The following is a 215,822-nucleotide window of genomic DNA, read 5'->3' as shown; positions in this document are numbered from 1 at the left end:
TCTTGAGTTCGTAATCACACTGTACCATCTAGTTTTTACAGAGGACCTTCTTTAGTACCTTTTTTTGCTAACTGAAAGAACTCCCTGAAGAGGATTTGGCTTTTACGAGACGTAAAAATTGTGTTCCCCTTCCTTTTGCTGCAACTGATCTAGAAGCAGAACCCATACAACCTTAACAGCAAGAGCTACATCACCGCTTCCTTCCATGGGAACTACTTTATACTGGCTGTGTATGTACCTTACCATTCCTGCTGTTACTATGTATTAATGTGATTTCAGGCTTTCTGTGTTATTTGGTATATTATTTTGGGGTTTTGGGGCTACTAAAAATATTTCCACATAAATTAATTCTTTTAAAACTTTTTTTTATAGGTTTTTTTTTTATAGAGGCATGTTTTATTTATTTGTTTGTTTGTTTTGTTTATACAAGCACTGGGTACAGTCAGAAGCGCGGGAGGGTGAGAGAATTCACCAGAGCCAGAGCGGGGAGCAGAGCAGGCAGAAGGACCGAAGTACACTGCTGAGGGGAGCAGCGGGCGGCAGGAGAGGTCTGCGCGCCAGGTGGGACCATCCTTCGGTGGCCGGGGAGCAGCTGGGGATCGAACCGGCACCACAGAGGCTGCGGGCAGCTTCGCAACCCAGCGCTCAACCGCTGCGCCACCGGGGAGGCCCAATTCTTATTGCTTCTTTGCTTTACACTATTTTGGCTTACTAAAAATATCATAGAAACACTGCTTTCAGGCAAACCTGTAGATGAATTTACCTTCTTATAATTGATTTGCTGTACAAATAAGAATGTCTAGTGCTTAATATTTGCCAAACAGTCCTCTAACTGCTTTACTCATATCCATTTAATTCTCATAATTAGCCTATAAAGTAGATGCTATTATTATCATGTCTTTACAAATGAGGAAACTGAGGCAGAAGGAGCATAGCTAATTTGCCCAAGTCACACACTTAGTAAATGGTAAGGCTGGCTCCTAAGCCTGTGCTGTGTACCTCCTTTTCATACTAGGACCACACTACATACATAATTTGGTAATTGAATTTGTTTATTTGTTTTTACTACACCATATGACTTGAAGTCCATTTATGTAAAGGTCTCTCCCCATTTATCATACTGCTGCACAGCATCCAAAATTCAACATATGGATGTACTTATTTTTATTTGTCTCCTGTGACTTCACATGTAGGCTACTAAATAACATTCTTAGGTGACAAGTATATGGGGCTTCATTATATTATACTATTTACTTTGCATGTTTGAAATTTCCCATGATAAAAGTTGTCTAAAACAAATATTAGGGTAAGAAATCATTATACCTGCATGTAATGATTTGGTGATCTTGTGTAAGAATTACTCTAAGTGAAAGTTGAGAAATGGAAATGCTGGGTGCAAAAGTGTGTGATTCTTCAATGTAAGAGATAATACCGGATTGCAATGTCCAAAATGAACCCTAGTGATTTACATACCCACTAGCAGTATAGAAAGGTATCCATTCCCCCCCATTTTTAATAATATCAGTCTTTTAAATTTTTGCCAGTATGCTGAACAAAAAATTGTTTGATTTGCATTACCCAGATCCCTGGTCCATTGTAAGATTAGATAATTTTATATGTGTTTGTTAGTCTTTCAAAGGAAGTCCTTTCCTTTAAAGAGTCATTTCAAGCCTTGCACTTGTTTTTCTTTGGGATTGCAAGATGTGTTTCTCTAAAATCTCTCCAGATGAAGCTGACCTTCAATTATATTTGGTTGCCAAGGCTTTAAAAGATGTCATTTTTGGCTCCATTTCACAAAGTTGGCAACATTCCTGCTCATATTCTTCTTGTAAATTGCAAGACTCTTTAGTTAATGCAACCAGTCAACTCACTCCTTCCATTCAGAGTCATGGAAAATCCTGGTCTCTTTCAGAGTTCTTTAAGCCACTATATCTCTTGACCCTCATTGATGTCCTTTTTCTTTTTTTCTCTTCTCATTTCACTGCGGGCCAATTTGTCTTCCTTTCCTCTATCTTCCCTTCCTCTATCTTCCCTCTCCCGCTACTGCCTTCTAAATGAACAAGAAGAGATTCTGAACAGAGTGCTCCTAGGAAGATTGTATTCCTTAAAATCAACAGGCCTCTTTGTGATCTTTCTAAAAACACTTCCATCTTTTTCCATAACTACAGCAAGGGACAAAAAGGCCATGCTTAATATGCGGGAGATGTAGCTCTCTGCTGCTTCAGCAAAAAAAAAAACCCTCTTTTTAGAACTTTAAAATCCTTTGATCTTTACCTACTCCATATATTGGATTGTCTAGGCATTCTGAAATCATTCAGTGTTCGCTTACAGCTAATATTGGATTTAAAGTTTTCGCTGTTATTCTTTATGTGCCCCTCCTGTCAGCTTCTCATTTGCTGCTATTGTTTCCTGAAATTATTTTTCTTTTCTCTATCTCAACAGTATGTGAGAAACAAACAAACAACAACAACAACAAAAAAAAAAAACCCACAAACATAGCTCTACAGAGAACTCAGACTTTTCCTATAGTGAGAAAAATGCCAGTGCATGAAATTCTCTTGTTTTTGAGCTATCTTGGGCATGTATTCAATTCCAGAATTCCAGAAACTCACTGAGAACCTTCTATGTGTAAATCCACATGAACACAACAAGGGAAACAAAGATAAGGGAAAACACATCTTTGTCTTACAAAAACTTGAATCTGATGGAGGGATAAATAATTCTAAAACAAGTCTGACTGCTAAGTGTCATAACAAAGAAATGAAATGACATGGAACTGAAGTAGATTGAATCAGAGAGGCTGGTGAAATTTGTGAGGTATTGAAGTTCTTGTATTGAATGAGGGCAAGCACATTGTGACCACCAGAGACAATATTGTGACCACCAGAGAGAGGACTTAGTTTTCCTTCTGTAAAGAAATTGTTTTTTGACTTACTATTTAGGAATTCCAGGATTTAAGAACCAGAGGCAGATTTCTAAATTCATGTTACTCGGCCCTTTCACTATATAAATGGCAAAACCAAGCCCAGGTCATATAGCTAAATGACATTGAGGATGAGAGCTCAGTAATCCTAACTGCTACTCTTGGGCTCTTCGCTCCAAAAATCAATGTCTTCATTTATTGTTTTAACGTCTCTACTCCTGAAATATTAGTGTCACCTATAGGAGGGGACTCAAAAGCATGTTTAAAATATAACTGCATTCTGTAGGTTGGGGTGTGTTTGTAACAAAATGGATCATATTGTCAAATTAGACTCACAAATCTGAGACCTTATCCAGTGTCAAGCTTTACAAATAATTTCAGGAATATAATCAATCAACAGGAGCAATCAAGGAGAGGTCTGAGACACTGAGGGAGTCTCCCAAGTCCTTCCTTCTTAATTTAGCTATATGTTCTCTGTATGGAACATTCCCATTCTATATTATAGAGCTGAATATGTGATTTTTTAAATGTAATTTTTTTTAAGATTATTTATACAAGAACTGGGGTATAGGCCAGATGTGCGGGAGGGTGAGAGGATTCACCAGAGACAGAGCGGGGAACAGAACAGGCAGACTGACTGAAATACACTGCTGAGGGGAGCAGCAGGCGAGACAGGAGATATCTGCTGTGCCATGTGGGTATCTCGCAGGCCAGCGGGGATCGAACCCACACTGCAGAGGCTTCGGACAGCTTCACAGTGCAACACTCAACTGCCTACACCACCAGGGAGGCCCTCATGTGATATTTTTAAGGGGTCATGCTCTTTAAACCCTCAGATCACCAGAAGCTATCATAAAGTGGAGATATCCTGCAAAGAGCATTTCATAAAGAAAAACTCTTGCAAAGTATATTTTCCTGGAGGTCCAGTTAGCGACACGTTTACAATACAGAATCACCTACCTGCTTTCTGTGTCTATGCGCATTTCGATCTCCCCAAACCCAGTAATAGAGAAATAGATCATAGACCAATTTCTTTTTACCCAAAATATGTTTAGTCAGTAAAATTTAAATATGAATACATTTTCCATAACACTACCAAGTACTCTATAATGGGAAAGAAAAAATAAAAAAACAAGCTTGTGGTTTTCCTATTAAACTACAATCAAAGTTAGGAGGAGACAGAAGTGTTTGAATTTTGGTTCTAGAGCTCCTTTTATCATAACATATAAAAATGCTATTCCAAATCAGTTTCTTTGGGCCAACACATAATAGAGACTCTCGATCTGGCAGTCATCTCCCATGTTTTGTGTTGTTTTTAACTTTATCTTGGTTTCCACAAAAATGGGCTCTTAAGAACGTTCTTTAACAAAGAGCATACTTACTGTCTTTTGTTTTTTGCCTTGAAATCTTCATTGGTAGGTACTTTTGGCAAACTAAAATTGCTTTTGCACTCACCTCTGACTTCTACAGCCTTTTCACTATAGAAGTACTGACTGATAGGATCTTTTATTTATCATTTATTTATTTATTTATTTATTTATTTATTTATTTATTTATTTATTTATTTTTAAAGATTTATTCATGTATACAAGAACTGGGGTACAGGCCAGAGGTGTGGGAGGTGAGAGGATTCACCAGAGACAGAGTGATGAACAGAACAGGTGGATTGAATGAAATACACTGCTGAGGGAAGCATCAGGCCAGACAGGAGAGGTCTGTTGCACCACATGGGTCACCTCCCTGCCCGGGGGTTGAACTCATGTTGCAGTGGCTGCTGATAGCTTCATAGTGCTGTGCCTTAACCTTGCACCACCAGGGAGGCCCAAGATAGGATCTTTTAAAATACAATCAGACCCTGTTACTCCCTTCAGTAAAATGCTCTGATGGAATAAAAACAAATTCTATGCCTTTAGGTTCCTTTAGGATCTGTCCCTTGCATGACTCTTCCACTCAATTCTAACACTTTTCCCATCCTCCTTCTTTCTGTAGTCTGAACATGTTGTCTTAGGACCTTTGCACCAGCTGTTCCCATTGCCTAGACTTCTCTGCCCCAAACTCTTCAAAGTGCTTGCTGCTTCTTTTCATGTAAGTAACAAATCAAAAGTCACCTGCAGGGCCTCCCTGTTGGCACAGGTGGTTGAGCGCAGCGATGTGAAGCTGTCGGAAGCCTCTGCAGCGTGGGTTCAATCCCGGCCGGCCGGCAAGATACCCACATGGCACGGCAGACCTCTCCTGTCTCGCCCACCGCTCCCCTCAGCAGTGTATTTCAGTCAATCTGCCTGTTTTGTTCCTCACTCTGTCTCTGGTGAATCCTCTCACCCCCTGCACCTCTGGCCTATACCCTGGTTCTTGTATAAATAAATAAATCTTTAAAAAAAAAAAGTCACCTGCAAGGGAGAGCTACCATGCACATGCAATCTGATAAAGTCCCCCTTGTGTCGTAACTGTCAGTCGCTATCACGTTAATTTTCTTCATAATTTTTATAACCAGTTAATATTATCTTGGTCATTTGTTTACCTTATCTAACTTGTTTATCTGATACTTCTCCAGTGCTTAGAATAATGCCCAGAAAGTACACTCAGGATACGGTGTTGAACGAATGCATGAATGGGCTCCCTTCTTTCATTCAGGTACACCTTCAGATAATTCTGTTTCCAAATACATTTCAAATTGTCCACTTTAGAACTGAAACAGAAACTGCCACTTAGAAAGCAAATTGTCCCTGACTCACAAAACAGAAATTGTACCAAATCATCATGAACAAAACAAATTGTCTAAGCTTAATTCAGAGTCCTATGTTCCAAAACAGATGTAGCAACTTTACTCAGATTTATTCATATGTTCTAAAGATAAGGCCACTGACTGTTCTAGTAAACCACCTGGTTTACAGATTCCTTGCCCACACCGCACTATGACTAACTCCAGCACCCAAAAGTAAATATCCTTTCCAATAAGTCTAGTTGGTTTTTTGTTGTTGTTGTTTTATAATCAGTAGTTTTAGCTGGTGGTCTTTATATGGGGACATCAACAATTTTTTTCTCTCTGTTCATTGCTATCACCCTATTTGACCTCCAGTTTTTATAATCTGGGCTACCACCAGAGCCTTCCAGACACTCTCCCAGCTTCTCCTAGTGCCTTCTCCAATTCATTCCCATACTTGTTTATCTTGGTAAAGTTGGAATTTGGGGGGGGATTTTTTTGCTTTGCTTTCATTGGTTTATGTTCTTACTATATTATTAGTCCCTTGCCTCTACCTAATTGTTTTTACTTCATTCTTATTTTTATAGGTTCTTAGAACCTTTGAAAGTCAATGGTTTTAACCTTTTGTTCTTTTCTAATATAAATATTAAGGCTATAATTTCCCTTGAGGCATTGCTTTTATGGTATCCAACAAACTTTGATATGTTGTGCTTTTATTGTCATTCCCTGAAAATATTTGTTATTTCTCTGATGATTTTTTCCTTTGATCCCCATGTTTCTGATATTTTATCAGAATATCCAAATATCAATAGTTGGAAGTAAATTTCAAATATTGAAGATTTTACTAAATATCTTACTTTTACACATTAATTATTGTTATCTAAATTACATTGTAAAATTTCAATATTTTGAAATTTATTGAAACATGCTATGTATGCATGTATTTGGGTCTAGAATTTTATCCATGTCAATTAGGCTAAAGTGATTGATAGTGTTTGGATCTTCTGTATTGTTTCATTATATGTTTTTTGTTTATTTGTTTTATTGATTCCTGGGAGAGGTGTTAAAATCTGCTACTATGATTGGAGACTTTTGCTTTTGTTTCTTTATCTTGGTCATTTTTTGCTTCACATTTATAATTATTATGACTCCTTAATAAATTGACTCCTTTATCATCATGAAATGTTTCTCTTTACTCTGGTAATATTCTTTGTCTTGAAGTTTATTTTATGTCATATTAATATAGCCACTCCAATCTTTTCTTTTATTGGTTTCCTTCTTGCATACCTTTTTGTCATGTGTTAACTTTCAACTTCTCTCTGTCTTTTTATTTAAAAAATGTTTCAAATACAGCATATAGTTTAGTTTTTCCTCTTTTTATTCCCGAATAATACTTCGTTGTCTGTGGAAACCACAGTTTATCCATTCACCTATTGAAGGACATTTTGGTTGTTCCAACTATTGACAACTATGAATAAAACTGCTTTAAATACATGAATTTTCAGCTATTTTGGGTAAATACCAAGGCACTCAATTGCGGAATCTTACTTTAAGAGGATGGTTAGTTTTATAAGAAACTGTCAAATTGTCTCCAAAGTAGCTGTACAATTTTGCATTTCTATCAACAATAAATGAAGGTTTCTGTTGTTTCACATCCTTGTCAGCATTTACGTTGTCTGTGTTTTAGATTTTAGCAACTTTAATTGGTATGTATAGTGTTATCTCATTGTTGGTTTAATTTGCAATTTCCTAACGACATGTGATGTAGATATCTTTTTTTTTAAACAGTTGTCTTTATTTATTTTTTAATAGAGGCATGTTTTATTTATTTATTTGTTTGTTTGTTTGTTTTGTTTATACATGCACTGGGTACAGTCAGAAGCGCGGGAGGGTGAGAGAATTCACAAGAGCCAGAGCAGGGAGCAGAACAGGCAGAAGGACCGAAGTACACTGCTGAGGGGAGCAGCGGGCGGCAGGAGAGGTCTGCGCACCATGTGGGACCCTCCTCCTGTGGCCGGGGAGCAGCCGGGGATTGAACCGGCGGTTTAGAGGCCACAGGCAGCTTCGCAACCCAGCGCTCAACTGCTGCGCCACCGGGGAGGCCCTCTTGTTAACGTTGATGAGATATATGTTGAGTGCTTTTACCCACTTTTAAATTGTGCTTTTCATCTCCCATGTTGGGGTTTAGGTAGTGCTTTTTATGTTTTGGATGCCAGTCCTTTCATTAGATAGGATTTTTTGCAATAATTTTCTCCCAATCTGTGACTTATTATTATTATTATACTGGATCAAGAAGATGTGGTACATCAGAAACACCAATTCCAAAGAGCACCTGCACCCCTATGTTTATAGCAGCACTATTTACAATAGCTAAGCTTTGGAAACAACCCAAATGCCCAAAAATAGATGACTGGATCAAGAAGATGTGGTACATATACACCATGGAATATTACCCAGCATTCAAAAAAGATAAACACATGCAATTTGCAGCAACACGGATGGCACTGGAAGGGATCATGCTCAGCGAAATAAGCCAGAAAGAAAAAGAAAAACACCGGATGGTCTCACTCATAGCAGGAATCTAGAAAACTTAAATAAGGGATCAGGAAAATGAGTAACTATAAGAAAGTAAAAATCAAAATCAACAAACAACTATGAACCAGAGACACTCTATGGGTGGTGGGGGCGGGGAGGGGAGGGATTGGGGTCAAAATAAAGGGATTGCAATTGTATGGGGAATATAAAAATAAAATTTATTAAAAAAAAAAAGAAGATGTGGTACATACACAGCATGGAATATTACTCAACATTCAAAAAAGATAAACACATGCAACTTGCAGCAACATGGATGGCGCTGGAAGGGATCATGCTCAGCGAAATAAGCCAGAAAGAAAAAGAAAAATACCAGATGGTCTCACTCATAGCAGGAATCTGGAAAACTTAAAAAAGGGACCAGGAAAAAGAATAGCTATAAGAAAGAAAATATCAAAATCAACAAACAACTATGAACCAGAGACACTCTATGGCGGGTGGGGGGCGGGGAAAGGAGGGACTGGGGTCGAAATAAGGGGGTTGTAATTGTATGGGGAATATAAAAATAAAATTTAAATTAAAAAAAAGTATCTTTTGCAGAACAGAAATTTTTATTTTATTTTATTTTAAAGATTTATTCACTCATGCATATAAGAGCTGGGTACAGGCCAGAGATATGTGGGGTGGGGGGAAGGTGGGGAGAGAAGAGGGGGAGGGTGAGAGGATTCACCAGAGACAGAGTGGGGAGCAGAACAGGCAGACTGACTGAAATACACTGCTGAGGGGAGCAGCGGACGAATCAGGAGAGGTCTGCTGCACCATGTGGGCCATTCCTTGGCGGGCCGGGGATCGAACTCTTGCTGCAGAGGCTGCGGAATGCTTCACAGTGTGGTGCTTAACCCCTTGTGCCACCAAGGAGGCCCCAGAAATTTTTATTTTAAAGAAGTCCAACTTGGGCCTCCCCGGTGGCGCAGCAGTTGAGTGCTGGGCTGTGAAGCTGCCCGCAGCCTCTGCAGGGCTGGTTCTATCCCCAGCCACCAACGAGGGTCCCACATTGCACACAGACCTCTCCTGCCATGCCCACTGCTCTCCTCAGCAGTGTATTTCATCAGTCTGCCTGTTCTGTTCCCTGCTCTGGCTCTGGTGAATTCTCTCACCCTCCCGCACTTCTGACTGTACCCAGTGCTTGTATAAATAAATAAATAAATAAATCTTTAAAAAATAAATAAATAAAATAAAGAAGTCCAACTTAACATTTTTTTCCTTCATGGTTGTGTTTTGGTGGTGTATCTAAAAAGTGAATGCTGAACCTAAGATTTTCTCCTATATTATCTTCTAGGATTTTTATAGTTTTGTGTTTTATATTTATATCTATATTATACATTAGGCCTAAATCACTTTGAATTAGTTTGTAAAGGATGCAAAGTTTATATCTAAATTCCTTTTTTAAAAACATGAATATCTAGTGGTTCCAGCACCATTTATTGATATTGAATCCATTAACAATTGAATTGCCTTTCAGCTTTGTCAAAAATCAGTTAGCTATATTTTGTAAATCTTTTCCTGAGCTCTCTATTTTGTTCCATTAACCTAGTTGTATATTCTTTCACCATACTACACTGTCTTGATTACTCTAACCTAATAGTAAGTCTGGAAGTTCAAAATTTACAGAATCCTCTGACTTTATTTTTAAATAAAATAAATATTATTTATTAAATAAAATAATATTGTATTAACTTTTCTGGGTCTTATGTCTCTCAGTGAAAACTTTAGAATCAGATCTGTTTGTCAGCATCCACAGATTAACTAGCCGGAATTTTGATCAGAGTACAGTGAATCCGTATGTCAAGTTGGGAAAAAAATGACTTCTTAATGCTATCGATTTTTTTATCCTATCAATATTTCCTGATATTTACCTGGAATATCTCTGCATTTATTTAAATATTCTTTGTTGTTTTTTTAATCAGAGTTTCGTAGTTTTCCTCAGATAAATCTTGAATGCATTTTGTAAGGCTTATTCCTAAGTATATTACTTTTTTGGTGCTCACAATGCAAATGGCATTGTGTTTTAGTTGCAAATTCCTGTTGTCCATTGCTGACAAAACTTAAAGTTCTTCCTCTTCCCCCACCTTTGTTTTGGGGACAGTCTTTCTGTGGAATGTCTTCCCCAGATGCTTGAATGTCCTGCCCCTTCTTAACTTCTTACCATTCTCACCAGACCTCAGCTTCTGTACGTCTTCTATTTTAGTAAGAAAACTAATGAAAGGGTGGAGTTTTGTTTTGTTATTTCATAAATCAAATACAAACCAGAAATAGAACATTGCCAGCATTCATGAGCTTCCTATCAATCATTGTCCCTCCTCATCATAGAGTGTAATACTATTTTGACTTTTGTGATTTTTTTCCTTGCTAATCTTGATAGTTTTAAAACCTATAATAAAATTCCATCCAGAGCCTCCCTGATGGTACAAGCAGTTAAGACACAGCCACTGCAGCACAGGTTCCATCCCTGGCCGGCCAGGGAGCAACCCACATGGAGCAGCAGACCTCTCCTGACTTCCCCGCTGCTCCCCTCAGCAGTGTATTTCAGTCAGGCCACCTGTTCCATTCCCCACTCTGTCTCTGGTGAATCCTCTCACCCCCCCACACACACACCTTTGGCCTATACCCCAGTTCTTGTATGCATAAGTAAATAAGTCTTTAAAAAAAAATTCCATCCATAAACTAGATAGTGCAATGTTGCTTGCATTAAAAAATATTGTATTTTTTGCCTATATCTTCTTTTAGTCAACATTTTGCTTGTAAAATTTATCTTTCCTACTATGTACAGTTGTACTTCATTTATTTTGTCTTAAAGTGTTTTACTTTTATCTTGCATATTTAGGTCTTAAAGTCATGGAATTAATTTCTGCTTATAGTGTAAGGAGTAAATCATTTTTCCTCCATATGGATACTCCATTGGCCTCACACTATTAAGAAGGCCATCTTTTCTCACTGATTTGCAATGCTATCCCTGTTACATGCCAAGTGCCCATGTAATGTTTGGGTATGTTTATGGGCTCTCTCTGCTTTTGCTTTCTAATGGTAGGAGAAGACAACTCATTGTGTTCTTCATCAATTGTTTCTTCATTATTTTCATATAAATACTAAAATCATCTTGTTAATCCCCCCCAAGCATTTCAATGATTTTGATTGTGACAGTTTCGAAGAATTTACATTTTTATAATATTAAGCCTTCTAACTCATTAATAGGGCATATGTCTTCCTCAAGTATGAATAAGATTTTTAATTTTGCACATAAAAGACATATTTAGACATATTTCATTAGATTTATTCCCATATATTTTATGTTTATGGACAATTTTGTAATAGATACCTGTTCAGACATCTTATTTTTTAACTTTTTTGGCTTCTATTTCACAATAAATAGATATATAGTTTATCTCGATCTATTGATTTGGTATCCAATTACATCACTAAATTATTTCATTACTAATTAAAATTTATCTTAATAAATTTTATTTTTTTTGTGTGTTTCCATATACACATTCATGTCAACCATCTATAATGACAATTTTGGTTTTGCTTCTTTTTTTTTCCCCCTAATGTGATGACTAAAATTCCCAGTGCAAAAATAGGGGAGAGGGGGCCAGAGCAACATGGCGGCGAGGAAACGCTGCGAGTAAGATCTCCCATTAAAAAAAGTTAATAGGGAGGAAAAGCGGCAGGTACCAGTGAGAACTGGGACACGGAAGATAAACGGGTGACTCCAGCAAACTACCCGAAGAAGAAAGTGGCCATAAAAGAGGACTAGAAGGGAGGAAAGCGCAGAACCCTGCTCCCCTCCCCCGCCCACAGCGTCGGCACTCTCCGACCAGCAGAGAGGAGGAAAAAAAAAAAACAAACTAAAAGGACCAACAAGAACAAACTATGCATCAAGCCGGACTGTGAGTGGAAAGGAACTATTTCAGCCACCACACCCCGTGAACGGGAGCTGTGGAGAACCCTGCAGGATTCGCCGCGGAGGTGAGCTCCAGGCGCCATTAAAGAGAGCCCCCCCCCCCCCCAGGAGGAGACCAGCACCAGCACACAGCCCCGGGCCGCCCGGTAAGCTTGCTCGGAAAAGCAGCTGCCTGGAAAAGCAAACGCGGATCGGGATCGGGATTGCGCTGAAAAGCAGCGCACTGGAAAAGCAAATGCGGATCGGAATCGGGATCACGCGGAACAGCAGTGCTGTTGAAAAGCAAACGCGGATCCGAATCGCAGCTGCCCAGGTCCCCGCGCCTGCGACCTAGGCTTGCGGGGAGACGCACGGAGGCCCTCACGGAGTGAGCAGGAACCAGGCGCCCAGGCACAGGAGCAGGATTCAAAAGGCGCCATTCCCGCGCCACTGAACTGGGCTGCAGCCCGCGTTCTGGAACTGAGGGCTTTGGAACTGAGACCCGGGGCACGAAATTAGGGGCGTGGGTTCCCCACGACGGTGGGACACAAGGCAGACACAGCACCCCAAAGCCGTTGAGGTGTACCCTACCATTCCCGCTCTGTTCCCTGTCCCACAGGGTGGAAAATCAGCTCCCCAAGGGCTCTAGGAGAGATCTCTGGCGCCACCTAGCCACTTGAAACCAGCAGAGGCTCCTGGAGGAGCCAGTGGCCAGCTGGGGAGTTAGCCCACGCTGGGCCCCTTCCAACCAGTAGTCTGAGCCCACAGGGGGAGCGAGCACCCACAGCCGGGCAGACCAGGTGCGCAGAAGAGTGTGCCTGAGACCGGACGTGCAGGGAGTGTGTCCCACATCACCATTTTAGAACAGGGACATTTCTTCAGTAAAGACTACCTGTAGAAGGCTTCCTCAGGAGCCAGAGGTGAGCGGGAGAAGTTCGCCCACGCCAGACCCCTCTGGCCTGCAGTCCAAGCCCAGAGGGGGAGCAGGAACCCACCGCCGGGGCAGACCAGGCGCACAGGGGAGTGTGTCCCCACATCGGCATTTTAGAACAGGGACCTTTCTCCAGTAAAGACTGCTTGAAACTGACAGATGGCTCCTGGAGGAACCAGAGGGGAGCAGAGAAGCTCACCCAAGATGCCGGCCAGTCCCAACAACACAGTGTCCCAACGCATACGGCAAATTAGAAAACAGACAGTAGGGAGTAGAAGAACCACACGCAACCTAGCAACTCCACAGGGAAAAAGCACACCACAAAAAGCAAACCAGCCCCCAGATTGCAACGACAATAACTTGGAAGAATTTCTGAGCCTTCCAGAAAGAGAATTTAAAATTGCCGTGATTAAAAAACTGACAGAAGTCATAAAGGAAAACAATGATAAGGGAAAAATAATCAATGATCAGAAGAATGCAATTGAGTCCCTAGAGAGGGAAAACAATGGTCAGAAAAATGAAATTGAGTCCCTAAAGAGGGAAGTAAAAGAAATGCAGGAGATCAAAGAATTAATGGAAGAACTAAAGAATTCTGGGAAAAGTAATGAAAGCAGCATAGATGAAATGAAAGAACGAATAAGTTCTCTTGAAGACACAGAAATAAAAAGAACCAAAACAGAAAAGGAAAGAGAAGTACGAAGGAAAAAGAAGGAAAGGAAATATAAGAGTTATAGGAATACCAGAAGGAGAGGAGAGAGATGTAGGAACAGAGAAAATATTCAAAGAGATAATTGAAGAGAACTTCCCAAATGTGAAGAAGGAGCTGAAAATTGATATACAAGAAGCAAGAACACCAAACTTCCACGACGAAAGGAAAAATACAGCAAGACACATAATAGTAAAGCTCCCAAGAATCCAGGACAAGGAAAAAATAATGAAGCTGGCAAGAGGGAAGAAACAGATAACATTCAAAGGAAAGCCAATCAGGCTGACATCAGACTTCTCCGAAGAACACTACGGGCAAGGAGAGAGTGGAGGGACAGAGTCAACAGACTCAAAGAAAACAGATGCCAACCAAGAATACTCTATCCCGCAAAGCTCTCCTTCCTCTTTGAAGAAAGAATATGGACCTTCCCAGACAAACAGAAACTCCGGAATTTCATTACAACTAAACCCCCACTCCAAAAAATACTACAAGGAGTCCTAAAGCCAGAACCTCAGAGGGATGAAAAACAATGAAAGAAGGCCAAAAAAAAAAAGTTATTAAAAGAATAAATAAATAAAATCAAAGGAAAGACAAACACAATGGCAAATACAGATGCTAACATATCAATATTAACTCTAAATGTAAATGGACTAAACTCTTCAATAAAAAGACACAGAGTTGCAGCCTGGATTAAGAAACAAAACCCAACCTTTTGCTGTCTCCAGGAAACACATTTAGCTACAAAAGATAAAAATAGGCTCAAAGTTAAAGGATGGAAAACAATCCTACCAGCAAATGGACCAAAAAAGAAAGCAGGAACAGCTATACTTATATCAGATAAAACAGATTTCAAACTCAAAAAGATAAAAAGAGACCCCAATGGTCACTACATTATGATCAAGGGGACAATACTTCAAGAAGAAATAACACTCATTAACATATACTCACCAAACGAAGGAGCACCAAAATATATTAGACAACTGTTGTCCTCTCTGAAAACAGACATCAGAGAAAACACATACGTAGTGGGAGACTTCAACACACCACTATCAACAATGGATAGATCAACAAGACAAAAAATAAGTAAAGAAACCAAAGCTCTAAATAAGGACCTAGAACAATTGGGCTTAACAGACATCTATAGAACACTAAACCCCAAAAATACGGAGTACACATTTTTCTCAAGCGCACACGGATCATTCTCCAGGATCGATCACATACTGGGGCACAAGACAAACATCAACAGATACACCAAGATTGAAATCATATCAACCATCTTTTCTGACCATGAAGGCATCAAACTAGAAATAAACCATAAAAAGAAGGCAAGGAACTTTCCTACCTCATGGAGACTAAAAACCACACTACTGGAAGACCACTAGACTAATGAGGAGATCAAAGAAGAAATTAAAAAATTCTTTGAATTGAACGACAAGGAGGACACCAATATCCTAAATGTATGCTATGCAGCAAAAGCAGTAATAAGAGGAAAATATATAGCAATAGAAGCTCACATCAAGAAACATGAAAGAACGCAAAGAAACAACCTAATCTCGAAGCTCAAAGATCTAGAAATGAACAACACAAAAACCCCAAAACCAGTAGAAGAAAAGAAATAATAAAAACCAAAGCAGAAATAAATGAAATTGAAACTAAAAAAACAATCCAAATGATCAATGAAACCAAGAGCTGGTTCTTTGAAAAAATCAATAAAATAGACAAACCCCTAGCCAGGCTCACAAAGGAAAAAAGGGAGAAAGCACAAATAAACAAGATCATCAATGAAAGAGGAGAAATCACAACGGACACAGCAGAAATCAAAAGAATAATCAGTAACTACTATGAACAGTTATATGGAAACAAGTTTAACAATCTAGAGGAGATGGACAAATTCCTACAACTCTACAATCACCCAAAGCTAGATAAAGAAGAAATAGAACACCTAAACAGACCAATTACAAGCAGCGAAATTGAAATGGTAATCAAAAACCTCCCCAAAAACAAAAGCCCAGGACCTGATGGATTTACAAATGAATTCTACCAAACCTTCAGAGACGAATTAGTGCCTATCCTTCACAAACACTTCCAAAAAATTGAGAAGGGAGGGACAATACCAAACACGTTTTATGAAGCCAACATTACACTAATACCAAAACCGAACAAGGACAACACAAAAAAGGAAAACCACAGGCCAATCTCTCTAATGAACACTGATGCAAAAATCCTCAATAAAATTTTAGCTATCAGAATCCAACAATGTATCCATATCCAACAATGTATCCATAAGATAATTACCACGACCAAGTAGGATTCATTCCAGGGACACAAGGATGGTTTAACATCCGAAAATCAATCAACGTTATCCAACACATCAAAAAAAAGAAATATAAAAAGCATATGATAATATCAATAGATGCTGAGAAAGCTTTCGACAAAGTACAAAATTCATTCATGATAAAAGCCCTTGAAATTCTTGGGATACAAGGAACATACCTCAACATCATAAAGGCCATCTGTGACAAGCCAACAGCCAGTATCATTCTCAATGGTGAAAAGCTGAAAGCAATTCCATTAAGATCTGGAACAAGACAAGGATGCCCACTCTCACCACTGCTTTTCAATATAATACTGGAAGTCCTAGCCAGAGCAATAAGACAAGAGAAAGACATCCAAGGAATCCAAATAGGAAAAGAAGAAGTCAAACTATCACTATTTGCAGATGATATGATAATATACATAGAGAACCCCAAAAACTCCACAGAAAAACTAATTCAACTCATCAATCAGTTCAGTAAAGTGGCAGGATACAAAATCAACATGCAAAAGTCAGTAGCCTTCCTATACACAAACAATAAATCTGAAGAAGAAGAAATCAAAAAAACCATCCCTTTTTTTATTGAAACAAAAAAAATCAAATATTTGGGAATAAATCTAACAAAAGAGGTAAAGGACCTATACAAAGAAAACTATAAAACACTGTTAAAATAAATAGAAGAAGACACAAAGAAATGGAAAGACATCCCCTGCTCATGGATTGGAAGAATTAAACATTATTAAAATGGCCATCCTACCAAAAGCAATATACAGATTCAATGCTATTCCAATCAAAATTTCAATGTAATTCTTCAAAGAAATAGAACAATTGTATGAAATTCATATGGAATCACAAAAACCCCGAATAGCCAAAGCTCTCCTGAAAAAAAAAGAAGGGAATGGAGGCATCACCCTCCCAGACTTCAAACTATACTACAAAGCCATAATCATCAAAACTGCATGGTATTGGAACAAGAACAGACATACAGACCAATGGAATCGAATAGAAAATCCAGAAATAAACCCACAGATTTATGGTCAACTAATCTTTGACAAAGGAGGAAAGACTATGCATTGGAGCAAAGAAAGTTTGTTCAATAAATGGTGCTGGGAAAACTGGGTCGCTACATGCAAAAGAATGAAGCTTGACCACTACCTCACACCATACACAAAAATCAACTCAAAATGGATAAAAGAACTAGACATAAGACCTGAAACCATAAAATATATAGAAGGAAATATAGGCGAAACACTACGTGATTTGCACATCAAAGACATCTTTACAGACACATCACCCAAAGCAGTGATAGTGAAGGCAAAGATCAACAGCTGGGACTACATCAAATTAAAGAGCTTCTGCACAGCAAAAGAGACAATAACAAAAACAAAGAGAAACCCCACCAACTGGGAGAACATTTTTGCACCCAACACTAATGATAAAGGACTGATCACAAAAATCTGCAAAGAGCTGATGAGACTCAACAACAACAAAGAAAATAATCCAGTCAAAAAATGGGCAGAAGAGCTAAAAAGAAACTTCTCTGAAGAGGAAATGCAAATGGCCAACAGGCATATGAAAAAATGTTCAACATCACTTGTCATCAGGGAAAATGCAAATCAAAACTACCGTGAGATACCATCTCACACCAGTGAGAATGGCACATATTAAAAAAACTAGCAACAACAAATGTTGGCGAGGGTGTGGAGAAAAAGGAACTCTTCTGCACTGTTGGTGGGAGTGCAAACTCGTCCAACCACTGTGGAAAGCTGTGTGGAGATTTCTGGACCTATTAAACATAGAGCTTCCATATGATCCAGCAATTTCACTCCTAGGTATTTACCCAAAGGACACAGAAACATCAGTTCCAAAGAGCACCTGCACCCCTATGTTTATAGCTGCACTATTTGCAATAGCTAAGCTTTGGAAACAACCCAAATGCCCAAAAATAGATGACTGGATCAAGAAGATGTGGTACATATATACCATGGAATATTACTCAGCATTCAAAAAAGATAAACACATGCAATTTGCAGCAACATGGATGGCGCTGGAAGGGATCATGCTCAGCGAAATAAGCCAAAAAGAAAAAGAAAAATACCGGATGGTCTCACTCATAGCAGGAATCTAGAAAACTTAAATAAGGGACAAGGAAAATGAATAACTATAAGAAAGTGAAAATCAAAATCAACAAAAAACTATGAACCAGAGACACTTTTAGGGGGGCGGGGGCAGGAGGGGAGGGATTGGGGTCAGAATGGGGGGCTGCAATTGTATGGGGAATATAAAAATAAAATTTATTATTTAAAAAAATAAATAAATAAAATTCCCAGTGCAATGTTGAAAAAAGTAATGATAACCATCATCCTTAGACTCTCTGGGCCTTATTTTTCACATATATACTTATACTTTTGCTGATTAATTTTTACTGTTTTGTTACTTTTTTTGCTTTTAAGAAATTTTTAAAATACTTTATCCAGGAATTTTACTTGCTGCCCATAGAAAGATTGGTCTAAAGAGCATAGCCTGCCACATTTCTGGAGAACCTAAAAATATGTTTTGTTTTGCTTAAATCTCTAGATTCAGCTCCTCCTGTTTATCTTTGGAGACATTGATTTAGGTCAGGTCGCCATTATATTTTCACCACCCCATTATAATAATCTTCTTATAGTTCTACGTGCACCTTTCTTTGAAGTAATCTTTAATCCTGCTGTCAAGAGGATCCTTTTAAAATATAGGTTTGATCAGGTCTCTTCCTGAATAAAATCATTTAATGTCTCTCTTAATTCACTTAAAAATAGCCTTCCTTTGCCTTCCTTCTCCATGTAGTCTGTGTTTCAGCTTACCATATGCACATTCCAAACACATTATTTTCAACACTTCATATTTCTCTCTTTCCTTTGGACATGCTGCTGCTCCATCTACCTGCCCTTCTGTCTATAATTTACCTGGTAAACTGCCCTTAAAGTTTCAGCTTAGATATTACCTCTTCTCTGAGTATTCTGTATGTCATTTTTGCTGTGGGGTGAATTATGTTCCCCATAAATTAATATGTTGAAGCCCAATTCCCAATATCTTAAAATATGACTGTGGAGATAAGGCCGTCAAAAGGAGATTAAGTTAAAATGAGATCATCAGGAGTGCATAGCAGCTATCTGCAGGCCACGGAGAGAGACCTCTGGAGAAACCTAATCTGCCAACACCTTGATCTTGGATTTCTAGCCTTTTGAACTGTGACAAAATTAATTTTTGTTGTTGAAGCCACCCAGTCTGTGGTAAACTAATATACTCCACCCCTTCTGAGCCATGAAATTAGGCATTTCCCTTTCACACATCCTTTACCCAGCTCCACGGTGGCCTTATTACCAAGTATTATCCTTTGATGCATGCCTCTCTCACCAATGTTTATGAAAAACTGAATTTCTTTGGAAAAAGAAAAACATAATTTGAATGACTTTTTCAAAATGAGACATAGGAAAAGAATTACCCTTTGAAAGTCAATGAAAGATTCATGGAGTGCAGACTAATCTGAACACAAGGATAATCCTGCAGAAATCCTAAGTCAAAAACTGCAGTAGTTATTTCCTCTTGACATAAAAGCTAAGAGAGAGTTCCATTCCTGTTGGGGGTAACAACAAGGCACTGCACAGGAAGTAAATCAGAGTAACAGCTTGTATGTACTTAGATTGGTATCAAGCAGCTTCAGGCTGAATTGGGTGATAAGAGTATACACAACCCCAGCAATTTTTGAGTGGTTTTCACCTTGATTTGTTTATGTGAGTATGTGAGTCAGTGTGTTTGTATGTATGTGTGTAAATGTGTATGTGTGTGCATGCATGTATGTGTGTGCATGTGTGTATGTGTGCTGTGTTGTGTTAATACAGTATTAATAAAAGTGAATATTTCAACATTGTGGTCAGGCTGCTGAGGGTCAGTCTACCAATTACTAGCTTAAAGTTTCTAAACCTCACTCTCCTCATCTATAATGTAGGTATAATGGTGATTATAATATCTACTCTGTAGTTGTTCTGAGGGTTAAATGGCACTCATGTAAATGACTAACCTGGCAAGCACTTAGTAAATGTTACCTGTCATGAGAAAATATGGGTACCCTAGTTAGTCAAGTATATGTAATGCTCAGTACTTCTTTAGAAGAGATATTTTACAAGGCCCTGCATCTGCTTCCTTATGATTATGTTTTTGTAGTCCACTATATAAAGTCTCCTTCAGCTGGGTTTATTACTATTTATGACTCAGACAAAAATGAAGCCCATTTACTGAAGCTTTGCTTTAGAACTTCACAAGTCTGGACAAGAAATGTGTTCTAATGTAAGAATTTCCATTCACTGGTACTTTATCAAAAATAACTCTAAGAATACAACCTGTTTGGGGGTAAATCTATTGGATTCTCAGTCTGTAACCTATATTCTGATTTAGAAAGAGACCCTTCTGCCACATTATAGTGATTATAAAATTATGAGTTTCCTGAAGAAAATCTCAGTGGGTCAGGTGATAATGACATTGTGCCAACCATGAAAGTGCACAGGGGTCCAACTCTTTCAAGCACTTAAACAACAACTTTGAAGAATGTGCACTTGTTTTCCTTCCTGGGTAAGATTGTCCTTTTAATTCTCCAAGCTAAATGCACAGTGCATGGTTACCTGGGTGACAGCCAGTAAACGAAGCAGTCTCTTTGCAACTAACTGAAGAGTTGTGCACGCAGATTCGGCTTTAATTTTTTTTTTAAAGTACTTTAAGCTGAACAATATTGGAAAATAATCAAAGACAATGATCTATGCTGCTTTTAAGGGGATCTTTTATTGATGTGTGGGTTGACAGCTATCCTAGAAATGAGTGCCACAGTGAATTAGGATAATGTTGACTGCTGTTTGGCTTGGTGTTTCTTCAACTGTGTACCAACTCCCTCGGCAAAATACACTATAGGTAAGCCAAATCTCCACTTTTCATCATGTTTTATATAATACCATCTGTTGCAAACTTTTTTCTCCCCAAAGGATATCCCAGAGGAAGACTATCAGGTAATAACTAATAAACTCTGTCCAAATCGCCAATAATTATATTCTCAGAGCTGTTGTAAATAAACTCTTTTCAACTTTTCAAATATTGTGGCAAACCCTTTCAATACTTTATACAAATGGACTATAACACTACAAGCTAAACTGGTAATGATAAGGAAAGTATATAAAAATACTTGCTTCCACTGAATTATACCCAGGGACAATATTTTAATTTAGTTTAATCACTAAATATGTTTTAATTTTATATGGTATCAGCCTTATAACTCCTCAGTATTACACACATTATTCTTGGCTATATTTATCAACATGAAAGGGGATTCCTGTTGCTTTAAATCTTAATTACATAACATTTCAAATCTAGTGTACAGTATAATTAAAAGATTTTGTTTCACAAGTAGATAAACCATGCATGCAACTAAAAATAAAGGAGAGTGGGCTGCAGTAGGTGCTTAACCTGAAATCCCTGTGCAATGAAACACTGTTGTTTAAAAAACATTGATCAAAACAGTTCTAAAGAGAAAATTGAGAAAAATTTTCTAATGAAGAAACTGAAAATGAAATGTGCAGATTGACTAACAGATGAGGAAATTGAGCTCACTCAGAAAAGCGTTGTGGATCTGTGCATGTTCATTGAAAGAGCCACCTGTGTATGGGGATGCTGCAGTGTGTTCAGTCTTTGTTGGTTTCCTCCAGTCACTATTGAGAATGTAAGACAATGGATGACCAAATAGTGACCACATCTCCTAATGCTGTAGTGATTTGGCTCAATAAGTTTCAGATTGCAGTTAGGTTTAAGTTTAAATTTTAATTTTTTATTTAATTTAATTTTATTTAATTTTTAATTTTTTATTTATTTAGCTTCCATTAAGGAATTAAACCACAACTGCATAAAATACACAGGTCACTTTGTTGCTAGGAGAAGTAACATTGGAAAAATATTTTGGAGGTTTTATTTCCACGTTATGAATAAGCTGGTGACATATTTCTTGACCAGCTGTCATTTTAAATATCTTTCAGCTTATTGAAGGACAACTTTAACTGGCTTTTGTATCTGAAAGTGTTTCTTTTAGCTGAAATAATACTGCCAGTACTCTTTCAGTTTTCAAAAATAAGTATATCAATTCAAGCTGCAAAGCAGTTTGCTGGGGCAGATATGTCTACTGGTTTTAATTTTTTCTGTGACCTGATTTCAAGTAGATATATCATTTGCTCTTTAATTCCTTGGGCACTTTCCTACTGCACTTCTTATTCAATGCTAGTGATTAGGATAATGATGATTAAGTAACAGCAGTCAACCAAATGTCCACTTCTCTTAGAAGAGCTTAAGGACAGTGGGGCGCTACTGAGGGAATATAAATTGGTACAGCCATTTTGAAAAACAATCTGGCAGTATTTAGTGAAATTAAATATCCTGGACTCATTCACCACAGAAACTCTTGCATGACCCATAACAAGGCCTGTACAAGAATGCTTATCATGGTGGTGTTTGTGGAGTGTGAAGTTGCAGGCAATTTAGATGTGCATCACCAAGGGAAGGGATAATGAAATTTGGTGGATGTATACTTTGCCACCATCAGAAGCAAATAGCCAAAGGTTCACGTACATAAGGCTAATGCTAAAAAAAAAAAAAAAAAAAAAAAAAAATTAAATGAAAAATATTTACAAGCGCTGCGGGACAATATCATTTGGGTATAGTGAAAACATACATATATTTAACAGCACTGTGTGCCCTATAAAAATATACATGTATCTCTGGGTATTTCTCAGACATATTAGACTGGGGTGTTTTTGTTTGTTTGGTTGTTTTTTTTTAGACTGGGTTTTTATGAGGCAGAGAGGAGTGGGAGAGGGTATCAAAACTGAAAAATAAAAATAAAATGAGGAAACCTGTACAAGGCCCCATTCTACTACTGAGGAGTATGATTAAACCAACAAATTAGAAAATGAAATAGGCCCATTTTAAAATTTTTCCTTTACTTTTTTTTTTAAAGTGTTTCACTCCTGAAACAATTTTTTTTTTTTTTTTAAGATTTATTTATTTATTTATACAAGCACTGGGTACAGTCAGAAGTGCGGGAGGGTGAGAGAATTCACCAGAGCCAGAGCGGGGAGCAGAGCAGGCAGAAGGACCGAAGTACACTGCCGAGGGGAGCAGCGGGGGGCAGGAGAGGCCTGCGCGCCATGCGGGACCCTCCTCTGGTGGCCGGGGAGCAGCCGGGGATCGAACTGGCGCGGCAGAGGCTGCGGGCAGCTTCGCAACCCAGCGCTCAACCGCTGCACCACCAGGGAGGCCCTCTCCTTTACTTTTTGTATAAAGTATTTTTGGACATTAGCACCTACATCTTTTACCATGTGAGATACCATTTTGCCAATCTCTGTCTCTTGTTTTCCTTATCTGTAAAACTGGATTAACAGTACGCTGGTTCTGGTCAGGGTGTTTAGCTATTGGTATAAAATAGATAATATATATGTACTTCACTTACAATATTGTGTGCTATATAGAAATCATTTAATAAATGTTGGATATTATTGCTGTCATTGTTTTTATATTATTGTTACTATTATGTAACATCGCTTTGAGCAAAGACAGGGAAAGAGTTGAGGAATTCATCCCCTATTTCAATCTATTTTATATTAGAAATTTTGGGGGGGACTAATTTAAATTTATAGGAATGATAAGCAGTAATGATAAAAATTTTAATGCATATACTATTATTATTATTATTGCATAGAAGAACTGGGATGTAGGACAGAGGTGTGGGGGGGGGGTGGTGAGAAGACTTGCCAGAGACAGTGTGGGGGGTGAACAGGCAGACTGACTGAAATTCACTGCTGAGGAGAGCAGCAGGCGAGAAAGGAGAGATCTGCTGCGCCCTATCTGGGTTAGCTCCCTGGCTGGGCATCAAACTTAGGCTGTAGCGGTGATAGCACTGAGAGTTAACCCTTAGGCCACCAGGGAGGCCCACAGCAGTAAAGATAAATGTCAGTTAGAAAATAAAGTGGATTGTATTTGTGCACTGGATTCTAATCATTACGTCAATTTTTCCAGAAGTTGTCTATATAGGAATCACCTGAATGCTAGAGCATAAAAAAGATGTAAGCTGGAGTCAGTCAAAAGGTCAGTGGTGGCCAGGGTTTGGTGAAGAGGGTGAATTGAATAGAGTAATCATAGAGGATTTTCAGGGCAATGAAACTACTCTGTAGGATACTATAATGGTGCATACATGCACTATACGTTTGTCTGAAACCTTAGGATGTGCAACACCAAGAATGAACCTTAATGTACATTCTGGACTTTGTGTGATCCTTATGTGTCAATGTAGGTTCATCAGTTGTAACAAATGTACCATTCTGATGCTGCATCTTGATAGTGGAGGGGCCTATGTTGGTGGGAGGTGGGGGAACAAGGAATATATAGGAACTCTGTACTTTCTGCTCAGTTTTGTTGTATACTGAAGACGACTCTGACCGAAGACGACTCTGAAAAATAATGTCTTTAAAAAAAAAAAAGACTATTTGAACAACAAAAAAGGATGGAGGTTGTCTAGCTTTATTTGAGTTCTACTAAGTCAAAAGGAACCTGGGAATCAAATAACAAGGGACAGCATAATCCTTATGCTCAGTTTAGGAAATTACACTAAACTAAGGCCATAGGGACAACATGCACTGCTCACATGCACATGCTGGCTGTGTGGTTGACCTCATCTGTTATTCTGTGAAAGCACCTGCCCATTTCTTTCAGCACCAGATCTTCCTCAGTTTTGCAGAGCTGTCATCTTGGACAGATCTTTCATTTTCTATGGGCAAACTAGTACCAAATCCTGTTAAGCTTTACTTTCATTTTTTTTTTTGTTTCTGCTTTTCTATTCTTGAATATAATAATCTTCCTAAAGTATGTATGTTCCTACAAGGCACTACTCAAATTTCTCTGAGATATTTAAGATTTATTATCTGTTGTTTGCTTTGACATTTTCTCCTTGTATTTCATCTCAACTATTTTGTATTATGTTCTATTGTGACAAGTCAATGAAAGCTCCTAAAGGACTTACTCTATACTCTTGAGGGGATGAATTTCTTAAATGATACTATTTCTGGGGTATAGTATATGTTCTCTTTGAGAAAGAAGGCTCTCTGTCATCTGACCCATTCTGAAAGCATTTGTTTGTTTGCTTAGAGAATTGATGATCAATTGTAGACTTTTTCTTGTTTATTTTTCTTTGCTTTTCACCACAAAGTTGTGCTATGAAGTGCACCTTTTGTTCTTTTGCTTTCAAGCAAATGCTTCACTGCAGGTAAACTGCCTATTATATAAAATATCAAGTGCTTACATATAGCTACCATGGTGTCAGATGCAGAAGTTGGAATAGAGTCTGACAAAGGGTTTTGTGCAGTTTCCAACAGCATGAGTCTCCATGGGGAAGGTGGTACGATGATTCCAAAACTGTAATTTAAGAGGTATTTCAGTGATCTGGAAAGCTGAGATGGGATATACAATTTAGGACTTTTTGGAAAATCTAGGATGGTGGCTACCATGCTCTTCAGTGGAGGATATAAAAATATAAGGCATGGATTGTCCCTGCTATTGAGAGTTTGCAGAACTATCAGTTAAAAATTTTTTTCCATTAAGAAAATAATTATAGGAGTTTTTATTAAACAACACTAAACAAAATAAAATCCCACCAGAATTTTTACCAGTAAAATATGGTAATACTCAGATCCTCACCAACTTTTGAAGAGCGGATTAGCTTTTCCATTTTAGAAATGAGGAATGAAGCTCAGACATTGAGTCATATGCCCAAGGGCACACAGTTGATAATTTGTGTTGGAGAGATTTGAACACAGGTTCTGTCAGGTCCCATAGCCTGGGTTCTCTGCATGGGAAGCTGATCCATCCTTTCTTTTCCTGTACTACAGCAGAGCTTACAAAGCAGCAAGAACATTATTGTTATTCCAAATTTAGAACGTGTGTAAAGAATCAAGGCTGGTGGGATTGTCGAGTTCTTCTCTTTCTCAAAATTGTCTTTAAAAATGTAACAATATATATTTTTTAATATAGAAGAAGGAAATAGATGATGGTAAAACCAGCATAGGTTATATTTGAACTGACCATTGCTTTTCGTTTAATAAAATTTTTTCTTTTCTCTTGAAGGCAGTTATATGGAACTATCAAGATGAATAAAAATAAACTGATTCATGAATTCCTGGAAATTGTTTCAAGAGGTGATGTGGAACTGATCTGTGATCAAATTACCAAAGTCCACTCCATCCTCGGAAACCTTGATTTTCAACACCCAAAGACTGGAAATACACCCCTCATTACTGCAGCAGAAGGAAACCTAACAGAGGTAATATATGGTGTCTTGGGTCACATGGATGGCCTTCAAGATTAGGATCCCAAAATGAGATGTTTGGGAATAACGTAATCACCCATCTTCATGAAAGAATGTCTGAAGGCACAAAGTGTGTGTGTGTGTGTGTGTGTGTGTGTGTGTGTGTGTGAAGGCTAGAGAGAGAACTGAGAGACCCTAAATAATCTTGATGGGCACCATCTTTATTCTTCACCTGAGTAGATATTCCTGCCATACCCAAGCAATATACTAGACTTCAAGGTGATTACAAAGGTAAGTCAAATACATGCCTCCTATATTTATCTACTCTCACTCTCCACCTCTAGCCCCATCAGTACCTGGAAATTTATTCCCTGATTTAATAAATACACATAATCCTGAAAGTAGGAAATTAGCAGTAAATAAATAATAAGACCTAGAAGGGCAGGAGATTGTCCTTTTTGTTCTAGTTATATATCCAACTACAAGAAGAGAGCCTGACAAAACTAGATTCCTAAATAATACATTGTTTACTCTTTCATATTTTTAAGGCTTTTCTTTAAGGCTTTTAAGACAAATTGCAAAATGCATCACATATGCTAAAAAAGAGACGTGTATGTATACATAGATACATATACATACATATCTGTAGATATACATACACAGGTATACACACACACACACATATATACACACATACACACAACATAAAGAAAAGTAGAGAAATGAGGACTCATATATTCACCATCCAACCCAAAAATTAGAGTGTTTCCATGCCTCAAAAGCCTTTTCTTTATTCCTTCTGAATTGTGTCCCTACCTTGCATAAACATTGTCTTGAATTTGAGCTTAATAATTTCCTTAGTTTTTCATCTATGCATATTCCTAAATAATACATTGCTTACTCTTTCATGTTTTTAAGCTTTATTAAAATAACTCATACAGCACGTGTTCCTCTGTAAATTACTTCTTTTACTCATTATTATGGTTTTGAGATTCGTCAATTTTGAGACATCTAGCAATAGTTTCTCATTTTTACTGCCATTTAGTTAGTATTCCGTTTATTCCACAACTTTTCTGTCCTACCTTGATAGACATCTGTGTGTTGCATATTTTTTGTTTATTTTATTTATTTATTTATTTATTTATTTATTTATTTATTTATGTATTTATTTATTTATGTATTTATGTATTTATGTATTTATACAAGCACTGGGTACAGTCAGAAGCGCGGGAGGGTGAGAGAATCCACCAGAGCCAGAGCAGGGAGCAGAGCAGGCAGAAGGACGAAGTACACTGCTGAGGAGAGCAGCGGGCGGCAGGAGAGGTCTGCGCGCCATGCGGGACCCTCCTCCAGTGGCCGGGGAGCAGCCGGGGATCGAACCGGCGCTGCAGAGGCTGCGGGCAGCTTTGCAACCCAGCGCTCAACCGCTGCGCCACCGGGGAGGCCCTGTGTGTTGCATATTTTTGATACTACAAGCAATGAAGCTACTTTCCAACAGCATTTAATTATACTCATATATTCCTTCTATTGTCACACAAATTAAAACTTACACTGTTCAAACTAAATTGTGAATCCTAAAGTCTACCAGCCACATGAAGTTCTGTCAATCTCTGCCCCACACTGTTGTAGATTTGACTTGATGGCTATAGGAATGAGGTGGGGAGAAATTATAGGTGTTGGCAAGTGTTTTTCATGGAAGGTGCAAGGCCTGGGCCTGTTGCCTCTTCTTTGAAATAGATTTCTTGATTAGGCTAAGGGACTAGGGAATCAAATCATGATTAGGGCTTACTGGCAGAGCAAGGCAGACACAGCAGTCCGTTCAATTTAGGTGCTTGTAGGGTTTGAGAGAGTCACACCAGGATAATTTCCTGCATGAAGAAAACTTCCAGGATGGTTCTAAAAGTCTAAGGCTATTAATGTCCCTCTCACCCCTGAATTCATGGTTGTGAGAGGTTCTCTACCTAGTATATCAGGTTTGTTGCTCTCACCCCACCACCACAAAAATCTGTGTTCCATTTCAGTAGCTGCAACTTCACTCCTGTATCAAAAACAGAGTCCCCTACTTTGTGCCCAGTTTCTATTGGTGGTTGTGTTTACATGTCTGATACAATAATGGATGCAAGCAGTAGTGGTTGCAATCTGGGTTGTACAGGATCAATCAACAATTTCATGCCTATCAATCTCATCAGAGAATGGACCCTTACCATAAGCTTCTATATGAGTTGACCCAGAGAATTTGTTTCTATATATTATGGCTGTAAAGAGGAGTTTTTAATCTGCTGGTCTATAATTTTCAATCAAAGTGACTGAAAGTAACCCAAGAAAATCAGTAAAGATATGCAAAGTTCATATAAAGATATGCAAAGTTCAATAAAGATATGTAAAGTTCTAGTACTGGCTAGAGCTATGGGACAGTCTTGAGTCTATCCACTGAATGGAACAACAGTGTCCACTGAGGGCTACCAACTGCAATAGCCCAGTGTACAACATCAGGTTTCAACTTGACTGAACCATCAGTGACCCAGCTCCAGGTAGCCTGAGAATTGCCTATGAAATGAAGTCCCCCTAGCCAATAAATTTGCTTCACATGGTGGAATGGAGGTTAAAATTTCCCACTTTTTAAATGTAAAGTGAAGATGCCAAAGGGGCCAAGCCTACTGCAGTCTTAAATATACCATTCCCATTTGACAGGCAAGGCATGTTGAGCCTTTCCCAACTTATTAGTGCTTGAATCCTTATTGGCTCACCCCAAAATGGAAATATTGGGCCTGAGGGTTAAGAGACCTCCCTGAATCAGGTGTTTAGTTTTGACAGGAACTCACTTGCAAGCTAATATTCACTTTTCAAAAGGGATATACTTAGTATATTTGCAGAGAGGCAAAGTCCAAATCCCCAAGAGATGCCTTTGGATAGAATCTGCCGCCCTTTGTCAGAGGATCCCTGTTGGCAAAATTATCTGTGGTGAAGACTGAAAAGGGTGAGGGACCCAAATACTAATGCTTCTCTATTTACTGACCCATGATCAGAAGAATCCTCCCTGACACTTCATAGGATTGGAAAATACATGCTTACAATACATTCTTTCCTATTATGCAATCAGATGTAGAAGCCGTTGAATTGAATGACCCAATTCATTGAAATGACTTACAGGGTCTCACTCACCAGATCATATTAGTTCTCTTTTCTCACTTTAAACTTTCCTAAGCATCCTTAGCTTGGGACTGGGTAGGAATGTGACCTGGGAATCTGAATACAAGAAACCCATAAAAATTTGTGTATCTCCCCTCCTCAAAGTCCACCTGCATACTTACATTGGTGGCTGTGAGCTCCAACCCACTCTGAAATCAGTGTTCCTTGGCAACTCTTCTAATGATCATTTTCCTTGAAACAGTGGAGGTTGAAGTACAAGGGGAGGGTGGACTAGGAACATGGGGAAAACTAGGAATGTGAAGTCTTTTGGTTACTCAACCAAATGAATTTCCAGTCCTTGCAAAGCTCTATATCAGGTTAGAAGGTCATTATTACTGGCACCATCTATTTTCATTTCAAGGACCACTTCACTCAATGACCAGAGCCACGTTGCTTTTGGAGCTGTGACATTTTCCCTTACTTGAAATTTAACAAGTTACCTACCACAGTTTGAGAGTCTAGCAGACCCTTGAGTCAGAGACAAATGACATGATATTCACAAAAGTGATAGCCAGAGCATGAGCATTTGCTTGAGTTCCCTGAGTCCTAACTTCTACAGGAAAATATGAAGAGAACCTGGTGATACCCTCACATTACATTATAAGAGAGGAACCTTGAGCTTATGAGCTCGAGTCTTTTGTAATGAATAGTAAACATATCTTCCTGTCACTCCAGAGGGAGACACTATATTCCAGAGGTGTTCACTAAATAAATATCTTGAAAACAGTTTAGAATGAAGTATGTGTTGAGTACGTCTTCTCCTAAGAGTAACAGAAAAATAAGTTTGTGGAGTTGCTAGCAGTTCTTTCAGTAGTTTTTCTAAAGAATGTCCTACTGGTCAATTCTCAATGTTTTCACTTCCTTACCTCATCAAATTGCAGTCTGACATCTTTCTCTAACGTTTCACTGAAATTGCTTTTACCACCATCACCTACAATGCTCTTGTCTCTTTCAATTCTTAACACTATTGGCCTCATTCTGTCCCTTCTTCTCCCCACTGATGGCAACATCTCCCTCTCTCATTTATAGATTCTTTTCATACGGTAGGTGTTGGTGTTTTTCAGTAATGTGTGGATGACTCTTAATTCAAGCATACATTTTTCACATGAGGCTTCCAACTGTTGAAATTCCAGCTGTTTATCTCCACTTAAATATCAAAGAATTTCAAACACGGCATGTCCAAATTGTTATCATATGCCCACAAACCCAATCCTCCTGAGAGTTTCTTATTTCAATAAATAGCATCATCATATATTTATCTTAAATCATTTATTCACCCACTCAACCACTCATTCATAAAGTATTTATCATATAAGACCTTTTACCCATGTGGGTTTACATTATTTCGAAGATGACACACAACAAAAAAGAAAAAAAAGGCACTTAAATAAATTATGAATTGTTATTGATGCTTTGAAGTAACAAATAGAGTGAATCCTCTAATGATAAGGTGGCCAGAAAGTTCTCACTGATGTGGTCACATTTATGCCAAGATTAAAATAATAACAAAGACATTTGAAAAGTAGTTGGGGGCCTCCCCGGTGGCACAGCGGTTGAACGCTGGGTTGCGAAGCTGCCCGCAGCCTCTGCAGCACCGGTTCGATCCCCAGCTGCTCCCCGGCCACTGGAGGAGGGTCCCACATGGCGTGCAGATCTCTCCTGCCGCCCGCTGCTCCCCTCAGCAGTGTACTTTGGTCCTTCTGCCTGCTCTGCTCCCCGCTCTGGCTCTGGTGAATTCTCTCACCCTCCCGCGCTTCTGACTGTACCCAGTGCATGCATAAAACAAACAAACAAACAAACAAATAAATAAATAAACATGCCTCAAAAAAAAAAAAGAAAGAAAGAAAAGTAGTTGGGACAAAGGTAAAATCAAAGATTCTTGGTTAGGAAAAAAAAAGCTTGCATGTATGAGGCATTCAGTTTTATTGAAATTTAATTCACATACCATAAAATTCACTCATTTGAAATATACAATTCAATAGATTTTAGTATATTCCCAAAGATGTGCAATCATGATCACAGTCAATTTATTTATTTATTTATTTATTTATTTATTTATTTATTTATTTATTTATTTATTTATTTATACAAGCACTGGGTACAGTCAGAAGCGCGGGAGGGTGAGAGAATTCACCAGAGCCAGAGCAGGGAGCAGAGCAGGCAGAAGGACCAAAGTACACTGCTGAGGGGAGCAGCGGGCGGCAGGAGAGGTCTGCGCGCCATGTGGGACCCTCCTCTGGTGGCCAGGGAGCAGCCGGGGATCGAACCAGCGCTGCAGAGGCTGCGGGCAGCTTCACAACCCAGTGCTCAACCGCTGCGCCACTGGGGAGGCCCCACAGGCAATTTTAAAACATTTTATCACCTCAAAAAGAACTCCCCAACCCCTCAAAAAAAAAAAAGACAGAAAAATGGAAACCCTATTGCCTTTAGCTATCACTCCCTGTCCTCTTCCCCACCCCAATCTTAAGCAACCACTAATGTAATTTCTATGTCTATCAATTTTCTTTTTTAGCTATTTTCTTACATCATTGTAGTCCCCATAGTTCTCCCACCACCACAGCACCCATGAACCATCACCACATTCTCTTGTGTTCATCCTGCCCCTGTTTTGGCCCTCCTCTCTTCCCTGACCTGACTGTGTGCCTCAGATCTATGGTCAGCTTGCTAGTTTTGTCTTTTCCTTGACCTTTTTTAAAAAATTTTTATTTATTTATTTATGCATATAAGAACTGGGGTACAGGCCAGAGGTGTGGGGCGTGAGAGGATTCACCAGAGACAGAGTGGGGAACAGAACAGGCAGATTGACTGAAATACACTGCTAAGGGGAGCAGTGGGCAAGACAAGAGAGGTCTGGCACGCCATGTGGGCCAGCAGCCTGGCTGGGGATTGAACTCCTGTTGTGGTGGCTGAGGATAGCTTCATAGTGCTGCAACTTAACCCCTTGCGCCACCTGGGAGGCCCCTTTTTCTTGACCTTTTGTTTTGTGTCTGTGTATTCCACATACAAGTGAGATCATCTGATAGGATATTTATCTTTTTCCTTCTGTATGGCTATCACATTTTCCTATTCTAGGCTTTCCTATGAATGGATTTATATAGTATGTAATTTTTTGTAATTGACTTCTTTCACTTAGCTGTTTTCACAGTTTATCCATGTCATTGGATGTAGCAGTACTTATTCCTCTTTATAGCAGAATAATATCCCATTATAAGACTACATCACATTGTATTTATCCATTTATTCATTTATGGAAATTTGTGTTGTTTTTAATCATTTAACTACAATGAATGTTGTATTTATGTATACATTCTGTTACGGTCATATATTTTCCTTTATTTTTCATTTGGCCTCCTAATATTCCTAGGAGTGGAATTGCTGAGTCATATAACACTGTGTTTAAACACTTAAGGTGCCAAACAAATTTTTCAAAGGATCTATATCATATACATTTCACCAACAGTCTATTATGTTTCTGATTTCTCCACATCCTTGCCAACACTAGCTGTTGTTATCTGACTTTTTAATTTTAGTCAATATAATGGGTTTCCTGTAAAAGCATTTGGAAATAAAAAGACCTGTTAGCAGGCTGTTGCATTGGTTCAGGCAAGAGATCATGGTAGCCTGGACTGCAGTTGCAGTAGGGAAAATGGACAAAAGTCACCTGAAATCTAGGCATTATCTTTGATTTCTGGCTTAATATCAGCTCTCACAATTAATCATTTCTACCTCCTAAGTGTTTCTGGTCTTGCCCTCAAACACTTCATTTCCACTGCCACTTCCTTTATTCAATCACCAATATCTCTCTATGAAGCTACTACAGTAATCTCCTCATAAATCTCCCTTCCATTTTCCCCACATCAATCTATTTAAGCAGTTAGAATGATTTTTTAAAACTATTTTATTCAACATGAAATTTCCCTGCTTAAAATCTTAAAATCCTTACTGATTCTTCATTGCCATAAGAACACAACCCTAAGTTGGTAAGACCTTTCAGTATTTAGCTACTGATGATTTCTCTATCATATTTCTTTCTCCCCTTCTGAATTTAATCCATGCTTAACTTTATCCACCTCTCTAATATTAGTTGTCCTCTGTCCACTGAATTGATCATCTTAGGCTTTCATAACAAATATGCCATAAGCTGGGTGGTTTAACCTATAGAATTTTATTTTCTCATCATTTTAGAGACTGGGCCATGCAAGATCCAGGTTCTGGCTGGTTTGGTTTCTGGTGAAAGCTCTCTTCCTGACTTAAAGATGGCTTGCCTTTTCTTTGTGTCTTCATTTGACAAAAAAGAACACAAAAACTCTGATGTCTTCTTATAAGGACTAATCCTGTCAGATTGGGTGGGGGTCCCATCCTTATGACCTTACTTAACCTCATATCCTTTGAGATCCTCTCTCCAAATACAGTCACATTGGAGATTTGGGCTTCAAAGTATGAATTTTGAGGGGACATAGTTCAGATCATGGCATCCATGGCACTTTCCTTGAAATGATCTTTTTCCCAATCTTTGCCTGGTTATGTGAATCTGATCCTTTAGTTCTCTATTGAAAAATCACTTTCTTCCAAGTGCCCCTTCAGTCTTCCGTATTTATTTCATAATTACATTTATCTCACTGTGTGGAAATTGCCTTTTTATCTATCTCTGTTCCTCACTAAACTATAAATTCCTTAAAAGATTGTCACATCTTGTCCATTTGGAGTCTCAGCACCAAGGATAGTTCTTTATACACATTAGTCAGTCAGTCCATATTTGTTGAATCAATTATGCCTCACCATTTTGAATAGAGTGTATTGTTCTCCCTAGAAATACTTGTGTAAATACTGGCAACATTCAAGAATCTATAAGCCTGAATTGGGGGGGAGGGTTACATTCAAAATTGTAGGTGATGCTAATAGAACTTCAATGGATTTAACATGAAATACTCACAGATCTCTGGTTCTTAAAAAAATAGCATTCCCATAATGCTAAATGAAATAAGTCAGAAGGAAAAAGATAATATCGAATGGTTTCACTTGTATGTGGAACTATATAGAGAACAATCAAAGGGTCAGGAAAAAGACAAAACCTGCAAGGTGAGCATACATATGAGGTAAACAGCAGAAGGGAGAGAGGTCAAAACAGGGGAGGAAGGAGCACATGGATGCTATGGTGGTGGGAGAACTGTGGGGACTACACCTGATGGGAGGAATCAAATACTGTACAAACATGAACAACAATGTAAGAAAATAAATTTAATATGATACAAAAAATAACATCCCCAAACCATCCATATCTTGGAAATTTTTTTAAAGATTTATTTATTTATACAAGCACTGGGTACAGTCAGAAGCACGGGAGGGTGAGAGAATTCGCCAGAGCCAGAGCAGGGAGCAGAACAGACAGACTGACGAAACACACTGCTGAGGGGAGCAGCGGGCGGCAGGAGAGGTCTGTGTGCCATGTGGGACCCTCACCCGGTGGCTGGGGATCGAACCGGCGTTGCAGAGGCTGCAGGCAGCTTTGCAACCCAGCACTCAACCGCTGCGCCACCGGGGGAGGCCCCATATCTTGGAAATTTTTATTTTGCAAAATTGTGGGAAAAGGTAGTAACCTACATCAAAATCAACCATTCATTTTTATTCCCCTCTGATTCTCCTTTCCTATATTATAGACCAGAACTACATCTATCTAAGTTTTCTGTCCAGCCCTGAAGACACTGTTGATACTAAAAAATACTAAATATGAATGTTGTGGTCTTGCAGGTTGTTGAATTTCTTCTGGAAAAGGGAGCAGATATTACCCTTTGCAATTACAGCAATCAAACTGCAGTCCATGTCGCTAATTGTGATGTGCAAAGACAACTCTTGTCGATCAATGGAATCCACGCTCCCCAAAGGCAGCTTCTACAAAGTTCATGGCAAGGTGATCTTGAACAACTTCAACACTTGCTGGTTAGTTACACTGATGTTTGCTTCTGCCTTTGGGTGGGTAAGTGGGAGGTAAGAAGGGTTCAAACTACAAATGACTCCTATTAAAGAAAATAAGTTCTTTTCAAATATAGTCTCAGAGAGTTTCAGGCAGGAAATGTGAGAAAGAAATAGGATCAAACAGGACACTGGGGTGGAAAACAAGATAATAAAAGAACACAGCAGCAGCCTATTTCTACCTTCCTCTAGCTGGATGCTAGAAGAAGTCATGCAAGCACCCCAGGGAAATGATATGCACCTCGAATTCTCTGGAGAGCTACTGTCATCTTGCTCAGAAGAGTTCCCTTGACATCATTGCCATTTGTACAATTGCTGTTTAGATCCCTTTAGACCAGTTATCTTTATCTTGAAAATGGAATCAGAAAGCCTATGCTTTGCATTAGTTGTGATTAAAGAAATGAAAAGGATACATTTTTTTAAAAGCTGTCTTCTTGGGTATTGATCTACTTGTTTACATTTTTCTACCCTAGGTACTCTGTCCTAAAATAATGTGCAAAACCATATGCATAACCAAGGACATTAATTATGTGTGACTGGCAACTGCCTACTCTTGGCATTTACTTTCAGAGATACTGTCAGATCACATGACCTTACAACTGAGAGAAAATCAATTGCTGCTAGGAAACAGTTTCTTCCATTCCCTTATAGTAGAGACACAAACAGATAAAGAAAAAGGGAAAGATAATCTGGTTACCTAGGGTTCAAGGAGATATACAACAAAATCTAAATCCTTTCATTGTATTAAAGAACAATCTAAAATTTTCATGTCATAAACTAGAGCTTAGAAATCTTAATAAATACAGTGTTTCATTTGCATCAATTATTGTCATCCTATGTATTTTTCATAACCACATATTTTAGCCTTAAAAATTAGCAGTTGAGTTTAAAAAATGGATGCTGAATTAATGTGCTATTGCAGGACTATTCTCAGCTCAAAGTTTTGATCTTGGTTCTAATAACTAATAATAAACATTGGTGTAAAAGATGGTTTCTTTTCAGAGCCTGAAAAAAATATTAACTAATTAATTCCCACAACACCCCTCTGAGGTAATATCATTATCTCTAGTGTGTCTCTAGAGAAACTGAGGTGGAGACACTGACTATATTGACATGGCATAAAGTGAAAGAGAGATGGAGATTAATGAGTTACTTTGATGTATAAAATTAACAATTTGTGTAACTGGCCTTCCAGTAACTTTCTAGCTCTGAATTATCCAAATTAAATTTAATTTTCATTAAACAACAAATAAGTCTATATAGCCACCTCCATTGGTCTCTATAGTTAAATGAGTTGCCTTATTATTGTAAATCATTCATTCATTCCACAGTTGCTTTTTTGAGCATGTGTCAAATAATCTGCTTGGTGTATTTCATATTCTATCTCTAATCATCAAAACAATACTGCAAATATTATTCCTACTTTACTGCCGAGGACTCTGAAGGTCAGTAAAGAGGGTTGCAAATAGAAATACAGGACATTCAGTTAAATTTGCATTTCAGATAAATGACAAATAATTTTTCAGTACAATTACGTCTTATGTTAAAATTGTTCATTGTTTAACTGTTGCCCCCCCCCTTTTTTTTATCAGAGTGATTTCATCACCTTTAACAAAGTGTCGTTGGGGCCCTTCCCCCCCCCCCCTCCCCGCCGCGCGCAGCAGTTGAGCACTGGTCTGCCTGTTCTGCTCTCTGCTCTGTTTTTTTTTTTTGTTTTTTTTTTTCTCATTGATAGTATTTTATTTATTGAATTTGGAAATACTAGAGAAATTGATTAATTCTTTAGGTTTAAAAAATGTTCATTCCTTTCCTAAAACTATGTTCATTAGGTGTTTCTAGAATGCTTTGTGTGGCTGAGTGTTGCTTTTTCTCAAAGCTTTTTTTTTTTTTTTTATAAATTTTATTGTTATATTCCCCATACAATTGCAGCCCCCCATTCTGACCCCAATCCCTCCCCTCCCGCCCCCGCCCCCCTAAAAGTGTCTCTGGTTCATAGTTTTTTGTTGATTTTGATTTTCACTTTCTTATAGTTATTCATTTTCCTGGTCCCTTATTTAAGTTTTCTAGATTCCTGCTATGAGTGAGACCATCCGGTATTTTTCTTTTTCTTTTTGGCTTATTTCGCTGAGCATGATCCCTTCCAGCGCCATCCATGTTGCAGCAAATTGCATGTGTTTATCTTTTTTGAATGCTGAGTAATATTCCATGGTATATATGTACCACATCTTCTTGATCCAGTCATCTATTTTTGGGCATTTGGGTTGTTTCCAAAGCTTAGCTGACGATGCTCTGGCTCTAATGAATTCTCTCACCCTCCCCCGCTTCTGGCTATACCCCAGGGCTTGTATAAATAAATAAAATAAAATCTCTAAAAAAAAAAAAGCAAAAAAACCCATAATCTTAAAAAGAAAAAGTGTCCTTGATAAAACCTTATCAGAGATTTATAAAAACATATTAAGGAGCTAAAATTCAAACCCAGATTTGTCTGTCTCTCAGCCATGTGTTTTCACCTCATCATCTTTCTCCTAGATTAAATAAATATTGAGAAAGAATATATTAAAGTTAAAATGAGAGTTTGGCCAAGCAATGAAAATGAAAATATCAGTATAAATAGCCTTGTAGTAAAAACATAACAAAAATAAATCTTCATGTTTTTAAAGGCATCTGAAGAGTTCCTGGATATAAATTTCCCAAACCAACATGGCTTAACCCCTCTGATGCTGGCTGTGAGGGATGTGGACCTCTTTGAGCATATTGATATGTTAACAGTTTACAGACCAGTGGAAGTTCTGTCTGAGCTCCTCAGGCATCATGCGTGAGTATGAGTCATCAGCTAGCACCAGTGGAAGGGCATCTAAACTATTATTATTTACAGAAGGCATTTGTAATATATGTGTTAAATGTGTATATATATTATATTTTATATAGTTTACATATTTTATATATTTATTGTATTTATATATTTTAATTTGTATATACATGTTTTAAAGTTCTTTAAGTTATGTATTAAATTTATATGCATATTTGTAAAAGGGACTTCAAGAAGTGATTTACATCATAAAGTGAGTACAGATGCCAGATATAGCTATCTATTATTTTTATTCTATTGGCCCTTTGTTTTATTTTTCTTAAATACTCGTTTTGATAGTTACTGTGAATGTCAAATAATTCTCAAGTATGCAACTCCCTATACCCAAGATGTGACTAATTATCTCAAAAAGCATTCTCAGTCTTTCAAAAGCAACTTATAAAAGTGATTACCAGTTATTTTAAAATTACTGTATGCCAACATTTTTTTAATAAGGGGGAAATAAATAATAAAAAATCTCTTAGAATTAATAAGCAATCTCCCATGTTAGAATTATTGTTTTCTAAAAAAAAAATTGTTGTTTTCTAATGCTGTTTGTCACTTAGATAACTTGTCATCAGATCAGAGCAAATAGCCCAAGCTCTTGCTCAGTATTTCTTAATATATGTATGAACTTTGTTTTAGAAAAGAAAAAAGGAAGAGTGAGATTTAAGAACAAAAGAATAGTCAGGAACATGAGTTATTATAAAAGAATCAGTTTGTGAAATAGGATGAAATTGGAAGTTTGAAGTTACCTAAGACTTCATTATTAAGAAAAGATGAGAAGATTGTTAGAAATGTAAATAGATTACCGGACACCACCACAGAGATGGTATTCAATGAGCCTGGAGTAGAGTCCGAAATGTAAGAGATAAAAGGATTCTATGTGGAGAAACACAAATTAAGGCAGATGAGCAAACTGAGGTACCAGTGAGTAAGTGACTTTCTGAAAGTTACATATGAAGGTATAATCAGTCCCCCAATTCTTGTTTCTGTGCTGTTTCTCTTGAATCATGACCTTTGATAAAGAAAAGTTCATATGAGAATATTGTTATGTATCATAAGACATTACCCTGTTCTTTTACAATAAAGAGAATCAAATTCAAAGGATTTAGGTTGGAGGTCAAGACTAACTTGCTCATTGTTCCAGAATGTGTTTAATAAAACAAGTTTAATCATTTTTTCCCTCTCACCTAATCTTCAATAATGTTCTCATCATTTAGCCTCTGGATCTCTCTTAGCTGATGCCTAATCCTAGGATTTAGTAGAGCAGAAAGAGGATAGGAAGATATTTGCGTTGCTACAAAGAACCTTAAGGTCAACATTTGGATTTAGTAAACCCAGTGCCAGACAAAGAGACCTGAAAAGATCACACAGAGGGAATTTTATGTCATGGTGATCCCACTTCACCTAGAACCTATGAAAGAAACATGTCAGCTTAATTTTAAAAAGAGAGTTCATACCATTCTACCACTGTGGATGATAAAAGAACCAGTTATTATCATTAGAAAAAAGAAATAGTGGGGCCTCCCTGGTGGCGCAGAGGTTAAAGACACAGTGCTATCAAGCTATCACCAGCCACTGAAGCACAAGTTCGATACTCCCTGTACCCTACTGGCCAGGGAGTAACCCACATGGCACAGCAGACCTCTCCAATCCCTCCTGATGCTCCCCTCAGCAGTGTATTTTAGTAGATCTACCTGTTCTGTTCTCCACTCTGTCTCTGGTGAATCCCCTCACCACCCGCACCTCTGGTCTACCCCCAATTCTTGTATGCATAAATAAATAAATATTTAAAAAAAGAAAAAAGAAATTGCAAGAAAGTAAGTAGTTAGGAAAATCATTGGGAGAAAAAAAACAATCAAGACAGCTATTTTGAGACTATACACAGTTATCAACATGTTTTTATTTTTACTTGATTTATGCATCCTTCAAGTACTATATAAAACTTTTATTTAAAGTTGGAAAGTTTCTGCAAATATTGAAATGGGAATGAGATACATTGATTTTTTTAAAATTTTTATTTATTTATTTATTTGTTTGTTTATTTATTTATTTATTAACGATTTATTTATACAAGCACTGGGTACAGTCAGAAGTGCGGGAGGGTGAGAGAATTCACCAGAGCTAGAGCGGAGAGTAGAACAGGCAGAGTGACGAAGTACACTAATGAGGGGAGCAGCGGGCGGCAGGAGAGGTCTGTGTGCCCTGTGGGACCCTCCGCCTATCTAACCGGTGCTGCAGAGGCTGCGGGCAGCTTCACAACCCAGCGCTCAACCTCTGTGCTACCGGGGAGGCCCGATTTTTTTTTTTTATTTTAAAGTCTTGAGAAATTGTCACTTTGTATCTCATACATTTCAAATTCGCTATTGTCATCCTGCAACTACAGAAATTTATTTATTTATTTTATATCAGTGTTTCCTCTATTGGTTTCCTCATTTAACAGATTCAACTATTATTTAGTCTCTAATGTTGATTTTGTTCTTCCTAGAGACCCTAAACTTTGTGATTTTAGTGGAAAATCAGCAATACATTATGTGTCACAAATAGAGAGTTTTAAGAAACAGGAGTTATTGGACATTCTAATGAATTCTATGCCAAAACCAGGTAAATATTTCTATACCTTTGCAACATTCCCCAAATATAAAAACCTTATTAGAAATCTTATTTTTTTCTACATGTATGTGATAGGCCCATTTAAAGAAATCAAACCACCAACTAGATACTCTCGGGGATAGTCCAAACTTTTGAAAGTGTTCATTATGATCAGGGACAAATCACTTAAGTGAGAAGAGAAAGCACTTGTTTTGAATTTGAAAAAGGAATAGGAACTTTGGTGGTTCTTTAAGTCTGGGTAAGATATGGATAGGAAAAAAAAAAAAAACACTCAGGTTTGACATAGGTGGGGAGGAAAAGACTGAGAAAAGATATAAAAATGTCCAGAGAAAAGTATAATGAAAAAGTAACACTGAGCAACATTTAGCTTTGTGAAATTTGCTTGACTTGATTAATTGGTGTTTTGTGTGAAGCTTCTGGACAAGAAGTAAGGATATACCTAAAAAGGTTTCATGGAGGAGGTAAGACTCAATATGGTCATTGAAAAGGGTGAGATTCGATTTTGTAGAGCAGAGGTACCATGGTATAAATGAGAATGGCTTATCCCTGGGACAATGCGGAGACAGAAACTGAAAGTTCATGTCAGGGAAAAGAAATGCATATAACTAGATATATGACTAACCATCTATTGAGGGTGAGCCTTAATTGTCAGGCGGAAAGACATTTTTTTTTATTATTAAAATAGAGTCTTTAAGGAATTTTCAGCCAGAAAATGGATGAAAGTCATGCTTTATAAAAATTAATCTGTTCTCATTGTACAAATGAATTCAAGGGGAAAAACTCATGATAGAGAACTTTATGAAGAAACCACAGAAGTGTCTATTTGTGTGATGGTAGGAACTAGCAAGAGTCTTTGGACATGGTATATTGGTGGGAGTGAGAGGACCTGGGTTTGGTGAATCTAAGAGATAGTATGAAAGATATCACAGAACTTAGTAATGTAAGATAAATAGAGCATATGAAGACAAAGGTGAAGAGAGCTGAATCAAAGGTGATTCCAAAATTTCAACCCCACAAAGAGAGGAGCTGGAGATATAGCCAACCAGAGTACAAGACACTCTGGTGAGGATATTGATTCCATTCCATTCAATTTAGTGGAACCTTAGAACTTTCATTTTTTTTTTAATAATAAATTTTATTGTTATATTCCCCATACAATTGCAGCCCCCCATTCTGACCCCAATCCCTCCCCTCCCGCCCCCGCCCCCCTAAAAGTGTCTCTGGTTCATAGTGTTTTGTTGATTTTGATTTTCACTTTCTTATAGTTATTCATTTTCCTGGTCCCTTATTTAAGTTTTCTAGATTCCTGCTATGAGTGAGACCATCCGGTATTTTTCTTTTTCTTTTTGGCTTATTTCGCTGAGCATGATCCCTTCCAGCGCCATCCATGTTGCTGCAAATTGCATGTGTTTCTCTTTTTTGAATGCTGAGTAATATTCCATGGTATATATGGACCACATCTTCTTGATCCAGTCATCTATTTTTGGGCATTTGGGTTGTTTCCAAAGCTTAGCTATTGTAAACAGTGCTGCTATAAACATAGGGGTGCAGGTGTTCTTTGGAATTGATGTTTCTGTGTCCTTTGGGTAAATACCTAGGAGTGGAATTGCTGGATCATATGGAAGCTCTATGTTTAGTAGGTCCAGAAATCTCCACACAGCTTTCCACAGTGGTTGGACCAGTTTGCACTCCCACCAACAGTGTAGAAGAGTTCCTTTTTCTCCACACCCTCGCCAGCATTTGTTGTTGCTAGTTTTTTTAATATGTGCCATTCTCACTGGTGTAAGATGGTATCTCATGGTAGTTTTGATTTGCATTTCCCTGATGGCAAGTGATGTTGAACATTTTTTCATATGCCTGTTGGCCATTTGCATTTCCTCTTCAGAGAAGTTTCTTTTTAGCTCTTCTGCCCATTTTTTGACTGGATTATTTTCTTTGTTGTTGTTGAGTCTCATCAGCTCTTTGCAGATTTTTGTGATCAGTCCTTTATCATTAGTGTTGGGTGCAAAAATGTTCTCCCAGTTGGTGGGGTTTCTCTTTGTTTTTGTTATTGTCTCTTTTGCTGTGCAGAAGCTCTTTAATTTGATGTAGTCCCAGCTGTTTATCTTTGCCTTCACTATCACTGCTTTGGGTGATGTGTCTGTAAAGATGTCTTTGATGTGCAAATCACGTAGTGTTTCGCCTATATTTCCTTCTATATATTTTATGGTTTCAGGTCTTATGTCTAGTTCTTTAATCCATTTTGAGTTGATTTTTGTGTATGGTGTGAGGTAGTGGTCAAGCTTCATTCTTTTGCATGTAGCGACCCAGTTTTCCCAGCACCATTTATTGAACAAACTTTCTTTGCTCCAATGCATAGTCTTTGCTCCTTTGTCAAAGATTAGTTGACCATAAATCTGTGGGTTTATTTCTGGATTTTCTATTTGATTCCATTGGTCTGTATGTCTGTTCTTGTTCCAATACCATGCAGTTTTGATGATTATGGCTTTGTAGTATAGTTTGAAGTCTGGGAGTGTAATGCCTCCATTCCCTTCTTTTTTTTTCAGGAGAGCTTTGGCTATTCGGGGTTTTTTGTGATTCCATATGAATTTCATCAATAATTGTTCTATTTCTTTGAAGAACTTTCAAGTAGCAATTTTTTATAGCACAGTGCTTGTGAGAAAGAATGGGTTGATATGTTAGTTTGGGAATTCTCTCTAAAAAGTGATTGTCAGGACGTGAGAGTGGTTAAAATCATTGAAAGATAATGATGGTGAGAAAATTTCAGGGGGCAGAACTGAGGAGGTGCACCTACAGTTAGATAGGGGTATGCCAGCCCTGGAGAGTGAGAGAGAGGAAGAGAATCTGAAGGGGGTTGTGAGAAGGAAGGAGTGAAAACAATGCCAGATTGGAAAAGGGACACAGAATAGATGTGGTAAGGAAGTTTCAGTGGTTAAACTGAAGGTTAAAGAGAGAAGATAAATTACCAAGACTCAAGAAGAAAAATGTGGAGAAGAAATGGAGGGTTTGAGTATGGACCACTTACTCATTTTTGTTTCAGTTACAAGATATATGGAAGAACCACAGGAAGAGGAAGAAATTATTATGGAAGAGCCCATGCTTGTTTGAAGATGTCAGGATAGTGAGAGAATGCATATAAGAGCAATCTCCTTCAAGAACTAGCTGAAGTTTCACTATTTGGTGTTCAGAACTTTGTCAGTTTAATGTGGCTTCAAGTGCTAGACAGGAAGTATTCCCAGAGCAACTAAATGCTTTTGTCTTTGGCAACTATAGAGCAAGTGTCATGTCCAGCCTTACTAGGGGTTTCGCTTAGCAATGTAGCCTAACTTTTTTTCTTTAAAACTGACAAATAAAAGCCTATCCACTCTATGAACTCTTGTCCTCCCATCTCTTCCTGTGGAAGGTATTACCTAACACTTCATCAGATCTCAGAGCACTATTTCAGGAAAATCTTTGACAAAATGGAGTCAATTTTAGAACCTAGAGCTACATCTTCCTTTGAAATTGCTGGAGAGGAGTCTTATTAAAATACATTATTATGTTTCTTTTTGCAGAAAGACATGCTGAATCATTGCTTGACATTTGTCATGATACAAATTCTTCTTCTACTGATATGATGATAGTTACTAAAAACCAAAATATAATCTTGCAAAGCATCAGCAGCAGTGAGGTAAGATGCTCTCTTTAAAGTGAGAAACTAACAACAAAATGGATAACCTACTCCATCTGCTACTTCATTTGTGCTGATTAAATCTCTTATAATAATCATATATTAGAATTATATTTTAAAATGTAATCTTAAAGAATTTTAAAGCACAAATAATGAGACAATGTGCTGAGTTTTATCCCAGAGTAATAATTAGCTCATCAACTCTCAATCTCATGCAGTACATGTGTGTATTGAATAGCAAAGAATATCATTGCAGTTGAATCCATACTAAATAATAAAATGTAGCTTGTCTTTATGTATGTTAATATGGAAAAGGAAATCATTAATCTGATCATGTCAAATCCATTACAGGGTACCACAAAGGAGGTGCCACCTCTTGACCCTGTCCATCACACCCTGCCCATGAAGATGACACTACAAAAAGTTCCTCATAGTATAATAACAATTCTAGTAGCAAACACTCTGCTCCATAGAAAACTGTGGAATGATACCCAAGACTTTAAACAAGCTGTTAGCAGTGGTTGACTGCAGTGACAGAATTAGAGAGGAACTTTGCACTCTATACTCATTTGCACCTTTTGAATTTTTATAAAACACAACAGTTGATATGTAGTTGAAAATAGCTGCATCTTAGATACTTTATATATTTATATGTTTTATATACTTTATTTATATTTCTTAGTATTCTATGGTATGAATGTCCCACAGTTTATTTAGCCATTTATCTGTTGGAGGATATTTGTTTTTTTTCCAGTTTGGAGCTATTACAAAGAAAGCTACCATGAACATTCATGTATGGATTTTTTTGTGAATGTATGTTTTCATTTTTCTAGGGTGCATGCCCAAGAGTTCAGTTGCTGGATCATATGGTAAATGTATTTTTAACCTTTTTCAAGTTGCCACACAGTTTTCTAAAGTGGAGTTACCATTTTAGATTCCCACCAACAAAGAATGAGAGGTCTTTTTTAAAGATTTATTTTATTTATGTATGTATAAAAGAACTGGGGTATAGACCAGAGGTTCAGGGGGGATGGGTGAAAGGATTCACCAGAGACAGAGTGGGGAGAAGAACAGGTGGATTGACTGAAATACAATGCTGAGGGGAGTAGGGGGCGAGACAGGAGAGGTCTGCTGCACCATGTGGGTGAGCTTCCTGGCCAGGGATTGAACCACTGCTGCAGATAGCTTGATAGTGCTAGACTTAGCCCTTGCACCACTAGGGAGACCCCAGTATTTTTTATTTTAACTATTTAAATAGGTGTATGGTGGCATCTCGTTGTGGTTTTAATTTGCATTTCCCTATTGACAGATGTTAAACATTTTTCATGTGTTTATTCTTCATCAGCATAAATTTTATGTTCAGATCTTTCATCCATTTTCTAATTCAACCATTTGTTTCCTTACTATTAGGTTTAGAGAATTCTACATATATTCTGGATATGTGATTTATAAATATTCCTACTAGTCAATGTGAATAACTTGGCTTGTTTTTTAGCCTTTTTAATGTGGATGAAAACCACTCAATTCATTTTTTCTTTTATAGATCTCGATTTGTATGTTATGTCTCAGAATTCTTTTATTTGATCTGGATCCTGGTTACTTGAGTGTGTTCAGTTTATGAAAGTTCATGAATCTATACACTTACATGCATTTTTCTTTTTTTTTTAAATGATATGTGCATTTTTCTGAATGGATGCTACATTTAGATTAAAAGTAATAGAATAGGGCCTCCCTTGTGGCGCAAAGGGTTGAGCACAGTACTATGAAGCTATCCATAGCCTCTGCAGCATGAGTTCAATCCCTGACCAGCCAGGGAGCTACCCACATGGTGCAGCAGACATCTCCTGTCTCGCCCACTGCTCCCCTCAGCAGTGTATTTCAGTCAGTCTGCCTGTTCTGTTCCCCACTCTGTCTCTGGTAAATCCTCTTACCCGCTGCCCCCTGCATCTCTGGCCTGTACCCCAGCTCTTGTATGCATAAATAAATAAATCTTTAAAAAAATAAAGAAATAGAAAACAAGTAAAACAAACACATAAAAAGGGTTTGTGGTTTTATGCAGGAAAAAAAAGTTATACAAGGAAAAAATATATTACACACTATTGTACTACTATCTACCCATGTACTCATAACTTGAACTTTGATCATTGATATAAGAAAAAAGAGGGTGAATTTATTGGGAAGATGGGGTGAGTTATAAGAATATTGCCCGCTTTTTATTGCAGTAAAAAGCTAATTGGGCCTCCCTGGGGTGCAAGGGGTTAAGACACAGCACTGTGAAGCTATCTGCAGCCACTGCAGCGCGAGTTGGATCCCTCACACTGCTGCTCCTCCCTCAGCAGTGTATTTCATTCAATCTGCCTGTTCTGTTCCCCACTCTGTCTCTGGGGAATCCTCTCACCCCCCCCCCCACATCTCTGGCTTCTAGAACCCAGTTCTTGCATGCATAAATAAATAAATCTTTAAAAAAAGAAGCTAATAGATAATATCTTATGTTGATGACCCAAGGGCCAGCAGGATAAATATATTATATAGATTTGTGGAAGGAAATACCAAAAGAAATAGTTAGAAGGTTAAAAGTTGTTGCCTCTGAGGCATAGTGGAGAGGGAAACTGAAAACCATTTTACTGTGTATTTTACTATTCCTGGATTTTTTTTAAATGTATTAGTTCGATTAAAAAGTAAAATTAAAAATTAAAATACAAAGATAATTCACCACGACCAAGTAGGATTCATTCCAGGGACACAAGGATGGTTCAACATCTGAAAATCAATAAACATTATCCAACACATCAACAAAAAGAAATATAAAAACCACATGATATTATCAATAGATGCCGAGAAAGCTTTCAACAAAGTGCAACACCCATTCATGATAAAAGCCCTTGAAATTCTTGGGATACAAGGAACATACCTCAACATCATAAAGGCCATCTATGACAAGCCAACAGCCAGTATCATTCTCAATGGTGAAAAGCTGAAAGCAATTCCATTAAGATCTGGAACAAGACAAGGATGTCCACTCTCACCACTGCTTTTCAATATAATACTGGAAGTCCTAGCCAGAGCAATAAGACAAGAGAAAGACATCCAAGGAATCCAAATAGGAAAAGAAGAAGTCAAACTATCACTATTTGCAGATGATATGATAATATACATAGAGAACCCCAAAAACTCCACAGAAAAACTAATTCAACTCATCAATCAGTTCAGTAAAGTAGCAGGATACAAAATCAACACGCAAAAGTCAGTAGCCTTCCTATACACAAACAATAAATCTGAAGAAGAAGAAATAAAAAAAAATCCCTTTTATTATCGAAACAAAAAAAATCAAATATTTGGGAATAAATCTAACAAAAGAGGTAAAGGACCTATACAAAGAAAACTATAAAACACTGTTAAAAGAAATAGAAGAAGACACAAAGAAATGGAAAGACATCCCCTGCTCATGGATTGGAAGAATAAACATTATTAAAATGGCCATCCTACCAAGAGCAATATACAGATTCAATGCTATTCCAATCAAAATTTCAATGTCATTCTTCAAAGAAATAGAACAATTATTGATGAAATTCATATGGAATCACCAAAAACCCCAAATAGCTAAAGCTCTCCTGAAAAAAAAAGAAGGGAATGGAGGCATCACACTCCCAGACTTCAAACTATACTACAAAGCCATAATCATCAAAACTGCATGGTATTGGAGCAAGAACAGACATACAGACCAATGGAATCAAATAGAAAATCCAGAAATAAACCCACAGATTTATGGTCAACTAATCTTTGACAAAGGAGCAAAGACTATGCATTGGAGCAAAGAAAGTTTGTTCAATAAATGGTGCTGGGAAAACTGGGTCGCTACATGCAAAAGAATGAAGCTTGACCACTACCTCACACCATACACAAAAATCAATTCAAAATGGATTAAAGAACTAGACATAAGACCTGAAACCATAAAATACATAGAAGGAAATATAGGCGAAACACTACGTGATATTCACATCAAAGACATCTTTACAGACACATCACCCAAAGCAGTGATAGTGAAGGCAAAGATAAACAGCTGGGACTACATCAAATTAAAGAGCTTCTGCACAGCAAAAGAGACAATAACAAAAACAAAGAGAAACCCCACCAACTGGGAGAACATTTTTGCACCCAACACTAATGATAAAGGACTGATCACAAAAATCTGCAAAGAGCTGATGAGACTCAACAACAACAAAGAAAATAATCCAGTCAAAAAAAATGGGCAGAAGAGCTAAAAAGAAACTTCTCTGAAGAGGAAATGCAAATGACCAACAGGCATATGAAAAAATGTTCAACATCACTTGTAATCAGGGAAATGCAAATCAAAACTACCATGAGATACCATCTCACACCAGTGAGAATGACACATATTAAAAAAACTAGCAACAACAAATGTTGGCAAGGGTGTGGAGAAAAAGGACTCTTCAGCACTGTTGGGGGGAGTGCAAACTGGTCCAACCACTATGGAGAGCTGTGTGGAGATTTCTGGACCTACTAAACATAGAGCTTCCATATGATCCAGCAATTCCACTCCTAGGTATTTACCCAAAGGACACAGAAACATCAATTCCAAAGAGCACCTGCACCCCTATGTTTATAGCAGCACTATTTGCAATAGCTAAGCTTTGGAAACAACCCAAATGCCCAAAAATAGATGACTGGATCAAGAAGATGTGGTACATATATACCATGGAATATTACTCAGCATTCAAAAAAGGTAAACACATGCAATTTGCAGCAACATGGATGGCGCTGGAAGGGATCATGCTCAGCGAAATAAGCCAGAAAGAAAAAGAAAAATACCGATGGTCTCACTCATAGCAGGAATCTAGAAAACTTAAATAAGGGACCAGGAAAACGAATAACTATAAGAAAGTGAAAATCAAAATCAACAAAAAACTATGAACCAGAGACACTCTATGGGGGTTAGGGGGCGGGAGGGGAGGGATTGGGGTCAGAATGGGGGGGTTGCAATTGTATGGGGAATATAAAAATAAAATTTATTATTAAAAAAATTAAAATACAGAAATGGTTAAATCATTTCTGGGGCATGGGATGGGATGATGTACAATGGTAACTATTGTATAAATACATTTTTCTAAATATAGATGTATTTTCTAAATACATTTGAGTATTTTACTTTTGTGCATTATAATATTTCTAAACAGTCAGCTTACCAACGTTGCTGTAGCAAAGTGTTTCTCAACAGGGGATGATTTTGTCCCTCAGGGGCATTTGCAATGTTTGGAAACATGTTTGATGTCACAACTGGGCAAAGATGTTACTGCATCTAGTGAGCTGAGGCCAGGGGTGCCGCTCCACTTCATACAATGTGCAGGACAGCCCCAAACACCCCCAGTTTGGGGAATTGTCTTGTCCCAGATGTCAGTAGTGTTGAGAGTGAGAAACCCTGCTATGTAGTAGCTTTTGTCACCACATGAAAGGTTGTATTGTTTGGGGTTACTAATATTACATAAATACCTAGAGACCAATGTTTAAAATGAGTGTCATATATTAAAAATGGATAAATAGGAGGGAGGGGAAGGAAGGGTCCAAGGAGCTATGGTGATGGATCATGAGGGTGATGGTGTTGGGAGAACTATTATAGGGTCTACACCTGAGGGGAGGGAGATATCAAATATTGAACAGAAATGAAGAATGATGTAAGAAAAAAATAATAAAAATCTATAAATAAAAATGTTTAATTTTTAAGGTATACTTAAACAATTTTCTTTTTTAAAAGCACTAAAAATTCCTTCATATTAATGCATTTCTTTCACGCAACTTGAAAACTTTTTTTTTAGCCTTTACCCTATTTTTTAATATTATGATTGAAATAACCTTGAACTTATTTCTGAGGAAGAAATGGGCTTTTTTCACTCCTGAACTTGCCTTTTCTTCTCTGATGTTTTCTCTAAGGCTTAAATTGCAAAACTCAAGGTCTTCCTTCACTTTTATTCTTTAAATGAAAGCTCGTTTTCTTTTTGGTTGTCTGAACAGGTTTTTATGGTTTACAAATATAAGCAGCTGCCTTGCTTGTGAGATTGCTCCTGAGAGTCTCTTTATAGAACCTCCCCATCTAAGGAGGTTACTTACGATTTCTATGCCTGTTTTCTCTTCTGTATGTTTGGCATCCTGTGGTCTGCAGATGAGAAAGCGGTGTTATATGTCTAATCTATTGTTATCTAGTGTTACCTCTGGCGCTATTGTCAGGTTTATGAAATCCATCTATGTTTGGGATATGCTGTTCTAATATTTTCCTCCTGTACTCGCAACTGAGTGTCTTTATTTCTCTTCTCCTTGTGCCACCCAGGTACATCTTAGTCTTTCATTTTAACATTCTAAAATAAATTTAAAAATCCTGTGTTGTTTCTTTTTTTTTTTTTTTTTATAAATTTTATTGTTATATTCCCCATACAATTGCAGCCCCCCATTCTGACCCCAATCCCTCCCCTCCCGCCCCCGCCCCCCTAAAAGTGTCTCTGGTTCATAGTTTTTTGTTGATTTTGATTTTCACTTTCTTATAGTTATTCATTTTCCTGGTCCCTTATTTAAGTTTTCTAGATTCCTGCTATGAGTGAGACCATCCGGTATTTTTCTTTTTCTTTTTGGCTTATTTCGCTGAGCATGATCCCTTCCAGCGCCATCCATGTTGCAGCAAATTGCATGTGTTTATCTTTTTTGAATGCTGAGTAATATTCCATGGTATATATGTACCACATCTTCTTGATCCAGTCATCTATTTTGGGGCATTTGGGTTGTTTCCAAAGCTTAGCTATTGTAAACAGTGCTGCTATAAACATAGGGGTGCAGGTGCTCTTTGGAATTGATGTTTCTGTGTCCTTTGGGTAAATACCTAGGAGTGGAATTGCTGGGTCATATGGAAGCTCTATGTTTAGTAGGTCCAGAAATCTCCACACAGCTTTCCACAGTGGTTGGACCAGTTTGCACTCCCACCAACAGTGCAGAAGAGTTCCTTTTTCTCCACACCCTCGCCAACATTTGTTATTGCTAGTTTTTTTAATATGTGCCATTCTCACTGGTGTAAGATGGTATCTCATGGTAGTTTTGATTTGCATTTCCCTGATGGCAAGTGATGTTGAACATTTTTTCATATGCCTGTTGGCCATTTGCATTTCCTCTTCAGAGAAGTTTCTTTTAAGCTCTTCTGCCCATTTTTTGACTGGATTATTTTCTTTGTTGTTGTTGAGACTCATCAGCTCTTTGCAGATTTTTGTGATCAGTCCTTTATCATTAGTGTTGGGTGCAAAAATGTTCTCCCAGTTGGTGGGGTTTCTCTTTGTTTTTGTTATTGTCTCTTTTGCTGTGCAAAAGCTCTTTAATTTGATATAGTCCCAGCTGTTTATCTTTGCCTTCACTATCACTGCTTTGGGTGATGTGTCTGTAAAGATGTCTTTGATGTGCAAATCACGTAGTGTTTCGCCTATATTTCCTTCTATATATTTTATGGTTTCAGGTCTTATGTCTAGTTCTTTAATCCATTTTGAGTTGATTTTTGTGTATGGTGTGAGGTGGTGGTCAAGCTTCATTCTTTTGCATGTAGCGACCCAGTTTTCCCAGCACCATTTATTGAACAAACTTTCTTTGCTCCAATGCATAGTCTTTGCTCCTTTGTCAAAGATTAGTTGACCATAAACCTGTGGGTTTATTTCTGGATTTTCTATTCGATTCCATTGGTCTGTATGTCTGTTCTTGTTCCAATACCATGCGGTTTTGATGATTATGGCTTTGTAGTATAGTTTGAAGACTGGGAGTCTGATGCCTCCATTCCCTTCTTTTTTTTTCAGGAGAGCTTTGGCTATTCGGGGTTTTTTGTGATTCCATATGAATTTCATCAATAATTGTTCTATTTCTTTGAAGAATGACATTGAAATTTTGATTGGAATAGCATTGAATCTGTATATTGCTTTTGGAAGGATGGCCATTTTAATAATGTTTATTCTTCCAATCCATGAGCAGGGGATGTCTCTCCATTTCTTTGTGTCTTCTTCTATTTCTTTTAACAGTGTTTTATAGTTTTCTTTGTATAGGTCCTTTACCTCTTTTGTTAGATTTATTCCCAAATATTTGATTTTTTTTGTTTCAATAACAAAAGGGATGGTCTTTTTGATTTCTTCTTCTTCAGATTTATTGTTTGTGTATAGGAAGGCTACTGACTTTTGCGTGTTGATTTTGTATCCTGCCACTTTACTGAACTGATTGATGAGTTGAATTAGCTTTTCTGTGGAGTTTTTGGGGTTCTCTATGTATAATATCATATCGTCTGCAAATAGTGATAGTTTGACTTCTTCTTTTCCTATTTGGATTCCTTGGATGTCTTTCTCTTGTCTTATTGCCCTGGCTAGGACTTCCAGTATTATATTGAAAAGCAATGGTGAGAGTGGACATCCTTGTCTTGTTCCAGATCTTAATGGAATTGCTTTCAGCTTTTCACCATTGAGAATGATACTGGCTGTTGGCTTGTCATAGATGGCCTTTATGATGTTGAGGTATGTTCCTTGTATCCCAAGAATTTCAAGGGCTTTTATCATGAATGGGTGTTGCACTTTGTCGAAAGCTTTCTCAGCATCTATTGATATTATCATATGGTTTTTATATTTCTTTTTGTTGATGTGTTGGATAACGTTGATTGATTTTCGGATGTTAAACCATCCTTGTGCCCCTGGAATGAATCCAACTTGGTCGTGGTGAATTATCTTATGGATACATTGTTGGATTCTGATAGCTAAAATTTTATTGAGGATTTTTGCATCAGTGTTCATTAGGGAGATTGGCCTGTAGTTTTCCTTTTTTGTGTTGTCCTTGTTCGGTTTTGGTATTAGTGTAATGTTGGCTTCATAGAACGTGTTTGGTATTGTCCCTTCCTTCTCAATTTTTTGGAAGAGTTTGTGAAGGATAGGCACTAATTCGTCTCTGAATGTTTGGTAGAATTCATTTGCAAATCCATCAGGTCCTGGGCTTTTGTTTTTGGGGAGGTTTTTGATTACCATTTCAATTTCGCTAATTGTAATTGGTCTGTTTAGGTGTTCTATTTCTTCTTTATCTAGCTTTGGGTGATGGTAGAGTTGTAGGAATTTGTCCATCTCCTCTAGATTGTTAAACTTGTTTCCATATAACTGTTCATAGTAGTTACTGATTATTCTTTTGATTTCTGCTGTGTCCGTTGTGATTTCTCCTCTTTCATTGATGATCCTGTTTATTTGTGCATTCTCCCTTTTTTCCTTTGTGAGCCTGGCTAGGGGTTTGTCTATTTTATTGATTTTTTCAAAGAACCAGCTCTTGGTTTCATTGATCTTTTGGATTGTTTTTTTAGTTTCAATTTCATTTATTTCTGCTTTGGTTTTTATTATTTCTTTTCTTCTACTGGTTTTGGGGTTTTTTTGTTGTTCTTTTTCTAGATCTTTGAGCTTCGAGATTAGGTTGTTTCTTTGCGTTCTTTCTTGTTTCTTGATGTGAGCTTCTATTGCTATATATTTTCCTCTTATTACTGCTTTTGCTGCATCCCATACATTTAGGATATTGGTGTCCTCCTTGTCGTTCAATTCAAAAAATTTTTTAATTTCTTCTTTGATCTCCTCATTTGTCCAATGGTCTTCCAGTAGTGTGGTTTTTAATCTCCATGAGGTAGGAAAGTTCCTTGCCTTCTTTTTATGGTTTATTTCTAGTTTGATGCCTTCATGGTCAGAAAAGATGGTTGATATGATTTCAATCTTGGTGTATCTGTTGATGTTTGTCTTGTGCCCCAGTATGTGATCGATCCTGGAGAATGATCCGTGTGCGCTTGAGAAAAATGTGTACTCCGTATTTTTGGGGTTTAGTGTTCTATAGATGTCTGTTAAGCCCAATTGCTCTAGGTCCTTATTTAGAGCTTTAGTTTCTTTACTTATTTTTTGTCTTGTTGATCTATCCATTGTTGATAGTGGTGTGTTGAAGTCTCCCACTACGTATGTGTTTTCTCTGATGTCTGTTTTCAGAGAGGACAACAGTTGTCTGATATATTTTGGTGCTCCTTCGTTTGGTGAGTATATGTTAATGAGTGTTATTTCTTCTTGAAGTATTGTCCCCTTGATCATAATGTAGTGACCATTGGGGTCTCTTTTTATCTTTTTGAGTTTGAAATCTGTTTTATCTGATATAAGTATAGCTGTTCCTGCTTTCTTTTTTGGTCCATTTGCTTGTAGGATTGTTTTCCATCCTTTAACTTTGAGCCTATTTTTATCTTTTGTAGCTAAATGTGTTTCCTGGAGACAGCAGAAGGTTGGGTTTTGTTTCTTAATCCAGGCTGCAACTCTGTGTCTTTTTATTGAAGAGTTTAAGAACCACACGCAACCTAGCAACTCTCCAGAGAAAAAGCACACCACAAAAAGAAAGCCAGCCCCCAGATTGCAACGACAATAACTTGGAAGAATTTCTGAGCCTTCCAGAAAGAGAATTTAAAATTGCCGTGATTAAAAAACTGACAGAAGTCATAAAGGAAAACAATGATAAGGGAAAAATAATCAACGATCAGAAGAATGCAATTGAGTCCCTAGAGAGGGAAAACAATGGTCAGAAGAAAGAAATTGAGTCCCTAAAGAGGGAAGTAAAAGAAATGCAGGAGATCAAAGAATTAATGGAAGAACTAAAGAATTCTGGGAAAAGCAATGAAAGCAGAATAGATGAAATGGAAGAACGAATAAGTAATCTTGAAGACACAGAAATAAAAAGAACCAAAACAGAAAAGGAAAGAGAAGTACGAAGGAAAAAGAACGAAGAAAGACTTCGGGAACTATCTGACTCCATGAGGAAAGGAAATATAAGAGTTATAGGAATACCAGAAGGAGAGGAGAGAGATGTAGGAACAGAGAAAATATTCAAAGAGATAATTGAAGAGAACTTCCCAAATGTGAAGAAGGAGCTGAAAATTGATATACAAGAAGCAAGAAGAACACCAAACTTCCACGACGAAAGGAAAAATACAGCAAGACACATAATAGTAAAGCTCCCAAGAATCCAGGACAAGGAAAAAATAATGAAGCTGGCAAGAGGGAAGAAACAGATAACATTCAAAGGAAAACCAATCAGGCTGACATCAGACTTCTCCGAAGAAACACTACGGGCAAGGAGAGAGTGGAGGGACATAGTCAACAGACTCCAAGAAAACAGATGCCAACCAAGAATACTCTATCCCGCAAAGCTCTCCTTCCTCTTTGAAGAAAGAATATGGACCTTCCCAGACAAACAGAAACTCCGGAATTTCATTGCAACTAAACCCCCACTCCAAAAAATACTACAAGGAGTCCTAAAGCCAGAACCTCAGAGGGACGAATAACAATGAAAGAAGGCCAAAAAAAAAAAAGTTATTAAAAGAATAAATAAAATCAAAGGAAAGACAAACACAATGGCAAATACAGATGCTAACATATCAATATTAACTCTAAATGTAAATGGACTAAAAATCCTGTGTTGTTTCTATCATAGCCTCTGTATTTCTTTATTTCTTCAAACTAGTTATTATTCCCCACATACCTTTTGTTTGTGATGCTGATGACTCTTCACTTTATTCTCTGGGAAAAATTTTTGTCAGGTACTTGTAGCTATCTCACATCTTTAACTTCTTCCTCTGTGGAACTCATAAATTACATTTGTGCAACCTTTCTCTTAATTTTGCTCATTGTTACTGATTCTTTTCTTTTTGGCTCTTATTGAGATTCTGTTTTGAACTTTTCATAGTAGCAAGAAAACAGTGGTTAAGAGCTTTGGAACCAGACTTCAGAGTCTGGATGTGAGTCCTTGCTCTATAACAGGCTAGTTTGTGGACTTTGTAAGTTACTTACGTGCTCTGGGCCTCATGTGTAAAAAGAAGACAGTAGTGTCTGTCTTCTTTAGAGTTTGTGTGAGGATTAAATTAGTTAATATATGTAAGGAGCATGGAACAGTGGCTGACAATATATGTGTAAATGGTTATGGATCTTATAGGTGCCTGTTCCCACACTCTGCATATTCCAATTTTTCCTAAAGGAACAACTAATAGTGAGACTGACCATAGTCCATGAACCAACATAAAATCCTGACAACCAGTTACACATTTATCCCACCCAAATGAGGACTGCTGTTTTCCAAAGTTTAACATAAACATTTCATTGAATCACTGTAATTATATGAAATGCTAGAAATATATTTTGCGGTCTCATGGAGATGAATCTGAACAAAAACTATATATGCTAAAAAGAAAAATTCACCCATCAATAAGCAACTGAAACAATCTCCAACTTTTCTACTAATTATAGTATGCACATTCAAACAACAATAAAATGACTAATGCCATATATTTTATTACTAAAAATAAAAAAGTGATGATAATTGATAAGGGAGAAGCTATAGGGAAATGCATGCACTGCTGGTGGAGTGTATTAAATATAAACTCTACTTTTAAAGCAATTTGTGTAAAAGCACTTCAAAATTTCATGCACTTTGGATCAATTCCCTATCTAAAAATCCATCCTAAAGAAATAATTGCAAAGATGTTCCCAGCAATATGTGTAATAATGAGTAATTAAAAGTGACCTAGTAAGCAATGTAGTACTTACAAGACTCGTAGGGTTTACTAAACGCCTGTGATCCTCTGATATGCATGCAGGGAAAATTTTTTTAAATTCCATTGAAATGATGTTTACTCCGTAAAATGCTATGTAATTTATACTTAAGTGAAAAAGTCAGATACAAAATTATATGATGCTTTTGTGACTTATTTTCTTACAGACCATCTATGCTTTGTTCCCCTTTACTCTTTCCCTGCCTATTTTTAGGCCAAATATTTTTTATAATTCCATTTTTTCCTCAATCTTGACTCATTAGCATATAACTATATTTTATTTTCATTTATTGATTACTTTAAGAGTGTATATATTTACCTATCACTGGCTACCATTAAGTGTGACTGTATCATTTCACATGTAACAATTTTATTATTTTTATTTTGAATAGTCAATATCTGTTAAAATTATTTGAAAATAATAAAAAATACATGATGAAATTATATTTTTAAATACTTAGGGAAAAGGCCAAGGAAATATGGCTTTTATTTTAACAGTGTTTGCTTTTTATTTGTGAAATTATACGTAATTTTTCCTCCTACTTTTTTAGAAGTCCTTTTATGTATTTGCATGCATTCTAAAAAGAATAATCCTCCCCCTTAGTAATTGGGTTGGTGCAGGGGGGCACCAAATTGGGTTTTCTGCAGGGGAGCAGAAAAGAAATTTGCCAGATAGTGGTAGAATTTTTGAAATACAGAGAAAGATAAGAGTAAAATTTCTAATAATTTGACATCAGAGTGAACCAATCCAGCTTTCCCATTTGCATTGGCAACTAGGATGGTCTGCTTCCTTTGCCAGGAAGTAGAAAATGTTTTAAAAATCATTAAGTGCTACATAAAGGTAAGGTGTGACAACTAAGTTATTATAATTGAATACCTAAAATATTTTTTGATGGCAGTATAAATGTAAAATTTTATTTTTATTATTTTCTGTGACTAATAAAAAGGGCAAAGTGTGGAGGAAAAAGATTGCCAAACTCTTTTGGGAATTAATGAATGAAATATCAGATATTTATAATAAAGATTACCCTTGTCTGACAGGCATGTGCTTTTAGGACAAAATCTTTTTATCCAGCAGTCTCCTTAAAGAGGTGGTTCACTAGATAGTAGAAGTCAGAGAACTAATTGCAACACCCAGGTTGTGGTGGGATATTTTAGTTAATATTTGCATCTCTCATTTTTTCAGAAATTAAAAAGGTCAAAATCACCAGCAACAGTTTCTAATGAATTTACCTATCAATGAAAAAAATCCTGATAAGAGAACATTTCTTCTTTAGGAAGTTAGGAGGACAAGTTAGTGGTCTTTTAGCTATGTCTTTCAGCATAATGATTGCTTTCTAGAGGGTAAAAATCAAGTTTGAGAGGGTGTGTGCTGTAATTAGATCAGAAAGCTGTCACAGTAAAAACTCTGATCAGCTTTGCTGCCTTCCTTCAGTCTAGAGTTATATCATAGATTCAACATGGGTCAGGGATTTCCACCTTCACCATTTTTAAATGATGCCCCAGTGAAACGTTATGAAAAAGATCATGTTTCTTTGGGGTTGTTCACTTGTGACTGTGGTCAAAGGATTCTTTCCAGTTATCCATCCAGACAGAAATTATAGCAGCTTAGCAGCCTGGACTTTCAAAATATTGAATTTCTATGTGTCTGTGATTTCAGCGTTGAGCTTCATTTATTATTATACAGTTAATCACATCCACATCTCCTTGAGCCTGTTGCTCCAGAGACATATTCTTTCCCATTAGTTTAGTCTTCAATACTGGATCCAACTGAAATGGAATCCACAATATAAAACTTTAGCCCAGAAAATCTAACATTCACCCTAATCACAAAGCATTATATTGAATAAGTGAATTTTTATTTTGTGATATTTCAGGATTTCGACCAAGATGATGAATATAGTCATTCCATATTGATTAGTGAAGGAGATTCAAGTGGAGATGGACAAGATTGGCCACCCAGTACAGAAGGTACTTGTCCTTGATGTATTTGCAATGATAACGTTGATTGTTTGGATTTCCCACCTAATTACAGAGGTATTTAGTGCAGAAGACACAAAAAAGCACAATGAAAAAGAAAAATTAGCCGTAATCCTCCCCTGTTATCTCATAACTGAATCAGTGAGTCTTAGCAACTTTCACTTACCAAATTAAGCATCCCTGTTCTGGCTCTTTTCTTTATTTCTCCCCACTCCAGTTCAACCAACCATTCTCTGTCCCTTTTCTTTCTGTTTGATATTCCCTCCTCCCTCCAATTCTCTTTCCTATCAGAGTCTTCCATCAGCATCAGGAATATGTTCTCTTCAGGAACCAAACATTTCTCCATCAGCTGTTACCTCAGAGTGAATCCCTTTAGGAGAAGGAGGGACCTGAACTGGCATTAAAACCCCAACTCTCAGTTTTTTATTCTGTGAGGTCATAAATCTGGAATTTTCCAGAACAACATCTATGCCAAATATGTTATCCTGTCATACTTATCAGTGCCCTTGCTTTTAACAGACTGCAAGGTATTTGCAGTTTCACTGTTTAGAAAATAGTCACCACAGCAATCACACTTGTCTATCATCCATCCTATAAACTTCTTAAATTAAATGTTTATTGAACTGCTCCAATTTCTCTCTGGCAATTTTCTGACTTCATTTCTAACACCCCAGGGAAGCTGTCCTCTTGGATGTCTTTTATTTCTCATTCCTGTGAACCATCCTGGGGTCCTTGTGGCTATGGGCTTGGCCTCTTGTGTGATGCTGCCCTCTCCTGGGGAGCTTCTTGCTTTTCCCAAACTCACTAGGAATCTCCTTGCCCTAGGCTGAGGGCGGACAAAAATTTAGGAACTTATAAAATTATTAACACTACAAATGCTGAAAGACCTAATTAAAATAAAAAAATCCTGGTCCCCATCCAAACAGTCCTTGTGGTCTGTTTGCCTTTCAAAGACTTCAAATCTGAGTTCTCAGAAGTTTGTTTCCCAGGTACCTTCCAAGAGGTTAAATAATGCATTGATTCTGCTGAATTTGGAGATGGCTTGTCACTTAACATGCTAGTAATTCCTCAAAATCAATTTGTATTATTTCAAGCTTTCATATAGGAACCACAATTATTTAGCACCTCCACTAAGCACTTGCAGCTTTAAGCTTTAATAGCTTGGGTTACAAATTTGAAAGAAACAATTACAGTTTTAAATTTTCTTCTCAGACTTTATAAAGTCTTCAGTTGAACTAGTTACTTTTTGGTCATAAAATCTGAAATAAAAATGTTTTGGGCATTATTGTGCATTATATTCATCTTAAATATTAATACATTTCTTTAAACTCCATTTATATATCATTTCTGACATACTTCAAGTATGCACTCTTTATGAACAGCTTATACATATGTGACTATTCTGTTGTGGATACGCACATTTAATTTAATACAAATTTAGTTTATATCTACTATATTATTTTATTTTTTTAAAATTTTTTTTTTTTAGATTTATTTATTTTTTAATTTATTTATACAAGCACTGGGTACAGTCAGAAGCACGGGAAGGTGAGAGAATTCACCAGAGCCAGATCAGGGAGCAGAACAGGCAGAAGGACGGAAGCACACTGCTGAGGGGAGCAGCGGGCGGCAGGAGAGGTCTGCCCGCCATGTGGGACCCTCCTCCTGTGGCCGGGGAGCAGCCAGGGATCGAACCGGTGCTGCAGAGGCTGCGGGCAGCTTCGCAACCCAGCGCTCAACCACTGCGCCACCGGGGAGGCCCTATATCTACTATATAATTTTAAATTAAAATATATTTTATTTTAAAAAGGGAGCATCACTAACTAAAAAAACAAAACATTCGAACTCCCTAATGTCTGTGTGTATTCTGGTAGTATGCCTTTGCTTAATAGTGAGCTTTTAAGGATAGCAATATGTAAAATACAATTTATGTACCCTTCCACAGTCCCAAAAACCACTCATCCTTTTTCTTAGTATAAAAATCTTCTTGTATTCTTCATTCAGCTATTTTCCCAGAACATAACAAACAGAAACCTTACAGATGTGAAATTGCGCATGTAAAATTACTCTTTTCGTGAGTGAATAAGAACCAATTTCCTGAAATTACTGCGCTTAAAATTTTTCTTTAAATACATTGTCTAGGGCCTCCCCGGTGGCGCAGCGGTTGAGCGCTGGGTTGCGAAGCTGCGCACGGCCTCTGCGGCGCCAGTTCGATCCCTGGCTGCCCCGGCCACCTGAGGAGGGTCCCACATGGCGCGCAGACCTCTCCTGCCGCCCGCTGCTCCCCTCAGCAGTGTACTTCAGTCCTTCTGCCTGCTCTGCTCCCCGCTCTGGCTCCGGTGAATTCTCTCACCCTCCCGCGCTTCTGCCTGTACCCAGTGCATGTATAAACAAAAACAAACAAAACAAAACCAGCAAAACAAATAAATAAAGCATGCCTCTATTAATAAATAAATAAATAAATAAATACATTGTCTATCCATCAGAATTCTCAGTTGCAGATAACAGAGTCTACCCTAACTGGGTTAAAAAGGAAGGACGTTTTAAAAGATATTAGAAAAGTTCATAGACCAGTGAAAAACCGTAAAACAGACTCTAGGTTGAAACATTGGGAAGAATTCTCATAGTTACACCTCAAACCTCAGCACTCCTTACCCCCAAATTATGCTGCCTCTACTACAGCTGGGGGCTGCTCTCACATCAACCTTAGAGCCTCTTTCCTCCGTTCACACTCATATCAACCAAAAGGATGCCTGCATCTTATCTTTCTTCACCTACCTGATGTGAATTCATCTCTTAAGTTAGCTTTCTGAACTTTAGCTGTAAAAGAGGCTGAAAAACATCGTTTTTAAAATTCTGTGTTGAGATTTATGATTTAGGAGTCATGAAAATGTGGAGAGGGTATCAAAATATTTTGGACCTTGATGCCCATCATTGTAAATAGAACAAACAAAAAACACAGGAAAGGAAGACTTTTCTAAAGAAAAACAGCTTTTATTCATTGAATGAATTAGTATGTTCCAATCTGAAGTTTTCATTTTAATAATTACTTTAACATTACAAATTGATGATCAGTTTTTTACTTTCCTGAATGTCATTTTCACCTCTTTTGTGAAGAATTTATGTTTCTGGTAATGTTAAATGCTGCCTTTTTGTTCCTCTCTGCTGTAACATTTTCTGGTGTGTTAGATTAGTAGTTATGCATCTTTTTGTGTGGAAAGATGTATTCAGACAGGAGTGTTTTATTTTCACATGTGAGAATGCATTATCTTTCCTGGCCCTTTGGGTAGGTCCAGTGGCACCCACAATCATTTACATTTCAAGAGACAAGACAGAGAACATTTGTATATGCCCAGCTGATTTCACAGTCAGCACATTCTACAATCTTCCTCTTCTCCACTCCAAATTAGGAACAACAATTAGGATGGGGCTACAAGCTTTTAACACTTTCTAAGAAGACAATTTCTTTTATTTGCTTTCTATATCTTTGTTCTTTGGTTTGAAAAAGATATCAACCAATTAACAGACTTTGAACATATTAAATTTGCTTGAAAATATGCTGCATTTATTAGTCTTTAGTAATTGTAAATAACAGTCTTCTTGAGAACATATTCACCCTGCGGTTTTCTAATCTCCACAGAAAGGTAGGAACTGCATCTAGCCTTTGTACGAGACCATCCTTTTCACTGACAGTTTAGTGATTAGGAGTGGATGTTGTATTTTTTTTTTTTAACTCTAACATGTCAATTGGGCTTTGCGCTGATAGTGATTACAAAAATGTTATGAGAGGCATTCGTCTTCCTTTCAAGTATGAGAGTGGCCCAGAACATGTCATGCAACCTCGTAGCTCTCATTTCTTCCTTTCCAAAATGAAGAGCTTGGATCTGATGACCTCTAAGTTCCTTCGAGATGCATAATTCCAAGACTTTAATGTTATGCTGCCTAGATAACATGGTGATAGAATCTTTGAAAAGTTAAAAAAAATTCAAGGAAACGTCAATGTAGTCCTTGCTGTCATATAACATTATAAAGAAAGCATGTTCTTAAACATGCACTCTTATTTGAAAACATCGAGAAATGAAAGTTCGATACATTTTTCTTGCTACTACAAAATATAATATTGGATGTAAAGATAGTAGATATTTATTGTTTGCCTGATTATAGACAAAACTTTTCCTTTTGGAAATACTTTACTTTTTTTTTCTTTTAATGCACTGGTCTCATAAATAACACAGACATAAAAATTGAACATTAAAAATACTTTCACCGTGGTTCCTATATATATAGTAGGCAAAATATCCTGAGTCCTTTAAAAAAAATAATAACCTACTAATCAAGAAAATGCTGATGTTGATCAGTATTAACTTTCTCAAGGTCATCCAAGGAGTGGCAGAGGAGGGATGTAGTCCCAGATCTGTCTGATTCACAACCTACCTTATCTTCTTTGCAAACTTCTTCCCTGGCATTCAGTCTGTGGAGCTGATGAAAATCACAGCTACTCCAGACTTATGCAGATTTACATGGCTCTGACAACCACATGCATAGGACTAAATATTGCACCAAGTACTGGAACTCTACTTCCTACTGGAAGTCTACTCCTCTATGTCTCTACAACACTGATTGCACACTTCTATTATATGCTTATCTCACTATACTTTTTGCTATATTATTTATTGTCTCTACTATAGTCACAGCACCTTGATTCTATCTCATCAGCACAAAGCATTGGGATGGCATATACTTAATAAAAGTGTATTTAAAGGGGAAAAAGGAATAGATGAACAAGGAAAGTACAGGCAATTTTGATGTGATTCACATTGGTTTTTTGATGTGAATTTTGATGTGTTTACAAGTTTTACTGTAAATTTGTTTAATGTTTTGTAAGCAAGCATTGATTTTATAAGTTGGAACTTTCTGTCTTAGGAATTATATTGGGAATCATTCTATGAAAGCAGATAGTAGATTACCAAAATTACAAATAAAAGCTAGTTCCCATGATGTTACATAGATTATCTCAATTTATTCTCACAAATAGTCCTGTAAAGTAGGTGTCATCACTGATATTTTACAGGAGACTTTGTTTCCTTCACCCAGGGAACAACATTGCTCACATTAAAACTTTGTTTTATATCAAGAAGGTTTTGTTATAATTTTTTGCTCTTTAAGCAAGCATTTATTTTGGACCTATCATGTGTTGGAAAGAAAGATAGAGATGGCTAAGCCTCAGTCTCTGATTAATGTCCATTCTGTAATCATTAAGAAAAGTCTATATATACCCCAAAATAAAATGCTTCTTCCTATTAACACTGGAATTCATTGCTTTTTTCTTCCTTCTACTATTGTCATGTATTTCTGTAGGTGTTGAGATTATTGTTACTTTTCCAAGAGATGTCACTGACCCCCAAGAAATGAGCCAAGAAGATTTAACGGAAAACAAGTAAGGAATAGTCTTTGAAGTGATAGATTGTAATATAGGATGACATGACACTTCTGTGGCAATCTATGTTTTTGGTAAATCAGCCCTGCTCTAAAGCAGGAGTCTAATAAATATTATTGTGGTGGGAGCAGATAAAAAATATTTTAGACTTTGTGGGCCATATGGTCTCTGCAGTTATTCAACTCTGCAATTATAGCTTGGACTACAGAAGCCGCAGACAAAATGTAAGTAATGGGTGTGCCTGTGACCAAATGAAACTACAAAAACAGCTGGTGGGCCATGGTTTGCTAACCCTGCAGCAGCACCAGTCAAAACATGGTTCTGTGTTACTGCAACTAGTCCATGATGAAGGCAGAATATAACTTGAAAATGTAAACATATAAAACATTGAATAGCAAGTTGACAAAGTAATTTTATGTTCATTGGTTTGATAGAAAATCATTATCAAATATAAATATCTTATTTTTACATTTTAAAACTTTTGTTTCATTCTTACAGTAATTTTCTTTTATTCTATTTTACAAAAGTATCAATCCACAATGGACTAGAAAATTTAAATAACTGGTGCTTCACCAAAAATACTTGGAGAAGAACTGGGTTGGTAAATGCATTTAGAGAAATAAAAGGGTACACCCTGTGTTTGCCCTTTGCTCCTCTGACTTCTCAGCTCAAGGAAATGGGACCTGGGAAAACTAAAGTGGGGAGTGTAGAAGGCAGTGAGGGGGAGAGAGAGATGGAGTGTGGAGAGGTCTTAACCTTTCAGGAATACACCCATTCCACCGAGCAGCACATCTGTCAGGCTGAACTGGGAGGTGAAGGTGCAGAAGACATGGGGAGTGAGTTTTAAATCAAAACATTTCCTTTTTTAGTCAGATAACATCAGTACATCAAGAATGGACACAAGCACATTCTGTTCCTGTTCCAAATGAAATTGAGATGGTGGACTTCAGGACAAAGGTGCTGACCACAGACCCTTTACTTCTGAAGAAAGAGGAACGATCCCGGGAACTGTGTGATATGAACTTGGGCTTTTTGCTGCCAAGACCTTGCTTAGAACCAAACATCTCCAAATCTGCTGCCAGAGAAGATGTTCCTCTTCTGAAAGGGCAGCAAAGAAAATCTGAAGGTCAGTCAAACACATATTTAAACAGATTCCTTTATTCTTTCAATCAACAAATGTTTATTTTTTGTGCCAGGTGCTAGTTAGAGAAGGGAACAAGACAAGCAATAATCCCTCTGTTGTGGAATTTACATCTCATGCTATTGAGGGCAGGGAAGGGAAAGACAATAAACTAACAAACAAGTAAAATACACAGTGCATCAGATAGTGATATATACTATGGAGAAAAATAAATGGTAAAAAATAGCAATGCAGCTGTTTAGTATTTTAAAATAGGGTTAATGACAGCAATATTGAGAAAGTAAGTTGAGACAATATCAGAAGAGGGAGTGAGCCATGTGTATATGGAGAAGAATGTTCCAGGGGACAGAAGGCAAGTGCAGTTGGAGCAAGGAAAGTTGGGGCAAAGGAGATTTAAACTGTAATGGGGGTGAGCACTGATTATATAGGGTCATGTGAGACATTGGAAAGATTGTAAGTGACATGGAGAGACTTCGGAGGGTAATCTCATATGCAAGTTTAAACATCCAAACTCATATGTATATAAGAATATGTATGTATATGTATATAGAGAAACTAAACAAAGGGTCAAACAGAGACAAACATATCAAATGTTTGTCTAAAATAAAAATCAACCATGAAAGTTGGCCAAAGATCTGAGGCAACAAGCAGGAAAAGGGGGAATAATATGTGGACTATGGTGGACAACTGTGGGTGCTTTGCTGGTTGGAGAGCTACGGTGACTACACTAGAGTAGAGAAATCCTATATTGTCAAAATAGTAACAAATATGTAAATCAATGGTATTTAATTAAATAAATAAAATAAATACTCTGGTAAGGATAAAATTGGTTAGGTTAGTATTTTGTAATAGGAACTTCATGGGTGTTCAAACCTTGTCTGAAAATGTCAATGGGGATTCCCCAGGCAAGTTCCCTTCTTTTTGTTTAAATGCAATTTAAAAAATTTAGCAATCAATATATGTTGATCAGAAACATTTAGAAAAGATACATGAACAAAATGAAAAGATAACAGATACAAACTAATTCAACATAATTTTTTTCTAGATTGCACCTCCATATTTCTAAAAGTTGATAATGGTATTACTTGACTGTTCAATTTAGTCCTTGTCTACTAACACTTTTACATTACTTTCCTCACACAGAGGCAATTCCCAACCTTCCCAATCTTTGTTTAAAAAAATGTCCAATGCTTCCATTATTGTGACTTGGTAAAATATTTACAGCTGACCCCCACAGTATGCTGTGATTACATTTCCTTTCTTTGGAGATGATGTGGTATTTGCCCTGGTGTTAATAACTGCCTCTTAATCATTTGCTTATTTTCTGTATATGTCACTAATTTATTCCCACCTTGTAAAACACACCTCAGTACAGGCAGCTGCACATTAGGTAATGCATTGGTTCATTTTTTTTTTTTAAGATTTATTTTTATTTATTTTTATTTTTTATTTATTTATACAAGCACTGGGTACAGTTAAAAGCACGGGAGGGTGAGAGAATTCAGCAGAGCCAGAGCAGGGAGCAGAGCAGGCAGAAGGACCGAAGTACACTGCTGAGGGGAGCAGCGGGTGGCAGGAGAGGTCTGCGCGCCATGTGGGACCCTCCTCCGGTGGCCGGGGAGCAGCCGGAGATCGAACCAGCGCTGCAGAGGCTGCGGGCAGCTTCGCAACCCAGCGCTCAACCGCTGCGCCACCGGGGAGGCCCTCATTTTGGTTTTTAAGAGAGTGCCCTGAAGCCTCTGGCCACCCGTTTCACTGTGTGTTGCTTGCTCTTTGGATCCACTGATCAGCCATCTTCTGGGATTCTCTCACTATCATCCAGGAAGCTCCCTTGACCCGTCTGCTGTGCTGGACCCCTGTGTACTGGATGCATTGTTTCTTCTTTCTTGGTTTGCTTATTTTAGTGGGGTGCTTTTTCCAGTAGCTTTCTGAGTGGAGTGTATTAATGGTAGGTAGTTTTTTTTTACTGTATATATTTCCTCTGAGCTCTTTCAGCTTGTTTTGGTCTCTGTATTTTCATGTTAGAGACTTTTCTCACTTATCACTTGAACATTGGTTTTCTATTTGTATTTAAGAGGGGGCACTAGGAAGTGTTGGGTGCTCCAAAGTGGTTTGTTGAACGTCAGAGACCTGGACAGTTGAGTGAGGGTGTGTGCAGTGTCAATGTGCTGAGATAGGCTTTTCTTTCAACTGGTTTTCCCTAAGGAGGGATAAGTCAAGGTTATAAGATTGAAGCTTCACATGTCAGTGTGCCAGATTTCATAATTTCCTTAGCATCTTTGTTTCAAGAGAATGAACTTCTAGTCATCCACCAGAGAATGAACTTCTAGTCATCTACCACGAAAGAAGAGTAACTCCTGATTAGTGGGCAAGGCAGGGAGTCTGGAACTACCTCCTTACACAAATTAATAAACAAACCCTAGTTTTAGCCTTGCCTGCAACCCTTCCTTCGAAGGTACCATACATCTTCAATTCCTGCTCCTTTTGGGGTTTTTTATTTCTATTCAGTTACCTCTGCTGGCATGGAGCCGAACAGAGAAAAGTGTAAACTAAGTCATTTATTATTCTTTCATAGAGTTTTAATTGTAAAATATTTTGTTAATGTTGTTTATATGTTGTGTTATCCCTTGGTTTTTTGTTCTTGTCATTGTTTTTAATTATATCTTTTAAAACATCTTTTAAATTTTAGATTTAGTGAGGTTTGTGAAGAGAGTAGGAAAAATATATACATTCAATCTTATAGGTAATTCTATACACATTTAAGAAGGCTGTCAATATATATTGCCAGATTGCCTACCAGAAAGCTCTTACCTCTGCATTTCTACCACAAATGTTTTAAGAGTGCCTTACTACAATTGGATTATTCCTTGCACACTGGAATATATCTGTTCAAACATTTCTGAGCCAGAAGTCTCCATGTTCAGACAGAATATAAATATAAACATAAACATAGACATAAATAAAAATGATTAACAATGTTGATATAGAATGATATATACAAATGTTTTATTATACAACAGAGATATATACACAAATATTACACACACACACACACAGTCACATGCTACGTAATGATGGGGATATGTTCTGAGAAACACATCATTAGGCTGTTTCCTCATTGTGCAGATTTCAGAGTGTGCTTACATAAACCTAGATGGTACACCCTCCACAAACCTGGGCTACACATAGGGACCACTGTCATGTGCGTGGTCTGTCTTTACCAGAATGTCACTATATGGCATATGACTATATATCATAGATGTATGTTAAAAACAAAATTATATGTGAAACAATCTGCCTTAATGGTAGTAGCCTAAAATTTTCTACAATCATTCCATAACCTCCTCCATGTATGTTACATTTAGAAAAACTCTTACTTTTGACAACTTTTCTTCAAACCTTAGCACCAAGATCTCTCCCTCCCCACACTCTGGCTTAAGACTCATTGTGTTCACTTTACTAGAACACTGCCTAATTATTATTATTTTTTCTTTATTATAGAGTTTTCTACCAATGATTTGAAGAATAGTAGCCGAAGAATTGAGGTAAGATTAGTTTTAGCTTTTTTAATTTGAGAATTACAACCAAAGTAATGTGTTGTTAGAGACAAACTCTATCAAAGGAGGATTCAGAATCAAAACCCTCAACAACTGGAAACAACTTACTATGGTTTATAGAATAACAATTTCTTTATGTATCTAAAAATTAGGTGATTCTTTTTGGCAGTGCTAAACAATTTTTTGACTCATCTAATTTATAAGTAAAGCATTTAGAAAGACCACTGCAAGTCTTTCAACTATAGGAATCTTCTGTATCCTATGAGTCTTTGAGAAATAACATAGGTACCACTTAGTACAGTAAAAAGGAGTTTATGGGCCTCTCTGGTGGCACAGGGGTTAAAGAGTGCTACCAAGCTATCGCCAGCCACTGCAGCACCACTTCCATCCCTGGCAGCCAGGGAGGAACCCACATGGCTTAGCAGACCTCTCCTGCCTCCCCAGCTGCTCCCTTCAGCAGTGTATTTCAGCAGATCTGTCTGTTCTGCTCCCCATTCTGTCTCTGTTGAATCCTTTCACACACACACCCCCGCCCCGCACCTCTGGCTTACACCCCAATTCTTGTATGCATAAATAAATAAATCTTTAAAAAATAATAAAAAGGAGTTTATTGGGCTCAGAAAAATAATGACTGTTACTTGGAAGATATTTATTTATTTACTTGGACGATATTTAAACACTGGAGGAATCTGTATTTACTTAAGTTGTTTTTGAGAGATGAACGAAAGTCCTCTATGCAGTAACACTGGCCCGGAGTGTACCTTTCACATGTTACTAACACTTAAGTTTTTAGTTTCAACTTCCTTTTCTTTTCCTTGCTTACACACAAGGGAAAGTATAATAAAAACTAATTCTTAATTGTAAAATATAAATATTCTGATATAATTAGATATCTAATCTGTATACTTGAGAAAAGGCTACAATGACGAGAAGCATAGTTTATAATTTAATGATAAAGCTGAATATTATGTATTGGGTTATACTGACCTCTAGAGGTTGATAATAAAAATTGGCTAAGTTCAAAAATAGTTGGAGGGCAAAGGAGAATTAAAAACCATTCAGGGTTGCTAACTTTCAAGTGTAAAGTGTTAGACTTTCATAAGTCACTCTTAACAAAATAATTCAGCAAAACAATGGAGAATAGTTGTGCTTCAGATAGGTTTAGTCTGAAACCTAATGGAGTTTGTTAAAGTAAATAGGAACAGCAATTTTAAACTTTTTAAAGTGGGAATTTGAAAGCTCTTAATCATATGTAAAGTAAAAAGAATACAGAAGAGAAATAAAATTTTAAATTGTTAATATTTATATTATAGTACCTTTATTTTAATATATATAAAATAATGAATTTTTATGTCTGTGATAATCTTGTGTTCTACTATTATTTTATATTGGTTCAAAAATAAAACACTGGGAATGAGATTTTATTTTTAGAAATTGTGATCTCCAGGATAGATTTTTACTTTAAAGGCCTTCCTAAAATAATCCTAGAATCTCTTGAGATTACTATAAACCAGTTAATATTATATGTATTTATGTTTCTGCATTCATTAGCATTTTCTGTCTTTCCTTTTAGTTTCCTCTGCCACGGTTGTCACTCTTGCCCATTAGATCTGGTCTGCTTACTATCCCTCAGAGTCACAAGGATCAAAAAGAGAGAGAAAGAACTATTCCAAGCTTCATATCCTTCATACCTAGGCTCTCAGAGCCTGTGAGTCGATCTGATGAATTCAGAACATCCAACAAGCAGCAAGAAGGCCACTTTAAGGTGTTCGTGGGTCAGACCCTCAGGTCCTCTGACAGCTTCATTTGGTCCAGAAACATGTGCTCTTTTTGGAAGGCTAACCATCACAAACAACACCTGTGCATGGAGGAGAATCAGAAATCCACAGAAACGGAAAGATATGAGAAAACTGAAATTTCTCACTTTGAAAAAGAGCAGTCTCTGGTGTCCTTTAAGAATTTTCAGGAATATGGTTTTCCTACAGACAGGGAAGTGGGTATTGACTGTCATGGTAGTGAAATGAGAATTGCAGAGGAGGACTCTCCTTATCACTCAGAGGGTTTAGCCAACAACCATGAACAAGATTCAGAAGTTTTATGTACTGTGCCAATCAAATTCCAAGAAGTTTGGCATTCAGAAGTAACTCCAAGCCAGGAGGAAGAGACTGGAAATGATAACACTGATTCAAAAGGCACTTCAGCAAATAAAGGTGAAGCAGTTGAGCCAAATCATATTTTAGAAGAACATACTGCAATTAAAAGTTTGTCCAATGTAGTCCCTGATGGTCCCATTGAAAAGCTCCCAGGAGGTCATAGTGGCATGGAGACAAACATGAAAATATCAGTAGCAGAGGCAACCAAACCAGGAAAGAATGGGGTGGTGCCTCTTACCCACATCACTTTCCCTGTGCATGGAACTCCCAAGGAACCAGCTATAGCCAAACCAAGCCTCCACAAAAGAAAGGGTGCCCTTCATAACAACAATAGCTGCAACATACTTGCATCCCAAGAAAATGATAGGCATAAGATGAAACCCCCTAGAAATAAGCTGGATTCAAAGAACAAGACCAGTAATCGGACACCTCAGAATTTCATGATTTCTACTGAAGGTCCCGTTAAGCCTACCATACATAAAACCAGCATAAAAACTCAAGTTTTTCCTGCTTTAGGACTTGTTGACACCAGGCCTCGGCAGTCACCCAAGTTTCAAAGGAGAACACCACAGATAGAAAAGAAGCAGTCAACTTACCGGGCTTTTAAACCTAAAAAGCAATCATTTCCTTGCATCTGTAAAAATCCGGGAATAAAAAAATCTTCTGTTCCTCTTTCTGTTCAACCAACGGAACCAAAACTAAATTACCGAGATCTTAAATACAGTGACATGTTCAAAGAAATTAATTCAACTGCCAATGGACCTGGAATCTATGAAATGTTTGGAACTCCTGTCTATTGTCACATGCGAGAGGCTGAACGACATGAAAACAGGTTTTACCGAGAGATATGCTCGGCTCCATCTGGCAGATGTAGCACCAATAAGTGTCGATCTTCACACAGTGAAAGGAACAGCAACAGCAGAACAAGACAATCTCAGAAAAGACCACATATTAAACCCCCAAAGACTTCCCTTGGCATTAAAAAAAAACACAAAAGTTTAATTCCTGAAGAAAAGGGTTGCAAGGCTATAGGTAGCAACCTACAAGGTATTGAAAATGGTGATGGTATATTGGAACCAGAGTGGCAGATAAAATCTTCAGGAAATGACTTTCTATCTTCCCAGGATGAAGTTCAGCCCATGAACTTGACTCAGACTCTTGAGCAGTCCATTGAACAGAAAGAATTCATTCCTGTGTCAGATTTGTCAGTTGTTGAAGAAGTCTCTATGGAAGAGTCCCTTGATGAAGGAGACATTTCTAACAATGAAATACTCACCACAAGTCTCAGAGATCTGCATGAACTTGAAGAGCTACATCACCAGACCCTGTTGGTTTTTTCTGAAAACAGCTGGGCAGTGCCCAATGAGAAGAGTTCCAATAATCATGTACTTCAAGAAAAGCAGAATATAGCATCTCTGGGTAAAATAAATGCCAATCAAATGTTAGCTAACGATCTAGAGTTTGATAGTATTTCAGATAAGTCTAAAACTCCTTTGAGTTCCTCTTTCCAAGAGAAACAAGAAAGTGCATTTTCCCAAACATATCAACACTGGGCACATTCTTGGGATCATGGTAGTTTAGCTGGTAAATCAATTACATATCAAAAGTTTGGAAAAGCTTTAAATGATACAAATCCAATTTCCCAAGAAATTCTGGATTCTGTGAAGAATGAAGAATTGACAGATGAACTGTTAGGTTGCTTAGCTGCAGAACTATTAGCTCTTGATGAGAAAGATAACAATTCTTGCCAAACAATGGCAAATGAAACAGATCCTGAAAACCTAAATCTTGTCCTCAGTAGGACAGGAAACACCAGGCAAGAAATGGATATAGAGTCAACAAATGTCAAAATACAGGTTGGTATAGTCAGTCAAAGATCATTGGGGTAGAAAGGAACTTCAGGGACAATCTAGTTCACACTCCTTATTTTCACACGAGCAATCAGAAACTCTGCACAATTCAGTAGTTCCTGCAACATCCCATCCAGATCCTCCCACTCTCAGGTTAAGATCCCTAGCCTGACACTGGAATGGAATAATTTTGGGTAAATTAAAATAACAAAAAAGTACTTATTTAAATAGATTACTATTTTACTCAGTGATGATGTTTTCAATCAACAAGTATCAGTACAGATACCTACAGCATATTTACCTTTAGGTAAAGCAGTGTTCTAGGTTATGTGTAAGATAGAAGGAAATGAGCACAGCTCCTAAATTATCTCACCATTTAGTTCCACAAAACATTTGCAGACATGAAGTGACCATTTCTCAAAGATTACCTGACTTTAGCATTTGTTCTGCGATGGTTTGGTACTTTAACACACAATTATTATTGATGGTTATTGTGTTTCTGTAAGTGGGCTAAGAACTAGAAACATGCTGTCAAGGAAGCATAAACAAAAACTCTGAAATGTTTAAATTTTTGTTTGACATGGATTGGGGATGGGAGAGAAGAATATCAACAGACAGTGGGGTGTTGTTTCAGTTCTCACTTAAGTACATGAGCCCCTCTTGAGGAATCAAATTTTAGAAGCAATAGGTTTAGCTGACATATTTTTAATTGAACACTAACTTGGGTTATCTCACATTACATCAAAATCAGGAATAATTATTTTAAGTAGTTGATCCGAAGAATACACAAGGTAAAATTTATACATAACTAGGTTTATTGAGAACTTACCATGTATGAGCTCGATGCATTATTTTGTCTCCTTTACATGATTTATAAAACTCGACGAGATAAGTAATAAAGGTAATATCAAGTCTCCACTTTGCAGATGAGGAAATGAGGTTTAGCAAGTTCCAGTGAGTGGCAGAGCCAGACGTCCTGATCCAGTCCCACACCCTTAATCACTACACAGGGGGATACTCCTTGTCTTAAAAGGCCAGTTCCATATTTATAGTGAAACTGATCTCTGCTGGAAGATGGGCAGTGATTCTGAGTAGCCTCCAGGGTGGAGTGGGAGATGGGGGGCATGTGTGTGCTTGGCTGTGAGTTGGGTCTAACACTCTGCCATTTCAAATAGAAGAAAAGCTGCAAGCTAGTAAGTATAATCAGCTTGTAACCCTACTCTGCAGTGACGTTGTAAAGAACTGACATTTTGTTTTCCTTAAATTTCAATTTTGGTAGAAACCGAACGGGATTGGGAGGAGGTATCCAAGTGACCCTTTGGAAGCATGCGTGTTCATTTGTGAGGATGGTGACCCTGTAGGATATCATCTTCTTAGTGTGCCTTCACCATACCTCTGCATGTTTGGTCCTTATTAATCAGCTAGAAAACCTAGTCTAAGTTCTACAGAGATACTTGTTTTCTGAATTCTAGGCCAGGGCCTCTCAAAGTTTACTGTGAATTCAAATCTTTTGGGGCTCACACTAAAGTGTTGACCCTGGTTCAGTATGTCTGAGACCTACTGTTCAGATTGTACATGTTTAAGAAGCTCTCAGGTGATGCTGGAGTAGCCCTTTGAATAGCAAGGGTCTAGAGGACTATGCATCTTCAACCTATTGTGACTGGTCTTCACCACCAAACTTGCCTGTTGTGTGTGTGTGTGTGTGTGTGTGTGTGTGTGTGTAAGAGAGAGAGAGAGAGAGAGAGAGAGAGAGAGAGAACTTGGTAAATGTGTATAAATGTATATATAAATGTGTTTGTGTGTACTGAAGAACTAATTGAAGAACAGAAAAAGGATCTGTATTCAGAGCTTGCTATTACAAAGGAGTCGGCTGCAATCCTTTGCATTTTGGCAGAAATTCAAAGGGAGACAGAGGAGTAGGAAACTTTTTTAGTAGAAAAAAGGAAAGGCTTTGTGTTGGTTAGAGGCTGATGCTCTGAAAAGCTATAGGTGCACTAACTTGCAGGGTAAGTCTGTGTGCTTAGTTAAGGGCACATATTTGGCTTTCTCTAGTTAGACAGAAATTAGGGAAGCTATCAGTTCTTGATCGAGTCCTGGCTGTTTGAATCCAGTTGTTAGAATGGTTATTGTTTGACTCCTAGACTGCTAGAGGTATTGGTCAGATATTTTACAAGTCTGACTTGTAGATAATGGGTTGGTTTCCTCAGCTGGTTACTGAAGATATTGGGTGGGTTTCCTGGGATGGTTGCTGCAGATTGTGAATGAAAGTTCAGTGTTTATATATGGGGTGGCCATTATCTATTTGCATTTTCAGTCTTTCAGTACATATGTGTATTGATTCATATATATGTTCATGGATTGTTTGCATATACTTTGTGTGCACATATCTTTGTGTGAATGCATATTGAATATGTGTACATGATCATATATGTCTCTGTGTGTGCTTGTTTGGCTGTGTGCACGTTTGTATTTCTAATTTTATCTTCAGGAACAAGTTTACCAGGATAGTGGGAATTATGGAGAGAAAGTTGAGGATGGGGGCGCTGAGAAGACAGCACATACTAAATACTCATTCATAATAGAGACCTTGTGTGAGGTCATTCTAAGAAGACAGTGGTTAAGAACCTGCAGGCCCATTTAGGTCCAGAGAATAACAGGCCCAAAGCCTTCTCCTATAAAATGTATAAGCCAAGATGTGACTTAGAGCTGTGTACAATTACCATGCCTGAAATACACAGCTAAGGTATAATGTCTGGTCCTTTTCTTGGAAATGTATGTATATAGAGATTAACCATGAACAATATATATGGGCATGAACAGGGGCATTTGACAGAAAGACTACATACTTTCCACTTCTTTCCTCTATCTCAATGACTCAGAATTTAATGGTCTCATTCTTCCAGAGATACAGTAATGGGTTCAGGATATATGACAAAGAAGAAAAATTTCTCAACACAAATGAAAAGAAGACATTTTCTGAAAATAGTTTAAAGTATGAAAAACCTATCATGTGGACCAAGGGTGAGATCCTTGGGAAGGGAGCCTACGGCACAGTAAGTTAAATGGGAAATACGATGAAACCAAAAGTCCCCCATTCCTTTTCTACCTCCCTTCTCTTCCCTAATCCTTCCCACCCTTTCCCTTCATAATCTTTAACTTAGAACTCTTTCCACTGAAAGTAACAGGAAACCCAACCCAAAATGACTTGAAAAAGACATGTAACTGTTACCCCTGGCCCTGCATACAATTAGTTACAGGGGTCACACAATGTTAGGATCGGTCTGGTCTTTCTGGCTCTCACTCTCAGACTCTATGTGGCAGTAAAATGGCTACAAATTGGGCCAGAAATTGCACTTCTAACCAAGTTCAGTGGAAAGAAGTCTTTTTATTCAATAGTTCAGGATATTGGACCACAAGTTGAGTGACAAAAATAAGATGTTCCTTATACTTTGTGAATTGCATGAAAGACCATCTAAAATCTTAACACTTTAGTTAGTATTATAAATTGGAAAACACTGCTCTCCATATAAGTAAGACCTGTTATAACTGTTTGGGGATGTTTCAATGAAAGGGTGGGAAACCTCCTGAAATCACTGAAATCAGATGACAGGGGGACTGCTGAAATGCCCCAAGACATGTCTCCATCTCCTTAGAGCTTTGGCACTTGAAATAGCCTTATTTCATATATTCAGAAAGGAGCTGTCTTAAACCATCATCTCATGTAGCCATCATAGATACCAGTAAGGAAAGTACTGTTATCACAGCTTTATAATGAGAAAAATTGCAGTAAAAAATGTTATACAACTTACCCCAAATTACATGGAATAGTGAAATAAGGATTTATATCAATCCAGTCCACTTAACTCTAAGTCATGATATCCATTCACCATGCTACTCATTCCCAATTTGGTACCCTTGAATCACTGAATTTGCTTAAATATTTTGCATTTAGATAGGTAGGTATGTATCAACTTAGAGAAAGATAAGTGTCTGGGAGGGAATAGGAAAGACAAGTGTCACATGAAGCATTTTGTGAACAAGTTAAATAATTCCTATTTAATAGTAAGTTGTTGGTTTGCTTTTAGGTATATTGTGGTCTTACTAGCCAAGGACAGCTAATAGCTGTAAAACAGGTAGCTTTGGATACCTCTGAAAAATTAGCCACTGAAAATGAATACCGGAAACTGCAGGAAGAAGTAGATTTGCTCAAAGCACTGAAACATGTCAACATTGTGGCCTATTTGGGGACATGCTTGGAAGAGAATATTGTAAGCATTTTCATGGAATTTGTTCCTGGTGGCTCAATCTCTAGTATTATAAACCGTTTTGGGCCATTGCCTGAGATGGTATTCTGTAAATATACAAAACAAATTCTTCAAGGTGTTGCTTATCTCCATGAGAATTGTGTGGTACATCGAGATATCAAAGGAAATAATGTCATGCTCATGCCAACTGGAATAATAAAGCTGATCGACTTTGGCTGTGCCAAGCGTTTGGCTTGGGCTGGCTTAAATGGGACCCACAGTGACATGCTTAAGTCCATGCATGGGACTCCATATTGGATGGCGCCGGAAGTCATCAATGAATCTGGTTATGGAAGGAAGTCAGACATCTGGAGCATTGGCTGCACTGTGTTTGAGATGGCCACAGGGAAGCCTCCACTGGCTTCTATGGACAGGATGGCGGCCATGTTTTATATTGGAGCACACCGAGGGCTGATGCCTCCTTTACCAGAACACTTTTCAGAAGATGCAGCAGACTTTGTGCGTGTGTGTCTAACCAGGTAAGAATCTAAAAGCTGAAGGAGAAAGAATAAATTCCTAGAGATTTTGAGCAGCTGACATTTCCCCTGAATTTATGGTCCATTAAGAGCTGTATGGTATGATTTTGTGCTGAAAGGCATTGTTATTAGCCATACTGGGTTGGATGTGTTCCTTATTGTGTCAGGGTATTGAGGTAATGCTTCAAGAAGAAAGTGCCTCAATTAAATATCTTATTGGGTCCAGACAATACTTCCCTAAGTCAATAGGTGTACAGATTTACTAAAGATCTTGTTTACTAATAGGATGTCCTTCCATAGGCCAGCCATGGTGAAACGTGTGCTTGGGTTTCCCTCTCCTAAGCTGCCTTCCTTCTTAGAGAACCAGTGTTCTCATTCCTTCTTTAAACCAGCTCTCAGGAAGGTACATGAGAAATTCATTCATATTGAGGGATTGATGACTGACAGATGTAATGCATTGGATCTCCTAGAAGTACTTGCCTATAAGGCAAGGGGAATTATTTTGAACCAAAGGAACAAATCTTATAGATACAGCATTTCAAGCATTAAGTGAGGTAGTGTTTAGGGAAGTAGAAAAGTTCTAGAAAGTTGCTTGTTTTCTCCTGTCCTGATGGCCCCTAATATCTATGACCTAAGATTTTGTGTAAAATGTTAGAACTGTAAGGGACCTTAGAAATTACCCCCCTGGGGTGGTTTTCAAACTTTTCTCAGCCAGACATTCTTACGCCTATGAAATCTTAATTCAAAGAATAAAACATGAAAGCATGGCTTCAGTTAAATTGTGTGGAGCGGGGGAGGGGAAGAGCTACAGAGTAGGATGGGGCACTGAAGCCTACCCACCTGGCCTCTAGGATTATGCAGAACAGCCTAACATCTACCCACCTAGTGAAACTCAATATTTAGTTGCATGTATAGAATGAAGACCTAGGTCTAAACACAATTTCTTGCCTTTCAAGGAAGTAGGTTTTGTTATTTCTAGATGAAATTCAAGTGCCTCAACCTTCATATAGCATATATGACAATCTCCAACTGCGATTTTGTCTTTTTTTTTTTAAAGATTTATTTATTTATACAAGAACCGGGGTACAGGCCAGATTCGCGGGTGAGAGGATTCACCAGAGACAGAGTGGGGAACAGAACAGGCAGACTGATGAAATACACTGCTGAGGGGAGCAGCAGGCATGACAGGGGAGGTGCCGCGCCATGTGGGACCCTCTCCGGCTGGTGGGGATCGAACCGGCGCTGCAGAGGCTGCAGACAGCTTCACAGCGCTGCGCTCAACCGCCTGTGCCACCAGGGGAAGGCCCCATTTTGTCTTTCTTAATGAATCTCAGAACCCACAGTTGTACCACTCTGTCAATGAATGTGTCTCCCTCTCTTAGAACATGAGTGTTAGTCCACTGGCTGAGTCCAGGGGAATCACTTAAACTAGGGCAGGAACACATGGTCCAGGAGTGTAGTCCTAGGCATCCCTAGATGAAAAGACACCAGGGATAGATGTTTCAGCATGGATTTTGTAGTCAGAACCCCAGATGCAGAGATGCCTCTGCCTGCCCCCCAAAATCTTCACAAATATAACACAAAAGTGTTAAGAATATCATATGAACCAGTACTAGTTTTGGAGATTAGTCTTAGCTCACAAAATTACTGATTGCTTTGTTCATAAACAATTAGCTATTATTGATTCACAGAAACTACTTGTTAATTCTCACTTTCAAGTTGTCACTACACACATATTTACAGAGACATTTAAAGAGAAAGGGTATAATTTTTTTAATGGTTCTCCTTTTAAACCAGTGCTTTATAAACAATACACAATTCACACCACTAAAAATGTGAAGGTTAACTGAAATAGTGTATACAAATTGCTCAGTATGAAATACTAATATGAAACTAATACTAATATGAAACACATAATTAGTGCTCCATAGTTAATAATGGTTTGGGAGAATACTGATACACCTTACCTAATTAGTGTCCTAGCCAAACTTAACCTCTTGATATGCTGTATTTAAAAGGCCCTATGTGCTCTCGAATGTTACATGAGGTGTGGATAATCAGAAAGAAAGGGATAAAGCACTCTTATTAAAGATTCAGAAGTAGAGACTATCAAGTATGGAACAGGAACAAGGACAAAATAGAAATGTATTTTGGGGAGCAGGAAGGTGGGTAGTATACTTATCAGGCAGCCTTAAATTTCCAGTAAGTCAGGCCAAGGACTTTAGCTTTGTTGCAATAGGAAGTGAAGAGGGGATTGCAACTGATTTGGGGGAGAAAATGCCATGAACAAAAAGATCTTTGGAATCTGAACGACCTTGAATGGAGGATGCTTGAGACTGGAAGGCAATGTGTGAATCCAGAGCCTGAACTCTGATGGTGGAGGAGATGTGACTGTTAAGAAGATTTCAGAGTATCTCAGAGAAAGGAGAGTCAGGATTTCCTTTATAATGGAGGATGATGGGGTTTTGTGATTTTCTCCAAATAATGGAAGAAATTACAAAATTGTGAAAGAGGAACAGGGAGGAATTTGAAGGCCTTCCTCTAAACAAACATTTGAAGGATAGTATTAGTGCTCAGAAAAGCAATTAAGACTGGAGGTACATACTTGAAAGTGATAAGGTTGCAATAGTCATGAAAATTAAAGGACTGAATAAAATGTTCTTGCAAATGCTCACTTGGGAAGATAACAGACCCATAGCTTCAAGTCTAACATATAATGAAGAAAGGAAAGGAGGGAGGACAGATGAGAGGAAGACGGTTGTCCCAAGATAGGAGATTAAATTTTAAAGATTTATTTATTTATTTATTTATTTATTTATTTATTTATTATTTATACAAGCACTGGGTACAGTCAGAAGCGCGGGAGGGTGAGAGAATTCACCAGAGCCAGAGCGGGGAGCAGAGCAGGCAGAAGGACCGAAGTACACTGCTGAGGGGAGCAGCGGGCGGCAGGAGAGGTCTGCGCGCCATGTGGGACCCTCCTCCGGTGGCCGGGGAGCAGCCGGGGATCGAACTGGCGCTGCAGAGGCTGTGGGCAGCTTCGCAACCCAGCACTCAACCGCTGCGCCACCGGGGAGGCCCAATTGTCACTTTGTTTTTAAAGTATTTTATTTCTATTTCACCTCAGTTATTCTTGGTCATTTCCAGAATTATCAAAAGATAGCCAATGTAACATAAAGAATGCTTTCAGAAAAGTCATTGCAGATAATTATCGAGCAACTGTCTCTACTTTTTGCTCACCCAACAGTTTCACTTAGATTATTTCAGTTAATTTCCAAAGCACATTTTAAAGTCTATTCCCTGGGCCTCCCCGGTGGCGCAGCGGTTGAGCGCTGGGTTGCGAAGCTGCCCTCAGCCTCTGCGGCACCGGTTTGATCCCCAGCTGCTCCTCAGCCACCAGAGGAGGGTCCCACATGGTGCACAGACCTCTCCTGCCACCCGCTGCTCCCCTCAGCAGTGTACTTCGTCGGTCTGCCTGTTCTGTTCCCTGCTCTGGCTCTGGTGAATTCTCTCACCCTCCCGCACTTCTGACTGTACCCACTGCTTGCATAAATAAATAAATGAATCTTAAAAAAAAAAAAAAGAAAAAAAATAAGTCTACTCCCTGAAGACTTCAATTTTGAATTCCAGTACCTCTAAATTTGAAAAATTTAGTAACTCAAATTGTATTTAAATGTACATCTAACAATATGAATTTTACTATATATATTATACCCCAAACTGAATAAAAGTACACTAAAAAAGTAGGGCTTGGTGTTTAATCATACTGCTACTTTTTGAATGATTACTGTGTGTCAGACACTGTTTAAAAGCTTCATCTATTTAATTTTCTCAACAAGTTAAGTAGAATTATTCCTATTTACTGAAGAGGAAAGTGTACAATTCACTCATCTAAGATCACACAGCTAAAAACTGGAGTCTAAACTAAAACCTTCTGTTTGATGGGCAGAGGTTGTACTTCCATCTTTAAAGTTGGTATTTTGAGTTGAGTAGATCTACTTGGCAGGCACATTATTAAGTGCTGCATCTAATGTGTTTTTCCCTTCTTAGAGATCAGCACGAGCGACCTTCTGCTGTTCAGCTCCTGAAACACTCCTTCTTGAAGAGAAGCCACTGAATATACATCGACTTTTCTGTCCAGTTCCATATAGATACCCTGTTATTGCTTCATTGTGGGAATGATGGTTAAGGGACCTTTATTTTCCTAGAGGAAAGTCAATCTAATCTAATTTAACCGGATCCTGCAGTGTCACTAACTGAAATTTTTAGTTATACATTAGCCTTCTCAAACTTCAGACATTTCAACTAATGTATATGAGAATAAAATTCTTAACCAAAAAAACCTATTTCAGTGTTTACAGTTTTAACTATGCAATCACTATTGCTTTATACAATATTTCATTTTTGGCCTATCCATTACGTCATTAGTCTAGAATAAATTGTAAAAACATGAAAATTGTTTTTTTCTTGCTTGGTGAGTAAAGATATTTTGCTGCAAAGGAAAATGGAGGTTAGGTAAGAAAAGTTAAAAATAGTAGAGATGCTGGACTCTAATTACATTATGTAATCTTAGCCCTACAAAATATAGGCGCATCAAGGTTAACAGAAGAGCTATGCACCTTGGCATTTATTAGAGGGTCCTGAACTGCTCCCAGAAGTCTCCATTTATAGGAACTGGGCTATTCAGGGTGATTCCATAAACCTTAGGCTGCTTGCTATGTAACCAAGATCTGAGGTCTTCACTTATTTGCAGTTAGGACATTACCACACCTAGTCCTAGATAACCTAAGCCAGCTGCTGGGATAAAACCTAGTAAGGGAAGAGTGGGTCAACTCACTCTTGATGTTGACACTTGATGTTGCTATTAACAAGCCTTCCCTTCTTCCATTGATATACAATTTTGGAATATTAAATAGAATCTTCAAAACATAAAATTTTCAGTAGGCAAGCCTCGATCTCAAGTTTTTTTTGTTGTCTTTGTCATTGTGTTTGAGACATGATTGCTTTTGGAATTATGCTCTTTCCAGACAGGTGAGGGCTGACAGGGCTAACATTCATTGAGTTCTTTATAGAAAAAAAGCACATCATTTAATTCTGACTGTTGTTTGGGTTGCTAGATAGTATTTTCATTTTATCAGTGAACAATAGGACTCAGAGCTAAGTCACCTTCTCATGTTTATCCAACTGTAGGTGGCAGTTGGGATTGCCACCAGATTTGTCTGACTTCAGAGCACTTTCCCTGCTGCTACTCATATTTGTAATTTATAATCAGTTACATCATCGTTTTACCCGAGTCAAGCAAAACCCCACTGACATGCTGATAAATTCACCAGTCCAATTGAAGATATTGATTAAAGTTGTGAAAAGTTTTTTCATTTAGAAGCAAAATTACTTCCCCCTTCATAACTCCCTTTTCTCAAGCAAAATGCTCCAAGTTTCATTCACATTCAAAAGTGCTTTGCATTAGGTACCGTATCTTCCTGTGTGCCCTGGACCCCAAGCACAAAACCAAAGGAAATTTAATGCCCCAAGTAAACTTCCAACTTCACAGCATCTCCTTGGCTTTAGCCCACCTTGGCAACTAACAGTGTAGACATTCTTCAGTGGCTGATTTGGAGATTTGTCATAGGAAGGAGTAGGCTTCAGAGTGTAGCAGTGGGAGTGAGCAATATTCCAAGCAATAGTCACTTTACTTGCTTGACCTATGCCCTCCTGCAATCCTAAGTCTTATATAATGAGTTTACTTGCTGAACTTATGAGTACTAATCTGAACTGCTATGTATTGCAGAAACATACATCAAAGGTAGCTTTCCAGATGATTCTGTCAACTTTAAAGTATCCAGGGTAGGCTGTCTGTATGTTTGTCAGTAATCAACAAAGTTAAGAAAAAAAGTCCACGTATGGTATTATAAGAAGAAATAAGAAAGTCCGGGAGACTTTGTTCTATTGCTGTTTCTCAGACTTATGAAAAATCATGGCTGAACTCAAAAACACTTGCTTCCACAGACTATGACCTAAAAGACTACAAAAAATTGATGAGATATATGCATGGACACTTCTAAGGTCTAATAAGCCTTTAAAAATGTTTACTGAGATAACACTGACTATGCTCTTAATTTTATGATATAAAGTAACTCATTGGTGAAGTCCTGCATTGCTAAAGTGGGTGCTGGGGGAAGAGGACAGGCAAGTCATATATAAGAGCTAAAAATAAAATGTACTTTCTCCCCCTCACAATAATGAAAACATTAGCGGAAGAGGGAACAACAAAATAGAATACTAATGCAATTACTAATTAGGTTTATGGTATCACTGACTTTGTTAACATTCTTTAACAAAATCATGGTTTATTATATGCTAATAAAACAAGCCCTTGCAGGTGTTGCCAACACAAGATGGAGACAATTATTTAATGAGATTTCAAAACATTTATTTTACATTTAGAATTAAAATGCATTATAGGAAGTAACTTTTCTATCCATTATTAATCATTGCAGTTGGCTTCCATTTTTTTTCAAGTGGAAGATGTAGAAAAATTAGTAGCAGGAAAGTTTAAGGGAGAACATTGTTATGGCAATTTATGATGAACTGTGTTCTCATGGATAATTCCATTACCAAATAATTGGCAAGTATTTGTGTTGGGAGGTGGGGTAGATGCAATAAGTTATACAAGAAATCTGAAAGTATAATTATAAAGGAACTTAAATTCTGGAATCAGTAAACATGCAGTTTAATACACACTCAAGTCTAAGGCACTTGAACAGGCCTTTCATCATTCTCTCCAATATCCTAAAAGTATTCCAATTAGAATCTTCTTCAATGTGATCTATTCTACTACCATTCCTAGATGACCCAAGCCTTAAACCTCACAATCCTTTGAACAGGCACTATTACCAACATTTTGTAAAGAAGAAAATTAAGGTCACACTTCTTGATGATAAACGTAATTACTCAGTCTCTTATATTAGAGACCTTATTTCCCAGGAACTGAATTTTCATATTAATAACTTAACAAGACATGCTAGAGCCTTGAATTTGTCAACAAATTTTATTAATAATTCCTTGTATAGATACTGAGCTAAAATTCAATGACTAATTGAATTCATGCCATACACATATATTTTGGCTTCAGATTTTCTATCAGGAAACAGCAAACTCAATAAATAGGTCTTGGGATTTTGAGTACATTCCAAAATGAAAGCATCATCCTTGACAATGAATGAGTACATGTAAAGATTTTCAAACCAAGTAAAACTACTTGAAAAAGTAAAGATTTTCAAACCAAGTAAAACTACTTGAAAAACAAACACACTTTAAAAATAAGAATGTACTCATTACTTAGCAATAGGCAAGTCAAATCAACCACTAAACAGGTTCCGTGAGACTTCCTCCCAAAACTTAAAAAATTCCAAATATTTGACAGCCTTCAGAATTTACTTTTGAGATGAACCACTGCAAATCAGTTAAGACACCTTTTTAAGAACAGAATTACCCCTAGCCACATAATACCCATCAGTGTATCTTGCTTATCAACTTACCTGATATGTAAGTCAGGCAAAACAGACACTGGTAAATTAGAACAGAAAAAAAGGAATTACTAAAGCAAAAGCTAGCTGTGCCCAAGTTGACACTGTGGAATGAAAAAATGAATTGATGGCATCAGATCAGACCTAAAACATTTTAAACATTCCAGATCTACTGACGACATCATCTCTATTGTGAAGATACATGTTTCAGGACAAACCTCTCTTACAAAGCAAGCAAACCTATCTGCTTACATGTCAGCTTAAAGTGATCAAATTTCAGACATTAATGTAGCTATGGACTTGAACTCTTAAATTAACACACTGGTATTCTAACTTGGCAGCCTAGGAGGACTGGGACAGAATGTGCTGCTTTTCCCATGCAAAAACATCTGCCTAATCAGCCTATTATAAATGAGCACATAAAATTAATATCATCCTTGTGTGTTCAGTTATTGCCATATTTCCCAAATGTTGTGATTTGTACCTTTATCTTGGCAGATGCAGCTAGTGAATTCTATTACCTCCCAAGAGCCTCTTGAACTAACAACTGCTGAATCAAGAAATCTTCCTAACAAGTTCTCACATTTTCTCAGATGTGACATCTTAAAAATCACAGCAATTTAAGCATGGAAGTAGGTGAGAAACAACTGTTTCTCTAAGTAAAACTTGGGGATGGTGAGGTATTTTGATAATAGAATTTTCCTCTTCTGGAGATATTACCATATTTTTAAAAAAGTCCCACTATTTTCATAGTAAATGTAAAATACTAAAAATAGCTTAATCAAGCAGGGGTACTTACAGAGTATGTAGTATTCAAGGACATATAAGCCAGTGGTTATTTCTAAGGCTGGTTAAGAAATAAAAATCAGCAATTTAATTCTTCAAATATAACCCAAAAATGGGCTTAAAATGCTTGCAAGGCATTTAGATATTTTAATATTTATTTAATAGATATTTTAAACCTGGTTTCTGTGAAGTAGATGTCAATTAGTTGTTTCTTTAAAGACAGGTCAAAACTATAGGTGCCCTACATAATTATAATCTGTTGGTACAAAGTAATGTAAGACCCCTTATGGCATTCCACATGAAATTAGTTATCATGGTAGAAATTTTCTTCAACTATGAGAATCTGCATACACAGAGGAATATCAAGATGCACTTGTATTTACTTTCTAAGATAAGCCTAGAGGTGATCAAATGACTTTCCAGTTTTTTAATACCTGCACAAGAACTGGACCTCGAGTTAAACAAGAAAAGGATTAAGAAGAAAAAAGGAACAAGAATACTTTGAAGGTCTTACCACCAGTTTTGTAAAGTAGGTTTCCAAGAATGTCTTTACGAAAAACACTCCTTTGCTTTGGTTTTGAAAGATGTCCTATTTCAAAGTAGCTAAGGCAAATATTTATGGGACACAGCTCAAGATTGGAAAGTTAGTTGAAAGAGGTAGAATTAAAGCCGTTCTTTGTAATGTGCTTCTGCATACAGGTAACAAATTTATGATCTAGGGAAAACACAACTAAAAAACAAATCACTCTTTTATAGGATGTTTAAAGATAATGCTTTTTAATATTTCAAATATTTAAAAAAATTTCATCAAAAATGTATCACCTTAACAGTACTTTGCACATGTGGAATTTCATACCTAAATTTGATACTATTTTGGTTTATTTATGGCTACTTACAAGAAGACTCAGTAATAAAGTCCATTCATTGGAGTCTTTTTCTTTGGTTGAGCCTATTGGGACCAGGCTGATGAATTAGTCAATGCAAATGAGATGGTTAAAACAAATTCATAGTTATGAATTATAAGGGTTTTTCATTTAATGGAAATGAAACTTATATGGATTTCCATATTTATTTCCATGTGTTTTTAGGAGTTTATATCCTGTTCAGAGGTTAGAGTTTGAATAGCTCACACAATCCTGTAAAAATTACAACTGGCTGCCCTTTAATAAATAAAGTCATCGTAAAGAATTACATTTACAGAGTGAAAAGTGAATACATAGCATTTCAAATTTAATTTCGGAAGTACTAATAAGTACTGACCCATAACAATATACACTAGCTACCTTTTTAACTGTCCATCATTAGCACCAATAAAGATTCAACAAAATTACCTTTATTCCCATATCTCAAAACAATTCTGCAAATTCTTAGTGAAGTTTAAGTATAGTCACAGACCTTAAATATTCACATTGTTTTCTATGTCATACTGAAAATAAATTCACTACTTTTCTGGATATTCTTTACAAAATCTTATTAAAATTCCTGGTAGTATCATCCCCAATTACACAGTAGCACAACCACCCTATGTGTTTCACATGATAGCTCCTTAGAGGTTTCACATCTAAATTACCAAGAACAAAAACCCTTCCCTCCCTCATCTTGCACTCAGCTTAATTCTATACTAGTCCTTGGATTATGTACCACTGTAAAAAGTATAACTGTATCAAAATTACCATGTTTATGGATACAATAATGTCATACAGAGTAACAAAGTTACATGTAATGACAAAGATTACTACGTTATGCAAGACAACAAATGTTAGGACATGCTAGCTAGGTGAAGTCCCTCAGATGAGGCTCCTAGTATCCTAAGTTCAAATAACATTGACAAAATAATGAACAATTATCCTAAAAAATTATAAAGTTACTGGCAAATTAGGTAATTGCTAAATAAAAGTAGAGCACGAGATTAAACTCTAATATTTACAACTGCAACAAACGAGTAAAATTACAATTGTGCACATATCAGTGGCTTTGTAACAAAAATAATTCATATACATAGAGGAAAAAGACAGTTTTCAGCTCAACAGAAGTTGAATTCAACCCATCTCAAAGATACTCAAGAACTCAAAGATTTACCACAGAATAAATTCAATATTAGCTGATAAACAAGAGCCATTATTACTGGTAACAAATTTTAGACAAGTTAAAGTCTATCGTTCAGAAGTCATGACTGTGCAAACTTGACCTCAACGTGAATATACTGAGATGTGCAAACAAATGTAAAACCTTTCCTAGCTGTCTACCTGGAGGCTGACCTTTCCCCCCGCCCTTAGAGCTTCCTGGTTAACAACCATAAGCTACAAATACAGGTACAATGCACAGTCAGCAATCTTTTTATTTATTGTTAGAATATAAAAGAACTGGGAGAGCAATAGGTTTAATTTCATTTTTATAAGGAAGACTGCATTTACCTGAAAAAGAAATGGCATCACACACAAACACACTTCAGGGGAGGCGTATGTTCAAGAATATGTTGTCAATCTGATTGCTAAAGGAAAAGCGATCCCTGCTTACTGTTAAAATATGTAGTGTTAAAGTTGTTTATTTAAGAAAAAACTTACTAATTCTTCACTATGTAAGTTTTTGTGAATTTAGTTTTCGAATCACAGTAATCTACATACCCATTATTAACAGTTCCGTGTTTATAGTACTGCAACAAGCCAACAAACATTTAAATGCACTTCACATCAAGAGTATGTAAACTTTATTTTTTCCTCTTCAAGCCTTCAGAAAATCAGGGGCTATTTCCACAGCCAGTCTGGTCAGAACCTCTGAAGGCAAAAATTCAGTGCCTCACAGTGTAAATGACCATCTGTGGCACTGCATCCCCATCTGGTAGTGAAGTGTCCCCCTTCAGTGGCTTCCAGTAAGGCCTAGAGTTTAAGGTTAACATGAAAAAGTGCCACCTTTGTTTTAGATTAGTGATGGACTCTGACGAGATAAAATAAAGTTATTCTGTATATTGTTATACTTACAAGCAGCTCCAATCCTGAGTATTTATGGTAATATCTAAACATACAAAAATGTATGTACATTTTTCTCCACTTTCTTGTAAACAGTTGTCAGTATACTGTTTTATCCCTTTGTCATTGAAACATGCAAATCATACATACAAGTATAAATACACAAAAGAAAACAATTTACACTCATTCAAAAGCCAAGCAACAACAAAATAGCTACAGTATTCAAATTATAAATAATGAATGCTTGAGGCATCTTATATTCCTAGAAGCAGCCAGCCATTCCTCCTAATGTTCTTAGCTGCAATTGTAGAAATACTGAGTTTTGCACCTTCCATGCTTTTACAGTATTTGTAACACTATCATATGTGGAGATAAAGACTTGTTTACTATAATTCTCTTCTTTTCAGAATGAAGAATAAAGCAGCACTTACAAATATTGAAGCAGTGGCAGCAATAGCAGGTGTTACCACTGCTAGATCAGAAGAAGTTTTCCATTCTAACAAATTTTTAAATAAAAAAAGTAAAGGAGAAATTGACCTAAACAAATGATTACATGTTCATTCCTTGGGCACTTAACAGCGAGTCCAGCATGTCGAATGTGTCTTTGTAGTCCATATGCTGGCTGTTTGTACTGTACTCGTGATTGACATCAGGACCGTTGGTCTCCACTGGCTTCTTGTCCAGTTTCACGAGGGTGCTGAGATGTCCGTAGCCCACCTGGTATGTGACAGGGGGAGGAGGGGGTAAGGGATGGTTAAAAACAGAGTTGTGAGAGGATATATACTGCTTAACAGAGGAGGAAGAACTAGATGAACTACCTGAACTTTTGGAACTTTTGCTCATTTTGGAGTGATGGTTGTGAGATGCATCATTGATATGCAGCTTCTTCCTTGAAGAGCTGGAACTAGAGGAAATGCCATCACTGCTCAGGCCAACAGGACTCCTCAGAACAGTGGGTGGTATTCCATCAGCACTGTGTTTACTGCCAGCACTGCTGCTGCCACTGTGTGAGTGGGAATGCTTGTGACTGCTGGGGTGATGGCGGTTTACAGGATGCTCCTTATGCTTCTCCTTATGGTCTCTGCTAATATGTGGGCTTGAATGCTTGCTCTTCCCACTGCCTTCATCAGAAGAGCTGTGTCTTTCGGAGGAAGAAACTTTTATCTTCATTTTCAGTTCTTCTTTACTGGCACTTTTATCAGTGGGTGGTATTGGAATCCGCAATTTCAGTGATCCACTCTTCTCCTTTTTATCTGCCATGTATTTGTCAGGTTTTTCAGTATTTGTGATAGGAATTTTCATTTTAATGGGAGAAGTTACAGAACTGCTGCTGGCTGCCTGTGACTGCACATGTTTGTGTTGCTGTTCTACCTGGGCAGCTATATAATGATCCCTCACATCCAAATCAAGGGTTTCTAGCTTACGTTTTTCTCTATATTTATCTAAAGACATTTTTTGAGGAATTACTCCAGAAGTAGTAGAAATTGGCCCATGGTGTTTACTGCCCCCTGTTTTATGAGTATATTCTTGCTTAATAGAAGAGTGATCAGAAATTTTGTCAGGTCTGTGATGTAATCCTGAATGCAGTGATATAGAAGGTCCCTGCTGAAAGTTGAGGTTGTACTGGCTACCAGACAAAGATGTCTCCTGTTTCTGTGAATATATCTGTTCTGTCCTTGCTGATTCTTGATGCTGAGGCCATTCTTGGTGTGATGACAAATTGTATGAGGTACTTGGCATTCCTGTTGCTAGCACTGACAAATTATCAGATGTATGGCTGTCTTGAACAGAAATATTTCCTGAATTTAGAGGTACTGGTGCAGGGAATGCTGATGTAGATGGTTTCTGAAAACTTGGGTTTGTCGGCACACCAGTAACACTATCTACTAAAATGGAATTCTGGACCAAAGATGAACCAAGAAGTGGCGTCTCTGATACTTGTCCATCTACTTTTGGTTTCTTAGCCGCCTGATTAGCCTATTTAAATAAAACACACACACAAAAGCAATGACAGCAAAGGAATTTAATACAAATTTCTTTGCTTATAAAAATTCTATATAAAATATATGGAAATAAATTCACCTAGGGTCCAAGACTTTATGATGCCAGTAAATAACTTTTATTTAGAGGCATAAGAGAGCCATAGAAAGTTGTAAGCACTGGTTTTAGAATTAGATATAGGTTAAATTGTTGCCAGCATTTGACAAAGTTAATTTAACTTGTCCAGGCTTTAACTTTCTCATTTGTAAAATGAGGAGACTATTTCCATTATAATTCTGTGAGAATTAAAGAAAATTACAAACTATTCAGCTAAGTCCATTGGACACAGTTATTGAATAAAATGAGTTTATTTAGTTTATGACACTGTAATTATTTAAGAATATTGGAGATAATATTTAATCACAAAAAATCAACTAATTTGTAATGATAAAATTACTACATAAAATGGATAAACTGATACTCTATTAAACCCTATCAATTCTCTTACCCTCCAGTTTCGAATCCTCTTCAACCTACTAGGTGTTTTCTCCAGTATTTGCAGAAACTCATGTGTTAGCTCTAAAAAAAATTTAAATTTAAAACTTAGAAGCTGCCTTTATAATTTAATTTTTTTTCAAGTGGGCAGTATTACAAAGTAACCTCAAATATTCATCTGCTTCACTGTTACCTAACTATTCAACTTTTAGCACAAACACAATTCTGAATTGGTATTCTCAAAGATGTGTCTTTTAAAAGAAAAAAAAAAAATCACATTCTTCTGTGCCCCAATTTTACATCCTTACTCAGAAATCTCTTGAAAATTTAATAGCATTGGAAAAAAAACTGCCCTCAAATAGAAAATCTCCAAGCCAAACACTATAGCAATAACTGTCGTGGTCAAGAAACATCAATACATTCTTTAATATTAGTGAACAAGGGCCTCCCCAGTGGTGCAGCGGTTGAGCACTGGGTTGCGAAGCTGCCCGTGGCCTCCGCAGCGCTGGTTCGATCCCTGGCTGCTCCCGGCCACCGGAGGAGGGTCCCACATGGCGCGCAGACCTCTCCTGCCGCCCGCTGCTCCCCTCAGCAGTGTACTTCGGTCCTTCTGCCTGCTCTGTTCCCCACTCTGGCTCTGGTGAATTCTCTCACCCTCCCACACTTTTGACTATACCCAGTGCTTGTATAAATAAATAAATAAATCTTAAAAAAAAAAAAATTAGTGAACAAAAGAAGATATTCTAAGAAAAAAGATTATCCGTATAATCCTTGCTTTTTGTAAGACTTTATCACCATGTATATAAACTACTTTTATTGTATTTATGCCTGCTTTATGTAAAAACACTAATTACAAAGAGAAAAACAGTAAACCGTGCAATGGAGAAATCAGCACTTAACCTTGTGATCAGGTTATTAACAGCATTAAGACATGATGTGCCCCTTGATAAGATACTTTTTAAAGGAGGGCACAACCCCTTTCTGTGCTCTTCAAATTGTCAAGGTCATAAAAGAAATCTGTAATATAGACTGAAAGAGATAAAGGAGCATGTCATCCAAATGGAATGCCATCTCCTGCAACACAAAAACTGAGGAAATTCAAATTTAGTCTGTAGTTTACTTAACAGAATTGTATCAATGTCATTTTCTGTTTTTGATATTCATGTATTGTTATATATATAACATTAACACCAGAGAAACTGGGTGATGGAATTCTGTACTACTTCACAATTGCTTTAGTTTTAAAATTATTTCAAAGTTAAATGAAAAAAATCCTTCCACCTACTCACTGCTTCCTAGCAACCAACACACCACTAACATATTAGTAAATAACCCTGGTCATATTTTTGCACCAGTTTTTTTCTAAATATAAGATTAAAAGATGACTCACTTTCCCAAAGTGGTCTGGTTACGATGAATCACATAGACTTATACCCCAAAATAGTGTCATTAATAAAGTTATGGGCCAGTCTCAGGAAAAATAATAAAATAGGCCAAATAAATTACAGTATCAATAAATACTAATACCAATTTAACCACAATATTGGAAGGAACCAGTGTCAGTAGAAAACTACAGTGGTTGAGTCACTAATTTCCTGTAGAAACAGCCCTCTGTAAACTATTCCAGGAAAATGCTAAGACAGGTAACAAAAATTAAGATAATGTAGAATTTGTCTCAATGCAACAAAGAACATGCAAAAACTGGGTATTACTGTACGTTCACAAGCTGTGACAACCAAGCTTTCTGATCCAGTTTGGGTGAAAAAAATCCAACACCCATATTACCACTTATTCATATTAAAAAAAGACCACATTTCTAAACAGACATTAGTAAATTTAGCAAACACATAATACTTTTGAGCAATAATTACAAGAAACTGTTTTGACTCCATTTCTTTACCAATTTGGTTGTCAAAGATTTAATGCACATGGAGGTCCAGTTTAAAAACCTGGAACATAGCAAGCAAAATGCAAGTTTTATTTTCTTAAGTATCCCATTCTATTAAATTTTATAGTAGAGGAACAAAATTATCTGTGAAATAGTCACTGTTAATGTAAATAATCAGCCACATGCACAAACATCACAGTATGATGTTTAAAACAGAGGGCTCCCTCTTCCTCAAAGCTGATATACAGAAAAAATCCAAAATACAAAAGACTAATGAGGGTTTGCTATTAATCATTAAAAAAAATCTACAAAAAAACAATAATAAATCTTATAGTTAGGTCAAGTCCAAGTCAATGCTGTTTTTGGAATAGTCATTAAATGAATTATTTCAATAAACACTGATGTCTCGGATACCATGTTAAAATTCAGATACATCTGGGGCCCTCCTGGTGGCACAAGGGATTAAGACTCAACCTATGAAGCTATCTGCAGTCACTGGCCAGCCAGGGAGCAACTCACACGGCGCAGCAGTCCTCTCCTGCCTCACCCGCTGCTCCCCTCAGCAGCCTGAGAGATGTGGGAGGGTGTCTGTCTCTGGTGACTCCTCTCACCCCCCACACCTCTGGCCTGTACCCCAGTTCTTGTATGCATTAATAAATAAATCTTTAAAAATAAATTCAGATACATCTCAATAGTTTAAATTTTGTTACTTTGTATTTTTGTGATCAAAACTGAGAAAGGGCTAACATTCACATAATATTTCACATAATAGGCTAAAATTTTTAGCGTGTTACGCTGCCAATGTTTCTACCCAATGGCTTTGCAATAATGAACTGGGACATTTTCAGAATGTAGTAGGGATATTTCGTTGATCCTCCTGTCATGTAAACAAGCAAACAAACAAACAGAAAACCATAGTAACTTTCCAATAGCTTAAGAACAGGATAAAAGACTGATTATTTGATTTTTGTAGACTTTATCACCATGTATATAAACTATTTTTATTATAATTATGCCTGCTTAATCTCCTGATAAAGATGTGGCATAGATAACCTACTTTTTAAGTTACAAAAAAAAAAAAAAAATCTCCCACACTAGTTTTTAGAAGATATTTAAATTCATAAAGATTGGGCCTACTGGGTCTTCCTGGTGGCGCAAGGGGTTAAGATGCAACCTATGAAGCTTGCCGCAGACACTGCAGCCTTGCAGCACAAGTACAATCCCCTGGCTGGCCAGGGAGCAACCCATATGGCACAGCAGACCTCTCCTATTCACCCGCTGCTCCCCTCAGCAGTGTGTTTCAGTCTGCCTGTTCTGTACCCCACTCTGTCTCTGGTGAATCCTCTGACCCTCCCGCATTTCTGGCCTATGCCCCAGAGCTCTTGTATGCATAAATAAATAAATCTAAAAAATAAACAAATCCATAAAGATTTCTTTCCCCTCTGGATATACTTTAAAAAACCTTGGCATAGCCTCCCCGGTGGCGCAGCGATTGAGCGCTAGGTTGCGAAGCTGCCCTCAGCCTCTGCAGCGCTGGTTCGATCCCCGGCTGCTCCCCGGCCACCAGAGGAGGGTCCCACAGGCGCGCAGACCTCTCCTGCCGCCTGCTGCTCCCCTCAGCAGTGTACTTCGGTCCTTCTGCCTGCTCTGCTCCCCGCTCTGGCTCTGGTGAATTCTCTCACCCTCCCGTGCTTCTGACTGTACCCAGTGCTTGCATAAATAAATAAATAAATAAATAAATAAATAAATAACAAAACAAAAAACCTTGGCATAACAGATGATTTCATTCATATGTGGAATATAAAGAACAAAGGAACAGACAAAACTTAAACCAAAACAAACCTAAAATATGACTGCAAAACTGAGGCTATCGGAGGGAGGTTCGGTGATAGGGGCCCCAAGGACTATGCTGGAGGATTATGGGTGCTTTGGTGGTAGGTGTGGTATGGTAACATACTGCATCTGAGATGTGAATCTATACCCCTAAATCATACAGTGTTATAAACCAAGGTTACCTCAATACAAAAAGATACATTTTCTTTTGCTGTTGTTGTCTGTAACCAAATTTATCCCTGAGGCCCAGGAGAGGGGATCAGGGCCCATGAGTCACAGCATTACTGTAGCAGCCTTTTGGGCCTATGTCTGCCATGGGCAGGGCAGGCACAGAATTTGACACAGCTGCACAGAAAATAAGGGGTGTGCGTGTATTTTTAAAGAAAACTTGCTCACTTTATCCAGCATCTCCTAAGACTTCAAAAAGGATTACCCCCCCATACCACCTTTGATATAAGGAAAAGAGCATAATTATATAGCTGTATATCTGATATACCAATATATAGTCTGGGAGAATTTTTTCAGGGAGGAAAAAGAAACCCAGAAAATCAAGAAATCTAACAATCTATTTTTATCAGAAGGGAGGGCAAATTGGCCAGTGGCCCAAATATGGCCTATATCCTACTGTTTAAAATTACAAGTCACCTAAGGCTTTCCAGTCACAGTGGCAGAGTTACAAAGATGCATTAAAAAGTATAGTTCACAAATTTTAAAAGTTTAAGGGTTACAGATCCTTAAAAGAAAACATCTAAGATTTTAATGGAAGATTAAAATTCCAATGCCATAAGGTTCTCTCACTTTATGTAAGATATCCTTGTAGCAACAGACGTAAATCTTGTTTTCTCATTAACTTAAATTTTATAAAGGATTGGGGAATGACCACAAAAAGAATAAGGAATAAGTTAAAAACCCAATATGTCAGCTTAGGCTATCTACTAGGAAAAATGTGTCACCTATTTCTTTTCTTAAATCTATAGCACTGGTTAAAATGTCTTAATTCCCAAGAATCTACTACCTCTGGACAGTTTCTCTATAATTTCTCAACCAGAGAAATTTCTTACTAGGAGACCTCCAAATTCCAGGCTCATAATCTATAGAATGTGGGCCCTCCAAATTTCCTTCTAAATTAGTATTTACTGATGAAAGGTCATAATGATATTTTGCCATTAGAGAAAATAACAGAGCAAATAACATTACCCTGAAAATATCTCAAACTCATTCTTTATTTTCTAAAAGTGGATGAATACCCAACAAAACCAATGAAATTAGTATACTTTAAGGTAGGTATTTTTGTACTATCGACTCACAGCAAAATAAATCATATTTCCTTGAAAATTAATGAAAAGGCTTTAGGTTGGTGTTCACTGGTGGCTAATGTATGTTCAACTTTTATTTTTCCTCTCTAGGCTAATGAATTCTTATTTTCATACTGTTATTTGATTATATACCTATACTTCTAAATTCTTTTATCAAACTGTTGAAACAGAATTATAGTCATGATTTTAAAGTCTTTATCTTCCTAAATACATATGTTAGTAAATGCAATGGTATCTGGAATTAGCAACAAAATCACCAATAGGGCAAGGCCAGGGATATGTTAATTTGACCAGAATCTGTAACTGTTTCATTGGGCAATGAGTAAATGGGAATTCACTATTTTTCAAACCTACATAGAAGTAGATAGAATTTTTCTAGCATGAAAAGAAGCACTGTTAATGTGAAAAGTTCATTTTCTCTACTTACCATCTAGTAATTCTAGAGTAACTGTAGGATCCACATATTCCCACCAATGCTTTCCATCAGTTGACACAGGAATCTCCCAATTGGACCATTTGCAAGCCAAATGAATGCACACACATGCTATCACTGTTGGTTTGTACTGAAGACAGAACGTTGTAAGATGTAGACTGTTGTGGAGCAGGTTTGAAAATGAAGAGCCATAGAAATTCAAATATGTAAAACAAAGAAAAACATTTACCAGTAAGATTAGAGCAAAACATAATTAAAGATTCTTCTTTAAGTCTAGAGTACAAAATTTATTTTGCTAAATTAAAAACTAATCTATAGAAATTTGAATATATGCTGTATAATACTATGGTATAAATAATATATGCTAAAAAGTATATAGATAATGAACATTCCCCGTACTCACTCTAGAGTATCTTATTTTATCAATACTGATATGGCAATATTTCTAAATGTAGTTTTTACAACTAAGTTAAAAGTATTTTTATTTCTTTACCATAGGAGGGGAAGATAGTATATTTCTAATAACCACTATATACACAGATAACACTTTAAATTTTGTGGCATTTTTGTTTCTTTTGTAATGTCATAGCAAAAAATAAAGAAAAAGCAGAATACTGTAAAACCGACAGTAATTTCGGCATCACATTATAATCAGGTAAGTACCTTTTTATGTGGCTCAACAAAGTGACTGGTTTGTCGGAACAGTTATGATGTATACTTTCTATGCAAAAATGCATCATGACTTTTCCAACAACCCAATAATTCTCATAAGTCAAAAAGAATTTAACACTTATCTAAGTAAACCTGTCTTTTTTTATAGCAAAGCCACAGGAAAAACTTACCTTTTGTTCAACAGCATCAATGCCCAATGTTGCTAAGTACTACTAAAACACTACCTTTCTCCTTCCACTATATGCCAAAAGTGGACATGTACGATATTACAGCTAGCCTTAGCTAACCAAAGCTTTAAAGTTTGTTTTGTTGCTTATTTGCTCAGAATTCCTAGTGATAGAGGTTAAATCCCAACAACATATACATAAGATAATACATTTGTATTCGCCAATCCAAATTTTAAAGTAAAACTTGACATGTCACAAGAGATTAAGGACCACACAAATCTGGCTTGACCCCCCTCCCCCAATGAAACATTTAAAAAACAAATTTAACAGAATCAACCGAGGACAAAATTATGTATTAGATTATGAAAGCGTTTTTAAACTCTATACTTCCAGATCAGTTTCAGAATTGAAAATGTTTACTAATCAACCAAAAGTCCATATCACTTTTTCTTAAGATAAACTGAAAAGGAAGTTTTTTTTTTAAAGTAAAAATTGTATTTACGCAATTCTAGGCAATCATAGGACTTTACTAATGGGTATTATCTGAAAATAAAACCCCAAGTTATAGAAATTTTATTTACTAAAAAAAAAAAAAAAAAAAACCAAAAAAAAAAAAAAACCTTTAGATTACTTTAAAAGACTGGATCAATGTGAAATTTAAGAAAATTGTCATTTAACTATAATTGTAAACTTGAAATAGCTTTATACTTACCAAGTTGCTCGAATTTCTACGTTAAGTTTAGCTCTTTGTAATCTTTAGCTGCTATTCAGGCTACCAATTTTAGACTTATGCACTCACATATCGAGAATATGTCATCAGAAAGCACCACTACACTTCACATTGTGCATTTAACCCCTCTGTGCCAAAAGTCCCTTGTACAATACACCGCAAAGCAGACAGGAAGGTACCACCACAGTAGATGGTCCAGTCTCCTGTTGCAACAAGGGTAAGAGACACATTGAGGGGGCCCTGCATTAAAGGAAGCTATAGTGTGCTACAACAGTGCAACAAAGAGGGTCAGGATAACAACCTGTTGGTAGCCATGAAATAGGATGTCTGTGCCAAATCCTTGCTTGCTGTAAGAAAAGAAAAAAAAACGAAGACAACACTATCAGCTTTAACATGCTACTAACAAAAAGTTCTCAACACAACAAAAACTTCAAAGATTTGTACACAAAAAGTAAATTTTACTTACTACTTACAAATATCACAAGAGCGCCATCATTTTCTATACTACTGAAAATCTTCAACAACATTCACTCAAATGTTTCTTGCTATCCCCCAAAGATCTGAGAAACAAGCCGATTTGCTTTTAGCTAGCCAGTTACAAGGGCTAAACTTGTTACTAAGTTAAGCATCTAGTCAGCTAAAAGTTGCAATAAAGCATTCTCCTGGATTTAAAAAAAAAAAAAGAAGAAGAAGAAGAAGAAAAGATTTTTGAAGTCTAATACAAAATACAGAGTTGCCTGCCAGACTTAATCCTCAATCATCATATTTAAGTTGCCTTAAGTATGTCATCAAAACAAAACAAACCACCCCCCAAACTCAGCACAAACTGCTCAGCTTTTCATCATGTTACTAAGCATCAAAAGAGAATAAACAACTTAGAGACATAGGATACATGAAACTCCACTTTATTTGTCTTTTTAATTATATAATCCAATTAAAGACAACTTTAGAAGAAATGCAGGTATTCTAGGGGGCATCGAGATGCTTCCACACTAGTTCCCAATAAAAAAGCAATTTTTACTATCTTAAGACATTAAAAACAGCCCCCTAATTCCCTTCTGCTTCTTATTCTTCCCAACAAGAATACCTGTGCTATAGTTTCCCTTTTTTGCAATAACATTAATAATCACTGATATATCTTCCCTCAGCTCAACAAGGATCAGCTCACCTCAACTCCACCCCTCTCTAATAGGCATTGATCAAGTTCCTTGCCCACTCCTATTTTTATTCATGGCACCTGTGATCCCTGCTGCCCCGTGTGGATCATCAACTTAAGATTTATAAAAAGGATTTGGGTTTAGCAGAGTTGTGCTAAGGAAGTGTGTCAAAGCATCGGATGTCTTGGAGGCAGAGTGACTTAAATATGGCATTTCTTTCCTGGTGGGGAGGGAAGGAGAAATCATAGAAGTGAAAGGTCCCTGTAAAATCATATTAGCCAATTCTGTAGCAAAACAGCATCATACCAACTTTCTCATCTCCAGTGTTTGTGTGTATGTGGGGGGACTTCACAGAATCAAATTTATTTATCCTCCCCACAAAAGAATCAAAATATATACAGAAGTAAAAATTTAAATTACCATAGCAAAATGTATCTAAATTCAATAACCTATTAACAGTCATTGTGCAATAAAGGAAGAATGTAGGGAGTGTTCTTTTGTTAGCTGAAAATTGTATTAGAGCAAAGAAAGACATGAAATGTGAAAAAACATTTTTTAAATGGAGTGAGAGGTAAGCTATAGTTACCTGAAATGTTAGTAAGACAAGATCAAGTGAAACATAAATAAGATTTGCATTAAAATTTCTTTGAATGATAGATCAAATTTGTAGTTTCTGTAGATGTTTTAAAATTTATTCAACTTTGCAAAAGAATGTGTTGACTTGATGTCTTTAGAGTCTTTAAAGAGAACATGTACAAAAATATAAAATTTTGATAAAGGATTTAAAAGAAACTTTTAAATTTTTTAGAAGAAATTTTAAAATACTAAGCCTGAAAATTGGTTTCAACTCCTACTAAGAAGTATGTTTATATATATATTAACCTTCAATATCCTTCATCAGGTTCAATTTTAAAGCAAATTATATATGGCTATGCATTATTCAAACCATACAGCTTACCCTTTCAAGAAAGCAAAATTATACTAAAGTTCTTCTCCCCCTTAGCTCAACATTTATAGAATATATCATTAATACTATACTATACTGTAATAGCAGGGGGTGAGAATGTCCTATAAAATATAATTACATTACCATGAAGAACAGGAACCATAATTAAATGTTCTAGTTTACACAAGATAACATGTTATTTTAGGATCAAAAAAATTAAATGGAATTTTAGAGGTCCAATTCTGAATGTTGATACTGTAGTATGAGACAACAGGTTTTTTTTTTTTTTTAATGTAGCTGTTAAGATAATAAAATCCTACCTAGGAAAAAAATAAATTCAATTTAGAATGAATAAAATGTGAGAATATTTAAACACACATACACACACACAAAAAAAAACCCCAAAGCCTTCAAAAATGTTATCCATTTTGTTTATAATTAACCTACAGAATTCTGGTAGTAAAAGAATGAAACCATAAAATTTCCTTTTCAAAAAGGAAGTTAAAAGAAAAAGATACACTACAATTCTAAGTGGTTGCCATTAGTACATAACACTCCAAATGGGAAACAGGAAAAGTAGAATTATGCAGTAGTATAACATGCAATTGTGTAAAAAACATTTCCAGGGATACAAGAAAAGATACACAGGTTCATTAACAGGAGTAGAAAAATCTGTACCACATGCTTTATAAGCAGTAAAAAGCAAGTAATACAAAATTTACTACTCCTGCGTATAAAAGGTTTAACAGGAACATCACATATATACATCACGTGATAGTTATTTCCCACTATAAAATGGAAACCATTTTTTGTAATGCTAAATGTACACAGGCAAAGTATTTTCCAAAAAGACAAATCTGCGGAAAAAGGTAAGTTTCATCTGAAAGATTTAAAGTTGGTGTCCAAATTCTTAAACTGTAATCACTTTTCAAGAAGTTAATGAATGTCTGACATAAACCAGAAATTACTATTTTCTGTATATATGTGTTAATGGCCCACATTTTAAACATTAAATGAAACAGGACCGGCATAGTCTAATAGGAAAGAGGAGAGTCCTAATATCTAGAAGCCCTCCAATTTTTTAGAGAAATGAGATGCTCACCTAAGTTGACAGGAAGCTAATTCACCAGGTAGAACCACAAACAAAAGTAGGTAAATAGAGAGATACTAAAAAACAATAAAAATAACATTTCCCCCATTTTAATAGAACGCAAATAAAGAACTGAAGAACAAAATAGCATTCAAATGAATTATAGACACTAAAAAACCTTAATACTTAATTTATCAAGTTTCAAAGACCACTTACCTCTTACTAACTGGGTACATTTCACCACATCTGTGTGTGGGTGTTCAATGGTGATCTCAAAACCTGAAATGAAAAGCACTTTTTTTCCCCAATCACTTACCACTATAATACTTGACTGTAAAATGCCCTTTACCATACAACTGTAAATGTCTAATTTATTTTTTATTATTAAAATATTTCTAAGAACAAAGCTAAAACATCTCATCACTGATATGTTCACTATACTTCCAATGATGTGAAATATTTTCTTCTCAAAAACAATGTTCTAATTATGAAAACAGTTATTTACAGATCAGAGGGAATATTCATTCAAAATTGTCAATTATAATGAGATTATTTTCAAGTTAAAACCAAATCAAAATCCTGAAAATATAATTATAAAACTTGGAGGGAACAACTAGGTTATATATTTTCTTGTATGTATTCCAACTCTTAATTTTAGAAGATCAACATAAAAAGAACTTTTCATCAAAATAACTTTTGATAGCTCAGTGGTTGAAATAATTTTTAAAAAAATGTAGTCCTCTTATTTTCTTAGTATGCCTTAGATCAAAGGGTTTGACTAGTTACCTTATAACTATATTTTATTAATAAAATTGTTAAAAACACGTGAACCCTGTAGGCCTCAAGATTCATAAAATTACCATTTCTAAAACCAAAGATGAAATGCTGAAAACCTTTCAACATCCAATAAACCCCTTTCCTTTTTAAAAAAGTAGAGGTCATATCTAGCACCTCCAGAAGCAGTAAATGAATAACATCCTAATAAATAATCTGGATTCATAAAGTTACTATACGGCCTATTTACATTTTTAATATAATTAAGTCTGCAAAATAATCCTGTAAAGAAAGCTACAGAGATATATCTTATAAATTCTAATGTCCCCCTTTAAAGGATGCTATCCATTCTCCATGCGTAATAATGTCATAAACAATATAAACATTATACAATGTATAAAACAATAATCATATTATTAAAAATAGTAATTTTCCTTTTCAATTTTATTTATATATGTATTTGTAAATTTTCATAAACTTATGTAATTTTATATAATAAAATAACATCAAATCATTGGATTTGGAAGGATTAAGAGTATCACTTTTACTTTTATATCCTTTTAAAAGCATATCAAACAAGTCACATATATTTCAAATAAGCAATTTTTAAAAAAAAGATTTATTTTATTTATTTATGCATACAAGAACTGGGGTGTAGGTCAGAGGTGTTGGGGGTGAGAGGATTCACCAGAGACAGAATGGGGAGCAGAAAAGGTGGATCTACTGATGTACACTGCTGAGGGGAGCAGTGGGCGAGACAAAAGAGGTCTGCTGCGCCAGGTGGTTTAGCCCTGGCCAGGGATAGAACTCATGCTGCAGTGGCTGGAGATAGCACCATCAGGGAGGCCCCTCAAATAAGCAAATTTTATAATAAAAAAGAGTCTGTCATGATGGGAAGCTGTAATTATCACACTACTGTGGAGTAATAAAACAAAGTAACTACCACATAATAAAATAATGATTTGACACATACTATAAGAGCAAATAATTTTTTATATACTATCTTTCATCGTTAAATGCTCACTATTAAGGCAGGCATTATTATTCTATCTTGCATATATACAACGGCATTATAAGAGGTAAAAGAACTTTGCCAAAGATAACAAAGGCCACAAGCCTACAGATCTAAATCTGGATCTCCATAAGGTCCATGTTCTTTCCAGATTTGTCTCAAGAGTAATATGACTTTAGACAAGTTATAACCTTAACTTTAATTTTCTCGTTAAGTGAAAAATTAGAATAAATGATAATTATAGATCAGTTAAGTCATGTGAGCCTTGCAGACACCATAACTCGAAGAAAAGGAAAGGATAAACACTTGCATTACTATGTCACAGTAAAACTGATGAGGTATATTCATTAAATACTACCAATAAGCTTCGGAGAGTAAGGACTACAATGTACATTTGTATATATAGAATTCTATGTACCAGTTCCACAGGGTCATTTTATCTCCAATGCAAATCCAGAATGAAGTACGCATTAAGTATCTCAACTATGTAAATCTAAGAAATCACATTGAAGACTGTGTTTACCATTCAATGAAATCATGCCAAATTACATTAAAATTTTATGAAAGGTTTCCTTATAAGCAGGTGATGTTATTCTAGTCCCAAACCTTGTTTTAACTAACCTTTTCCAATAAAATTATTCCAGAAATCTTTTATTTAGAATACTGCATTTTAAGAGCACACACAAAAATATCTGACATAAATACATACCTAGGGTTTGTAGCATTATGGTTTCAAGTAAAACCAGTTCTTGAGTCTGTTGAAGGTAAGCCTGCCAGGGGAAAAACAATGATATTAAACTACTTAAGGTAAGCATAGTACTACTAACACTACAGGATATCAAATCTCATGAAATTAGAGTATAAAACCACAGTAGTCTGAAAGTAAGGAGAAATAAAATGATAGGGATAGAGGGTGATAGAGAAAACCTGTGCCGTAAGTTTAAATGGAATTACTTTTCATATAGGAAATGTAAACAAAGCTCAAGCCCCTAAACCACCTAATGATAATGACAATATAAGGGGTAGGTTAATGGGGGCGGCAGGGAGGGGGTGATGCTTTCCAATTTGTAATGTAATACTTTACCTAGGCAATGGTATTTCCTATTCTTAATGTGTTATGAAATACCAAATAAGAATACCAAATCCAAATGTGTCTTTAAGAAAAGACTTACGAACGAACTAACTCTATCGTATTTCATGTGACAGCTCCTTGATAAGTTCCTTATAGAATTAACATTCTTAGAAAAGACAAAATAAAAACAGACCCTCAGAACCTCTAAATTAAAAGAAAAATTTTAGTTAAAATACCAAAATAATGCATCATATGCTCATTGGGACATAAAAGCCCTTCCTCATCAACTTCAATAAATCATTCCTCCACTGCAATTACTCTGGGCATAAAGGTCATGACACAACATCTGCCATTTTTTTGATTATGACATTTGACTAAGTTGGTAAAAAAATAATATAACATATAAATATTTACTTATATAAGGACATACTGCTAAACACAGAAAGTGTAAGCAGCTTTAATTTTATTTATACCCCATCATGAGGTCACTGAGCTGATTTTTTAGTCACTTTCTATTATTTGAATATATTCAAAAGAAATAATTCTGATTTTGTAAACAACATGTGAAACACTTAAAAAAATACCTATGACTCAAAATCTTTTGATTCAGATGACATTCAAATTATACATAAAATATATGTATAATTATATAAATAATGAAAAGATGTTAAAGTTACAAAGAAAAACCAAAAAAAAATCCAATTTTACATACATCGCACTTAGTATCCAGCAGTGGTTCTAGGGGATGAAGACAAGCATGTGCTACTTTGATAACATGTTCAAGTTTTCGGGCCTGTTCTTCCACTTTTGCAGCCAAAAATAATGCAGTAGGTGATATTATCTGCAGAAAAGATAAAAATTTGGTGATTTAAAAACAAACTTTGGATAAATCTACTAAGGGGGGCATGCAAGGAAGGAATATAATATTAATAGTACAAATTGCAAGTTGGGCTATGACAAATACTGATGTTGTTTTAATAAAGTTATTAAATAAACCTAGTTACTTTAAAAGCTGTCTGATATTTTTGAAAGCATAACACTAAAGGGAAAAGATTCTTTAGCTAATTAAGATAAAGTAATTATTAATGCACATTCTGGAAGGAAAGAGAACTCTCAAGCAAAATAGTGAAGTCACTGTATACTCAGATTTTCCCTCTTTTTAAGCAGTCACCACTTTCTAGGGTTCTTTTAACTTAATCATAGCTTCATTTTGTGGCAAACAGCTACACATTATTACTTAAGAGATAGAAAAAGAACCCACACAGGAAAAAAGATTCTGAGTAAGGAAATGCTCCCTAATATCACTATTGCTTAATCATAGCAATATTAAAATTAGCTTTAAAAACCCCAAGAAATAAACAGTATGTAACAATATATATATGAGAAAGTAAAAGAAAGTAAAAGAGTAAAAATTATCAACCAAAGGTCAAGTAATTAGCATTTTTTTTAAGGTTTAGTAAGTTAAGTTCTTGGCTTAAAAGTACAAGAACAGACACTAAAACAGAGAAACATCAATTTTCTGCAAATATTTATTCAAAAAGAAATAAGCCAAATATCTGCTAACTCAGAAAATAGGCATATTTTAAATACAACATTTAAAAACTACATATAGGACATTTCTCATAGAAAGATAATTTCTAAGTATCAAGATTCAGGTACATTTTACCCCCCAAGAGATGAACACCTGAGTTTCACTGTATCTTAGAGGTCACCAATCACTAAACATAAGTAATGTCAAAAAAGAGGGAGAGATGAGCAGGAGGCATAAATCATGCCACATGATCTGGGTCATTAACATAAAGAGAAATTTCTGATATAGAGACATGAAATTTAATCATTGTATTTTGAATAGGGGCTTTCTCTAGTCCACCTGCCATTTGCAGATAAATAAATGGAGTAAGAATGACTTCAAGAAGTTCTCTTCTTGCTGTATAAGAGTGAGTCTGGCTCTAAACAATCAGGAATGTTACCTTAAAAGCCTGGATAATTTCAAGTTGGGCTTTAAACTTATTTCCATCTTTAAAAGTTAGAATAAAAGCTAGAATTCCAAGAGGGAAAGTTTTAAAAAATTAAGAATGCTCAAAAAAAAAAAAAAAAGCCACTTTATTCTTAAGTTTCCTAGATTGAGAATTAACCATTGTTATTCCTTACAATAGACTTAATATCAAAACTAGTTAATATTCTTAAAATATCAGTTAAACAGTAGATATAGAAATGTAAAGTAACTGAGAATGACAGTATTCCCTTTCTCAGTTATTTTTTTCACAGTTAAAATTTCCTACCACTTACCTAATTTGTCTAATTCCTTTTCTATTTTAAAGGCTTAGCTCAAAAGATCAATTTCTCTCAAGGTAAAATTCCTTAGAGAAAATGCCCCTCTTACCCCTCTAGAGGAAACTGAGCACACCTCTATCATAGTACTTACACTGGGTTCTAACTGGTGGCTTCTAAATTTTGTCTGTGCCACCAGTCTAGAAGCAGCTTGAACACAGACTGAATTATTCGTTCTTATTCCCATTATCTAGCATGGTTCACCTGCTATTCAATGTATTTGCTGAATGAATACGTGGATAATCTATATAAAAGCATCAATATTAACTCCAAGTATTTTAATGCCACTGTAAGTATCTAAGAGTCAATACCAAGGTAAGATATGCAATAAACATTCAAAAAATGAAGACAGTCCCAGTTTCCCATAATCTCCCATTTATTATCATGTTCATATTTACAAGGGTAGAACTATTTATTAAGAGTGAAGCAACAGAGGCTTCAAGACAAGTCAAGTTAAAATAAATTTAACAATCTTCCTTCCTAACTGCCAGATAACCCAGGATTTCGCTTACTTGACAAAATAGCATTATAAAATTTCCAGTTAAGTTTTTCTTGGTAAAGGTTCATAGGATTCCCAGTCATAGCGCCATCTTTTTCAGCTTTCTAGTAGTAGCAGCAGCTGTTGATATCAAGAAATACTGTGCAACTGAACAGCATTTCTCCTTAGAAAATAGTCTCAATGGAAACAAAGTACGCATACTCGTCAGTGATTCTAAGATTCTAAATAATTTAAAAAATTAAGAATTCAGGGAACTAAAGAAGTATCTTCAGGGTAGATTCCTGGTTTATTTACCCACACTCCTCACAGAAGTCTTTCTGTTCCCTCTAAATAGGGCTCAAGTCTCATCCTCCTCCAGTGCAACACTAATACCCAACACTCTTCCAAAGTTCCTGGTGAAATCCACTAACTCCATTCACATTTTCCTCCTCTACAGCCTGCAAACATTTTACTCCATCAGGGCTGTAAAAACAAAACAAAACAAAAAACACCTTTTTAGAGAAATACTTTGTGAATATCCATGTGAGGCTTTAATTTTAAGGATGACTAAGTAGGTAACCAAACTAAGTACTACTGCATCTTGCATGAGAAGTTGTGTGGTTTATTAAGAAGAAAAGAATTCCAGAAGTTTTGAGGAATGGCAATATTACTAGTTGGTAAGCTTTAAAAATGAGCACACTCTGAAGGCAACAATCACTGACATACATAAACATGGTTAAAAGCCAAAGAATTCATTCAGTTGATACTAGTGAACAATTACAAACTGAGATTAGTTTACTAGGGACAGGGATCATGCACTACCCATTTCTGTATTCTGGTACCTAGTTTAATAAACTTGCTCAAATTATAACTGGGGAAGAAAAACTGACTTTCAAATAATGTCCAGAATTTACCACTCTGGCAGATATAAAACTATTTCAAGGAATATGACATTCTCAGAACAAGACAAATTTCTACAGAAATATACCATACAAATCATGGAGAGGGGGAGGTAGAGGTGATGAAGCCAGCTGTAGCATAGTAGTCACACTGCCTCAGTGGAATCCTGGCTCTGTTATCTGACTAGCCTAGGCAAATAACTTATTCTTTGTGGCTCAGTTTCTGCATCTGTAAAATGGGAGAAACAGTATCCACTTATAAAGTTGTGGTGAGGAGTAAATGAATCAATTTATGTAAGCACTTAGAATAGTGCTCCATTGTAATATGACTCAACTATTATGTTGAAAAATTAAGACAATTTTATATTTTTAGTGCTAATCTTAAATTTAAAGTGATTTAACACACCTTTAAAAATTCCCTTTCTTGCCCACCTTCTTTCTTCCATGGTAAACTTAATGTTTTAAAGGTTCTCTGGTAGTATAACTAAGCAGACTCAAACACTGGAAACATGATATGTGACATACTTCAACGGTTATACCCATTTTCCTTTCTTCCCTTCTCCCTCCAGTTGTGTTAACCTCCTTCACTTTATCTATTTATGTTTTCATCCCATACCTTTTAATCTGACTCCCTTTTCCATCTTTTCTCCTGCCCATTCCTGGCCACTGTCACCCTTTGCTCATGATGCCCTCAATGCTCACATTCTTCACTCTCCATTGCTGGCTTCAATCTTGAAAGTTGGAGGCAAGGTCAGTTTGTTTTTTTGAAATTGCACCTATTTTTTATTGAGGCATTTTTTTTGTTAGTATACTGTGTATGATTTAGTGGTATAAGTTTACACTTCTTCAGATAGGCAAAGGTCACTCTGAATTAACAAAAAGCTTAGATAATTTCTAAAGTCACTGAAGATGGCTCTCATCAATCAGTTTCAAATGAATCATTCTGGTCTTTATTCTCTTCGTAATTAATTTAGATATACACTGTGTGTACATTTTTTTTTTTTAAGAACTAACAAGCAGTTCACAATATTAAATCTCCAAACCTAAAATAGCCTTAGAAGAAACAAAGGCAAGGCTTCCAAGTCTGATTTGTAGTCTGTTCTGGTCTGACAGGCCAGGGAAGCCATTTCCCCCATGACCTTTATTGCTTCAGTACCTGTCCTCCCCCAAACTACAGGATAATAACTAGATCCTGCGCCTTGAAAAGGGTTTCACTAAGAAATATTCAGCTAGCTCTAGGAATCAGAGTTCAAAATCACTTGCCTAAGGATAGAGTCAAGGAAAAGCGATAATGGTATAAATTTAGCAGAGACTCATACAAACAATAGAAAAAGGGAAACAGAAACTTAGATATAAGGGGAAAACACATGGGTGGAAACATGGGAGGGTCAGCCCCAAATTAAGAAAATGGAATATGTGGGAAAAAAAATTAAAAAAAAATTTTTTTAATAAAAATTTATTTATGCACACAAGAACTGGGGTGTAGGCCAGAGTTGCAGAGGGTGAGAGGATTCACCAGAGACAGAGTGGGGAGCAGAATAGGCAAGACAGGAGAGGTCTGCTGTGCCATGTAGGTTAGCTTCCTGGCCAGGGACAGTATTTGTGCCTCTGTTTGGCTGGCAAAAGCTTGACAGCACTGAGACGTTAACCCCTGCACCACCAGGGAGGCCCCGATATGTGAAAATATTAATCTGTTAATAAGAAAGGTCACCAGGCTCAAACTGCTTAAACCAAAATTCCAATATACTGTTAAAAGGTGATTTAAATACTTAACTTTTGCTGCAGTGAAAACAGTTACATTACAGCATTATAAAAAATGTCTTAGATAATTTACACAGATAAATAATGTATTATGTCTTAGATAATTAACACAGTCTGGCATTTCAGCTATTCTCCCTATGTAACTATGTGTGAGTGTAATACTGTCAATAAAAGAAAATTTACACTGGAAATTTATACGCTTGCAAGAGAACTGGCTTAATAAAAACTGAAAATTACTAATACTTAGCAATTGCTTAAAAACAGTGTTGATTAAAAGACTAGGGCTTAACTTCCATAGAGTAATTACATGTTTAATGTTTACTAAAATTTGGCATTTAAAAATTTATTAAGAAACATTTCAGCACTATGATTTGTTTCTAAAATGAAAAAATAAAATCAATGTATACTTTTAAGAACCATCAACATTTCACAGTGAAGTCTCTAATATCCCTTATATACTCAGCTGTCAGGCCACAATAAATTCTCAAACAGTATTAAGAAACAAGTAGAACCAGGCTTCATTTTCAAAAGGTGTGTGTGTGTTTCTTTAACAACTATTAACTTTGACATCTAAATTGTGCAATTCTTGCAGAACCATCAATTTGCTTGTTTGGTTAACAAAAAAAATTTGAACAGATGCTCAAGTCTACATAAAGTGAAGCATATCATTAATTTGAATAGCCTACTCCTATTAAGCTCTAAAAACACCAATTATTGATCAAAGGCAATATAAACTATAGAAAACATCTAAGAATGTGGGGAGCTTATAAAAATCTGGGGTTGTTTCTGAATTATATCACCATTCAAAAGACTACTGCCCAATTCTCACAACTTCCTATGCTTGCTCTCAGTTTATTTTTTTTCAAGCATCAAACTACACCAGTTTTTATGATCTTGAGTGGAAGAAAAAAATCATTTAAACTTCAGTGTTACACTACTGTGTGACTTCTAATAGCAATGTCATTTGTTGATGGATACAAATATCCATACTTTCCAGTAGCTCACTAATACTATTTTTGATAGTTTGTAGCCCTAAAGAGCTGTCCAGCAGAAATGTAATGTGAACCACAAATGTAATTAAATTTTTTCTAGTAATCAATTAAAATAATGAAGAAACAGGAAATTGATCATGCCTAGGTAGTGGATATATAGACATGCATATAAAAAACCACAGGTTTATATTCACTGGTACACTGAAGACAAAATTCATTAAAATGATAGAAGAGATAAAAATGATTAAACGGTCATAGGCATCAAAAATTGATTATTAATCCTAATAATCCCTGCATTACACAAGTTTAAAGTAAACCACCAAGTCCCCACCCCCCATATAAGTTTCTTAGGGAAAGATCTATCTATGTCTTATTTAGTTATGAGTGTAAATCTCTCCTTTGCATACTGCTTGACATATAGTACAAGTCATTAAAGCTGTAATAGTTTAAAATTTTACCAATGAACAAGTAGGTGAATTTCTACAGTCCTTATTTGTTTCTTTTTCTATATTAAGCTCAAGTAATTAAGAGAAAAACTACATATTACATGTTTCTTTAAATAGGATCACACAAGGATAACCTAAATTGTCAACTTTACAACCAGAACCATAAACTATTTTACTATACGTAGTAAGCTAATGCTCCCCAATACTACAGGGGAAAGAAAGGAAGTTTCCGTCATTTCTCCCAGTGCCTGGATGTGTATACACGTTTAATGTTGACTGTATAGTGATCTAATTAGATTTTCACTTTAAAAATTACCTCAATCAATTTTATGTACTAGAATTCTCTTAAAGGATTCCCATTCTAAAACTGCCTTCAAAGTGAACTTGTAGATCACAAAGTCAGTTTTTGTAGAGAGGTTTGCTCAATGCAAACACTCAAGGTACATTTGTTAATACAAAAATCTGTTCTATTCTGCAAATCAGATTTAGCTCGGAAAAAACCACATTACAAAATTGCATACAATACTCTTAGTTCTGGGACAAATGAGCTAAAGCCACTCTATTCTCATGTGTATGTATACACACAGAAAAGGTTTGGATTCAAGTATTTTATAATCATCCAGTTTTGGAAAAAAAGTAGCTTCATAAAGAGACGTGTAAATGGTGTAAATCAACTCTATTTTGAAGAGTTGATTTACACCATTAGTATCTCAGTAATTAAGCAGATAGTGTGTCATGTTTCAAAATAACATTAAAGCTTTTGGGAAAAGTCTCCAGAGTTCTTTTCAGAAATTTAAGTAATAAACAGTATTACATTTTTATATCTCTTAATAAAAAAATGAAAACTCTACCAGATGGATCATCCACCTGTTTAACAGAATGAACTTCATCTGGCATAATTATTCCGAAAATATCTTTATCTTCCTGAAACTTGTATCTACTAAGTTAGGTGATACATTAATTTCAAGTCATACTACAACAGACTATCATTTCAATGTACTTAGTAAGTAAACTATTAATGTTTTACCTGAAGATTTTGAGAAGGTGGCAGAGTTGACATTCAAAACTCCACAGAAAACCCAATTAATGATAGCAAAACCAAAACTTCATGTGTATTATAACCAAACCACTTTGTAAGGCATTCCTAGGAATTACTAACAGATGAGAACAAAATAGCTTACTGAAATCATATTATCAGTCAACTAGAAACAAAGCAATGTTACATGTGTTGCACTACATAAAATAATTTTCAAATAGCCAACATTTAGTTATTGGAAATCAGGGTGGGTCAATTTGAGAACAGTAGCTAAATCTGGGAGTAGTTTTGCCAAATCCAGTCAGTGAAAGGATGCAAGTTGCCCAGAGTAAGCCATAAAGGGTTTGAAGCTAGCTTGTATGAACTTTTCAAATTGACCTCTCAAAGATCTCTTCCAGGACTCCATATTGAAGAGAAACCTCTGTGAACAAAAGCAAAATTGGCAAGAGCAGGTAAAAGGGAAATGATAGAAGTTGGAGTGGGGAAAAGAGTTAGGAAATCTCAGAAAGCAGCAAGCTGCTCTATTTCTGATAACACAAAATAGAACACAAGGAGTTCTGTGACTACAGAAACTATTCTGAAGCACATCTATTTGAAGTTAATGAAAACTGACCTTTCATAAAAGTGAACAGAGGGTATTTAGTTCATACCAACGCAACATACCGTAAGAAAAAAATCGGAAGAGCTGTCCCGAAAGCAACAAAAACCATACCAGAAAGAACTGCTTAAAAACAAACAAACAAAGAGGGCCTCCCCGGTGGCACAGCGGCTGAACGCTGGGTTGGGAAGCTGCCCGCAGCCTCTGCAGCGCTGGTTAGATCCCCGGCTGCTCCCAGGCCATTGGAGGATGGTCCTACATGGTACGCAGACCCCTCCTGCCGCCCACTGCTCCCCTCAGCAGTGTACTTTGGTCCTTCTGCCTGTTCTGCTCCCCTCTCTGGCTCTGGTGAATTCTCTCACCTTCCCGCGCTTCTGACTGTAGCCAGTGCTTTTATAAATAAATAAATAAATCTTTAAAAAACAAACAAACAAACAAAAAAAACCCCAACAAAACTGGTAGTGGGAAAACTGGGTATCCACATGCAAGAGAAAGAAATCCACCATATAATACGATAAACTCATAATAAATCAAAGAACTAAATGTAAATACGCAAACTATAAAACTCTTAGAAGAAAATAGGAGAAAAACTTTGTGACTTTGAATTTGGCAGTGATTTCTTGAATATGACACCCAAAAGCACAGGCTAACACAAACAATTAATTGGACATCATTAAAATGAAAACTTGTTAGGCATTAGACTATGAAGAGAAACAAAGACAGACTGAGGAATGGGAGAAAATATATGCAAATAATGTATGTGATGACAGTGAGACCTAGAATATATAAAGAACTCTTATAATTTAATAAAAGTACTAATAAACAATTAACAAAGGACTGAATCAACATTTTCCAAAGACAGTAAGTGGTCAACAAGCATGTGAAAAGATGTTCAACAACATCTGGGAAACAGAAATCAAAATCACAACAAGATACTACCTCATAACTACTAGCATTATCAGAAAGCCAGAAAGTAACAAGAGTTGGTAAGGATGTGGAGAAGATGGAAACTTTGTAGACTGTTGGTAAGTCTGTAAGCTGGTTCTGTCACTTTAGAAAACAAGATAGCAGCTCCAAAAAATTAAACATAGAATTATGATGTCACCTAGTAATTACACTAAATGTAGTTACACTAGGTGTAGTTACTAAAGAACAGAAAGCAGACTTGAGCAAATATTGTACATCCACATTCACAGCAGCATTATTCAAAACAGCCAAAAAGGAAAAGGAAACCAACACAAACTGTCTTATCAACAGATGAATGGATCAACAAAATGTGGCATGTACTCACAAAGTCACAAAGGAGTATTATTCAGCCTTAAAAAGGAAGGTAATTCTGACACATGCTACAACATGGATGATAGATGAAGCTCCACACAGAAAATAGTGGTTGCCAGACAGTGGGGGCGGGGGAACGTGGTATGTGATTTAACAAGCAGAGCTTCAGTTTGAGAAGATAAAAAAGTGGTAGAGATGAATGGTAGTAAAGGAAGCACAGTGTGAATATACTTAATGTCAAAAAATTCACTCTTAAAACTTGCTAAAATGATAAATTATCTGTTGTGCATAGTTATCACAATAAAAAAACAAATACAAAGATATTAAAATGACAATATAACTCCAAACTAAAAGACATCAAGAAAATCATCCAAAAGAGGAATGATAATTTAATAACATATGAAATCACAAACTGAAAGAGCACATCACATGCCTGAATGCATTAACCCAGCATAGTATAAACAAGACAGTTTTAAATTACTTAATTTTAAAGAAAAAAAATTCTTTGGTTATTTAGGCCATAAAAAAAAAGGTGGAAAATCAGACTACCACCCAGCTGCCAGCAATGTTTTTATGCCAGGAAAAGAAGTCATTACATAATAAGATACCCCTAAAAAATGTGAGCCAATAGTTTTATTATATCAAAACTGATCTTGACTATAAAATAGACAAATGACCAAATACAAGGGTTCAGAGAATATTGTTTCCATAATCTTCAAGAAAACTTCAAATAGTAAAAATGACTACAGATTTTAACATAAGCACCAGTAGTAAACTTAAGTAAACATAACTACTTGCAGAACTAAAATGAAACGAGGGTAAAGTTTTCTAACAGTGTTTTAGATAATGTAGTTATAGTACAAAGTAGGTGAGAGATCAAAGACATATTTCTCAGTTATTATTTTGGTGGTGGTAATATTGTTATTTTTAGACTTATTTGTGTAATGGGTATTCGAATAAGTTAATAAGTGATTATGGAATCAGAATGAACAAGGCACTTTAAATATATATTTAAAATAAATATATAAAGTCCAGTTAATATGGAAATGTATTTTATATACATTTAATGTGTAAATGAATAAACACTGACATACTGACATGTATAGTAAATATATGTATTTGCTATAGTACGCATTTCCTGACTGTTCACTAAAGACACCTAGACACAAGACTAATGTATTAACATTGGGCATCTCTAGTACCCAGGTTATATGGTCTGGAAATACCACTTCCTGCTAAAAGAAAGCAGGATTTCTTAAATAAACGGCCTTAATGAATTAAGATGTGGTATATATGCATAGTGGAATACTATTCAGCAATCAAAAATATAAACTCATGCCATATGCAGCAACATGGTAGGGCTGGAAAGGATTATGCTCAGCAAAATAAATCAGAAGGAAAGAGAAAAATATGAGATGAATTCACTTATTGGAAGAACACAGGGAAAACAAAGATCAGGGGAATAAAGACAAAAATAACAGGGAAACCATAAATCAGAGACATTCACTGGGAGAGGGTGGGAACAAAACAGGAGAAGGAAGAGCATAAGAGGCTATGGTGATGGTCACGGGTGTCTTGGTGGTGGGAATTTTATGGGGACTACACCTAAAAGGAGGATGAATGGCAATTTAAAAAGGATATATATTAAAAAAATGGTCAAGCTGCAGAGTAGAAAATATACAGGATAAGCCTGGAATATCTTGCTGTGTATCATGTAAGATTACGTAGTACAGGGCCTCCCTGGTGGTGCAGCGGATTGAGCACAGCGCTGTGAAGCTGTCCACAGCCTCTACAGTGATGGTTTGATGCCTAGCTGGCCAGGGAGGAACACACATGGCGCAGCAGACCTCTCCTGTCTTGCCCGCTGTGCCCCTCAGCAGTGTATTTCGGTCCTTCTGCCTGTTCTACTCCATGCTCTGTCTCTGGTGGATTCTCTCACCCTCCTATGCCTCTGGCTTGTACTGCAGTTCTTGTATAAATAAATAAATCTTAAAAAAAAAAAGATTACCCACGAAATGGGGCCAGCAATTCTACTTTTTGGTGTATATACGCAAGGGAAACCAATTATATGTCTACACAAAAACACACATGCGTGTTCATAGCAGCAATTACTAGTCAAAAATTGCAAACAACCCAAATGCCCATCAACTGTTGAATGGAAAGTAAAATGGTTTGATGGTAGTTAGGCAAGAAAAATAAAGACAGTACTGATACATGTTATAGCACAGATGAATCTTGAAATCATTAAGCCAAATGAAAGAGATCAGTGGTAAAGGGCTGCATATTTCATGATTCCATTTATAGGAAATGTCTAAATAGGCTACAGGGAAGTAAGGGAAAATATAGCTAAAGAGTGTGAGGTTTCTTTTGGGGTAATGAAAATTTCTGCGATTGATGCTCAGCTCTGTGAATATACTAAAAAGTCCCTGAACTTCACACTTTTTTTTTTTTAAGAGGCATGTTTTTATTTATTTATTTGTTTGTTTGTTTATTTGTTTGGTTTATACATGCACTGGGTACAGTCAGAAGCGCGGGAGGGTGAGAGAATTCACCAGAGCCAGAGCGGGGAGCAGAGCAGGCAGAAGGACCAAAGTACACTGCTGAGGGGAGCAGCGGGCGGCAGGAGAGCTCTGTGCGCCATGTGGGACCCTCCTCTGGTGGCCGGGGAGCAGCCGGGGATCGAACCAGCGCTGCAGAGGCCGCAGGCAGTTCGCAACCCAGCGCTCAACCGCTGCGCCACCGGGGAGGCCCGAACTTCACACTTTTAATGGGTGAACTGTATGGTATGTGAATTGTATGTCAACAAATGAGATAAATATACAGTGAGAATCAAGTTTATATCCTGCCTTTCCTATATGAATTGCACCACTGCGTGTCTAAATAGATGAATCATAGCCTATCAATATAAAAATATTCCAATTAATAAAAGCGTAAGAAATGACAGAATTAGAGTATCATCAAAGAATGAAAGGATCTGGGCATTGAATACAGAAAGCAGCTAACACCACAAAGAGATAATCAGCACTAGGTGACTGCAGATGAAAGAGCATAATACCACATGTAGTCTTAACAAAGGACATTTAACATGAGTCTGATCAAGTATCTGGATGCAGCTGGCAATATGCAGGGGATATTAAACAAAGGGAACATAATAAACAGTACTATGAATACCCAAAATCAGCAAAATTCACAGTTCAAAACTGAACAAGCCATAGACCCTTCAATATATAAAACTGAAAGAAAGGGATGACGGGTCAGCTGTATACTGAGAGATTTGAAAGACACACCAAGCTTTTAATAATGGACTACACTAAACTGTGGCGTTTAGGAATGCAGAGTTGGGTAATAAAACTAGTTAGCCAAGTTCTTGACTTGAGTGATGGCTACATGGTTGGTTGTTTGCTGTGGTTTTTGTATGTCTGTGTTTTATTTTATAATTAAGACATACCACTCCATATATACAGTTACGTTATAGCACTAAAGAACACCAAATAGATGGCATACAACAGGATATGAATAGGACCCAAAGGATAAATTAGATATTTAGAAGTGGAAATGTGGAATTACATGAGATAAACTTCATGAAGAGTTGATATTTCAGCTGAGTCATAAAACCCAATGGGTCACAGTTATACAGAAAACAAACAAACAAAAAAGCACCATATAGAAAAATATGGCTACACAATACACATAATGCAGAGGCAAATGTATTACTGAAGAAGAATCCTGTGCATAATTCAAAAGAGGATCTAACTGGATTTTGTCTAAGGATGTAACAAATAAAAACCTTAAGAGTATTTTATTTTTTTTACGTATCTATTCAACTCCTCCTTAGAAATCACTGGTTTGAAGAGTTATTGTGCTGTTTGCTAAACATACTAAGGTAAGACAAGAATGAGTACACTATAGCACTGGATTAGGCAAAAGGTGTGGGTTCAAATGCCAATCACATAATGAGCTGTTTTGATTTTGGATACATCATTGAGTAACTCCATATACTGTACTTCCTCAGGAGGATAGTAATTTACTGAAATGAGTAAAGTTCCTGTCATACAGCACAATCTTAATAAATTTCCATCCATGCAATTTATGAAAAGAAGTTAGAAGTCATCTACCTTAATAATTTCAAATTTATAGTCCAGATGACATGCTGTTTGGTTAGTCTCATTTTTCATCAGTGCAGATACAGGACGCTTCCATTAATACAGAAAATTCTATTGGACAGCACTATAGTATTAAGATTACTCTTAGACTAAATTGTTTTATTAAATTAAAAGGCAGAAGTAGAAGTGAGCTATAATATAAACCACCACTCAGACTTCACAAGACACTTTAGAAGGTAGAAGAATGAAACACATGCTGACTTGATTCCTATAAAACAGAATCAAAGTATAACAATGGATTATGAGACAGACACACAAGGGAAAAAAAGTAAATTTAAACCATTGATTTTCAATGTTAGTAGGAAATTTGTTAAAGAATCCGAGATTTCACCACAAACATTCTGGTTACACAGGTCTATGGCAGTAAAACATATTTTTAGTGAGCATCCAGTTAATTCTGATGTTAGTGAATCACAAGTAGCACAAAATCTTTAAATCATATTGCTTTCAGTGAGAAATTTCAGGGTTATGAAGAGATTCCTAGCAACAGATTACGTGAGCGACTCAGTGCCAATTGTGTAAGCAATGGCCTACATTTGGGGTGAGTTTTGCTTTTGTCATTCTGTTGGCTTTGTGACTTCAGACATGAAGACAATCATTATAATATTTATCTTCTTTATCTGCATTAAGAAAAAGAATATCAACCTCAACTATAGGTTTAGGAACCACATACCAAATCAACCAATGAAGGATTAAAAAAAAGAACCAGGCCTCCCCAGTGGCGCAGAGGGCTGAGTGCTGCGTTATGAAGCTATCCACAGTCTCTGCAGCGTGGGTTTGATTCCCGGCTGGCCTGGGAGAAACTTACATGGCGTGGCAGACCTCTCCTGCCTCGCCCGCTGCTCCCCTCAGCAGTGTCTTTGGTTTGTCTGCCTGTTCTGCACCCGGCTCTCTCTGGTGAATTTTCTCACCCTTCCGTGCCTCTGACCTGTAGCCCAGTTCTTGTATAAATAAATAAATCTTAAAAATAAAAAAACCCAAAAATTCTTCCCATAAAATCAGTAAATACAGGGGAACACTTATTTTCAGATAAGCATAAAGGTGAAAAGAAAGCAAAATTAAAGACTAAACTTGATAAACAAAAATCTTTTGTCAAAATATCATAAAGACAAACCAGAAAAATATTTACTAATATGAGAAATTCATAAGCTCAACAACATGGTAATACTTCATTAGAGGGGCAAGAATTAACATACTAAATTTAAACTTTAAATGTAAGAAATCCTAAACCAGTTTCCCTAAACCCCTCAATTGGAAAAAGATTACAAATGTGATCATTTGTGCTTAGGTCCATGAGGAATTACAGATGGATAGGCCCTGATTTCTTACTAGAAGAAAGAAATTCAGGAAACATTCAAAATCGAGGGATAATATAGCTTTAATCTCCTTTACTCAGTTAATTCTTCAGATTAAACTAGGATTTTCTCAAACTCATCACTACTGACATTTTGGACCAGGCAACATTTTGTGAAGGGGGTGCTGTCCTGTGCACTTTGAGTGTTTAGCAGCATCCCTGGCTTGTATCCAATAGATGCCAGTAGCAGCTCACCTACTCATTCCTCCTGCCAGTTTCAAAAATATCTCAAGCTGTTGACAAATGTCCTAGGACAGTGAACTGCCCTCGGCTGAGAAACACTGGGTCAATCTATATTATCTTTTGTGGTGCCACTTTAGTAATTATACCCTCAGAAGTAGCCACACATAACTCCACTAGGACCAGGGCAATCCTTTATGTGCTCATATTGCTGCTGTCTAGAATAATGAACAAATTTTATTTTATTTTTTTGCTGATAAGATACATATATGTTGCAAAGCAAAAAGTATTTTTAAAAGGGTACACAATAACCATTAATAGCAAATGCTACAAGGCAGGGCATCCCCTTTTCTATCACAAAAGGTAACCATGTGTGACAATTTTATGAATAACTTGAATATAGATTAGCATAGTAGTTAAATGGGATAAAATCTACTTTTTAAAAAATCTTGAATAAATGTCTATTCCAAGCAATGTTGCTAAAAATTGTAACAGGAGAGAGTGTGCTATTAGCCAAAGAATGTGGATTGGGGGCACTTGTCTAGACAAAAAAAGGAAAGCCTTTCTCTTTTAAGACTATACAGGGGGGCAAAGGAATGCAAAAAGAACATCCTCAAATTTGCAAATGAAACATACTGGTCAAGAGCCAATTGAGAAAGTTTTTGAGAAAGACTAAAGAGACTAAGCAAAGAGTGGTAATCAAATTTAAGCACAACTGTACTTGTGTGTAGCAGCAGATCAATTGAACTTAGAAGTGTAACCTGAAACTAAGATATCACATAGTGACACATTGAGTCATTTCTTAAAATCATCAGTCCTATGTAGCATCCTTAACCATGTATGCTTGGGACTTTAAGCAGAACTACACTACATTTAAATCTGGCCTATTATGGAGTTCTGATTGCTGGGGCACAGCAAAGAGGCAATGCAACTAAGGAAGATTAAAATGACTTGGTGACTAGAAGTGCTATGAGAATATTCCAAAATTGACAAAAAAATTCCAAGATTGAGAAAAGAATGTGCTCTTTACAACTTGATCTTAAGAGATCTAATTAAATTTAGAATATAAGAAGCAAACGTATCATAAACTTAACAAGCCAAATTAATGAATAGTTTCTAAGAGAAGCTCAGTCAATGTCTACTCACAGAGTAACTGGGAGGATGTGCTCCCAGAAGTACTGCTGGCTTTAAGATTTTTGTGTTTTACTAGATTATCTTGAACTAGATCCAGCAAGGCCATTCTTTAATTACTAATCCCAATTACATAATCTTCACTGTATCCAGTGAGCAAACGTATATTTACCTAATTAGGTTACACAGAAATGTCACATACTACTGATAGTGATCCAAGCCTCCCCAGAGAAAATGACAATATAACTTAGAGATAAAAGAGTGTTTCTGGGTCACCAACAACACATATTCACACTGATTTTATTCTTAAATACAACAGCATTTTACTTTAAATGATTTTTTTTTTTTTACATTTAAACTTGTCGGTGTGGAAAAACACAGAAGTCTCATAAACAAAACTTTCACATGTAATAAACATTATATTTATTACAAATCTTGATATAGTTTACCCAAATTTAAAGCTTGCTAAGATTTAATGTACAGAATGAGGTTCACTTTATTTGAGGTGAAGACTCATGCATTTTATAAGTTTACTATGACAATCCATTATGACCCTGTAGGAAAAATTTCCCCAGTTACTCAGGGGAGTATGAATTTAAAAGTCACATTCAGTTTGTGACGACCCATCTCACCCTAAAATAGGAAAAAAAAAAAAAAAAAAAAGGGAAAAAGTGAGGTTGTGCAATTCACGATAGTGCAACACATACATTTAAACTTTTGATGTAACAGCAAAGGTGAAAAAGACAATGTTAGATAAGGGTACAATGTTACTTTTCAAATTTGAAATTGATAGATTTCAATTATCCTGTTGATAATGACTTAATGCAAAATGTTTCACATACATGTTAGACACTAAGTAGGGCAATAAAAATACATAGGCTTTTTAATTGAATGGTGGCATTTACATAAAACAGTGAAAGTTAAAATGCAAGTGACCTGGGCTTCACTAGTCAACCCAAAGCTGTAAATTTGAGCTGTAAAAAGACATTTGTTTTAAAGCACACCAACCAGGCCAGAAAGACAAGTTATGAAAGAAAGGGTGACAAAAGAGAAGTGAAGTCTTGTGGTGAAATCATTTATTGGAAGTAGAAAAACCTGATTCAGCAAATAGGACATCTGTAGTTACATAAAAAAATTTCCAGGACTATTCTGCTTTGATTTCTATTGGCATTTTCCAGGGTCACTTAACAAAAGCCATATTTATGTTAGTATTCGTAAGTTTACCACTGCTTTTGGGAGACAATTTAACAGAAACTGAAATTCTCTCCACCAAAAAGTGATTAACCTTTCTCTTCCACAACACTATTATTAAGCTGTGCACAAGAAATAATTAGGAAAAATGGAAATAAACTTCAAAGAGGAAGAGCTGAAGAAACATATTACAAGAGACTAAAATGTACACATATGTATATACTATTCAAGATAAATCAAAATGCCAACCTGATAAACCAAGATAAACCTAAGGCCAGAAGATATTAAAATGGGAACCAATCTAAATCAACAATTTTTCTTTCTATTGCAAAAATATATAGCTTAAGGACCTTTGCAAAGATTGTTTTCTTAGCAAAAAAAGTGCTAATGACAATCCACAAATAGCATTAAGTCTTCCATGGTCCATTTTTCTACACACACTTTTCAGAACAGCATCCTAAAAATAGCTGTGATAAAAAGAGCAAAAAAATATAGTGAGAATTATGGTAGGTTTAATATTTCTATATGAGTGATTTCTTTAACAGATTCATGTTACCCTGAAAAGTACACACATTTTTCATAACTTAGTAAAATTTTCAACCACATGCCACTGTGCAACTGTCAAATTTTACAGATTATGTTCAAAACCTGTACCTTATAGTAAGTACTCAAGGGTTAACTTTTATTGCAAAACGAATTACATATACATAGACACATGCACCTGGCATAGTATATCTGAATCAAGGGTTGACCTTTTAATCACCAAAATCTCAAGTAGACAAATATTGCTAATGTGTGAACAGAAATATTTGACATGTTAAGGAATTGCTAGCAAATGAAATATTTCTGCCAAACATTTAACTCTTTCAAAGTCACTTCAAAAGAATGTGACAATTAAGTAAAATAAAACCCAATTCATAATATTTGGGGGGGAAAGATTAATTCAACACAATTTAGATGCACAAAACCATGACTAAACTTGCTGAAGTTACAATGTACACTACCAATTGAAATTACTCAAATGTTAAGCATAAAATTTAAATGATAAATACGGATGTAAAATAACGCTGAATAAAAAAATTATTTATCATTCAGTTCAAAATACCTGGAGAGTCTAACATAATGTCTGGAAATTAAGTCATCACAAATCAAAAAATTAAAAACAAACCCCAAACTCTCGTATATGAAACAAAACGATGCGATTTATTTTCACTGTTAACTTAAAACACTAAATCCAAACGCAAAATCCAGGACCGACCAACTTTTTTCTGCTTTATCGATTTACCTTAAAATTTGCGGGTAGTAAAAACAAAATAAAATAGTACTTACATTTCTGTTGAATTTGGTGAAAGAATGGTGCATATAAAACCTGTGCATATAAACAATCGCAGTGTTTATTGTAAGCTGAGAGCTGGAACATAACATTTAGGAAATATCCGAAGAAAACAAGATCTCATTTCCAAAACTATTTTGATGGAAAATTCCCGATCTACAGTTCTTTTCCAATGCCTCCCATTCACTCAAAACCAAACCAAAAATCGTAAAATAAGTAAGTAAACACCCACAGGGGGAGGGTGTGTGTGCGCGTATAGGGGGCGATGTTGGGGGGGGGGGGGATAATGCTCGGCGCCATATAAAGAGCAGTAATAACTACTGAGCATTTCACTAGATATTACAATAAAGGGCGCCCAGGACGGGCTTATCAATGGCTATGACCGACTCAACTTACAATCAAACAGTTGAAAGGCGCGCGCGCACACCCATACAAAACCACGCCAAGAACATAAAGACCTCCAGCGTTTCCAGGGCATAAGAGAACCGCCATCAAGCCGGCGAGGAGCGCGGGGAAATGCTGCAGAGAGCCCGCAGGCTTTCCAGCATCGCTAACACCTTCCTACCTTCTCAACCCCTTCTCCGACGAGGAGTGAAAGCAGTTACCTCCTTCCTGCAAAGAGATTTTCCTCTCGCCTTGGCAGCACTCCCATCCCCCGCCGCCACCACGCACGGCCCCAAAGAGATTACACAACCCGGCTTTCCAGTCCGCATTCCCGGACTCTTCTCTTCCTCCCCTGGCCCCTCGCCGTGTCCCGAGCCCAAGCCTGCCTTCCCCTAGAGCTCGGCCGAAGCCCAGCGAAGGCTGAAACGGCGGCGCCATGTTCGTGAGGCCCCAGGCCCCGCGACCGGGCGGGCAGTGAGGGGGATAGGGCGTGAGCTGTACAGGGCCACGAACAGGAAAGGATACACATTGAGACGCTGTCCCATGTCCTGGATGAGGTTGGCCGCCTGCTGGCGGTACGAGAGCTCTTTATCCGCTTCTACTCCGCAGCGGCGGCTCGGCGTGTTCTCCAGCTGTTCCCGAGTAAAGAACCAGCGAGAAGAAGCTCCACGGCCCGACGCCATGACACTTCCTCCTCCGCCGGCTCCCTTACCCACCCCCCTCCCCTCCCAGCTCGCGGACTCCCCGCCAAGGCCGCGCGACTCCGCCCCACTCCGCTCGCCGTAGTCTACGTCCCGCCCTTTTTTGCCTCCGTCGCCGCTCGTGCGCGTGCGCGGAAGGCCGCCCCGCCGGCTCTCCCTAGATTTTGGCTCTCTTTTTCCTGCTCCTGGCCTCGTTCTCGCGCGCGGACCACAATCCTCTGCGCCACTTGTCATTTGGAGGCGCCGAAGGTGGGGGTCGGCTGGAAAGGAAAAGGTCGGCGCGGTGCATGCCGGGTTAGGGTTGGCGGCGCGAAGGGGCGGAGAGACAGGGAGGGAGGAGGCTGGACTCGATTCTGGGAGCTGGAGAGGCCGGCGGCTGCGCGGCCGGGTTTGGGCGTGGACTGTGAAGCTGGGGCGGGTTCTTTGGACTGGTGTCTGGCGACTCTTTAAAACAGAAATACCTTCGTCTGCTGAGGCCGCGTGTCATCGCCTCAGTTTTTTCTCTCGCTTTTCTCCGCCTAACAGGCGCCTCTGAGGAGGGGCCTGGCTGGCAAGTGCGTGCGAGCTGATGCGTCTCAATTGTGCCTCACTTCAGGGCGGTTTGCCTAATTACCCTGTTTGAATGCCACAACTTCTCAGGCCTTTTTATTTTTTTGGCTAAGGTTATCCAGTTAGTAACAAGAGAAGCTGATTCTTTGACTCTTTGAATCAGGTTTCGGGTGTATTGATGGTGTATTTTAAAAATTGCCCCGTGATTTAAAGGGGAGAAGATTAAATACAAGCTCCACAAGATGAACCGAGAAAGATTTTCTTTAGTAGTTAACACATTAACGCCGTATAGGCCGATTGAGTAATCCCTTCACCTTTCCCTCTAGGAAAATACCTCAGAGAGTGGGGTCAGGCTCTTGTTTCTGAGTCAGTGCGTTATTGTGTGTGAAAAAAGCTCAAAGTTTTAAGTCTTCACTCTGTTAGAGAGTACAGGCACTCATACTTCTAAAGGGCAGGTGTTACTGTTGAGTGTCTGGTTGAAGTATTCGGCGTTTGTCACCGTTTTGGGGCTTCTATTGTTAAAGGGCAGGGAGAGGGGCACCCCAGACACCGCAAAACTGCTGTAGATAGGTTCTGCCATCTGCCACATAAATATAAAACATATGAGACTTTAATGAAATGGAACTTTAATACAATTAGTACACTACAAGAAAGGCAAAGAATATCGTTTCTAAATCAAGCACCCAAAGTTCCCCGTCCCCTCGTGGGTAAAAGTCCACCCAAGCAGGATTGGCCCAGAGCAAGGCCCCAAAGCCTGCCCCAAGTCTAAAGCATCTTCCAGTGGGGACCCACAGAAAAAGATCAGAAACAACCAGACAAGTCTGGAAGGAAAAGGGCAAAATCAAGGCAAAAACAGCCATTGTCCCCTTCCCACGGGTCTCACCCACATCTGTGTCACCCAGTTCACGACCAAAAGGCAAGCGCAGTTTCTTCACTTGTCTCTCTGCTCCCTGTGCCTCCTCCAGGTCTCCTGGCTCTGTGCCACCCTACTTCCTTACTCAGTCCTCTCTGCAGCTTCTTCTCTCCCTGCTTAGCAGCACCATCCTTTTGGTGGGGCAGGAAACCTGGAACCTCCTCCTTTCCTGGGGACCACACTGTTACACTATCCACACTGACCCACTATACTCCTGGGTCCTGGTGTGCACGCTTGTTGGAGACTAACAGCACCCATACCAAAGGTGAGAGCATCCAAATGCGGAGTTATTGAAGCAAGAGGAAAGAGCTGACAGCAGAACTGGGGGGGTCCAAGGGAGGATACCCATTTTCTCCAGCCCTGTCTATGACTATATGCTGTCAGACTTCCAATGTGCCAGACTATTTACTGTGTAGGCGCTAGGTGGTTGGGAAGTTTCATGCTGGTATTTTTTCTGTTCCCTAATTTTCCTGTAACCGGATCTTACTCTAGGGATTGGCTAGCTCAGCAACATTTCAGGAAAACACTTCTGTTTTCCTGGGAGGTGTTTTGTTCCTTCTGTTCCTATGTTGTTTAAAATCACTGTCCAGTGCCTCAACCTTTCCTGTTCCCCAAGTTCTTGGTCTTGGCTCTTCTCACTATGTGTGGCATACTGTTATCTTGGCTCTGCCTGCCCCCATCCATTACCTTACAGTGTTCAGTTATTGATTTGGTTGTGGTAGGCAGTTATATACAGTCGTCTAAATCACTTCTAACCTACCTTGCTTTCCCCTCGTCATGCTGCTTAGAAGTCCTAGGATAGTTTGATTTAGGTCAACGCTTTTCAAGTGCCTACCTCCAACATGAGTGCATGATAAAAAATTGTAAAACTAGGAATAGAGAAAAATTTCCTCAATTTGATAAAAACATTTATAAAAACCCTAGCATGATACTTGTGAGAAGCTAGAAGCTTTCCTGGTAAAACAAGAATGTCCTGCTCTCACCTTTCAATTCTGAATTGCATAGCCCTACCTAATACAATCAAGGAAATAGAAAGTAAAGAACCTGGGAAGGAAGAAAGAAAACTGATTCATCACAGATGACCTAATTGTTTATGTAGAAAATCTCAAAGTATGGAAAAAACTGGATGTAATAAGTAATTTTAGCAAGATTGTGTACAAAAGTCTATTGCTTTCCTATAATCCAGCAATGTATAAATTAAACTTGAATTAAAAAGATGAGATAATTTATAAAAAATACCCAGACAAAAATGTAAAATATGTACGGTAAATTTATATAAAAAACTACAAAACTTTGATTAAGGAAATCTGGAAGATATAAATGGAAGGATATCTGAGTTTATGGCTTTGGAAGACCTGGTATTATTAAAGATCAATTCATCCCAACCTGCTATTTTGATTCAATGCAGTCCCAATCAAAATTTAACAAATTATTTTGTAGATCTCAACAAATTGATTCTAAATTTATATGGAAAGGCATCAGACCCAAAATAGCCAATATATTATCAGAGAAATTGGACTGATTCTAATTTCTAATTTCTGAGTAATAAAGATGGCAAAAAAGCAGAATCATAGATTTAGTCAACCAAATAGAGTGCCTGCAAATAGACCCACAAAAATCAATAGTCTTAACTGATCTTTGACAAAGTAAAAGCAAATCAATTGAGAAAGGGTAGTCTTTTCAACAAATGGTGCTGGAACAACTGCATGTTCACATGCTTCCCATCCCTCAAAGAAGGAATCTAAGCACACTCTTACCTAGCCCAAGGTGCTTGGGGAATCTCAGGCCTTGGTGGAGACATGGCCTAGTCCTGGAACCACATGATGCACAACCAATCTCCAATGGCACAGAAATGGCACCAAGAAATCCCAATCACAAAGTTAGGAATGGCTGGGTGGGGGGGGACCTCAAGTTCCTAAGGAACATATGCTTTTCCAAGACAACAACAAAAAGGGCCTGAAAAAGTTGCAGACCAACAATGCCAAGGAGGTCAAGGCTAACATTCCAAAAGGCAGCAGCTACAAGCTCAGTGGAATTGGTTACATCACTTACCCAAAGCTTGGGAAATGTGTATGTGACCTCATGGTCAAAGGTCTTAGACTCTCCTGGCCAAAGACAAAGGCTCAAATCCAGTCAATGGATGTGGCTGCAGAAATGCTGGCTGTCAGAAGTGCTTGCTGGGTGGGGTTTATAGGGATAAAGGTTCAGTTTTTTCCTTGCCTTGCAGACCAGAATGGGAAGTTTTGATCAGGTAAGGGGAACTCAAGAGTTATCCTAGAAACCTGGCAGACCTTGGGCATATAGGGGAACCAAATGATTATAATTGAAATAGAGCCATAGCCATTAAAGGCTGATGCAAATTCTAAAAATGCAGGGACTAATTACAGTCTTGGCACTTTGGTAGACAGCAACCAGTCCAAACTTGTGCCCAAAATCTTAGAAAGTCCACAATTTCAGAGTATAAAATGTGCTTCAAACTTCCCTCACTGCACAAACATTTTTGTCTCACTCCATTTCTCTAATAGAGTAGTCAATAAATCTGCCTTTTCAACTTTCCATACTGTGTCTAGTGAATTCTTTCATGCATGTGTGCACTCACACACAGCTCTGGCATCCCTTTACAGCCATTTGATCCCTGTCTCACAGGGGTGCTAAGGCTCCAAAGGTGCTTGGGCCCCCACAAAGGATCCAGAATAGAGTACCCTGTATGTCCATGTGAGGACAAAAGGACCTGTGTGACCCCCGGGCTGCTACCTGCAGAATACTGGTGTCTTCCTGTGCTATTTGTGTAACAGGGTTGTCCCCAGGGAAAGGGGGGATTCTAGGTTCCTTGCCCCATCCAAGAAAGGGTGGAGCTGAGCAGGGAGGAAGAAAAGCTGGAGGGAAACTGAGAGAAGGAAGGAGATCAAGGAGACCTGGAGAAGGCACTTGGAGCTGAGAGGCACTTGGAGCTGAAGGCACTTGGAGCTGAGAGACACTGTTCTTGCTTCTTTGTTTTGGACTTGTACCAGGGACTTGGGGGGATATAGAAGGAGACACTTGAAACAGATGTGAGTGAGAGACCCATGGGGAGGTTAACAGTGGCAGAATTTATTTTGATTTTGATTTTTCTCTTTTCTTTCCAGACCTGTTTGGCTATTTCTGTTCCTTTCTTATGAGTCCCCATCAGAAGAGGCCTTACACTTGTGGTAAGCTTTTGGGCCTCAGTGGCTCTGCCCTGCTTTGAGCCAACCCATCTGGCTGGGCATCCTCCTGAGGGGATGGGTAACTTTGGGTGTTTTGTGTGAAATTTATCTTGTCTAGTCTTTCCCTTCTCACTCTCTCTCGCTCTCTTTTTTTTTTCTCATAGAAGAACTGGGGTGTAGGGTATAGGTGTGGAGGCCGGGAGGAGGGGAGTTAAGAGGACTCATCAGAGACCGTTGGGGAGCAGACCAGGTGGATTTACTGAAATACATGCAATGCTTGAGAAAGGAGAGGTCTGCTGCGCCATCTGGGTTAGGTCCCTGGCCAGGTGGGTTGAACTCAAGGCCTTAGGGGTGGTAATGCTGAGACTTAACCCCTAGGCCACCAGGGTGACCCACTTCTCTTCTCTCTTACACACTATTTGTATTAGAGTTTCTTTCCATTATAGGTCTTATGCATAGAGTTTTTTTTTTGTTTTGCTGCGGAGGATTATTTAGAATAGGCAGGTTTGGGGTTCTGGGGTTTTCCTCACCCTGGCTGGTAACATTTGTCAAATAAACCTTACTCTATCAAAAATTAAATAAAGAAGCAATCTAGACAAAATTCTTAAATGTTTTGCAAAAATTAACTCAAAATGGATGATAGTCCTAAGTGTTAAAATGCAAAACTGTAAAACTTTCAGGAAATAAATTAGAAGAAAATATAGGTGACCTCATATTTGGTAATAAGTTTTGAGATACAATACCAAAAGCATGATTCATGGAAGAAAAATTCAGTTGGATTTTATTAAAGTTTAAGATTTCTGTTCTGTGAGACACGCTGTTAAGATAATGAAAGTAAGGGAAAAATCATTACAAAACACCTGATAAAAGACATATCAAAAATATGCTGCTTATTTGATACCTGTCTTCCTAACTAGATCATAAATACTGCTGAGGACAGGAAACTTGTTTGTTATTACTTAAGTTATCCCAGGAACTAGGATGTTTCTTAGTATACACTAATCCCTCAATGAATATTGTTGAATGAGTATGAATAGGTGAATGAAATCATAGTTCCTGTTGTCAAGGAACTCACAGTCTAGTAGAAAGATACTGATTAAAATTCAAAATTAGAGGTGTGCCCTAATAGAGATATCAGTACAACATTTAAAAGGGGAAGGTGCTGATCTATGACATTCCAATGCTTAGAAACCTGCTTAGATCCTGAGAAATTTTAAGAGAGAATAATGTGATCAGATAGTTACTTTGGAAAACTTTCTTTGACAACAGAGTGAAAGGTAGTTTGTACCAGACTGAGTTTAAAGATAGGGGTATAAATAAGAGATTATTCATAATTCTGGTGAGAGGTGAAAACCAACCTTTGCACTTTGCCAGCGTGTCTTAGTTTAAAGTCCACTTTATAGAGGCTTTCCCTAGCCCCACAATTCAATGTTTTATCCCTTCCTGTTCTCTAGTTTTAGTTTCTTTTTTTTTTTTTTTTAAAGATTTATTTATTTATGCATACAAGAACTGGAGAACAGGCCAGTGGTGCAGGGCGGGGGGTGGGGGGGAGGGGGGGCGTGGGAGAAGGGGGTGAGAGGATTCACCAGAAACAAAGTGAGGAACAGAACAGGCAGACTGACTGAGATACACTGCTGAGGGGAGCAGCAGGCAAGTAGGAGAGGTCTGCTGCACCATGTGGGTTACCACCCTGGCTGGGGATGGAACTCCTGTTGCAGTGGCAGCGGATAGCTTCATAGTGCTGTGCTTTAAACCCTTGCAGGGAGGCCCCTAGTTTTAGTTTCTTGATAGTGTTTATCAGCATAGGGAAAATTACCTTTCTCCTTTCTTTCCTCCTCTTTCTCTCCCCTCCCTCCCTCATTGATTTATGTTCTTACTCTCCAGATCGTGGCTTCATCAGAGAAGAAATTTTCTCCGTATTTACTTTTATATCCCTAATGCCTGAAACAGTCCGATAGCCCTGACATAGAAGATAAATACTCTGTGAATATGAATATCCCCATTGTCTATGTATGTAACTTTCTAACTATGTATATATATGTATGTATTTACCTATTTATCTAATCTGTCTATGATATTGAATAAAGTGATCAGGTTTTCATAATGAAACAGTCATTAAGCACTGTGTTAAACATGCCCAAATATAGAATATTTGAAAAGAACAGACATTTCCCCCAAAGAATGAAGACAGAAAGTATAATAACATATGCTGCATGTTGCTGTTTTGCTCAGATTTGTTTTTCTTTTCAGGCAGCCTGGAGTAATAAGCACAGTAGTGGGTGGGTAAAATCCTAGAAAGCAACATGAGGAGCAAGAAAGAGAATGTGTAATGAACTAAATAAAGTAAAAATAATGGGCTGAGTGTAAGTTCAGCAAAAATTAGGTCAGCACAGATTTCAAGAGATACTCAACTCTTAATTTTTTGGGCAAATAGAAGGGAAAAGTATGAATTAATCTAAAGTGAGAGGGTAATTTTGAAATATTTAATTTTGAATCTCAGCCGAAGGTACATGAACTACAGGTGTTCATCAGTCCTCCCAGGACCAAGATAATTTTTAGCAGCCCAGGTGGGACCTTAGTGAAGTGTATAGAAGAATAATAAAATACTCTGGTATTTTCTTGCTCATTTTCCACAACTGGCATTACACATTTTGCTAGAGATTCTGTAAAGGTAAGTTATAGACTAGAACTCTTTGCTGGGATGAATAAATTCTCATTAAGTCTAAAACTGTTCCCCTAGTTTTTGCCTTCCTCTAACTCAAAACAACTCTTTTGATTTATTTATTTATATTTATATTTATTTTATATATTTTTTACATCATTCTTCATTTTTTTAAAAGATCCATTTATTTATTCCTACAGGAACTGGGGTACTGACCAAAGGTGTGGGGAGTGAGAGGATTCATCACAGACAGAGTGGGGAACAGAACAGGCAGACTAAGTGAAATACACAGCTGAGGGGAGCAGCGGGCGAGACAGGAGAGGTCTGCTGTGCCATGTGTGTTTCTGCCTGACCGGGGATCAAACTCGTGCTGCAGAGGCTGTGGACAGATTCATAGGTTGCGTCTTAACCCCTTGCGCCACCAGGGAGGCCCACATTTTTCATTTTTGTACAATGTATGTATTTTCACCTCAGTTATAGTCCCTGTGAAATTCCCATCACCCATTCACCCATGATCTATCACCATGATCCCTTGTGCTCTTCCCACCTTTGTTCAAAAACACTCTTATCTACCCTTTTAGCCCATATTCCAACTTCTGTGAAGATCTGCCCAGCAATTTTCTTACTGAAACTGTGACATGTTATATTACTTAATAATTATCCTATTTATTCCTTGCTTCCTTATTGGATATAAACTCCTAGAGGTTATTTCTGTGGAATCTAAAGCATTCTCAGCCCAGTTCTGGGCCAGTGAAAGATATTAAGAGTGAATATAAAAAACAGGTTATTTAGGTCATGTTCACATACACTTGCTCAAAGTGGAGGACCTCTTTGAACCCTCTAGGGTAAATTTGGTTTTGGTCTTCATGCATATAAATCATGAATAACATTTTGTTTTTTATTTCTTCCATTAATTTAAATAATACTGGGGAAATAATTTTTGATTTATACATGAAATAATATACTGCTTTCCTGAACAAAAATGTGAATCATTTTGTTATGAATGATTTAGGGTATAAGGGGTATTCTGTTTCTGGAAAAGAGTGTTCAAAATAGGATTTTAGTAGTTTTTGTGTGAATCACATTTAAAAACAACAGTAAAATTTCTTCTTGAAAGTTTGTCTTTATAGTAAATTCAGTCATTCAAATTGTTTTCTCTCAAGACCCAAAAATGCTAGGGCATTGCCAGCTTTGAGTTTATCCTGAAAAAGAAAAAAAAGGTTTTATTTTAAAGTATAATTTAATTTTTTTCCAAGTACTTTTTTCAGTGTCTTTAGCAGATTTTTAAAAGATCAACTTTCTGTTTTTTTTTACAGTGAACGTAATATTTTTGAATATTTTATTTTATATATATTGGACATCATTCTTCATTTTTGTACAGTATATGCTTTCTCCTCTCATTGATAGTCCCCATGATCCCACCACCAATTCATCCATGTCCTATCACCATAGTCCATTGTGCTCTTCCCACCCCTGTTTTGATCCTTCCCCCTCCTCCTCCCCTGCAGAATGTCTCTGATTTATAGTTGCTTGTTGATTTTTATTTTTAATTTATTATAATGTACACAACAGAATATTACTTAGCAATCAAAAAGATAAACTAATGCCATTCACAGCAACATGGATGGAGCTGGAAGTGATTATGCTCAGTGAAAAAAGCCAGAAATAAAAGAAAAATATCTGATGGTTTCACTTACAGGAGGAATATAGAAGAAACAAATAAGGGATCAGGAAAAAAAAAGATTAACTTTCTGATGTGAGAAAAAAAATCAGGTTAAACAATGAATCTCTTAGCCCAAATCATCTTGACTTTTTACTGGCCCCACTCTTTGAATTTTAAACTTGAAACTTGTTTGTAGGAGATAGGAGGAAACTTTTAAGAGGGATGTCCCCTAAAAAAATCCTTTTTTTTGAAACCTCTATAGGATCTTTTTAAAAAGATTTTTTGAGGTTTTAAGGACTATTTGGAGACAAATACAGAGAGAAGGTATGATTTAGGTCTGTGTGACAAGAGAGCGGAAAGCAGTGCCGAAAATTCATCTGCCATCCCCCAGCTTCTAGTATAGGTGTTAGCCTTTCACATTGCCCTGAACAGCATGTAAGCTCTTGGTAGGGGGCGAAGTAAAGGGGTATAGATCAAGTTAGAATATTGTACAAATATGTACATTTATAAGTTTCACATAAAAAAAGGACTGCCAGTTTTTTCTTCACTTTCTTCCCAACGGTAGTATAGATTAGAACAGCTCCACAAAAAGAATTCCTGTGATCTGAGGAGCCATTTGTGATACCTAGTGATATAATATCTAGTTTGCTTAAAAGGCAGGCATATAGCAGAGGGGAAAGGAAAGATGTATGGGGTTGTGCATCAAACATACCATTAATGTATATATCATGATCACTTGTCTTACACAGTCTTGAAGAGCCCATGATTTGAGGCAGGTACCAATTACTCAGTGGACGTTGGGGCACTAAGAAACCATTTGCTTTACTTTTTAAAGTAGTTTGGTAGGTATCCTTTGAAAAAGATACTTTGTTGTATAAATGGGGACTTGATACTGGACTCAGGAGATTTGAGGCTGGGTCTTTGTGCTGAAATCCAGCAATTAAATGTCCTTTGGCAAATCATTTATCCCCCAAGTCTTATTTTCCTTCTTCTAATCTATGTGGTGGAACACATCTGCTTCCCAGTGTTGTGCTCATCAATGAATACATTTTTTTTTCATTTAAAAATTGTTTAGTGAGGGGCCTCCCCTGGTGGTGCAGCGGTTGAGCGCTGGGTTGTGAGGTTGCCTGCAGCCTCTGCAGCGCCAGTTTGATCCCCAGCCACTGGCAAGGGTCCCACAAAATAAATAAACAAACAAACAAATAAATAAATAGTTTAGTGAAATTTGCCTTTACATGGTTCAAAATGGATGATTTATTTGCTGTCAAACAACTACTTATTCTTCTCAAAGTTATCAGATTCTGTTTGTTCTTTCCAAGATATTTTATACATATGTAAGCAAGGTGTATAAATTTTTCTTTTTTTCACAAATGGATAGCATACTATGTATATTGTTTCATCTCTTTGCTGTTCAAACTTAATATTCTTGGATATTGATTTTTAATATATTTGTGGCTGTATATATTCCATCATATGGATATACTTTTATTTAATTATTCCCCTATAGATTTTTTCAGTCTTTTATTACAAACTTTTACAATGACTAATGTTGTAAAGGTTGTCATTTGAATTTGTGATCGTATGAAATTTTTTTGTAAAGTTGAAAGTGATATTCACAATAACAAAAGGCACTAAGTAATAATCATTAGTCCGTAAACATCTTAATTAGTACACTTGGGTTAGTCTAATTCAGTTTAATTTCTGTTAACTCTATAGAAACTTTTTCATTTTAAATTTCTTTTGTAAAAAGAAAAAATTAAAAAACCTTAGTACAGTTTACTACTTTAACAAATACTTGGTAATTAAAAACAGTGCCTTAAGGGGGGTAAATGCCAAAAGACATGCTTCTTGTGTAAAGCAGCCTGAGATTTTCCAGTTAATAACTTGCAATCTGTATACATCAGAATGGATTCTTCTTGGTGTTTGTTAAAGTACTTCCTACCTACTGAGTGGATTTGATGAGCTGTATCTTTAACAATTAAGGTATATTAGAGTCCAAAGGAATTTTGGGATTCTAGTTTGGAAGAAAACCAAAAATTATGCCGAAGGATTATGACTCATACTTTTGTACGATTTGTTAAGCATTTATATATTTGTACAATTTAATTTTTGTCCATCCCTGACTTTTGGTAGTGATTGCTGACAAATTCCTTAGGAAGAACTTGTTTAATTGGGGTCGAGGGGAGACAGGAAGTGGGTGGCAAAGGAGAGGAAGTTTGAGGACGTTGCGTCTCACTTTAAATTCATCTTGGTTCAGAATCCTAATGGGTAGTTTAGGCAATGGAGCATTATAGCATAATTTAGTATAATTTGCCCACCCTTAAAGAAAAAATAATCCAATTACTTGGGGTTCGTTGAATTCATTGAGTTAGGACTTCAGTCTCAGTATCCAAATTAATGGAATGGTTACAATTTTTGAGATTGTGTATTTGTAAAAGAAATATTAAAGCAAAATATTAAATATTTTTCTTGTGATTCATCTAACATGCAAACAAATATATTATTATAATATGTTTCTTTATAATTTTCTTTCTTGGCTTTTCAAATTTAGTTGTATTAGGTTGACTTTTAGTTTTTTTTTTTTTTTGCTTTTCTTTGACCTTTAATAGTTCAGTGGTTTCTGAAGCTTGAGTAACTAGAAATATTAATTATAATGGTCCCTTTTCTATTTATATCATATATCAAAGTGCTTCTAAATAAAACATAATTAAAGCTAGAAAACTCATGGAAAAATATTATGAATTAAAAGGCATATACCTTTGTATCTGCATCAAATTCTTCCATGGACTCTATCAATTTCCCAGGCTCCAGCTCACCTAGTGGAAAAGGGTAGTCAGTTCCCAACATGACTTTATCCTAAAAAAGAAATAAATAATTTTATCTGTAACTTTGTAGAATTGCCTGTAAACTTAATTATATTTATTTATTACAAGCATCCTTGTTGTAAAATAAGACATTTCTTCCTGATTAATAGAAACATTTAAAATTCAAAAAATGTAGTGGATTCAAAGTTATTCTGACTTTTTGTCCAGCAGGTGTCACCATTAGTCCTCTTAAAGTTGCAAATCAACCTCCATTTTTCCTTTAAAAAAGATAAACTGAAATACATACAGGCTATTCAAATAATAAAACATACTATATTTTCAGATGAAATTAAGAATTCTATACCTTTTATATATTTCAATTTATCCCACAGTTTTGAAAAACGTAGAGTTTAAAGTAAAAAAACAAAAAATGCCAAAACAATTTTTATCTGTATAAATTGGATCATTGCTTTTTTAGTGAATTTGCTTCAAGCTTCCATTTGACACTTTATACAACAAAGCAAATAGGCGTGTCTATTTATAAATAAGCAGTATGCTAGAATTTAGATTATCCTGGCCAACAAAACAGAGCTGGTCCCTGACCTCAGGGAACTCTAGTAATAGAGACATTAAATCAACAATGGCAGCTTACAAAAATAAAATAAGAAAAATACATATTTAACCAGAAATTTTACTCTTGGAAATGTATTCCACTCATACACATGTAAAGCAAATATATGCAAGAAACTTAATTGCAACATTGTTTTTTTTCTTTTTCTTTGTTTTTCAAAAGTGTTGTCTTTTTTATTGAGGTAACATTAATTTACAACACTGTATATGATTTAGGGTTATAGGGTCATACCTCTTCAGATGTATATTACCATACCACACTCACAAAGCACCCATAATCCCCTACCATCATCCATTGGAGCCTCTCCCTACTTTGCTCTCTAACCCTCATCCTTGCTTTCTTGTAGTCTTAATTCTGCAGTTAGGTTCCTAGGATTGATTTTAGTTTATTTTTATCTGTTCCTTTGTTTCTTTATATTCTGCTTATGCGCAAAATCATATGGTATTTGTCTTTCTCCTTCTGACTCATTTCACTTAGCATAATCCTTTCCGGTTCTATCTATGTTGTCACAAATGAAAAGATTTCATGTTTCTCTTTTTCATAGATGACATGTATTTCATTGTGTGGAATACACACATACCGTATCTTTTTTATCCACACATGTGTTGTTGGGCACTTAGGTTGTTTCCATAGCTTGGCTGTTATAAACAGTGCTTCAGTCAGCATAGGTGTGCATCTATCCCTTCAAATTAGTGTTTCAAATTAGGACTGAAATTGCTGAATCATTATTTGTAACAGCTAAAGAGCAGCAAAGTGAATTATAGAAATTCCCCACAGTAAAAAGGAATGAAGAATGCTTCCATATGCTGAAATAGAATAATTGCCAAATTATATTGTAAAAGAAATGTTTTTGAAGACATATTGTAAAGAGGGCAGGAAAAGTCCAGTCGGCTATGCTCTTATTTCTATTTTTAAGAGGGGCCCAAAGACACACAAATATATGTTTGTATGTATACACTCTATTTTAGGGATGGTACCCAAGAAAACAAGTATCATTAGTTACCTCTAGAAAGAAAACTAGGATTCAGGAGTGCAGAAGATCCCCCATCTATATATTTTTTTGATATATAATTCACATACCATAAAATTCACCCTTTAAAAGGGTACTATTTGGTGAGATTTTACTCACTGAACTGTATAGTTATTACTTTGAATAGTCAATCCCATTATCTAACTCTAGAACACTTTTATGAATTAATTCCCCAAAATAAACCCATAGCCATTAGAAGTGACTCCAAATTCTCTCCATACTGCTATCCTATCCTGGAAATTTCAAATAAATGGAATCACATAATGTATTATCTTAATTCATTTAGTTTAATGTTTCCAGGTTGATCTATGTTGTAACCTGAGTCAGTATTTCCTTTTTTGGTTGACTATATTCCATTGTATATACCACATCTTGTTTCTCTATCAGATGACAGACATTTGTCCCGTTTCCACTTTTTGGTTATTATGATAATGCTACTCTAAACATTAGGGCACAAGTTTAAAGTGAATATATTTTTTCATTTCTTTTGGGTATTTATCTAGGAGTGGAATTGCTTGGTCATCTGTTTAGGGAACTCTCTGTTGAGGTACTATTTTCCACGGTGTCTGCAGCATTCTACACTCCCACCTGCAAAGTTCGAGGGTTCCAATTCCTCCAAATCCTCACCAACAACTGTTATTGTCCATATTATTTATTACATCTGTCATTGTGGATGTGTGTGGTGTCTCACTGTGGTTTTGATTTGCATTTAAACATTCTTTAGTTGAACATCTTTTCTTTTGCTCATTATTTGCCTTTTGCATGTCTTCTTTGGAGACATATCTCCACTATGTGTATTTAAGTCCATATTTTTTTTTTATTGTTGAATTGTGTCTTCTTTATATTTTCTTAATACTAGTGACTTCTCAAATAGATGATTTGTAAATATTTTCTCCATTCTATGGGTTGTCTTTTCACTGTATTGTTAGTATGGACCTGCAGAACTATTGAAGCACATTAGTTTTAAATTTTGATGAAATACAATTTATTTTTTCCCTTTGATTGCTAATGCTTTTGGTGTCATATTTAAGAAATTACTGCCTAATCCAGGGTCTCATAGATTTACAACTATGTTTTTTTCTCAGAGTTTGTAGTTTTGGTTCTTTCATTTCTATCTCTGATACATTTTGAGTTAATTTTTGTGTGTGGTATAAAGAAAGGATCCACTTTTATTCTTTTGCACATGGTTATATGGTTGTCCCAGGACCATTTGCTTAAAAGGTTATTCTTTTCTCACAAAATTGAATTGGCACCCTTGTTCAAAATTATTTGATCTTTAAGTCTGTCTTTATGTCAGTGCCATATAATTGTGATTACTGTAGCTATGTAGAAAGGTTTGAAATTGGGAATGTGAGTTCTTCAACTTTGTTATCTTTTACAAGAATGGGTTCCTTGCATTTCCATATGAATTTTAGGATCCATTTGTCAATTCCTGCCTGAAAAAAAATAAAGAAGTCTGAATTGTTGATAGACGTTGCATTGGCTCTGTAGACCAATGTGGGCAACCTCACCATTCAAGAGTATCAAGTTTCACATCAGTGACTGTGGATGTCTTTTCATTTATTTAGGTCTTCTTTGATTTTCTTCAAAAACGTTTATAGTATCCAAGTCTTGCACTTCTTTTGTTGAACTTATTTCCAAATATTTTATTCTTCTTTTAATGCTATTCTAGATGGATTGTTTCTTCAATATCACTTGTGGATTATTCATTGTTAACATATTGGAATACAATGAATTTTGATACATTTATTTTGTATCTCCCAAACTTGCTGACTCTGTTTGTTAGCCCTGACAATTTATTTGTGCATTTCTTAGGATTTTCAGTTTTACAAAGTTGTGTCCTATTATGCAAATAATTTTGGTTCTTTCTTTCCAATCTGGATCTCTTTAATTTATTTTTCTTGCCTGATTGTCTCAACAAGAATCTACAGTACAATGTTGAATAGAAGTGTCAAGAGAAAAATTTTCTATCATTCATCATCATGTATGATGTTTGTTGAGGGTTTTTCCACAGATTCCCTTTATCAGGTTGGGGAAGTTCCCTTCTGCTAGTTTTTGAGTGTTTTATTGTGAAAGTCTTTGACTCTATGGAATGCCTTATATGTATGTATTGAGATGATCATGTTGTTTCATCTTTTATTCCATAAACCTGGTGTATTTTATCAATGAATTTTTATATGTTAAAACAACTTGTATTCCCGGGATAAATTCCAATTGATCATGGTGCATAAGTTGCTGAATTCATTTTAATAGATAGTGTTGGGGAAATTTACATTTATATTCCTAAGGATGTCGGTTTATAATTTTTTTCTTGTGATATATTTACCTGGTTTTGGTGTCAGGGTCATTAACACTAGCCTAATAGAACAGGTTAGGAAGTATTCTCTTTTCTGTATGTTTTCAAAGAGTTTGTGAAGAATTGATTGTAATTCTTTTAAAAAATATGGTAGAATTCACCAGTGAAATAATCTGGCCTGGGTTTTTCTTTGTGGAAAGTTTTAAAATTATTAATTCAGTCTCTTTACGTGTGACAGGTCTATTTATTTTTCTGTTTCTTCTTGAATCAGTTTCTATTGTCATATATTTTTCTGAATCACGTGTTGGTTAGAGACATCATAGTCCCTTGCTCTGAAATAAATGACAATTTATTTCCTGAGATAAAGGACATTTCTTATATAATAACAGTACAGTTTTCAAAATCAGGAAATGTTACGTTGATATAGTGTTATATTATCTCCAGTCCATACTAAAATTTCATCTGTTGTCCCAATAATGTGCTTCATAGCTAATTATCCCCTCCAATCTAGGATCCCATTGATGAGCACATAAAATTTAGTAGTCATATCTCTGAAGTTTTTAAGTTTCTCTTAATTTGGAACAGTTACTTTTTTTTCTTTTTGGTCACTTTTGACATGCATGTTTTTGAAGAATACTGTTTTATTAGAATGTCCCTCAGTTTGTGTTTATCTAAAATTTCCTCAGGATTTTGGTAGGAACATTACAAGAGTGATGGTATATCTTTTTCAGTGTACCACATCAGGGGCACATGATATAAGCTTGTCTTAGTATTGGTGATGTTTGGTTAAATTGATGCCTGCTAGTTTTCTGTATTATAAAGTTACTAAAGTTCTATTCCTTTCCTCTCCTGTCTAGTACCCTCAGTTCTGCACTCAGGTTTCTAGATGCTCATTGTGCTATCTTCAACTGATATTTTTTGTATTGCTTTATGTCCCTCAATATTGGTAAATTCACTTATTAGTTTTAGTATTTTGTAGTTAAATTTTTCTACACAGTCAATCATGTCATCTGCCAATAGAGACAATTATTTTGTCAATCTGTATGCCCTTACATTCTTTTTTTTTTATTTCTTTTTTTTTTTTTCATTTCTTCCTATTCTGGCTAGGATCTGTAATGCAATGTTAGTTAGAAGTAAAAGAACACCTTTGCCTGTGTTTAATATTTCATCATTATGTATGTATGGCAATAGCTGTAATTCTTTTGATGATGGCCTTTATCAAGTTGATGTTTTTTCCTATTTCTATTCCCTTTGATGTAAGCATTTAAACTTAGCTATATGGTAAGTAAAATAACTCAGAAGAAGAAAGACAAATGCTGGCTGGTGTCACATATATGGAATATAGAGAAACAAAACAAAGGGTCGGAGAAAGCCAAAGTGATGACAAACCTTAGAAATCTGACTGTAGAACTGAGACTAGGGGGAGGAAGGAGGAAGAGAACAAAGTGGGGCAAGGAACACAGTAGATTATGCTGGAGGACTGACTATAGGTGTCTTGGTGGTGGGTGTGGTGTGGTAACAGCACCTGAATTTTGAGACCCTATCCCTCTAAATCATACACAACATTGTAAGCCAGTGTGACTCAAAGGAAAAAAATCTACATTTTCTTTTAAGTAACACAAGGACTTTATTTCACAAATTTTTGTATGTTGCTTTTTTATTATCATCCACTTGAAATATTTTCTTTTTAGTATTTTTCCCTGTTCCATGCTTATTTATAAATATGTAGTTTAATACCCAAGTATATGGGGATTTTTACTAGCTAATATATTATTTTTTAAAATTAGAACTATTGGAACACATTCTGTAAGATTTCAGTCTTTTGAAATATTCTGATATTTACTGTAAGACCTAGTCTGGTATATGTCCCATGTGTACTTTAAAAGAATATATATTTTGCAGTTGTTGGGAGTATTCTGTGAAGGTCACTTAAGTTAAGGTAGTAATGGTGCTATATTGATGTTCCCTATTTTTACTGATTTTTATTTTGTCCTTACTGATTGTTTTTCTCTTCATTACTGAAAGAGGGGTATTAAACTCTTCTGTTTTGATTACAAATTTGTCTATTTTTTCTCCTTTAATGATGCTAGGTTTTGCTTCAAGATCTTGAAGCTCTGTTATTAGAAATATACATATTTATGGTTCTCGTGTCTTACTGCTGAATTTAATTTTTTTTTTTTTTTACCAATATGAAATACTCTATTTAACTCTGGTGATACTCCTTTGCTAATCTGTTAAGTGAAATGGTATTTTGATTTTTTTTCTTATTATGCATGAGGTTGGCAGATAATTTATCTAAGGTGGTTTTCTCACCTGGTGTTAGAGACTCTTAAATATTAGAGATTTAACTTTGTCTATGATATAGGTTGCAAATATTTCTCTGTTTGTCATTTGGAATCTTTTATTACTTATTTGTGCTGCAAAATTTTTTTAAAATAACCAAATATTTTAATCTTTTTCCTTATAGTTATTAAATTTTGAGTTATCATTAGGAAAGTTTTTCCTACTTCTAAGATATAAATGAATTTTGTCATTTTTTCCAAATACTTATAATCTTGTCTGTTTTTCCTTTTAAAATATTAATTGTTGGGCCTCCCTGGTGGCACAGTGGGTTGAGTGCCACGCTGTGAAGCTGTCTGCAGCCTCTGCAGCGCGGGTTCGATTCCCGCCAGCAAGGGAGATACCTATGTGGCACAGCAGACCTCTCCTACCTCTCCCGCTGCTCCCCTCAGCAGTGTCTTTGGTCTGTCTGCCTGTTTTGCTCCCTGCTCTGTCTCTGGTGAATTCTCTCACCCTCCTGCGCCTATGACCTGTACCCCAGTTCTTGTATAAATAAATAAATCTTAAAAAAAATCTGTGGAGAATGACAGTAAAGTAGCATATACCCAAAGCATTTAAAAAAATAAAATAAAATATTAATTGTTCCCATATTAGCACTAATTATGTTGTTAGAACTTTTAAATATTTCATGAGTGAGTGAGTGGCTTTTTTTAGTCTAAGCACTATTTTTAAACTGTATTATACAGAAGTTCTTGGAGGCTGGGGAGAGGTGGAGCACCAATAACAAAGTGTAAAGGGAGATGGAAGAAGAGAGACAGAGGGCTAACAGGCATAGCTTCCCTCTGACTCCCATCCCCTGATTAGAACAACATTGCTTTTCTGTTTTATTTGTCTACACATTTGTGTAAGATTTTGTTTAACAAAAGGTTTTCATGGATTAAAAACAAAGTTTCAAAGCATTGAGTTAGAATATTTCTAAGGTTCCTGTGACTCAATTCTTAGATTCTTACTGACTAACGCAATGTTTCTGAACTCTCTGTATTAATATCACCTGGGAAAGTTATTAAACATACCCACCCAGATCCTATTCCAGATTAATTAAATCATCATATCTGGGGAGTGGGACCTATACATCAGTATTCTTTTAAGGCTCCCCAAATGATTCTAATATGCAGCCAGTGTTGAGAACCACTGAACAAACCCAAGTTTATGGCCTCAATTAACCTACATTACATTAATCTGAATTGATATATCTTACATATTGGACCAAAAATATTGGACATTTGGACAAAGTTAAACTTGAGCAATTAGACTACTAAAACTGGGTTTAGGATTTTAATGTACTCACCATAACAATGTCTGTTTCCAATGGACAATATTAAGTAGTAATTCTAATTAGACTTGGAAATTTTTGCCATTAATAATTGAGAATTGGATAGCTTATTCTAATATTGAATACATAATTATTTGATAGAGCATGAACCTGTTTTACCTTCTGGTTGATGGCACTACTTTTTACCCAGCTGTCTAATCCAGAAACCTAGGAATCATATTGTATTCCTCCTACTCGCTCAACCCCAGCGTCTCATGGATCACTGGACTCTTTGGATTCTACATCTGTGTCGTTACTTGCATCCACCTCTTCTCCTTCACCATTTCCTCCCTTAACTCAAGCTTACCATTTCTTAGCTCAGTTAAGTGTGGCCTCTGTACTTGAAGCACCCTATATATACTTTTAGTCACAGATCTATTCCATTGTTATGAGATAACCTCATAATTATCATCATAATATCTAACATTTATCGATTGCTTAATTTTTGCAGGATGCTGTTCTAAGTCATTTGCAACCATTCACTCATCTAATCCTTAAAACCCTTCTATGATACAGGTCCTATTATTACCTCCATTTAATAGATGAGGAAACAGATGAAAACTAACTGGCCTAATAGATCCACAGCTAGTATGTGGTAGAGCCAGGTTTGTATCTCCATCTCCACCACTCAGCTAAAAACTGGGATAGAAACGCTTTTCCCAGCTCTGAGTACAAGGCCTGGTATGATGTGGATGTTCATTGAATAAAATCGGGTCACTATTAGTAGTTTTCGAACTCATGTCTGTGACTCCAGTCTTATCCAGTTTAGTCAATGCCAAACACTGGAAAGAATGTTCTTTTACAAATATAAATCTGCTCATGCCAACTGCTTTCTTAAAATCCTCTGATATCTATAGTTTACTTTATCCAGAAGGTAAGGCCTAAATTCCATAGCATACCGTAAGTTGCCTCCAATAATGTGAGGAAGAAAGTTGTCTTAAACCTGAGCTGAGTGGTCTGATGTGACAAGGGAATATTTAGCATCCCTGGTAAAATATGTGAGCACCTTTTTGATAGACTTTGATGAGCTTAAGGGCACCTTCTAGGAAAACTACTCAGTTGACTATTTGTTTTAAAACTAGCCTAAGTGCTTCAACCAGTACAGTCAGGAGCCTGCATGCCCTTAATTAGATAATCATCTTCTTTTATTTTAATTTACTGTCTAACAATAACTTGGTAATCATTTTTTCCTCTGTAAAATGTCTCTGCCAACATAGAATCTTTGGTCTTTTCAGAAAGCCTCTTGTTTTGAACCAACTTTGAAATAAAACTCTGGCATACAGTTATAATCAGTGTGAGAGTTATTTGAACAAATGTGTGTTAAAGGAATGTATGCTTGAGTATATGAAAGTTGGAAGTCTAATTGTTACTAGACCTGAAATATTAAATGTATTATACTCTAAATTCGAGCTATTGTGAGAAATGATTCCTTGATTTAAAAAAAAAGTTATTCACATGATATTTACATGATAGAAGCCTTAAAGGTCCAAAGTTAGGTCTGTTCACATCTGTGCTAACAGCTGGTCTCATTCTGAGCTGCTTGCTTGGCATTCACTGGAGGTTCATTTGTTCTTATTTCTACCCCTCTTGCTAAATTGTTTACAATTCCAAACACAACATGATTTTTAAAAGTCCCATGCTTATATTTGTTTACTACAGTAACTTGAAATTGGAATCTAGAAATTAATTTTGTAATCTAATTAGGAATTTTTCCATTCTCAGGTTATGACATTTTTGGATATAAATACATTTAAGGGGGGAGGTGGTCTCTTCCAGAGAAGGCAAATTGTTTAATTAATTAATTAACTAATTTTTAAAGATTTATTTATTTATGCATATAAGAGCTGGGGTGCAGGCCAGAGATATGAGGTGATGAGAGGATTCACCAGAGACAGAGTGAGAAGTAGAACAGGCAGATGTACTGAAATACACTGCTGAGGGGAACAGCGGGCAAGAAAGGAGAGGTCTACCTTGCTATGTGAGTTACCTCTGTGGCCCGGAATCGTGCTTCAGTAGCTGTGGATAGCTTCATAGTGCTGTGTCTTAACCCCTTGGACCACCATAGAGGCCCTAAAGGCAAATTATTTTAAAGCAGAAATGAAAACTGTTTCTCTGCAATTCGTCTAATTTGTCCTTTCCTTCCTAGCTTGATTTTAAATGCCTGTTACAGAACACTAAACTTGTGGTTTGGCAGTATTTAATTATTATTCAGTAATTATTATTCACAACTTTTCTCTATATGAAGTTAATTATTCACTTGTGATAATCTGGTTTGTAAATTTTTTGTATATATTATCTATTTGTACCCCTTTCATTGATATCCTCTGGGAAACTTTTTACCATTTTCTAACTTGTTGGTAATTTCATGAGGGAGAAGGAAGAAGGCATAAAAGAACTGGAAATGAAGTTCTTGTTAATTTGAGTTTCTTGCCCAGTGGAGAAGAGATAGTAGCAGGGAAAATGCTGGGAGATGTTTCTCAAGTCTTGTGGTCCTGTAGGATGAAGGTTCCATAACTCTATTGCTTCATATCAATCTCTACTTGATAGATGTTTACTATTTACTTTTTGCATTAAAAATATGTTTTATATTGCTATTTCTACCAAGTAGTCTCTCATAATTGCAAATTAATTATGTTGTAAATGGATTACATGCAGGGAGGCAGTTAATATGATGTAAGGGCAGAACTGGCCACAGGGCAGGTTTTCTGATCCCATGCAGACCGGGTAAAGGAGGAGTCAGAGTCGTCAGTGGCTTTTCTGCAGGTTTTTTATTTGGGGTTCACCAGGCATATGGCAGGCAGGGGTGCTGGCTGGGGTGCTGGCAGGCCTCCCAGCCCCCAGCAAGTCTTCACTCTATCTGGGCTCTCTAGCGTTCGTTCTGCTGCTTCTCGGCTTCCACTTCGGCTTCTACTGCTGCTACTGGCGTCCCCGTGACGCCGCCCTTAAAAGCGCAGTCTTAGCTCAGCTGAATCCCATCTACCTATGCCCACACCCTATTCCAGGTGCCCGCCATCAGGCATGCATTCAGGACAAGGATCCATCATCTATCCTGATGGCAGGAGGGCAGAAAAGCCTGACATTTTTCCTTACCCTACAGTTGGGCAGAGTGTTCCTGCTAAAAATCATTCAGTATGATCTACTGCTTTACTACCTAATAAAGCAAGCCTGTGTCTCTAAAAGGTGTAATTTCAGGATCCCAGAAGAGGCAACCTATCGTACAACCTTTAGAATTACTCCTTTGGATTTACATAGAGTCTGAATTTAGACTAAAGAACTTACTGAAAGGTAGATGTTGTCAACTGTTATACTAGTACAGATATCCTTTAAAATTGGTTCATGATCATGGTCAATCCTAAAGGAACAGAATCCTGAATCACAGACAAGAAGACAAAAGTCAGTTCTAGTTTTGGGGAGGTCAGGATCAGGCATGTCACTCAGGTACCTGAAAGGGATCACCAGAGTCTTAGGTATCCCAGGGGGGAATGGGGCAACAGTAATCCAAGGTCACATGTAGGGTAAAGAAAATGTCAGGCTTTTCTGCCCTCCCGCCATCAGCCAGCCCCCCCAGCACCCCTGCCTGCCATGTACCCGCTGAACCCCAATAAAAGACCTGCAAAAAAGCCACTGAGTACTCTGACTCCTCCTTTACCCGGTCTGCATGGGATCAGAGAACCTGCACTGTGTCCAGTCCTGCCTCTACACCAACATACACTTTTCTCCCCAAAGCCAGCAGCACATGTTCCTGATGAGGTCAGAGATTTCCTGAGCTGATGATAATAGTGATTGATAGTCCTTCCAGGAAAAAGAAATAAACTGCTCACCTGCAGGGGTCCACTAATTTTTTCACAGTTTTAGGGAACCCTGCGAACACTAATGATGTGATTTACTAAATAAATTCATGTAGTGGAAGTGAGTTCATTTGTCTTCTGGAAAAGGAACAATTAACAATCTACTCACTAGTGTATTTCATTAGTACCATTTGTAAAACATATAGCATCAGTCTGTTATGACATAGCTTATTGCAAAATGTTTAGAACATCATAATTTCCTAGACAAAGACCTTTGTTTAGTTCCATAAATGCAAAGCAAGATTAGCCTTATATCCTTAAGATCATTGCACAGCTCAAATGTTAACTTAACACCTAGTATTTGTAAAGCGCTGGAACAGATGACATAAATCACAAACATTTATGTAGTCTTTGGGATAGTGTAGGGTAAAGAAAATGTCAGGCTTTTCTGCCCTCCCGCCATCAGGATAGATGATGGATCGTTGTCCTGAATGCATGCCTGATGGTGGGCACCTGGAATAGGGTGTGAGCATAGGTAGATGGGATTCAGCTAGCTAAGACTGTGCTTTTAAGGGCGGCGTCACGGGGACGCCAGTAGCAGCAGCAGAAGCCAAGAAGCCGAAGCAGAAGCCGAAAGAGAAGCCGAGAAGCAGCAGAACGAACTCCAGAGAGCCCAGATAGAGTGAAGATTTGCTGGGGGCTGGGAGGCCTGCCAGCCTCCCAGCCCCCCATCCAGCACCCCTGCCTACCATATGCCTGGTGAACCCCAATAAAAGACCTGCAAAAACCCACTAAGGACTCTGACTCCTCCTTTACCCAGTCTGCATGGGATCAGAGAACCTGCACTGTGGCCAGTCCTGCCTTTACAATTGGCGTAAGTTGGCAGGATCCATGTAGACAGGTATTGGAGCCCTCCGAAGACCTGGAGGGACTAAGGAGAACAGACTGTTTGCCTGTGATGACGCTGGGGGCGCCATGGCGGCACAGAAGGTGGATACGGTCTGGAGCTGTGGGACGAGACCTCGCATGGAGGAGACGCCCGAGAGGACCAGCCAGCGACACTGGAAAGGACCAGCCAACAACACCGGAAAGGACCAGCCAATGACCCCTTAGGCAGCAGGCCGTTGCTGATGCAAGGAGAGGCCAATGGACTTCAACTGATGGACATGGACTGATAAACTTGGGCTGACAATATCGCCAGAAAGGTGGAGGACCTTGGCAGGTTATGTGTGTGTTTTTTTTTTTTTTTTTTTTGAGAATCTGGGGGTGGCCAGTGGGCCTTGATGGCCAAAAGCAGCCTGTGCATGCCCAGCAGCCAGGTGGAGGAGAAAAGCCAACTAAGAAGGCAAAAGCTGGTACTGATGCTAAGTTGAGAAGCCCTAAGCGGCTGTTAAGCAGCCTGGGTATGCTGAAGAACTGTGAGTCTCGTAAAATCACCTGTGGGTGATGCCCTGCTCATTCTTGAGTGAGGGTGAGGAGCTGAGGAACCTGTCCTTGGGGGACGGGTGGGGAATGTGGCTTGGGGTGGAGCCCAAGCCGAATGCAGAGTTTGGATCCCCGACCCATGTGATTGTGCAGTGGGTTGGCCTGAGTGCAGGGGTCTGTGAGTCGCACTGGTGACTGTGAAGGCCGAGTGTTGGAGCGACTGCAGACAGAAACCCTGAGGGTTGGCGATTACCCCCAACAGAATAAAATTGCCAGTCCCAGAGCTAGTGCATCCTGGGGGTGGATGCTGTGTGTGGCTTGTAGCCGAGACTACAGCCAGAGAAGGCCAGGAAGCCTGACGGCTCCTGGTGTGATATTGTAGATGCCGTGAGTGATTCCCCTCCTTTGTATGAGCAGTGCCTTCGGCAGCAGATTTGGTGGCTTATCTGCTGTTACCAATAATTGTCTTTTGCACTAGGTTGGTGCCCTGCCTGGACTTATTTGTGTTCTGTTGTATTTTGTTATATTTGATGTATTTGCTTTTGTGGGCCATAGCTGCATTGTTTGTTTGCTTAGAAAATTGTATATATATGTATAGACTGTATGGCAGAAAACCCTGAGGGGGTGGACTGTAGGGTAAAGAAAATATCAGGCTTTTCTGCCCTTCCGCCATCAGGATAGATGATGGATTGTTGTCCTGAATGCATGCCTGATGGCAGGCACCTGGAATAGGGTGTGAGCATAGGTAGATGGGATTCAGCTAGCTAAGACTGTGCTTTTAAGGGCGGCGTCACGGGGACGCCAGCAGCAGCAGCAGAAGCCAAGAAGCCGAAGCAGAAGCCGAAAGAGAAGCCGAGAAGCAGCAGAACGAACTCCAGAGAGCCCAGATAGAGTGAAGATTTGCTGGGGGCTGGGAGGCCTCCCAGCCCCCCAGCCAGCACCCCTGCCTGCCATATGCCTGTTGAACCCCAATAAAAGACCTGCAAAAACCCACTAAGGACTCTGACTCCTCCTTTACCCAGTCTGCATGGGATCAGGAAACCTGCACCGTGTCCAGTCCGGCCCTTACAGATAGTATCATAGTGGCTCCTCACATCAACTCTGCCTGGTTATCACTTCCATTTGACACCAGAGGAAGTTGAGACTGATAAGTGACTGATGCTAAAAGACACACGGCTAGTAAGCTGTTCAGCCAGGATTTGAACTCTCTCACCACAACTTCCTGAGAAGGTGGTACGTTATACTCTTATTCTCAGGAAATTTCTGCTCTATAGAGGATGATAGTATATGGTAAAACATCACGTAGTTAGAATTTTTATGCAGAAGTATAAAAATAATTTAAAACCCCAAGTCTTTGGAACATCTGAAGAGAGCAGTCCTGAATGTTAAATATTTAGAAGGCATGTATAGAAACCAAGGGAAGAAGATGAAAAAGCTTTGATCTTTGGTTCTGACTGGTCTCCAGTTTGGATTTTTCTTCCAATGCACAACATCACCTTTTTGCCTATTGTAAAAATTGGGGACATAAAATGCCCAAAATGAAATTGTTACTTTGAAAAATAAGACATGTTTTTACTGTGAAATAACATGCTTTCAGTTTTGCAGAACAAATTTCTGGATTCTCTTTCAAAAATATAGAACATGTAAACAGATATGGTTGAAATGGTTAAAAGTCTAACTTGCAAAAAAGAGACTTCTTCACTTAAAAAACATTGAGGTGAAATTGACATAACATAAAGTTAACACTTTAACATGCCACCTTTGGGACATTTAGTTTATATTCACAATGTTGTGCAGCTGTCATCTGTATCTAGTTCTGAAATATTTTCACTCCCTCAAAGGAGTCCTTGTGTATCAAGCAGTCACTCCTGTTCTCTTTCCCTCAGATCCTGGCAACACTTTTCTGCATTTTGTTTCTGTGAATTTACTCATAGTGGGTGCTTCATATAAATGGAATCATACATTATGTGACCTTTGTGCTTGACTTTCACTTAGCATGTTTTCGGAGTCCATTCATATTGTAACAAAAAACAGAACTTCATTTCTTCTGATGGCTTAATATAATATCTCATTAAATGGTAACACCATTTTGTTTATTCATTCATCTGTTGATGGACATTTGGGTTGTTTCAACCTTTCTTGTCCTGTGTGAATAATGCTGTCATGAAATTGATGTACAAGCATTTGTCTGAATACCTGTTTTCAATTGATTTGAGTATATACCTAGGAGTGACCTTGTTGGGATATATGCTAATTCTATGGTTAATTTTTGTAAGACCTACCAAATTGTTTTCCCCAGTGCCTGTATCATTTTATGTTTTGGCCAGCAATGTATTAGAGTTCAAATTTCTTTATGTCCTTGCCAGTATTTTTCAGTTTTCATATATTTTTTTAATTGTCATACTATTGAGTATGAATTGGTATTTTGTTGTGGTTTTGATTTGCATCTCCTAAATGACCAGTGATGTTGAACACCTTCTCTGGGGCTTCTGGCCGTTTATAGGTCTTCCTTAATGAAATTTTTATTAGATCCTTTTCCTAATTTAATTGGGTTATGCATATTTTATAATATAATTTTATGAGTTGTTTCTATATTTGGACACAAGTCCTTTGTTAGATAAATAACCCTTTAAATGAATTTTTCATTAAAGTTGTACTTTTCAGCTCCAGAATTTCTATTTGGTTTCTTTCTACAATTTCTATATACTTATTGATAGTCTTTTTGTTCGGATGTTTTTCTCCTTGTTGCTCTTGATTCTAGTCAATGATTTTCTTGATCTCTTTGAGCATATTTAAGACTGCTGATACAAAGTCTTTGTCTAGTAAGTCTAATGTTTATATTTCTTCAGTGACAGTTTTTGTTAATTTCTCTTTTTTCATGTGAATGGGATATACTTTTTTTTTTTTAAGATTTATTTATTCATGCGTACAAGAACCGGGGTATAGGCAGGAGGCGTGGGTGGGTGAGAGGATTCACCAGAGACAGAGTGGGAAATAGAACAGGCAGACTGACAGAGTGGGGAACAGAACAGGCAGACTGACTAATGCTGAGGGGAGCAGCAGGCGAGACAGGAGAGGTCTGCTGTGCCATGTGGGTATCTCCCCAGCTGTGGACAGCTTCATAGTGTTACTCTCAACCACCTGTGCCACCAGGGGAGGCCCCATTTTTTTTTCTTTGCATGTCTGAATTTTTTATTGAAAACTGGACATTTCGAATATTATTATTTGCTAAGTTTGGTAATCAGATTCTTTATTCTCTTTAGAGTTCATGTTCCTAGCTGTTCTTTGAAGTTGTTTAGTTAGTGACATGTATTTTTATTTATTTTTTTAAGGGGGAAAATTTTTGAGTTGGTCTTGTCTTTAATGGTGATTCATTTTTATTTTTATTACCTTTTATTATTTATATATACACATATTTTGCATCATTGTTCATTTTTGGTTTTTTTGATTTCTCCCTCAGGCGTAATCCCCATAAAATTTCCATCACCTTAGTCTCTTGTCCGATTCCTGCCTCTGTTTTGATTCCTTTCTCTCCCTTTCCCCTGTTGAATATCCTCAACTGGTAGTTTGCCTGCTAGGTTTGTCTTTTTATTTTTTTCCTATTCCCTTGTTTGGTATCCGTGTGTACCTCTTATACGTGAAACAATCAATATTTTTCTTTTTCTTTCTGACTTATTTCACTGAGTATAATCCCTTCCAGCTCCATCCATATTGCTGCAAATGGCATGAGTTTTTTGTGGTGTTCCTTTTTTTTTTTTGGATTGCTGAATAGTATTCCATTGTGTTTATATACCACATCTTCTTGATCCATTCATCTGTTTAGGGACATTTAGGTTTTTTCCGTATCTTAGCTATTGTAAATGGTGCTGCAATAAACATAGGAGTGCAGGTTTCCTTTTGTTTAGTGACAGTTGTAAACTGTTGTTAAAATTCTTGTTCTTTGGGGCCTCCCCTGGTGGTGCCGTGGGTGAGCGCTGGGTTGCGAGGCTGCCCGCAGTCTCTGCAGCACCAGTTCCATCCCCAGCCACCAGCAAGGGTCCCACCAAAAAAAAAAAAAAAAGAAACAGTCTTATTCTTTGTCATATGTGGTCTCTGATTGTCTCTGTTCCTTAACTTGTGGGAAGCTTGTGTTTCCTGGTCTTTGTAGTTTTGTTCTGTGTTGAGCATTTCTTCAACACTTACCCAGGTCATTTATAACTCTTTCTGTCTTATCATTCAGTTTCTGTTTGATGCTGAGCCTAAAGATGTGCTAATGATTAAAACTTTTGGTCTTATCAAGTCTTTTCTGAGCATACATTATGCTCTGATCATGTATGTGACTTCCTACATTCTTCTCTCTATTCTTTTTCCTTCTTCACTTTTGATTAAGCCTCCATTAAGGAGCCAAGCCTTATTTTTTTATATCATTACTTCAAAGACAGACATATTTTGTTTGTTGTGAAGTTTAATTTAGGTAGAATTTTTCATTTATCTCAATTTTTCAGTGATTTTATAACTCAAATTGCTAACATTTTAAGATCGTTTAAAAAATCTTATAAATCGATACAATTTTTTTTTAAAGATTTATTTATTTATTTATACAAGCACTGGGAACAATTAGAAGCGCGGGAGGGTGAGAAAATTCACCAGAGCCAGAGCAGGGAGCAGAACAGGCAGAAGGACGGAAGTACACTGCTGAGGGGAGCAGCAGGCAGCAGGAGAGGTCTGTGCGCCATGTGGGACCCTCCTGTGGTGGCCAGGGAGCAGCCGGGGATCGAACCTGCGCTGCAGAGGCTGCGGGCAGCTTCGCAACCCAGCTCTCAACCGCTGCGCCACCGGGGAGGCCCAGTTGTTTTTTTTTTTTTTTTACTGTAGCTTCAGTCTTTAAAGTCTGTATGCACTTTTATAAATATAAATATATTATAAATTTACTTGTATTTATAAGTATATATATTGAGGACTCACAATGAAGCTGGAACTGTGCTATGTACTATATGTGGTTAACCTACTTAACACCAAGAGTTAGGTACCTGTTCTACTGAGAAGGAAACTGAGGTTTAGCGAGAGATCAAATAATTATTCTGGATATCTCAACTCTACTGTATATTGCAGTAGTGAGCTATTAAGCATCATTCACAATTTGTTTCAGCATAGAATTTTCAAAACTATTTTTTCACTTTATATTCATTCTTATTTTTATTTCAACTTTTAATTGTGTTATAATTTTCCACTGCCTTTCTCAGGCATGTATAATAAACCAACAAAGTAACAGAAATCACTGAAAAAAAAAAACTACAACAAAAGACCAACATCATAGTGAATTCAATTTGGAATAGAATGTTTTATGTGAATGACATGAACAGTGCTATGTTTTCTCCATGTTCTGAAGAAAATTTTAATATAATTGTTTAAAGATGAAGCTTGGACATTTAGAAGCTTAGGAAATAGAAACTTTCATTAAGAGAATTTATTTATTTCAGTGCTTTCATACGTTAAAAAACATTTTTAAAGTCTTAAATGGTACATCTAATAATGACAAGACATTATGTCAAAGATGCACATTTGAACAAAATTGTTCATGAAATGTAAATGTGAAAAATAATATTTATAAATGAAGTTATGTGATTTAGTATGTTTTATTAATTAATACATTAAAATTTAGAAATAGAAAAAATCTTAAATTCTAAAATGTGCATATCATCTCTTCTTTCCACCCTCAATCAAGGTCATAGAGATTATTAATAAATTCATAGCTTTTGAAAATTCTCCCTGACCCCTTCTATTGCTATAATTTCTCCTGACCTGTAATTACTTATAACTGTGAGAATGACTTCAGGGAGCTGCAAGCTGGGCTACAATGGGATGCAATATAGATAAGGTACATTTTGTTAGAGAGAGGACAGCTCAAGAATCAATAGGTCACTGCATCTAGTGTGTGAATGTACTGAGAGGAGACTTAAAAATTGGTGAGACTGTGGAGTTAAGTTACCATAAATAACAAGCCAAAAATAGTAAAGGATGAGCAAGTGAAAGGAAAGAAGGAAAAGGAAGGGAGGGGACTGAAGGGAAGGGAAGGGAAAGTCTTACAAGCCCGATAGCCCGTGAGTAGGCTGCTTGGGAGGACTTTAGGGAGAATGAGGAAATGTTATTGGAAACTTGAGGGAAAGAGATCTTTTTATGCAATAGCACCCCCCCCCCCCCCGCAAAAGCAACACTAATCTATAATATGCAAAGTAGAAAATATGTATTTGAAGAGGGTTGAAAATGCTTCATGGCTGCTTCTTGATACACACACACACACATATACACAAACATTGCATGAAACATAAGATTCAGGTGTGCCTCATTAAAAGTCAACATGCATATAGAACATTAAATTGACCACTAAAAGTCCTGTTCTATCCTTTATCATACAGTTGTCCCCTTTTACCCAATTTGCCCACCCTTCTTCCCCCTTCCCTTATGGTAACCAGTAATTGGTTTTATAGTGGAAACTTTATTTTTGTTTTATTTATTTCATCAATTCATCCATATGTTTGTTTTCTCTATATATCACATGTGTGGAATGATACGGTGTTTGTCTTTCTCTGTCTGAATTATCTCACCAAGCATAATACCCTGTAGTCCCATTCATGTTTGGGCAAATGATAGGATTTCATCTTTTTCTATAGTTGAATAATCCTCCATTGTGTAGCTATACTTCTTTATACAACCATCTATCAATGGGCACTTAGATTGTTTCCAGCTATTGGCTGTTGTAAACAATGCTGCAAAGAACATGAGACTGCATATCTCTCTTTGACTTAGTGTTTTTGTATTCTTTGGGAAATAACTAAATATGGGATAATTGCATCCTATGGAATTTTATTTTTAATATTTTGAGGATTCCCCATACTGTTTTCTATAGTGGCTGGACCAATTACATTCCCACCAATGTTGTGTAAGGGTTCCCTTCTCTCCACATCCTCTCTAATACTTGTTTCTTTTCTTTTGAATGATAGCCATTCCTGCTGGTGTGAGGTGCTATCTCATTGTTTAGATTTATGTTCCTCTAATAATAAGGTGCTAAACATCTATCTCTTCATGTGCCTGTTGGTTGCCTGTATATCTTCTTTGGAGAAGTGTTTATTTTCCCATTTTAAATTGGGTTTTATGGTTGAGTTTTTTGAGTTCTATATATATTTTGGATATTAACCCCTTATCTATATATACAATGTTCTAACATCTCCCATTCAGTAGGTGTTGTTTTGCTAGGATGCATGTTTATTTCACTGTTCAGAAAGAAGCTTTTCAGTTTGATGTAGTCCCATTTTTTTTTTTTTTTTACTGAAAACAATTTAAAGTATACTTGGAGGTGGTTTGTGGTTTGGTTTTTTTGTTTTGTTTTGTTTTAATAATAAATTTTATTTTTATATTCCCCATACAATTGCAACCCCCTTATTTTGACCCCAATCCCTTCCCTCCCGCTCCCTACCCCCATAGTGTCTCTCTGGTTCATAGTTTTTTGTTGATTTTGATTTTCATTTTCTTATAGTTATTCATTTTCCTGGTCCCTTATTTAAGTTTTCTAGATTCCTGCTATGAGTGAGACCATCCGGTATTTTTCTTTTTCTTTCTGGCTTATTTTGCTGAGCATGATCCCTTCCAGCGCCATCCATGTTGCTGTAAATTGCATGTGCTTATCTTTTTTGAATGCTGAGTAATATTCCATGGTGTATATGTACCACATCTTCTTGATCCAGTCATCTATGTTTGGGCATTTGGGTTGTTTCCAAAGCTTAGCTATTGTAAATAGTGCTGCTATAAACATAGGTGTGCAGGTGCTCTTTGGAATTGATGTTTCTGTGTCCTTTGGGTAAATAACTAGGAGTGGAATTGCTGGATCATATGGAAACTCTATGTTTAGTAGGTCAAGAAATCTCCACAGAGTTCTAAATAGTGGTTGGACCAGTTTGCACTCCCACCAACAGTGCAGAAGAGTTCCTTTTTCTCCACATCCTCGCCAACATTTGTTGTTGCTAGTTTTTTTAATATGTGCCATTCTCACTGGTGTAAGATGGTATCTCATGGTAGTTTTGATTTGCATTTCCCTGATTACAAGTGATGTTGAACATTTTTTCATATGCCTGTTGGTCATTTGCATTTCCTCTTCAGAGAAGTTTCTTTTTAGCTCTTCTGCCCATTTTTTGACTGGATTATTTTCTTTGTTGTTGTTGAGTCTCATCAGCTCTTTGCAGATCTTTGTGATCAGTCCTTTTTCATTAGTGTTGTGTGCAAAAATGTTCTCCCAGTTGGTGGGGTTTCTCTTTGTTTTTGTTATTGTCTCTTTTGCTGTGCAGAAGCTCTTTAATTTGATGTAGTCCCAGCTGTTTATCTTTGCCTTCACTATCACTGCTTTGGGTGATGTGTCTGTAAAGATGTCTTTGATGTGCATATCACGTAGTGTTTCGCCTATATTTCCTTCTATTTATTTTATGGTTTCAGGTCTTATGTCTAGTTCTTTAATCCATTTTGAGTTGATTTTTGTGTATGGTGTGAGGTAGTAGTCAAGCTTCATTCTTTTGCATGTAGTGACCCAGTTTTCCCAGCACCATTTATTGAACAAACTTTCTTTGCTCCAATGCAAAGGAGTCTTTGCTCCTTTGTCAAAGATTAGTTGACCATAAATCTGTGGGTTTATTTCTGGATTTTCTATTCGATTCCATTGGTCTGTATGTCTGTTCTTGTTCCAATACCATGCAGTTTTGATGATTATGGCTTTGTAGCATAGTTTGAAGTCTGGGCGTGTGATGCCTCCATTCCCTTCTTTTTTTTTTTCAGGAGAGCTTTGGCTATTCGGGGTTTTTTGTGATTCCATATGAATTTCATCAATAATTGTTCTATTTCTTTGAAGAATGACATTGAAATTTTTATTGGAATAGCATTGAATCTGTATATTGCTTTTGGTAGGATGGCCATTTTAATAATGTTTAATTCTTCCAATCCATGAGCAGGGGATGTCTTTCCATTTCTTTGTGTCTTCTTCTATTTATTTTAACAGTGTTTTATAGTTTTCTTTGTATAGGTCCTTTACCTCTTTTGTTAGATTTATTCCCAAATATTTGATTTTTTTTGTTTTGATAATAAAAGGGATGGTTTTTTTATTTCTTCTTCTTCAGATTTATTGTTTGTGTATAGGAAGGCTACTGACTTTTGCGTGTTGATTTTGTATCCTGCCACTTTACTGAACTGATTGATGAGTTGAATTAGTTTTTCTGTGGAGTTTTTGGGGTTCTCTATGTATATTATCATATCATCTGCAAATAGTGATAGTTTGGCTTCTTCTTTTCCTATTTGGATTCCTTGGATGTCTTTCTCTTGTCTTATTGCTCTGGCTAGGACTTCCAGTATTATATTGAAAAGCAGTGGTGAGAGTGGACATCCTTGTCTTGTTCCAGATCTTAATGGAAATGCTTTCAGCTTTTCACCATTGAGAATGAGACTGGCTGTTGGCTTGTCATATATGGCCTTTATGATGTTGAGGTATGTTCCTTGTATCCCAAGAATTTCAAGGGCTTTTATCATGAATGGGTGTTGCACTTTGTTGAAAGCTTTCTCAGCATCTATTGATATTATCATATGGTTTTTATATTTCTTTTTGTTGATGTGTTGGATAACGTTGATTGATTTTCAGATTTTGAACCATCCTTGTGTCCCTGGAATGAATACTACTTGGTCATGGTGAATTATCTTATGGATACATTGTTGGATTTTGGTAGCCAAAATTTTATTGAGGATTTTTGCATCAGTGCTCATTAAGGAGATTGGCCTGTAGTTTTCCTTTTTTGTGATGTCCTTGTTTGTTTTTGGTATTAGTGTAATGTTGGCTTCATAGAACGTGTTTGGTATTGTCCCTTCCTTCTCAATTTTTTGGAAGAGTTTGTGAAGGATAGGCACTAATTCATCTCTGAATGTTTGGTAGAATTCATTTGTAAATCCATCAGGTCCTGGGCTTTTGTTTTTGGGGAGGTTTTTGATTACCATTTCAATTTCGCTGCTTGTAATTGGTCTGTTTAGGTGTTCTATTTCTTCTTTATCTAGCTTTGGGTGATTGTGGAGTTGTAGGAATTTGTCCATCCCGTCTAGATTGTTGAACTTGTTTCCATATAACTGTTCATAGTAGTTACTGATAATTTTTTTGATTTCTGCTGTGTCCGTCGTGATTTCTCCTCTTTCATTTATGATCCTGTTTATTTGTGCTTTCTTCCTTTTTTCCTTTGTGAGCTTGGCTAGGGGGTTTGTCTATTTTATTAAATTTTTCAAAGAACCAGCTCTTGGTTTCATTGATCTTTTGGATTGTTTTCTTAGTTTCAATTTCATTTATTTCTGCTTTAGTTTTTATTATTTGTTTTCTTCTACTGGTTTTGTTGTTTTTTTTCTAGATCTTTGAGCTTCAAGATTAGTTTGTTTCTTTGAGTTCTTTCTTGTTTCTTGATGTGAGCCTCTATTGCTATATATTTTCCTCTTATTACTGCTTTTGCTGCATCCCATATATTTAGGAAATTGGTGTCCTCCTTGTTATTCAATTCAAATAATTTTTTAATTTCTTCCTTGATCCCCTCATTAGTTCAGTGGTCTTCCAGTAGTGTGGTTTTCAATCTCCATGAGGTAGGAGAGTTCCTTGCCTTCTTTTTATGGTTTATTTCTGATTTGATGCCCTCATGGTCAGAAAAGATGGTTATGGTATGATTTCGATCTTGGTGTATCTGTTGATGTTTGTCTTGTGTCCCAGTATGTGATCCATCCTGGAGAATGATCCGTGTGTGCTTGAGAAAAATGTGTACTCCGTTTTTTTTTGGGTTTAGTGTTCTATAGATGTCTGTTAAGCCCAAAAGCTCTACGTCCTTATTTAGAGCTTTAGTTTACTTATTTTTTGTCTTGTTGATCTATCCATTGTTGATAGTGGTGTGTTGAAGTCTCCCACTACGTATGTGTTTTCTCTGATGTCTGTTTTCAGAGAGGACAACAGTTGTCTGATATATTTTGGTGCTCCTTCGTTTGGTGAGTATATGTTAATGAGTGTTATTTCTTCTTGAAGTATTGTCCCCTTCATCATAATGTAGTGACCATTGGGGTCTCTTTTTATCTTTTTGAGTTTGAAATCTGTTTTATCTGATATAAGTAGAGCTGTTCCTGCTTTCTTTTTTGTTCCATTTGCTTGTAGGATTGTTTTCCGTCCTTTAACTTTGACTCTATTTTTATCTTTTGTAGCTAAATGTGTTTCCTGGAGACAGCAAAAGGTTGGGTTTTGTTTCTTAATCCAGGCTGCAACTCCGTGTCTTTTTATTGAAGAGTTTAGTCCATTTACATTTAGAGTTAATATTGATATGTTAACATCTGTATTTGCCATTGTGTTTGTCTTTCCTTTGATTTTATTTATTTATTCTTTTAATAACTTTTTTTTTTTTTGGCCTTCTTTCGTTATTTTTCGTCCCTCTGAGGTTCTGGCTTTAGGACTCCTTGTAGTATTTTTTGGTGGGGGTTTAGTCGTAGTGAAATTCCAGAGTTTCTGTTTGTCTGGGAAGGTCCTTATTCTTTCTTCATAGAGGAAGGAGAGCTTTGCGGGATAGAGTATTCTTGGTTGGCATCTGTTTTCTTGGAGTCTGTTGACTATGTCCCTCCACTCTCTCCTTGCCTGTAGTGTTTCTTCAGAGAAGTCTGATGTCAGCCTGATTGGTTTTCCTTTGAATGTTATCTGTTTCTTCCCTCTTGCCAGCTTCATTATTTTTTCCTTGTCCTGGATTCTTGGGAGCTTTACTATATTATGTATATAGCTTTGCTATATAGCTTTTCTATATTATGTATATAGCTTTGCTATATTTTTCCTTTCGTCGTGGAAGTTTGGTGTTCTTCTTGCTTCTTGTATATCAATTTTCAGCTCCTTTTTCACATTTGGGAAGTTCTCTTCAGTTATCTCTTTGAATATTTTCTCTGTTCCTACATCTCTCTCCTCTAATTCTGGTATTCTGGTATTCTGGTATTCCTATAACTCTTATATTTCCTTTCCTCATGGAGTCAGATAGTTCCCGAAGTCTTTCTTCGGTCTTTTTCCTTTGTACTTCTCTTTCCTTTTCTGTTTTGGTTCTTTTTATTTCTGTGTCTTCAAGAGTACTTATTCGTTCTTCCATTTCATCTATTCTGCTTTCATTGCTTTTCCCAGAGTTTCTTAGTTCCTCCATTAATTCTTTGATCTCCTTCGTTTCTTTTGCTTGCCCCTTTAGGGACTCAATTTCATTCTTCTGGTCGTTGATTATTTTTCTCATATCATTGTTTTCCTTTATGAGTTCTGTCACTTTTTTAATCATAGCAATTTTAAATTCTCTTTCTGGAAGGCTCAGAAGTTCTTCCAAGTTACTGTCATTGCAATCTGGGGGCTGGTTTTCTTTTTGTGATGTGCTTTTTTCCTGAGGAGTTGTTAGGTTGCGTGTGGTTCTTCTACTCCCTACTGTCTGTTTTCTAATTTGTCGTATGCATGGGATACTGTGTTGCTGGGTGATGTAGTCCCATTTTATCTTGTTTTTGTTTTGCTTTTATTTCCTTTGCTGTTAGAGTTGAACCCTAAAAGACATCCCTAAGTCTGACGTCAAGGAACACATTGACTGATTTTTTTCTATATATTTTATGGTTTCAGGTGTTAGACAAAAGTATTTTATCCATTTTGACTTAATATTTGTGTATGGTATAAAATAGCGGTCTAGTTTCATTCTTTTGCATGTGCTGTCCACTTCTCACAACACCATTTATTGAAGTGGCTTTCCTTTTTCTATTTGTATGTTCTGGGCTTCTTTGTTGTGAATTAGTTGTTTATATATGTGTGGTTTTATTTTGGGCTCTCACTTTTATTCCATTGATCCATGTGTCTGTTTTTTCCCTAAATACCATGTGTTTTTTTTAAAAATTATTATTATTTTTGTTGTGGGTTTCTTTTTTGAGTTAACAATGCTTTACGACCCTGTATATGATTCAGAGGGATAGGTTCACACCTCTTCAGATGTATGTTACCACACAAAACCCACCACCAAGGCACTACAGATCTCCATACTAGTCCACAGTGTCCCCTCCTACTTCCAGTAGCCTTAATTCTATAGTCAGACTTCCAGAGTTTGTTTTGGTTTCATTTTGTCTGTTTCTTTATTCCATTTCTCCACAAATGAGTGAAATTATCTAGTATTTGTCTTTCTTATTCTGACTTTTTTCGCTTAGCATACGTTCCTCCAGTTCTATCCATACCATGGTAAATGACAATATTTCACTTAAAAAAAAATAACTGAGTAATACTCCATTGTGTGTATGTACCACATCTTCCTAATCCACTCATCTGTCCTTAGGCATTTAGGTTGTTTCCACAATTTGGTTACTATAAGTAGTACTTCAGTGAACAAAAGAGTGCATATAGGGCCTACCTGGTGGCACAGCTGTTCAGTGCTGGGTTGCGAAGCTGCCCACAGCCTCTGCAGCGCCGGTTGGATCCCTGGCCGCCGAGAGAGGGTCCCACATGGCGTGCAGACCTCTCCTGCCACCCTCTGCTCCCCTTAGCAGTGTACTTCGTCAGTCTGCCTGTTCTGCTCCCTGCTCTTGCTCTGGTGAATTCTCTCACCCTCCCATGCTTCTGACTGTTCCCAGTGCTTGTATAAATAAATAAATAAATCTTTAAAAAAAAAAAAAAGAGTGCATATATCCTTCAAATAGTCTTGCATTATTTGGGTATATACCTAGGAGTGGAATTACTGGAGGGTATATAGACCTATTTTTTAATATTTTGAGAAACCTCCATACTGTTTTCCATAAAAGCTGGGCCAGACTACATTCCCACCAATAATGTATGAGGATTTGGTCTTTTTTTTTTTAATTTTAATTTTTAGATTTATTTATTTATTTATTTATTTATTTATTTATTTATTTATTAATTTATTTATTTATACAAGCACTGGGTACAGTCAGAAGCACGGGAAGGTGAGAGAATTCACCAGAGCCAGAACGGGGAGCAGAACAGGCAGACTGACAAAGAAGTACACTGTTGAGGGGAGCAGCAGGGGGCAGGAGAGGTCTGTGCGTCATGTGGGACCCTCCTCCGGTGGCAGGGGAGCAGCCGGGGATCAAACCGGCTCTGCAGAGGCTGCGGGCAGCTTCTCAGTCCAGCGCTCAACCCCTGCGCCACCAGGGGAGGCCCGATTTGGTCTTTTTGATATAGACCATTCTCATATGGATGAGACAGTAGCTCGTTGTAGTTTTAACTTAATTTCTCTGGTAATAAGTGATAACGAGTATTTTTTTTTTTTTTCATGTTACACCTGTCGGACATCTGTATGTATTCTTTGGAGAAGTGCCTGTTTAGTTTTTATGCCCCTTTAATTAGGTTGTTTCTTTTTTTTTCTTTTGATTTATATAAGTTCTTTGTAAATCTTGGCTCTTAGGCCCTTAACAGATATATGACATACCAATAATTTCTTCCATTCAGTAAGGTATCTTTTCATTTTAGTGATAGTTTCTCTTGCTATGCAGAAGATTTTTAGTTTGATGTCATCCCATTTGCTAATTTTGCTTTTGTTTCCCTTTCTGTTGGAGTCAGTGCCCAAGACATCCCTGAAGCTAGTGTTGTAGAGTGTTTTGCCCATGCTTTCTTCTGCATATTGTCTAGTTTCAGTTCTTACAACCAAGTTTTTAATCCATTTGAGTCAATTTTTGTCTATGGTGTGAGATAGTGGTATAGTTTCATTCTTTTGAGGATGACTGTATAGTTTTTCCCACCATTTGTTGAAGAGACTCCTTTCTCCATGGTGTTGACTCCTTTGTCATACATTAGCTGCCCACATAAGTGTTGGGTTATTTATGGGCTCTCAATTCTATCCCAGTACTATACTGTTTTGATTAATACAGATTTCTAGCATGTCTTTTGTGTCAGGATTATGTGGGTTATTTGGTGTCTTTCATATTTTCAAATAAATTTTAGTAATGTTTGTTCTTTTTCTTGAAGAATGCCATTGAAACTTTGATAGGGAATGCATTAAATCTGTATATTGCTTTAGGCAAAATGATTATTTTAACAATATTAATTCTTCCAATCCATGAGCAGGGAATATCTTTCTATTTCTTTGTCTTCTATTTCTTTTAGTAATGATTTATTGGTTTCATTATACAGATCCTACACCTCCTTTGTTAAGTTTATTTAATTCCTTTGTTAGGGATTTAATTCCTTTTGACATGACAATAAATGGAATTATTTCCTTTCTTTTCTAATTCATTGTTTGCATATAAGGACATAACTAATTTTTGTGTATGATGTTGTAGCCTACCATTTTATTGTACTGCTTTATTGTTTCTAATAGTTTTTTGATGGATGTTTTAATTACTATTGCTTAATGTTCACAACCAAAAGTCTAGTTTCTATCCTTCACCATAGAGTTGACCCCTTTTACCAAATTTACTCTCCCCTTTCCCTGTCTTTAATTCTTATAATCTATAAGTTTGTTTTTGTTTGTTTAGTAGTTTTGTTTCCTGATCTTCCACATCAGTGGAATCATATAAGGTTTGCCTTTCTCTGTCTGACTTATTTCACTTAGCATAATACCCTCTAGTACTTTCCATGTTGTTGCAAATGGCAGGATTTCATATTTTTTTCTATGAGCATGTTAATATAAAAAGGCAGTAAGATTTTTCTTTTTTCTTATTTTTCACATTGATAAACCGACATCATACAACTAGCATTTTTAGCATCTGTCTTTAAAACTGAGTAGACATTGATTAAAAGCAAAGAAATTTTCACAAAAGGAGTAAAGATATATAATTTAAGTACTCTGTTTAGCACAGTTTTAGTAATAGGTGCTCAATAAATGGTTTTGCTATTTATCTGACATACATCTATTTATTCTTAAGGTATTTAAAATTTTGATTTATTGTAGTAATTTCTATACATAGACAATCAAATATTACTATATTAATATTAATATTACTTAATAAATTAGTGTTATACTATTCTATATTATACTATATTATGACTATGTAATATTCATATCATCCTATGAAATATAGAATACATAGTATTATATATGCTGTTTAATACATAGTATAGTATAGTATTACACTATTTATACTATATATATAGTATAGTGTAATATATGTGATATAGCATATAATTGCTTCATAAATTTAGTACTTATTAATATTACTAAATATTTTCTTATCAAAAGCAGGCCTGTGCTCACTTACCCAATTCTTGACCCCCCAAGGAAGCCATTTTTACCTTTTTCACTTACATCTTCTGATAATTACTTTAATAATTCCAGATAATAAGCCTATACTATCATTTTTTCATTTATTTGCTTTAGAGAGCATTTACTGACTTCCATTATGATCCTTGAGAATTCTTCTTATCCTAAATTTTGTACTTCATTTTCCCACTAGAATTATAATTTTTAGTTAAATCAATACTTAGTACTTACACTATTATGATGATATATATTGTTCATTGCTGAGTTGAATAATGTGCAATTATTATCTGCCTCATATGAATGTCCATTTTCTTGGAGTTAAATATATCCTTTTTGTTCATTTAATTAATTTTCTATGATTATATTGCTTGTTTCCAATGTACAACAGATCTATTGACTGCCTGATAATAATTGTTTCAACTTCTCAAACATATCAAATAATCTGTCCATTACAATTTTTTCTGTTCTGCCACTCTCCCTCCACAGCATTCTGTCCATGTGTTCTAATCTGGACAGGCTGCTCTCTTGCCTGGCCATCATGCTGGGAATCTACTTAGCTATTGCTAGTTTGGGGAGGGTTTTGAAAGAGAATTTGCTAATGTAAATATAGCTAGAATGAAAAAAACATTAATATTTTAGAGAATCCTAAATTGTTAATATTTACTACTTATTATGTCCCGGATTCACCAGCCTATGAAGTCACATAAAATAAGGTCATATTTGCTTTTTATACCCAACTTATAATGACTCAAGTCTTCCCAGTTGGAATGTAAGATCTCAGCACCACTAAATTTCCAAAGTTAGTGGTTTTTCTGGGGCTCTCTAGAAAGGGTGTACTTACAGTTCCTCACTAGTCTATCCACTGATTATCACAAATTATTTGCATATTTGTCCTCTTTTGTTCTGACCTCCTGGCTGATGATGCCCTTTGAAGATTGTTGATAGTGTTGCTCACTGCTGGTGGTATCCTCCATAAAGTGGATATTGTGTTTGCTAAGGGTATTTTCTCCTGATGTTGCCATTGCCAAGAGTACCAGTACGGGTTTGATGGGAGGTAATGACAATGACCCTTTCCCCATTTCCACGCTACTTTCCCACTTCCACGCTCCCTTGCTAAACATCCAGAACTCACAGTTTCTTTCAGCTTCTTTCTAGGTTTGCTACTTACATACTTTCCTATCAGTCTTTGTCCTAACCAATAACAACAGCCACAATCAGCTGCTAAGCACCTATTTTGGCAAGATTGAACACAAAATCTAGAATCAAACACAGCTAAATTATACACAATTTATTACCAAACCAAAATGCTTACATTTATCTACTAGTGAATTTCTCAAACCAGAGAGAGAGAGAGTCAATTTTAAAGTCAGATAGAGTTCTCATTCTGGAGATAGAACACTACCTGCAACTTTCAGTGATAGCCCTATTTTTCTATTAAGCAAGATTTCAAAAGCCTAAGAGTTTATTCTCAATCTAAGTAGCATACTGCAGCTCTTTGAATATGTCCATATTCTTTTAGAAAACCCTAAAGAAATTTTTCCTAAGGAAAATTTGGAAATTTCTATAGGCACCTGTAAATAATAAAATGGAATTGAAATACTAAATATTTCAGAACTTTCACTAAATCTGACTGGCCCTTGCCCTAAAAATTGTCTTAACTTGTTGAGTTAGTATTTTCAAAAAATATGTAAAGATGGAGAGGCCACCAACAAGAGGAACTGCTAGAGGAATACAATAGAGGAAAGGCTTTTTCTTGTGGGACTTAAAAGTCCCACTGTGCTAGTCTTTTTTTTTTTTAATCAAATGAGAAAATCATTTTCAAAACATATATCATATTTTTCAGGAATAATTTTTATCATCTTTCCCTGCTGCCTTCTCTGGTGCACACCCTCCCTCTTCCCCAACCTTAATGTTCCTTTAGTGAATGAGGACAGTTGGGTTTATAATTTACCCAGTTATTAAGAGGTAGAGCTAGGATTTTAACACAGGCCAATTTGATTTCAAAACTGGTGGCTTGTTACTGCTAACCACATCATGATATGTCATTTTTGGATGGATGCACAGATGATCCTACAAAAGAGGACCTGATCTGGGGGAACTATTCACCTATGTGTATTATTGGAATTTTCCTGGCATATATGTTTTTCTGGTGATACACAATCTGTTGAAGGAGATTCTGGAGAGAGTTCCCTATGCAAGCAAACCAAATCCCAACTTCATTGTCCTCCTTTATTCCTATGCTTTTTCTTCCATCCCGTTTTGGAGAGAGGCCAAGTAACTGCTTTCTGGTCCTGCATTCAGCTCCCCAGAAGCCATCCAAATGGTAGATATAGCTTACCTTTCCTATGACATCTGTTAACAGCTTGAGGGCCAGAGGATCATGAACCAAGGAGTCTGTGTAAAAGGAACCTAGGTATTTCCTTGGGTTGGTGGAATTGTCTTGGGCGCACAGATCTGGGCGCATGCTGAATCCATGGGAGATTCTTCCAATGGTGAAGGGGAAGGCACCACCTGTAAGTAAAACTGACTACTGAGAAGCCAGTGTCTGAAAGAGTCTTTTCACCTCTCATGTTGTATGCAAAAGGAAGTTACTATAGCCTTGTGGTTAACAGTATTTACAAAAAACCTTTTGTGTTCCATTGCTGGGAAATGACCCATCAGATATGCCATTAACTTGTCTAGAATTTAGACATGAGGAATTTCTTGTAAAGAGAAAGCATAATGGTGTACAGATATGTTGTCAAGCTTTTCAAATTAATGTGGTTATAATTGCAAAATACAGAGGTAACCTATCAGTTGGGAAACAATTAAATAATGATGACATAATCATAAAATGTAATGCCATGTATGATACCATCAAAAATGACAGAGCTCTATACTTGTGGATGTGGAAAGATGTCTGTATATGCTATTGAGAAGGAAAAGCACATTAGAAAATAGCATGTATAATTTGATATTGTGTAGGGAGCAACATGGCGGCGAGGAGACGCTGCGAGTAAGATCTCCCATTAAAAAAAGTTAATAGGGAGGAAAAGCGGCAGGTCCCAGTGAGAACTGGGACACGGAAGATAAACGGACGACTCCAGCAAACTGCCCGAAGAAGAAAGTTGCCATAAAAGAGGACCAGAAGGGAGGGAAGCGCAGAACCCTGCTCCTCTCCCCCGCCCACAAAGTCTGCACTCTCCGACCGGCAGAGACGAGGGAAACAAACCAAAACGGCCAACAAGAAAAACGGACGCAGCAAGTGGGACTGTGAGTGGAAAGGAACTATTTCAGCCACCACACCCCGTGAACGGGAGCTGTGGAGAACCCTGCAGGATCCGCCGCGGAGGTGAGCTCCAGGCGCCATTAAAGAGAGCCCCGCCCCCCAGGAGGAGACCAGCACCAGCACACAGCCCCGGCCACCCGGTAAGCTTGCTCAGAAAGCGGCGCGCTGATCCAGATCGAATCGCAGCTGCCCAGGTCCCCGCGCCTGCGACCTAGGCTTGCGGGGAGACCGCGGAGGCCCTCCCTGAGTGAGCAGGAACAAGGCGCCCAGGCAGGGAAGCGGGATTCAAAAGGCGCCATTCCCGCGCCACTGATCTGGGCTACAGCCCGCGTCCTGGAACTGAGGGCTTTGGAACTGAGACCCGGGGCACGAAATTAGGGGCGTGGGTTCCCCACGACGGTGGGGCACAAGGCAGACACAGCACCCCAAAGCCGTTGAGGTGTACCCTACCATCCCCGCTCTGCTCCCTGTCCCACGGGGTGGAAAATCAGCTCCCCAAGGGCTCTAGGAGAGATCTCTGGCGCCACTTAGCGACTTGAAGCCAGCAGAGGCTCCTGAAGGAGCTAGTGGCCAGCTGGGGAGTTAGCCCACACTGGGCCCCTTCCGAACAAGTAGTCTGAGCCCACAGGGAGAGCGAGCACCCAGAGCCGGGGCAGTCCAGGCGCGCAGAAGAGTGTGCCTGAGACCAGACGCGCAGGGAGTGTGTCCCACATCACCATTTTAGAACAGGGACATTTCTTCAGTAAAGACTACCTGCAGAAGGCTTCCTCAGGAGCCAGAGGTGAGCGGGGGAAGTTCGCCCACACCAGACCCCCTCTGGCCTGCAGTCCAAGCCCAGAGGGGGAGCAGGAACCCACCGCCGGGGCAGACCAGGCGCACAGGGGAGTGTGTCCCCACATCGGCATTTTAGAACAGGGACCTTTCTCCAGTAAAGACTGCTTGAAACTGACAGATGACTCCTGGAGGAACCAGAGGGGAACAGAGAAGCCCACCCAAGATGCCGGCCAGTCCCAACAACACAGTGTCCCAAGGCATACGGCAAATTAGAAAACTGACAGTAGGGAGGAGAAGAACCACACGCAACCTAGCAACTCTCCAGAGAAAAAGCACACCACAAAAAGAAAACCAGCCCCCAGATTGCAACGACAATAACTTGGAAGAATTTCTGAGCCTTCCAGAAAGAGAATTTAAAATTGCCGTGATTAAAAAACTTACAGAAGTCATAAAGGAAAACAATGATAAGGGAAAAATAATCAACGATCAGAAGAATGCAATTGAGTCCCTAGAGAGGGAAAACAATGGTCAGAAGAAAGAAATTGAGTCCCTAAAGAGGGAAGTAAAAGAAATGTAGGAGATCAAAGAATTAATGGAAGAACTAAAGAATTCTGGGAAAAGCAATGAAAGTAGAATAGATGAAATGGAAGAACGAATAAGTAATCTTGAAGACACAGAAATAAAAAGAACCAAAACAGAAAAGGAAAGAGAAGTACGAAGGAAAAAGAACGAGGAAAGACTTCGGGAACTATCTGACTCCATGAGGAAAGGAAATATAAGAGTTATAGGAATACCAGAAGGAGAGGAGAGAGATGTAGGAACAGAGAAAATATTCAAAGAGATAATTGAAGAGAACTTCCCAAATGTGAAGAAGGAGCTGAAAATTGATATACAAGAAGCAAGAAGAACACCAAACTTCCACGACGAAAGGAAAAATACAGCAAGACACATAATAGTAAAGCTCCCAAGAATCCAGGACAAGGAAAAAATAATGAAGCTGGCAAGAAGGAAGAAACAGATAACATTCAAAGGAAAACCAATCAGGCTGACATCAGACTTCTCCGAAGAAACACTACGGGCAAGGAGAGAGTGGAGGGACATAGTCAACAGACTCCAAGAAAACAGATGCCAACCAAGAATACTCTATCCCGCAAAGCTCTCCTTCCTCTTTGAAGAAAGAATATGGACCTTCCCAGACAAACAGAAACTCCGGAATTTCATTGCAACTAAACCCCCACTCCAAAAAATACTACAAGGAGTCCTAAAGCCAGAACCTCAGAGGGACGAATAACAATGAAAGAAGGCCAAAAAAAAAAAAGTTATTAAAAGAATAAATAAATATAATCAAAGGAAAGACAAACACAATGGCAAATACAGATGTTAACATATCAATATTAACTCTAAATGTAAATGGACTAAACTCTTCAATAAAAAGACACAGAGTTGCAGCCTGGATTAAGAAACAAAACCCAACCTTTTGCTGTCTCGAGGAAACACATTTAGCTACAAAAGATAAAAATAGGCTCAAAGTTAAAGGATGGAAAACAATCCTACAAGCAAATGGACCAAAAAAGAAAGCAGGAACAGCTATACTTATATCAGATAAAACAGATTTCAAACTCAAAAAGATAAAAAGAGACCCCAATGGTCACTACATTATGATCAAGGGGACAATACTTCAAGAAGAAATAACACTCATTAACATATACTCACCAAACGAAGGAGCACCAAAATATATCAGACAACTGTTGTCCTCTCTGAAAACAGACATCAGAGAAAACACATACGTAGTGGGAGACTTCAACACACCACTATCAACAATGGATAGATCAACAAGACAAAAAATAAGTAAAGAAACCAAAGCTCTAAATAAGGACCTAGAGCAATTGGGCTTAACAGACATCTATAGAACACTAAACCCCAAAAAAACGGAGTACACATTTTTCTCAAGCGCACACGGATCATTCTCCAGGATCGATCACATACTGGGGCACAAGACAAACATCAACAGATACACCAAGATTGAAATCATATCAACCATCTTTTCTGACCATGAAGGTATCAAACTAGAAATAAACCATAAAAAGAAGGCAAGGAACTTTCCTACCTCATGGAGACTAAAAACCACACTACTGGAAGACCACTGGACTAATGAGGAGATCAAAGAAGAAATTAAAAAATTTTTTGAATTGAACGACAAGGAGGACACCAATATCCTAAATGTATGGGATGCAGCAAAAGCAGTAATAAGAGGAAAATATATAGCAATAGAAGCTCACATCAAGAAACAAGAAAGAACGCAAAGAAACAACCTAATCTCGAAGCTCAAAGATCTAGAAAAAGAACAACAAGAAAACCCCAAAACCAGTAGAAGAAAAGAAATAATAAAAACCAAAGCAGAAATAAATGAAATTGAAACTAAAAAAACAATCCAAAAGATCAATGAAACCAAGAGCTGGTTCTTTGAAAAAATCAATAAAATAGACAAACCCCTAGCCAGGCTCACAAAGGAAAAAAGGGAGAAAGCACAAATAAACAGGATCATCAATGAAAGAGGAGAAATCACAACGGACACAGCAGAAATCAAAAGAATAATCAGTAACTACTATGAACAGTTATATGGAAAGAAGTTTAACAATCTAGAGGAGATGGACAAATTCCTACAACTCTACAATCACCCAAAGCTAGATAAAGAAGAAATAGAACACCTAAACAGACCAATTACAATTAGCGAAATTGAAATGGTAATCAAAAACCTCCCCAAAAACAAAAGCCCAGGACCTGATGGATTTACAAATGAATTCTACCAAACATTCAGAGACGAATTAGTGCCAATCCTTCACAAACTCTTCCAAAAAATTGAGAAGGAAGGGACAATACCAAACACGTTTTATGAAGCCAACATTACACTAATACCAAAACCGAACAAGGACAACACAAAAAAGGAAAACTACAGGCCAATCTCCCTAATGAACACTGATGCAAAAATCCTCAATAAAATTTTAGCTATCAGAATCCAACAATGTATCCATAAGATAATTCACCACGACCAAGTAGGATTCATTCCAGGGGCACAAGGATGGTTTAACATCCGAAAATCAATCAACGTTATCCAACACATCAACAAAAAGAAATATAAAAACCATATGATAATATCAATAGATGCTGAGAAAGCTTTCGACAAAGTGCAACACCCATTCATGATAAAGGCTCTTGAAATTCTTGGGATACAAGGAACATACCTCAACATCATAAAGGCCATCTATGACAAGCCAACAGCCAGTATCATTCTCAATGGTGAAAAGCTGAAAGCAATTCCATTAAGATCTGGAACAAGACAAGGATGTCCACTCTCACCACTGCTTTTCAATATAATACTGGAAGTCCTAGCCAGGGCAATAAGACAAGAGAAAGACATCCAAGGAATCCAAATAGGAAAAGAAGAAGTCAAACTATCACTATTTGCAGACGATATGATATTATACATAGAGAACCCCAAAAACTCCACAGAAAAGCTAATTCAACTCATCAATCAGTTCAGTAAAGTGGCAGGATACAAAATCAACACGCAAAAGTCAGTAGCCTTCCTATACACAAACAATAAATCTGAAGAAGAAGAAATCAAAAAAACCATCCCTTTTATTATCAAAACAAAAAAAATCAAATATTTGGGAATAAATCTAACAAAAGAGGTAAAGGACCTATACAAAGAAAACTATAAAACACTGTTAAAAGAAATAGAAGAAGACACAAAGAAATGGAGAGACATCCCCTGCTCATGGATTGGAAGAATTAAACATTATTAAAATGGCCATCCTTCCAAAAGCAATATACAGATTCAATGCTATTCCAATAAAAATTTCAATGTCATTCTTCAAAGAAATAGAACAATTATTGATGAAATTCATATGGAATCACAAAAAACCCCGAATAGCCAAAGCTCTCCTGAAAAAAAAAGAAGGGAATGGAGGCATCACACTCCCAGACTTCAAACTATACTACAAAGCCATAATCATCAAAACTGCATGGTATTGGAACAAGAACAGACATACAGACCAATGGAATTGAATAGAAAATCCAGAAATAAACCCACAGATTTATGGTCAACTAATCTTTGACAAAGGAGCAAAGAATATGCATTGGAGCAAAGAAAGTTTGTTCAATAAATGGTGCTGGGAAAACTGGGTCGCTACATGCAAAAGAATGAAGCTTGACCACTACCTCACACCATACACAAAAATCACCTCAAAATGGATTAAAGAACTAGACATAAGACCTGAAACCATAAAATATATAGAAGGAAATATAGGTGAAACACTACGTGATTTGCACATCAAAGACATCTTTACAGACACATCACCCAAAGCAGTGATAGTGAAGGCAAAGATAAACAGCTGGGACTACATCAAATTAAAGAGCTTTTGCACAGCAAAAGAGACAATAACAAAAACAAAGAGAAACCCCACCGACTGGGAGAACATTTTTGCACCCAACACTAATGATAAAGGACTGATCACAAAAATCTGCAAAGAGCTGATGAGACTCAACAACAACAAAGAAAATAATCCAGTCAAAAAAAATGGGCAGAAGAGCTAAAAAGAAACTTCTCTGAAGAGGAAATGCAAATGGCCAACAGGCATATGAAAAAATGTTCAACATCACTTGTAAGCAGGGAAATGCAAATCAAAACTACCATGAGATACCATCTTACACCAGTGAGAATGGCACATATTAAAAAAACTAGCAACAACAAATGTTGGCGAGGGTGTGGAGAAAAAGGAACTCTTCTGCACTGTTGGTGGGAGTGCAAACTGGTCCAACCACTGTGGAAAGCTGTATGGAGATTTCTGGACCTACTAAACATAGAGCTTCCATATGATCCAGCAATTCCACTCCTAGGTATTTACCCAAAGGACACAGAAACATCAATTCCAAAGAACACCTGCCCCCCTATGTTTATAGCAGCACTGTTTACAATAGCTAAGCTTTGGAAACAACCCAAATGCCCAAAAATAGATGACTGGATCAAGAAGATGTGGTACATATATACCATGGAATATTACTCAGCATTCAAAAAAGATAAACACATGCAATTTGCAGCAACATGGATGGCGCTGGAAGGGATCATGCTCAGCGAAATAAGCCAAAAAGAAAAAGAAAAATACCGGATGGTCTCACTCATAGCAGGAATCTAGAAAACTTAAATAATGGACCAGGAAAATGAATATAAGAAAGTGAAAATCAAAATCAACAAAAAACTATGAACCAGAGACACTTTTAGGGGGGCGGGGGCGGGAGGGGAGGGATTGGGGTCAGAATGGGGGGGCTGCAATTGTATGGGGAATATAACAATAAAATTTATAAAAAAAAAAATTTGATATTGTGTATAGGTCTGTGTGTCCAATAGTTACAAACTCTATCTACAGGGACCAAGGAGAAAATACAAATGAATGAAATAGGCCTATTTGTAAATAATAGTAAATTGCAAACTGGAGACCTTGTGGTCTGACCAGAAGAATTTAAATTCAAAACAAAATAAATTAAAAGGGCCTCCCTGGTGGTTCAGCAGTTGAGTTCTGGGCTGCGAAGCTGCCCGCAGCCTGTACAGTGCTGGTTCGATCCCCAGCCACCGGCAAGGGTCCCACATGGCGCGCAGACCTCTCCTGCCACGCCCGCTGCTCCCCTCAGCAGTGTATTTCTTCAGTCTGCTTATTCTGTTCCCCGCTGTGGCTCTGGTGAATTCTCTCACCCTCCCTCGCTTCTGACTGTACCCAGTGCTTGTATAAATAAATCTTTTAAAAAAACAAAAACAAAAACAAAATAAATTAAAAATGGTGCCAACAAAACTAAACTTGTCTGCATTATACACTATGTAGCTAGAAAAATACAAGGTTGCTGTGGCTTGAACAGTTTTCCTCCAAAATTTATATGTTAAAGCCCTAATCCATAATGTGTCTGTATTTGGAGATAGGATTTCAAAGAAGGTAATTAAGGAGGTGATAAAGGAGGTCATAAGGTAGGACTCTACTCCAATGGGGCTGGTGCTCTTATCAGAAGAAGAGACACCAAGCACATGTTTGCATTGTCTCCCTTGGCCCTGCAGGCATGATGAGAAGGTGGCCTACCATTATTCATAAAGAAAAGTCTCACCAGAACCCAACCCTGCTGACACTGTCATTGTGGGTTTCCAGCCTGTAGAACTGTGAAAAAATAAGTTTCTGTTGCTTAAGCCACCAAGTTTATGGTATTTTGTTATGCAGACTCAGCTGATCAATACAGATACAGATCTTACTTACCTCCATGTGCAAAACATACTTTCAGTTTAGGAAACTTCTCAAACACTCCACCCATGATCATGGAGCAAATGGCTATGGTGGTCTCTGCTGGCATTCCTGAAAGAGGAAATAGAGTGCAGTGTTTAAAAGCACATAAATGCTAATGGTTTGGGAATGGCAGCTTGCTATAGTTGTCAGTGCTGAAAAATGTGAGGTGTCTGTATGCCAGCATGCTTGATAGTATACAGTCCATTACTTTCACAATCAATCATACGAACCTTCCTATTTATCACTTTCAGATAGAATCACCTAGTGGCCTAAACAGTAAGGAGTCAGAGGGCCTGGCCTTTGTTCTGATTCTTCCAGCTTCAATTTTAGTTGCAGTGAGTGAAATGGAGTATAATGAGTCTGGACTGCATCTTAACTTATCCAATTTTTTTGTTTTCTGGCCTTTGACAAATTGTTTAATAACTTATAAACCTGTGCTTCTTGACTTCTAAAATGGGGAGAGCATTGCTCATCATGCAAGGCTGTCATGGAGTCTTGCAAATAATGATATCAATATATATGGGTTGGATAGATGATGGTGAAATGAACCCTTTAGGCAAATGCTTTCCTCTGGTTCTCATGCAAAAGTTGCGAAGTAAATAGGTTGGCGGGAATTGTCAAAGTGTTCTGGAATCAGGATGAGATGTTTTTTGAAGCTGGATGGCATTGGGACCTCTTTGGTTATCTTTCTACTAACTGTTGCTCAAAAATTGGGTGAGGGATGGATAGGAAATTACTTTCTTAATAAATACATCAGTCTCCAAACAACCAAGTAAGCATAAAATATCACAGCAGAACAACTCCAGACCAGCTGTCTTATTTTATAGGTGAGGAATGGGACCCAAGGAGGTAAAATGACTTGCCCTAGGTTATACAGTGAAATAAACTAAATTCAGTTTCTGATTTTCAATAGATTGCTCATTTAATTCTTTATGGTGATTGCTTCATAATTGCTTGTATTAACTGAATAATGGTCGCTAGAGAAAAATCCAGCTCATCTGGGGACCCCAATTTTCATTGATTTGCAGATGAACTTCATTTTGCGCTTGTGGCTGCAAAATTGTAGTTTTGTCTCTATTTATCCTTCTTATCAGGGGTAATAATGAGAGATTGGATTAGCCAAAAAGAAGTTTCTCCTTTTTTCCCTTACTTTCACATAGAACCATGAATGAATAGTGTAAGAGGCAAAGAGCAAAAGAGAGAAGATAATTGAAAATCTGGTTTATCTACAGTCTAGGGTCTTCTTAAAAAAAGATTTATTTATTTATGCATACAAGAACTGGGGTACAGGCCAGAGGTGTGGGGGGTGAGAGGATTCAACAGAGACAGAATGGGGAGCAGAGAGGGCGAGTCAGGAGAGGTCTGCTGCACCATGTGGGTAGCTCCCTGGCCGGGGATCCAACTCATGCTGCAGTGGCTGCAGACATCTTCATAGGGTGAATCTTTTTTTTTTTAAAAGATTTATTTATTTATTTTATACAAGAACTGGGGCACAGGCCAGATGCGCAGGAGGGTGTGAGGACTCACCAGAGACAGAGCAGGGAACAGAACAGGCAGACTGATGAAATATGCTGCTGAGGGGAGCAGTGGGTGAGGCAAGAGAGGTCTGCTGTGCCATGTGGGACCCTCACCGGTAGGCCGGGATCAAACTGGCGCAGCAGAGGCTGCGGACAGCTTCACAGCACAGCACTCAACCACCTGTGCCACCAGGGGAGGCCCATAGGGTGAATCTTAACCCCTTGAGCTGCCAGGGAGGCCCTGGTCTAGGGCCTTGATCCTTGGGGTGATGGATGTTTGCCTTTTATTCATGACTCCAGAGTTTTTATTTGTAAGAGTGATGCTATTATTGCCTTCTCAAAAATCTATTAGACAGGTATGGCTACTTATCTTTGGAGCCTTTTTGGTAATCTATATAGTGAGGTGGCCTGAGAGTCAGTCTGATCTGTGTAAATTCCATTTTCACTTACTGTGTGAGTTGGATAAGTTACCTAACCAGGCTGAGGCTCAGTTTCTCCATATTTAAAATGGTTATTATGTCAGCCTCATAAAGTTTTATGTGACTCTGATTAATATTAAATGAGGTAATACATACAGCACTTATCTGAGTAAGAATTCACTAACTCACAATCCTGTTAATTGCTCATACTTTCTGTCTTGACATAATAGGGTTCCATAGATATTGGGAAAAAACAAGACATTCTCCTCTTTTCTAGATTCCATACTGACATGCACCTACGAGCCAAGGGAGCCAGTATTTGGCCATCCGTCCATCCATCTTCATGTCCCAGGGATGCACAAATAGGGAACAGTTCAGTTTTTCAGCCGCCTTCAAAGAAGCATGGAGAGAGGGAAGGTTATTTATTGAGTCAGCAAATGCAGGGTACTACTTACAGAAATTGCTTTTCTCTGGGTCTATATTGATCTGAATATGCAAACTGAAATATTTTTGAAATTGTTTTCTGATCTATGTAAAAGAATCATTGAGAAAATATCCTGCTTAGGAAGTTAAAAGAACACTTAGAATTAACAAGGGGGTTGATGGATTTACCATTGAAGTTGATGAATTTAATATATGGTTTGGCATAACAAGTCACAGGAAACATCCATCATTCAAATATTTTGATTAAAAGCAAAATGCTCAAGGACTGATCCCACCCCTCAAATACAGGAAAAGTTTCCCTGTTGGTTCCCACTTGGTCTGCTCATTTGGAGGGACTCCTCAGATTGCATCCTTGAGTTCAGGGCTGGAGTGTTCCTTCCAACTCCCACTTTGAAACCTGAGGATGTGGAAAGTGAAGAAGTGATAATCTGGGTGTCAGGGAGGTAGGGCTGGGCTGGAGCAGAATGGCCTGACCCATGTCATTTGTATACTCAGAGTGGGAGTGGGTAGGAATTTCTGGGTCTGCAGGCTCTCACAAACCTCAGGAGCCCAGCTGGGTCCCTGAACAGTCTGATGTGAATGAGATGACTTTGGAAAGGAAAGCACTCTCAGCGCCTCAGCCGGCAGGTCCTGAGACAAATGTCACAGGCAAACCTACTTCAGGGCTTTTCAGAGAAGTGGAAATACCCGTGGAAGGAATGACCTCTATTCAACAAGATATTGAATTAAAATAAGTCCCCTCAAAGAAAATGTCCCCTCAACAGGCATTGAACATGAGTGTTTACAAACCCTTAGAGCATTCCTTTTCCAAATATATTGGGGTGCTGAAGTGATTCATCCTACCTTTATATATAAATATTTGAGATAACCATGCTATGGCCATGTGACTTGTGTGAAAGCATTTTTAAAATGGAGAAACAATTCGGGACAATAGGGGTTTCCAGAAGTGGCAGGCAAAGGGTAAATTGGAGAATGGACTTCTAGTTTACTAAGTTCTGAGGAGCAGAAGAAATATAAACCTTTGGAGGGAGAGGAGCTAATTGATTTCTGATAATAGAGGCAATCTGGAAAGACTATCATTTGGACTTGACAGATGTTACTGAATCTGAAGGTAGTTATTTGACTTTCACCAATTAGTCCCAAACAAATTTTGAAACTGGTTTCAGGTGAGGAACATTATTGGGTCCACATAATAGGGGAGGGGCAACAACTCACCTGGGCCACACTCCACACTAGAGAGCAGTAGGGGTCTGATATTATGGGGTCAATCACCTGGCCAGGGTTTTGTTAGCAGGGTATTGACTAGACTGGGAAGTTTCCTAGCTCAGATTTCAGGACCTTTAAGTACAGGTGCTTTACCCGAGCTCACATTTAACCTCCCCTCCCCCTACCATGAGAGACAGCACCCCAGTTGATTAGGTTTTCAACAATAGGAAACTAACAGACGAGGATCAGGTTAATCAAATAACACAGACAAAGACCAGGTTCCAGGAGCTGTAACCCAAAGGCACATGTTCATGGTTTCTTAGTGGGACTTGATTCATTATTAGAATAAAACTTTATTCTCTGTAGCTATGCCAGTTTATTCAATTCAAATTAACAATTTTAAATATCGCTTTCTGGATGTGAGGCATCATAGAGAACACTCAGATAAGTCACTTATATGCTCAAAATCATGAAAATGCTTATTGACTGAGAACTTAACACGTGACAAAGCTGCCATAAGAATTTTACAAGTCTTAGGTCTTATGGCCTATGAATGAGGCAGGAATGCACCATTGCCACTCTGCCTGCCTCATACTCATAATTAAGTCATTTTGTGCCTGAAAACTGACTTGAGCCTGGAGCTCCAGGCTCAGCTTGAAATCACAGAGCCAGCTTAGTTCATGGCAATTCCTCTCTTTTGTTTTAGCGCTCACTGACGAAGTTAGAGATTTGTGAGGCTGGCAAACCTTGCTAACCAAAAAAATGTACTGTTAACCCCAGGACATCACTGGGGCTGGAATGTTCTCCTGAATCCCCTCAGAGCATGGCAGTCCCCAAACAGTCTAGGTAGAATAATTGATAAATCAAAATAGTCACACAAATGAAAATATCTATCTGTACCCCACCCAGCTGTGGTTGCTTTTTGAGCCCCTTAGTAATTCATAAACCCAATTCCAATGAATAATAAAACAACTTGCAGCTTAAGGCTTCCTCAAACTGTGCTAAAATAACTTGGATGCACAAATAAATAAATCCTCCCTCAAAGCTCATTAAGGTTTCTAGAAACATTCACTACATCAGCTCAGTTACTATAGCCAATAAACTTCAGGGAGTTCAATATTTAGAGGAACATTAAATCTTTCAGGTCATTAGGAGGCAATTTAACAGGCAATTCCCTGACTGGTGGGTGGTGACGATATATAAAAACATGGAAAAAATTTTGCATGTAGTTAAAGCTCAATAAATATTAAATGGGGCCTCCCTAGTGGGGCAAGGGGTTAAGCACCGCACTACGAAGCAATCCGCAGCCTCTGCAGCATGAGTTCTATCCCCGGCTGGCTGGGGAGCAACACACATGGCGAAGCAGACTTTGCACACTGTCTCGCCCGCTGCTCCCCTCAGCAGTGTATTTCAGTCAGTCTGCCTGTTCTGTTCCCCACTCTGTCTCTGGTGAGTCCTCTCACCCCTCACAATCTCTGGTCTGTAACCCACCTTTTGTATGCATAAATAAATAAATCTTTTAAAAAAATAAATATTAAATAAAAAATTATCAGTGATTATAGTGTCTTGTGAGTCCATCAACATTTATTTTATTCATTATTGAAGATTTTGAATTTTGGATGAAAATAATAGAAAACAATACTATTATAATTCTAGGAGTTAAGTGAGAAATTTAAACATGCAATTGAATAAAGAACTATGCATGTAGAATTCCAGCACTAAGAAAAGCTGGTTTAGGTACAGAAAGGACAGAAGGTAGAGGAAGACTAGTAAAGAGAATGATAGGACTATGAGCACTGCAATTCAGAAATGGGTGGCACTGAGTTTTTAAAAATACATTTTATTATACAATATTTCAAATATAGAAAATTGTAAACAGTAAAATGAAGATGTGTATACTCACTACCTACTTTATAAACATTTTGGTGGCATTTTTAACATATTTTTATTATCTATTTTCAAGGTATATGGTTTAAAAGTATCTTAACTAAGGGTTGGTTAAAGGAATCAAAACATCCATATTTTGGGATATATTACATAGTCATTCAAAAATCATGCATTAAGAGAATTTTCATTTAGGTTGAAAATTCTTAATTAGGATACAAAATCACACTTACATAATAGTATTCTGATTTCATTAAAATGCAAATTAAAAACTAAGTGAAATGTATAATAGTGGTTATCTTTGGGTGGTGATATTATGGGTTATTTTTGTTTTCCTATGTGTATTTTTCTGTATTTTCTACAGTATCTTCAAAACTACATTATAGTTTTACAAAAGCCCAGGACCTGATGGATTTATAAATGAATTCTACCAAACATTCAGAGATGAATTAGTGCCTATCCTTCACAAACTCTTCCAAAAAATTGAGAAGGAAGGGACAATACCAAACACGTTCTATGAAGCCAACATTACACTAATACCAAAACCGAACAAGGACAACACAAAAAAGGAAAACTACAGGCCAATCTCCCTAATGAACACTGATGCAAAAATCCTCAATAAAATTTTAGCTATCAGAATCCAACAATGTATCCATAAGATAATTCACCACGACCAAGTAGGATTCATTCCAGGGACACAAGGATGGTTCAACATCTGAAAATCAATCAACATTATCCAACACATCAACAAAAAGAAATATAAAAACCATATGATAATATCAATAGATGCTGAGAAAGCTTTCGACAAAGTGCAACACCCATTCATGATAAAAGCCCTTGAAATTCTTGGGATACAAGGAACATACCTCAACATCATAAAGGCCATATATGACAAGCCAACAGCCAGTATCATTCTCAATGGTGAAAAACTGAAAGCAATTCCATTAAGATCTGGAACAAGACAAGGATGTCCACTCTCACCTCTGCTTTTCAATATAATACTGGAAGTCCTAGCCAGAGCAATAAGACAAGAGAAAGACATCCAAGGAATCCATATAGGAAAAGAAGAAGCCAAACTATCACTATTTGCAGATGATATGATAATATACATAGAGAACCCCAAAAACTCCACAGAAAAACTAATTCAACTCATCAATCAGTTCAGTAAAGTGGCAGGATACAAAATCAACACGCAAAAGTCAGTAGCCTTCCTATACACAAACAATAAATCTGAAGAAGAAGAAATAAAAAAACCATCCCTTTTATTATCAAAACAAAAAAAATCAAATATTTGGGAATAAATCTAACAAAAGAGGTAAAGGACCTATACAAAGAAAACTATAAAACACTGTTAAAAGAAATAGAAGAAAACACAAAGAAATGGAAAGACATCCCCTGCTCATGGATTGGAAGAATTAAACATTATTAAAATGGCCATCCTACCAAAAGCAATATACAGATTCAATGCTATTCCAATAAAAATTTCAATGTCATTCTTCAAAGAAATAGAACAATTACTGATGAAATTCATATGGAATCACAAAAACCCCGAATAGCCAAAGCTCTCCTGAAAAAAAAAGAAGGGAATGGAGGCATCACACGCCCAGACTTCAAACTATACTACAAAGCCATAATCATCAAAACTGCATGGTATTGGAACAAGAACAGACATACAGACCAATGGAATCGAATAGAAAATCCAGAAATAAACCCACAGATTTATGGTCAACTAATCTTTGACAAAGGAGCAAAGACTATGCATTGGAGCACAGAAAGTTTGTTCAATAAATGGTGCTGGGAAAACTGGGTCGCTACATGCAAAAGAATGAAGCTTGACCACCACCTCACACCATACACAAAAATCAACTCAAAATGGATTAAAGAACTAGACATAAGACCTGAACCATAAAATACATAGAAGGAAATATAGGTGAAACACTGCGTGATTTGCATGTCAAAGACATCTTTACAGACATATTACCCAAAGCAGTGATAATGAAGGCAAAGATAAACAGCTGGGACTACATCAAATTAAAGAGCTTCTGCACAGCAAAAGAGACAATAACAAAACCAAAGAGAAACCCCACCAACTGGGAGAACATTTTTGCACACAACACTAATGATAAAGGACTGATCACAAAGATCTGCAAAGAGCTGATGAGACTCAACAACAACAAAGAAAATAATCCAGTCAAAAAATGGGCAGAAGAGCTAAAAAGAAACTTCTCTAAAGAGGAAATGCGAATGGCCAACAGGCATATGAAAAAATGTTCAACATCACTTGCAATCAGGGAAATGCAAATCAAAACTACCATAAGATACCATCTTACACCAGTGAGAATGGCACATATTAAAAAAACTAGCAGCAACAAATGTTGGCAAGGGTGTGGAGAAAAAGGAACTCTTCTGCACTGTTGGTGGGAGTGCAAACTGGTCCAACCACTATGGAGAGCTGTGTGGAGATTTCTGGACCTATTAAACATAGAGCTTCCACAGGATCCAGCAATTCCACTCCTAGGTATTTACCCAAAGGACACAGAAACATCAATTCCAAAGAGCACCTGCACCCCTCTGTTTATAGTAGCACTGTTTACAATAGCTAAGCTTTGGAAACAGCCCAAATGCCCAAAAATAGATGACTGGATCAAGAAGATGTGGTACATATATACCATGGAATATTACTCAGCATTCAAAAAAGATAAACACATGCAATTTGCAGCAACGTGGATGGCGCTGGAAGGGATCATGCTCAGTGAAATAAGCCAAAAAGAAAAAGAAAAATACCGGATGGTTTCACTCATAGCAGGAATCTAGAAAACTTAAATAAGGGACCAGGAAAATGAATAACTATAAGAAAGTGAAAATCAAAATCAACAAAAACTATGAACCAGAGACTCTTTTTGGGGGGTGTGGGGCGGGAGGGGAGGGATTGGGGTCAGAATGGGGGGATTGCAACTGTATGGGGAATATAAAAATAAAATTTATTAATTAAAAAAAAGAAAGCACGTCTATTTAATATGTTGTTAATAAACATTTTTTGCAAAGAAAAAAAAGAAACTACATTATAGTTTTGAACGATATTTTTTGCATATTTAACATGGCTCTTTTGCTCACTGTCGATAATGAGGGTGATATTTGGCTTCCAAAGGAAAGGAGAGCAAGGGGGACAGAAAGAAGAGTGATTTCACTGAGTTAACTAAGGGCTGGCATAGGAAACATTTACACGCATCCTTTTTGTGGAATAATCCACTCCTTTTGGGGAGCTCTTTCATCTAAGATGTTATTAATATTAAGCACTTTTCTCTCTCTATCTCCCTTTGAAGTGGACCATCATCTTCCGGGCTGCACCTCACACCCCATGCCCTCTCCACATAGTCTGAGTGCCCTGTGTACTCACTGCATAGACGGGGAAGAGTTCCTTTGCATTCAGGTCCCACTCGTTGATGTGGGACCCGATCTGGACCCCAGGAAAGCCCAGCTCCTTCACACAGCGCTCCATCTCCTTGACAGCCAGCTCTGGGGCCTGCATGGGCAATGTCCCCAGACCTACAAACCTCCTGGGATGGCTCGCAACAGTGGCAGCTAGGTCATTGTTGAGAAGCTGGCACAGATCTAAAGTGTCCTGAGGTTTGGCCTGGTGGAGACAGGTAAGAGAAAACCACATTGTTCAAAACCTCTCTCTTTAGATATTAACTCTGAACAGCAACTCCCCTGGGCTAAATCATTTGTCACTGTCAGTAACTTTACCCCTCAGAAAATGGAGGCATAGATTGAAATAAGCACTCCTCTTTGGAAACCAAAAAGTCTAGCATCACACACACACACACACCACACACACCCCTCTATTGTATTGCTGGTTAATTAGAAAAATTGAGGCTATCAGTAGAAGACACAATTAGTGGTTTGGCACTAGAGACGGAATAAGAATGGGTCTCCCCACCAACTCAGATAGAAACCTATAGGCTGTACACCTAGGCCCCCACCTATTCATGCCCCACAAAATGCTGCCCAAGAACACCATCAGGGCACCTCTTTGTCACTTACTCCTTGTCTTGTGGTGCCAGCCTGTTTGTGAATCTCTCCTACCCCTACCTGTCCTCTCTGTCCTTCCTGTTGACAGTGATGTTTAGAGTTGGCCTTAGTAAAATATTTGTGCACATGAAGTTTGCATTCTATTCCCCTAACTTGCCCTTCTTTCTTTTTTCTTTTTCTTTTTTTTCCCACTTTGAACATCATCACCCTCCCCCTGCCAGGAATTTGGGAGTCTTCCTGAAGTCCCAGTTGACCAGTGAGAATGGGACCCAATCTAATCAACTGAGGCATTTGGGGTCTTCGAGCATTTTAATTTTAAATAGTGAGTATAATCACAGGAACAGATAAGGACTAGAACTATGGGGGTGGGAGAAGTATGTGTGAGCAGGTGGTATTTGCATTGCTCCTAAAACACAACATGAGTGATATTTGCTTGGTTGAACAGGTACTTAGAGCACCCCCGGTTCTGTGCAAAAATTTCTCCACACAGACTCAAATCAAGCCCGGAACTTCTAGCATTTATAATTTAGTCACTAGGGGGAAAAGCTCCAACTCCAGGAATCCTATTTTTAATTGCATATTTCCCAGAGAGAGGTAACTTATTAAGGCATCATTATCATTCCTATCTCACAATCATTATCACCTCAGAATAAACTGGCTGGCCAATTACCCAGCAAGGCATTGTAGGAATAAGTCATCAGATAGGCAAACTCTGATGGAGATAAAGGTGAAATATTAACATGTATTTACTGGCTGCTGTACTGGACTGTATGGATCTGGGGCCAGGGCATAACTAAGAATACATGCTTGGGAAGGAACACTGCAGGGACCCCACTAATTTCTAAAAGGAAGAAGATTTGGGGAGGATAAGGAGGCATCTGTCTACTTGTGAGGGAAGTAGAACATGAGGCTTTTCCCACCAAAGATATAGTTTTAAGGTTTCGCACTCACCCAGTAGCTAAACATGACAGGAACGGTGGAAAGGGCTTGCACCGTCACTCCTAGATACAGATACAAAGAGAGGCAAAGCTGATGAGAGGCAAAGCTGAAATTCAGACCACTCTCCTGAATTTCCCTGACCAAGGAGCCCAGCAAGTCTCCATCAAACCCCCTTCTTCTTTTAGGAACTCTGTCCCAGGCCTCCCTCATCCCTCAGCCTCAGTTTCTAGGGGGAGAGGTAAAGGCTGGACAAACATGACATTATTCCAGAAAAACTAATTAACTCGAATTTCAAGGGTATTTTTTACCCTCCTTCTTATGAAGTTTTATTTAAGCAAGATGCTCCCCCATCAGTTCTTTCAGACCTTTTTATATTTCAGTCATGCATGATTGAATGTATTTTGAAGTCACTTTCCTACTGCCCTTTTAATTTAATTTAACTGCTTAGCAAGCCTTGATGGAGTCCCACTGTTTGGAATGCCCAGAATATGACCCTGAGTTTGACTTCAGAATCCAGTATATAGGGGACTTAGAATCTCTTGTCTTCAAGTTCCTGGGTTTGTGATATTGGGAGAGATGCTGCCAAACTGAGGGTGACCCTCTTTGCCTCAATGCAACCATAAACAAGTCCTATTTAGCTCCACTCCAGTTCCTTTCATCCACCCCATCACCTCACATGCTGCCACTACCTGGTCCAAGCAATCAGTGTCTCTTATCTGGACCACTGGAGAAGCCTCCAAGTTCATCATCTACCATCATTCTTATCCTCCAATATTTTGTTTTCCACTCAGAAGTCAGTAATGTGTTAAAACTTAGATAAAGTCATTCTCTTGCTCAAAACTTCTAAGGATGTGCCATTATACTTAGAGTAAAATCTGGACTTGAACAGATTTTATAGGGTTCCATACAGTTCTTTCTAGGGGTCACATAATTTTTTGTAGGTCTCCTGCATGTTCTTTGGAGGTCATTCCTTCCCCAGGACCTTTGCAATGTTATTCCACTTGGAATGTTCTTTTGGCTCTTCATCGGAGGATGGTCTCCTTTTTACTGTCAAGTCTTGATTCAAATGTGAACTTAGAACAGCCATCCCCCAATTCTAGCCATGCTCCCATTATTCTGTTTCTTTCCTTTCAAAAATACTTACTACAGTCTGTCATAACTGTGCTAACTTGTTTATTGGGTGCCTTCCCTTATTTGATACAAACACCACATAAGTCTTTAACCAAGCCATCTCCCCAGTGTCCTGAGCAGTGCTTGTTATGTTGAATATACCATACCTAATAAATGAAAGCAGTGTTGAGTGGGTATTAGAGACTACAGCTTTTGATTAGAGACTAGTGTTAAACATTGTCATGAGAGTATTTAAGTTCTTTGATTCCAATGAGTACCTTTCAATTGTAAAATCTTTACATTTTACATAAATACTTCCACATGTATTACTCCATTTTTTTCTCCATTTTATAGATTAGATCTAAGATCATGTGATTTAAAAAGGTTGGTTTGAGACTTCTCTCCAATCTTGCTCCTTCCCAACAACCCTGTGGCCATTAATTGTTACCACATGTCATATATACTAAATTGAATTATTTGTGTTTTGGTTGGTTTGGGTACATATTCTTTGGTTTCTGGAAACTGAGAGGGGAAAAAAAAAGTACAACCCAGTTAGAGTTTATATTTTTTAAAAGGGGGTCTGACAGAATCACAATTGTTCCCTAGACTTGCTGGCTCATTGAAAGTTGAGAGGATAATTTATAAAAACAAATTTTTATGCCCTCCTCCTTTGGAAATTTTGATTCAGTGGATGAGGCTTGGGGAAAAAAAAAAAAAAAAAACTAGACAAGCACAGCAGGTGATTTTTGTCCTGCGGGAGGTTTGGGAAAAGCCTTTGTAGTGAAATGAGAGCAACAAATAACTACAATCCTAGCTGTCATTCACCAGCTGTGTGACCCTGAGCACACCACTTAATCCACCCCTCCCCCCCTCCCCCAGGCAACACTAAGTACAACAATGCCTACCCTATAGGGATATTGAGAGAGAGGGTAAAATGTGAGTGGGTGAAATGCAGCCCCACAACACCTCTTGGGGCAGCTTAGTCTCACACGAGAGCCCTGAGCAACCATGCGGCCTTCAGTAGGCCTGGATATCTCACCAGTTCTGACCTTCCTGGTCCGTTCCATAACTTGCTTCAATATTAACTCAGCCTATTTGAGGGCTTAGGAGAACCTGACAGAAAAATCATCTCATTGTTATTTATTTTTTTTCTCAATTTTTAATTTTAATTTAATTTAATTTAATATATTTTTACATCATTTTTCATTTTTGTGCAATGTATGCATTTTCATCTTGGTTATATTCCCCATACAATTCCCACCCTCCTTATTTTGACCAAGTGGGTCTCTGGTTATTAGATGCTTATTGATTTTTATTTTTACTTTATTATAATTAGTCTTTTTCCTGGTCCCTTATTTAGGTTTTCTAAATTCCTGCTATGAGTGAGAATAGCTGGTATTTTTCTTTTTCTTTCTGGCTTATTTTGCTGAGCATGATCCCTTCCAGCTCCATCCATGTTGCTGCAAATTGCATGAGTTTATCTTTTTTGATTGCTGAGTAATATTCCATGGTATATATGTACCACATCTTCTTGATCCAGTCATCTATTTTTGGGCATTTGGGCTGTTTCCAAAACTTAGCTATTGTAAATAGTGCTGCTATAAACATAGGGGTGCAGGTGCCCTTTTGAATTAATGATTCTGTGTCCTTTGGGTAAATACCTAGGAGTGGAATTGCTGGATTATATGGAAGCTCCATCTTTAGCAGGCTGAGGAATCTCCATACAGCTTTCATAGTGGTTGGACCAGTTTGCACTCCCACCAGCAGGTCAGGAGAGTTCCTTTTTTCTCCACATCCTTGCTATGGGGGGAAAGATGTCCTATAGCTAATTCCATACAGGCTTTGTGAACTCCACCCCCACCCTAGGCCAAAGCCAAAGACACTGGGAACTCCAAATCCCATCACCACCAAAGGGAAGGTGGCTGGGACCTGAGGGTGGGGTTAAGCAGCCAGGTTGGTATAAAGCCAGACACAAGTGGGCTTTGGAGGTGGTTCCCCCATTTTGGCTCTCCACCAGCTCGCAGCGTCCGGCCAGCTCTGAGAGTGCTTTTTGGGTTTCTAGGTCGGCAGATAGGGTAGGACGCATTAAAGACTTTATTTTCCTATTTTCTTTTTTTTTTTTAAGACTACTTTTTTTTTTTTAAGATTTATTTTTATTTTATTTATACAAGCACTGGGTACAGTCAGAAGCGTGGGAGGGTGAGAGAATTCACCAGAACCAGAGCGGGGAGCAGAGCAGGCAGACTGAAGTACACTGCTGAGGGGAGCAGCGGGCGGCAGGAGAGGTCTGCGCACCATGTGGGACCCTCCTCCAGGGATCGAACCAGCGCTGCAGAGGCTTCGGGCAGCTTCGCAACCCAGTGCTCAACCGGTGTGCCACCGGGGAGGCCCTATTTCCCTATTTTCTCCCTGAGTTGTACATTTTCCTTATTTCCTTTTCCCTTGTAAATAAACCTTTTATTAACCTTTTGTGTATGCCTGTAGTGGAGTATTAATAAGTCCCTTTTAACCGCACAGGTGAGGACCCACAGCCAGGCAACCCGTTCAATATCGGGGCTGCCCTATAACATTTGTTGTAGCTAGTTTTTTTAATATGTGCCATTCTCACTGGGTTGCTACATGCAAAAGAATGAAGCTTGACTAGTACCTCACACCATGCACAAAAACCAACCCAAAATGGATTAAAGAACTAGACATAAGACCTGAAACAATAAAATATATAGACGGAAATATAGGCTAAACACTACATGACATATACCTCAGCAACATCTTTAAAGACTCATCACCCAAAGCAGTGATAGTGAAGGCAAAGATAAACAGCTGGGACTACATCAAATTAAAGAGCTTCTGCACAGCAAGAGAGACAATAACAAAAACAAAGAGAAACCCCACCGACTGGGAGAACATTTTTGCACCCAACACTAATGATAAAGGACTGATCACAAAAATCTGCAAAGAGCTGAAGCGTCTCAACAAAACAAAGTAAATAATCCAGTCAAAAAATGGGCAGAAGTGTTAAAAAGGAACTTCTCTGAAGAGGAAATGCAAATGGCCAACAGGCATATAAAAAAATGTTCAGCATCACTTGTAATGCAAATCAAAACTACAGTGAAATATCATCTTACACCAGTGAGAATGTTGCATATTAAAAAAAAAAAAACTAGCTCCTTGTTATTTTTTTAATCTTTCTGAGCTTTGTGTTGGATCTTATGATGAAGTGACCTAGGAGCTGCCAATTACATTTCCCTCTCCATGAATATAGCATGGATTGCCATCTTCTGTGTTGAGCCTTCATCATTTTATTTTTCCATGTCCACAGAGGCAGTAGGATGTAGCTGTTATGCTCTTACTGGTAGATGGCCTAGGTTTAAATCATGGTTCCACCTCCAAAACACTGTGTGATCTTGGGGAAAATTGCTTAATCTCTGTTGCTCAGTTTGTTCACCTGTGAAATGGGCATAATAGCAGATGCTACTTCCTAAGGATGCTATAGGGATTAAGTGAATTATTACATATTAGGTGCTGAGAACAGTGCATTAAGGAATTTGTCAGTGAGGGTAAGTGATAACTATTCTCTCAAGGATAGCTATGGAATGAAACACACAACAAAACCCAGGAAGACACACTGCAACACAACTTCAGTCATGAGCAATGCCTCTGATACCAGTTATGTGAGTATTTCCACTGAGTATTTCCTTGAGAGGATGTGTCTTGTTTGGGCTTCACAGTTAAAAGCAAAACCTTGCTCTTTTCTTTATGTATGGGAAGTTCACCCTCTCTCCAGCTCTCGTCCCATCCCTGCGAATTTCTAGAATAGGGCCATATACATTATGTTCTGTGAAATGAACTACAGTGTATGCGTTAGGCTTGCTGCAAAATTCAGTGTGAAAGCCATTTAAATATACTTTTAATTATGGAAAAAAAATCTACAAGGCAATATTTGGCCAAAAGTATCCTACACCAAGTTCTAACATGCTAGAGACCACTTCTTCATTTTGGACTGATAGGTTAACTCATTTTGTGCAGCCCTTGGATAAAACCTATCCTGACATCTCTCTGTATATATTTGCATTTCTTACACATTTTTCTTTGGTTAGGAAGCTGGTGAGTCTAAGCTGCTCTTTTATTTGTGTGCATGAAATGTTTGTTTTCTGGTTTAAATCTAGACCAGTGACGCCAAAATTTAGACTGACAGTGTGCTAGCGCCGAGTTCCCTATCACAGCTATGGACCTGGAGGCTGGGTGTCACGCCTTGGGGGCTATCAGCCAGATGGTAATACATCAAAGCACAACATAGCTATCATGCTATATTTTAGATAGTCTTTCAAATTCTTTTAAATTGTCGGAATTTGATTTTTTTTAAAGATTTATTTATTTATTTATACAAGCACTGGGCACAGTCAGAAGGGTGGGAGGGTGAGAGAATTCACCAGAGCCAGAGCGGGGAGCAGAGCAGGCAGAAGGACCGAAGTACACTGCTGAGGGGAGCAGCGGGCGGCAGGAGAGGTCTGCGCGCCATGTGGGACCCTCCTCTGGTGGCCGGGGAGCAGCTGGGGATTGAACCGGCGTTGCAGAGGCTGCGGGCAGCTTCGCAACCCAGCGCTCAACCCCTGCGCCACCGGGGAGGCCTGGGATTTGATTTTTAAGCACAAAATAAGGAACACAAGTTGTTCTTAGAAATTTCTAGCAATTCAGCTTTGAAACAAAAACTTCCCAATTCTCTTATTTCAAATGTCTGGATTAGTTTCATTGTGGTGTATCTTGAGATTACATGATTAACATTCTCTTAAGCTGCCCTCCTTTCCACCACTTATGTGTCCTGTGGATGTTCTGGGTACTGTGCATGGAGAGAAACTATGAAAGAAATTGAATTCTAAATCTAACTAAACAGGACCTCTCTGGTAGCGCAAGGGGTTAAGTCTTAGAACTATGAAGCAATTCGTAGCCACTGCAGCATGAGTTTGATCCCCAGCCAGGGAGCTACCCACATGGTACAGCTCCCCTCAGCAGTGAATTTCAGTCAGCGTGCCTGTTCTGTTTCCTACTCTGTCTCTGGTGAATCCTCGCTGCCCGTCCTGTCCAACCCCCCCCCCCCCCAAGCATCTCTGGCCTACATCCCAGCTCTTGTATGCATAAATAAATCAAATAAATCTTAAAAAAAATCTGACTAAACAAATAATTTTGGCATTCTTAATCTGTGACTTCTATTTTTTACTGTTTTAATTGACTATAATAAGTAAATATATTTGAACATAAAAACTTCTCAATAATAAAATATTATAACGTTTCAACTTAAAACAGATTTTATATCTAATTTTTAAAAAGTAATCCAAATGCTTTGTAGTGGAAGATTCCAGCCCTTTCTTGGTGAAGTTGGAACATCCTGGCCTTGGGAAAAAAGGTAATCAGAAATTCCCACTCCATATGGGTGATTTGGTGGTGGGTGCACTATGGAGGTGATACCTGATGGGGAGGATCCTAATGTTACCTCAATTTTAAAAATGAACAAATTTAATAAAAGAGAAATTCCCATCACATAAAATCATGTAAAGTGGTTAACAAACTTTAGGGGCAAGCGTTACTTTTATATCGCATGCAAACATTGGTAGAATTTCTCATCCTAAGTACCTGTTTGGTCCATTTCTCTAAGGCGGACTTCTGGATCCCAGCAGTTCTCTTGTACAACTCTGAAAACCTTTCCATCTTTCAGCATCTTTGCTTCTCCCTGTGGCAGAAAACTCACATCAGCAAAATGAGACTTCAGCTTGCTTTGGAAGCCGTTTCTCGCCTAACGTCTTTATGGTTTTTTACTCAAACCTCACAGAAATAAAAATCTGCTCACCTATCTGACCTAGCTTTCATCCTCTTGCCTTAATACTGGCCTGGACTTAAAAGAGTATGCTCTGTGGGTGTTAGTGGCTGGACATGGATAGAACTATGTCCTGGTCATAGCTGATGAGGCCACATTACTGAGGATGGCTGGTCGTCTTGCTAATTTGAACTGCTGGCTACAAAACTTAGAGTATTAAAAACTCTAGATCGATGTTATTTCAGAATTACAAGCTTGAGGTAGAGCATCTAGTCCAGTCCTCTTATTTTACAGAGAAGCAACAGGTAGAGAGTGAGAGTAAATGATTTGTGAAACAGAGCAAAGCCCACTAATGTCAAACCTGCAGTACGAGGCAGGCAATGAAGTAAAATAGTCTATGGCATGTATGAAATTTGGTTCTGAGCTGCTGGCTCATACCAGGCGTCATGTCTCCCTGTGTACCTCTGTGGATATTATCAGTGCAGGGGGGCCAAATTAAATGTTTGTACAAAATAAGGCAGGGGTCGCTATTGAGCACCCAAGTTAGTGATTTTTTTTAAAGATTTATTTATTTATGCATACAAGAGCCGGGGTACAGACCAGAGGTGCAGGGGGGAGAGAATTCACCAGAGAGAGAGGGGAACAGAACAGGCAGACTGACTAAAATACACTGCTGAGGGGAGCAGCGGGCGAGACAGGAGAGGTCTGCCTTGCCATGTGGGTTTCTCCCTGACTGGCTGGGGATCGAACTCATGCTGCAGAGGCTGTGGATAGCTTCGTAGTGCTGTGCTTAACCCCTTGTGCCGTCAGGGAGGCCCCAAGTTAGTGATTCTTAGAGAAAAGGAAAATGTTCTGAGAGAGGCCCAGGAAATCAGCCTTGTCAGGTTCAGTTTCCCAATCTATCATTTTGAACATCTTTGAAGTAAGAATAATAATATGACTTACAGAGGTCTTAGGAACATAAAACGAGATAACCCATGACATATGTTAGTACTAGTTATAATTGATGTCTGGTTAACTAAGGATGAGGTTGTTTCCTAAAGCCTCTCTGCTTTGAGAGTATATACTATCTGGGGGTGGTTCAGGACCTCAAGATTGCCTTTGGGCTCTATGTGATACCCATCTGGGCATGTGCTAACAAAAAAGCCTTAACCTCTGAGTGGTGGAATCCTCCTAATACTTGTTCTTCTTGCCCTTCATTTGGCCAGTCAGTGCTTGGTAGTGAGTCAAGAGGAAGTGACGCAAAAACAGCAACAGTTGAATTTATTCTGCCAGTGATTCCAGCAGTGACCATGTGCTGTGTCCACTGGCAGTGGTGTTGGTGGCAGTGTCCAGTGTCCAGCTGGGAGGCAAGTGCTTGCTAGCCAGGCTGTTCCTATGATGTGGTCTTTGCTTTCATTTCAATTGCCTGACTTCCCTTCAGTCCTGCATATTTTATGAGTGTGATTTCCTAGGCATTTTGTCATTCTTTAGGGTTTAAAATATTTTCAACAAATTCTTTACCTGCTTAAACAGTTGTTGGCGCTTTTGCTTGCAACCAAAAATCCTGATGATACCAGCCAGACAAAGAAAGGAGTAGAAAGGGATGATGATGAAAGAGGAAAACAATCAGGAAGCAAACTTTTGTTTGGCAAGTGAGAGGTTTATTTTTTTTTTTGCTTGCTAATAGGGATGCTCAATCACCATAAAATAACCAGCATAACAGAGTGCTGAAGAACAGTCTTAGCATTTTGATACACCTGGGTTTCATTGAATTTCTAGCAGTATAACTGGCTAAATTATATGGACCTTCTAAATTTAAGCCTCATTTTTCCTATCTGTAAATGTGAATCATTGGTCATGCCTGTGGCCACCCAGCATCCTAGGAACACTTTCTATATGTGAAAAAATTTTCATGTTATGATTAATCTTCCTGAGGGAGAATCCAGAATTCACTTTCCCAAGAGAACTTGGGAAGCTTGTAGCAAGGGTACTGGTATGCACTCCAGGTTTTGACAATTAGAGACCCCATGTGTAACTTTGATTTGGAAGCAAGCATCATGAGGAAGCAGGAACTATACAGTACCCACCTTTTGGCAAGTATGTTGTTGGAGGTGTCAGACATGGCTGTAGAAGAGCTGGCAATGCTTTGGACTCCAATCTCAGTAGCTATGTCTGAGCTTCCTGCTGTGTCCAGGAGCAGCAGCACTGTCTCTTTACTAAAAGCTGCCTCTCCAGCTATGGCTGGTATTGTGCACGTTGGCACAGCCTCTGAGCATGACCTCGGGACCTTTTGAGAAGTCTGTGAGCTGCTGTTCTAATTAAACTAAGTAGAGTGGACTCTATTGTTTGCAGCTATGAACACTGCATGATATAGAAGATTCAATAATAGAATGCTTGTAAAGAACCGAGCATCAGGTCAGAGAGCATGCTCAATCTATGATTATCAACAACAAAGGTGGAAACTGGGTTTCTCTGGTAGGGGCATGAATAAGCTTCCCTTCCAGACAAAACAGAGCATGTTTAATTATTGTGGATCATTTAGTTCAATTCTTGCCTTTACCAATGAGCCCATGTGGTATGATGGTGTAAAGCTTAGTGGGTATCAAGCTAGGATAAGAACCCAGGTTTACAAAGACATTTTCTAACCCACCAGTCTGGTATTTGGTAATTGGTATTTATCTTGTTAGACAAAGGTTAATTACTGTAATTTCCTAAAGTGTCTAATCTTGGGGTGGTGGGAGAATTAGACTCAGTAAACTTTCCTCTCTGCAAGCTGGAACCATGGTAAGGAAGATGAGTGACAGCAACTCTCAGTGGAACTCTCTGAGCCACCAAGCAGCTGTGCTCCTGTAATAGCTTCCTAATTCTCTTGGTTTTATTCAGCTCGAATTTTGGGACCTGACAACCTCTGTAAAGAATCAATTCCTAATCCTTCTTGCTTTACATTTGGGAATCAGTATCCCCGCAGGGCTATAAATATGCTTCGGGGGTCAGCACTTGCTGCTGGGCAAGGACTTGGAGGGTCTCTTAAGTTCTGTTTTTACTGTTGACCTCATTATCAACCAAGATCTTAAACTAAACCAAGAGCCAAGTAATTAGAGCTAACTGCTCTTATTTACTCAATCCAGAAACATTTTTTTCTGAACTCTGAAAAGAAAAAATTTAAATAAAGATTTCTTCAAGTAACCATCACTACACAGATAGCCCATTTCAAATACTACTGTAGTATTTTCTAAAGCCAGAGCAGCATGTTGCCATATCAGAGTAATCCTGGTACTGATGGGGTCAGGAGACTTGGATCCTATGTGTAAACCACTAATCCTCCTAGCACCTTAAGAGTCTAGTTATAAATTGAGACCTTACTGTAAGTCATGTCTAAGTCACATCATCCCTTTGCAGGATGGTGTGACGTGCCACCCAGATCCCCCTTCAGGAATAAAGGACATATTCTCCTAGTTTCTGGGACTGCTGCCACAGACAGCCCTTGGCTGTCAGCCCCTATGGGGACTGCCTTGGCTGAAGAGTGTCACCTTCCTCAAGGTCCTGCTTCATTTCTAGGGCAGCTCACTTCTAATGACTTACTGATAAGGCGACAGAAAGGCCCCTCTCTTCTTTACCGTCCTTCCCCAACTAGGGGCAACTCTGAAGGTTAGCTGTAGAACTCCTGTAGGGATACCTGTAGCCTCCACTGAGACATCAAAGCTCAACATTACCCTCTGTTCTGTCCCACTTCCTTTTCTTCTTTCCACTTGAAGGAAGTAGTCATTCTAAGAACACTTCCTGAAAAACCTTCTGCATGCCAATCTCCATCTCAGAATCTGATTCTTGGAGTCCTAACTTAACCTATTGACACTTCCGATTCTTAACTTTCACTTCTAATGCTGTCACCAAATAAATTTAAATATGACTGCTATTTTAAATACCTGGTACTGCATTTTCAAACTCAGTATTTCACTTTGTTGTTACTCTCCTATAAACCCAGTCGTCTCCAATCAGCTAGAGTAAATTTTTAAGGCCCTGTGTCAGATATTGCTACCGGTGCACTTAAAACTCTTAGTGGATCTTCATTGCCTTAAAGGTACAATCCAAACTCCTTAACCAGTAAGGCTTATTAAGACCCTGCATAATCTAACTAACCCCTCCTACTGCTGCAGCTTCATCACATGTGTAGTGCCGTGACAGAGCAGGTTTTCTATGATCCAGGCAGACAGCTAAAGGAGGAGTTCTGGAGCCCTTGGTACCCTTTTCTGGCTTTTGACGATCTTTCTACACCATTTGTAGTGAGGCAACCAGGTACAGGGCAGGCAGAGAGGCCCGGGGGCCAGGAACCTGGCTGGCCTCCTAGCCCCAGGAGAATCTTTACTCTTTCTGGGCTCTCTGGAGTGCTCTCATGGTCTCTCTGCTGGTCTCTACTCTACTTGCCCCACGGTCCTCTGTCATCATGCGCCTTTGTTCTCTGCTGCTGCCCTTATATGCTCAGTCTCCCAGCACAGGTGCGCCCACCCACACTGCCCACACCATGTTCCAGGTGCTGCCATCAGGCACGTGTGTAAGACCATAGGTTTCAATCATTAATGCCAATGGTGAGAGGACAGAAAAAAACCTGATCACTTCCATTTACCCTACAACATGCCCATAGCTTTATAGATGGACTCTTTATTAACTCTTCTAAATGTTGTCCAACTTAAGTGTGTCATTTATTTTCTGTTTGTAATGTGATTGACTTAGTTGACAAATTTATGTAAACATGTTAAATAACACTATGTGTTTCTATGGGTGCATGTATAAATAAGTGAAATAATAGGAAGAGGTCTTAGAAATCCACCAAACTGGGAATAAAAATTACTTTTGAAATGGGGTTGCTGATAAAAAGGAACTGGCGCTTTATCTTCAATTGCTTACAATTTAAAAGGAGAATTTATTCAAATGTTGCTTAAGTAGTAAAAAATTAACATTAAAAATAAAAACATGAAATGAGAGCACTGGATGAGATGACTTTCAATATATCTGGGCTGTGATTCCACATTGAGAAATATATTTTCTAAAGGTGGAAAAGGGTAGGTAATTCGGGTAACATGGCTGATTCATATGGTGATAAATGAAAGCTGGACTTTTGTTGGTGAGCGCACTATAGCATATACAGATGTGGATTTATAAAACCATATAATGTTATAAACCAATGTTATTTCAATAAAAAGAAACATTTTTCCTGTGACCCAGTACATTCATATGTATCTTACAAACTGAGAAAAGTTTTGTGAAACAATATACACTGCTATAGACATGTGCCTTATGGGCTTTTCTATTTTATTGTTGAAGTTGTCCTAACTCACTGTACTGATATTATGACTCACTATTGGGCACCAGACTAAATGACCACTAGCCCTAAGTTCCAAGATTTATTTTATTTTATTTTATTTTAATTTTTTAAATTTTTATATTCCCCATACAATTGCACCCCCCTTATTTTGACCCCAACTCCTCCTTTCCCCGTCCCCTCCATAGTGTGTCTTTGGTTTATAGTTTGTTGATTTTGATTTTTTTTCTTATAGTTATTCTTTTTCCTGGTCCCTTATTTAGGTTTTCTAGATTGCTGCTATGAGTGAGACCATCCGGTATTTTTCTTTTACGTTCTAGCTTATTTTGCTGAGCATGATCCCTTCCAGCGCCATCCATGTTGCTGCAAATTGCATGTGTTTATCTTTTTTGATTGCTGAGTAATATTCCATGGTGTATATGTACCACATCTTCTTGATCTATTCATCTTTTTTTGGGCATTTGGGTTGTTTCCAAAGCTTAGCTATTATAAATAGTGCTGCTATAAACACCTAATTTTCATGATTCTTACCTTCAAGAAAATTGCTCCTTGCTTTGGGACTTTCCACCTCACCTGCTCTTCCTTAATATATGTTGTCTCTGCTGTTCAGTTAGCAAAAAATGATCATTATTTGTATTTCCCCAATGAGAGGGAAGTAATTTTGAGAGCAGGAACCCAGTGATTGGAGATCACACAGGATTGTGTGTATGCAAATGCTAAGTGTGATGAAAATGATGTGCGTGTTCTCAAGTGACTGAAAAATAGTCAGTAGATATTTCAGATGCTTCTGACCTACAGATTTGAAATAGACCCCATGTTTACCTTCCTGGGTAACCTATGAAACACTCTCAGGTGTTCTTGCCATCAATACTCAGTTCCACCTCTACCCCATGCAGCTCTGGGGAGGAGGCCATACAAGCTGGTTTGTTACCTATACTCTTATAAATGTTTAATCAAAGTGCAAATGCTTTAAAATTTAATTTAAAAAAATTATTATTTTTTAAATGATACTTTCCAGTTCTGAACAAGGATTTTCCATGGCAAAAAACCTTCTATTTATTCAGAGGTTTTAAAAAACCAAAGGGAAAGAAGAGAAACAAGTAGGGTAGACCAGAGAAATGTTTTGGAAATATCTTTTGGAAAACAGGAATCTCTGAGGTAAATCAGTCATGGAGGACAGAAAATATTTGTTCATCAAAGGAAAGTAGGAGAATAAAGAGAAATTTCAACCACCAAATACCAGATTTCTCCTTGCTCTATGCCTAATTTGCATGTTTTAAAAATTTGCATTTGTTCTCCAGGGACTAGAACCTCTGACCACTATAATTATGAAAAATACAGATTTTATTCTGTTTTGTTTTGCTTTGCTTTGTTTGGTTTTTAGGGTGACAGAAGGAGAGTGTCACTGTTTTCTTCTATTAAACTACCATTGTATACAATTTTGCTGAAAATATGTAGGTTGGTAATTATGACTGGAAATATTTTCTTTTTTGGAGATTTGTTTACTGTTAAATTTATTAGGTCTCTTGACATGAAAACTAAGTGAAATGAAGGTCATTCAAGTTCAGGATCGAACTATAAACTGCATCCTGGGACATGGAAATTCACAGGCTTCCATCCCTGCTTTTGGGGCTTCTGTGTAGCCTTGTAAGGTGATTACCTTCCCTCATATTGCTCTATCCCTTGAGGAGACTAGAGACCAGCTTAGATCACCAGCTCCCTAGCACTTTAATGGGAGCAGGGGAGCACCGGGTTTAAATTGGCACTTACTGGGCACTCTTTGATTAAGGTGAGAACCAGCCATCCCAGAGATTCAGATGTTTAAACTCTTTAATGATCCCCCAATGCCTTTAGGATCAAGCGCAAAGGCTCAAACCCCTCTTATAAGACCTCTCTAATGAGACTTCTGCCCACCTCTCCACCTCCTTCCTACCTCTTTGCTCCCCATAGTCTTGCCTTCCTGTATCCTCAGCCATTAAGACCATCCAAAGAATTGTGTCTTGAACAAAGTCAACACCCTTTATCTTGTCTTCCCAGTTCCCTTATGATCTGGGCCCTTCCTACCCCACTAGCTTCATTTCCTTCTATCTCCCCCTTTCACTACAGGCAGTCCTTGTGATGGATTGACTTTACAGTATTGGGAAGGTGAGGCACCTTCAATAGAAACCATACTTCAAATTTTGAGTTTTGATATTTCCCCCAGACTAGCAATATTTGGTACCACACTCTTGTGATGCTGGGCAGAGGCCGGGAGCTTCGCCATCAAAAGAGTAAACAACTGATATTCTAAAGTGTACTGTGTTGCCAGAGTTCTGTGGATGTTGTGTTTTGTGTTTTTGCATCTCATCATATCTACAAATCTACAAAAAATCATCTCTGTCTCTAGCATTTCTTACTCAAGGTAATTGCTGTACTGTATCCTAACACAAGTGTTCTGAGCATGTTTAAGGTAGGATAGATTAAGCTTCATATTTGGTAGGTTAGATGTATTGAACTCATATTTGGCTGAGGATTTTTTTAGATCTATTTATTTATACAAGAACTGGGGTACAGGCCAGAGTGCAGGAGGGTGAGAGGATTAGCCAGAGACAGAGTGGGGAGAAGAACAGGCAGGCAGATGGACTGAAGACACAGCTGAGGGGACAAGTGGGCAAGGAAAGAGAGGTCTGCTGCGCCATGTGGGTATCTCCCTGGCCAGCCGGGAATCGAACCGGTGTTACGCTCAACCCGCTGCACCACTGGGGAGGCCTTAGGATATTTTCAACTTACAATGTGTTTATCAGGAGGTAACCCCATCATAAGTAAAGGAGCACCTGGACATGTTAGCCACATTGCCTTTCTTTCAGTTTCTTAAACACAGTTCTTTCTCACTTGGTGGCCTTGTAATTGCTGTTCCCACTCTTCCATGCTTTTCTTTCCAGTCCTTCAAGTCTTAGCTAGTTTCCAGCAACCAGCCCCAAAGAATCATTTCCAGTCATTCCCAAAACATCGCAGTTTTTTATTTCATTCTTCAAAGTGATGATGTTTGTTTGTCTCCCCATAGAATTTGAACATTATTAGGGCAAGTATATGTCTGTTTTGTTTACCAGTGTATTCCCAGTGTTTATACTGCTGGGCCTGGCATAAACAAGTGTCACTAAAAATCAGTGTGTAAATGAAGAAATATAGAAGCTAGGGCCTCCCCATTGGCGTAGTGGTTGAGCGCTGGGTTGCGAAGCTGCCCGCAGCCTCTGCAGCGCCGGTTCGATCCCCGGTTGCTCCCCGGCCACTGGAGGAGGGTCCCACATGGCGCACAGACCTCTCCTGCCGCCCGCTGCTCCCCTCATCCCCTCAGCAGTGTATTTCGTCAGTCTGCCTGCTCTGTTCCCCGCTCTGGCTCTGGTGAATTCTCTCACCCTCCCACGCTTCTGGCTGTACCCAGTGCTTGTATAAATAAATAAATAAATCTTTAAAAAAAAATATAGAAGCTAGCAGTTATCAAACTTGTGTGATAACTAGAATCACCGTAAGGCTTGTCAAAACCCTCAACGTTCCTGATTTGGTAGTTGTGGGGTGAGGTGCCAAAATTTGCATTTTCCCAGCTTTTCCAGGTGAAGCTGAACTTGCTGATACAGGGACCACACTTTGATAAATGTTGGTACCAGACATAGTTGGGTGCTTGAGCTCTGGGTACGCATATGTTTAACATCTCCATGCCTTAGCTCAGCTTCCTCCCGCAGGTCCTCTCTGATTCTCTGATTCCATGCCCAAATCTTTGCCCCTTAGCACCTGGTACAAATGCAGTCCTAGCCTTCTCACACTGCACTGTCTTACCCCTCAAACTGTAACTGCATCTTCTCAGACTGTAGTCCTCCAGGGCCCACCTTAGTCATATCTGTGTTATGGCTGGAATTTAAAAATGGTTCCATCCAAACTCCATGAGGGCATATGATGCTTCTGAAAATGAAGTTAGACCTGACCTCAGGTCCAGGCTACCAGCTCATGCTCACATCTCATTATTTGCAGAATGCTTTGCCCCAAGCCTTTCTCTTCTCGCTTTTCTCCCTTTCAAACTCAGCCCTTAATAACAGTGCCTTCTTCTCCCCTTTGTCTCCAGTGTTTAATATCTCCAGCCTGTGCTCAAATCTAAACTGCTTCATTTATTTGGTTGTCCTTAATATACTGTAATAACCTGTGAAGAGGGCCAGGTCACTTCCTTGAGGCAGAGCAATAAATGCTAAAATTGCTTCTAGGATAAAAATAAAGATTTCTTAATGGCTTCTCAAATTCCAATTTTATCTTTCTAAATACTACTCTTCAAAGTTACCCCCATTTTTCCTTTAATTTTGAGAAATCTCAGCAGTGTTGTCCGGCCCACCACATAGTTGGTAACAGGGTAACAGGCAGAAGAGTTGAGCTCCTTGGAGGCCTGTAGGAAAGTCTCAGAGGCTCAGCATGTCTCTGGGTCCTAGATATGTTCCTAGTTTTGGGAGAAACTTACCTTGCAATGGTGTTGGAGCTGCACCCAGCCTCCATAGCCGAATCTCTGCAAGAGGGAGAAGCAGAGTCTAAATGTAGAGCAAAGCAGAGAGGACTGCAGGAGAGGGGCATCCTTGGGAAAGGATCTTGAGTTCCCTTCATTCAAGCATCACCTTACCATTTTTTCCTAATGCCATGTATTAATATTTCATTTTAAACCATTTTACTTTCTTTTCTTAAATGTATTTATTCAGGAAGAAAATCCATACATAGAAGTGCTAGTTCTACCTATTCTACTAATCAAAAAGTAAGAATTAACATTAAAAAATATTTGTTCATGTACCAGCTAAAATCATTTCACAGACCACTAAGGAGTAAACTGGACCACAATAAGGACCACTCTAGAAAATGTGCTCGGAGAACAAAGCTCTTCAAATTTTGGTTCACAAGTCATGAGTAGATCATGAAATCAGTTTCTTGGATAGTGACCCAGATAGTCTGAAAACATAAAATAGTATGTGTAGCAGATGCTGCTAGTGTCCCACCCATATTCTCTCCTCTTAACACTTCTGGGCACACCAGCCCCTTTTCGACTACTAGCACCACCTCTTTTTTTTTTTTTTTTTTTTTTTAAATCAGAGCTTCTCTTTTGCCATTGAAACCAGCTTTTATCAAGTTCTTTTACCTGGTCAGATGTACCAGGAAATTAGTGTCCCCCCCCACCCCTGCTCAACTGCTCTCAACCATTGGTATATTTGATTTGGTATATTTGCATTTGTATATAAATACTCTGAAGACACTGGTTTCCCCACCCCTCAGGCTGTAGGTGGGATGACTCTGAGGTGAAGGTACCCTTTCTACACTTTCCCTGACTGCCTTCTTTTCTTGTATCACCTCCTCAATCTACTGGTGTTTCTGGGATCACCTCCAAAGTAAACTACTTGTATTGGAATCCTTGTTTCAGGGTCTGCTTCCTGGAAAACTCAAGCTAAGAGAATAAAGGAATAGACTGGAATGGAATAGAAAGGTATGAGATGAAATGGAATGGAATAGTATGCCTCCCCATACTAATTATAAGTTTCCTGAGACTTTTGTTTTCATTATGTATATATGAATGCTTGTACTAATACACACTATAAAATGTTTCTTCTTGGAGATCATGAATAGACATTTTTGAAAGCCTCTAAGAACACTGCTGTATATGACTTGTGTAACTCTAAGTTTTAAAATCTTCTTTCATTTATTCTTTCATTTATTCATTCCTAAAATCTTCATGGAATCCCATCCATGAGTTGTCTTACTAAGACAAAGAATGTAAAAGTGATGGACAGGTGTAGACTTGAAAGGTTGAGGCTGGGGTGAGCAAGTAATTGAAGGGCTGTGATTGTGTGTAAGACCTGTGAAAGAGTGGAGCTTGGAGGAAGGTACTGATATACAACTTGGGTCAGGTGGTATTGGGGGAGTGAGGCTGAAAAGTCTGGGGTAAGACTAGAGAGGCACTTACAGTGTTCAGGAATTTCATGTTCCAAAGTGGTGGCCCTCAAAGTGTGATATAAGAAGGGAAGGCGTGGAGGCTGGAAACAGCAATGTGAAGACCTCATTGCAGCTCTCATCAGTAGTGGTGGTAGATGAGTTGACAAGCTTCCTAAGATTTGACTTAATCTATACTAACGTTATTTTACCTGTGCATAACATTTGTTCTTGAGTTCTATCTCTGAATAATCATATTAGCTCTGGAAATCACCTCTCTCCTGCTAAGTAACATTAGAGGACCTGGTTCATGGGCCTGCAAGGGAAGTTGTCAACCAGAGGCACCAGCCTCTCCTCTCTGCACTCAATTTCTTCTTTTTTTATGTCTCCCCTTTCTCCTTTCATGCATTCAGTGCTTGTACTTTCCCCTTTTTTATTCTAGACAAAGCTACTCAGAGATATATACTGGATTAAAAAGGTTTCAATTGGTTACATTTTAGTGTAAACTTAAACTCTCTCTCAAACTGGAAACTTGCCATTAAAATCTTACCTTTAAGGTAGAAAAAAGGTTTTATTTCCTTCCTCTATTCCTTTCTTCCTCACTCTTTTATACTTTTTCTTAATTCTCTAAGGAGTTGTAACCCATAAGTTAGCAGGGTAGAGAAGTATTCCATTTGGGGAAGGGCAGAGAGGTAGAGGGAGGCAGAACAGGTGGATATTGGCACTTGTGACAGACCACATACAAGATACTTGATTTTGTTGGAGTAACAACATCTTGAAGTCAATCTTCATGTGCAAAATGAAGCTAACAGTAGTTATGACAAAGGGTTTTATGGGAATTAACTGAGATAATGTATGGAAATCTATATATACCAGATTTTGCTGTAGAAAGGACTCCATCAATATTAATAGTGATGGTGATGCCATGGTGGTGGCAAAATGATGATTGTGGTGGTGGTTATGGCACCGGTGGAGTGGTGATGATTATGTCATTGAGTTTGGTGGCAGTGATGGTACCCATGATGGTGATGGTAGTGGATGTGGCATAGTGGCGATAACTTATGATATCCTTAAGTTGTAGGATAAATCATGCCCTGGGGGCAGATACTAGGAGTGCAATGAAGGAAAGAGCCCTCTGTCAGTCTGTGTTCCTTCCTCCCCTTTCATGGAAAGTATACCATTTGAACACTTTGTATTTTCCATAAACCTCTGACCTATTTGGGGCAACTTCATTCTATTCCAAGGCTGGACTCTACATAGTCCCTCACTCTCATCTTAGGTTCAGCCAATACTGGAGCCTGAAATCTATGATGCTGGGAGTGATTTTGGTCAGAGGCATAGACAGTCTGAAAATATTTGACTGACAGTGGCCAGCATCCCATTGGCATTTTTTAAAAAGATTTATTTATTTATTTATTTATTTATACAAGCACTGGGCACAGTCAGAAGCGCGGGAGGGTGAGAGAATTCACCAGAGCCAGAGCGGAGAGCAGAGCAGGCAGAAGGACCAAAGTACACTGCTGAGGGGAGCAGCGGGTGGCAGGAGAGGTCTGCACACCCGTGGGACCCTCCTCCGGTGGCCGGGGAGCAGCTGGGGATCAAATGGGTGCTGCAGAGGCTGCGGGCAGCTTCACAACCCCGCGCTCAACCGCTGCACCACTGGGGAGGCCCCCCCATTGGCATTTTGGGGCATGACAAATTAAAAACATCCAAGGGAATTCACTCCTCCATATAAGAAATGTGTTTCTGAAATGGGTATAAAAAAGGTTGATGAGTTGAATGACATTCTTAATGTCTTGGGGACTTCACACTTTCATGTGGTGAATAATGAACCTCCTGGGAGATGAAACTATACCTATCTCCTCAGAAATCTTGTTTAAAAGTCAAGTTACATCTGGCATTTTATTCCAAAAATTTATAGCCATTAGGTACAGTGATAGCCTTGCTAGTGAAAGAAGGCATAAATTTATAGTTTTATGTAAAGGCCAGAATTCTTCCTCTATTTGAAATGAGAAGAATATCTGTGAACCCTGCTATTAGGTATATTGTAAGAAATCAATAAAGTCTTGCTGTAGGAAAAGCTGAAACCTAATTATCAATGTGGGTATGAAACTGGTATAAAACAGCTGACATACTGGTTTCTTGGGCCACAATCTTCTATTTGTGACAGGAGAGAGTGTGTATCCCTATTCATTAGAAACACCTTAATCAAGTGTGCCTTGAATTCATTTTCTTTCCACTTTGGATTTTCATCCCCAAAGGACCTTAACTGTAACTCTGACTATAGTTATTAACAAGTGAAAGTGAGAAGTTTTCTCAAATCCCAGTTCTTTGTAATCATTAGTTAATCATCAACCCAGGCTGTTGATTCTGCTTTTCTATCTCTTCATTGCATAAGGAGGTCAAGGTTATTGAGTTGTGTATATTAATATTTAATAAGGAAAGGCAGGTTGAAAAAAGATGTTAGTTCTTCCAAAGGGGCTTCGTCTTCTGACATAAAACTACTGCTGGCTTATTTTTTTACTCTTTAACTGAAAGGTTTGAAAAATTGGGGAGAAAAAAGTCGTGACTAATGTTTTGAAATAATGTTTTACCCACTAAGAAAGTATTCAAAGATAAAGGAAAATTGGCTATAATAATTGAACTATATAAGGACAAGGGACTGTCTGCTATTAACTATTGCCATGTTAATATTTACTTCACTCTGTTTAGACTAGAAGTGGGGGGAGAGGGAAAAGGATTCCAGTACCATTTATGTCTTTTTATTTCTCTTACTAAGTGGGAGGCTCTTGAAAAACACAGAACTGTTTGCTGCTAGTTTTTTTCATCATTGGCTTGCCTGCACTCAAATGGAAATTTCTACTGCCTAACCTATCCAATTGTTTGACCTTGGGTTGGAAGCCTGGTTCCAGTGAATCTCTGGTGAGCCCTCAGTGTGTTTACCTATAAGTGATGAGTCAGGGAGCAGGCTGGTGTCTAGGGAGGCACCAGGGAGGAGAGAGAAACATGGCTGTCCAATACAGCAGTGATACTCTACTGGACCAGTTCTCTGAACTTGAGAACAAAAAGTAGAATGGCAGTTACCAAGGACTGACAGTGGGAGAGTTGAGGCTATTGTTTAAGTCTACAAATTTGCAACTAGTAAATAAATAAGTTCTATTGTTCTAATATACAACATAGGGACTAGAGTCAATGATAATGTATCTCAAAGTTGCTTAATATCTTAATTGTTCTGAATACCAAAAAGAAATGATAACTATATGATTTGATAAAGGTAATAATTAATCAAAGTATTAGTCATCAAATTGCAGTATAAAATGTTTTAAATAAACACATTGATATACAGTGTTATATGTTAATTATAAAAATATATAAAAACATAATGTTCTGTTTTAAAAAGTGGGCCTGGTAGTGGTGCTAGGGAGAGGCCACCATGGTACCATGTAGCTCTGGGATTATAGGCTTATTTCTGAATCTCAAGTACTTTTGTCAAGCAGGGTTAAGGCTTCATAAGGTTTTCTGTAAATCAAATCATGTATCTGTATATATATGTATATGAGTGTATATTTTTGTATATGTATGCCTATATATCCCTGTAAGTATGGGGATTATGAATACTATCATCATTGTTCTTTTTGTGTATTAGCTATCTGCTCACAGCATGCGAGTCTGCTAGATTAAAGCCAGGTTTATCAGGACAAAATACCCTTTCTTTTTTTGGGGGGGCTACTAGTAGATAGGTAGGGGAGTGGGGTAAAGAGCAAGCAGAACATGTATGTGGGAAGGCCCAGTGCTCACATTTATGGCTATAGCCTCCCCTTGCTCTGAATTCCTCAGTTTCCTAAGAAGTTATAACAAAGCCTTTAGAACCTTGCACTAAGTGAGGCACCTAGAACTTGTCAGCTCTCAGTTACTTGTTCTCTGCTTAAATTGGAGGCAGGCTTGGGAGTGGGAAATTGGTAATGGGAGGTAAAGTTTTGGCACAGAATACTGGTACAAGGTTTTCTGTCCTCAGCAAAGAAAAGATAATTTTTCAGGCTACGATGGGTCTTCCAGGTGGAGAGGCTGAGGGCATATGAAAGAGACCCTTGTACTTTGCAGTTTCTTTGAGACTCAAGAAAAACAGCTTCAGATACCCACAGGGAATATCCCATAGGTTTAGTGGAAAGATGACCATCCTTCCCAAGGAGTCTGAGCGTATGTTCTCCAGAAACAAAGTATTCTCTTGTGGATGTTGGTTTACATCAGTTTGGGGGTTTCTGAACCTTGGATTTAAGTATGACTCTCACACTGAGAATTCAACAAGAAGGGATAAAACAGCCAAGCTCTTCCTTGCATAATACACGTGTCTGTAGGAGGAATTGAAAAACCCTCCACTCATGATGAAAGAACCACTTAACTATGACCGGTTTGCTCTCCTAGGGTCAAATCCTTGTGTGGACAAGGAGGTAGATGCCATAGAGCTTTGAGGCCCTGCTGCTGTGACACTTAATTGGAGGGAGGGTGATACTGGCTCTCTCATGTGATAGTATAGGTGGGCAGGGTATAGACCCCATGGTAGTTTCCAAAGCATTTTCTGGGTGTTTGTTGAGACTCAAGAAGAAAAGCTATAATGATAAAGTTAACATAATTTTATGGGGCTAGGTAAAGGGCTATTATAAAATAAAAAAAAAATCCCTAAATTTGGATTTTTCTAAAACTCTGAGATTTGGGAATATAGTCTGTTCCTTCCACACTACCTATTAACTGATTAACTTAATCAGTGTATCATTTATCAGGCAAATATTGGCAAACACCATAAGTAGTAAGAAACTGAATATAGCTTTCAAACAAACCAGACATATTCCCATGACGTGCTTTATGAATTAAAAAGCTCTGGTGAATTCCCTTCATAAAATCACTAGCATTATGAAGTGGCATCTATACTTTAATAAGCTATGGCTAGGAAAACAGCATTCAGAATAGCAAGTTCCCCTCTAGGCATGCATTAGTGAAGGAAATTCTATGGGGACTACACCTGAGGGGGGGTAGAGAGGAAAGCAAACATTGTTTAAAAATGAACAATGATGTAAAAAATATATTTAAAAATAAAAAAACCCAGATTCCTTTTGTAGAGTTTAGTGTGATAGGTTTAGTTTTACTGTTAGCTGTATTAGGGAATCCTTTCAAAGATGGGTCAGCATCATTTATATTTTTCGATCTATAATAATGTATACCACCCAAATTACCTAAGATACCAATGGATAAAGAAACATGTTAGCTTAACATTTCTTCAACAGACAGCTATGAGAGGAAAATGGTTTCATCTATTTATACAATGAATCACATTTTAATTAGAGTTCAGGTTACTTCATTTTTAATCACTTGATGAAATATTATCAGTGGTGTGAAATATTATCAGTGGTGTGAAACTACAAAAGAAGGCAGAAGATTGGGTAAAACCTGATACCTAGTCTGAACAAAACTCAAGTCAATTTTAAATTTCTTTCATGTTCCCTATTTTCCTCTTTTAGTATTCATTCAAACGTTCTTAATGACGAGGAAATTTCCATCTTTAGAGAAACATAGAACATGCTCTTTGGAGACATTCATTGTGCAAAGACTTTATGACATTTCCTCCAGGTTTTTTTTTTTTTATCTTTTGGATGTTCCTGCTCCCTCATTCTTCATAACAAGGATTTACAGCTTAAAGAACATCAAAAAGGAAAGATTTCAGACAGTATCCGAAAATAGATTAAGAAAAATTCCACAAAGCTATCTCTTGATGCTTTTCAAACTTATTTTAAACATTTTGGAAAGGAGATAGGTTTTAGAAGTCCTGGAAACGTATCACATTCCATTTTTTGAGAGTCTCTTACTTGAAACTGTAACTTTAAGTTCTGTAGTTGGCACATATATTCCCCACAACTGAATATGTGATTTAAATGGAAGTAAAACTGCCTGGATTAAATTGTCTGGAAATTTTAAAGTATACTTCATTTGAAAGGAAAAAAAGAATTTGAAACATCACTGCTGCTTTGACCCAATGTTCTTTCAAAATAAATATAAAAGTCATTTAAAAAAAACTATCATACCAGATCTAACAAATAATTTTCAATTGCCCCTCCCAAAGCAGATAAACTTAACTTAATCCCTAGTTCCCAAACAAAGGTAAAGTTTTATAGAGAGATATTGAAAAACCTTAGAGAATCTCCAGAAATAATTGAACAAATTAATCACCATTACCTTTTTTAGATCTGGCCATTCTTTTGGTAGAATATGACAATGGATGTCAATTTTCATCTCCACAGGATTCAGAAGAGAAATGTATACAAAGAGAAGTTTTATCAGCAAGAAATCTCCTTGAAAACCATGGAGTAGTTAGTGATGTAGTTAGTGCCTTTATGGCTGCTTTCAGGCCTGGTCAGTCTAGTCGCGGTCCATTGGAACGGTCTTTCTAAAGTTCAAAGTTCTATTTATTTGTCAACTTGGGTTTGGGTCAACAACTCTTTGGTAATTAGGACTCTGAGCACAAAATTAAAAGAAAAAAAAAAAGGACTGTACTTAAACCCTATGAGTTCAAAAGTCCTGCAGGCTGCTCTTGACTTACAGGAGGTCCAAAACAGACTAATCTTTGTTTTTAAATACTGCAATTTTAACCAAGTTATGCAAAGTTAAAAAAAATAAAATGGTACATGGTTAAAAATCAGATAGTACAGAGGACTTCAAAAAATAATAGATCTCTGACTCACCTCTTCTTAATCTTGGTTTTGCTCCCCTGAAACAGCCAATTATACTGCTTTTGCATTTTGTTCAACTAGTTACCTTGTTATCTTTAAAAGATATTTAGCAATTGGCTTGTGAAAATTTAGCATGTTGAAAGTTTTGGGGGAAGTTTCATCTTTAAATCACAGAAAGAGCTCATATGTCCTTTCCTCCATTGACTTTTCCATTCATTCATCCATGCATGCATACATTTAATGAACATTATTCAGAGCTTCTAAGTATCAAAGCTATAAGGTTGAATGAGAAGTAAAATGAATACATATGTTGCTAATGATACATATGTTTCCCTACACAACCAGTAGGGGAAAGAAGAGAGTAGCCATTTTCATGAAGAGTTGTCAGAACAGGGCCTCCCTGGTGGTGCAGGCAGTTGAGCTCAGAGCTGTTAAGGCTGTCTGCAGCCTCTGCAGCATGGGTTCGATCCCAGCCGGCCAGGGAGATACCTACATGGCATGGCAGACCTCTCTTGTCTTGCTCTCTGAGCCCCTCAGCAGTGTATTTCAGTCAGTCTGCCTGTTCTGTTCCTCACTCTGACTCTGGTGAATCCTTTCACCCTGCTGCACATCTGGCCTGTGCCCCGGTTCTTGTATGCATAAATAAATAAATCTTAAAAGAAAAAAAAGTTGTTCAGCAATCAAAAAAAAATAAACACATGCAATTTACAGCAACATGGATGGAGCTGGAAGGGATCATGCTCAGCGAAATAAGCCAGAAAGAAAAAGAAAAATACCGGATGGTCTCACTTATAGCAGGAATCCAGAAATCCTAAATAAGGGACCAGGAAAAAGTATAACTATAAGAAAGAAAAAATCAAAATCAACAAACAACTATGAACCAGGGACACACTATTGGGGGGGCGGGGAAAGGAGCGATTGGGGTCAAAATAAGGGGGTTGTAATTGTATAGGGAATATAAAAAAAGAAGTTGTCAGAGCAGTTTAGGGAGGGCTTCCATTGGAGCATGAAATGGGGCTTATGGCCATGCCTGTAAAGAGAGACTAGAACAAAGCAGCCCTGTATTTCTATGTATTTACCTTTTCCTATTCCTGGAGAAAATAAAATTTTCAAAGGACCCAAGACCTCTGGAAAAATCTTGAACCTATTTTGGGATTCTCCTCCCTGTCAGTCCATATAACTAGGGTCTGGATAAATAAATGTCTTTTTAACTATATTCTGGGTAAATTACAACAAGCTCAACTAGAGTCTAGAAAAACTATAACAAACATACTTTTAAATCTGCTTACCTTGAAAGAGAATAGAGGAAATTCTAAAGATTCATTTTTAAAACAAGTTCAATGAACTAAAACCAAATGAGTAAGCCTTCAACTGTCATGAAGGCACATGTCAATACCCAGATTAAGTATAAGCTCCTTTAGAGTGCTTCCTCTGGGCCAGGTACTGTTGCAAGCATTTTATTCTGACAAATTCAATAATTCTTCATAACAGCCATAAAGGAGAGGAATTATTTTCAATATCCACTTCACAGAAGAGGAAAGTAAAGCACAGAGAAATTAGGTAACTTGCTCATGGTCACACAATAGTAAGTGGTAGAACTAGAATTTTAGTTCAGGCAGCATAAAGTCAGAAACTTAGTACTTCTTAAAGAAAACTGGAGAAATACAGAAGAAAAAGAAGCAAAGGAAAAACAGTTTTCTTTGAGAAGTACAATTCTAGGACACCTTCTGAAAATTACACCAAAAGGGGTACCAGATTAGAAATGCTCAACAATTCCCTCCCTATGCATACCCAGTAAAAGAAAATGCATATATTCTCTGGAGGAAAGCCATCCACGTAAGTTCACTAGGAATTACTACAAATTAAGATTAACAATATGTGGCTGACACAAAATTCCACATACATTAGGAAAAAAAGCCACCATGAGTAAGAGTCTACAGAAATAATAATAAAAAAATTAAGTTTCCCAAAACATAGATATTGGAGTTATTAAATACAGAATGTAAATTTATTATATGTGCAATGTATGAATAAATAAAATTTCAAATTTAATGAAGAGACTGTTATATAATTGACCAAGTTTGAAAAAGGACAAAATGGAACTTTCACTAATGAAACCATATTAGTTTACTTAAAAATTTTTATTGAAGTAACATTGGTTTATAACATTATATAAATTTCAGCTGTATGGAATTTTAATTCATTGTATATACTCTATCATGATTACCATCAAAAATCTCCTTTCCATCCATCTACAGGGAGTTAACCCCTCTTACCCATTTCACCAACCCCCAACTCACTTCCCCTCTAATAACCACCAATGTATGCTCTGTATCTAAGCGTTTGCTTCTGTTTTGTTTATTCTTTTGCTTAGTTTCTTTATATTTTACATATGAATGAAATCATTCAGTGTTTAGCTTTTGCCTTCTAACTTACTTCACTCAGCATAATATGCTCAAGTTCCATCCATTTGTTGCAATTGCCAAACTTTCATTTTTTCTTATAGGCAAGTAGTATACCCCCATTTTCTTTATCCATTCATCTATCAATGAACCTTACTTAGTCATTCCCAAGTCTTGGCTATTGAAAATAATGTTGCAATAAACATAGGGGTTCATACATATTTTCAAATTCATGTTTTTCTTTTCTTCAGATAAATACACAAAATTGCTGGATCAACTCTTTTGAGGACCCTTCATACTATTTCCCAAGGTGGCTGCACCAGTTTACATACCCAAAAATTAATTAGGGTTTCTTTTCTCTATGTCCTCTTCAACACTGTCATTTTCTTTTTTTATAGTAGCCATTCTAATAGGTGTGAGGTGATTTCTCCCTGTTGGTTTGATTTACATTTCCTTAATAATAAGTGATGACAAACATCTTTTCACATGCCTTGGTCATGTGTGTATCTTATTTGGAGACATGTCTATTCATCCTTTGCTCATTCTTTGATTGTTTTTTTTTTTTTTTTTGGTCTGTTTGTTGTTGAGCTGTACCAGGTTTGTATATATTTTGGATATTAGCCTCTTGTCAGATGTCTTACTTGCATATATTTTCTCCCATCCAGTAGGTTGTCTTCATTTTGATGCTGGCTTCATTTCCTGTGAAGAATCTTTTCATTTGATGTGGTACCACTTATTTAATTTGCTTTTGTTCCCATTGCCATTGACCTGGAATTCCTAAAGATACATCTAAGGCTGATGTCAAGGAATTTATTACCTAAGTTTTCCTCTGTGCAGTTTATAAAATCATCATAATTTGAATTAAGAACTCAATGGATTTGTTAAGTAGCAGAATAAACATAATTGAAAAGAGATGAATGGAAGAGAAACTCGCACAGAGAGATGAGGGGACAGAACATATATAATATATTAATACATAATAATACATAAAAAATAGAAGAAGACAGTTTAAAAGGAGTTCAAGAATGATGAAAGAGAGGTGAAAGAAGTTGAAGAGATAATAGCCGAGAATTTTCCAAGCCTGATGAGCCAACAGATCCAGAAATCAAAATATATATAAACAAGATTAAAAAAGAATTCTCTTTCTAGATGCCTCATAATAAAATGCAGAACACCAGTAATAAAAATTAAATCCCATAAATTGCTAAAGATAAAAAGAATGCCTTTAAAATCCAGCAATTAGACTGACAGCACACTTCTCATGGCAATGATGAAATGCGGTGTTCAAAAGGCTAAGATATTAAAGGTTCAAAAGGCTGAGAATTGCATATCTTGTAAATTTTGTTTTAACAATGAAGAAGTAAATACGTTTTAAGATAAAAAACTGTTTGTTACCAATAGATCCTCACTTAAAGAATTTCTAATAATGTCCTCCAGAAAGGAGAAAAGTGGTTCCAGAAAGGTCTGAAATGTAAGAAAAGGTAGGCAAACACAAAGCACAAAATAAAATGGCAGAAATAACAAAATCCAGTGATATGTTGTTCATAAGAATCACATTTAAGCTATACATATATTTATACACACAAAGTTTGAAACTAAA

The 215,822-nt window shown here is 37.5% G+C and overlaps 3 protein-coding genes across 9 annotated transcripts; 1 reads left to right on the top strand and 2 right to left on the bottom strand.

Annotated features, from left to right (window-relative positions):
- Positions 1-26,254: 26,254 nt before the first annotated feature.
- On the top strand, positions 26,255-82,343 carry MAP3K19 (mitogen-activated protein kinase kinase kinase 19; the record flags this gene model as incomplete). Its single annotated transcript, XM_084228514.1, has 13 exons — positions 26,255-26,428; positions 35,351-35,539; positions 38,233-38,387; positions 40,912-41,027; positions 44,591-44,706; positions 59,206-59,299; positions 64,667-64,745; positions 65,615-65,871; positions 69,388-69,431; positions 71,017-73,452; positions 76,350-76,499; positions 77,532-78,229; positions 82,277-82,343. 13 exons carry the CDS (start codon positions 26,255-26,257, stop codon positions 82,341-82,343), a joined length of 4,575 nt encoding a protein of 1,524 aa, XP_084084640.1.
- A 7,710-nt stretch (positions 82,344-90,053) lies between these two features.
- Positions 90,054-125,307, bottom strand: CCNT2 (cyclin T2; the record flags this gene model as incomplete). 7 transcript variants are annotated; one of them, XM_084248647.1, is made up of 10 exons in its annotated part: positions 90,054-91,481; positions 91,993-92,063; positions 97,444-97,607; positions 99,320-99,365; positions 102,428-102,505; positions 104,707-104,767; positions 105,782-105,910; positions 122,323-122,349; positions 124,237-124,318; positions 125,150-125,307. In XM_084248647.1, the coding sequence occupies 10 exons, from the start codon at positions 125,305-125,307 to the stop codon at positions 90,054-90,056; spliced, it is 2,244 nt and encodes a 747-aa protein (XP_084104773.1). The 7 variants fall into 7 exon arrangements, with proteins under 7 accessions (XP_084104773.1, XP_084104774.1, XP_084104775.1 ...); XM_084248648.1 differs by having other exon boundaries at positions 102,428-102,490; XM_084248652.1 differs by lacking the exon at positions 122,323-122,349 and having other exon boundaries at positions 90,154-90,221; positions 90,323-91,481; positions 102,428-102,490.
- An 8,466-nt stretch (positions 125,308-133,773) lies between these two features.
- Positions 133,774-211,386, bottom strand: ACMSD (aminocarboxymuconate semialdehyde decarboxylase; the record flags this gene model as incomplete). The annotated part of the gene is made up of 10 exons (XM_084245713.1): positions 211,327-211,386; positions 203,654-203,698; positions 193,694-193,790; positions 186,968-187,017; positions 185,382-185,618; positions 178,747-178,840; positions 176,488-176,583; positions 168,488-168,660; positions 137,055-137,153; positions 133,774-133,836 (listed from the first exon to the last, which is right to left on the bottom strand). The coding sequence occupies exons 1-10, from the start codon at positions 211,381-211,383 to the stop codon at positions 133,774-133,776; spliced, it is 1,011 nt and encodes a 336-aa protein (XP_084101839.1). The 5' UTR covers positions 211,384-211,386.
- Positions 211,387-215,822: the final 4,436 nt, after the last annotated feature.

This window comes from Talpa europaea, assembly GCF_964194135.1.
Source record: "Talpa europaea genome assembly, chromosome: 1".
Classification (NCBI taxonomy): Eukaryota; Metazoa; Chordata; class Mammalia; order Eulipotyphla; family Talpidae; genus Talpa; species Talpa europaea.
The sequence above is the reverse complement of the archived record's forward strand: the minus strand, read 5'-3'. Positions and strand labels throughout refer to the sequence as shown.